Source organism: Erithacus rubecula (assembly GCF_903797595.1).
Source record: "Erithacus rubecula genome assembly, chromosome: 3".
NCBI lineage: Eukaryota > Metazoa > Chordata > Aves > Passeriformes > Muscicapidae > Erithacus > Erithacus rubecula.
Window position 1 is genome coordinate 42730004 of NC_136689.1, and position 277940 is coordinate 43007943.

Consider the following 277940-nt stretch of genomic DNA (forward strand, 5'->3'; position numbering starts at 1 on the left):
TTTTGCAACAGAGCTTTATTTTATTGTATTTTCTAGATATTAGTTATATGATTAATAATATGTCAATAGTATGTCCTGGTGTTACAGACACACAGTATGACATAATGTACCTTTATTCTATTTAGATTTATTTATATTTGTTTAGAAATCAATAAGGTCAGCTTTCATTATTTCTTAGGAACAAAACATTAATGAAATAAAGATGCCTCCTTTTTGCATTAGTTTGGTTGATAAGTTATTAACACATATGAAAAAACCCAACAATCATTTGACATGAAACCAATAAAAGAATAAAGCATTTCTGCATTTTAAAACATTAGTACATATTCTAAAATTGAAAACATCTTGTATTTTTTCTTGAGTTATTTTCTGCTGCAGAAATTGTGATCTTGCAAAAAAGATTTCAGTTAATTTAAAATGCTCAGGAAAATGTTCAGGAAAGTTGCTGTTTCTGACTGGCAGGTGCGAGGGTGGGTGGGAGGAAAAACCCACAGGGGTGGGCTTGAGAACTGAAGAGACAATAACCATGACATTGGCTGAAATGGAGAAAATTACAATGGTGAAAACCAATAGGAGATGCCTGTGTGGGGGGACAGGGAGAACCCATAGACAGATTTAATTCTTGTTCCCATGCTGAGCCCTGCTGGTTCTCCTTCAGGTAACCCTAGAGGGTCATGGGCAGACAGAGCCCTGCTGGGCTGAAGGGCAGTAGAGATAAACAACCACCAGGGTGTTCACAGACCTTGGGGTGCTGCAAGATGCAGGGGTGCTGAACTTCCCTTGAAAGCTCAGAGGAAGATATCTGGTGCATTTCCAATTTCCTTCTATCAGCTATAGCCAGGCTGTAATGACTTGTGTCCTTCCTGACAATTTTTCTGAGACTGTGAGTAGCAAACACCAAGCCCTGAGCTGCACAGGGGCTACACAGTCAAACCTGAACTTTCTACCAAGCTAACACACAGCCCCTTGTAGTTCACCTGAGGAACATAACAAGAAAATGTGGTAAACCAATAAGAGTGGTAAGATAGGAGCACAGAAGTTAAAGGTCAGCTGCACTTGAAAGTGCTAAACTCTAGCAGAAAGAGGTGCAGAGAGGCTGCAAGGTGGCAGGACGAGCAGTGCAAGGGCTCAGTGTGCAAAGCAAGATCATGGAAAGGATGTTTGCTACATACAGAAAACCCAGTGAAGACATGGCCAGGGCAAAAGAGGATTGTCTCACCTTAAAAGAGTACAGCCATAGGACAGCAATATTTACCCCCTTGGGCTCATGTGAGTTTGCTGCTGGGACACTGGGACTGTGGAACAGGCTTGTTATGGGAGGAGAGAGTCAGCTGGTGTAAAATGGTCCTTGGTTAAATGTCTGAAGGGGATGCATGGCCCAGGGGCTCTCATAGTCAGGGGTAGGACAGTAGACAGCAGACAATCCCTCCCAGAGCCTCAGAATGTTCCCAAGGTGCTGGGTGGGAGCTGAGGAGCAAGAAGGTCTCAAATTTATTTGTTAAGAACCTATCCAAATCCAGGGATTTCCTATGAGAAAGAAATACAGCAAAACAGATACTACTGGCCATGGGTATCTCTAGTGCTCTAGCCTAGGGCTATTTTGCGTCCATGCACCCTGTGAGCCACAGGGGGGAAGAGCCAAATGGCATCACCACTTTATGAAAAGGTTGGGGCAGGCAGTCCCCATTCAAGTTTAAAAACATAGCAAAAATATTGCTGTATGAGGAACTTTCGCTTTGTTTTGGCAGGGGCTGTCAGGGTCAACCTGCAGCAGCGACCACAGCCCCTGACAGATGGCAGAGCTGGGGAGACTCTAATATCTGTTCACCACACTACTCATGCTTCCCTTTTAGCTGCCACCACAGCCATTCCTTTATTTGCACTCCAAGTTGCAGTCTCTGCTATTTTATCTTCTGTCAGACAAGTTGCTGCAGTGTGGAAAGAACTCCCATGCAACCCTTCATATAGCTGAAGACATTGCCAGCCCAAAAGTGATCAGCACATCAGAGCAATGCAGACTTCCACTCCTCCCAACTACTTGGAGCCCCAAGGTCAGGGAAGTGAGCCCTGGGTTTCCTTATCCCATGCCATCCCTGCAGTTCCTCAGCCTGGGGGTGGTGGTCAGCTGAGCTGCTGCAAAGTCCTTATGCCTGCTCTTGTAGGAGCTTCTTCCTACAGATGGTCTTGATGAATTGAGTTTGAACACAGAAAGAAAACTGTAGTTGCCACAGAAGACACCAGCAGTAAGAGCTTGCTTTGGCCTCAGGGGTGCTGGCCACAAGCCCTGGTATTGCTCTTCTTGTTCTCTGCAGTGGGTGGGAGGCACCTTTCTGACACCACACCACAGGCTCTGCTGTTGGGGTAGCAGCCATTAGGAAAATATGACAAAAAAAGCAGAGTGAGAGAGCCTACCTGGTAGGGTATTTTACAAGAAAAGGCTAAATATTTCCTGGATCTGCTTGCTGACATACCACACATCTAGAAAGAGGAGGACACATTTACCTCAATGTGATGTTCAGCTTCCACTTATCTCAGAGCTGTGGCAACCAGCCAAGCCAGGTGATGTTATCCAAGAACATAACTTTCCTCTGCCTTTGCTCAACAGCAAAATAAAAGAAGTTTCTTAGTCAAAAGGAGGCCTTTCCCTTTCAGATCTGCCTTCACTTTACATCTCAGAGGGCTTACTGTGTCATATTGGAAGAGGGAAGAAATTACTTAGTTCAGCAGAGGAAAACAAACAGGGTTAACTGCAATAGAGGTTATGGGATGTTCAGAGACGCTGGGCTGTTCAGCTAAAATGCCTTGCAAAATACCAGCAGTCATCACTGTTGGTGAGAAAAACAATGGGGACAGCTCAGTTTTTCAGGAGAAGGTAGAAGTGGGAGGTTGGGGTGAGCACGTGCTGTGCAGCGTGGGAGCAGCTTGGCAAGTAGTGTTTTGATGACTGTCCCACCTCAGGTTCCTCCTCCTGGCTATCTCTCTGTCCCAATGAACCTCTCCTAAGTGTCTCTGCTGCCTGTGTGGACCAGCAACTGCCCTTCCCCAGCTGCAGCACCCTCAGTGAATCCCTTGAACTCATCTTCCTCAGGGCAGCAGGGACAGGCAAGGGGGACACTGAGTCCTGGATGTCCAGGGCTGGCAATCATCTGTGAGGTACAAGAGGAAATGCCACACAGAGCTATCTTCTGAGGAATCCTTGCCTGCTTTAGTTCTTTTCACAATGTTTGGGTCTATCAGCATCAGCTATCAACACACCATCTTAGCAGGACTGCGTTATCTTAACAAAAATTCATTTCATCAGACCACTGCCAGTGTAGAGGTAAACATCTGTACAGGAGAATGGTTCACTTCCTTATCTTGATGAGAATAACATATTTGTATGCCCACATACAAAGGGAGGAGGGTGAGACTTTGTGACCAGGTAAGATTCTGAGTGATAGGGTTTTTGAAATCAAAAAAGTATATTTTTGTTGACTAAACTATATCTGAAAGTACCAAGTTGTTTGGGGGAAGAATTTTCCCCCTCCAAATCAAGCGGAAGAGAAAGAACAATCGCAATTTTATTCTGAGAAGTTCCAGACAGAACACTGCCATTTATAATTTTCAAATGTGTCATTTTCAAATACAGCATTTTGTTTCATAAATAACCTCTTCTTCTAACCCTTCTTCCTCAAAATTAATCAGACCTTAAAGCTTAAAAAACTTCCCGGTAGAGCTAAGATGCATCTGTCCTGCTGATAGCAGGCAGAAATTTTTATTTTTCTTTTCAGCTTGATCAGCAAAAAAATTGACACTCTCCACTAAAATGTGGAGTTGTATTACCATAGCAAAGTGCTTGTGTATGCAGACACGTACAAATGTGCACTGGAAAAACCTATTGGGCATTGTTCTGGCTCTCCCTCCTGCAGCAGATGCTCAGTGCAATAAAAAGCAGTGAACCAGAGAATCCTGCTAAAGCTGTTGCTGAGTTTGTGTAGGAGAAGCAGCTGGAGGTGTTTGGTGAGGCCTGGACCAGCTCACTGTGCTCCAGGCTATGCTTTGCACTGCCAGCAGCCCAGCCACAGGGATCATAGCTCTGACAGCTGCAGCCTTGCACAATCGTTTGGTTTCACCCAAGCAGAAATCAGTGCGTTGCAAAACTCCCAGCACAGTAACTCATTCATGGCAGTGTCAGCAGTCAGTGGAATTTTCTCACCCAAGCGTTATGACAGGGTAACTGTGGGACACAAAGGAGTAAAATACATCTCCTGCATATGAAGTCTTTGAGAACAAAACCCTTCTCCATCTGTCCCTTACTTGGTGCTTTTTTTTCTCACCCTGGAGCACATAGGTTTTTAAGCCTTTGCTGTCCCAAATCTTTGGTTCACCAGTGCACAGGCACCTCTTGGATTTGCATCTGACAGTGCTTTGGCTGGAGGTGGAGAGCAGAGAATGTTGCAAGCAAGAGTCAATTAGAACAGAGAAATCACAGAAGGCAGGGCTGCATGGGAGACTGGGCAATCACGGAGTCTGTCCCCCATCCTGATGGCAGGGGTAGTGCCCCACTGTTACTATTGCCATGCAGTTCCACCTGCTCCTACAGCCCCTGCTTTCCCAGCTTCTCCTTATGAACCATCCTAGTGCTTCTCCAGATCCACTCCTAGTAAATTTGTTCTTCATCCAGAACCTGCCTGGTATCATTTGAGATAGTTATTTACCTTAGCCATGGAGGAACAATTACTTCTAGCTATTTTAAAATATGATAAGACAATATTTTCCTTCAACCTTAACAGCTCACAATTCATATTTTTTCCTCTGAAGTCATGCTTTCTAAAACGTTAATTGCAGTTGCTGTTCTTCTTTGGCGACTGTCCAATTTTTCTTAGTTTTTTTTTTTTTGCATTGCAGTGCCCCGAACAGGCAAAGCAGACTGGAAGAAGACCTGGGGCAGCTGTTTTCTTCTGCAGTCACGTAGCACTGGTGATTTACAGTTCTTTTGTGCTGGATTTCAGTGCCCACATGCTTTTTCCAAAAATTCTGCTTTCCCCAGAAGTGCTGCTTTCCCTAGAAATTCTGCCTTCCCCAGAAGTGCTGCCTTCCCCAGAAGTGCTGCCTTCCCCATGCTGTGTTTGTGGCCTCAGCTGACCCTGCCCCAGGGGAGAAGTGGAGATGTGTCCTTAATGCACTGCAGCTCATTGCTGGCAGGCTTCTTCATCTGTCAAGGTCAAATTAAGCAGTCATCCTGTCCCCCAGCACATCTGTACCCCTTCCCAACATGATGGTAGGTGTAAAAGTAGCAAAATCATGCACCAGAGCTTCATCCAGGGCAGCAAAGTGCAGCAAATGAAGATTTGTGCAAGGGCAGGGAGGAGTCCTGGATGCAGGATCCTTCTGGGCAGCTCTCCTGTCCAGTGACAACCACCCAGGAGTTTGAGCACTTGTGCACCCACATAAAGTCTGTTTGAGGTACCCAGAAAGCTTGCTAGCTCTGAGGTATGGGATATCACTGCTTTGCCAGGCATGAGCCTGTAACTGAGGCTGATTTGACATATGTGCCTCTTGCCAAATCTGTATCAGTCCCTACTCTTTTTATTTTCCTGCAGCCTGCTTATTCCTTCTAGTGCTTTCCAGCAACTGTAATTGCACTGACTGGCACATAATTCCTTCTCTGGCATAGACTGATGACTCCCTACCAGATTATCAAGGGTCCCTGTGCTGGCTGGCTGCCCAGAGCTCACCAACACACCTTGGCACTGGCCACACTGGCTTAGAGCAATGGTGGCCACCACCACCATTGCTGGGTGGCCCTGCACCAGTAGCACCCAGTTGCAGCTGCCCCATCCTGTCCAGCCCAGCCCCAGGGCACAGCCCTGATCCCAGCACTGAGCCAGGCAGTGCCTGTCAGAGACCACCGAAAAGCACAAGCAGCTGCACCATTTCTGCCTCTCAGCTGGCCTCAGACCATGTCAGCCCAGTGGCTGTGAGGAACCAGGAGGCCTCAGAGTGGGAAACTCCCCATGTGGGTTCCAGGACCCATGTCTGTCTCCATTTATGCTGCAGGAGCATAAATCTGCATAAAACTCCTAATGACTATCCAATTTTTTAAAGGAAAATGGTAAAAGACATGAAATCATGCTCTTAAAACAGGGAAGTCTGTGTAGTTTAGAATAGATTTGATGACTTGGGGATGCTGGATTCAAACCTGCACCCTGCTACTGGCAGGCTGCTTTCAGTACAAAAGCATCATGCAGTGTAATCTGGGCATTTCCCATCTTGACCACAGTGGCTACAATCTCAGAGCAGGCATCTGTGTGGCACTGTCCTGTCTCCCTCAGGCCACTGCTCTTGCCAGGGGCACAAAAAGAGGCTTTGTTGGGGTAGCACACACCTACACTGCTGCAGCATGAGCAGAGGTGTGAGGAGAGCTTGGCAACACCACTGGTAAATCTTTATCTGAGTCTCTGGTAAACAGGAAGGTGGTGAATAGCTTTACTATTTTTCTTAGTTTTTTTAGGTTCTTTTGGTCTGATTTTCATAGCTATTCTTTTTTGCTTACTTCATCTCAGGAAACACATTTTTCTACCACCTCTTGCAGGAAATGTGCAAGATACCAAGTGCTGAAACCTCAAGGTTTGCTCAGTCCTCTCTCCGAGAGGTGATGAGTCAAAGGGCCTGGCAGTGAGGACATCAGAGTGTCTTTGGCAAAATCTGTAAGTGTAAGGGTCAAGCTCACAACCATAAACATAAGGCTAAAATAATTTGACAATGCAGAATGAAGACATGTACACACTTTTGTGTGTGTTCGACCTCTGTGGGCTTTTCACCAATATAAGAGGGAGAATTTCAAATCTTTCTGGTCAAGACATCCAGGGACAAAGGTCTCTAGTGAGGTGCGGCACCAGGCTCTTGGGAACTGATTTTCCACACCAGAGACCCAGCCTGCTGTCCACTGCAGGCACATCCACCATCCACACTGCTGCAAACAAGCAAAACAAGCACAGCTGCTGTGCTGGATTCATGAGCCAGAGCGTGTTGGGGGCGAGGGGAGACCCTTGCACCCAGTGTCCAGATTCTCCATGTGCAAGCAGGGCAGACTGTGCATCAAGTATCCCTGACTTGTCTTGAGCTGAAGGCAGCAGTGCAGGTACAAAACCTGCAGGGATCAATGCTCACCGTGTTTAAACTCTCTCCTGATCTTGCATGGTGCTGCTTGAGAAAAAACAAGCAAATAATCAAGCCCCTGCTGCTCACAGGGAGGCATGCCAAGGTTTGCCAGCAGCAGCCTGGGGCTGCAAATGTGCCTTGGGCTGACCATGCACTGACAGAAAGGAGTTTGCTTTTTGCATTCACCTTCTTGCCCTCTCCTCACCACAGCAGTGAGGAAGATCCCTTAAGCTAGGCAGGGTAAAACACATGCCCACCAACCTACATTGTCCTCCTCTCCTGTGGGCTGGGGATAGACATGCCCAGCTCAATGAAGATAAGAGATGAGGCCTAAAATGTTCAAAAAATAACAAATCCAGCAAGAAGCTGCGTTGAATAAGAGAAAGGCGAGTCACTTTCCTGTATGCAGATATGTGGGTCAGGTTTCCTTCTTGATATCAAACTGTAGCTTTATTTTTTTCTGGTGTGGGTTTCAAATGAGTGGGCTAAAGCAGATTAACTTTTCCACTGCATAGTTAAAATCTCTATTTCCTTTTACAGCGCATAAATTTTCTTTTGCTGACTCTTTTCTGATAAGCTCAAATTATTCCAAGGACCAATAATTCAAGATTTCCTACCTTGTAAACTGGTAGGCAGGAGAGTAAAATGCCAAAAGCTTCATTAACCTTTTGAGGGTCTTTCTGAGCAGGAGCTAACTCAAGACCAGTCCTAATTCATAGACAAGAAAAATGGTAATGTGCCCATATTTCTTGGACAAAAGAATATCTGAGAAATCCCAAAGGCAAGAGTTGAGTCACAGTGCTTTAGGCACTCTTTGAAAAAAAAGAAAGCTCTTGAATTAATCTCAAATAATGTAAAAAAAAACCAAGACAAAAAACAGTTTGGATATTTATGTTTCCTTAGTCCAAAATGCTGTCTGCTTGCTTTACCTTTATTCTATCAAATATGTGCAACATGAGCAATTCCAAACTTGGAAAACTCTTCCCAGTGTCAGCTTTCTTTAAAGAAGAGTCCAGCATGCACATGGGGGCAATCAGCACTGGGAAATCTTTGCACCTCACTTTGTCAATGATATATAAGCTGAGATTAAGTAAGCTTGTCTTTTTGACTATTTAGGACTTTCATCAGTAAAACTGGTCTGAAGATGGAATAAACCAACCCTCGTTGTTCCTGCTATGGCTCATTTCACCTTGGAAAATCAAAAGCAAATTTAAAACAGGAGTTCTTCTCTGCAGCATAATAAAACAGATCCGCAGTCCAATGCAACAAAGTGAAATCACATTATTTAAAAAAAAAAAAAAAAAAAAAAAAAAAGCACAACATTTTGGGGTTTTCTTTGCTCTTTGAAATGTGAATAAGTTTGTGATAAGACATCAAACAGCAGCTGACCACATAAACCAAGGGAGGTTAACACTTAATGTACTTCCCTGTAAGGCATGCTCTTCAAGAGTAGGAGTGTTGTCCCATCATGTTTTCATTAATGCTCTTTCTGTTTAGGTTAGTATAAAGCACACCTCTGCACAAAAGAAGGAAGTGACTGCAGAGGAAAATTATATAATTGTCTCCAGACTCTCTAGAAACCTGTGACAAAATAGCATCGTTAAATCACTGAGGATGTTAAAAATTCAGCCCTGGGAATATCTGCAAGTCTGACATCCAGTGTTGCCTTTGATACAGAGTTGGTTTTTAGTTAATCTTATGTCTAGAATCCTAAGCTATGGTCTGTCATAAAGTGCTGGTGGCTAACAAGATCACACAAATGGCCTTCAGGTGTTACATAAGCCTTTCAGAAGCAGCAGTCAGCATCCTCCATCCTGCTGATCCCAAGGATGCTTGGTGGTCCTCCAAGAAACTCTTCAGGAAAAAAATTCACACAAACAATACAAAAATAATGGAGGAACATGGAAAGGATTCTGAGAGGTTGGTCTAACAAAATAGCCATAACTCCAGTTAGCACACCTGCAGCTTCAGTGTGGCTGTGCTGTCCTGAAGCATTCCAAGAGGCACAGTGGGGAGGTCTGCCTGCCCTGGCTGAAAATGGATCTTAATCAAAAAGCAAGGGCATCCAATATTCCAGGAAACAAAAGGTTTTCAGCAGCATCAACAAAGTGACTGGCTCACTGTGCAGTGCAGGGCTGAGCCACTGGCTGTGGGGAAGAGGCAGCTGGGCAGGCAGCTGCCTCCTTCTGCTGCCCTGACATCCACTCCAGCTCCTTGGTGGCCACTGAGAGCACACTGCACTGCAAAGAGAGGCTTACCTGTGGTGTGAGAACAGAGGGCAGGGAATTGCTGCATGCAGAGGGAATATCCTGCTGTCATAAAAAGCAGCCAACTCTGCTGGCAGTGAAGGACACACAGGTCTTACACTTCATTTGAAATGTTTTCAGAGAAGTACTCAGGAGACAAAGGATCAACCCATGACCAAAGTGTGAACACACAGCACCTGAGCTGAAAACATCCCCAGCATGCTTGTGTTTCACATCTTCTGCATAAGAGACTGGATTACCAAAGGTGAGAAGGCACTGCAGATCTGACAGATGCACCAGGTTATCCAAAGCCAATAGGTGCAAAAAATACAGCAAAAATACAGGAATCTGCCAGGGAAGAAGGAGTGACCAGCTTGCAACATAGCCTCTTCCAAGGCAGTGCAAAGGCAGCTGCAGTAGCAGCATTTAGGCTTCCAAGAGACCAAAAAACCACAGAGGAACATCAGAAAGAAAACAGGCTGTTCTAAAGATAAAATACCACCACTGGTCAGCCCCCTTGTAGGAAAATGTCAGGGTTTGGGAAAGTTTTCCTCAGTGCTTGGTAGGTAAAGCAAATTGCCATGCCTTTGAGCATTACCTACCTTTCAGTTGGCTTTGCTTCAGCCTCCTCCTCGGCCGACAGTTTAGCAGGAGCCGTGCAGGAGCCCGCAGGGAGCAGCTATCAGAGCTGGGGTGTGCTCAGCACTGGCTGGCTCCTGAGGCTGTAGGGATGCCCAGATGGAGCTGGAAGCTGGCATGGGGACAGCACTGGCCGCCTTTTGGCATTGAGGTGGTGCCCCCCCTAAGCAAACCCTCAGATACAGTCCAGTTTTCTGGAAAGAGTGTTTCTGTATGTTTCAATATATGCGGGCTGTTGTCTCCCTGACTGCTGCAGCTGTTACCCAGCTTTTCTGTCTCTAATTGTGAATGTGGTCCTAGAGTGCTACAGATTTCACGGTAGATGATTAAAACGGGCAAAATGCTCCATGTTGGAGCAATGCTGGAGTGGGGAGCTCAGGGTGAGCTCCACAGTTCAGACAAATACATGTTAAGGGTTTCTGCACTTGCACAGCCTCTTTCCCTGCGTCCCATCTACTCTGAGGAGTCCTTTCATCTCTGCTGGACCCCACCACAGCATATCAGGGGCAGCCTCAAGCAGAGGATATAGCAAGGGCTATAAAGGCACTCAAGGAAGAGCCAAAGGAGGGATACAGACAGCTGCATGGCAGCTGTTCTGGGGCATGGCAAAATGCAGCCCAGTGGTGCCTCTGCTGCCCACAGCCCTCCAGCAGGGGCGTCTCCACAACATGGGGTGACAGTCAGTGCAGCCATTCCTGTGCCAGCCCCTCTCTCCTGCATGCAGCTGCTTGTCTGCCTTTGCTAGCAGGGATTCAGCCTGTGGTGTGCTGAGGGTAGATTCAGGGAGGACACGGGCAGCCAGGGACAGGGCAGAATGGTCAGTGCAGGACTGAGAAGGAAACAGACAGCATGAAATGAGGATGAACATCTCATCAAACTTGAGCCAATTTTTGTTTATTTTGTGCCCTCAGATGTTCCATTTCCTCTTCCTCTTCTGCTGCACCACACTAACCCAAGGAATCAAGCTCTGTTGCCTGCATTGCCAGCTGAGTGCGGAGCTGTCCTTCTGCAACTAGCTAACTCTTAACTTTACCTGCTGCAAACAGAGAGTGGGATCTGGGCCCCCAGCACTTAGCTGGTTCCCCTTTGTGCAGAGCCAATCTGGCTGAGTGCCCAGCTTCCACTTTTGGCATGGCAGCTGTGCAGCTGTTTGGCTCTGCAGACCTGGGGCAGGACTCCCACACGCCTCTGCTCAGCTACCAGCTCTTGTCAGTTCCTCCTCAGAAAACAGGGCAAAGCCATCACAACACATATGCTTTCTCCCACTGTCCTGAAGCTCCATGTGGGCAAAATTCGATGAAGATCAGACCTGCTCATCAGAGGACAGGGAGCCTGAGCCAGGTAATGGTAACCAAGGGTGCAGACAATCCTTGTAAGCAGCCAGACTCCCCCATCCATCTTAGCCCAAGTTCTCTGTCTTCCCACCTTGTACCCCACTCTCAACTGCTCATTCTGCAGTGTTATTTTTTGATTATCCTTAAGACATGCTATTAAAAAAAAGAAAAGAAAAAAAAAAGAAACTGATTGTCAACATGAGGCTGTTTGTGTTGTGGCTCACAATGCAACAAGGAGCAGAGGTTGCAAAACAACTTGTGGGAAAAAGAGGGTCAGAGCTAAAATTGCAAGGGGAGCACTGGGAAGAGGAAAATGCACAAAGGTCCAGACTGTCCCTGCCTAGATTTTCCTGCCTGGTTTTAATTTTTCAAGAGTAAAATTAAGAATAAATATTTTTAATCATTATGATGGCTCCAATTCCACAGCAGAATGACAATTCACTCTTGCATATTTCTCGCCCCTTTTCATTTTCATTTTTTCCTAATGCAGATCAGCTGGACAGTGACCCACAGGGCCAAATTTAGTCTCACAAGTGCAGTTCCACTGAACACAGCAGGGCTAGTGCACAAAGCACTGGCTGTGGTGTTTTGTACTAACTTTGGTAAAAGTGCAGGAAGTAAACAAAAATGTACCAGTCCCTGCTCCAGGAATACATGGTGATGCTTTGACAAAGTTTTTGGAAAAGGTGAGTATGGTGTTTTGTCTTCAAGACAGTTTAAACACAGGTTTTAGAGAAACCTGCATACAAAAGGTTACACTGAAGCTGACATAAATGTGGCTTATGTGGCTTGCTTTGATGGGAAGAAGGCACAAAGCTGGTACAGAAATACATAAATAGATGTAACTAGATTTAACTGAGATTACATTTGCATGGTTGGTAGTGCTTTAGCTAGATCAGCTCATGATCATCAGTTTTGTGCATGGCCAAACAAAGCTTCATAACTTCTTCTCCCAGCAGCTCAAATGCCTCCCTCCAGGTGCTCAGTCATTGCTGGCAGAGGTAGGAGCTAGTTCTAAGCTAATTTTCCTTTCCTTGCTTAAGCTGTGCCACCTGACTTTTGCACAGCTTCATCAGAGGTGTGAGCATATATTTCATCCCACCAGAGGATGGAAAACCTGCCCTAGGGTTGATCAGGATCAGTCTCTCACATATAATGCTCCATCCATTCTCCTCTGATGGAATGTGAAAGCCTCCAAGAGCTGGAGCAGCTAAAACCTCACCTGGAGACTTTGAAGTGCTGCAGAAGCTGTTTTGGTGGTGGTTTCTTCAGGAAACATTATTTTTTGTCTTATCTTTGGCTGGGTCTTTGTAGCAGGAGATATAAAACTGATGCCATTTTAAGGAGTTTTTCAAGCTTGCTCACTCTCTGCCTCACCTATACTGAGATTGAGAAGTCTGGTTTTACTAGGAGAGGTCCCTGACTCCTTAAGGTCAATGTTTTTCTCAGCTCTGAAGTGAAAATAAACTGAGAACCTTAACAAGCATGTTTTCTTCAGAGTGTTCCTTTGTCATTTGAGGTAGAGAGATATTAAATAAATCAACTTACACCCAGGAAAACAGCTTCCTCAATTAGTCATATTTCATTTGCCAGGTATCAGATCTCCACATTAAGCTGTACAGCACTTCAGGAAAACCAGAACGGCCAAATCTGTCATGTGCAGTGACACAGGCATGCTTATTTTTTTCTCATATTTAAACTTCAGAATTTCCTTTATATTTGATAAGGATATAAAAGCCAGGGTGCAAATTTTGTCACTTTTCCTTTTCCATCATCAAAAAAAAAAAGAAAAAAAAAAAAGATAGACATAGCTCTTTCAGCATAAAAGAACAGAGTTATACCCTGTTGCTCAGGCACCTCCAGGGACAGACTTATAAAATCCTAGATGAAGGGTTGAAACAAAAATACCTACATTTCAAATAGTGTTTTGTCTGCATTACAAATTCAGATCTGCCACTAGAGGCAACTAGAAGTTCACTTAAAATATTTAATCAATTTTTCTGATTTCTCTTCCAGTTTAATTTATTTGACTGTAGCATGGCCATTTACTTAATCTCTGAAGTAGAATTTGCTTGTTGTCTTGAAAGTACCAGTGAGAGAGAGAGAGAGAGACTGTCCTTACATGGTAGAAAAAGCCTTAATGACTGCAGTTCTGATGTAGTCCTTTTGCCTTTTTCTGCTGTTTTCTGCATGCTTCTATCACCTCCCTTCTGGAGTTGTTTAAGACCATTTTAGGGAATAATTTAAGAATAGGTTTAATAATTTTTAAAAATGTCTTAAGAATAATCTCGGTTTTTATTATAAGAAAAATTTAAGAGTATTTTAAGAATTTTAGTGTTAATCAGTAATGTGGATACACCCAGGTTGAAGCCAAGATAGGACAAGTATCAGGGTATCTTTGAGAAAGTGAATGCTGAAACCTATTTACCACATTATCACATTATGGGATTTTTATCAGACAAAGTGTGAAAGTGACTGTTGGTGGGGGAGTTGTGATGAAAAAACATGCCATATTCTTATTTAAAATTCAAGCAAAACCACAGCATTTTTGCCCACCAGACTTGGGTGTGTGGTGCTCTCATGCCAGTCTCCTCTTTGGAAACACTGTGAAGCTTCTAGAAACAATTTGTCATTCTTCTTGCCCAGGAGCAAGCTGGGGACCAGGACAGTGAGGCTCAAGGATGCATGGCCTGGATGCTGGAGCAAGGGCACCTTGCACCTCCCATGGGGCCAGGGTGGTCTTCACTTGCACTCCTGAGTCATTGCCAGCAGCCCTGGGAAGTGGGGAGCACTGGGGAAACAGCTTCAGCTGGAAAATAAAAAAATTATAAATAGGAAAAAAAAAGGCAACTATTGTGAAAAGTTGACGTCCAAGACTTCAGCTTCTAAATGCAAGGCTTGCCCTTCTTCATGTTCTGCTCTTGTGGTTTTTCTTGAAAATGTAGCTTGCACTTTGAGAAACAAGTAAACCACTGGGTAATTAGAATGCTCTTCTGCCTCCCCCCATTAAATATTTGGTTTCAAATAGATGGGCGTTTTTCTTACTTCTTCACTAAGAACAAACCTCAAATATTTTCATTTCTTGTGTATCTGAAAATACACTATTGCTGCTGAGGTTTTAGTCTGGCTTCACAAACCAAACTATAAATTACCCATGCATGCAGTGCTCAGAGCCACTCATGTGCTTTCCAGAAGACACTTGGCCACCTGGGGAAAACCACAGGTCCCAGAAACACCCCAGCCAGGAGGTTTGAGGGCAGCAGGGAGAGAGAAGGAGAGGCAGCAGTAAGACAGCCAGCTCCAGGCTGCTGTGATGGAGTTCCAGACTGAATGGGAGATGAAGTCCTGCAGAGGCTCATCAAGAGTGACTGAAGGAAATAGGAGAGTGGAGAGGGAGACAAAAGAAAGATCTTATCCTAGCAGCATTGATGGACAGCACACCATGAGCACCCCAGTGCCCTGCAAACAGCACAAGGGGCCTGGAGTCAGCTGCAGCCACACACAAGAACTCATTAAATCTGGCTTCCCAGCAGCTCTGCTTATCAGCAGCTGATGTAGGTGTGGGTGTATCTGCCTGCTGAAGAGCAGATGTTTATCTAATCCCTCCTCTGGTGGAGACCTGTGTCTGTCAGATTCCTCACCAGGGAAGGCAGGGGTTACCCTGTTCAAACATGCCACCTATGGCTAACCATGGCACATGCACACAGCCCACACCCTGCTTCCCTCTGCAGTCACTGCAGGAACAATGCGCCTGGAACTCATGCCAAATATGCTGATCCTAATGCAAAAACCAGACAAATCTCTTCAGCTTTACTTATGGATCTAAAAACCCTGGTAGTATGTGTAATTATACAGTCTAACTTAACCTGGATAGAGAAGAGCAGTGGTCCTGCTGCTGAAGGACATGAACAGGGTGGGCTGCTGCCAAGCAGGATGGCTACCAAAGCTAACATCCCAATCATCATTCTGGATCTTGGGATGCGTCCCACAATGTGTTCTAGGGAACTGTGTTATACCTGAATTCACAGAATCATAGTATGGTTTGAGGTGGAAAGAGCATCTAGTTCCAACCCCTCTGCTAGGAACAGGGACACCTCCCACTAGACCAACAAAGCCTTATCCAGCCTGGTCTTGAACACTGCAAGGGATGGGGCATCCATAGCTTCTCTGGACAACCTGTTTCAGTGCCTCAACATCCCCATAGTGAAGAATTTCTTCCTAATATCTAAGTCAGCCAGACCTGCAGCAACAGCTTGTATCTTTTGCTGGAACAAGAGATACTGGTGGGAAAAGCAACAATGGGGTGGATGAAGCTAAGATATCAAATATCTCAATCATAGAAGAAAACCTGAAAGGAAAGGACTCGCTGAAGCTCTTCTACCAGCAGACAACCTCTCCAAGCATCTTGGTTTCTCTTCTGTGTCATGTCTGGTCTTTAAAAACCTCTTTCTGCAAACCTCACTTTGCTCACATCAACCACAGAGTGCTACTGACAATTTTATGCACCATGGGTGGAAGCATCTTGCATAGGACTCAGCAGAAGTTGGCCTTTTTGGTGCTGTGGGAAATTCCAAAGTAAGGGAGAATTGCATTTTGTTTCAGGAAAAGAAGAGGTAGTTTGTGACAAAAAGGAACAAAACACAGACATTACTCTGAAATAATGCAGGTTTCAATTTTGGTTGAAATAGGAATGCACATTTAGATTTGGGGTCTACACTTCAGTGATCTCTGGCTTTTAGAGATGAACAGGAAGTTTGGTGGTGCAGGGTCCCAACCCCAGTTAGGGCAGAGTTGCACAAGAACTAACATGAAGCTCAGAAGCAGCTCACAAAGTTTGCTTGCTGCATTCACACAGCCATGACTACACAGGGCTTTGGCTACACCTTCCTAGACACACAGGCTGCTGCAGAGCCCCAGGACCAAGTGCTTTGCATTGCCCACATCCTTTGTGCTTGGCTGCCTCTTGCCCAGTGAAGAAGCAGCCTCAGCAGGCACACCAGGTGATTTTCCAAATGCATGCTTGACTTCACTGCACAGCCCTGCAAATGCCTGCTGAAAGATCAGGGCTGAAGACACAGCAAAATTCAAGAGATTTGTCCCTGAGCCCTAAAGTCTTTGCAGGGGAACTTGACAGCCTTGTGCTCCCCAGGGCTGAGACACCATAAGGCTGCTTCTTTGGACTGGGAGAGGATAGGTGGGATCACACCCTAGTTTTGAAGAAGGAAATGTAGTTGTTAATTCTCTGTCCTGAGCAGATTATTTATGTCATCCATGATTAACTAGCCTGAATTTCCTAATTGTCCGCAAATGTATTTGAAGCCTGTTTTAAAACTAAGGAATAATTTGTAAAGGGAAAGGATCCAATGAGACCTTTTTCTAGATTATTTCATCTTTATTCAACTGGAGACTCGTGCTAACAGCTCCTAATTGCATTACTGCCTTCAGCTTCTTGCCTTTTAGTTTTCTGCCCTTTAATTTGTGGAAAGAAGCTGGCCACAACTTCCAGCTTACAAACTTGATTTTCCTTGAAAGACACAACAGTGGTTGTTTAATGTGGATTGAGCAGAATATCAGTAAAGAAGAAGAATATGCCTCTACCAGGTGAATTGAACAGGACAGGTGGCCTGAGTGACTGGAGCTATCTTGGCATAAGCATAGTGCAGTCTAGAGCTGAGGAACAGTTTTGGGAAGAGTATGCCAGCCCTTGTTACATAAAGTATTGTTTGCCCTCACTGCATTTACCACAAGGTCTTGCCAAAGGACAGATGGCTGGAGATGTTATGAAATGGCTCAGGAGCTGGAATATTAAGATTTTGTCTCGGTTCACCAACGCTTGACACACAAAGCCCCTGATGTAACCTCCTGCTGGGGGATGTGGGCTACAGCTGACTTTCTGCTGAAGAGCCCCTTATCTGGGTGGACTTGCTGCTGCTGGCCACCTGCTTGCTCATTCTCTGGTGCTGAAATATGTGTGTACAAGCAACATGGCGTGGCAGATGGGAATGTGCAGATGTCTTCTGTGAAGTGGTAAAGCACTTTGAGATGCCTGTTGTAACAACAGAGAATCTTCAATATAAACAAATCAGCAAAATGCTAGAGAAAAAGATGTGGGAGTGTGAGACCAAGCCAGGTCTAGCAGGATCTTAAGAATTTTTGGGCTCAGACTGTTTCAGCCAGTGGTATTTCAGCCCAAACCTTTGGAAGGAACAGCTGTGCTCACAGAGGTAGCCAAATGAAAGGATTTCTCTGAAAAGCCTGTTGAGAGGAAAGCATGCTTTGACTCTGTCTGCCAAGAGATGGATTTTATCTGGTGGCACAGACCAAATGCAGTCCAGGGCTGTCTGAACTGCAGTCTCTGCAGGATCAGCTCAAGAAGTCCTTGCTGCTGCAGCTGTTCTGGGGGAGGATACTTGAAGAGATGCACCATGCCTGGGCTGTGCCTCTCTGAGCAGGCACACCAGGAGGAAGTGCTGGGGTTTGGGGAAGTAGTGACTAAAACAGGACAGGAATATTCTCAGTTGTGGTCGATTTTTTCTGGTGCAAGCTAATAATTTCCTCATTGCTAACGTAAACAGTGCTCTCAATGTACTATGTCTTGGGGTTGTTTTATCAAAATGATTTATTTTGCTTTGACTCATCATACAAAGTGTTGGGAAACTGGCTGTGTTCTGGAAATATCCTTGCACAAGGAAATTCCTCCAACTCTGTCTTCTCTAGAAAACATTATTTTAATTATGAAAAGCTTTGTTTTCCCCAGTCAGTTCTATTTTCCCCAAGTCTGACTGAGCCACCCCCTCACTGAGCTACTTCCTGACCACCATTTGAGATGCCATCAGGTTATCAACCCAATAAAGCCTCAGGCCATTCCCCCCTGCAATTTTTTGTTTTTTCGGATTTTTTTTTAAAGCTGTTATGACCACCCTGTGTCCTCCACCTCCTTTCTCTGACTACAAATTTAACCCAAAGAACAGCCCCAGCCTTTTGGCTCTCTCCAGAAGTAGATGGCCACCAGGGCAAAGAGAACATATACATACTATATATATGCAATCTGTATATAATCTTCCCCAAAACTCACAGGAAATGAGTGGTCAGTGGTGAGCAGAGTGGTTTCTTTTGTCATCTTTTATGATTTCATCTGGTTTTCTAGCATCACCCTCTTCATAGGCTGCAGTGCATAGTGGCAAGTTTGGGAGCCAAGTAATTCAGATGGGTGGCAGCAGAGGGGGCAGCAGAACAGCAAGGAGGTGTGCTCAAATTCTTGTACCTCCATGGCAGCAGCAGCGCTTCAGATCTGCAGTGTCAAGAGATCTGTGCCAGAGATTGCCTCATCCAAACCTCTGTCAGAACACAGAGCAGCTGCCACTGAGAAAAAGCAGGGACAACAGAGCAGCCAGCAGATTTGTCCTGGTGACAGGGAAATGCCACACTGTGACTTGCCTCATGTTGAGGCACGTTGTCCCTCTGGGCACAGGAGGCCGCTCACAAATCAGGTTTTAGTCTCCATGAGAGCTGCAGCATGTCTGGTCAAGAGAGCAGGTAGAAATTCCCACCAGCAGAGGAGGGACCATCATACAGCCAGTGGGGAGGGGGGTACAGAGGTGCTTCAGACATTAAACTGGCTGCAGCCCTTTGTTCTTCAGCCTTGCTTTTGCATGCACATGAAAAAGTTGCCTCAGCTGAGCTCCACACTGGGGGGAGCGTGCCAGGGCTCCCAGCCTGACCAGGGCAGTCCACTGGGAGTGCTGGGGACACAGAGGGTGCTACCCAGCTGGGTCTGGGTGCCAAGGAGCCATCCAGGATCAGGATAGGGAGTAGCTGATGCCAGTGGGTACAAGAGGGGTGAATAAGGCAAACTCAAGCACTCTGGTGTTCTGCAAAGCATAATGGATGTGATAAAGGGAAAGGAAAACAAAATTGGTTAGAAAGTGAAGACTGACAAGACAGCAGTGACACATACAGTTCTGTGATGGTTGATGAAAAACTCAATGTGAGCCAATAGTCTGATATGAGTGAGCCCATTTAATAGTCAATAAAACCAGATTGGAAGTGAAGTGGCTGGTGAGATCTCTCAAGGACAGCCCCACCTTCCAGTATATCATCAGGAGGATATGTGTACATCTGCACACTGATGAGATGGGGAGGGGTCAACATTTTGCTGGCAGCAGAAACCTGCAGATATGTTCTGCTTTAGCAAGAGAAATAAGAAGTGGTTTTGCTTGGTTTCGATTGCCAAGAAACTCAGCCACTAAGAAACAAAGTGATGCTTTTTTTCATGGCCAAGTAATGGAGCATTTATGTTCTCTATGGAGCAGATGGGAAAGTGCTATGCCACATCACTGTGTCTGGCAAAGAGAAGTGGGCTGGTATCTGGGGTCAGTAATGCTGCTATTAAATAAATCAGAATTATGTGTCAGACATAGAGATTGATGCAAGCTCTTTGTTTGCAAGAAATGCATTTAAACTCTTATTTGTCTACACTGTAGAAACAAATTGACTATTTCTCTACTCAAAAAATCCCAGAAAGCTCCTGTTTTCAGTGTCATCATAGCTAATTATTAAAAAAGGCTATTTCTTATCATCCTGCAGAATTGCTTACTCATCCCATCCCTGCATGGACTACCAGGAAAACCATGGTCAAACTCTGCCTGCCTGCAAGCAGGGAGTGATGCTCTCCTTTGCTCCATCCCACCAAATTAAGGGGCTGGATTTCTCTTTGCCCTTGCCCTACGGGAGAATAGAGAAACCCAGAGCTGCAATCCTGCTGGCACAGAGCCTGCTTCAGGAAACCACAGGCAGGATACCAACCACCTCCACTTCCACACAAACCACTTTGGCCAAGGTTGCTCCTGCCTGCACTCTGTTGGACAGCTGCTGCCCAGCTGCTGCTCAGCTGCCAGCACCACATCCTGTCTGACCAGCCTTAGCACAATAAAACTGCAAATTTGCTAATGGTAGACTGAATTCCCTCACCCAGATTGTCAATAAAGATATTGTACAGGACTGGGTCCAACACAGACCCTTGGGAGACACCACTGGATGTGACTGGATGTGGCACCATTCACTGTGACTCTCAGGGCCTGGCCATCCAGCCAGTTCTTAACCCAGCAAACAAAGAGTGCTCCTGTCCAAGCCATGGGCTGCCAGCTTACTATGGAAATTTGAACTCAAATGTGTGTTTCAGGATGGGTTCCAGACTCTTCATTTGGGATGTTTCTGCTTCCCTTTCACCTGTGCCACCAGGTGAAATCCATCTCCTGGTAGACAGAGTCGGTGCATGCTTTCCTCTCAATAGGCTTTTCAGAGAAAAAATCCTTTCCTTTGGCTACCCCTGTGAGCACAGCTGCTCCTTTCAAAGGTTTGGGCTGAAATACTGCTGGCTGAAACATCCAGACTGTGGTTATCACAGGGCCAATGGCCAGGACTGAGAGGCAGAGCTCAGGTGAACATGAAGCCACCAAGGTTCTGGGGTGACTGTGAGAGTTGTACCTGCCTTGTGGAACTCATAGGGCACAGGTGGAAGCCTTGGTCTCAGAAAATGATCCCAACCCAACAGAAGGTTTTACTTTAAAACTAGGGTAAGAGATTCCTTGATGAGCTGGGCTTCTTGAGATTTTGCAAAACTGAATTGGGCAAGGGAATTTCTACTGACTTTTCACTTTACCTTGACTTTTTGCTTTATCCATGTTCTAGAAGAGTTTGTTACCACATGCCAGTTTCCTCTAAGATAATCAAAAAGCCAGCAAAGACCACACTGTCCAGAGTACACTTGTGCTTTGGACCAAGTCTACCTGCCAGTCATGACTTCCAGGACTTTCCTGTCCATCTCCTACATGTGACTCTGAGGCTGTAGTCCAAGACAGATACCAGTCATAGTTAGGGAAGGAGAAATGTTATTTATTGTGTTTTAATTTCCTTAAATTAAACGATTGCTCCATAAACCTGTTTGAAAAACTAAAGCCTCTTGCTGCCAGAAAAGGTCACATTTGAGATTTTTTCTTCCTATCTCAATCTGGAACAAGAGATTGACTAAGGAAGCGGCTACCAGATAAATTTAGTTTAGGGGAACAGAAATTTATTTTATATGTCAACATTTGTTGCCTGTATAAACCAGCCTGCAAAAACATCTATTTTTTTTTTCTTGAGAAACATGGAGAACAAACTGTGAAGCCCAGAGGCTTTTTGAATAAAGTGAATAAAAAAATGCCAACAATACATGCCTTATGGTAGGGGCTTCTCTCTACTGTACTTCCCTTGTCTTTTCCAATTAAGATGAGATTAGCCTCAGCTTGTGTGTGTAAATGGCAGGAACTTTCTTAAAGGGGGCTGTCTCAGCTGTCTCTGCCTGGGGAAGATCCTGGTAGAGCACAGAGTGGGGGCTGATGTGGCTCCTGCCAGTGCCTCTCTCCCCCTCCACTGACTGCAAAGCATGCAGACAGCTCCTCCCAGCTCCTCTTTCAAATGCTCACTTTGAAAATGAAATAACTGATGAACAATATGTGCCTTCAGCTGACAGAAGTCTAAGTGAATTTTCAGAGAAAAATAAAATTGAATTTGGTATCATTAGCAGTATCATTTCCCCATTTCTGTATTAGAACCCTTTTTTAATATGATGCTCCAAGACAAAGCACAGACCTGATAGAAAATGAAGGCTTCTGGAGAAGCAGTTTTTCTGGGCAAGAGTGAAATGAATGTTGAATTCCTTGCTGAGTGCTCTTCAGAAGGGCAGGAATGACTTTAAACTGTATGATGTGTTTTTCCTCTGTTCCTATTTGTTCTGACAACTGAAATTAAGGTAACTTCCATCTTTAAACCAGTTTCTGCTCTCACTTGTTCCATTATATGTACATTGAAAACAGTTGCATGATTTGAATTTCTTGTGTCACACTGACACATTTTTCACGTATTGATCCAATCACATCATTTTTATGTCCTTTGCATATATCTTAATTGAAAATCCATAGACAGCTTTTCTTGCTTGTAGAGTTGAAGGAGGAAGATAAAATACAGTAGAACAAAAATACAAGTTTTTATTTAAGGAGTTTTGAGGTAAAAAGGAAAATATCTAAGGGCCTTAGGTTCCTGAAAGATTCTCATTACCATCACTGACCTGATGGAGGGCTTCTCAGCTGGTAGAAACATAATATCAGAGCATAGAGTCCTGAGCAATCATCCACAAGGTCTGATGCTTTGTAGGCTGGAGCCTCCACCTGTAATTCCATGGAGCCTGCACCAAGTAAGATGGCATATGATGAACTTGTTTTGTGAAATGTGGCATTATCCAAGAGCTACCTTTGCAGCATTAAAAATCAACCAGGAACAAGCAACCTCACAGAAGCATTTTCCTGTGTTTCTGGAAATGCTGGAGAGAGGACACCTCTCATTCCTCTGTCTCCTCCCAAAGTGCAAGACAACCTTTTGAGTCAGGTGGGTAAGATACCAAGGCATATGAAAATTTGGAGATGGAAATAGCAAGAGTTACTAACAGGGCTTGCAATCACAGCTATCTGCCAGCAGGAATCAAGTGGCTGCACACTCAGCATCAGTGTCCTTGGGGAAGATGAGAAAAACAGAGACTGTTTGGATTGCAGAAACTATTTACCATCTCCTATAATCTGAATTGAGAAGAAAATAGATGTGTTGATACATTTTTTTATTTTGGCACTTAACCGCTATCTGAAATAATCTCAAAATACCTTGACAAAATGTCGCTTTCTGCCCTGCAAGTATTGCTCAACTCCTGACAGCAATCAGGATGGTGAGCAGACCTCCCCAGCAGATACCTGCTCTCTAACCACTGCCTGCCCTGCAGCAGGGCTACAAAGAGCAGAACAGCATGATGTGATGAGGGGCAGGACATGTGCAGGTCAGAATACTTTCCAGGCAGAGGCAGTGAGAAGGACTGAGGCCTTTGTGAGAAAGTTCCTGTGTCAGAGGACATCAGGAATTGTGGCAGAGATCAGGAGCAGCCCAGGAGCAGCCCTGCTGGCTGTGTGGCTCCTGGCTTCGGGGCAGACCTGCCCTGGGGCTTGCTGTCACTGAGTGATCAGCATGAAAGGAGACACTAAGTGGTGAAGACACTGGCTAGTGCTGTCCTCTTATCCCTGGAGAACCCTGATTATTCCCAAAGAGGCTTGTCTGCTCCCTTAGAACAGCTGCTGAGGAGCAACATACCCCAGCCTGAGCTGAAACAGGACACAGTGATGGTCAGGACCGCAGTCAAAACTATTCATTGCTTAAGTGTTTTCTGTACTGCCATGTAAAGCTAGAGAGGATGACTGCCTTTTCAAGGACTTACCCTGCATGCTTGAAAACTGCAGCATTGTACAAACTGGGGCCCACAAGCATCTTTCCAGTTAGAGCTGTGACTCTGGTGGTAAGTGACTAGCTGTCACAGGACTGAATCCTACACATCCCTTGCCTTCCAAACTTGCTGATCACGACCCACTGGATAGGTGGTCCCTGTCGTATGCTGCTTGTGTCTTGTTCTGGCTGACCTGAACCACCTACCCCATGGATGGCATTGAATTCTGGCAGCCTGACGTGCTTTTCTGGTGTAGACATAGCTCTTCTGTCCTCCAAAGGCAGCATGTCTTTGGCTATAGCAGACAGATTCTGCCTTCACTAATTAAAAATGAAAATGTCACTAGCACAATTTTGGCCTGAGATTTTCTTTTTGCAACTGTAGTTCGAAGGAACTCAGTGGCAGGTCTTTCACTGACTTCAGTCAAAACAGGATCCAAACATGGTGTTGCAGATAAGCTTTCTTCTAGGATAAAGTGAATTTAGACTTTAAAACACTGTCAGCGGCATTACTGATTTTTTGTATCTGATTTTTTTCATTTCATTGATTCATTCATTCATCGTTCATTCAAGATTAATTTCATAAAGAAAACCAGCTACTGTGACCTCATGGTATGTCATCTTCTCAGTCCTACTAATTTTTGATCCCGTTGGCCAGTTTCAACTCACAATCCACCTAGGATTAAATTCCTGCCTGCATGTAAACAGACAGTCCCAAGCAGAAAAGGACTGTGACATGATCTCTGCTCCTGTTGCAGAGATCAGGCCACAGAGGCACAAAGAGCACCCAGCATGATGATGCTTCTGCCACAGCTTCAAGATGTTTAGATATAAACAAACCTCAAGACAAAAATCTGAAAGAAACATGGCTTTTCCTGCTCTTAGTGCTCACATTGTTGCTACTGGTACTGCTCAGCTTTTTTAGGATTATGCACTGCTGAACTTCGGTGATGAAGAATCATCTATACAGTGAAGTGCTTAGGAGTTGGATACCACTCCAGAAAACTGAAAAAACAGTAGCATATTTCAGAGTCTTGGCACCTAAGATATTTACAATGCACATTCATGTGATACAAACTTAGTAATTTACAGCTCTCACTAAACATTTTGGTTCAGAAACATCCGAGTTTCTGACTTCTTAAATATTTAAGATTTGAGTGCTTTGCAGTAAGTCTTGGTATCTACCTGTTTGTGTTCTAGTCATAAGAAGAAATGAGTCCTTTGTGTCCCCAAGCCAGGAAAATTACTAGTTTCACTGCTGCTTTTTCTGTCTTAAAACAGAAGCCTCCACAGTGGTTATTGAGCTGATTTTCACAAAAGATTTCATTTGATTTGTTGCTGTCCTTTGAAGTAGCTGCTGCAGAACTGCACAAGATCTGCACAGACAAATGGATGAAGAATATTATTTAGATGATAATTACTCTTATGAACACCCTAATGAAACCAACGTCTGTGAAATGGGTGACTATTTCACATTTAACATCTATCTCACTGCTGTCCTCTACATTCTGGTATTTTTTCTCAGTCTGCTAGGAAACACTTTGGTGTTGTGGATCCTAATGAAATATGAAAACCTTACATCTTTAACAAACATCTTCATCATGAATCTCTGTATCTCTGATTTAGTCTTCTCCTGCATGCTGCCTTTTTGGGTAGTGGACCAGTCCTTTGGATGGATTTTTGGTGAGTTCCTTTGCAAAGCATCAAATGCTGTTTTCTCCATTGGCTACTACAGTGGTGTTTTCTTTTTGACTCTCATGACTATCCTGAGGTACTTGTTTGTAGTCAACCCCCTTTCAACTCTGAGATCCCAGACACAGTGCTGTGGTGTTCTGGTGTCCTTGGCTGTTTGGACTATTAGCATATTAATTGTGGTTCCTGAGGTGATTCACACCACAGTGCAAGAAGACTCAGAAGAGCACAGGTTCTGTGATTATGCTGATGGGAATTGGAAAAACATGGACATTTATGTGAGAAATGTACTCTTCCTGCTTTCCTTTGGAGTCATCGTGTTCTGTTACTTCAAGATACTCATAATCCTGCTTAGAGCAAGATCTCGCAGAAAGCACAGAACTGTGAGACTCATCCTCATTATTGTGGTGGCTTTTTTCCTGTGCTGGGCACCCTACAACATCCTCAGCTTTCTGACTACTCTTCCATCACCCACCTGTCAGTACGCAAAAGACTCTGACCTTGCCTTTCACATCAGCCGGAAAATTGCTTTCTCCCACTGCTGCCTCAACCCTGTGCTTTATGTATTTGTTGGAGTCAAGTTCAAGAAGCATTTGGCACAGTTATACAGTCTGTGTTTGCACTGCAGCAATGGTCAAGCCTCCAGCCCCAGGACCTGCTATGAAGGCAAATTCCAGCATGAAGGGACATCCATCTACTGAAGCAAGACCTAACTATTAGGACTAATCCTGAATGAACTTTCAGATTTTGCATGCCATGGATAGACTCTAATTCTTACAGGCACTTCCCTGAGAAAGACACACAAATTTACTCTTTGCAAGCATGCTGTGCATGGAAAATAACAAAATGTATTTGCAGTGGGATGAAGAGATAAGAACGCCAAGAAATTACTTCACTGGCCTGAAAATCTGAAGTTCACAAGTTTTTGCACAGTGAGATGGATTTTCTCTCATTCATACTCTCTTTTGAAAAGCAAAAAATTAATTTTTTTTTTGGGCATTAAAACATCATGTTTTAACATAAAAATTGTTGCCTATCTCTTTCTTACCTGACTTAAAATACTTAGATTGCATATAGCAGTGGGCACATAGGTATTTTGTAAATTTTAATGCTTTTCAGCATTTATCAGTTTACTCATTGGTCTTTTATTGTAGGGGGTGATGTCTCTGGATTAACTGTCATGACAATAGCTACAAAAACTCAGAGTTTCTGAAGTTCTGTGGGCAAATGTTCTTTCATCTTTTGGCAGATAAATATATATAAAACTAGCTTTGTGTAAAAGTAGTCTTTTGGGTCTAAAATGGAAACTTTGGGAAACTCCTAGCAGGAACACAAGCTGTTGAACAGACAGTTCACTAGTATATCAGTTTTCCTTCTGTTACTGCTCTTTGCCACAGGATTCTTCCAGTCTTTGAATACCATTTCAGATGACTGCAGCACATCAACAGCTCATCTCCTGTGCTGAGTGGGAGCATATTTGCCTCTAATTGCTCTTTCCTTCCTTTTTCTCCCTTTGCCACGGTGCTGAGAACAATTAAACTTACACTTTACGGTGCGAGAACAAATGGCTTTTTAAATAACAGCATAAAAACGGTTTGTTTTATTTGCAAAAGTAATGTGTTTTGTTTTGGTTTGGTTTGGTTTTTTTTTTTTTTTTTTTTTAATATAAAACTGATATCTTTCTTCATTCTAGCTCAATAGGTATATTTTTCCCCAGACAGTGTAACATACAGTGCATATTCCAGTGTGGCTGAATGACAAAGTCCCTGGAAAACAGAATATTTAATTTTCCAGCATTTATGTAGAGAGCCAAGGTAGCTTTGCAGTGGCATCAAGCAATGTTTCTAAGCAACAATTTGGCTTTTTGTGCATCTGTCTTAAAATGTCTATGCTGTTTCCACACTATTTTATTTGATCTCTAAAGATTATGTGGAGCAGACAACTGTTTCTTCACAGCTGCTGTGTAGTTTACAAAAAGCAGAAACTCAGATAGGCACACAGTACAATATCCTATTTCTGATTATGCCCAGAAGCAAGTATACCTAAGGAAAAGTGTAATGGGGTGAGCATATATGACATAGATCCATACAATCTTCCTAGGGCTTGCCTATAGTTTCTAGTTTGAGCTTTGGTTTAGTTGCCAGAACAAAGTGTTCCTATCACGTCTCTTATCATCAGATGCACCTTTGGACAGATCAGTCCTGGGTATCTTATTTACAACAGTCACTGCCTAAAATGTAAAAAATTTAAAAGGGGACTCATTAATTCTGCAGGGTTCCAATTCACTTTGTACAGAAAATCCATGGAAAGATAGAAGTTATTATTTTTTCTGGCTGTGGTAGAGACCAGCCTTTGGCTACTACTTCCTGACAAGAAACATTTGAAATGAATCTGACTTCAAAAGACTTTGGCCTGGGGACTGAATACTGTCAATTATTGAAGAGATAACTTCTTGAAGGACAAATTAGACCAATATCTTCTATTCTTCTATTCTGGTAACCCAGGACCCCTTCATAGGTGCCAGCAAATCTCCACAAGAGGAAAAATATGAAAAAATGTGACCATGAGTACCAAGGTCTCATGCACCTACAAAATTTCAACAAGAAGTCATTCAAGTCATTGTCTTAGAGCCACCTGACCATGAAATCTTTATTGTTCATATATTTGACATCTGTCTAAAGTGAAGTGGAGAGTTGTCCTGCTCTGCACAGTTTTTAGCATATTACTTAAATCTGTTTGTAACTTCAGCATATTTTGTTTCATCGTATCTGAATATGTAAAAAGAATTCTTGATATTACCTAGCTGTACTGCTGCCATAACCAAAGTAACTCAGAACATAGATATGCTGCCTCCTGATACAATGAAGTAGAACTAATAAACATTCATAAATTCAATGGAATTCTACCCTGTGACTATTGTTCTCAGCCTCTGATAACCACTTACTAAGACATTTTCAATTGAAGAAGTAATTGTGAATTCTCATAGGTTAATTTAGCATGGAAGAGACTTCTGGAGGTGATTCACTGCTCCGTGCTGCTCACAGAAGTTTTATCTTCCTGGTCAGGCAAGGTCACTCAGGGCTTTATCTGGTCAAACTGATAATCTGTAAGAACTCCTCCAAGTACTTGCTGCAATGCTTAATAACTCTTATGGTAGATGTTTATGCTTCTACACAAACAAAATTTCTTTTGCTGTAACCTGGTGATGCTGCTTTTTCCTTGCCTTCTCTGTGTCTTCACATTAGAGAATGGAAAAGAGGCATCAGATCTCCCATAAACCTTGTTTTTCCTGGAGCTAAGCATATCCCAGCCAAGTTAGTGTCCTCATGTCATGTGCTCCCTCTCTATCTCTGTGATCCTTCAGTCAGTCAATGCATCTTTCTTACCTTGGTGGCCCCAAAACTAGATATGCTACAGTAGATGTGACCCCAAGAATGTCAGGCAGAGTGGAATAAAGGTTTCCTCAGCCTGATGGCAGCACAGGCCCATAAACAGGCAGTCCTCACTGCTGCAAGGGCATGTGCCTGAGCTGTGCTCAACTTTTTGTCCACTCGAAATCCAAGATCTTTTCTGGCAGAGCTGACATCTAACCACACATTTAAGGAAACACCCTGCTTCCACTAAAATCAATGATAATTTTGCTTCTGAATCAGACTTATAAATGTGGGCAATTTTGGCAAAGCACAGCCTGTACTTCTTAACTGCCAGAAGTGTTTTCACTGAGAGTCAGGATACCTTCATATTCTCAATGTTTTGAAATACTGAGTTTATTGAAATCATAAAAAAAAATTCTATTTGATCTTCTCCATGTGGTTATTCTGCAGCTGAAAATGCCCTTGCTCATCCAGAAAAGCAAAATACTGAGAAGGACACAGAAAAGTCTGAGGAGTGGAATACTCTCTCCATATTCAGGAATTGCTCAGGTAACAAAACCAAAACACTTGTTTCATTCCTCCAAACAATGCTGCTTTCTTCCAACAAAGAGAAGCAGAGAGAGTATGCTCTTTATCCCTGTGCTACCCATGTAGATGTATATAAAATACTCTTTTTCATTTAAACTGCACAATCCAGAGCCTATGTCTTGGCTCTCCCACATCATTGCTGGCACAGCTGAACCACCACCAAACCAGACAGAATTCTTGGCACCTACTTTGTCCACACAGGAGTGAAATGCAGCCAGTTCAGATTAGTGATAGTTACTAAACCTGATGTGCTCTGGTGGAAGCCAGTCTCAGAAGCTGACCTGGTACTTAGCAGAATATTCTTCCAAGCTCTTCAGCCACTTTGTCTAAAATGCCATATTTGCTTCTAGATGTTTTCCAGAGCTTTGCTTGTTCTTTTTATGTTGCCTAGTCCCAGCTTTATACCTACTGACAATTATTTGTCCACCTATTCAAAACAGAATGCAAACAAATGCAAAAAGTGCTTCCAAAGCTTTCTCCCCACAATCACAGAAGGTTTCTGATGATGAACAGCAGCCTGTTGTTCAGCCTAGCTACAATGGCATGTTAATCCACTGAGGGTGACCAGGGAAACTGGGAGTTAGCTACCTCATAAAATACCTCAAGTGCTAGTGGAAGCAAAGCCCTTCCAGTCATTATATAACATCAATTGACTCTTGCAAAAAATTTAAAGAAAACATGTAGCACATACAAAAATAACATCAGACAGATGGGAGGAAAGCATTCTATGGACACATACTCAGAGACCACCATAAAATACTCATCTAATATCCACAGGAGATCACTAAGCAGCAATTTAGTTCTTTCAGTTGATTGAGTTAGCTACCTCTATTACACAGTGAAAAGGCTTTTCCCAGAAAAGGCTTTCGTTTTGGTGGGATGACTGACATTGCCTTACCTGGCTGGTAAAATTGAAAATAATTCCTATCTAGCCCATCATGGTTCATGAAGAAGTTAATCAATAAATTTTATCAGAGTAAACACACAGGAAAGCAATATGCATGGAGCAGATAATGTGGGGTTTTTTGTTTTTTTTTTCTAGTGCAGCTTCCAACAAGGAAAGATCTAACATCTTCTACTGCTAAGAAATGAGGAAATATGGAAAGTTCTAAGGAAGTATTGGAGTTGGAAAAAGCCTGCCCTTCTCTGAAGAAATTGGTGTGTACATAAACAGGCAATAATTCAATAATTAACATAAATACATATTTCTGAATGTAGCTTGTTACTACATAATTAAAAAGAAGAATAATCCATTCTAATTAATTATTTTTGAGTGAAAAGTAGAATTCCACACAGACTTTTTGAAAATTTGCAAAATAAAATCCATTGCAGTGAAATTATATGGGATTTGATTTACCATTATTTTTGTCTGATGACCCTGAGATTACTTTTGGAAGACACCCAGTTGCCTAGAGATCAATGGAAAACAAACCCTCATTTTCAGCAGATGCTCCTGGCACTGCTGCATGATTCAGCAAAGCGTGCCAAGAAAAGTAAGCCTGAAGGTTGCTTGCAAACATTGTAAGACATCCCACTGCATTTCACAAGTCATGTGCCTGATACATGCATAGCCCTATAACCTGCATTTCTGAGGGCACTAAAATGCTTTCAAGCTATTAAAAAAACATACATTAGAAGAAGATTAATCACCAAAATTTAAGGTCACTTAGTCATTCTTATATGTGAAGGATGATGGAGACATGTCAGTGACAATGTACTACACATATTCTCTCAAGACTCTTGAAAATTTGATGCTTTGATCTTCAGCTTAAGATGATGTTTATGACGCTAACAAAGTCACAAGCATTGTGGTGAGAACTGATGACAAACTGCTTGCTCAAAGTTTAATTTAAAATCATTTATTTACCAAAGCAAGGTGGAAAAAAAAAAAGCAAAGGAAGTTTTTCAAGTTTGCACTTCAAGTGCAAAACAAGCGTAGCCTATTTCAGGCATTGAGAAATTTTCAGACATTTATATGCATTATGGGAGGGACAAAAACTTGAAAAGAGGAAACAGCCTATTTGTAAAAGGGGCCTGGTGTTGGGAGTGTTAGCAACCCTGTGCCCCCCACACCCTGTCTCAGGAAGCAGCTCTTATTTCAGTTTCACACCTGCTTTCTCCCAGTCTCTTACTTTATGCAGGCATACTAATCTCTCCCTATGTCTTTCACGGAGTCACAGAATCAATTAGGTTGGAAAAGACCTCTGAGACCGAGTCCAACCCATGACCAAACAAACACCACCATGCCAAGCAGACCAAAGCACCGAGTGCCATGTCCAGTCTTTCCTTAAACACCTCCAGGGACATGGACTCCACCACCTCCTTGGGAAGCCCATTCCAATGTCTAATCACCCTTTCTGGGAAGAAATCCCTCCTGATGTACAACCTAAACCTCCCCTGGCACAGCTTGAGACTATGTCCTCTCATCCCTTCCGTTTAGGGATGAGGATTTTCCTTTCATCAACTGGCAGGAGCAGAGATGGGAAATCTGCTGCATACTGGATTTATCATGCACAACTTTCACATTTGCCTCAGTTGTCTGTGCAAAGAGCTCGATGAACTGCTGTGCAAATGAGAAAGGAAAAAACAAGTAAAACTCCCATATAGAATAGTCCTAAACGCAACAGCCAGTACAATATTAAAAAGTATTATAACAAACAACAAAAATTTATTAAGGTTTTTGTTTTGTTTTTCAGTGATGCCCAGCTATAGGCCAAGGAGCAATGGCCAGGGAAGTTCTACCTCAGCGTGAGGAAAAGCTTCACACTGAGGCAGGCAGAGCGCTGAACAGGCTGCCCAGGGAGGCCATGGAGTGTCCCCCTCTGGAGCCATTCCAAACCCTCCCGGACGCGTTCCCGTGTCACCTGCTCGAGGTGACCCTGCCTTAGCAGGAAGGTGGATCAGGCGTCTCCAGAGCCCGGCCCAACCCTAATGATCCCGTGGCTCTGCAAAAAGCGACCTTGCGTGAAGCACCAGAAACACCAGCCTGGCCGAAAGGAAACCACCCCAACATTACAGCCGTAGCCGAAAGTGGCCATTTCTCGCCCAGAGCCGCTCTGAGCCCCTCGGCTTTCCCCGCGGCGCTGCGGCCCCGCAGCTCCGGCCCCACCGGCCGGCAGCCGCGCACCGCCCCGGGCGTGGGGCGGCCCCGCCGCGGCCTCACGGGAGTTGTAGTCGGGCGGGGAGCGCCGCGGCCTCACCCCGGGCCGCCTCTGCGCGACATGGCGGCGGCGGCCGCGCAGGTACGAGCGACCCCTCCCGCACAGCCCCGAGGGAGCGCGGCGGGGCCGGGGGCGGGGAGGCGGCGGCGGGCGGAGGGAGCTGACGGGGAGAGGGGGAAGTGACTTCGGCGGGTCCCACTTGTTGCCTCGCCGAGCTCGGCTTCAAGGGGAGGAGCCCCGGCGGGGAGAGAGCTGCCGGACGCCTTAGGGGGTGCCCGGGTTGGGTCAGCGCGGGCATGGCAGGGGCGCATCAGCCAGGGGTGGGCTGCGTGCTGGCTGTCATCGCCTGGGAGCTCCCCCGAACGGGGGGATCCCCGTCCCTCAGGGGACTGGGTCTAGACTCAGTCCCCTGAAGTGTCTCATGTCCCCCGGTGAGCGCTGACTTTAGGCCGACATCAGCACTGCCCTCTGTTTGCGGCCCTCCTGCAGCTGCAGGGGGAGCGGAGTCACCCTGCTGGAAACCAAACACCCGCCCGTGTCCGTGCCCTCACCCCGCTGTAAAATGCTGACAGGCAAATATTTGCCGCGGCCCTAATCCCGCTTTGCCCTTGTGTCGGCAAATCTCCGGCGGATGGATTGGGAGAGAGTTTTGCTGGCACACGGGGCGGCTGGGGCTGTCTCCAGAGCAGATGCCGGGTTCGCAGCCGGCCCCCCTCCTCCGGCTTATGTTGATCCTGGTAATCCAGAGTGAGCAAGGAGAAGGAAAAAACCCAGGGTTTTAGTGAAATGGTTGTCTGCCGCCTTTGGCCCCTGGATTCCACGCGGGCAGAGGCGCTGCGGCGGTGAGTGGGGCTGTGGAGGGGTTTGTGCCGTTCTGGAAGCGGGCGAGTCCCCTGCTGCTGCCGCTGCCCGGGCACAGGGCCCTGCTTTCTGCCCGGGTCACCGCATCCAGCCTGGTGCTGGCTTGTGCGAGGTTGGTTTGGCACACAGACTTGGTCATCTGCAGACTTCACTCTCCTGGTTCTGCCTGTCATTCGAAACCAAGCTTCAAGTTTTAAATTTCAGGTTGAAACACGAGAAATGCCTTTGTCTCTTTAATGCTGAAGAGTCAAAGGGAATTTTATCCGGCTCTGACTTCATATGCTCATGAGGGCAAGCTAGGATGAAACTTCCAGTGTAAAACATGTTCTCTGTCTTGTCAGTAACATGGCAATGTGTTCTTTCTTACTGCCATGCAGTAGTTTATTTTTTGCAGATTTTATGGTGTGGAAGGCAGTTTGGAGTCTTCCGATGATCCTCGTGGGAGTGCTTGAATTTAAAAAATATTCTAGATGTTCCAAATAGTGTTTCCCAACATTCATATTTAGGAGACTGCACTGCTGTTAAAAAGCTGTATCTTAAGATACTGTGGTGCAAAACAACTGTTAGTCAATTTTGATTTGCTTGTTGTAGTATGCATATGTATATCAGTAGTAGATATATTTGACAGAATTTGTTATAAACCTGGTTTCACTGCTACTTCTCAAGAACCTGTTAGTTATGGAGCCTGATTTTCATATATAAAGGAGTCTCTTACATACACCATTTGATAACAGTGAGAGAGTGTATTATGTTTGCAGTCCCTCTGCCCACTGCTAGAGGGTTACATAAAAGGAACAGGAATTTGTCCTAACATCCTGGAGGCTAGGTTCCTTTAAGACTTGTTTGGTAGGTGATCAAGACCTAAAAAAACAACTAGGGAGAGAAAAATAGTCAACATGTAGTCTGTAATATTGCAGAAGTTATGCAGTAGACCCAAGGAAAAGTAATGCTGAAAGTTTTTTTAAGCCAGATTGTTATTTGTTTTCTTTAGTTGATCACATTTAATAATTAACAATTGTTTATTTGTCAGGTAAACACCAAACTCTTCTACTATTCTTTACATGTTTTTGAGATTATTAAACTTAAGGGAACTGTAAGAGCCCTAAGTGTTTTTATTATTACACATTGTCATTTTAATATATTTATTTATTTGTACTACTGTGTGTTTATTCATTTGGTTGTGCTGATGCAAGGACACTTTAGCAGCTTGTATCTAGTCTAGTCCATATTTTGGTGTTGTAATTCCATTTTGTCCTTGGAGAGATGGCTGTTTGTGTCCAAAAATTCTCATAATAGTAATAATTAAAAATCCTTTGCCCAAATGTATTCTGAAGAACATTTTACAGTTTGTAACACTGGTAGAAAGAGTAGAACTTCTTATGCAAACTGCCTGAATCTCAGTGCAAGCACAGGATCTTGACTTGTATGCCCTTCTTTTGGTTTAATACTTCTGCCCATGTTGGTATTCTGTGTTGGTTGGTGGTATAGTGATCTCAGCAGATATTTACAAACAGTTAACCCCTGAATGAGTCCTGCTGGGAAGAAGGATGAAGACAGGAAAGGTCTTGCTGCTGCTACAAGCCAGTGGATGTTTTGAAAGTGAACTGGTTGGATCAGGATATCCCAAATAACTGGGCTCATGCCAAGCCTGCATCATCAGTGAGCCTGTCTCCTCCCAGCCACCCAGCATGACAGTCTCTACAGGCCTCTCCTCCAAGTGCTTCTAAATCTTTGGGATTTGTAACTCTGAAATTTCACCTTCCCCCCTGAAATGGTGACCTTCACTGGAAAACTCAGAAGAAAAAAGGGAGAGAGGAAATACTCCATGCTTCCTGCAACAGAGGGAGGAAAACAAGAATTCTTTCTGTTGACTTTGGGCAGCATGACTCACTCAGTGGCCTGTCAGTTTGGGTTGTCTCAGCGTGGTTTTTGCTTGCCTTGCCCTCTATTTGGTCTACGTGTGTGTGGTCAAAACCTATAATTTTCAGTGTTGCACGTTGGTATTTCACTGGGAACTGCATATAGGCTGGGAATTATTCTGGGGAGCTGCTGGCTGGAGGGAGAACACACGAGGTGCTACAAGTGGGCAAGACTCAACATCCATCTGCCTGACTTCCCAAAACCATTAGCTGGAGGAAACCTTTTCAATTACTTCTGAAACCTCAGCTTGGAGGGACAGTGTGCAACGGTAGATACAGAGGTAAAAAATGTGCTGCTAAGGAAAGGTTCCATTTAAAGCCAGGATGTAATGGATCTTGTTTTTAACTGTCCCAAAGTCTCAGATGAGATACTTAAGTCAGGCCAAGCTTGCTGGGGAGGTTAACAAGGCTTAGAGACCAATTTTGGAGACCTGAAAAATACAAGATTTTGTGAAGTCCCCGAGCTTCTACGATGAGTGAGTTGACAGTCATGAATTGCCAAATGCTCCCCTGGTGTTTCTATTTCTGTAAGTGTTTATGTGGTGCTCCTCAGAGTAGCACCTGAGTGTCATGTGCCTGGCTTGAAGAATGTGTAAGGCATTTAAGTAGTTGTATGAGCTGTAGAGAGAAAGAGCAGATTTTTGTGGCAGGGAGGGACACAGGGAGAATTGTTCAGGAGAATGAGAGCGTGAAGAAGGAAAAAACCTTTTCACTTTTGAATGAATTCAGTCTTTTCAGCTCACCATACAGGCATTGAGACAGCAGGGGTGCCTTCTCCCAGGTGGAGTGAAATAGGATGAGAGCACAGTGGAGAACCAAGTCTCTGGGAGTTATGGTTGGGTTGATTGATAGATGTTAGTAAACAAGGTATAGCATTCCTGACATGTCCTAAGGGAAAAGGGCAGACAAGTTTATTAAAAGCGATACTTGTAAAATTCCTGTTATCAGAAGAGAGCTCTTCTCTTTGTAAACTGACTGCTTCCTCAAACAGGGAAGTTCTGTCATCATGAGATAGGGCTGAGACAAGGTTGTCTTTGTGAGATATGTACTAGCTCATCCCTGTGGTGTTGTTTGCAGAAAGTGGTCATTTAAGTTAATGTTGTTCAACAGTTATTGATGTGGAGGAATATCAGGCACAAAATACTATTCTCCAAGTCAGGAATCTGTGTCCCTGGTCTGATGCATCTGTCCTGTTTTGCAAAGTACTGTGCAAGGTTTTAAAAGGTCTCAAGCCAGGTGCTAGAGTAGAGATCCAGTTTGATAGGTGCAGCATTAAAAAATTTTGTTAGGGTGCCAGTTTTATCCACTCAAGATTAAAAATTAACTCTGTCTCATGGAGTTCTTATTGTGCCACTGTATACTCTTGTCTGTTGCCTAGTTTTGATCTTTTTCTAAGAGGTTGCAAATATAAGGAATAGGGGTGGAATGTAGGTCAGTTGTCCATAGAATAAGGAAGATTGCACAAAAGGACTTCTAAAACTTTACAGACTATTTTGTGTGCTTTCTGTCCAGTTAGGGGTACAAGCAGTATTTTATGAATGTAATTAGTTTGTGTTCTTATGCTGTAAAATGCAAATATTCTGAGAGCACAAGAGCCTTCCCACAAGAGGCTTTACTGTAAGGAGTCCTTAACTATAAAAACACTCATTCTCTGCCAAGTATTTGTAAAATGTGAATGCTTTTATGCATTTCATCTAGTTACCCTCTTCCACTATGTTATGATACTGTGCGAATTTGTTTTTCTGGACATGTGTTTTCTGCAAGATGCCTTTTATTGCTAATTGTTTGTGTTCCCAAACCATGTTTTTATCACTGAAATGTGAATGTTTGTTGGTGTAGAAAATGAAGGGGAATGTTTAATTTTAAAAGAAAATTTCACTTCTCAGAAACCCTAGGTGTCTTTCATGCTGTGTCTGAAATCCTCCTATCCTCCTGTGCTTTTAATCTTCCTATTTAATATAGTCCAGTATGTGTTTTTATCAGTCATATATCTTTTTATGCAGTGTTAAAGCACAGAGGGTTGAGTTGCCCTGTAAAAAGCACATGTGTGCATGACAGAAGAATCATACTGTCTTTTTTATACCTCAGACCTGTACTTCTGGCTTTATGGATATGCAGCTCTATGTGCCTGCACAGTACAAAATGAGAAAAGCTGCAGCACAACTGTAAATTTCACTGTGGCTCTATGATTGCTGGAACAACAAAGTATGGAGTAGTTTTTTCAGTCAATTACTGGAATGAAATTACTTAAGTACTTTCTTTTCCCAATTCTTCCTTCATCTTTGCCCTGAGGTTTGCATTCAGTGTCTTTTGTCAGTGTCTTGTAGCCAGCTGGATGACCAGTATGTTGTTTGGGTATTTTTTACCACAGTGTACCTTGCAGTTATCAGTCAGTATCTGCTTTATAGAACATTCATCTTCACCCTACACAAAGGAATAATGCAGTTGAAGTTGTGACTCAAATGTAGAATTTGTCTCAGTGTACTCTCTTGCCTGTTTTGTTTCATACAGAATGTTAGAAAAGCAGCTGGGTTGTGGGCACGAAATAATGAAAGGTCTTGTGATACCATTTGGGGCCATGTGATGAAGTGCCCTTGTTTGGAATGACTAGACTAGAGTAATCATATTAACAAGAAATATTTCACTAAGCAGTAGAAATTAGTGGATCTTGGTTTTCAATGAATATTTTTTGTGACTCTGATTTACTGTTTACCTGAATTACACCGAGTCTGCAGTGTGAGCTCTGCCCTTACTGCACGCTGAAAACACACTTGGGTGAGGAGTGGATTCTCTGGTATCAGGCTGTAATGGAGGTCTCACTGTAGCATTTTAACAGTGTAGAGACACTCTGCTCATGGACATCCTCCCTGCTTCCTGTTTTCATCACACATGGAGAAGTGTAATATTTTGAAGATGCCTACCTTCTGTCAAGGTTGGCTAAAATTTAACAGATAACAGAAAAACAAGCTAGCTGCTAGAGATGCAGACATGATGTAGAAAATGAAGATACATTTTGTAGAATCAGATTTAATGTAGGTCATTGTAGCTACTTCACTAACCAGTTTAATTACAGTCATTATATTTTGTTGCCTGTTTTATATGTGTCTCACTCCCCTTCAGGTAAATCTTTATTTTTCCTGTATGTGGGCTATTTCCTTTCTGCTTCTTTCTTTAATCTCCAGGATATCCTTCCTCTGTAAAGAAGATTGCCACCCCCACACTGGCACTTATGCCAGCAGGGAAGGCAGGAACCACCTTCAGAGATGAGCAGTCAGGGCCCAGGAGAGCCAGGAGGGACTGGTGGCATGTCCTGTCTTACCTCCTCTGTGCCAGGTCCTCACTGTAGTGCACTGGTGTCATTGCACCTCAGCACTTCTGAGCAAGTTAATGCCATCAGCCTTAGTCCAGTGCTGTTGTGTAACAGGTAACAATGCATCATCTAAAAAGCTCTCAACCCACAGCAGGTCACTCGTGCCTGAGGAATGTATCATGCTGTTTTCAAAAAGCATAGGTGTGCATAGTAGGAGAGGAAATGCTGGAGGAACAGGGACTTCTGGAGGAAGTAAAGAATTCTGGGTAAAATGTTCTGTGATCAGGAAGACCTAGATTAGGTGTTTAAAGAAGCTCTTCCTATTTTGAAATCTTGGGAAACATTTTAAGATACATTATCAGTTTTCTTTGCCATAGTAAGTGAGAGCTCTGCACCTTTCTGTGGGAGGAACTGTGTTTTATTCTAAGAGGTGTCAGAGGTGTTCCCTGGAAGGACCATGAGCAGGAGAAGAACCTTTCTCCCCATTTTGTAGGGAAGAAGGCAAGTAGAAGTTGTTGCATCACATTTGCCCTATGCCATAGCCCAGGACAAAAGACCCCCTTCACCTCTGGGAGGAGAAGGGGGTAAATTCATGTCTCATCTATGGGAGCTGATGCAAGGAAGGGGGAAGCTCTGGAGACCTTGCCTCAGGTATTAAGAGGGAGTAGGCAGAGGAGTGTGCTGTGCAGCTTCATGCCTCCAGCTGAGTTATGGTTTTTTTTCAGAGTTCTCACATTCTACCTAGGAGATCCAAACAGGAATAAAGATGCATATCTTGGGCTGCTTTGGCACAGCAAGATCAACACAGTGGGACACAGAGCCTTCTCTTGCACTGTGCCACTGAGCTGTTCTGCACCCAGCAGTCATTTATTTGTGGCTTCTGGGCATACACAGATTTAAACAGTGCTAATAGGGCCAGGGAAACTCTAAAATGCCTTAGTCCTCTTCCAGTGTATGTCTGCTTGTGCACCCTGCTGGGAATTAGCACTTGACAAGGTCCCTTGCTGTGCCTGGCTGCCACAGGATGCCCAGTGTCCCACTCCCTGCTGGATTTTGCAAAATAAAGGCTCCATTCCCAACCTCCTACTCTCCTAGGTTCTCTGTAGATGCCTGCAGTTGGCCTGGTCGCTGTTTTCCTGGAATGCCTCTTGCAAAGCCTTTGCATCTCTGCAGCCTTGAATGAGAGCTTACTCTGGCCTTTGGGAAGCACAGGCAGGATCCCCCTGTTGGTCCTTGCTCTTTTTGTGAGGAAAAGCAGTTGATTTGGCGGCACTTTTTGGCTCCCATTGCTCTCATGGCACAATCTTCTCCTTTAAGCTCCTTTCTGTAACAGTTGCCAAACTGATCTGATAGGGCTGATATTACTGTTTGTGCTTAGAAAAGGAAACATTGTCCCACTTTCTTTTAGCAGTACTCAAACTCGGCAAGTCGCCAAGAAGTGTAGTACTTTGTGTGGTCTCTGGGTAGTTCAAATAGGAATCTTAGGTATGTTACATTGTTGATTTCAAGTAATAAATTGTGTTGGCACCGCAGTTGGCCTGTGCTGTTCTGGTCTTCTGCCCCTGAATCAACCGGTTGTGGTGGGGATTTTGCAGGCCAAGGGCTTTCCCCAGTCAGCACATGGTCCACTTGACACTTGTGTCATAAGGTAACAACTAATATCAAAAGGTGGAGATGGCAACTAGCATGTAACAAAGCACAGGTATGATGAGAAGCACAGGAGTAAGCCTACTTTCACCCTTCTCTTTGTATTAATGTGCTTCTGTCTCTATGGCTTTGTTAATGTTTGCTTTGTTTCAAACAGAAAAGAATACAGGATCACATCAGGGTCACTTCCTAGCAATACCTTAATGCATAGGGTAGGAAGGATGATCTGTTTGATTAATTCAGGCACCTACTTCAGCCGTGCCAATTTAGCCCTTTTGGAAGTGAATGAGTTGAAAGAGAAAGGAGATATAATAATGTGACTAATCACATTAGATTCAAAAGTTTGTAGGACTTTAATTACAGCTTAATTTCACTGTTGTTCAGCTTGAATTATAACAAAAGCACTGATGTGTAACAGCAATTTTTGTAAAGATTCAGTACTTTGAGTGTTGTCTTTGCTTGAAACTTTGGCTGTATGTCTGCAGATGGAATTCTGAGCAACCTTTGAACAAGATGCTTAGCAAGTCCCCTGTATAGTTTCTGTATGGCTTTTTCCTTTGAATGATCATTCCCAGATCAGCCTTGGAAAAATTGTGTCCCCAGGTATGGCTGTTCTAATAAAGTGTTTCAGGATTTTATTTAATTTTACCTTAAGAAAGATTTTCTTTGCGTGCCAAGTATAACACATCCTAAGCAAAGAAGATGGTGCAAAGTATGTTGATCCAGCGAGGGATGCTGTAACAGAGCTTAAAATAAAGTGGTGTCATCTTACATGTGTAAGGAACAGTGGGTTCTGAGAAGGGGTTGAGTGGTGTTCCTTGTGCTAAAATCATGCTCCAGTACTAAAGATTTTGATGGCTCTTGCACATTAAAGAGATGCTTTGGTGTCAGAGTCAAGCATGCATCGTTTTTGACTCCTTGGCCCATGCCTATTTTGTGTCTTGAAAGTCTTTCTGAAATGGAAAAGTTGTCTTATCTTTTTGCTCTACAGCCTGTAGGGAAGAACTGGCAGAGGGTTTGGGGAGGGGGGGAAGATCACGTGTCATTGGAACCTCCCTCAGGGTCACAAGATAGATTGAGTGAAATGCCAGCCAGAGCTGAGCTGTATTACCAACTGTGTTGTAACTCCAGCTGAAAAAAATTGCTCTCTGAGGTTTACTTAGTAGTTTTGAAAGATATAACTGAAGAAACAACTGAAATGGAAAGCGATAACTAGGAGAAAACATTAAGGAGATTCCTGGAAAAGGGTTGGCCTTGGAATTCATTACTCAACAGGATCTAAAATGCCTAAGCACCTATCTTCTACTTATTTGAGCTGATAAAGACTTTCATTTTATTTTTGACTTTTACAATTGCAGGTGTCACAGAGAAAAATAATCAGCATCAACCCAATGGTCACCAAGGATATGAACTCTGCTGTTTTTATCTAGATGGATGAAAAGGTTAACAGCCCAGAAGGGGAGTTCCTTTTGTTTCCAAGATGGCAGCAACTAGTGGTGAAAGCCAGCTGCAGCGGATTATCAGAGACTTGCAAGGTACAGTGAGTGCCATGCTGACAGATGTGTTCTAGAGGCTTGACTGCATCCTCCAGGATTTAGATAACAGGGAGTAGGAGTTGGGTTTTCAGTTGTGTAACTCTCTCCTGCAGCATTGTAGAAACATAATTCAAGGTGTGCAGTGTGACTGGGTTTTTTTTTTTGTGAGACAAGTGCTGTACCTTCTGCAGGACCCTGAATTCTTAAATCCTATAAATTTAAACATACAAGAGAAGAAATAAGTTTTACAATTTAAAGAGAAGTATGTGTGAGGTGTGCATTGTGAGCTTGTACTTCATTAGCATGCTTTGAGCTGTGCTGCCACAAGATTTCATGTGAAGTAAGGAGAAAGGGCCTAAAACTCAGCCTTCATTAATGGGAAGCTAGTGTGGAGTTGATGCTAATGTGGGAAGGGAAAAAACCAGGAGGCCAAACCTACCTGGAAAAGGAGACCCAGAAGAAAGGTGCTGGAGAATTACACCTGCTGTTCTTGCTGCAGTGGAACCTGTTTTCCACTAGAAACAGCCAACCTCATTTTCAACAGTTCTGTTGCAGGCAGAATTGTATCAAATTCATAACAGTTTTTCTGCTCTCCTTCTGTCCTAATCAGTCTCTACCAATATTCTGATAATTTTCTTTTAAATTTTTATTAAATTAAAGTGTATGCACTAAAAATTAAAATCTAGATCTTCCTGAAACTGAAAAAAGTATATCTGTGTGATAACTAACAGGAAGAAATTTTAATTTGCAAATGGTTATTGAGTGGGACTGGGAGCTAAAGTTCACTCAGTCGCCTGAAGTAAGTTTAAGACCTAGGGGAAAGCAAGCTCAAAATCAGTAACTTGTGATGCTGAGAAGTACATTCTTTTGGGGCTAGAGTGTCCAGGGGGGCAATAGAGTGTATTTTGACTTGAGATTTTCTCACCCACGATGAGTGTATGTTTCAGGGAAGAGGAGCTTATTTTTTCTGTAAATTATTTTTTCATTGTGTTTGTAACCAGCACAAGCTGAACCTTCCTGAATAAAGCATGGAGAAGATAAATGTGCTGACTGAATGACTGTTCTCGTGTTACTGATCCCCTTTAGCAGATTACATGCTTTGTCCTTTCTAATCAGAATTCTGTTTGTCCTGTGGCAATACCTTAATGTGCACATGAGCAAAAAGTTATTTCTCTTCCGTCTGCTGAGGTAGCAATTTTCTGTTAGCAGGTTTTGGCAAGTGTCAGAAGTACTAGCTGTGTTTTTAAGGAGAAATAATCCATACAACAGATTGGCACAGTTTGAACTCCTGTTTTCTTATAGGTGGTCTCAAATTGCAGTCTTACCAGTCATATTTTTTACAAGACATTTCAACTAAAAGCAAATGAGTCCATATGCAGAATGCCCATGAAGAAAGCATTCATTTAGTTTGTGGATTCAGTGCTATATGTTCTTTGCATTAGTTAACTATTTTGGTGTTTGTTTTAAAGATGCAGTGACTGAATTAAGTAAAGAATTTAAAGAAGGAGGTGAACCAATCACAGATGACAGTGTCAACTTGCAAAAATTCTCCTACAAGCTTGAGTACCTTTTACAGGTAAAAAGTGATTTGTGTAATTTGTAATCCACCAACAAAGCTTGGCTTATTTTTTCTTGCTGGCTCTTCAGTATGTGGGGTTTAACTCAAATAATTGTAAATATCCAGTTGAGTCTCTCTATTTTATTTTTGGATATGTGCTGCCTATTATGCTTACTTCAAGTGAAAATAAATATAGTCAAAATGTGGTGCTGGAAGTTTAACTGAGGAATGTAAGGCATTTCTTTATTGATCTGAAAGATCTGAGCTTGTTTTTGAAGATATATCTTGCTAAATTATCCTGAAAAACTGTGGGAATGATATCTTGACATTTTAATGCAAAATAAATACTGCATGTGAGTAATTAATAGAATTTTCAGCAATTTCCCTTTGGAAAGTGTTTTTTATTGTATGGAAGACCTAAGGTAAAAGGCTGATTTTTAATCTGAATTGCTTCTTTTTTGTCCACCCTTAAGGTTTAAGTAAAAGAGGACACTGCTGGGCAAACTGAAATTCAGTTTGCATAATGTGGTGTCCACATATACCATAAACATGTCACTGATTGCAACAAATGCTAATTTGAAACAAATGCTAATCTAGCCTTAATCTAGGCAAGGGAATTTTAATGGGGTTGCAGAGCAGAAAGTGAAAAGTCCTTTGGGATTTGAATGGTCCATGGTGCAGTCCATACCCTTGCTCACTGCTGCTCTGAACACGATTTAGCTAAAGCAGGTTTTTCTGGTATGTACACGTGTGCTACTGCCACACTTAATTGCAGGTTTCTCTGCAACTGGCTGTTAGTGCCGTGCTCTTGAACAGCTGCTGAACCTGCTGCCAGTCTTCGTCTCAGGAGTTTTGAATGGATGTCTGTATTTTAAAGAGACCCAGAACATTATTATCTCTTACTGTCAGTTAAGTAGCTTTTGTAACTGCTGGATTGCATCAGTGCAGTGCAGTGTCTCTTTCTTTTGTGACTGCATTGGCTAAAGCTAAGAGGAGTCATGGAAGCACATGCTACTGGGGGAGGGACAGGAATCCAAGTAGCTATATATAAGTATATATGTTTTTGTTTTTTTAATTTTGCTCATTGTATTTTGTTTGCCTGGTTTAAGTTTGACCAGAAAGAAAAAAGCACATTGCTGGGGAACAGAAAAGATTACTGGGATTATTTCTGCGACTGTCTGGCAAAAATCAAAGGAGCTAATGATGGAATCCGCTTTGTCAAGTCTATTACAGAAGTAAGTATATCAGTTAAGAGTATGTGGTGTATCAGAATATGTGGTTTATCTTTTGCCATGTTTTTTCAGAAAGCAATAGAAAATACAAACCAAAAGAAAATACACTGCTTTTAATATATAGCCAAAAACTTAGGGATTTTTTTTTCTAATTTTCACGTAAAGAATAAAAATGCAATATGACCTTTTTTACTAGGGCACTAAATTATGTGGGATTAGAAAGCCTGATTACTGTTTCAAAGACCACTTATACAAGTGAATGGACCAGTTTGTCTCTGATTGTGCCCTGCCTTTTAATAAACTTAGTGCCATTTTCTCTAAAAATAAATGAAAAATTAAGTTAAAGCTTGAGCATACTATCTTCTGCAAAACTTACAGCAAGATCTGGCTCTAAGTGTGAGATGAAAGGTTCACCATATTTAACTTCTCTTAAGATTCTTTTAGTTGGTACATAGAGTTGAGGAGTACTGACTGATAGCAGCAATTCAGTGTTCTGTCTGAACTTTTGTTCCTCTGTGTGACAGACTAAGGATGCTTGTCATTATTCCCTTGGGTAAGCAGTCAAGAATGGCACAAAAAGCCTTGTTCCTGTTAGATTTAGATTAGTGATAAAAGCTTAATCTTGTAAAAAAACATATTATGTCTTCAGCTCAATGCATGGGTGAAATAAAATCTGTGAGAAGCTTTCTGTTGATCCTGTCTGAGTCTTTAGAATCATTGAAGAAGATATTCCTAGTGGGTAGAAGAGGCAGTGGTGTGGTGGTGCTGGCCAGCATTGTCCTGATGCTCACTTCCATTATCTGTGAGCAGTGCTAACTTGCATTGGCAAGTTACTATTTACAGCAGATTTTCCTATTCTCTTGGAAGTTCTTCCACAGCAGCTCTACATAATGTTGTTTTGATCCATCCAAGAACCATGGTACTGTAGCAGAGGCAGGCTCTGGGTTCCCTACCTTTCTTTCTTCTCAGCCTTGACAGTGTTGAATTTTGCTGTTCCAAGGTGAACAATCCAAGGAAGGGCTCCGCTTTGTTTTACCAGTGGGAAGGAAAAGAGGGGAGAGGCACAGAAATTTGGGTTGAATTTCCCATTACAGGACAGCTGGAGAAGTAAGGACAGTAGCTGCTGCTGCTGGAAAAGTCCTTTGGCTATAGATGGTGGCCCCTAACATCTCAGTAGCAGGAGCCATTCAGATTTCTCTGCAAAGGTAGCTGTGCTGTAATCTTCAGCAGTCTGTTGGCTGTGTTATCACCTACATATTGCCACATGTAAAGACTGCTCTGCTTTTTCCTTCTTCAGTCCCCCTGTCTATTAAACTGTTAGCTGATCTGTTAGTATCAGAAATTATAGTTTGGAAGCAGGATATTTTCTACTTCAATTTATGTGCAGCTGTAGAAGTTAGCCTGTGGAAAGCTTCTTTAATCTTTATTAACTTGTGGTTTAGAAATATAAACTCCTAAAAAAAAAAAAAAAAGAATCAGTGGTCTGTTTCAGATACCTGAGCTGGCAGACTTGGGTCCAGAAATTAAATGACACATGGCACAAATATATGTTTGTTGTTCCCTTTCATTACAGGTAGAAATCAGCAGCAAATTTTTGAACCTGTCTGGATAGAACATTAAGGTTTCCAAATGTCCTTTGTTTGCTTACTGAACAATACTAGTTGACTTTTGAACATGGAAATGAACAAAAAGGAAAGAATAATAGCAGTTAACTTAAAGAATGCCTAAATACCAGCAGCATAAACACCTCTTCTGCTCTGCTTGCAGTGCTTCTAACATTAGGGTGCATGATATGCTAGAGAGGTGGAGCAAGGAAGCAAATAACACCCTGGAAGCAGTTATCTGTTAATTAAGCAGAAGGCCTTATTCCTGAAAGTAGTAGGTGAACTGTTCTGGTCATTCTCCTTTCCCTTTCAAAAGGTGATTACACTGAATACACCTTTTTCCAAATATTTGCAGCCATATACTGCCCCTTAGCTACAGTGTTTGCTTCAGCATGGAAACATTGTCAGTACCAGACACTGCCTTCCTGATTCCTAGCAGGGCTCCAGCAGGAGGTGGCATGGTTTGGTTTCCTAGTCAAATAATCTTTAGGTACTTGTAGCTGCATGTATGTAAATATTTTCCTCTGGTTCTCATCATATGCATTTTTTCTGGTCTCTCCATATTGCCTACAGAAAGTATCACAATTTAAATTGATTAACCAATGGGAGTACGGATAGGATTAATTCCGTGGCTTCCAGGGTTTGGGGTTTTTTTGACAGTTCTTAAAATACTCACTGAATATGCCTAGTTAGGAAAAAGCACTTGTAACCTTCTGTGCACAAAGTGGGGATAGCATCTTCCTGAAGAAATGTTCAGATATCTGCCGGGTGAATGAGGGTGAAAACCAGGTGGTAAATTAAATTCACTGTTTCTGGGATGCTTAAGGACCATGGTACTTTGTGCTTTGTATCCTGTAGAATTCAAGCCAAAAATCAGTAAAAAATGTTGCTTTCTATGCTTTCACATTTCATTCAAGTTCCATTTATAAGGAACATTTTTGTATATAGTGGGTTACTGAGCTAAATGAAGAACCTATGTTCCTTCAGAGCAGAAGCCCAGTAACAGCAAAACAGGGAAGCTGAGGGTATTGCTCTCACTTCACCACAGTGGCATACTGATTGGTGGGAAAGAAAGCTTGTGTAGCTTTTGAGCCTTCTTTCACACTCACCTTTCAAGCAAAATTTACAGTAATCTACTAGCTAGTGCCTCAGCCTCTCTCATATTTGTTTTGACTTCTATTATAAATCATAAATGTCTTTGCTTTGTTAGTTGGATGAGCAGTTAGGTGAGAAATTCTTTCATCACACTCCTTTTCCATAATCTAAATTGATCACTGACTTTGATGGAAAGAAAAAATTAAATACAACTATTCAGTGTTGCATTATTTTGCAGGACAGAAAATGGTTCAGATGTACAAATAAAGTATCAATTTTTCAAGTCAATAGCTATAAAAAATTCAGTACTAAGTTTTGTGATCTCCTCTTATGTTGATTTAGCAGCTGTCTTCATAAAAAGATCCATTAATTTTGGTTATGCAGCTGTTCTTGGTCTGAAGAAAGAGTCAGATTTTAATCAACTTGACGGCTAAGTATTAAGAAAGGCTTTTTGCATTGTCTGGGGTTACTGTGTCCATGGGGATGTATATTTGTGTATGTGTACATCTTTGTTCTATGACTAAATCTGTCCTGAAGCTCTTCCAGCTGTGGCCATACACATCTTCAATAACTTTGGTTGTCACTTCTGACTTTGCTGGGCACATTGAGATTTGCCTTATATTTGAATTGTCCTTAGCATAGTCTGTGCTTAGATACTCAATACATTAGAGATTCCTTGGCCCTGTGGTGACTTTTATATTATTATAAAATGCACAACAGCTGGCTATAGAAATAAATTCATCATTCTGTATAGATTCCACCCAATGACAGACTTAGGAAAAAGTGTTTCTCAGTGGGAATTCTTACTGGCTTCCTTTACAACTTTTTCCTTTACAGTGGCTTATTGTGAGTAGTTTTGGCCATGTCTCCACATGATCACAAATGATATTTAACTTTATTTTCTTGGGATTTCTCCCTTCCAGCTACGAACCTCTCTTGGAAAAGGAAGAGCATTTCTTCGTTATTCCCTCGTTCACCAAAGACTAGCAGACACCTTGCAGCAATGTTTTATGAACACCAAAGTGACCAGGTGAATAGCAAAGTGCATTTTTAACTAATGGGTGTTTGCTCAGTGTGATCAAGCAACATCACCTGGTAGCTATTGAAAGGAATTGAAATGCTTCCAAATGTTTGGCTTAGAGAACTGGTAATAGGATATGAAGGATCATAGACCTTTTGCCTGGGTCACTGGTTCATACCTATCTTGGGCTTGTAAAGATTGAAAGTTATTACAGCTTAATGTATGCGGAGTGGGTTGTGCTGATGCCTCTGTATGTCAGTTTCAAAGGTGATGTACTTATAAGTATTTGGTTTGATGGGCTGTTCATCTTGAGAGAGGATTAATTTGGATGTGTTGCACAAAGTCCCAGAAAGCATTTGCATGTATCTGTGGATGGTCACACAAAGGAGCAACTTGATCTTCGCCAAAAAATTCCAAATATATTTTGTATTTGGTTGTAGGGACATTACTAGGGCTTTAAGGAAAAGCCAGCGATTTTCACAATGTATTTAACTGTGGATGCTGCTTTCTGTTCCTCATTTTTGATGTATTAAATGTGTGCTTTAGGTATTTACTATACTTATCTAGTGTATAGCAAGTATTTTGTATTGTCAGATTTGCCCAAGCACTAAAGGAAAAACTATTTTGTGCAGGGAATCCTTTAAAGATATTTACGTGGAATTAATTAAATTTGTTTAATTTAATTTACAGCGAATATTGTTTGGTGGTCCTGGTTGTTTTCATTTGTGTTTAGAATACTGTATCATAGTTTTTCTGAGGTGGAGTGAATAATGATGTAGGGTTGATTGGGGATTTTTTGTAAGAGAAACTGCTGCTTCCCTTTTGCTTATGAATGAGTATTACTTCTCTTTTTTTTTTTTGTTTTTTTTTTGTTTTTTGTTTTTTGTTTTCAAGTGACTGGTACTATGCAAGAAGTCCATTTCTGAATTCCAAAATGAGTTCTGACATTGTGGGTCAACTCTATGAGCTCACTGATGTTCAGTTTGACTTGGCATCAAGAGGCTATGATTTAGATGCTGCTTGGCCAGCATTTGCCAGGTAAGATAGAGCCACATTGTGATTCTGTATTAACAAGTACAAAATACATCTGTTTGCTAAAGAATCTGTAAAAGCTTCTGCTTTTGAGGGTAGGAATACTTGTGTTTGAGCAGGTATACACTTTTTTCCATTTGTTTAATCCATGAACAAATTGTTCTGTTTCTCATTCAGTATACTGAGCATCAGCAATCAGAGATGATGCTCCGTAATATGGCACTTCCAGTAGCTGCAGTTTAGGCCCAAATCCCAAGCTATTTTCCTCTATACACACACAAGAAAAAATCTTCTTAACTTCCTCTGTTTCAAGAGCTGAGACATGTAGTGATTGCACAGCCAAGCAGTGTGCTTCACTTGCAGCTATGGTGATCCCACCTGCAAGTGGGGGATAACAAAAACTACCAGGTTTGGTCCAGATCCATTTGTATCAATGGGGGTTCTTAGGGCCCTTTGCTGCCACCATCTGATTGAGCAGCCACCACACAGCAATACAATTCCTTAGAGCAAGGCTGCCTTGGTTCTTGTGGATGAGGGAAGTGACAGCTACCAGCCCCATCACCTTTTATAGATGCCTTGGATATCCCTATCTTATTTTTCAACTTCAGTGGTTGCTGGCTGAGACAGCTGGTGCAGTTATGTCCTTTTTTATGTGGTAGTTACCACTAGATAAATCTTACATATGCCAGTAGAAAGACACATGTGTGCTTAGACATATGTGCTTAGACTTACTTTAGATTTTGTTTCTCTGTGTGATCAACAGGAGGACTCTGTCCTCACTCGGATCTTCAGCGTATTTATGGAAGCCCCCAAGTCGCAGTTCCAGCATGAGCAGTTTAGTGAGCAATTATTTGCAGGTAAGCAAATTGCAAATAAACGTTTATATGTCATGATAGGTCTTTGCTTGGCATAGTTCCAGAGGACTTAATGGTTTTATGATGGTTATGAGTCTTATAATCTAAACTGCAAAAAGCTTTTTTAATTAAAAGTAAAGGGAATTGTCTGTCAGCTGCTTCAACTTAACATGCAAATTTTATAGAAGAAAAAAAATACGTTTTGAAGACTACCTACAGATAGCTTTGTTTTTATTTATCTTTTGGGAAAACAAGCCCCATTTTCTACAAGTTGATATCTTGTAGTGTTATGAAGGTAACACACAATGTCACTGTACATTAAGAACCTGAACTTGCTCTCATTTGAGCACACCATTTAAATGAATGCTGCTTGAACTTTCTGATTTTCCCCTTCTGTTCATTTAGGCACAAGAGTTTCCTTCCAGCCCTGATGTAAATAACTCACTAAATGTTGAACACCTTGAGGGCTACGAAGAGATGCGTTTAGAACTTGACCAGGCTGAGCTGAGGCAGAGAGAACTTCAAGATCGTATTCACCAGCTAGAAATTGAAAACCAGGAGCTCCAGGCAGCAGTCAGCCTTCAAAAAGAACAAGTACAGGTAGAAAAGGAGAAGAACAATAACTACAGTGAGGAGAACTCCCGGCTGACAAAGATGATCACAGAGTTACAGAAGCAGTGTGAGGTCTCACACTCCACTCAGAACACTGTCCATGACCTGCAGAAGTGCCTACAGTCACTGGAACTGAGTGCAGTGGAACAGCAGAAGGAACACTCAACAAAGGTGGAGCAGCTGTTGACCAGCAAGGAAGATTGTGCCTCAAAATTGCAAGTTTCGAATCAGGAGCTGGAAACCTCTAGGGCTTTGATTGCTGTGAAGGATCTTTGCATTGATGAACTCAAAGCCAAGCTGAGTTCCACAGAACAGAAGAACCTCAACCTCCTTGCAAAAGTTGATGCTGCCTTGGATGAAAAGGGACAGCAAGCTACAGCCCAATATGACTTTGCCCTACAAATACGGGCACTGTTAGAGAAGCTTCAGGAGATGGAAAAGGAAAAGGCAGATATGCAAAGACTCAATGACGAACATGCATCTCAGCTGAAAGCAGCAAGGGAGGAGCTACTGCTAAAAGAGCAGGCACAGAAGGAATTGGAATCCAGATACAGTAGTCTCACTGCTAACTCCAAAGAAGAGAGTGAAAAACTCATTGGGAGCCTGGAGACCATGGCAAAGGAAAAGGATGCGCTTCAGATGGCCCTGACTTTGAAAGGAAAGGAGATGGCTGAGCTGGAGACCCAGGTAATGGGGTCGCTGGCTCAGGTGGGTTCACTGGAAAAAAGTCTTGAGGAAGCCAGGAAGGAAAAAGAAAAACTTGAGGAGGAGTATGGTAGGAGGGAAGGAGCACTGAAGCAGGAATCCCAGTCACAAGCAGAGCAACTTGAACTACAGGAGTGTCGCTTAACAAAGGTGAGTCAGACTGTGTGTAGCCTTCAGGAGCAAAACCAGAAACTCATGTCTGAGAAGGAGCATCTTGGGCAGAAAGTCAAGGAGCTGGAGCAGCAAATGGAGCAGCAAAACTCTGCAGTGAGTGAATTGGATGAGGAGAGCAGGAAACTGAAAGCAGAGAAGGAGAATTTGCAGCAATCTAAGAAGAAGATGGAAGAGAAGCTGAAAAACCTGGAAGCTTCTAAAGCTTCCCTAGAAGCTGAGGTAGCCAGGTTGAGAGCCTCTGAGAAACAACTTCAGAGTGAGATAGATGATGCCCTGGTGTCAGTTGATGAAAAAGAGAAGAAGCTCCGGGGTGAGAACAAACAGCTGGATGAAGACTTGCAGAATGCCAGGAGGCAAAACCAAATTCTAGAGGAGAGGCTGGAGGCTCTGCACTCAGAATATGAAGAACTAAAGCAAAGAGAAGAGACCTCCAAGGAGTCTTATGCCTCACTTGAAGCACAGCTGAAGACTGCCAAACAGCATAGTTTACAGATAGAAAAAAGCTTGGACACCTTGAAGGAAAGCAAAGAGTGTATCCAGTCACAGCTCACAGAGAAGGAAGTAGAACTGCAGGGCATGGAGAGCCAATGTCAGCAGCTAAGAGCAGAAGCTGAAAGATACAGGAAGAAGGCAGAAACTCTTGAGATAGAAAAGCTCAGTGTTGAAAAGACATGCCTTCATCAGACAAAACTTATAGAATCTCTCACATCAGAAAAGGAATCAGTGGAGAAACAGCAACTACAGCAAGCATCTTCCCTGGAGAAGGAGGCAAAAGAACTGGCCTTCAGACTGACCATGAGTGAAGAGCAGCTGGAGATCAACCGAGGTGACGTGTCCAGGCTGCAGGCAGAAGTCCTCGATCTGCGAGTCAAGCTTCAGCAGGCCACTGATGAGAGAGAGAGGATGAGAGGTGAGCTCGCAGTTGCTGAGACTGTCTTGAGTGAGCAGAAGATGCTTGTCCAGCAGCTGAAAGAGCAGAGTGAGTCTCTCAACAGAAATCATGTGCAAGAACTGGTGCAATGTAAAGAAAGGGAAGAAAAGCTGGAAAAAGAGCAGGAGAGAACAGCCCATCAAAAAGCTGAGCTGGAAAATAATTTGATGAACCTAAAGGAAGAGCTGTCTAAGGTTAAGCGGTATTTGGAAAATGCTAGAGTGGAAAATGAAGAAAATAAAGATCTCCTCCACAGGACCAACACTGATATGGCTGAACTTGGAATTCAGATTTGTTCCTTGACCTCTGAAAAGGTGGATGCAGAAGAGCAGTTGGCCCAGGCCACAGAAAGGTTCAAAGAACTGGAAGAACAGGCAGCAGAGCAACAGGAGAAGCTGAATCTTGACATCTCTAATCTCAGAGAAGAGAACAAGAGCCTGCAAGAGAAATTAGAGGAGGCTCAAATGTGTGCTGCAGCTGTCCCAAGTCTGCAATTGCAGCTGGAGACACTAAAGAAACAGGCACAGAGTTTCCAAGAGACCAGCCAAGAAGAGCTGTCTGCAATAAAATTTCAAATGAGCACAGAGATTCTAAATTATCAGACAAAATTCAAGGTAAATTAATGTAATTATTGTAGCTGAGGGAGCTGCTTTACCATCTGCTGCAGCAGTTACTGCATGAAATCCTAAGGTTTGTGTGGGCCAGGCTCTGAGACTAACATGCAACTAGCCTTAGCCTGGGAATCTGAAAATGTCTCTGTGCTCATAACCTAGGCCTATCTGAGGTAAAATAACTTCAGAGTTTTATGGACATGTATAGTGGAGAGGCCAGGTGATAGAGGAAAGCAAGTCAGTACTCATGAAGGTGATGATTTCTTAAATTGGCACTGAAGGTGGAATCTGCTGTCCCTCTGGTCACAGCTGTGGTTCTTCCTTTTTTTTGTAGGAGCATTCCGAGACTTGTTCCTCACACCTATAACATTGCTTCTCCTAAGCAGTGATTCTTATGAAGGGCAACTTAGACTGAGACCAGTTGCTTTTGCATTTAATTCCCTCAAGTATTTTTGCTTTCAGCTGTTCAAGGTAGCAGCTGGGAAGATCAAAGTTTTGCTTCCAAAAAAGCATGAGTCAGCCCTGCATATATGAAACAGCACACCTAAAGGCTGAAGATTTAATTGTGTTTGCTTTGCCATTCTGATAAAATGTCTTAAGATTGGTGATTGATCAGAGGGTTATGCCATGGGTTTGACCTTCTTTTTCTTGGGAATTGCAACAGCCTATGCAAAGAGACAGTAAAACACAGTTAATGTGCCACCATGAAGTGATTTTGCTTGATTCCAAGAGATGAGTGTCTTTTTAGCTGTCTTTCATGAGCCAGTGGCACTGCACTTATCCCACGAATGGCAGTACAAGCACTCATAACGCACAGCTGCGAATTTTGTAGTGAAGAGGTGGCTGCTAGAGGATTATTAACTACTGGCTCAATCTCTCTGCCAGGCTGTCAGTGAGGAGTGTGGGAAAGTAAGAGAGCAACTTGAGGAGCAGAAGCGACAACAGCATGCAGCGGAGGAAGAGATAACAGAATTACAAGTAGGTGCTTGATCTGAATTAAAACCAGAGGTGTTTGTGTCAACAGGTATTAGTGTTACAACTGGGAAGGCAAGCAGCATTTCTGATGTCTGGCTATGAGTCTGAGAATGCCCTTGTATAAAATCAGGTGCTGCAGACAAAATACTGGGCAGCTGACAGCCACTGAAGCAGAGATTCTGAAAAGCACAGTGTCACTTAGGATTTGTCCTGCCTTGAAAGCTGGGCAGGGTTGTGTAAGACCTGGCTGTGTGTTCTCTTCTTAAATGGAGATGCAGTTTTAAGATGTGTCTTTCTTAGGTCCTGCATTCCCATACAGCCACATGTGTAGTGCCATCCTTTTGCAGGCTACAAAAGGTACTGAATTAGAGAATTAATGTGGCTGAGAAAGAAGCCAGCCATAAAAATCCAGAATTTTTTCAATAACTTTATCAAACAGTTAAGTTAGTAGGGTCATACTGAGTTTTAAGGAACCTGGAAAGAAGATAGTTAAGACTACTGGATGTGGTCTTGCCTGCTAGGCGAAAAATGTACCTTTAGATGCAATTAAGTATGTTCCCTGAGGACTCCAAGTTTGGCAGACTTCTCTGGAGAGTCTAGCTGTGAAAGAAGTTGGGTTGTTTTTGATTGTCCTTCATATTCCATATGGGCTTTAATAAACAACATTTTCCTCCTATTTAATTTTTTCTCTTTTGAAGCTTTTAGGTGGTGACAAAGCTTTCAGGGTGTATTCTTTTGCTATTATTTATGAGAGATTTTTCTTGATAAGGAGGCAAAAACTCAACTGACATGGACTAACAAGAATTAAGGCTTAACAGGCTTAACACTGTTTTACTTTAGCATGTATGCCTCATTCAATGTGACAGAAGTAATCAGTCACTAGTACACAACCAATTACTGCCTGCTTATACAATAATATCTTAATTGGTCGTTTGGCTGTGATTATTTTAAAACTTTGTTTGCTGTCTTGGTAATTGTGCTGTTCATGGTAAAGTCTTGTTTTTATATATAAGGAAATACAGTAATTCATTTTACTAGGCTGCAAACACAAGTTTGTGTAGAAAGTTGGATGAAGCAAGAGAACAGCTGTCAGAATCAGAATCTGCTCGGCTGCAGAAGGAAGAGGAAGTGACTTCTCTTAGAGAACTGTTGGAAAGGTGAGTTTGGGTTCTTTACAGAGGCTGTTAATCTGTAGGCCAAGCAAGGGGACAATAATCAAAACATACTGAAAATCGCCATGGCTGATGAAATGCCACATGTCACAGGGTTTATATAGAACAAATAGCCCATGGGCAGTGGCAGGGAATATCAGATTGACGCTTCAGATGAGAAACATGGAAATTATCCAGCACATGTGAAGGCATGATTTGGTTTTTACTGTATTGCTAATTTAGCTGATAAAAATTTTATGAAAGACATTTTTATAATCTCTTTTTATCTTATAGGTTAAGCACAAAATTAAAACAATATTGGGGGTTTTTTGCAAGGAGTGGAAAATTTGTACTTTTGGGCAGTGTTAGTTTTGTCTTCTCTTTGTGAAGTTTCAGGGAATCAGTAAGAATGATCTGAATGGGACCACATCCTGTGTCAGGTTTTTTTTTTTTGTCAGGTTTCTTATCAGCTTTAATAATCTAAATCAGGATGTGTTTTTGAGGTCTGGAGCGTGGGCTGCCTGCATGGTGTGGATAAGCTGGCAGTCAGAAATAGATCTTCATGAGGCATGGGCTCACACAGTCTAATAGGTTAACCAAAGCCTATGTATTTTTATATCTTTGTGCTGATATCATCTGTATTATTCCTAATTTGTAGCCATCATAAGCTTTACTATGAACAGGGCATCCAAGAAATTGCTGGTTGTTGGCTGTGGCCACTTGATAATGGATCTATGTGCATTTTAAGTAGTGCAGAAAACTGAGGAGATTCTGTCTACCTCTAAAAAATATGTACACTGAGAAGAATTTCACTGAAACTACCTGTTTATCAGGGTGGAGGAGCCCTTCCTTCCACAGGGAAGAATTGAATTTACATAAGATAGAAATTATTCATAATTGCCTTTGTATTTGATCAGGATCCAAAAAGAGGCTGATGAAGCAAAAGAGAAGATCCTGGATTACACTGAGAAGCTCAGCAAGGTGGCAGCAGACAAAGACAGCAGTGACCAGAAGTTATTTGCTGAGCTGGATGACCTGACAAGAACAAAGCAGTTCCTTGAAGAACGTTTGATTGAACTTATCAGGTTGGCATCAAAATAAACAGCAAGCAGAAATTGAAATCCTTGAATAGGATGTTCAGGGATACTTCTTAAGTCATTCAGGCTAATATTCCCAAATTGAAGATACAAGTAAAATCAGTAGAAATTTAGCACCCACAATATAGTAGAAATTTCCATCCACAATATAGTAAAAAAATGTAATATTCAATAATATCTCTTTAATTTGATGTCTGTTTTGAAAAGTATGTAGTTCTCTGCATATGTTCTTCTCCCTGTCTTTGCAGAAGCTTCAGTAGGTTTTCTGATCTATCTTTACATCTGAAAGCTCCTCAGAATTTCAGGAGCAAAAGAATTTTTACTATGAAGCTTTCACCAGCATCCCAGTTGAGGTTGGTTAACAACAAACCAACACTGAAAAAACTTGTGTGTTTTTCTTTCTTCTGACTGTGTCACTGCAGAGATAAGGATGCTTTGTGGCAAAAATCCGATGCTCTGGAGTTCCAGCAGAAGCTCAGTGCAGAGCAGAGGTGGCAGGGGGACACAGAAGTTAATCACTGTCTGGACTGCCAGAGAGAGTTCTCATGGATGGTGCGCCGACACCACTGCAGGTCAGTTGTTGGGCTGTATTGTACTGCTCAAAAGTAAAACTCAGTATGCTCATCTACATGGAGGAAATACTGCTTAATGTTCACAGTTCAATGATCAAAATTGTTGATATGTGACATTGTAGAGGCTAAAAGAACACGAGCTTACAAGGGGATAAGACACTATTGGAAAGATCCCTTGACACGTATTAAGATAAAGATTTGGATGCAACTCTGACTTAGAGTCTGTTAGTTTCACATTTCTGGAAACAAAAATAATCACACCCTGTAGAAGTGTGTTTCTTTGAAGGACTGTGCACTGCTCTGTTCTTGCTCTAAACAATATTAACTAGGATAGCTTTGCTACTGTGATGGAAGTATCCTAGAACAAGTTTCAACATGCTGTGCAATTATAAATTTGTTTATTTATACTAGGTATGTTCAGAGATAATTACTATTGTAAAGTAATCTTTTTTTAAATGGACATTAAATTATTTCCCCTACAGTTAGTGTAAGTTATCCAATCTAGATTTACTAAAAAGTATTTAAATGGGTACATTTCAGGGTCCTAGTGACATGTTTGGTTTGGCTCTTTACTGTTCCTTGTCCTCATGACCTGATTTGTCATGTAAGGAAAGAAGGAAGCACTGGAACTGTTTTCATGTAATGTGAATATAAACAACATTCTATGGGGATTAGTGAATGGTGAAGTCATTTTGGGTAACAACTTCCAAGTTACTCATTTCTGCTAAGGTGTCTGAAAGCTGCTTGTCTTCACCCAGTAATGATTTAAATTATTAAGAAGAAGAAAACCATTAAAATTTCCTGAGTAGCAGTCATCCCTGATGGATCCTTTTCTTCATGAAAATCTCAACATGCTCATTAGAAAGTACTTGACGAGTTCAATACTGTGAAACTTCAGAGGGGAGAGGGCAGGAGGGATGAATGTACACATATGTGTCCAATATTGGATTTTTTTCCTTTCTGAAGGAAAGAGGGGTCATTATGAAGCAGAGACATACAGATGTGTTTTTAAAGTCCTTATAATCAAATCAAGTTTTGTTCTACCTGTCTATAAGATCTTAAGTTCATTTTCTTCTTATATAGTTAATATAAATATTATTTATTTGCATTGTATATGTGTGGACATTTGATGGGTTTATTTTTTTTTTTTTTTGTATTTTTAGTTTTTTCTGGTTTACCTGTTTATTAAGGTAGCAAAGTGTGAATGTGAATTTCTGTCCTGTGCTTCTCAAGAAGACTTGCTTCTCTTCAGAAAGGAGCACAGACTGATATGATATAGTCTTGCAAAAACAAGACCATTATAGACAGCCCCAAACTCAATCATGGGGATATGTTCTGGACATATGTGATACTTTTCTAACACCTTCGGTTTTGAATCATTTCTAGAATGTGTGGCCGCATTTTCTGCTACTACTGCTGCAACAACTACATGGTGACCAAGCTTGGTGGAAAAAAGGAGCGTTGCTGCAGAGCTTGCTTTAATAAGCCTCGAGTCATTGTGGACAGTACAGATGACTCTGGATCCAGTGCCAACCAGGAAGGGTCACCAGCTTCATTGGAATCACCTGTGTCACCATCTGAGAGGGCTTTTGGTTAGTTTATGGTTTGCATGCTATGGAGAAATAAGTATGGTTCTGTGGCGCTCTCCAAGAAATCCCATGGTCACCTCCCGCTCCAATGACCTGAAGGAGGTCATGGAGTGTTTTCATGGTGGGATGGATCCTGTCTGTGGATTTGATTGGTATTGAGATAAATGTTTGTGTATGTTAAATGAATGTCAGTCAGACCAAGATTTTCCATTGGTTCTAATAGCTATTTAATGCTTCTGTAAATGAAGAGGAATTGCTCAGGCTTCCCCCTTCAGGGTTTTGCTTGTTTGTTTTCCAAACAACAGTGTTTATGTTTTTTCTCTTTTTTTTTTTTTTTGCACAGTTGCAAGTGAAGCCTCTAAACCACCAGATGATGCAGCTTTTGATATAATCACTGATGAGGAGCTGTGCCAAGTACAGGAATCAGACTCTCTCCACAATGAAAGTCAGATGGAAAGAGACTCTCTGGATCAAAGCGTGACAGATCTGTGAGTAAACGGCTTCTCAAAGAGGGGCCTGTTTGGGATTTGCTTTAGATTTTTTTTTCTTTCCCCCCCCCCCCTTTTAGTGAGAGTGGTCAACATCTCTGTAAAGTGAAGACTTCTGTTCCCAGGCCACATGTTCATTAGAACAACACAAGATAATTTTGGCCTATTTGCACAGTCAGCATTCAATTTAGTAAATCTAAACCACTCCATGCTCTCTCTCCACCTGCTTCACCACGCCACAGGGGAGTAGTCCAGCTCTGTGCTGTTATCAGGCCAGCTGTCATCACTAAAGTCAGTATTCAGGCTCTCTGTGTCTTACTACCGTGATGGTTGAGATGACAGCTTACAGAAAAGAACAATTGGTAGCTACATCTGACACAAATTTGTTTCTTTCTTTCTTAGAAAAATGGGAGCAAGTGCAGATTTCAGTAATTTTTTTAACATCTACTTCTACATTTATTACCAGTGAAAAAGGAATTAAGGCTGTCTGAATATCCAAATACTTGGTTTGCAAATTAAATTGTAGTATTCAAGTTTAATGTGTATCCATTTTTAGGCAAAGTATTGCTTTACCATTGTTTGGATATTTTCAGGTGTTTTACAAAAATTCTGTTCTTTCAAATTACATTGTCTTTTGAGAAGAAAAAACAAAAAAGAGCAATTTCACCTAAATTATATACTTTGCTTCCAAGCGGAAAAATAGGATAAATCTAGATACTGAACTGAAAATAGCCACGGAGTAAATAGTCTGCTGCTGTGAAAGCAGAACTCGACTCCTTTGCACTCAGCAGACCCATTTCCGGTATAAACCACAATGACTTGCAGCTTGGTTTGAAGACAGACAGTACAGACTTGTTTATTTGGTAAAAATATTTTCAAAATTCTACATAATTTTTTCATGGTAAATATGTTAAATGTATTCTGCCTACTTTGTATACAGTTAACACTGACAGTATATTCCTGCTTATCATGTGCTGGGCAGACAGGAATGAACTGAACTTCACAGTGCCCTGTGAATTTAGTATTGCCTTTGTTTTGCAAAAGGACAATTTCTGTTGGGGATTTTTTGTTTGTTTGTTTTATGAAGAAAAAAGTGAAGTGTACTACTTCTTTTAATTCATGCTATCTGCAGCAAGTATATCACAGGTGAGTTAGCTCTGGAGAAAACAACCAGGAGAAGAGAAGTAAGTGTGGGTCACCATTTGTTTTAATTGGAGATTGGTCTAAGCTCATCTTGTCTGACAAAGTATTCAGGCAGGAAGGAAGGATTGCCACTAACAAAGGGATACTATTCTTGAAGAGCACCCATGGAACAACTTACTTGCACCATATAAACTTTTAAAGGTTGCGCAGCTTCCCTTGTTGTCAGATTATAATCAGGATACCCAGGAAACAGTGCTTTATCCTCTGTTACTTTGTTAGCAGTTTCATGAGCCAGTGGGACAGTCCTGCTGTGGTTGTACTTTGAACTTGAGACATTCTTTGCAGAGAACACAAATGACACCTGCCCTTTTCCATGACACCTGTAACGTTTGGAAGGTCTCACTAGCTAAGCATTGGAGAGGAGAATGGCCTTCTTGCATTGCAGATGACTTGAGCATCTTGTGTTGATTGTGGGTTTGTGTTATGGGAGAGATCTAGAAAATGAAATATGAGTCAGATGATGGTGTGTTGCCTGTGGTGCATGTTAAAGAAGGCACAGTGCTGATTGTGACAAGGTTTTCTGACTTGTTTCTGTGATGAGGAGTACACATGTACCCACAGCTTGAGTGTCACTTAGCACAGGAACAGAAAGTGCAGCATGAGATACTTTGGTTGTTTTTGAATAAATGTACCAGAGCCACAATACTGAATATGAGCAAAGGTTCTGCTGCCCCTCTGTCCTGTCTTCAACAGCAGCCCATGAGAGATGTACTGAAAATTTTCCACTATGTTTTCTCCCACAGTTCGAGGACCTGCAGTTCAGTGACTTTCTGAGCTACTAGTTTGACTGCTGCAAATTTCTTGGCTGTACTGGGTTGACAACCTTGAACTTCATGTAGAATTACCATCTTTATTCTTTTTCTTTCTAAAGTGTCCAACTAAATGAGGCCTGATTTCTAGGTGGAAACCTGACACAGTCTCTACTGGCATTCCAATAATGTCTTTGCATGAAATTGAATATTTTGAGTAGAATTTGCCTAGATATAGTGTCTGGGGAGCACACAAAGGATCCAAGATTGTGGTTGTTAGATGCAAGTCTTACTAAGGCATACAATTAAGTCAGTTTTCAGGCTAAACTTCTTTATTGAGATCTGCTGAAAATAATCCAAGCTATTTGGGTTTTGCCAGAGATTTGAACCAGCTGATGGAGCTCTAAAGATGAAGGAGTTGAGCAGCCAGGAGAGGAAAGAGAAGGGACGCTTGCTGTCTGTGATTAACATGGTCTCATGACATAGTTTCTTATGATCTTACTTTGGCTGACAGCAGAGATTTTCACACTGACCACAATACTAGGTGTGAGTCCTTGCTGGACTGAAAATGCAAGTTGGTCCTCAAAGCAGTGAATTATCTTAAAGGACATTCCTGTTCCTATTTATCCCCCTTTTGGTGCCTACTATACTTTTATTCTATTTTTCACTTGGTCTCTTCACTTAACCCTGCCACTGTTGTTCTTTCCTTGAAGTGATGTGAAACAATTACAACAAAATTATTTCATAACAGCAAATTTTAAAATGCTGCCTTTAACAATACAGATCAGTTGAGAATCAATTTAAACTCACCTTGGTCATCAACTGCAGAGGTGTGGGGCAGGATAACAGATATGATTCTACTGCCATAACTCTGACTGACCTTGAAGTAGCTCTTTCCTAAAGGTTAGGATTAAGCAGCAGTTACTTCATCCTATGTGTGTTTGGACCAAACCAATCAAAATCTTAAATGTGAGAAGCTGAGATTAATTGTGTAATTGCAATACATCCTGCTACTTCAAGGCTCATGGGTTTTCTTTTGAAGTGCTGTATTTTTAAACTTATTTCTAAAGCATTCACGTTTGCATATTGTGTTCTAAAGCAAAGGGATAAAACAAGTGCACTGTGTTCACTGTGTTTTCATTTTTATGTGTGGTAACCATAACATGCCTGCAATAAATGTTGCAGCAGCAAAATCAAGATCATAGACAGCAGAAGAGTGAAAAAACCCCAAAGTTGCCACTAGTCTGATACAGGAGCGAAGTGTTTATTCACACCTTGGTAGTGGTAGAAAGAACATCTGAGCTTGTCTGCACAGTGGTTGCCTTGCTTTGGATTCTTTTCTTTTTCTTGATGACTCTTAACATTCTTTGCTGTCCTAAGTGGCTGGGCAGGGTGTGGTGTAGCTGAAAGGGGGAAGTGAATGTGATCTAAAGCATTCCCTGCCCAGTGCAGAACCAGCCAGGAAGGAGAGGGGACAGGAACACCTCTTGCCATCCCATGCTGGCCAAGCCTGCATGGCAATTATGTGTTGAGATGGCATCTTTGCACATGTAGTCACACCAGATTCCTTTGTAGCTTTGTTTCCAAGGATATTTCACTGTGGGAGAAACAAGAGATTGTGTAGTAAGGACAGGATTGCCTAAGCAGCTGTTTCCTAAGGAGAAAAGTGGTGGGATGGGCACACTGCTGCCAAAAAAGGTCAGGTTCCTCTGAGCTGCAGTGCCCTGATAGGAAGGCCCGGGTATTAATAGGGAGTAAAGGAGCACCCAGGGAGTGTTGTTTTTGCAATAATGGTTTGAAGCAGTTAAAACTGGCATTTAAAAGCTGTATTGCAAAGGACTTTGACCCTTTGGGCCAGACCCAACCCTGCCTTTATTGCAAGCAGCACACAGCTGCATAAAGTCCTCCCTTTGCTCTTCTGCAACAGCCCTTCTTTCTTTTCCCTGTTCCAGTCTCTCTCTTTTCTACTACTTTCTGCAAGAGATTTGCACACTTTTCTGCCCTCTGCACATCTTTTTGCCTCCAGCTGGGGAGGGAGAACTGGTGGAACAAGGTTGGAAAACAACTAAGGAACCCACAGTTTTATGAACAAGGGAACCAAGGTACCAGGGAAAACAGTCTGGAAAGATGTTATGATGCAAAGAATGTGTGGGGAATCAGAGTTTGCATCTACAGAAACACTGCTCTGTGTTGGAGCCCATGTGTGTGATATGATATCTCTGGTGTTTACAAGGGGCCTGGTAATCCAGCAGCATGAGCTCTGTTATCAGGTATAAGATGCAAAGATGTGTATAGGACATGAACCTGATATTAGATGAATGGCAGATGAAAATGCTGTTTTATTATAGAAATTTTAGATGAATGCTAAAGATTTTATGTAGACCTTGTCCTAGATGGAAAAAAAACCCCAAAACATAAAAAAAAAAAAAAACACCCAACCACATATAAAACCCAGCATGAAGATTTGAAATATATATACTTTTTAATCCAAGAATTCTCATTAAATGAATGGGCTGAACTAAAATATGTAATATATTTGAAACAAATCAGAAAAGCTTTCATTAACAAACACCATTCATAGAAAGCTAGCAGGCCAGAGGTTTGGGAGTCAGGAAATTCAAATTACCTTTATGTCATGAGAAGTGGAGTTTTATTTCATTGTTTTTTATACTTTTTGAAGATCTGCACTGTTAACTCAGTTACCAGCTTGAACTTAAAAAGTATGAAGCAATGAAGTATCATGATGAAAATAAGTTGGTTCTAAGCTGGTCACAGTGTTTTCACTATTGGTATTGTATTTCCTCTTTCACTCAGGCTCCCTACATCAATATTTAAAAAAAAAAAAAGAAAAAAAAAAAAGAAGAAAAAAAGAAGCTGAAAAATAGTTGCCAGATTGTCTAGTTTTATAGTAGGTACATGCTTGTGGCATTTCACTATAAAAAGCAGTAAAAGGTTTAGTGTCTTCTTCAGTGGTTTGCCACTGTTGAACTGTAACTTGTCATTTGGCACATGTTGATTTTTTAAATAATTTTGGTTAGTTCTTCCTGATTTTCTTTCCCGTGAAGAAATAAAGGGTTAAGACAGCCACAAAAATAAGCAAGAGCTTTTGTTATGGTAATTGCATATTGAAAGCTGCTGTTCAGTTTAAAGCTCCACTCCATGATCTTTATGAATCTGAAGAAACTATAGAATATTTGGGTAAGAATACACAGGACAACTGTGGGAAATATTTTTATAGATCTATTCTTTTGAAGACTTTTAGCACACAGTACGGTTTTAATAATTAGGGAGTAGCAGATGATCAGGGCTAGCATGGGAATAAAATAAGCAAGAGTCACTTGGATCACTTCAAGAACCAGTTCTGTGTGATAGTTTGGGTATTCTTCCTGACATATTGCCTTATCAAAATTAACACCTCCTGAAAAACTAAGTATGGTGCAGCAAATGCTCATGAGATCACCCAGATCAAGACAGTGATGAATTTGCTTTGTGTCATTCATTTGGTTTGACACATGGGCTTTGGTGGCAAAAGTACCAGCAATAAGCTGGTCAAAGGTGATAGACCTTATAGTTAAAACATTGAAGTGTATATAAACCCCATATAATGTGACATGCCACAGTGCCTGAAGTCCACTCCTGAGCAGCAGAGTATGCCCAGAGTGGCATCCAAACAAAAACCCAGTCAGCTATAGCTACATTCAGCAGAAGTACTGTCAGTTTCTGCCAGAATCTTTAGTTTCATGTAGAAGCCTAGTATGACAAAGACCAGTGCATTTCTAGCTAGGCCAAGGATGAAAACAACAAAATACATATGTGGCAAGAAGACTCTTATTAATAGGAAAATTCTCATTTTTGTTTCCATAGGGATCAGTGATGGAGACCTTATAATAAAAGCTAGCAGCACCTGTAGTTGCCGTGTTGCCTTCTTTATAAAGGCAGCCTGGAAGGAGACATATTGAGATTTTTTTACTCAGCAAATAATTAAATCCTAATGCATCCAGGAGACAGACAAAATCCTAAGTGCAAACAGATAAGAGTTGTAGTAAAGCATCCATGACAGACAAAAGCAAATCTGTTTATTTGCTGAAGAGGATTTTCTTGACAGTCAAGACCCAAACACAACAGCTGGTGGATTTGAATACATCATCTGTTACCAGATTTATACTGATAGAGACTCAAAAGCATACTCAATTACAAAGAGGCTTCTGAAAACAATATAAAGATTAAGCTTTCTGGTACATCAGGGATTCAGTGCTTGGATTGAGGGTTTCTGGGGAAACCCATGGGAGAAATAGAATTTGTTTTGCCAAATTTACCATTTAGTCTCAGATTGCAGGCTCTGAGTATCAGAGTTGTTTGGCTTGGCAAAAAAGGCAGAGTTTGAGTCTCAATGAGTACTGCAGAACTTGTGGTTCAGTTAAGCCTCATCTTATTCTTTAGATGTCAGTCACATCATCAGATGGCAGCACTTCTTCCTTTCCCCATTTCAAGTGACTTACTGAAACACAGAGGATTTTTGTTAATGCACTACATTTGTATTGCTCTCAGAGGGAGGAGTGACCAATTCTCTGTCAGCCCCTTCCATCACACTCCCTCTCAAGTGTTGATGGGGTTTCGCAGTGTCAGCTCTCCAAGTTAAGGAGAAGCTTAACTCCTTAAGCCTCTCCTTAACTCAACAGCCTTGCAATCAGGGCTGTTGCCAGCACATAAAAGTAACAGCCCTAAGACTAGTGATCTTTGCGAGCTGTTTTCCTGGTAAATTAAATCTTTTGTGAAATAGGTTTATTGGCTTTTTAAAGATTTAGCCCAAAAGCTAAATGCCCTCTCTCTTGAGCTACAAAATCATGTTTCTGTGAGATTAATCCTACTACAAGATATTACTCAGCATAAGATTAGGAGAAATCACCTGATTGGCTGAAGGGCCTCACCTAGTGAGTTCTAATGTACAGCAGTTCAAGTGTCCCTTGAGTCTGCAGGAGAGGGAAACACTATTGAGAGAAATGAGTCCATGCAGGCAGATCTCTGCAGCAACCTGTGCTACCTTAGCTGGAGTGCTTCTGGGACTCTGACTTGTACTGCAGTGAGCTTGCATCTCTGACTACTTGAGTTTGATACCTGCAAATGGGTATAAAGAAAAACAGCACCAAATTTGACTTATTTCTGCAGCATCATTTATTGAAAGAACACTACAGACACAAGTCTGTGTAATGCTCTTTAAAAACTGAGTTCTCACTTGTGCTTCATTGCATGTGATAGCAATTTCTCTGCCTCTAAGAAACAAATTGGGAGCAAGGTGCTAAATATTCGCAAACTATTCTTGTCAAACAGGGGAGCAATAGGTTGTGATAACCACCTGCTTTTATCAGTTATTTTCAGATGCAGAATAAGGTATGAGGATGATACAGCAGTGACTAAGCTGTGTGGTAACATATGGGTTGTGTGAATTTATCCCCTATAGGGAGTAGGCTGAGAGATTAGCTGGTTCTCCCGGATGGGTCAGTCTGAAGAATATTTGAAGAATAAAGCTGTGAAGGACCTTGGGTGCAGAAACCACCCTGGCTGCAGGGAACCTGCAGGCTCAGGGATGGAGCAGCCTCTGTGGAGGTGCAGGCTGGGCAGAGAGGGCTAGGCAGCAGCTCTGCTGAAAGGACCAGGGGCTTCTGGTGGCTACTGGTGTAAACTCAGGCCAGAAACTGCTTCTGCTATATCTCTTCTATAATTCTTCCTCAGTTTCCCTTTATAGCCTCTGAAGAACTGTGTGAAAAGAAAGTTCAAAGGTATCTTAACTAGTGTTACCCACAGAGGTGGCAGTAGCCCTAGTGACCTACAGGCTGCAGTATTTGGGCTATGCTGGCAGCAGTTTGTCAGTGTTTTTAGTGTTGATTTCCAGTCATCTGTTTGGTGCCTCCTGATGGAAAGGGGATTTGAAAGCACTCTGGTAATCCCTAACTGCTTGTTCTGAACATTTTTCAAATGTGATGTTTGAAAGCCGTCTTCATCTCAAAGCCTTTGCCAAACCTCATCCCTATCACAAAAAAACAAAACAAAACAAACAAACAAACAAACAAAAAAAAAAAAAACCAAAACCAACCAAAAAAAACCCCAAAAAAAACCACCAAAAAAAGTTGCACATTGCTTTCTCTGTGTTGTCTCTTGTCTGGAAGATTGAGTGTGACCAGTTTTAAGGCTGGGGAGTCCTTTTGTATTTGTTTGTTGGTTGTTTTTCTTTGTTTCATACAGGATGTAGCATAGCTAAGTTATGCATACTTTTTTGAGAAATAGCTGAGATTTCCCTTATAGCAGTAAGCTGCTCGTCCATAGCACCTAGTAATGAATCTTCAAGTACATTCATCTTTTTTTTGTGTAGTTTTGCAGTTGTCTGTGAGATATTTTTCCCATCTCCATCCCTTTCCCACCCATACACCTTCATGCGAAAAACCATCTTGCACCCTGTTAAAAACTTAGTGAGCTCTGTATTCCCCTTGCTCCATCCCAAATCATGCCTCTTTTTTTGCCCATGTCAAGGGCTGTCTGTGGTATCCTTCCTTCCGATCCTTTACTGTCCTCTTTCTACTTTTTCTGCCCTTTGTTGTTTAAAGAGGAAGGCTAATAACTAAGTTAGGGTGCCTGGGGTGGGTCTGACCTGCTAGGTAACAGCAGGCCCAGGGAATCATTGGTGCACTTCAGCATAATGCCTTTGATTGTTTCTTTGCATTTTCAGATGTGTTTGCTGGGCTAAGCAGCTGTTAGGGGCTCTGTACAGCCTCCAGTCTCCGTTTCAGGTTTCTGCCTTTCACACAATTCGGTAAGACTCGCACCTGGATGACAGAAGTTCTCTCCAGAAATCACTGCACTGCTGACAGGCAGATGGCTTCTGGGATTTCACTGCTCAGCCACATAAAGACACCTCAAACACATAGCTACAGCTGTTTGAGCTCAGGTGTTTATGAAACAGAAAATTGCCAAGTCCAGATTTGAACCAGCTTTTTTCAGGTTTTAATTCTAGCAGTGACTTCTAACTTTTAACTCCCCAAGCCATTTATGATGTTGGCCACAGTATTTTTAGTATTATTTGTAAGAAATGCTTTCCATGTATGCATACCAGACCAGAGCATCCACCTTAGGGATGGGGACTAACAGCAGGTGCCTGAGGAAGTGCATAAGAACAAGACAAACATGAAGCAATAATTCTTCAAAATGCTCTATTAGCTTCCAACTATCTGTGTCTTGAGGCTTTGCTGAATCAGAGCTGTTCTCTTCTTGCTGTAGTGTCTTTTCCATGTTTCAGTTCTTTCTGCTTTTAGCCCCACTTCATTTTACTTTTAAAAAGAAAAAGAAGGGAAACAATACAGATTGTTTAAATAGATATACCAGAGGGTGCATATTCATAACCTGGCAAGCTGCAGGAACATCCTTAGTGCTGACACAGAGGGTGAATCAGTCATGCAAGAATAAATTCTCCTGTAAGGAGTAAAATGCTCCAGTTAAATCATGGTACTGTTCTTATATTATAGCCTACCAGACCTTAGTTTAAACTGTTAGACTCAATGAGATGTCATAAAGAGAAGGAGGATTTTCTTTGTGATTATAAGACACTTTGGTTTAATGCACAAATTAGGAGACTTAGCATTCCCATAGCCTTCGATATGTAGTGAATGTATTGGATAGAACAGCTAAGTGACAAGCTAACCACCTAAACATGTACTTGGTTGCAGCAGCAGGAATAAAGAAAATTGTGTGGTAGATGAGAACACGGAGCATATATTGGTCCTGGGATTTAATTTACATTTCAGGTTTCCAAATGAAAGGTGAAATTAATGGATTAAATTAACAACTCTAGTGGCATTGTGTATTAAATCATGGAGTTTGACATTTCTGGAAGGCCTGTAATTGTGTAGTTCTCTTGCTCTGCATGAATTCAAGACTGTGAAATTAAAGCTGTGTAGCTAACCTGGTGGGATGGGAGACTTACTGGATTGCAGCATGAAGCCGGTTGCTGTTCTCACTGTGCAAGCAAAATATATGTGTAGGCTTACAAGCTATAGTTTAGTTTTCTGTTTTTTTGGTTTTTGCTTGGGTTTTTTTTTTTTCCAGAATCAGTTTCCTTATCTGGTTGTATAAAGATAGTTAACAATGAAATTATTTCTATCAAAAAGTATTTGTACAGATGTTGTACTAACTTTATGGACCAACACATAGTAAGTATTTCATTCCTACATTCCTTGTGTCTGGTTACAGCTCAGGTTTTGGCACTTAATTACAACTTTGAGTCTCCCATGCACATCCCAGCTGTCTCTTTAGGGTATTAACAGTAGTGGTGTGACTCTGAAGAAGTCAAAAGTTATTCAACAGGCTGCAAGAATAAAAGAACAGAATATTGAGATAACAGTTCAGTAAATGAATAGACAGTGGGTGGAGTCTAACTTGCAGTCATAACAGTACATTCATCCTGTTTCCAAACAATTATGTCACTGCACTAAACTGACATGTAATTGCATGTTTGAAACAGTATATTCAGATGCTGCTCGTGACCACCTGAAGGAGATATTTTCTTCTGCTCAGCAGTGCTGCTTGTAGAGCAATATTCCATTGGATTAAAAGAAAATGCTAAACTGGGCATTGGTTTTGAAAATTGGTCTACAGCAAGTGTTGCAAGTATGCTCTCTTGGGGCATTACTGCACTTGGTGGTTCAGAAGCATATATGGTATTACATTTTAGCTTCCATTGGTTTTTGGAAGGAACCAACCAGTTGGTTCCTTTTTTTATGAGAACGACAGCTTAATTGTCTCAAACAAAACAAGAATCAGTCAGAGAAGATGTAACTTACTTGGAAACTATCAGTGTTTGTTTCCTGACTCTCAAACTCATCCTTCTCTCTGTGTCCAGCCCTGTAATTCATACCTGGTGTTAACCCAGAGCATATACCTTTTTTGAGGTAAGGAGTGGATAGCAGATCGTAACACTTCTATTTTAGGAAGACATCAGCATGCAGATCATATTTGATCACATACTACTCAGAGAGTTATGATTTTCCTTTTTTCCTTTGTTCTAGAAACAGCACATGTAATTCTTCAACCTTCGATGAATCTGAAGACTGGCAAGTTGCTCAAGATGCTGAGATATGCTTGTTGAAGTCAGGAGAAATTATGTAAGCAGAACAATTTCATTGCTATAGGTGAAAGCATAAAGGCTGAGCACAGATACCAGCAATGTGAGCACAAGCCTTGCAGGGTCCTGGAAGAGCTGCCCACTTGTGTCACAGTAGAATTTGGTCTGAGGAGGATGAGAGGGTGTAATTCAACCATGCAGAGCAGCAGCAATGAGCCAGGTCCTCTCTCTTCAGTCCTAGAAAACTTCAGTGCTGCTGGGGAATAGAAAAGATGTAGGTCCACATAACATGAGAAAACATTTTCTGTTTTTATTGCAGGATTTCCTGTCAGCATGCTGGGGGTTTAGAGAGAAGGCTGTGCAGTTCTAACAGTCTCTAAAAGAAACTGCAAGGATAAGTCAGGGATTGCAGCTCTAATTGGACATTTGCCAAAGAGAGGGAATTCATGGCCCTTTGGAGCTTGTATTTGTTATTTATTGGTAGCTTCCCAGAATCTGTTTTGCCTGCTCTGGTTGATACATGCCATAGCATAAAATGTTCATCAAAGCCTCATCTCAAGTTCTGTGTGTACTGTGTGTGCACAATTCTCTACATGTGTGCTCTGAAATTCTAGTTACATGCAGTAGTGATATAGCATGTCACTTGCACAGCCAAGAAGGGAATCCAGTGTGTGGAAATGCACGACTTAGACAAATTCACCTTTGCTCACTGTCCCTTTAAACCTAACTTTGAAATTTTGCCTTAGTCATGGGAAGGGAAAGGTTTTAAACTTTTGACTGCAAGGAGATAAATCTGTCCATGTTTCAACTTTATTGCCACTGTTCAGAGATCAAGGTAATCAAAGCAGTAACTAGAATCATAGCTAGGCTGTAAGGCCAAACCAAGAATGATATTTAGTTTATTAAAATCAAAGGTCACATGAAACATGACAGGACTGTGGTTTACTCTGATCTCATTGATTTGCAAACAGTTTGTTTGGCCTGAAGAGTGACAGCTGAGATTACTTTTAGTTAGGGTAATGTAGGTGAGATCCCAGAGATCTTAGAAATTACAGGTTTCCTCTGAAGAAAGTAACCAGTGTTCTCCTGCTTCAGGGCCTCACTGTTCACATTCTGAAATAGATACCAGAATGAAGTCAACTCATCTAAAGCTATAGGACTCTGCATAATCTAGATCCTAAGAATTTCCTTTTTAACTCTGAATATTTTGAGTTAGGTTTTTTTTTGCAGCATGGTTGGGTAAAACAGACGAAGATGTAGCATTAAGCACTTTAGAACAGAGCTACTGTGCACATTCCATCCACCTGTCCCCACTTTACTCCTGATACCTCCTGTTTCCTGTGCAAATTTTGATATTCACCTAGGAAGGTGAATAAACCAGGTAACTTACTTTTTGCTCAAAAAGAACAGTAGAGGGCAGCACTCCTTTCTTATTTGTAGTAATTTGAAAAAAGCTTGATTTCAGAACGGGTTTTCTTTAATTGAAATGAAATAAATAAATGAACAAAATCCACTCCTGCCAGAGCAGTGAAGGTTCTTAATATCAGCCAACTTTTTTGTAGTTTTTACCTTCATCTGAGTCTGAATTTTCATGCAATTTTGTGACCTGTGCCAAATATTCTGTGGAGTCTACCTGAAACAGATGCAAAGTAAAAATCAATGATTAGTGACTTTGTCTGAGTAAGTGGATTGGATCTCTTCAAGTACTTGTATATTTCTCCCTCACAGGATGAAATTACCCCTTTCAGTAGAAGAGATCATGAATTTTGGAGAAAGCAACAGAGAGCTGTTTATCAAATCCAGCACCTACAGTATCATTCCCATCACTGTTTCAGAGATGGGGCTAACAATTAGCTGGATCTTCTCATCAGACCCCAAAAGCATATCCTTCAGCGTTGTCTACCAGGAGTCCGAAGACACGCCGCTGGATCAGTGCAAAGTAAGGCTTTTGTCTCCCTACTACTTTAGAGGTTGCAGTGCTCTACACTCATCCAGCCTACAGGAACTGACAAGGAGGTCTTGCTAGGAGGTCTTTCACCAGAATGCCAGTTGCTATTGCATTCATGATTTGTTTCTCCAGTTAAGCTGCAGTTCTGCTAAAGGCAAAGCTATGTCTTTAATGTTGCCTTCAAAAGTTGAGTTGAAAAGCCCTGTAGCTTCCATTGGTGGCATCTGAAATTCACCCAGTATTATTAAGCAAAATTTTTTTTTTCTCTTTTTCACTTAGTTTGTAAAATCTTTAAGGCTGTTTTTTCTAGGCTCTTGAGCAGAAGCCACAGGAAAACAGATAAATTTTTTGGTTTACCTACATTTCTTACAGTGAAGGATATACTTAAGTGCCTTGATGATGTGCAAAATCTCTTTGCCAGTGCCCAACGTACCTGGTTTTACATGTGCTGTCCATATTTCATGATGATCACAGATCTAAATGAATCTGTTTTACTCAACTAATTGCAAAGTTTTGCTGAAGACAAGGCAGCTGTTGGTTTAATCCATCGTGGTAGAGTGAACTCCATGGCTGTGATTTACTGGGGGAGTAAGACATTTATATAGCTTGTGTTAATTCACTGCACAGTTATTAACTCTATGTAAAACATCTCTTTTTCTTAATCTGAAAGCTGAATGAAGTGTGAATGCTGCTTTTGTCTTGATGTATTTCTTTGGTAAAACTTAAGTGTTTTATAAGGTCATCCTTAATCTATGTCAGCTGCTCTTCTGACAGCTGTGCTAGGGTTTCACAGCAACACACACATAAAATCACAGATACACACACTTGAGCTGTAAGCTCAGACAAGCAATTAAGATTTGTTAAGAAAGCTTATTTTATAACACAGGAAATATAAAAACATATATTAAAAGATATACTTAGCTAAATTCTGCTCTTGGATACATGGATTTAATGTACCACTTGATAAAGTTTCTTAGATTAACATTTAAAAGTTCAGAATTTGATTCTATCTCTAAAGCAGAGATGAATAGTGATAGGTTAGTGCTGTAAAGATATAATCAAAGAAAAACAGATGTCTCACTATGAGTTTTTAGTTTGGGTGAGTTTTTAATGCTAATTAGTTAAAGTAATTCGTTTTGCAGGCATAGATGCACTTTGGGAGTTTCAAGGTGGCTGAAATCAAGATTTTCTGAAAGAAAATGCCAATTTATAGGGCAAATAGCAAATTTAATTTTGATTTGTTTTGAATTCCAGGTTCTTATCCCTATGACTCGCTGCAACTCTCATAAGGAAACTATCAGAGGACAGGTGAAAGTCAGAAACGCTGGAATCTACACCCTGATATTTGACAACACATTCTCTAGGTAGGTCCTAGCCAGGCATAAAAGGTGAAATAAGCTTGGTTTTACAGACTGGAACTGATCAGATGTACCATTATTCTGACATTCAGAAGTAAGTATAAGAATTTTTTCCTTGTTTACCAAGAGGTCTTCAAGACTGAGTTTTGGTTCTTGTTCTTGTTTGGGCTTTTTTTCCTACCCCCACAGTAGAATTCCAGTCTTTTTTCTGAACCTCTGGGAGGGTTAACAGAAGTAACCAAGTCGTTTGAGACTCATTCCAAGACAGTCAGGATTGTCATCTTTTTAACAACAAACCTGATGGCCCTTGCACAGGCATACTTCTTTCTGACAACAGTGAATTTTTTGCTCAAGAGTAAACTGGAAGACTGAACACACTTTTAAGGCTTCCTCTCTTGTTGGCTTCAGCTAATGTGATCTTTTTGCTCTCTTTCTTTCCTTGACAGGTTTATCTCAAAAAGAGTGTTTTATCATTTGGCTGTTGAGCGACCTGTCATCTATGATGGAAGTGATTTTCCATAGCCTTTACTATACTGTGTATTTTTAATTAAATTTTTAAGATATGCTATTATTTATGTACATGTGTAAGCATTCTGACTACCACTGTGTTTGAAGACTTTGAAACTATGCAATAGTTCTAATGCACTTAAGAGGAGATGTGTACACTAAAAATGGAAGCCTTTTCAGGAACACTAATGGTTCTGTACTGTGTACAGATTGCTGAAAAGCCATGTTGTTTGGTTTAACAGGTCAGTGATAACCAATTTTTTTTCAGTGGGGAGAAAAATAAGTGTGGGGGTGTCTAAATGCAAACTGAAATTCTCTGCTGAAAATTGAGCTTTTTTTTTTTCTACAAATATCCTTCAAAAGGAAATTTAAATAAAAATGCCTATTTTTGACCTCTTCACTGAGGTATAAACATAATCATCTCTGTTCTGCTGTACTGCTTTTACAGTCAGAGAAGCAATTATGCAATACTTCAGTCTTCACAGGCAATTCTACAATTTTTTATCTTTTCCAAGTTTTATAAGCAACAAACCACAGGAGTTTTATACATTTTGGGCTAACAATTGGTAAGTTTTAACTGGCTTTTTCCAGTGCTTTGGCATGGAATACCAGTTACAAAATAACAAATAGGAAGCAGCAATTCCTTTACTTTGGCTCTCCATGCTCTGTATGTTAGCCCATGGAGCACAGTTCCTACGGTGAGCACAAGTGGCAGAACTTGGAACATGCCCTGTGGAATAAAGTACTGCTCACTGGGTGATATTGGGAAGAGGAGCATTCCTTTTTCCTGCCTTAGCACCTCAGTCATCAGCATTCACAGGAAAGCACAGTTTCTAAGATCACCAGCCTCTCTCTCTCTAGACCATGTAGAAGGTAGCAATAATGTTTGAACTGGTCTCAAAATGTCCCTCCAAATTGGAATGCATATCCAGGCCTGATGAGCTCTCCACCCGGTGGCTTTAGTGTATTCTGTCTCTTTCCTAAGCCTTGCAGTTGCCCAATCCAGCTGCTAACTTTCCATCTCAGATTTGGGGGGCTCTTAACACTGCCTTTTAAAGGAAGACTGGGTTCTCAGTTTTACAACATTTCTATGCAAGCCATCTGCTTTCTGTACAGAATTTCACCTTTTGGCAAAACACCCGAAAGTGGATTTTTCTGTCTTCCAATCGAAGGGCAAAACATTTGGCAGGAGGAAGAATAAAAGCTCTTTCTCCCAACCAGCCCTAATTACAATTTAAGTGTGTCTGATTTCTCATGTTACTGTTCTCCCAAGGAAACCTCAGACCTGGAGGGTTTTAGTGCAGTAGGTTGTTAGAAGACCAGCACAATCTATGAGGAGCCCTGTAGGGACTTGGTGGAAGCTGTAGCTGGCCTACAGGAGTCATGGTGGGAGACAGAAAATAAAGCATGAGGGGAAGGAAGAAAAAAGGGCAAGCATAAACTGAAGCAAATGGTTTGTTGTGAGGAAAAGGACAAACTTGTAAATGTAAAAGCAAGGAGAGGGAATTGAGGAATGAGCTCAGCTAGGGAAGGTGGTCAGGAGAGGCCAGCTGGTTTTTATGTTTTGCTGGTCCAGTCCAATACCCATAAGCAATCTCCCACCCCAAAAGATAGGTTGTTTTAAAGGTGGAGATCACAAATCAAGTGTTGGACATTTACATAGGAGCAGCTGAGGCAGAGGGAAATTTATGATCACAGAAAAGAAAATAATTGCAGTTAAAGCTAAAGGTTTCTCATCATTCTCATCATCATCAATTGCTCCAGTTGTTAACAATATATAATACAGTGGTCTTGAAAAAGATTGTGAAAGAAGGACTACTTTTCATGGAGCACCTAAGATTTAGGTCTCTGGCTCATCAATAGCATTCCCTTGCCTTCAGTGGCCTTTTGCCCCATGGTGGTGGTGCGCTCCCAACCCTCTGCCAGGCAGTGGTCAGTGGAAGGTGCAAGCTCCTGAAAGCTGCAGTGCAGTTAAACCCTGACCTGGTTGTGTGCATGAAAATGAGATGGAAGAGAGACTGATGTGGGCAATAAAAAGCAATAAATGGCACAGATCCATTCATGAATTACAGCATATTACAGTCTTGAAGCTATATTTTATATTTAATTAGAAGAGATTATTTATTGCTTAAAAATGGAGTGCTATGTACCATATGCTATGCAATTTCACTGAGCTGTTACTGAAGTCTGCTGCCGTTTTCTCTTAAGCTTTTAGGTGTGTTTTTTAAAAACATTTTGCTGTTGTTTACTTAGAATACTAATTTTACTGGGATATCTTTCTTAAAATGCCAAATGTAAAGTAAAGGAACACTGTCAAGTATCTTCAGCCAAAATATGACATTTCTGTTAAAAAATATTTGAAGTCTCTCTACTAAAAATAATTTCACAGCCTTGCCTCTTGGTTTCCTCTCCACATCCACATCTTGATATTTTTTTATCCTGTGACAAATATTTATAAGCTCCTGCTCATGTAGCTCTTAAAATAATTGTCTCCACGTAGTAAGCCAGATGTTTCCCTGGAGGTCTCATGTAGACAGTCCTGAGACTGGATGAAGCCTATATTTGAGAGAAGAGGAGTAAATCCACTGGATTGTTCTCATTTAGTGTTTGAGTCTTTATGGCACCTTTTCCTCAGGCTTTCCTGCCCTTTGAGAGTAATTTTATGGGGTTTTTTTTTTTTGTTTTTTTTTTTCTCTCTCTCTGAAAGAGGACTAAGAATGGGAGTCAGAATCTCTAGTTTAAAAATGAAAATAAAATATTTGCTTCTGACCAAAGACAGTACTTAAGGACAAAAAGTTTCAAATGATGAAATACCAGGTTGGTAAGGTTGCAAGTGGACAAGAGTGCAACAGTTCAGAGAAGCTTCCCAGGAGCAGTAATCCCATCATAACAGCTGGAAGAGGTTGTGCAGAGACAGTAAGAAACCTGACAGTAGAGACCTTTTGTTTAAATGTCCCAGACACTTCATTAGTGGAATTATGGAAACGCAATAAAGGACTTTGAACCAGGGCAGGCTTGTGCAAGAGATTATTTCATTGTGCAAGAGATTATTTCATTCAAGCACCTCATTCTTCCATTCATAAAATGCTTGTTCATGCTTGCTATGCCAGCAATGCTGAAAAATGTGTTTATTTATAGGTGCTCAGGTGATCTCTTGAATTTGGTTTTTTATTATCTGCAGGAATGCAATAAAGAGAAAAATATTTTAAATTGATCATGAAATTAATTGAAGGAAATGTCACATTCATAGGACAGAGTGCTCAGCATAAACAATTAGATATTTTTCTGGGTGCTGGAAAGGGTAAAGAGCTATGGAGGGTAAGATTTTTTGTTACTAAGGTGTTTATGCAAAGGAAAGAATGTTGTTTCTTCAAGAAAATGACAGTGTTCCTTTACTCAGCATTACTCAATGTTTCTTTATGAAAAATGAAAAAGGTATTACACAAGAGTGCACCATGTTACAGAATAGCAAAGCTACAAAAGCCTGACTTCTTTCCTAAAACTGAAATTGCACTATAGTTTTAATTATGCTCAATCACTGAGGTTGTAACTTGTTCAGAAGCATCTTTTGGTTTTATCTGCCAAAGAACTGCAATCCCTGTTCACATCAAACTTACTGCTTCAGATATGGAAAAAAATCATGTATACCAGTGTTTGTACAGTTACAGAAATGTAAACGGTTGTGTTGGAATGTTTTTCTTGATGCTTTTTTTCCCCCTTTTTTAACCTCAGGAATTTAAGAATAAAATTCTTTGTCATTGCGAATGCTTGTCCCTTTTTTGCCGTGTGTGGAAGATAAATTTCATGATTGTATAATCTACTTGGGGTTTTTATAAAATTTATATTGTGCCATCCCCTGCTTTCAAAGCTACAATTACCAATAGAAGCTTCAGAGCACATCCAGAGGCATCTTGAGTCCTGGCTCCTCTAGGAGCAAAGCCTAATCTGGAGTATGAGGGAGCTGCAAAGAGTGAGTTCTACACATAGCCAGTACATGTGTAAGTGACCTTACCTTGCTGTACCTCAGCTCTGCAGGGAAATGCTGCAGCCATTGAAAGTCTTTATGTCCATCTCCAGTAATGCATTTTTATCTGTACTGGGTAATACACCCTCCCTTGGTGCTATGGGAAAGGCTCTCCCAACCCTACTTCTGCCTTATATTTCTTGGTCTGTGCCCCAAGAACACCAAGGCACCACAAGGCATTGGCATACACAGGATAACATTTTTCTGTGGAAGAAAACATGGTCATTTCTTCTGACCATGTGAAGCTGCCACAAGATTGTGGTATCCTCTGCATTAGTCCTTGAAGTGTCACAGGGATGCTTTGAAGTCCAAATATAGTAATAATTCCTGTACTTTCACACCCTTCCTTGCTCTCTGGAAGAGGTGCTTCTATAAAGACATTGCTGTTTCAGGCAGAGCAGGCATTGGGTAGGCAGATTTGCCTGCACAGAGTGAAAGTTTGTTATGGGCTCTCCCAGCTTCCTCCCCTTATACCATAAGCAGGCTGGTGCCTGGTTCATCACAGTGATAACACAGCACTTGGGGCAGGGACAAGTCCAGCTACCTCTGCAAAGAAGAGCAACAGCATAAGAGAATACAGCCCAAAACCGGGAACATCTAGGAAAAAATGCACTCAAAGAAAAGAGAGAGGACCCAAGCTATGGGAGATCTCAGGCCTCTGTGAGAACTTCCAGCAACTGCTTGGTGCCCATCCTGCTAGAGCTGTGTGTAAAGCATGAGCAGAGTCCCATGGGACAGCTCATGGGACAGGGAATACCTTTTGACTCTGAGGAAACCTCTCATCCTGGAAGAAAGCATTGGGTGAAGGCTGGGAACACCCTAGCCAGGCACAAGAGAGATTGTGGTGGGATAAATCCAAGTATAATATCAGGGCAGAGGGACAGAGGAGCACAAGAATGGTTTGACCACAAGAAACTGTGCTGCTGGCAGTCGGAGGCCCCCAGCAAATGTAAGAGGTAGTAATGGCAGAAAATACCTCCATGACTGAGTCCCTGCTGTGTGCTGACCAACAAGAAGGGTTGGTGATGATGCTGCAGCCAGAGGGATGCAGGGAGGCAGCTTCTCCTGAAGTTTGTGTGGTGAGAGCAGCTTGGGGAGCCACCAGCAGCTGCTGGACTGCACGCAGCCATGGTGGAACAAACCTCTAGAGGGAAAACTGCCCCCAGGGAGGTTGGTCCCCATCTTCCCCTGGCAAAGTGATGGGAGGAGCCTGACTCAAAGAAGGATGTGCATGACCCAGGGACAACCCCGTCACCCCAAACCACTGCAAGTTCATTGCTGTTTCACCGCCCTCAGCAGTTTCCCCTGCTGATCGAGCATTAATATTCCCCACTGCATTTTGGGGGCTGAAGAAGCTTTATTTTCTGTGAGATGACCTCAAAATTCAAGTTCCTAGGGCTGGTGAGATGTAGTGCAGGGAGGAGGAGCTTGCAGTAGCTAAGGTTTACACACTTACTTGTTTGCATCAAGGGCTCTTTGGGGGCCAGGAGAACCCTCTGTGTAAGAGCACCATCACCCCCAGCCTCAGGAAGGGGTAGTGGGGCTGAGCTACTATGGGGAAGCATCTGCCCCCAATGTACTTCCTCCTCCCCTGCCCTCAGAAACCTGCCCTGCCTCCTCAGGCTGCACCCCAGCCCTCGCCTCAGGAGCCTAAACCTGCTCTGGTGCCTGCAGGGGTCTCAGCTGCAGCTTCCACACCACAAGGGTTAAATATTTGAAATAAACCCTCTAAGCAAAGTTTTCCTTTGGCCTCTTTTGAGAGGGGCAAATGCTGTGATTGTAGATAGGTTATGTGAACTGGGAAGGATGCGTGAGCAAGAAACAACCAGTTCATCCCCTTGCTGTATGTGGCAGTGCCTTTATTTAATTTTGGCTTCTGTTTGCTAAGCACAAATCACAAAAACCCCCCCATACCCTTCTTATACATATAGTAAAAATATGTACATCTTTGACCATTTTTCTTCCTGAGGAAAAGGTAAAAAAAAAACCCAACAAACTAATAAATGTATATGAAATTTGAACTCCATTTGCCCAGGTGTACCCTATTAGCTAGAAAAGCAACATCAACTTTGCAGAAAACTTGTTTACCAACATACTTTAATGATAAATGCACAATGAAAACCATTTTCCCTGGAAGAGCCAAGTACCAGAAGGCAAACCAGGTTAAATGATATTATTTAAAACAAAGCCTCCTGAGCCACTACATCCTGCAATTGAAGAGTGGGAGGTGCAGGCTGTGGTCAGGCAGGACAGGTGAGGCCATGTCCCTGTGAGAGGATGAGCAAGAGGGAACAGATAAATGACACCCTGTGGGCTCAGGTTTTGGGGTGCACTACAGCACCCCACTTCTGGGAATGGTAGTCTCCACAAACTGATGTCTCATTCCAAATTTCATTTGGTTTGACACTTAATTACTTGCTGTCTTTCTGGCCTTGGGTTGAATGTATTTTCCAAAGATATTGGTGCATAACTGGCAGTCAGCTGAACCATGGGTTTGGTTTTTGTGTTCTGGTTTATGACAGCTTTGCTACCATACAGCAAATATCCCTGGGACAACAACTCAGTGTTTCTGAAGCTCTTAATTTTTATTGTGAGGGATGATTTGTTTCCAGTATCAAAACAGGAGCCATCATACCTGACATCACACTGCTAAAACACAGGAGGAAAGATTACATTCTGCAATGCTCCTTTTATTAACAACTAGCTTTTCTTTGCAAGAAAAACTACCTATGCAGCCAGAAAGAGTTGCATTTGCCCAGGCACAGAGAGCAGCATTTGCTCACTGCAACAAACCACTGCCAGAGCTAAAAGCCATTCTCCTTTACATGGGGTGGGATCTGGTGTAGGACCCGGCAGGGCTCCCAAGTCCTTCAAAGAGGAACCTGGTATGACAGCAAATGAAGACTGAACCCCCTCCTGCTGCTTCCTATGGACAGAATGCTTCATGTGCCTCTGTTGCTGCCATAGCTGGGTTTATCATCTGCGGTGAGACTTGTTATTTCAAGCTGTGGTCTGAACTGCAAATGGGCCAGCTGTCACAAAGATATTTTTTGACATCTATCACTTCTGCTTATAGCAAGTATGGCTCCATTTTTCTTCCATCTGCCAAAGGTTTCCTGTTCTCTCAGCCAGCAACCCTCAGCTGGGTCCTGCATGTCAAGGACAGACTCCCAACCTTTTCTGCCCCTCTGGCATAGTCTTTGGGGTACAGATGGTTTCCAAAGAGCTCAGTGCTTCTCTGGAGAGGAGAAGGTGAGGACTAACTCAGAGGATGACTTTGCAAGGAGGGGACATAGCAGAGGAGGTCCAGTGAGTGCTGAGGATCAGGGAGTTCCTGACCCGCCGCCTCCCCAGCATGGCAAAGGACCAGTTTGAGCTGTTCTCCTGGCTGTCACAGGCAGAGGAGGGCTCCTGGCCCCTGCTCCAGCAGCAGCCACAGCCTTGCATCATCCTGCCCAGCGCCATCCTGAACCGCTCGCCAGCAAAGACATAGAGGAAGGGGTTGAGGCAGCTGTGGAGGAAGGCAATGCTCTGGGTGACCTGCAGCCCTATGTCCAGCTGGTTGGCAGCCCAACAACTGTGCACCACCCTGGTGTAGGTGTTGATAGCTTTGACCAGCAAAACAATATTGTATGGAAACTGAGAGAGGAGGAAAGCGGTGATGATCATGGTGATGATCTTCAGCGATTTCTGCTTTTGGGATGTTTTGGCTTTTAGGAGGGTGTTGATGATAAGGGCATAACAAATCACCATGACAAAGAGAGGGAGGAAGAATCCTATGATGACTTTCAAGGCCAGGACCGTAACTCTGAAGATCACACTGACGTTTGGTGGGTATGTAATTTTGCAAACTGTCACATCACCCACCTGTGTGCTCTGGCTGTAAATGATTTCTGGGATGCACAGGCTCACAGATGTCAGCCAGGCAGCCAGGCACTTGAGCCTGCTGCGCAGGAGCCACCTCTGCTTACAAGTTTTAGCTTTCATCGCTTGGACTATAGTGATGTACCTGTCAAAGCTGATACAGGTTAGAAGCAAGCTGCAGCCATAGAAGTTGATTTTATACATGCTGTTGACAACTTTGCACAAGAAGTCCTTAAAGATCCATCCATGGGAAGCAGCCTTGGCCCAGAAGGGGAAGGTGAAAAGGAGCAGGAGGTCGGCGATGGCCAGGTGCAGCAGGTACCGATCCATCGTGCTCCTCCTGAAGTGGTATTTGCAATAGACAAGCACCACCAAGGTGTTCCCCACTGTGCCCACAGTGAAGATGAGCCAGAAAAGCACTGGCAGGAAGGCTTGAGCAAACTGCCTGACCTGCCTCATGTCGCACATGAAGTCTGTGCTGTTCACTGGGTTTTCACACAAGGACAGCACCATGCAGTCATTGCTGTAGTAATCTAGGCTATTCTTGCCAGGATGTGTGACCTGCAATAGGACATGTAGTAAATTTGTGTTGAGAGGCTCAGTAAAGCATACATTTGCCCCTCTCCACCAGATGTAATTGAACATGCCCAATGTATTCTGTTTAAATGAGAAACTGCAAAGGCTGCCTGTGAAACAGGTCATTTCTGATTGCTTGAAGAGTACAGCACAGCAGAGATTTATAAAAATGACCCATTGAGTGAGAAACTTATGAAAGAGCAGTTCACCACATCCAGCCAACTTCAGTTACTAAAATGACGTGGTGAAAGCATTATGTATGCCAGATAAATAAAAACATGGTTTGCTTGGCTTCAAATACATAACAAAAGGCAAAATGCCCAACTAGGAAAGAAGCTGAGAAGTCTTTGTGTTACTCTTACGTTGGGATGGTACCAGTAGCTTGAAAGAGGCAGAAAACTGATGGAGACAAAGAGGAGAGGAAGAAAACGGAGATGAATAGTGACATAGCTGTATACTCACTACACTTGCAGCTGCCATCTTCAGCCAGATCCTCAGTTCTGAAGGAAACTCCGTAGCCTGGAGAGGAAAGATGGGGGAAAACAACTGCTTTGAAACAACTCTAAAGCAGGACTGTGACTCTCTTCCTTGTACTTCTACCTTTAATAAAAACCTCAACTCTCAGAAAAAACTCTGGCCGGAAGATGAATAAACCACACAGAAGTTGATGTTGCTGATGTGAATATTAAAAATCACGGTTGGCCTACATAGGTCTTCATTTTTTCTATGGCACTGTGCTGATTAAATCATTTTATGTACTACAGTCACTGCAATCTCATTTTTAACAAGCTGTAGACTCCCCACTCTGCACGAATAAAAAGTAATCTAAAAGCACTCTATCTTGCAAAAGATTAATGAGAGAAATTGAAATGTTCCTCTCAAATTATCTAGCAACTAAGCAGGAAAAGTACCTGGCTTTAATAGTACTCTGCAGTCTTAAATATTTGCATCCTCTGCAGCAAGTGATTAATCTCTGCCTACAACTTCTCTCTTATGTGTGAGTTTAGGCACAGTGCTCATTGCTGTTGTTCTGCAGAGCTGATCACTAAGCCCCAGTAAACAAGAAAATATTGGGCTTTTACTGCTGCAGATTGCCTTTGTAGTCGGTCCACCATCACAAAAGGTAGCTGAGCCTGGTGGGCTTGATGTAAAACAAATGCATCTAAATATTCCACATGTTCTGCACCAGCTTGTCCAGAATAATGCCTGGGGATGAAGCCTGGTGACAACACAAGGTGGGTCAGTGCTATTGGAGACCTTCAACTTGCACAGACCTTCCTTCCAGACCCCTTCAAGAGCAGCTCATGTAACCGAGAGGTCGCCTTGCAGAGACCACAGCAGAAGTGGATGGAGCCAAACCTCCTCTATGGGGAAATGGCCTGTATTCATGCTCTGACTTCCCTCTGACTGCTCACTGTGGGCTGACTAAAAGCACCTGTGGCTGGCAGCAGGCAGTCAGTGAGCTCCTGACTTCTCCCCAGAACTCACTTGCAATGTGTCATTGCAGCATCTGGTGAAGAGTGCAGAGCTGTGTATCCCCAGTGAGCTTTTATATGTTATTTTCTTTTAGCTGTCAGACCTACCTTAAATTGCAAACAAAAAGATCATTGTAACTGGGCCAATATGGTGGGGGGGGGAAAAGTGATCTGCAATTTAGTTTATTTTCCATGGAGGCTGCTCATGGGAAAGAGAGACATGAATAGTGGAGGAGTGAGGGGACTCATCAGCACAGCTGCTGTAGAGGAACCAGCCTGGATGTGGCACACAGGAGCCACACTCTGCATGTCATGTTTGCTCTTTACACCACAATTAACCTTTTTGTAAAGCTGAGGTGAGTGTGTTCTCCTGGGGCCTCAGCCCCAGCCTGTCACAGACTGTTTACTCTGTTTCATGTTCTCAAGTTTCAGGTGGCTCAAACACAGGTGGCAATATTCCCTTTCTTTTATTTTCTTTTTTTTTTTTTTTCCTGGTAAGCTCTTTTGATACCAAAAGAACAATGTCTCATACCATCAATTTTCTGCTCATGTGCATCATTTAGTATAGGGCAAATCAGAGGTTTCTCCTAGCCTGTGTCCTGCTGCAAAACACTCACTGGGGAGAACAAATACCCTTGAACAAGAACTGTGTGCCTTTGGGCAGCTTCCAGTGTCTTTTTGGGAGGCTGGGATAGGAATGAGGAGCTGGTCTAGTCCTGCCCACTCCAGGTTGACCCACAGTCACAACTTCCCATGGCTGCCAGCAGGCAGGAGCTAAGATCACAGGGTCTATCTCATGCCCCACAACACCTGGTGCTTTGCAAACAACAGCAAAATGGAGCAAAACAAACATATGACAGCTTCAAGAGGAAAGGCCAAGCTATTGCTGCAGAAAGTGGGGAGACCCACGGCAGGATGGCAGACAGTCCCACAAAGTCCCTACTGATGGCACATCTTCATGTGACAGCCATCCAGAAGAGTGTGGCAGGCAAGAGTTTGAAAAGGAAGGCAGTGAGAAGTGGTTAATAAAAGTATAAACTTACAAATCTTATGTCTCCTTTCTGGTAAACTGGCATGCAAATAATGCTGATTTAAGTTCCCCTCTCTGCAGGAAGTCTGAGCACCTTGGGGTTTGGCTTTAATGATGGTGTTCAGCTGTGACCATTGCTTGTTGGACTCACACTTCAAGGAAATTTCCAAATGGCAGCTCAGGCTTAGTTCCAGTCATGAAGAAAACTGATTCTAGCTAGGTTTAGGGTTGGGCTCTGCTGTTACTTGGAACCATGCTCATGTCTGCTGCAAAGCATCTCTTTCCAAGGGGAAGGAGCCCAGGATGCTCCACACTCAACTGCAAAATCTCCCTGAAGGTGTCTGTGTATCTCTAATAACTGGTTGTCATCTTCATAAAACTCTTCATGAAACAGGCATAGGTCTGTATGAGGATACCACTGTACAGGACTTGGCCTCTTCCACCTCCTGGGACATCCTGTAGAAAAATAGAAGAGAGGGAGTAGATCTCAGCCAAACTCCAGGGTACCTGCTAAGGAAAGCATGTCTGGAAGCACAGGCATAGTCTCTGGGATTAGGGATGAGTTACTCTGAGCTTGCAAATGGCTGCCTGACAGAGGATCCATGGGAATTATCCTTAATTCAAGCTAGTTTGGCCCTTGGTATAATGCAAGCTGATTCATCACTGGGAGAGCTACATTAACTGCAGTAGGGTAAAGGCATGCCCATGAGCAAAGCCTCTGATGCAAAGAATATTCACATCCTTTGATCTCTCCTTCATGAATCTGAGCCCTCATGTTCAGGATTTAAGTGACTTTAATCAGATTTAGTTTAATTCTCCCTGGAAGCAAAATACTAAGTGTAATTTAACCCACCACTTTACAGAGCCAGTCCCACTGTACCAAAAGCCCCTAGGGTAGATAAACCACCAGACAAGAACATGGGCAGCTGCTCATACTGTTCATTATTTTCCTGCCACATGATATTTGTTAAGTGAGTGCTGCTGACAACAGCAGCTTTTTTGCCACCAAGAATGGGAACTGAAGCAGACCAGTGTGAATGTTAGTCCTCTCACCAAATTTCTGCCAAACTGGTTCCTGATTTGTATCCTCACTCAATGCCATCCACAGTTAAACCTTTTCAAGCAAAACCAGAGACAAGGCAGTCAGCTCTTGCAACACCAGCATGCATTGAGAGATAACTTGTGATTTCCCTTCAGCTCATATTGATGCAAAACTAAGCGTCTCTGTTTTCCTTACAAATATATAGCTTTCATGTTCATCAAGAGAACTTGCAAGTGAAACACTGTTTTTTGTTTTGTTTAAAGTGAGAAAATTAAAACCACCAGCATTTCTTCTATGTCTTCTTTTTAACTTCAGGGTGCTTAAGCACAATTTGGGGATGATTTTTAAAACTCTCCATTTATTGCAGGTACTATATTGCAGGCAGAGAAGAACTTAGCTTGATCAGATGCTGGAAAGATTTTGCAGAAACAGAACAAAACTTAGGGTTACAACGTCTGCTGAGCCTGACCAAGAAATTTCCCTTTTTCACATGAAAGCACAAAGTGTTTGCAATAAATCTATCTTTTAACCTATTTTCCTTTCTTTGGGTCAAAGGGGGACTTAAGCTGCTTCATTCTGGGCAGGCTGTTTGAGAGGTTTAATAACTGCTCAGATGGTCTGTGGAAAGGAGAGGCTGTGCTTTCAATTCACTGTCCTTTATGAGGAGGATATTTGCAGTGAGTGAGATCAGTGCCTCTGATTACAATTCCAGACAGGCTACTTGCCTATGCAGATTACACACAGGGGTCCCTGGGGATCTCCATAACAAACAAACAAAAGGGTCTTCTTGTTCCAGCATGGGAACACAGCCATTAAAGTTTTCCTTCTCTTCAGAAAGGTGGAGAGTTAAAGTAAAAAAAAACAGCTTGAAAACTTGCTGAATGGCCCTGGCAATTAGAAAATCCATCACAAAAATGTATCAGACTAGGCCTGCACAGGTATACTCCTAACAACAGCTGAAATAACAGTTTTGGCTGTAAGGATGGGTTGCAAATGCAGATCTTGAAGGAAAAAAAAAATTACATTACCCTAAGTGTAGCAATACTTTTCCTCCACAAAAAAAAGGCCAGGTTTAAAGTCTGGGTACTGAAGTTACCCTGTTTTCCAGCTTCTACCACAAAAAATATATATACATATTTCTGTGAACCCAATTCCTTTTTTGCTAGAGAGGAATGTTTTAGCAATTCCTGTGCAGAGCCGTGTCACCAGCAGCTCCTTTTACAGAGCACTTGGCAAGTGGGGACAGACAAGCCAGACCCCAAAGGCTGGTGTTAAACTTTCTCATTCCTGTCAGGTCTTCATATTCATGTGCTGTGTATCCTTAATTAAATTGGGAGCTGCCTATGCCTGCTTGCCTAGTTTGGAGTACCCATTTTTGATTAAACATTCTTTTGGCTGCATCTTTTCTCAAGGGATATAAAAACTTTACAGATCTCAGGTCCAACTCCTATTTTAGGAGAACCACAGGCTTTGTTATGCTGTAGGCTGATTCATACTGTGACTTTTAACTCCTGAATTAACTCCCTGCAGAAGCATGCAGGGCAAAGGGATAAAATGAGACTTGCCAGGGATGAGCAAAGGAATGGCACACCAAAGACTGAGAGTTTGTGCACCAGTGAAATCCTTAGTTGGCTACAGGAGGCACTGGGTACAAAGAACTGCATTTGTAGTGCTTCTACACATAGCATGAGGAACAAGCATGAGGAGCTTAGAAGTCTTGGCTCAGCCCCAGAGATGCACAATCACTGGCATAAGAGAGCCTCCAGCTAAGGATTAAAGGACAAACAAATAAACTGGGCATGACTGTGGGAGTCTATTATAGGCCACCCAACCAGGATGACAGCACAAACAAATTAGTCTTTAAGCAACTAAGAAGTACCTGTAAATCAATGTAGCTGATAAAACAGGTCCATAAGATTCCTGAAATACCACTTGGTACAGGTACTAGGAGAACTGACTGGGAAAGCTGCCCCCCTATTTGTTGCTTGTTAATAGAGGGGGACTTGTGGGCAAAGTGATGATTTATAACTTTCTTGAGTGATGATTTGTGGCACTCTTTGCCAGAGCAACCATGAAACAATCAAGTTTCTGCTGACAGGAAGAAAAGTGCCAGCAAAACGTCAGCTCTGGATATGAAGTGAGCAAAATTCAGGGCGCTCTGGGAACTAGTTAGTGATGTCCCTTGGGAAAATGCCTCTTTCTGCCTTTCAGCCGAGCCAAGGCAGCAAAGGCGGCTGTTCTCTCGTTTCCCTGGGGAGCTGGGGCAAGTCCTTGGCCTTGGACCGGCTGCAGTGCGTGTGGTGCTGCAGATGATGGTCTGACCACTGAAGGTAAAGGCCAGCATCAGATTTCTGTCCTGGCACCTTCTGTGTGGGAGCAATCTTTGGAGATGTGCTCAGCATTGGAGGTTGTCTCTTGATTTCAGTGCCGGGGTCCCGAAAGAGGATAACAGTGCTTTAACATGGGATGCAGAGTACCCAGGCCCAGCGCTTCTTGTCAGGATCATGGGCTGCAGGTAGGTAAAGGTCAGCAAGACCTTTCCGTCTTGGATATTTCTGTGTGGGAGAAATCCTCGCACGTATTCAGTATCGGAGGTTGCATCCAAGAGCCCCCCGTGAGGTAATGGCACTGCACGGCAGCGCTGTAACTCGGGAAGCAGCGCAGGCAGCCGCAGGGCCCAGGCACACACCGGGGGCGGCCCGGGGAAGGCGAGGAAGAGGGGACGGGCTCGGAGGGGTGGAGCGCCGCTCCGCCGTGCCGCTGGGGAGCAGGAGGAGGAGGAGGAGGAGGAGGGATGCCCGTCCTGCGCCGGCCGTTTCCCGGCGGAGCCGTCAGCTGACGCCGCCGTTTCCTGGCTGCCGCCCGCCATGCTGCGGCTGCTGCTCCCGCTGGCCGCCCTGGCCGCGCTCCTGCGGGCGGCGGTGAGTGCTCGCCCCGCCTCCGCCACGGACTCCCGGGGGCAGCGGGGGGCGGCTCTGAGGGGCGCGGGGGGGCCGGCGCGGCCGAGGGGGGCCGGCAGGGGCCTCCTCCCGCCGCTGGAGGAAGGCGCTTCGCCTCGGTCTTTTTTTAAACCATGAGCCATTTAGAGCTGATGGGCGGCGCGCAGGGCGCCGGTGCCGGGCTTGTAGAGATCCCGGAGCCGGGGCAGGGAGGGCTCCGTGCCCTTGTCGCGGGCAGGGCGGCGCGCTGGGGCTGGGGAAGGGCTGGCGGTGCCGCCCTGCGGGGCGATGGCCGCTGTGGCCGCCCGGCCGGAGCGCGGTGCCGGCGCTCCCTGCGCCCAGAACCGTGGAGGCCTCGCTGGGCCGCGGGGGAACCGGTACCGGCACTGCCGGTAGATCCCGTGGGAAAACCTGCTCATCCTGTGGCGTGTGAGAGGAGGGAAAGGGGTTTTTCCTGTTCTCCATAGATTCTGTTGCAGCCGCCTTGTCGCGGGGGACGCAATACCACAGCCTAAGGACGAATCCTCAGGCTCCGCAGTTCTCGTGGTTTATGCCTCGAGTTTGAGGCAGTGTCACTGTCACCTGGGTGGATGTTGTAGTTGGATGGGGCTCAGGTGGTTAAAGATGTATGAAACGCAGAACAGCACCATGTGAGTGAGACCTGGGAGGGAAGATTGGGACACACAGTTAGTGTGGTCTCTGAGGGGTGAGGCTGTGGCTGAGCCTTCCAAAATTGTGAAGGTGGCCGGCAAAAGGAATGGAGAACAAAAGCTCTTCAAACTTGGTAGCATTAGCACTTTTGAGGAATTTCAAATTCAAACAGATAAAATACTGTAAAAATACATGGTTTCAAGTATTTGCTGCCATGGGAGGTTGTAGAACCAAACAGTACTTAACAGGTACAAAAAAAAGGATTTGCCAAATTTAAATACATCGGGCTCATAAACAACAGCCAGAAATGACTGTGCAAGGATTTGCCTTCTAACATCCCTAATGTAGCAGCCTTGTCAGCTGAAGGAGTATGAGGAAGCAGACCACAGACTGTGGCCAGGGTCTTGTCATTTCTTCAAACAGCATTTCTATTGCTGTTGTCCAGACAGAGTATTGCATGGTGCCTAGAGGACCTGTGGACTTGAATTAGTAGGACATTTCTTATCTTATGCTCTTATCTTCCTAGCTGTGTGTGTTTTCTGTAGATTCAAATGTGTAAAATAGCACTATTTCTTAAGAGTAGTTTAATAACAGCTGAGAGGGCTTGAGGAGCTGAGGCTGGCAGGCACGATTTCCCTTATCAGCCCACAGTTCCCTGACACAAGCAATGAGGTTGTGAGCTCCCTTTTAAAAACTTAGTCTAGTCCTCAAGGGTCCTGTCATCACAGATGTGCTAATGTTCTTTTAAATTAGCTTGAGAGGGCATATGCAGCAGATAAGCAACTTGGCAAACTGGGCATCACAGGCTTCTGGGCTCAGGCTCACTGCTGAGCCCTACAATGCTGCTTTTGTGCCCTAGTTCTGAGATATTTTTGGCTGTAATGATTGCTTGCTTTCTCTATCTAAGTGTAGATTGAGAGACAGGAAGTGTTTTGAAAATAAGTATGCTATTATGGGACTATTATGTCAGACATGGTCTCTATTTTATGTTATGAAAGACTATGCAAACTTTTTTCATCTATGATTAAAATAAAACAATAGGTTTCTTCTAAATAGAAATGTGCAACCTGATCATTAATAGAAACACTGTGACTGAGCAAAATATAGAGCAAACGAGGGAATTCTACTGCCATTGCAACATAACTGATGCTTGCTTGTTTGTTTTCAGTTTGTGAGCAGACATGCATTGGATTCTGTGCTCCCCTCTAAAGGAGCAGGGTGTGGTATTTTAAACCTCTTTCAACTTGGTTGCATCCTGTTAGACCAGGATATACTAGAATGGGTGTTGAGTCTTGAAAAACTCTACATGTAGTGGAAGTGAGCTGGAAGTGAGTAGCAAAACACAGTGTGAGTTTCACTGATCCTACTGATTTTCAGGGCTTTGGAGAAATCTGATTCACAACGACAGGCAAGGATATCTGCTGATCATCTGCAGTTTCTGGGATCACAGTTGCATCTGTTCCAGTGGGGATTTCACTGCTGCTGTAGCATGTGTTAGTAGAAACCTCTTGCATTTGGTAAGAATGATGTAGGGTGATGTCTGCTTTTCAGATGGAGCCAACTGCTTGGCAAGAAGAACAGAAATTATGTATAATGTCAGAAGCAGCTTAGTCCCAGATCATGTATGGGATTTACAAATACTGTAATGGTTGTGCCAGGATACATTGCATCCCTTTTGAGATGTATTGCCATCTACCACTAGGAAGTCTTGATGAGAAAAAAGCATTTAAAAGAAAAAGGTGTGTGGGGGAGAAATGATTGAGGGTGGCAGACAGGGAGCTTGGAAGGGGACTTCCAGCATTCAGTCTTTGCTGTCTGATTTACTCCACTTCAGGACATCTACTTTGTGCCTTTATGACAGTGATTCTGCATGACCCAGCATCTTGTGTATGTAGAGTAACAGTCCTTTATTGCAGTCTGGGAAAAAGGGAATGTGTGTAATATTTTAAAGCGGCTCATACTGGTTCCTGGTTGCAGGCTTTGTTGACCCAAGGCATCCCTTCATAACCACATTATTGACTACTGGAGACTTCTGCAGAACAGAAGGGAACAGTCAGGAAGCAAAGATGATCTCCTTCAAGCAACTGCCTATTGAAGCAAAGGCTGCAGTGGCTGCAGGAGTGGTTTTCTTCTCCATGATGCTATCACGGAGTTACCTGGCGGAAAAACTCGATTTCAGGACGCGGCGCTGGCTTCTAAGGCTGCAAATGGCACTGTTTGCTAATACACTCATGTTGATGGGGTCTCTTCATGTTTGGAGAAGTACAGTCACCACGTTCACCAGGTCCTCAGCTGCCAGCTCCTTCTGTTTCATGCTGTGGAAAATAGCTGTGTTCACGTTTCTCGCTTTGGCTCATTCAAGCTTCTTTACCTTGCTATTTCTTGTTGCAGAAGAGCCCTATTTCTTTTCTTTAGCTGCCTACACTTGCTTGGGGGCTTACATTATTCTCATCTTTTTCCTCTTCACTCTAGGCTCTGTAGAGCAGGCTTACAAGTTCTTGGCTGGGAGAGGCGCTAAGGCAGGCACTGGCAACAAGAACAGAACAGCACTGAAACCAGTTCTGGCAGTCTTGCTGACTGTTGTGCTGACTGTTGTTGGGCTGTTAAATGCTTCCCAGCCTCCTACTGTGAATTCAGTGGAGATTCCAGTTCACAAGCTGCCCTCAGCAATGAATAACCTGAAAGTGGTGTTGCTTTCAGATATCCATCTGGGGCCTACAGTTGGGAAGACCAAGCTTGCCATGATAGTGAGAATGGTTAAGGCTTTAAAACCAGATATCACCGTGATTGTTGGCGACCTATCTGATGCTGAAGCAAAGATCATACGACCTGCTGTTGAGCCTCTTGGAGAACTTGATTCCCCTTTGGGGACTTACTTTGTCACAGGAAACCATGAGTACTACACCTCAGATGTTAGCAACTGGTTTGAACTGTTAAAATCGTTTAACATTCGGCCATTGCATAATGAGAATGTGAAGATTGTTTCACCAAAGAGCACTTCTGACTGGTTCTGCCTGGCTGGCGTGGATGATATTGAAGCAGATGTGTTGCACTATTCAGGACATGGCATGGATTTGAAAAAAGCTCTCAAAGGTTGTAGCAGTGAACATGCAATAGTGCTCTTAGCTCATCAGCCAATTGCTGCAAAGTGGGCCCTTCAGGAGAGACCAGACATAAATTTAATTCTCTCTGGCCATACTCACGGAGGGCAGATTTTCCCTCTAAATGCTGGAGCTTATCTTCTGAATCCATTCTTTGTTGGATTGTACCAAGTTGGGCAGAATACCTTTGTCTATGTCAGCCCAGGGACCATGTACTATGGAATACCTATGAGGCTGGGCAGCAGAGCTGAAATAACAGAGATTATTCTGCGTTCTCCTTGAGAGTTTTCCATTTGATAGACTTCTAACTGTTTTTTTTTTTTTTTTTTGGCCAGTGTATCGACTCTTCTACTATGAAAGCAAATCCTTTTTCAGGGAAGCCAGAGAAGATGTGTTGAGCTTCAGCAGGTTATCTTATGTTTGAGGAGAAAACACTTAACTGTATCTTGGGCCTATGAAACAAAATTTGGAAATGTTAAATTACTGAAGAAATTAGATCTTTGAGAAGTTGAGGTTCTGCATTTAAAGATAACACTAATGCCATGGCTATAATGTGTGTCCTGTGCATGTTTAGTAATACCTGTGTCCTGCAGATGCTTCATGTTCCACTGTTTGGTATCCATCAGGCAGCTGCCTTATCAAATCTCAGGCAGGTGAAGTTCTGAGCTTGTGCAGTGAAGTCACTTATGCATGTTTTGCAGAAAGGCCTGCAGGAGTGTGCACTGAGTATGTTAACTCTAGGAGGCTTGTACTAGAGTTGTTCTTGGAAAGAATAGTTTAATAGTTTAGTTGGTTTTTTTTAATTGATGCTGGATATCTTTATCCTGCCAGCTATCTGCAGCATGCACCATGGCTTCCAGTCTGTGCTTCTTACTAGTACTGTAATTAGCCAGGCATCAGTTCTGAAATTCAGTTTTGTCCAGTTAAAAAGTTGGTGAGACTGACACCAAAAGGTGACAGTAGCTGTCTTTCTCTCAGGCATTTTCCCCAGATTAGCTGGGCATCCAGTGATTGCTTATTGAAAATAGCTCTAATAAAAGCAAATGACAAAAATTCTAAAATTAACTTCTGTTGCTGTCTGAGCATATAGTACCTCCTTATATAAAGCGCTCATTCCAAAGCTGAAATACTCAGTGTCTTTTGTCTTCATTCTGTATTTTTTTCTTTCTGCCTCATTTCTCCTCCATAATTTTTCTTTTGCAAAAGTAAGTAGATGCTATTTGAAAACAATGCAAATAAGTTAATGCTTGAAATTTGTTAAAGGCTTTAATATTTAAATAAATTATGTCCTCTTTTAATGAGACTAAACTCTACAGCAGGTGACTTTCCCTAAGAGCATTTGCATGTCAGTGTCCTGGTTGTCTGATGAGCACATGGCAAAGTAGATGCTACAGGACAATGAGGGATGGAGGATTTCTTCCCATCTTTCATAGAAGGGTTAAAGTTAACATAAAATTATCATGAATTAACATAATTATGATAAATTGGAGGTGTTGGAGAATAATTGATAAAAACATTTGTGTTTTTACATGTTTGTATTCACTTAAGAAAGCCAGGTTGTAAAATAATGTGTGACTTTTGTCCACGCTGATGAAACACTACTTCAGTTCATCTTCTCTCTCCTCTCCCACCTCATTGTTGCTGCATGAAATATCACAGACAATTGGAGCCTGGGAATGCTGCCTCTGTAGTCTGCAGCTGTATCTGCAGGGCTTCCCATGCTCTGCCCTTCTGGCCACCAGTGCCCGTGTTCCTCTCAGGCAGACCCACAGCATGGGCCAAAAGAAAGCGGTTCTTATCCAGGAGACTGAGGATGGAAGACCAGAGCTGTGGTGTTCAGTCTTTTCCTGCCTTCCTGTGTGATCCTGAACCAACCATAAACACATGGTTTTTTGTTCAGCTTCTGTTCTCATATTGAAAGAGATAGATGGGGATGTGTTTGAAAAGTACCATAGCCATTGTAATGTTGAGGGGTTTTGTAAGTTAAATTTTGAGGTTTGACTTCGTCCACTGCAGACATCTCTCAGCCAGAGTTTCTAATTCCTATGCTGGTTTTGTATCCTGCTTCTCTGTACAAACATCTTACATTTTTACTCAGGAATGATGACAAATACTGTAAATGTGTCACAAAGGTTAGTGGAATTGTTGGAGAAGTCAGTCCTCTTTCAGTCTGAAAACTGACTACCTTACCAGCCATGCTCTCTGCTTGCCAAATTACTTAATTTCTGTATCCCACCACTTGTAATTTTGTAAACTTTTTTTTTTTTTTAATGATTTTGTGATAATATCTGCTTAAGTACCCTAAATGTATTCAACACGACGCTGTCCATGTGGGATCCTTCTGAGGCTTTTTGCAGTCTGACAGTATCAGATGGTCTTATGAGGATGGAGTTTTGATAGCCTGTAACCCTCTGGTTACTTGTCAACACGCCTTCAGTTAAGAGCTGTGTTCTGGGTTTAGTGGTGCAGAGTATTGTTGCTTGGCCAGTAGTCCAGGAGGATTTTTACACTTGTTGCACTGAATGTTCTTACCATGTTAAGAAGGTTAATTGTTAAGCCAGTTTACTCAATAAGAGGCATTTGTGGGACTGATTTTAGATCGTGTCAGTTTCTCAGTGAGTTGCTAGTTTTGTTTTTTCCTGCTCTTTCTATTTATTTTTTCATTACTTTGTATGTGCCTCTCTTGGAAGATGATTATGTATCCTTTCAAAAGCAGATATGCATCCTTTTAGGAGTGGTCATATTGGCATTTCATAAATGTATTGAGTTCTCCTGATGTAATTTAGTCATGCCCATTTTTTTTGTGTCTCTCCCTCTGAAAGGTTGTTTGCTTGGTGATTACTTATTATTTAAAATGTTTTCTTTGTGTGCCAAAAGGCTTCAAAGCCTTTTCTTATTTTGCTTTTTAATTATGAATGGAAAGTATCCTAGATCAACTTTCTGTTTGATGAAAGGAATGAACCATTTCTATAATCTCTTGAATCAGCAATCTCTGTCCTTGAAGGTTCTTTTTATACTTTTTCAAGATTTCAGTTTTATTTGAACATGCACAATACAGACCTGTGTTCAGTATTTCAGATGAAGAAAAATTGCTGTGCTGCTTATTTTGTAATTTTAAAATTTTTTTTGTAATTTTTTTTTTTTGTGTGTGTATGTAATATATTAATCTGGAGAACTGAACTAAATGAATATGTATTTCATTCTATAAAAGGCCCATTCATTGGGGGCTGAGGACGAGTTAATGTCAGAATTAATAGCAGAATATAATAGTATCATCACTTTGTGAAAATTATACTTATTATATAATTAATATGGAATGGATTGGAAAATATGTAAATTGTGGTATAACAAATGCTTTAAATGTTGGGATTTAATAAAACTTTATTCTTATAATCAAGCATGAGGCCTCTAATGACCTTTTATTTTGTACCAGTATGCATTGTAGCAGTTTGTGCTGAATAGTTTTAACACACTCGTTTTATCTACCAATAAGAAGCTACCAGCAATGAAACTGACTAGTTTTTGGAAACTCTTACACCTCCATTGTTAAATGAGACATGGTGGAAAGTGGGAAAGGCAAGGCCACTGTTTGCATTTGCCTAAAGCCTATTAGGAGAAGAAGGTGCAGACAGCAGGGGTGAGGATGTGATTCAGAGAAAAAACCCACTGAGAGGGCAGAGAGAGGTTACTAAGAGAATTTTTTGGAAAGAACAGAATAAAATGAGTGATTTGTGGTTGTCAATTTTGATATTTAAGGTTTGCGGTTGAGAAAGAGGTGTTCTGTGATTGGTCTAAGAGAGGCTAAAAATCTTCAGAGATGGAGGATTTGTACCCACATTTGTTTGCTTTCTAAATAAGAAAAAAAACCTGTTTTGTAGATTTGGAGAATGAGATTTTTGCTACTGATACGCAATTCTGTGTGTTGAAGATGGGAAAAAAGCCTTATGTCAAGAGACATACACATTATAAAATGTTGAAATTAATTTGCATTAAGATTGCAAAAACAAACTCTTACTTGATTTAAGCAAGGACAAATTCTTTAATTCTTCACTTTTCCATGTGAGTATGCTCTGAGGATGTAAGGTGCAACATGATACCATTGCCTGTAAGAGTCTGAATTTTCAGCTGGGCATTGATACGATTTAGTATGAAGGAACTGGCACTCCAAACAGTGCTGTTAGTGTGTGTTGCTTACCAAATCAACAGACCCACTACCTCACCTTCTAGGGAGACAAACTGGGAACAAATTCCCTCCATATTCACAGTGGTGACTATACAGTATTGGCAGAGCCAGACATAAATTCATGAGGACAACTGTCTTGTTTTTGTTGCAAGCCATGGATTGTCCACTGACAATGAAGTAATGCTGAGGAATTGATCATGAAGGAAGTCTGTTTACAATGAATGATGAATGAGGTGAATTCAAAGTGTTTTGGTAGCTTCCTCCCTCTCCTCCCTCACATAGTAACACTGTGTCAGGAAGTGTGTGTGTTGGAAGGTGATTTACAGCTATGGCCACAGCTTTAAAAACCTGACTTCTAAATGGTAACTGGTTCAGTGATACCCACTTTAATAATTAATACTTTCTTTTAATTGTTTTAAGATAGCCATGGCTCTCTGCCAGAAGTGTCTGTCCCTGAGGTCATGTAAACATTTTTTTCAACATTCAGCATCTCAGCAGTTCTCTGCCATGAATGAAACAAGTGTCTTTTCCATGGGCCTCTTGATGTGGTTTGTCTGAATGAGGGGGCTAAAATTGTTCTTACAGAGGGACACCACAGCAATTTGTTTTGCCTCCCCTTATTTCCAGGGATAATGGCCTTTTAATGTGTGAGGTGCTTCTAGCCATAGTGATGCTTTTTTTTTTTTTTTTTTTGTTTCTTCTTTTCTGTGTTGTTGTATTTGGTTTCTGACTTCCATGACTTCCTAGTCATGATCATTTTGAGGCACTCGGCTCTGCATTAGTGCTGTGACTTGTCACAGTGCCCTAGAGTAAAAACGTTTGAAGAATGTGAAACATCTGCTTGGTGTCTCTAAGGGTGAATAGTTTCCTTCATGGGTACACACAGAACGATTCTATCCTAGTGCAGCATGCCCAGCCATCAAGATCCAGATTATAAGTGGAAGATCAGGAAAAAGTTACATGCATTTAAATTGGATGGGAAGTAAGCAGCTGTGCATACCTGTGCATCCTCTGCAGCAACAGCCTGGAGTTACTACAGCATCATAATTTCCTGTGGAGAATCCCAACCTTTGAGTAATCCCAACATTTGTTCCAGAGCAGTTTGCTTGTATTTCCAAATTCTGTGTGGTCCTGATTTTGGAGAGGTCTGACATGCCCATACCTTTGTTAAGTCAAGATTTATTTATCTTAATAAAGTTAAGCAATCTTAAGAATGGGTCCATGTTTATGGAAACAGAGCATTAAGAGCCTCTGCTGTGCAGCACTTGGCAGCCCCTTGATTTTCCTTTTCTTTGCCAGCTCCTTGCTGTATCCTCTCATATCTGTTGTTACACGTCTGCCACACAATTTCACTTGTTCACTGTTGGCAGAATGCTTTGAATTGTTACCTATACCTAGGACATTTACCACAATGTTTTCTAAGTTTTCTATAAAATAATGCCTTTGTTGTAGGTGAAACATGCTGTTGCCTTCCTCCTTGGAGATTGTAGTGTTGAAATTATTGTAAAGTGTTATCTCAGTTGTTTATATCTGTTTAATGATAATCTAGGGGTAGGCATATTGGTTTAGCAATTTCGTCCTCCATTTTTCAGGAGGGAGTGTATTTTCTTTTAACTGTATCTGCTAGTTTTCTTGTTCTTTTATCCTGTGACACACTGCACTGGCTCACTTTTGCTGATTTGTTGTGCTAAGACTCAGGTGGGCTATAGATAGCTAGAGGAAGGTTATTCACCATCTCTTACTTTAGGACAGTTGTATCTTCCATTGCAGATACTGTATAGCCTGTTGTCTGTGTTTTTCAAGGCAGAAAACAATTACTCTGTGTCTTTTTTCTTTGTTTTTGTGTACAGGATGTGTCTGGGAGGAGTTTTGGGATTGATTACGATTCCAACTGCTTTGTTAAGGATGGGAAACCTTTCCGTTACATCTCCGGTAGCATTCACTACTCACGGGTGCCCTCCTATTACTGGAAAGATCGCCTGTTGAAGATGAGGATGGCAGGGCTTGATGCCATTCAAACGTGAGTAGCTGTTGACTTTCCAAGTGATTCGTGGTCCTGGGAGCTGTGTGAGAAGTCATTAAGAGGAATGCTGCCATTGTTATTTGTTTATTGTTTTTCCAGTAGTAGGTGAGGAAGCTCTGGAGAAGTGAAAGGTGGTACAAAATGACCTTTAGCCAAATAAATGGGGGCAGCTGGGCAGGTTGTAACCAGCAGTCTGTTTTCCTGATAATAGGCAACACCTCTTGCTTCACAACCCAGGGTGCAAACGTGACTGAAATAAATTGTTGGACTGTGAACTTTGGCAACTGCAGAGCAATTGTACAAAGCTGCTCTATCTCTGCCAGGAACACTGTACTCTCTGGTCAAAAGGCAGACTAGGTGAGAGGAGACAATAACCTGTTAATACAGCCTGGATTGGTACCACCCAGAAGCCTTGAAAATGTTGGTGAAGACTGCAGTAACATTTAAAAGCTATTTCAAGCTATTTCACCAGGAGCATTTAAATTTAGATAAATGGATGGGGAGCTAGGCATATTTTTAAAAAAAATGTTTAAACAGCTTTCAGTTTTGTATGTGTGTGTACAAAACCCTTAGTCCATTTTTCTTGTCTTTTCTACCTGGTTGCATACTTAATTCAACAGATGAGGCACAGATTAAAAAAAAAAAAAAAATCAGCTTATCCTTGACAAGGAAAGTGGCAGAGATGTGTAAGGCACAGTCTTTTAAGGAACTGAAATTCTAATTTCCAAATAGGTTTGTTTTCTTTTCTTAGGTTATTGCAAGGCTTAGAGCTTCTCTTTGAAACCAGCTGCTTTTGTGCTGTAAAAAGTGCAAGTTCTGACAGTGCAGAGCCTCTAGGCTCAGTGGGAGTGTTGTAGCACCTCTCCTTTCTCACCCTTGAAATCTGTATTGTTGTTAGACCTGAAAATTGCATGGTTACTTTGTAAACTTGGGGATGAGATGGAGGTAATCTGTGAAGAACAGACAGCAGGGAATGGAAAATAAGTTGAATTTTTCCAAATGTAGGGTTCTCTATTTTTTGCATATTTTGACACTCTTTCCTGTGTTGGGATGATGCAGTCACTCTCTGGTGAGTGGTTTTTGTGTCTTTTTTTGTTGTTTTCTATTAAAGAATCAAGTTCTGTCTTTCTCACGTTAATAAGAGCAATGGGATTAAGTAACGCACTTGCTCAGGACCGAGTTTTTGCTGGATTTGCCCAAGTAATTACTTTTTGGTGAAATAAAAGTAATTTAAAATGGACCTGAATATTATACTTTTTGGTGTCTGGCTTGAAGGTCAGCCTGTGTCCAATCAGTGGCTCTGTGACTCCTATGATCCATAGTGTCTCATACTTCCCTTATGTCTCTGATTTATTTTCCTCCTGCTCCCAACACCCATGTGTTTTCAGTGCCCTTTGTTAATTTCCAGTTTTTTCACACAGTCCCTTTTTTTTTTTTCTTTTTTATTGCTTTTTAATTTCTCTGCTGTATCACTGGAATTTTGAGATAGAAACATTTTTTTTTCCATTTCCCTCATCACCATTGTTCAATGGCAGAATTACTGCAGGGCCAGTTTGGGTTTTTTCTTGTTGTTTTCTCCCTCTTCATTTGTGATCTCCCACTAACAAGGTGGGTTTTTTCTTCTTTGTTTTCTGCTTTTTTCCCTTGTTGAGATCTCTTACTTTGCCTTACTGTTTTGCATTAGTGTCTTTCTGCTGTGCAGGAAGGAGTGAAGATTTGTTTTGCTGATGCCAACTGATCTCTGTTGGTCTTGGGAGAGCTGAGCTGTGTCTGTTTTGGCACAAAAGGTACTGTGCAGCTGACAAGTGGTTATGGCACCTGTGGTTTTAGGTGTTGCTGCTGGATCACATCATAGCAGCTTCATTAGTCTCCTTTTGTTTTTTCTAAGAGGAGATTGAGATTCCTTGATTTCTCTCCCATTATTGCTCACCTCTGAATGTTTACTGTTATGGTGAATAATAAATCTAAAACTGTAGAAGCAGAAAGTGCTCCTGTGCCTTGCATTTTCTACAAGAATTAAATCCATGCATCTTTCCATTTGACACTAATCACTCTCTCTCCGATGCTAAAAAAGCACCTCACTGACCAAAACCCCCTTTTGTTTTTCTTTGAAGTTTGCCAATAATCAAGTCTTACTGCTCTTGGTTATTTGAGATGAAAGTTATAAATATTCATATTATCCCAAAGAAATGATCTGTGATTTTGTGTGATTTTGGTAAAAAAAAATGGAAATTGGTCTATACAACTGGATTTTTGTTTTCTTCTTCTGCATATTCTTTCCTGGGTCAGTAATACTACTAGCAAGGGTCAGAGATACAAATTGTGTGAAGTCATTCTGGAATGGATGGGCAGCAGCACTGCCAGACTTTCTGGCAGAATGTGGTAGTTGGACTCCTGAATTTGAGGCCTCCTCTGTAGACTGTGATCTTGCTGCTTGGGATTTTTTTTCATATGATGCAATGGTCCTGCTATAATTTGAAATATGGGAGCCTCCCTTGTTCTTATCAAGTGATTCCCAGTGAGGTTTACCACTTCAAGGGAGACAGGATCCTTGTATTATGGGATTGTGCTTGTAAATACCTTATGGAAAAAGCCAACCACACTTGTTCTCCTTCTGTTCTCTGCAACCTTTTTTCCAAAAGGCTCTCTTATGCCTTGATGCATATTCAGCTCATGAGTGAGACAAGCAGCTCCTCCTGGACCCTGGAATAGGTGAAGTCAGTGCATGCATATGACTGTCTGTGCCTGGTAGTATCTTAAGCAATAAGAGAATATGAGTAAGCTTGGTCTTATATTAAAGCTAAAGAGATCAAGGCCTACCCCTTTCAAAGAGCAGTTTGAAATTTGATGTTGTGGTTGGTGCGACATCCCAGAAGGTGGTGGAGGAGGCTGCTGAGGAGCTCATTCCCCACCTCAGCAGAGCTGTCTGGTCACACAGGTCCTCGTTTTCAGTTTCTGAACTGTCTGCCAGCTGGAATGGATGCCAGCCGACAAAGGCATCTGGAAAGCACGGAAAATTTGGGGTTTCTTTTGCACAGAGCGGATAAACACTTAGCCACTAGGTGGGGCTGAAGTTATAGACAGGATTTACTGATCAGTGGAGAGCCTTCCTGGAAGAATACACAGTACCTTTACAGGCTCATAGAAAATTAAACAATGTTGAGCATTTTCTTTGTTTTACTCTGTTGAGTAATGAGCAGAAAGGTGCAAATCTGTACAAAGTCCTTCTATGAAGGAGCTGCTGTTTAGAACGTGGAATATTTAAAACACAAATTACTGTTTCTAAAGACTCACATATGAGTAATTTTACTAGCATGCTCATTTATGAAAGTAGTACAATTTATTTAATTTTTCACTATTAAAAATTCCCATCCTGCTATTACAGAGAGAATTACCTTGTACATTAAGGAAGTTGGAAGTGTGATTTTTTGCCTGTTGATAATCTCTAAAATAGGTGAGATAAGTTGTGACTTCTAAAGAAAGGAAGGTTATAGCATGAAACTTAGAAATTGTGTGTAAATGGAAAGTAAACCCAAATATAGAAGAAATACCACATTTTGAATTTGAAAAAGGATGAGAGTTTGCTTTATAAATTCATTATTCTGTAGCTAAAACAGTGCAGGATTAACAACTGACTGTAAATTCTGACAATGGTATGTAACAATTATACTCATTAAAAGTAACAATTTTAAAGTAAAATTATTTCATTTGAGACCATCACTAGCTGTAGAAAGTATATCGGGAGATTAAAGTGTATTAGTAACAATTTTTAGACCAGTGTTTAAAATAAATTTTTATCATGATTCATTATATAAAACAGAAGTTTCAAGTAAGTTTTTTCCTTTTTCTTTTTCTCCACTAGAATCTGCTTTTTTTCCAGTGTTATGGTCAAGCATATGATATAAATGAAAACTGTTTCTGGAAAAATTTTTTTTATCTTCTTCCATCTTGAGCATAAGGGAGCTGGAGAAATGCTTTCATTCTCACCTCAGACAGTATTGAGTGTTTTTAAACCATTAAACTCTTATATGAGTATATTGCTTTGACTCTATCATGGCACACAAAATTTAAGCTTTTGCTGTTCCAACAGAGGGTTAAAATTTTGCCATTTGAGACGCTGTAATATTCACAAAGGTTGAAATATTATAAGTTTTGTATTTGATGTTCAGGTGCACATCTGTCTGTGTATGGCCATTTTAATAGTGTACTCATGAGAGGTTTTCTGTTTTCTTCCTTATTGAAGGCATTGTTTTAGGGACATGCTTTCCCTCTTGGATAGTTTTTACAAAATTAAATGTGGAACATAACAACAAACCCAGGCAGTAAGAGAAGTGTTGCCTGAGAGGATCTTTGCTTGACTAGACAGAGTTTTGTGAATTTTAGAAATTTTGGAAGAATGAGCTTATGCATTCCCTTGAATCCTTGCTTAGGTTGTACTCATCCCTAATTTTAGTCTGTCTGTGCTAGACTGGCAAACAAAACACACAGTTGTCAAGCAGGGGTCATCAGCTACAACACTATTTATGGTACTTGGTAGATTACTGTTTCTTTGTTGTCTTGCAACCAGGTGTATTTTTTTTTATTTCCATGAGACATTTTGTTCTGAAGTTATGGTGTCCTAAGTCCTGGAGGTAGGAGAGAGATGTTCTTTCAAATGGTGATCTGCTTGTTTGACACCTTTATTATTCAGTTGAAATTGAGCTTTACTTTTTCCAAGCTCTTGGGCACCTTAACATCTCTCAACTTAATTGTTCTTCCAGTGGTGGTTTTCCAGAACTTGCATTGTTCCTGGTCAATGAAAACTTTCAGGACCTAGACACAGTATCATTTGAGGCTTAGGTGTTTGTCAAGTTCTTTTCAATAGCAGTAGCATCGACCTGTCAGCCTGGTTGGTGTCCCTGTGCAAGCTGGGTAATCCATTCATGAAGGGTCATGTGTTGTTTTGGGCAATCTCATTTCTGGCCTCCTCCTTCACAAGTGGTTTACCACATTCATCTCTTCATCAGCCTCCCCCCACTATGCAGCTGCTGGCTGCCTGGCCAGCTTCAAAACTGTTTATTTTATTTTGGAACAGATGTCATAGTTTTAAAACGGGACTACCAGAACCTCTTCTTGCTTTAATGGGGACTCCTGGAGACATAACCTAAATTTCAGTATTCATTTCAATGCATTCTGCCATACGAAATACCTGACAGAAGAAAGGCCATAGAGTTACTCCTGTCTTTTACTGATCTCTGGGGTATGTAGTGCAAATAGTTGTTTCTCAGAATTCTGGTTTAGTCTCAGTTTCCTAATGGAAGGTGAGTTTCTGTCTTAATAGGTATGTCCCATGGAACTACCACGAATCCCAGATGGGCACCTATGACTTTACTGGTGGCAAAGATCTTGAGAGTTTCCTGCAGCTTGCAAATGACACTGGATTGCTTGTTATCCTGAGAGCTGGACCTTACATCTGTGCAGAATGGGACATGGTATGCAACCTTTTGTAACAGCTCACTTCTAGGGTAAATCTAATGCAAGTATTTCTTAAAGTAGACAGACTTACTTGGTGTATCCTTGGACAAGAGTCTTGGTTTAGTGTGTTAAAATCCATGCGTCCTCAATGACTTCTTATAATACAAACTTATTCTATATTTGGTTTTTGTTAGAAAATGCTACTTTCTTGTAGAAAATCAGTTTTCCTATCTCAGTATATGTCTTGATAAAAGGCTAAATCCTTCATAGGTTTTCTAAAAATGTTACTGAAGTGTTTCCCTTTCTTTTCCCAGGGAGGTCTTCCTGCATGGCTGTTGGAAAAGAAATCTATTGTTCTCAGGTCTTCTGATTCAGGTAGAGGCATCAGAAAAGGCCATTAAAAATGCATTGTAGCAGCAAGGCAACTTTCTGTTTGGGGCCATTACTAGATAATTCATATTTCAGCTCAAGTTTTCTTGTGAGTAAAATCTTCAATACTTTTTGTTAGAAGTGTGCATTCAGAAAGTGTGTAGAACAATCAGAGTATGGGAGAAAGTTTCTGAGGTATTGTCAAGTTGGTGCCAAGAGAGGAATCATTGTCACCATTGAGAAAAAGACAGGTAGCTTCAGCTTTGAGGTTTTGACTTTGCAACAGCCACTCATAATGGGGATCCTTCTTGGCTAGTCAGTGTGCACTCCAGAATGAGTTACAGCATTCTCATCTGCTCCTGGTAATGGACCACACATGGAAGAATAAGATGAGGCAGGAGATTAATGTATTTATTTGAGTGTGATAGGGGATGAATGTATAGCTATCATATCCAACTTTGAGTTCTGCGGATTGTGGTTAAATTATTTGCTTTAAAAAATAGTACATAGATCAACAGTTGATTTTGTCCTCCTGTTGATATGTAATGAAGTCCCTTTGATAATTTTTCAAGTTGATCAGTATTTAAGTGTTTTATTTTTTAGTAAACTGTTCTGGAAGCATTTATGCAAAAGTAGAAGAGTACATTTATTTAAGTACAAGAGCAATTTGTTCATTAAATGCTGCTCATAATTTACATAATTAGAACTACGTAAAGATAACCCATATGTAATTTAAGCAGAAGTAGAAAAAGGCAGAAAAGTTGTGAAACATTTATACTTTGTGTATCACAGATTACCTGGAAGCGGTAGAGAGATGGATGGGTGTCCTTTTGCCAAAGATGAGGCCGTATCTCTATCAAAATGGAGGTCCAATCATCATGGTACAGGTAACTTCCTGAAAATCAGATGAACCCAGGCAGCATGGATGCTTATACTCCTGTTGCAGATACTCCATGGGTCTTGGGTGGTGGTGTCACAGGTATTTCTTAAGTTTCAGGTAACTGCAAGATTCTGATGAAATACCTTATCTTAAAGAAATGAATCCAGTGTTTCTAGAACTCAGAGAGTCTGCTCTGTCAAAGTTGTTTCCCACAGCTGTATAAAGCAATAGGAGGAACTTGTGTAGCTTTTTAGATGTGTGGTTCGTGGCAATTCTCACATTAAGCCAAAATATATTATAGTTACCTGAAACAATCTGACAGGAAAAAGGGAATAAGAATACCCTTAGACAGAAGCAAAAGTAGTATGGAGTAAGCCTAATCTAGCACCTAACTGAAGTTATAAATGTTTCAGGACACAATTTTATATATTCGTGGTGGGTCACTTCTGTCCTAAACTCCTTCTAGATATGTGGGAGTGATTATCTTATATTTGTAGTATTTGATCAGAACAAGACTTTATTTCAATTTCTTTAAACTCCCTGACTGGCACAGGATGAGATAAGAAACCCTTCTTGTAATACACCCAAGATAATTTTGTTGAACAGTATGTTTGTCTGTTGAGCAGAAACACTGGGCAAAATTATTCTTTGTCAGAAATAAGATGCTTGTAACAGGATTTTCAGAAATAACCTTCAGATTGGAACCTATTGGATCTGGAGCAGAAAAGTTCATTTACTTGGACAAGGGGCAAGATGTGTACCTCTCAGAAGCAGCAGAGTTTTCCTCCCTTAAGCCATTTTGAGTTTTGCAGGGCTTTGTGAGCCTTTTGTGGATGTCTCTGTTCTGAGTGTCCAGTTTTGTTGTAGTTTTGATCCTTTCAAAACCTGTTCTATGGTTTTAATGGTCTGCTCAGGTGGTGGGTTATAGATTTTAAATTTTAATTATGATCACTGTAGCTAAGTAGATACTTTGAGGGGGGTGGGATATTGCAGGAAAATGGCTTAGCTCTGTGCAGTGATGGTTCCACTGTAAAATACAGGTGACAGGAATGAGTCTTGTCTTCTCCTCACATCTGGAGTTAAAATGAAATTTTCAACATTGCTGTCAAAGGAAGAAGAGGGTTGGACTTGTGCTTTCTGTTTTGTTATCAGATGTGGACTGAACTGGCAATGGCTTTACTGACTTGCTTTTACTCTGCAGGTAGAGAATGAGTATGGGAGCTACTATGCTTGTGACTACAACTACCTGCGCTTCCTTCTGAAGCTTTTTCGCCTGCATCTTGGAGATGAGGTGGTGCTCTTCACAACTGATGGTGCAAGCCAGTTTCACTTGAAATGTGGGGCTCTCCAGGGTCTTTATGCAACAGTGGACTTCGCTCCAGGTTGGAGACTGCTGTTTGTTTCCAAGAATTCTGAGTTCTTTGTTTTTGGTGGGAAAAACTGACTTGACTGCTTGCCAAACCTGCTTGCTTTGTTTAAATGGGGTAACAGGCATTTATGTATGTTTGATGTACTCTTAAGCATACAAGAATCAGCCATAAGCACCCAGCTAGAAAATCATAATCACTTCTTTGCTTCTTGAAATCATGGATAACCAATTTACGCTGCTCATAGCACATATCTCCTAAAATTAGCAATAATAGTTGGCATTGATTCCTTGTATTTTTTTAATATTCTTTTTTGGTATTGGAGTTTTTTAATGTCCTCTGTGTGTTGTGGGATCCAGCCATCCCAATACTTTTTTTTTAAGGCAGATGTTATCAGAAAAAAAAGTACTGTTGAAGATCATTATTAGAAATGTGCACACTGTTACAATTTGCTGTGATATAGGCCTGAAGAATGGCTAAGCATCAGTAGTGTGATCAGAGATCTTTTTTTGATAGGAGAATTAAGGTTTTAGATGTTTGTATACTGCATGTATTTGACAAAATAGACTTAAGGCACAAGATACAAACTCCAAGACAGACATTTTTGTATTTTTTATTGTTCGGGCTCTTCTTTACATTAATCTCTGCAGCCAAACGTGTGCTTAGCAGGGATCTGTTTTCTTGTAAGTTGAATGAAATTGTGAAAGTCTTTATGTGTATCCTTTATGGTATGGTGAGCCACTCACCAGAGTGGTTATTTCCAGCCACTGTGGCTTGAGCCACTAGGAGTGATCAAAAGTGAAGCACCTCTTTAGAGATTGCCTGGTTTGTGTTCTTCCCCGTAGCCTTGGTAACGCAACCTCAAACTTAGACTTTCCAATGATCAATAGCAGTTCTGACACTTCTGAGACTTCTTTGTGCCAGGATGTCATTTCTGAGAAAAGCTGGGTTTGCAAAAGATGTATCTCAAAAGCAAAGATATAAACACAAGCATCCATACGTGCATGTATATATTTAAAATAAGTATTGCAAATTAAACATCAGAATCAAAAGTACTGATTCCTGTGTTTGCTGGAGTAGCTCTCTTGTCATGATTTTTGCTAGGCTGGAAGGGGAGGTAAGACATCAATTTCAGTAAAGTGATGGACTCAGAAAGTCATGGATATAGCAAATCAGTTTTATTTCTTTCTGTTTGTAGGTGGCAATGTCACAGCAGCATTCTTAGCTCAAAGGAGCAGTGAACCTAAGGGCCCTTTGGTATGTCTTTTCACTTAAACTTTTTGTATCATTTCTAATTCTTGAAGTTGTTAGTCAGAGAGGGGTTGACAGCTGTGCATTGAACAATTTTAGGCATCTGTTGATGAAGACATAATTTCCAAGTCAGAAAAAGTGAATAGAGAAGCTTCTTTGTGTGTTTGTTAAATCCAAATTAACTGCTGCTCTGCAAAAGCTATTTTAGTCTCAAAAACTATTGATTTTATTTCAGTAGTTTTCCTTGCTAAGACAAATGTCTATAAAGCAGCGGAAACACTAAGGATGGTTAAAGATGAGTTAGTGAGATACATGTGTAGGTGGAAGTTAAAAGAAAAATTAAAAGGGCAGATTGAAAGTTGCTTTCCTGTTTTCAGCTACCCTAGAGGTTTTACACAAGCTATAGTGGGATGTGAGAGCACTGGAGGCCATTTTGACAAAGGGAGAAGGCCCATTGAGGGTACAGAGATTATCTCTGTACTAAAGAGTTGTTCAGAAAGCAGTTTGAAATATTTTTCATTACATCCAGTTTGTGTATGCTATTCTGCAATGAATATGTTGGTTCCATCATTTATTTGAATGCCAATCTGAAACACATCCTTGTTGACAGGTTCCCAGAAAATCTATACTCTGATGCTTAAGCAATTGTTTTCAAAGTGTCCCTGTAAAATTATTAAAACAATTCCTTTGACCCATAGTCTGCTGAAAAGGACTGATTTATTATGTACTGTGCAGTATCTGTAGTAGTTTAAAAATTACTCAAATTAGTCAAGGTGCCTTTTTTCCTTCCCTCTTACAGTTAGGAACCTTAATTCACATTGCATTCTGTTCTTGTTCTCTCTTCATGTTTTCCCTTCCTCTTTTGCCCTTCCTCATTTCAGGTTAATTCTGAGTTTTATACTGGATGGTTGGATCATTGGGGGCACCGTCATTCTGTTGTGCCTGCACAAACTGTAGCTAAAACACTTAATGAAATCCTGGCATGTGGTGCTAACGTTAACCTGTAAGTGTGTATTCAGTAGAGCTTAATCTTGGGGGGCTTTCTTTTCCCAGTTCAGCAAAACCTGATTTTATTTCTTTTTAGGTACATGTTTATGGGTGGGACTAACTTTGCCTATTGGAATGGTAAGATATTATTTAAATTATACTCGTGGTGGAGGGGAGGTGTTTATAAATTAGATAGTAATATATTTTGGGAAAGAATAAGCTGTGCCTACTTGCACATGGCAAAAGACATGACTGCACTAGCTGTTCTTTGTTTCTTGCCTGTGTGTTGTACTAAACCCACGTGGTTTTTGTCTTTGTCTGCCAAGGCTACTTCTGCTTCACTCAGTTTTGTGAAACAGTTTAAGTACAGATAAATGTATTTCTCTTTAGAATATTTCACAGAGTGGTGTAAGCTCACAAGGATATTGTCCTCCATCACAAACAGTTTTTTATGCCAAATCCCAAGCATCACGGCCTACACTGAATCTAAAAATGTAACAGAATCTGGCCATAATTGGAAAGAATTCTGAAAGTTGATAGCTTTGGACAAAAAACATCTCTTCCATTGTTTGTGTTGCTTTTGCTTTTTTCCTCTTCCCCTAGGTGCTAATATGCCTTATATGCCTCAGCCAACTAGTTATGACTATGATGCTCCCCTGAGCGAGGCGGGAGATCTGACAGAAAAGTATTTTGCCTTGAGAGAAGTCATTGGTATGGTGAGTATCCTCAGGACATTTTTAGAATGGTTCTTTGAAGCATCCCTTGTGTACTCCAAACTCTCTTGTATTAGTGTAAATTACTCCTCAATTTACAATTTTTGCAGCTAGGGGAAGTGGAATGGAGCAAGACAATTACGCCAACCTAATTGCTTCTCATTATAAACAGCAAAAGATGTTGCACCTCTCTATTCTTTCTGTCCCAATGGCTTCCTCCTTCCTTTTAGAGGAGAGGATACTGGTGTAGGTCTGATGCTGGCATGGTTCAGCTCTCCTTTGCTGTATTTGATTTCTCTCAAGGTCAGTAAGGTGAATCAGCTCACTCCGATGAGATCCAGTGCTGCCACAAGGGGAGCGGAGGGCAGTGGGAAGGGTTTGGCTGGGAGTAGAGGTGGAGGACAAGTGTGTAGAGCCTTTTCCTTGCAGCAGCAGTCAGCCATTCAGTCAGCTTAGGCTCTTGGCTTGATGTCAGACCAATGTGTGCTGCAGCTTAGTGCTTTGGCTGTCTATCCTAAGCCTCAATTTTGAGGTTTTGGGCCCCTGTGAGAGAGATCAGGCTTACTCAAAAGAACACATCTTGGTTTTGTGTTTTTGCAAACTACAGCTTGTGGGTGGAACTAGCTTTGCCTTGCTGTAAAAATGCACAGTATCTCCACAAACTGGAGATTGCAGTAAAACATGGACCCTGTGTCAGGGTTTTGAATAGCCTTGCATTGGAGGCTGTTCACATGAGGCTTAAAAACACGTTCCATGTGAATCCCAAGGCTCAGGCATGTAGTAGCTATCCTGTTGCATACTAGCAACATTCCTATTCAGTAGAAGACATTTTTATTCTGAGAGTAGATCTCCCAAAAGTGTACAACACTTTCTCTAGGGTTAAGAATGCCTTTATCTCTGTAAGTGTGGAAGACCTCCTGTGGATTTTTTTCTTCAATTTCACCATTATCCCTAAACCTGATGGGATAAATTTATGGAATAATTTTGATGGTCTTTCTAATGGGAGTTTCCTGTCGTGATACAACTTTTCTCACCAGAGAAATCCACAAACTGCCTAATTTTGAGTTGTTTTCTTCAAGGTGCAAGATCCCTCTCTGAGATTAAGTTATATTGTAGTACAGTGAGAGAGCCTTGATAAGATGTGTAATGTTCTCTATAACCTCAGCTGTGTTGGGTCATTTTTTGAGTGTGGTGGTTTGTTTCTTACTTTGCATGTCCATAGATTTTCAGTGAAGTTTTCCTATCACTGCTGGGCATTCTAAACCTGTAACAATTGATCTACTCAGTTGCAGTTTGAGGTGAAGCTGATGAAAGAAAATAAAGTTGCCTGTAACAAACAACTGTGTTCAACATGTTAGGTGTGCTGCAAGGATAACATCAAAGTCTTCCTTTACAGTTTCCACTAGTTAAAAAATGTAATGAAGAATTTCAGTCTACAGTTTCTTTCAATTGCTCACAGCATTCTCTTAATTTTTACTATTTGGGCTGAAATTTCCTGCTTTTGACTCCTCCTCTTAGATGAATGCAATTTTGTTTACTTTAAACCTGGATATCTTGATTGTTTTCCAATACAAAGAAGAAGAAATTAACTTTTTACTGGAAATGAAAAATCAGGCTTTCATCCATCCATAACTGAGACTTGACAGGATAGCATTGGGAATTATACTGCTGTGGTCTGTTAAAAACAAAATACAAATCTCCCAACTAAACCAAAAACCCTTCCAGCCCCTAATCAAATTGATTTTAAAAATAACCTGGCAAGGTAAGCACTCCAAAGTCACCAAATGTGTAGATGGAGACACTCTTCACAGGGGTGGTCTTTTGTTTATTCAAATGTAGGCTTGAATTGCTTGTTCACATGGATATCTCATCTGCTGGAACTTTTTCTCTAGTATGCAGACAGGCTATGTCTAGTTAACAAAAGAACAGATGGGAAGAGGGCTATTAAGTAGTGGCAGGAGAGGGAGAAGGGGATAATGGCAAGGAGAAAAGAAGGCACAGAAAGGATAAGGCCAGGGTACTGGGCAGAAAGCCACTGTCTGGTCTGCCATGCCTCAAAGGTGTCCAGGAAGGTAGTGAGTGGAGGCCCTTCTCTCTACTGAGGTGATTCTTTTTAAAAGTATAAGACAAGAGGAAACCAGAAATAGATGAGTGGTCAGAGCATTTCTTTGTCATGTTTCCCTGTGACTGATTGGACAGTTGTCTAGAACAGGAACAGAGGGAAACTAATGATGGGACCTCAGGGGTTAATGGAGCTGTGGTTTCCAGGCCTGTTTCTCAAAAGACCCCAGCATAGGTAGTAATGGAAGAGCAGATGGTAGTGGTGGAATATCATAACACTGCAAGGAAAGGCACAAGAGGCTAATATTTCCCATGAGGAAATGTAGCTGATGAAGGGTCAGGTGAAAATACTGTCCTACAAATTTGGAAAGGTTCACTCAAGCTCCCATGAACTGGGAATAGGATTGCAGAAAAGCTGTGGATGACAGTAACTCAGGCTGTAGCCACAGGAGGAGCTCCAAGGAGCTCCATATGTGATCAAGTCAGATTTTTTCTTTTTAAAGAAAAGATCTCCATCTTAAGAGTAGATGCATCTGTAACCTTTAGGGAGGTTATTTACTTTAAGCCAAAGTTATATAATTTTTTACGTTGTAAAGTGTAAAGTGAGAATTCAGTTGAAGTGTGTTTGTATTTAACTTGTGTTTGTGTGTTTTCTCCTTCTCTTTCTAGTATAAGCAGTTGCCAGAAGGTCTCATCCCTCCAACAACACCCAAATTTGCATATGGGAAGGTTTCCTTGCAGAAGGTAAATTAACATCTGTAATACACTGTGCATCTTTTCATAATGCTATCTGTTTGCTTTTTATAAAAAATGTTTATGAGGGTTTCACAACAAGCTCCAGATATCCTACAAAATAAAGAGGAAAACCTAGAAAGCAAACTTTGAGGAAGGAGGGAGCAGAGCTTGGGGTTTAGGAATCATGCCCATATTAGAAAATGATCAAATGCATCTTACCTGGCTGTGAAAAGATAGTGTTTGCAATATGCCTGAAGCTTTGCTAAACTGAAATTAATATATTACTAATGCAACTGATTCATAGTTGTTAAAGACAATTTATGTATCAGTAATGTAGATGGGGAATGTTGCCATGAGACTTACAACAGAGTGTTTTGGTTGCTGGTGATGCCTCTAAAGTGGAAGGAAAAGTAGGATATATGTATTTTTAATACTTCTAGGCATTTAAATTTTAAATGTGGAAAAATTTTTATAAATCTGAAAGTCTCATTTATAAAGTTTCTGACAAGATCTGTAGCTGGTGAGAGAAATTAAATCACTTTCCTGCTGAGGGAAAAGTACACAGAACTAAGCACTCAGAACCTAGCCTTGCTTTGTCCTGTCTGACAATAGTGGCATAGCTGTTCAGCTCACAAGTATCTGTGATTTGACCATAGCACCATCATTTTATGACCAAGGACAATTTTTTGTGAGATATGTTTGAGAATTAGGTTCTGCAGTGAATGAAGTGGATGATTTAATGGGCAACAGAAGAGACAGCAGGTATGAACTGGGCTATATTCTTCCTGCTGGGCACAGACAAGTTTTGAGATGGAGGATTACTACAGTTGATATGCTGGATACAGTAACTCCTAATGCTTTGATTTTATACTTTGCAATTTCAATTTGGCAGTTATTTTTCCAGTTAGTGATGTATCTCATCTCTGCAACTGAAGCATTGCAAAATTTAGTAGTGATAAGGCTTTGCAGGCATTTTCAAGTCATTCTGCTCAAGAGGTGGGCAGAAGTATTTTTTGCATAAAAGTGGTTCACCTGTGAAGTTCAAAGAGATCTGTATCGCTTTCAACAACCTTCTTGGCATATGAAATTTCACTGAACTGGCAGTTCAGTGTGACTAATTATAGGCTCTTATCACTACACCCACCACCATGGCTGCTGTCTTTGGTTGCATTTGCAGCCCAGTTATGAGATAGTGACTCTCATCTTCTCATGGGTCTTGGCTCTCTGATAAGACTGTCCAGTTTCACTAGAATGAAGAATTTCCTCTTTCATGCCTTCAAGAAATGAACTCTCACAAAAGAGTCAGTTGACCAAACTTGCTCAAGTACTGCATCTTTGACCTGACCTGCACCTTCTACACTTCAGGATTTTTTGAGAAGTGTTTCACTCTCCAGGCATCAGTTTTAAGAATGCAGATGGCATGACTAAGATGCCAGATGTAAGGTTCTGTCATGCCTGTACATATACAGCCATCTGCACTGGGAGCCTCTAGAACTGTTTTCTATGAAGAAGGTGGCCTTTTGCTCTGTGACCCACTGCTTAACTTCAGCAGCAGTTTACTCTGCTGGGTTACCCTCCAACACAAGATGAGTCTCCAACCACAGCGGGTTTGTACTGGGCCAGCCCAATGCCACCTTCTCAACTCCATTCTAACCCCAGCTGGAACCAGTTGTGTGGAGAAGCTTTAATATATCTTAGTGAATATCAGAGAGGGAATATTCTAAATAATAGCACTTAGCTTTGGTAACAGTAAACTTCCTAGCTATGTCATTTGCCATGACACAGGTACTGGGTGGATCTTCACTTTGCAGATGTCCCACAGTCAGTCTGCCATGGAGAGCATTGAATCTACTCCAGTGAACCAACTCCCTTGACACTTTTGCAGAAAGGATGAGAGAAAGGAGACTGGAGTATTTTCAGGGATCATGTAATGTACTTTACAGAGGTACATGTAACCAGAGCAGGCTGTTCTCAGTCTTCTTTTCCCTCAACATATTCTGTGGCAGTTCAGTACTTAATACCAACTCCCCTGATGAGGCAATTGTTCATTTTGAACTATTGATTTATTTTTAAAAATCCTCCTGGGTAGGAAAAAGATGCTGGAAACACTGACATTGCTATGTAAGAGCAAAGGTAGGAAAGCAGGTGATAAGGAAAAAATCTTGTTGCATAGATGCAGAAGAGAAGTGTTGAAGATGGGGAATGTGGGCAAGCAAAGACAGAACTGCAGTAGATGGGCTCCAGAACTGTGAAAGGTTTTAAGGATTTAAGGATTTAAGAACTTGGGAAGCATTCTTTCCAGAGGGAAATAAATGCATCTTAGTTCCTGCAATGTGTCCATGTGACTGTGCAAGCTTGTGAGCAGGTGGTAGTTTCTGGTCACCACTTGGAGAAGTGCTTGGTCACAAGGAAGTGTTTGCCCTAGCACAGCAGCCTGCAGACTTATAAGTTCTGGAGAAGTACTCAGTTCTTAGGATGTGGAGAGTTCAAGAAAAAGCAGGTAGCAGGCAGTGCTGGTGTGTGTTTGGGCTAGAAAGTGGTTAAGCAAACAGGATGCTGCCTGTAGTTGATATTTCTGTTGGAGCTATTTCCTTTCTTTTTTTTTTCATGCTTGACCTTACACTTGGGTTTTGAAGACTGCTTTGGGGGAATTAAAAAATTATAGCCTTTTTTTAGCAGTCATCTGTTGTTTTACAGGTTGGTTTTAAAAATTCCTGACAATATTTGTAATTTTTAAGTTTACTGTTAAATTTCTCTTGTGGTACTGATTGTCCATTAAATAGCAGTCAAGAGGAATTTCCAGCAAGACCAGATCTTGTCTTGACTTTTTTTTTTCGTATGTACCACCAGAGACTGAAAAGCTGAACAAAAATAAACTACTGAAGTTTCAAAGAAACAAGCTTCTACGAATCCCAAAGTGAACCATACATGGTTGACCCATATTCAGAATAGAAGCCCCTTTGGTAGCAGGGACTTAAAAACAGAAGTCTTAACAGGCACATGTACAAGCTGCTAATACCCAGGTCAGCAAGGCACAAAGCAGCATTCATTGCCACTTAGTAGCTCATTCAAGTGAGACCATGTCTTAATGCTGTTTGTATTCATTTCTGGTTTTGCTGTCCACCTAGGGCTAAGAGTATCAATGCCCATAGGATTGCAGTGTTTGTGCATCTCTTGCTTCACAGCTTTTGTTGAAGACTTGGTAGCTAAACCTCTCCTGTGGCCCCCTGGCTCCCTTGGGGGAACTCAGATAAGGAGTGGACCACATATTCAGTCTGGAACGTTTGTGAAATTCTACTGTATAAAAGACGATTGCTATTTTAGGTACAACTTTTAAACTGAAAACATAAGAGCAAATTACTTTCATCGAAGTTTTGCAAGCCGTGTTTGTCCAGCAGTCTTGTTGCCCAAGTGAACATATTTAACTGTGGGCTTGTGGCATCTTTTTACTTGGTTGTTCCTAGCTAGAGTTAAGCTCATTTCAGAAGTCTGTTTAGATCTGTGTCAACTTATTGTTGTGGTTTAATCCTGGTAGGCAGCTGAGCACCATGCACCCACTCACTCTCTCCCCCACTAGGGTGGGGGAGAGAATCAGAAAGGTAGAGGTGTGAAAACTTGTGGGTTGAGATAAGGACAGTTCAGTAGGTAAAGCAAAAACTGCACGCAAAAATAATGCAAAACAAGGAGCTCATTCACTGCTGTCTTTGCACAGGGAGGCACTCAGCCTTCCCCAGCTCCATCATAGAATCATTAATGTTGGAATAAACCTCTAAGGTTACTGAATCCAAGCATTTACCCAGCCACTACTGTTCTTCACCAAACCATGTTCTGGAGTGCCACACACCTTTTGAACAATGTGTGTGTGTTGGTTACTTGGCAAGATAAACACCGTCACACCAAACATCTCCCCTTTCTGCTTTTTCCTCCAGCTTTTCTTGCTGAGCATGGCACCAATGGTGCAGGATATCCCTTTGGTCAGTGGGGGTCAGCTGTCCTGGCTGTATTCCCTCCCAGTGTCTTGTGCATCCCTAGCCTACTCTCTGGTGAGAGAAGCAGAAAAGTTCTTGACTCTGTGTAAGCCCTGCTCAGCAACGACCAAAATATCCCTGTGTTATCAGCAGTCTTAGCCAGAATCCCAAACACAGCCTCATTCTAACTACTGTGAAGAAAATTAACTGTATCCCAGCCAAAACTGCAGACTTAATTATGTGTAGATAGACAGTTCATGCTGGCTTCTGTTGTATCACAGCAAAATGCTGTATTCACATTTTAATATTTCAGTACCACTTTGATGTAAGTTCTGCAAAAATTCAATATTCCTGTTATTGAAGTACCTTTGGAAGTTGTACTGCTGAGTACTCTTACAGTATAGTTTTACATTATTTTAAACACCTGTTTCTTTCTTTTTTTTTTATTAAGCATTTGAATATAAATCTGGTATATGAGAGATATTTGAATGTATAATGTGTAGTTACCACTGAACAGTGATGATAATTCTGGGGAAACAGACTAACATGAAAAATCACATGTATTTGATTTTTTGAGCTTGTAAGACACATTGTGTGCATTTTGACTAACCTAAAACTGATAGTGGTGTTTGAGAGAGAATTGTAGATGGGTAGAATATTCCATAATGCAATAAAAGGCAATTTAGTTGTACACATCTAAGTCCTTATTCAGCACGTTATTTATGTGTGTGACTAACCTAAACCTTGCTTCCAGTTTCATTAAAACCAGTCCAGCTACTTACATATGGCAACTTAATTAAAGCCTTAGAGTTTCTAAAATAATGTAAGACTAGATAGGATAAATTCCTATTGGATGGTTCTTGATGGAATTAAAGTTAGCTCAGAATGATTCCAGAATAACCCAGCAGGAATCAATGGCATTTTCCCTAGCTTAATTCTAAATATAATTGGGCAAAATTTAGATAATATATTGCTTTGTATTAATCATCCAGAGCAGTTGTGTTTGTTTATACAACTTTTGTGAGAAACTCCTGGTGTAGTTCTTAGTTAAATAATGAAGGACCACTTTCATTTTTATGAATGCATAGCAAAATTAGGCCATCTGTTTTTTTTAAAACACTGCTCTACATGTGGCATGTTTCTTTCAGAGTTCAACAGTTGTCTCTGCTATATTGTATTTTAGATGTGTCTGCAAGGATGGTGTAAAGATTTGTTTAATTTTCATGGAGCTAGCTGACTTGATTGCTGGATGTGTAAGCTGTTACATTTGGACTGAAACTTACTGACCTTCATATATCTGCAGGCAAGCACTGTGTTGGAGGTTCTTGATGGACTGTCACCTTCTGGACCAGTGAGAAGCGCTTATCCGTTGACCTTTGTTGACCTAAAGCAGGTGAAGATTCCTTCAGTAGGCACTTTGCAGTAATTTACTGGAGTTACTTGAACAACCCTTTGTGGTATTACTCTTTTTATGTCATGTCTTACACTTTATCTGGTACACAAGTAATAGTATTATAAAGGTATCAAGGATTTTTGCATTGGAGGCCTTTTCATATTCTACAATGCTCCTGTTCTGCACACCTGAGGGTTTTTTTCTGTGGATTTAATATCTATGCTGTCTAGGCTTTCACCTTGATTTCTTTCCTCTCAGAAGTATTAATTTTCAGGTCTTAAGAGACTTTTTTTTGTTTATCCTCTTCATAGCCCTCTGCTGGATCTGCTCCAGTACTTCTGTGTCCTATTTTCCTGAGGAGCCCAGATCTGGACACAGCACTCCAGATGTGGTCTCACCAGGGCTGAGGAGAGGGGCAGGATCAACTCCTTTGATCTGCTGTCCATGCTTTTCCTAATGCCCCCAGGATACCCTTGGCCTCCTTGGCTGCCAGGGCACTGCTGGCCCATGGACAGCTTGTTGTCCACCAGGGCCCCAAGTCCTTCTCCACAGAACTGCTTTCCAGCAGGTCAGCCCCCAGCCTGTGCTGGTGCATGGGGTTATTATTCCCCAGCTGCAGGACCCTATGCACTTGCCTTTTTTTCAGGTTCATTAGTTACCTGTTCACCCAACTCTCTAGCCTGTTAAGGTCTCTGGAATGATTATGACCTATTTTTTTTCCATTCCTGATGGGGAACTTAGTGAAAATTATTCCAAAATGTTCCTGATGTAAACCATGTAGTATTTAATGGATAGTTAGTTAATGTTAACTTGATGAATATATCATTTATGGGCACTGGGTGAGAAGTGAACTTTAAGGTTTTTTTATCTAAAGTTCTAAAGGGATTTTCACCAGTTTACCTAAAGGTCACCCATCACCTAAAGGTCAGAGTAAACTGTAATCTGAAATGATGTGTGTGATAGTCACTGTCTGAAGTGAATGAAAGGTAGCATTTCAGTGCAGGCATGTAGGCAGAAATGTGGGATATTTTTAATTCATTACCTGAATTGAAACTACAGAATTACTTAGTTCATTAATCTGTTGGGGTTTTTTCTTTTCTTTTCTTTTCCTAGTATTTTGGGTATGTACTGTATAGAACTGCACTTCCAAAGAACTGTGTGGAGCCAACGCCACTGTCTTCACCTTTAAATGGAGTCCATGATCGTGCCTATGTCTCTGTCAATGGGGTAAAAACATTGCTGGTATTAATTTTTGCCATCAGTGGCCTTCAAGGATGCAGACTGGGTTTTTTTTCCTCCTTTCTCCAGATCACCAAAGCAACCCTGATCTTATTTAATCACATGAGGAAAATAAGGAAGTATATACTTGATTCATACCAGATGTTCAGATTAGTATTTCAGAAAACATAATTCTCTATTGTCTTGCCATTTTTTACATATTTGAATGTTGATACATATTCATGACTGAGCTGAGTAAAAGACCTAGAGAATGGATTTACTTGCAGGTTTATGGAATGTGTTACTGGTGTATATATATGTATATACTTGGTGGCTTTCTGCAGTATTTGCAAAGATCTCTTTATTAGTATTCTCTTTTTTCTTCCTTTGAAGGTGGAAGAAGGAGGAAGCCTGAGCCTATGTCTTACCTTACGAAACTGGCTCCTAACCACAGTTTAAAAAAAAAGTTCATTGTACAGAATGTGAATTTTGTTTTTCTTTCCATAAGCAGGGTTTTGGCCTTGCTTAATGAGAATTAATATAAATTCATGTATTTTACAGTCAATTTTAGATAATATGTCCAGATCAAGCTCATCTTTCCTTGTGTTGCAGAATAGGAATTAATAAAACTGAGTATTGGTGCACACATAATTGGAAGATGAAGCCAATGATTAAATCACTGATATTGCCAAAATCTTTTCAGTCACTGGACTAAATTTGGGAGCTTGGTTTTTGTGAACCAAGTGCATCAAAACCCACTATCACATCCAGTTGATGTACTGAAATGTGAATGTCAATGCAGATGCCCTTTGTGTGTGCATGTGCTTACAGGCAAGAGGCAGAGAGGAAAGGAGTTTTCTTTACTCTTTTTTTTTTTTTCCTATGTAACTTTTAATTTCTTCATGCAAGTTGAAAAAAGCAAATAAGAATGCATTTATGGTTTTCAGTGGTTGATTTTTTCTTGTTGCAATTAATATAGGTACCTCAGGGTATCCTTGAAAGAGACAAATCACTTCAGATAAATATAACTGGGCAGGCTGGAGCAAATCTGGACATCTTGGTAGAGAATATGGGCCGAATCAACTTTGGTAGATACAATAATGACTTTAAGGTGAGTAAAGTCTATTAAGTTATTGTATTGTGATGGCTTTTCATCTTTTCCACAGGTTAAAAAGAAAATATTGAATTAGGAAGAGCAAAAAGGTCAGGATTAGACAGCTGTAACTTCACCTGAAATATAATTAGTCAGTAGTTTCCATCTGAGTTTTTCCAGTCACTAAAATCAATGTGAAATTAAAAGCTGCTAGACATCTTTTAAACTTTATTTGTTTGTTCACTTGCATTGTCAGCCAAAGTGTCACCCATCAATTTTCTGGTTCAGTTGAGTTTGTAGATAACAATATTAAAATTGTTTCTATAAATTCCAAAACTGGGTTGGAAATTGGTCCAGAACTTTGAGGCTTGCGAATCCTGGAATTGCTTTTGGAGGCTTGGGGGATGCATGTATGTATGTGTATATAAATGCATCTTTGTATCTTTCTTCTTGTCCCATTGTCCCATTTCATTTGTCAGCAGTGTACCCTTGCAGTACTCTGAGTGTGGCTGGGAAAGGCTGTTCATGACTGGCACTGCAAAAGTGCCAGTTCACCCAGACTGACCAAGTGTTTGAGATAATTATCCCAGAGTTTCACTGTGCTTCTGGATGTGTGCTGCACTTTGGAGCTGTCACCGCCGTGCACTAGTGGCTGGGTTGGGTTGACCTTGACTGGCAGCCATGTGCCTGCAAAGCCATGTGCCCATTCTATCACTCCTCCTCCACCAACAGGAAAGGGGGAGAAAGTACAATGGAGTGTTTGTGGTTCAAGATAAGGACAAGGGTATTACTCAGAATTACGGTCATGCTCACAAAACTCAGCTTAGGGCACTCCATTTATTCTTAAATATGTCATCAAAGAGATGCTCCCAGAATCACTGATGGGCTCAGCAGTGTGTCTGTTTGAGTCAGCTGGAACTGACTTTTTCTAACATGGAGCAGCTTTTGGGATCTTCTCACAAAAGCTTCCACTGCAGCTAACAAATGCTTGCCATGTGAACCCCATACTATGGAGGTAGCATTAATGTAGCACTAGGAAGGGTGGGGCAAAAAGTAAACTTTTCTGGTTTTAGACTTATATGAGATCCCCAGTGCTGTGTGGTAGTGGATGAAAGACCACGAGTGCTGTAGAGGTCAGTATTGTATTATGTTTGTGCTATGTACAGGTCACAGCATGCCTTTTTTAATTTTTGATATTATTAGGATGCAACTGTGTTCATACTGTCTCTTCAAAGTACTTTGCCTTTATCTGAGTGACAGGAGAAGGAACCTGGTACCCCAGTGTTTTGCCTTCATGTTGAGACAGCAGAAACATTGCTTCTATTTATTTATTAACAGGCCAGATGATAAGGAAACCTATATGCTTAGATCTAAATTGAGGTAAGAGAATAGAGGTTTAGAGGTTTGACTAAAGAGGTGCTCAGTTGCTGTGATTGAGCTGAAATTCACCCTTATACCTTTTAACAATTTAAGAGTGAAAGCAGTTTTAAGAGACATGTCCATGGTGAAAATAATCCTCTAAAAGTAGGATCTTTCTGTGTAGAAAAGGCAACTTTCCTTGGCTGTCTTTGGACTATGTGTGTTGCTGCTTTCTACAGAGTCCATCCTCATACTCTCCTTCATGTTGGTTTTGAAAACTGGATGTAATTATACTTTAGGTTGTAAAAATTCATGTGCTTTTGAAAATCCAGTTAGGGGAGGAGGTTCCTGCCTGGTGAAGCCTTGCATTTTTTAGCAATGAGTTTTGTTTGGCTGGAGTTTTATCACTTTTTAGAGCTTGAAATGGAGCTAGGCATCTAGCTTTAGGGTAGGAATCTTGAAAGGATTTTGGTTTTAAAACATCCTGTTGATCTAAGTTATGTTGTTAAAGGACACAAGGGAAGGAAGAGTGTGGTTTCTGATTTTTTATGTGCCTTCTCATATGCACACTGAGTTTTTCTTGGAAAATTTATATCCACATCTTGGTACACTGAGTCATTAACCCAAGGCATTAACTTGCACAATCGCAGAGAAGTGGTATTTACTCCCTACAAATCTTTTGCAGATAACGATCATTGAATGTGTTTTCTTATGCAGACCTAAGTAAGAATATTTAGTAGACACTTAATATAATTTGAAAAATCACCCTGTTCAAAGTGCCTACAGATGAGCTTAGGGAGGCAGGTTAGAAGATTCAGCCTGAAGTTATGTTGCATTACTTTAATTGGTTGCTAGACAGAGTGGAGTCTAGATTGTATAGAAAAGTTTGTTCACTTAACTTTTGACACTTGTAGATACTTTATTTTGACATAATCAAAATAAGCACCTGTTCTGTAAAGTGAGTATTAGGTAAAGGAAGAGAAAACCACTTAGTGCTCATACAGATGGTGAGTGTTTTGGAGACAGTGCAATGCTTATGAGATATTACAGCAGACACAGAACATAATATCAGCTCTCCAAAGCCATAGAAACTGTGGTTTTGCTTGTTCCTGTTTGACGTGTGAGGTTTGTAGCATAACTTGTGTTGCATGGAAAACCAGCTTCTATGCAGTGTCTATTGAAGCAGTTAAAACCAGCTCCTTGAATTGCACTGAAACCCCACTTTAGGAACTATTACTCCAACAAAATTAGGGTGTGTGCAGGGGTAACTTGATGTTCTTTTCTTTCTTGTTAAATTATGACCTTACCTTGCTTGGTGTGCAAGTGTGCAAGTACCCTGGTGTGCTGTGAACTACTGCATACATGGTCCCATAGAAATGAGATGGGATTCCATGGGCCTGAAGCTGACTGTAAGCTGAAAGTATTTCACTGAATTGGGCATGTGGATTGATTTTATGATACTGTATCTTATCTGGAGAATATTTGTGGGAAGTAAGTACCACTTTCTCTGCTATTGCTCAAGTTAATGTCTTGGGTTAGTGACTCAGTGTTAACAAATGACAGTATCTCAGGCTTAATGATATTTAATGTTGCTTCTCCTTTTTATTTAGTCTCACATTTTAGAATCATGTTCATGTTACAGCAAATCAGAAATTTTCCCAGTTACAGGAAAAGAATTTGAAAAAAACCCTTGTGTATCAATGAAAGCCTAAAACTTTCAAGAGGAATAGATCTTTCATAGAGAATAAATGAAGCCCTTTATTTTTAAGCAAAGCTTATAACTTGTTTTTTCATACACAGATTGGCAGCCAGCTGTTAGTTTGATTCAGTTTTTATTTGTGACTAGTTTATAGTTGCAGCCAAATAACTTCAATAACGTGAGCTAATTATATATTTGTGTTATTTTTTTCTTCTTCCTCCTAGGGTCTAGTTTCAAATTTAACTCTTGCTGAAGATGTACTTGTTGGATGGGAAATTTATCCTCTAGACATTGATGGAGCAGTGAACTCTGACACTTTTTTTCTCCTTGATCACCCAAAGAGATCTACTGTGGAAGTACTGAATTACGAAGTACCTACATTTTACACTGGTACTCTTTCAATTCCTGGCGGGATTCCAGACTTGCCACAAGATACCTATGTCAATTTTCCTGGTTGGACCAAGGTACAAGTTTTTGCTGTAAAAACCTCAAAGTCTACTTAGAAAGCTACTGAAGCTTCTATGGACAATTCAAGTCCACCTCTCTTGGATGTGGAGAGATTGGTCATAGTGGTGGGTGTCTCAAATTTATTTAAATTACTAAGGAAGAGATTATTTGCTTTAAGTAAATCTGGAGATAAAACATTATGAAAAGCTGCTGTGAGAAGCTTGTTGGCAGATCTCTGCCAATGGGAATTTCTCACAGTGCTGGAGTGTAGCTAGAGCAGGAAGGAGTGTTGTTTTCACAGTGCTGTGTTTGAAACTACCAGCATGCAGGATGCATGAGGAGCATCTCAGCTGCCTGGTGGGAGACACAGGGAGCAGAGTGCTTGCACTGAATTGCTGCTTCTGTTGGAGGCATAGATGTTTAAGTCCAGGCTTTAGAGAAGTGCCTGTGGCAGTGTTAAGTAACAAAATTGTTCTTTTCTGAAACAATTAATTTACTGCTATTAAAATAAAGTGGGAGAAGGAGCTGCTGTTGATCTGTCTCCACTGCCAGTATTGTAGAGGTTAAAGCACTTCACAGTATGCAGAAGGCTGTGATTCATTGCATGCTCTTGATGTTGCTGACACTGAGCTTGGATGAGGAAGTCTGACTTAGTCCCTGTACATGTGCATGTCACACAATCACTGAATAAAATTCAAAAAATAGCTTTTTTTTCATGGCAACTGGAATCTTAGGTCTTTTTAGTAAATTCTTTGGCTCTATCAATCATAAATGTTCTTCAGGAACTGAGGTGGTTATACCTGCCAGTTGGCAAACTCATACTTAAAATGGCAAGGCAGTCCAGGACTTCTTAGGAACTGGTGAAAATTTTTTCCTCTGATCTATGACAACCTCTATTTTACATAGATTGCATACCCTGTAAGGCAGTCCTAGGGAGAAATTCCAGATGAGCTTAAGTTTGGCTGTTGAATTTATCCTTCAAGCTTTATATGGATTGGATGAGAGTTTTAAGTAAGACACATGGAAACTGAGACTTTCAGAAAACTTTACAAATGGGCAAATGCCTTTAAGGTGGAGGGCCTAAAGAGTATAAATTCCACTCAGGTCTCACTGTATGTGGCCCTTAGTTCCTTGCATGGCACTGTGTAAATTGCCTAAGTGTGGAGTGGGACTCTTAGCAGGGGTTAAAACTCACCTATCTGAATAGTTGAAAAACCACAGAAGCAGCACGTACCAAGAAAACTTAAAGTCCTAATGAATTGTTCTGCCTTTGCAAAGGCAAGGAGTATAGCATAAGGGACAGCCTAGAAGGAAAAGTGCAGTGTTAACAGTCATGACCTATGATGTAGCTTGCTTGCTTTCAGTACTTTTTAAACCCTTCAGTAGTAATAAAACTGACTCCACCCTCACATGAGGAACCATGATACCCTTAAGTGTACATGCCACTGAGTAAATATTTAGATTTATTGGCCCTTTTTTTTCTTCAAAAGAAAAGAGGATTTGGAGTCAGGACTGTTCTTGTTTTCTGTGGAATCATGGACTGTAATTACTGTCCTGCTAAAGGAAATCTTACTAGTGAAGATGAAGTTCCTCCCTCTTTTATTTTGTCTAGGGCATATTTATTAATAGATACAATGTCATATTTTGCTTGATTAGCGCATACATTCCTGAGTGTGGAGTCTTTAGAAACTGCAGTGTTAATAAAGAGAGTTTGGAGTTGAGAAATTTAAGTTCTTAGCTTTACTGGAAAAAGGAGTTACAACCAGTGACTGATTCAGATCAGAAACAGAGACCTGTCTGATCATATCTCCTACATCAGAACTGCACAAGCAGTTGATGCCCACAGTAAACACCTACTTCCCACAGGTTGCTGTCATTCTCTCTGAGAGAGGAAGGCTACTGTCTAGTGGGTTCACTCATCCATCTTGTGTGTGGGGAGTTTGCAATCATGTCATGTTTTCTTCTAACCCTACTACAGAAAGTAGTGAGCTTGAATAAAGATAAACGATTTTAAAAAAAAGCATTTGTGGTGAATGTTTATTAACACTTTGGCAGAACAGTACAACATAGAATCTGGTACCGCGGAAGTGGATACAGAGGTGAAATAATTCAACTGCATTTGTACATTACTAACTCCTTAAAAAGTTTCTCTTGTGAATTTCATAGAATTTGTTTTCATAAATACCTGAAAAAGGAAACACTAAAAAAATACCACTAAAGCATCTTGAACAGCAATACCTGTTATATTACACTTGTGCTTCTGTAAATCATGTTAAAATATTCTGATTTCAGCTATCCACTTTCAATTGATTCAGACAATTTTATTTTGTTTATCCATGCAATAAGTCTGATTTTCTTCTGTGTTTTGATTTCTAAAGACCAAAGCAAGAGGGAAAAACACAGATGCAGTTATCTGTTCCCATCCCTTTTTTCTGTCACTGAACTCTCATTCGATACATAGTGAAAGGACACTTTAGAGGAGTAAAAGCAAATTATTTTTGCAAATCAGCAGTACATCCTCCCTCCGTCTTGCTTAAAAAACAAGACTCAGCTTAACTCAGTAGGAGTCAGTTTACAGTTTTACTAAACATTCTGCAGCCTGCCAACTGATAGACTTTTGGAAAAATCTGCTTTCATGTTACTTCAGTGTGTCTGTAGATAAATTAGTGTTTTGACTTTTTTTCCTGTTTTCCTTGCCCAATTATTTTTAATCTTTTGAATTTAAGGTATTTATGATGATAGGACAGTATTTTGAGCTAGGAGTTCTGACCACCTCAACTAGAAAAATAAATTTTAAGAATTTGTATGCCACAATTTCATTGTACTTAAACTAATACTAGGAAACCCAAGGCTTTTAATGGTTGTGTGTAACCACAACAGTACTTTCTTGCAGTGTGATTTCACAAGTACTTTTGTCAACTAAGCTATTACAAGTAAAAGAGACACCTGAATTTCATGTGTCTAGACAAGCTGTATCTTGCCTTCAAAATCACAGAGCAAGGACTACCAAGGTAGTGTAGTCTTATGCTTGTACAGAGAACTGTAACAACATTAGGATCTGCTTTTTTCTTCTGTGACTTCATTCTCCCTTTAGTAATTAGCTTCAAGCAAATACAGTTTTCAGATTTGTTTTGCTCTTAAACTTGGGGCAAAAATCAGTGCAAGGAGCCTTCAGCTATTTTTCCTAATTATTGTCATATTTGGAATTACTGCAGTATTTTACCACTTTATTTTTAAATATTAGTGGTGGCTTTAACTGCTCAGGGAATTCAAGTTCTTTTGACTGTCATTAGCATTTTCTTGTGTTCAAACTGCAAGGTGAGGTCAGTTAGTATATCAATGTTCTGCTTAAGTCTATTTTATCATTTCATCTCTGACAGATTATTAAAATGTTATTATTTTTTCTTTCTCTCATAACAGGGGCAAATTTGGATCAATGGCTTTAATCTTGGTCGCTACTGGCCAGCCCGTGGTCCTCAGCTGACCCTTTATGTTCCCAGGAATGTGCTTGTTGCATCGGCGCCAAACAACATAACGGTGTTGGAGCTGGAGCGTTCTCCCTGCAGCACCCAGGCGTGCGAAATAGAATTTGTAGATGAACCTAATATCAATGCAACCCTACTGCATGAAACTGAGAAACCTCCACTCTTTGTTAGAGAACTGTGGATGAAGCATCTATAATGATTTGAGTATTTCTTTATCTTCCCCCTCCACCCTTTGCTTCCCTTTCTCTCAAACCACGCTGATGAATCTTCAAAAAAAGGGAAGGTGTTTAGGTGAGGCAACTTCTTAAATTCTTCAAAGACTTTTTTTTTTTTAAATCTCACAGTTATATATTGAATTTCTTTTTAAAAATAAAAACTGGAGCTTTGAAATTTGCCTTGGACTGTGAAATTGAACTCAACTGGAAGGTAATGTTTCCGTCAGCCTAGTAAAAATGTAGTCCTTGTACTCCATTTACACTATAGTAACCTTTCTATGCTTTTATTTTTACAATTGTAACTGGAGAGGAGTCTACAAAAGGGGCGTGCAGCCCCCCACTACCTTGCTGGTTTCACTTAAGTGGACTGGTAAGTCAGAGCTGCCAATAGACAAGACACTTTCAGCTTCCTTAATCACCTTATTAGAGTATCAACATCATTTAAGTTTCATTTGGCTTATTGCCAGCACTGAGTGGACCTAATTTTTTTTAATGCGAATGACACTTTGGGGAGATTTCAGTTGATTTCTTACAGGTTCAGTGAGAAAAACTGTGGAAGAGGGTGCTCAAATGCCAGCTGGTCCCAACAGCAGTAACAGGGAGTCTGCATCTGTCCCTTCTTAGGAAGCCAATTTACTGCTTCCCTATTGCTATCTCTGAAGACTTAAAGTAAATTGATAAGTACAAAGACATGGGCTGCTCTGGCTAACTTGCCTGCTAAATGTGGTTTTTAAATGATGATCTTTTTGTTTTGTTTTGGTTTGGTTTTTGTTTTGTTTTGTTTGTTTGGGTTGGGTTTTTTATTTTGTTTATTTCCTTTGTTTTATTTCACTTTTTTCCGTAGTGGTAATGGAGCACCTGCTTTTCATAGGGCAGCACCTTGAAAGTGGAATGCTTTAAGTTAAAGAATTTTATTTCTCTTAAGTCATTAATTCACATCACCTGTTTTGTTCCAGTAAACTGACCGTCTTTGTAAGTGCCTGATATTGCAAAGATGCACAAACTCCATCAGTACATCTAACTTTCTGCAGACAGAATATTCTCTTTGATTCTTGTGATTTTGGTGTCATCATACAAATTCCATGGTGATATTTAAACAACAGATGATAATCAAATCAAGTATTTTCATAATCTGTGATTTCTTCCTTTGATTTTTGTCTGACATTATTAAAATGGTTCTTTAAAGATTAAATTCTTCCTCTGTCTGTTTGAGAAGGAAAAAAGCAATGAGAGAATTATGAGCAGTATTAAGGGAGAAATGAGACTGTAAATGGATGAGGAGTTACTCTTGTTGATGTCTTGTTTATTTTCTCTGTTAAGAAGATCTGTAGAAAGAAAAATGAAGTACCTGTAATGGGCTGAGCACACATTGGAGGTGCCACTCTTTTCTGAGATGGCCAGTGCAAAATCCTGGCTATTTCTTCAGGTGAAGACCAATACTGTCACTGGAGAAGAGAGTGTAAAAGGGTACCACCTACTTCATGTCTGCTCCACATGTTTCACATGTTTGATGGGCTTTCAAAAGAGACAAATGTGGCTCATCCAAGACAGAGAGGTACTGCTCTTACGTTCTGACTTCAAATGTCAATTCCAGGGACTGTGGGCTTTGTGTTCAGTATGCAGATATACTTGATTCTTGGAATGGTCTCTGACCTCAGATTTTTTTCTTTCTTGGCACTATCCCTATGGAGATCCTGGAATGTGCTCTGCATACAGTTAATTATCACGTATTAATTACCTCAGAGCTAGGCCTTGAAAGTAAGAGATTAAATAGAATTAGTTTTTAACTGATTATGGGTTTTGTGGCTTGGAGTGTGCAGAATGACAGTCCTATTCATGTATAATGTAAGCTCAGTACTGTAGCAGCTGGGAGTATTTTTATTTGTATGGCAGTTAGTGCTGTGAGGGCAGTGAAAATCCTAGTTGTCACTCTAACTTCAGTTTGCATCATACTTGTGTAAATGTAGCAGGATCTGTGAGACTTCACTTTTCACCATACCTCTGTAATATTACCAGCAGAAAGGCTTTGCATCAAGAATTATAAACATGCATCTGATTAGTTCTAAGAATAACAATAGCAATGTGGAAAGAATGGGTTTAAAGTTTTTCAAGTAGGGCTCTAGATAGCTTCATAAGCACACCTGCCTATTTACTGCTTTCAGTGGAGTGGTCTCCTGTTTACAGAAAAGAGCTGAAAGTTGTGGCCCTGATTCCTAATCCTCTTCTACCTACATGGAAACACTGCTGGAGATGTTATTTGAATATGCAGAAGAAGCTCCCTGTGACAAAGGACCTTCAGAGTACAGCTCTGGCAGGAGGAGCCTGCTGCCAGTTGCTGCTGCTTTACCCAAGGATGTGTCTGCAGGTGCTGCAGCTGAGTGTTCTGCCCTGCCTGTGCCCACACTGGGGCACTGTGCCCACACCACATGCCTGGGACTTAGGTTTCCTAGCCTTGGCATGAAGTTCTGCTGGGACTGAGTGCGATACAAAACAGGACAGTGTGGCATTTGCTCCTTTGCAGCTTCAGGCAGGTCAATTATTTTAATCTGTCCTCAAATGTAGTTCAGCATTGTTCGAGGTAGAACTGCATTTACAATTAAACGTTCTGACTGAGGGCAAATAAGTAAGAGAAGAGGGGCCATAGAGAGTTACCTGGCTCACCCTGACACAGTGGGCAAGGCAGTGGCAAGTGTAGTTACAATTTTTTTTTAAGGCAAGGTGTGAAAGCATTGTCAGACCCCTGGCCAGTATCTGTGGTGTAGTTGTAAGAACTATTCCAAGTGCTAGAGTTCAGAGGGATGGTCTCTGGTGGAGCCAGCCACCTCCTAAAAGCTTGGCATGAAGGAATATTCCTAGTGCTAAAACTGTGGGTCTCCAAATCTTTCCTTGGAAATTTGCATTGCTTGCACAGGAGCTGGGTAATGAGCACAATGTTCTCTGATTTTGGCAAATGGCGTAAGTATGGTATTTGGTGAGAATTAGTTCATAAAAAACAAGTTTAACACTGATCCCCTCTGGAAGGTAGACAGATGCTGTAGGGGGTTGTCCTTTGAAACTTACCCATAGAGTAGCTGTAGTGGCTCAGCTTAGCACAGATTTATTTTTTTTCTGCTCTGCAGTTGAGTTTGTAGACTTAGTCTGTAATTGTGCCTGTGCATGAATGAAAGCCTTTAAATGTGATTATTTGGGGTTAATGAGCAAATAGGAGCACAAGAACTGGCAATGTGCTATATAGTCAAATTCTATTTCTTCACTTATGTATGAGACTCTTTAATAATATAACTATCTTACTAAGTGTTAATCAACATTTTCTGGTTCCTGAATGACAGGATTGACACTTGACCTTCTTTGTGCCTTATTTGATTCACTGGTGCAGACAGCTCTCCAGTCTCCTGCTATCCAGTCTCCTTGAAAGCTCCACAGTGCCTGTTGTTATCTTTTGCAGTTTTTTGGATGAAATACAGTTTTTTGTTTTCATAGTTTGAGTACTTGCATGAGTGACTAGAAATAATCCTTCTGCCTGGAGAGCAAGCACTATCCACTTGAACAGCTCCCTAATGAAACTGAGAATTGAATTTGAAACTCCAACTGCAGGTACCTTTGTTAGGTAGAGTGGATATGTTGAAAACCAGTGCAAATTCAGTAGGAAATTGCAGCCAGTATCTATGGTCTGAAAGGCTTTTCCTGTTTAAGTTTCCTTATTCACTGTAAGTATATGCACTATTTTTGTTAAACTTGGTGCTTCTGTAGGGCTCATGTTTCTATACTAAGATTAACTGAGCATTTTCAGTGTTTGTGAATGTGGGGCAGAGCACAGATATGGGCCAGTGTGGGCAAATGCCTAGCAACTCATCCCTCTGATGCTGTAGCTAAGAAATTCTTACTTATTTCCTGTTTCATTCTTCCTGAACCCTTGCTGATTCTTCCTCTCACAGTAAGGAAGGGAAACTAAAAAAATTTCCTTCAATATGTCTGTGTTTGTCTAAAATGATCTCCAATATGCCTGTCTCCTTTCTTTCAAATTGCATTCAGAGTTTCCTTTACTCAAGTTCCTCTTGGTCAGGTTTACAGAGTGAACACTCTATGGATCTCTAGTCTAAATTTAGCCAGATGTCTGCTCTGGCTGTGGACTTGTCCCAGTAGCACTGTCCAGAACACCTGCCCTGGGAGAAGGTGAACTGCTGTTGTGTGTTGTGTCTTGTGGCTGTGGGGTCTGGTTTTGTTCCTGTGCTATGGGTGGAGGTGTTGTCCAAAGCTCAGGATGAACTATTGAGGAGGAGGAAAAGAAGCTGATAGCTTGCTCCTAACCTTCCTTATGCCTTGCCTGTTGCTGAGTTTAGACCGTTTTGCTGTTTTCTGAAAGTGTTGGATGCTCTTTTCACAGCAAACAGAAATGAAATAAGATAGAAACTGTGCAGAAGAAAAATTTGCATTCTTTTCTTGTCTCCTCCATGTTAAATTCTATTTCTGGATATTGAAACATTCTGCTGTACCATCAAGGCTTCCTGGAAGACTTTAAACTCTGAGAGATGGGTCTGGATCCTGCATACACTTTACATATTTTCTTTTAAGCTGTTTTCCTTTTTTGCCCTCAGTTTTAGGATGTGGTCTGTACTAATAATGAATAGGTAGATCCTGTATGCTGAAGAACCTAAGAACCTGATACTGAGCTCACGAAGTGTTAGCATGATTTCCTGCAAAGTGTTGTCACTTGTCTTCTGCTACCCTGCATCCTCATTTATGTTGCTTTGCTGGTCCTTTGATCCGGAGCAATATCTACTTCAAAAACTGAAGTCCAGACAGTGTGAGTCTTTTGGCTGCAGCCAAACAAAGACACTTTCAGACACAACTTTATTTAAAGCACCAAGTCCATCTGTCTTGTGTTGAAATAGAAGAAAGTTTAGCAGAAACAACTAACAGCAACAAGCTGCTCTTTTTTAACTTTTTGTAGTCTAACCTCTCAGGTCTGTTTGCTTTGATTCAAAGGCTTCAGAGGTGCTGAAAAAAATAAAAAGGTAGATCCTGTGATGATTAGCCAAATTTTGTACTCTTCTAATGTGTTTTATTGTGATAAGAGGGACCACATACATACTCTTACCACCCCAAAACTAAGCTTTTTCACCCATCCTAGGAAATAAGGAGAACTTGGACAGATGCCAGTAATTTAGATGCAAGAGCAGAATCTACCTATGTTGAAATCAGCCAGGAGGCTTTTTGTTGTGGTTTTTGGTTTTTTAAAAAAGATTCTGAAAAACTCAGTCTGTGCAAAGGCACTGAAAAGAGATCACAGTAGGAGCATATTTGACTTGTTTCTCCTGTTCCTGTAGGTGCATAGTTCTGTAACTGGGTATGTTTAAGCACTATGGAGCTACAAGCAAAAAAGAGTGTTACAGAATATGATCTAGGTGTGAAGCCTAGTGAAGACAGGGGAAAGCATAATAGTACATTGGGTAAAGAGTGGGTTCTTTTTTGGTTTTGTTTTTGTGTTGGCTTTGCTTTCCTTGTTTTTTAGTTTATTGCAACTTTTTTGGTTCTTTTTAAACTAAGCAGATTGGCATTGGAGAGGGGAAGGAAAATAATTTCCTTTCTGCTACCTCCAGCTACAGGCTGTGGCCTTGCATCTCACTAAACTGGCAAAGGTGAATGATACTGAGCTCTGTAGTTTTCAGATTTTAGTTTCCCGATTTCTTAGGTGCAAGTGGAGAATTTTTACATAAAAGAAAAGAGGCAAACTGTAGTAAAGGTTGGATGTGCAAAGCAGGGAAAATTCATCCAAATCCTAATAAAAATCTGCCTAACTGCAAGATGGGGAATGCCCATGAGTACCAGCTCTGCTGGTACTTTCTCCCCACCTACTCACCACTGTCTTGTCTTTCATTTTATCCGAGCAAGGTAGAAATTGGTTCTGTCAGTCATTGAGAGGCATCACCTATTTTCAGTTCAGAAAAACAGTAGGTTAGATGATGCCTGGTTTGCTTTCACTGTGGTTGCTGGTGAGCAAGCACCTTCTTTGAACACATAGTGATGCTGTTGTACTTGTCCTGCAAGGTGGGTAAAAGAACATTCAGAAATTCCCAAAGTTTCTCTGAGTTTGTTCAGGATTTGGCACTGCTCACAAGAACTCTTTTGTCCCAGAGACTGAGTGCTTCAAAAATACACTGAGGTCAACTCATGTTTTTTGTTGCGTTTGCTCTCTTTTTCTCATTTAATAGAACTTTGTGTTTTCATGTAAGAATAAAGGCACTCAGTTTGACTAAGGTCCATCTAGCCCAGTATCTTCTTTTGAACTAGAACATATCTGATCATCTCCTTTTGAGTTTCAACACCTGGAAGTTTAAAGTGAAGTCTTATTTTCATACAAAATTGAGCTGAAATTTCAGTGTTTTTAAGCTCTTTTCAATACAACAGAGTTGGTTTTGACTGCTGATTCATCTGCTTGCTTGCCATGACTCAGTTTGCAAAAATAACACCCCAAAACTCCGAAGTTCACACTCTGCAAGGCAAACTGGAGTACAGCAATTGGAAATAATTTAAAAGTATAAAGTCTGTTCAACAGCCTTGGTTGGTGCTTCATAGTATATTCTGATTTGTGAGATCCCTTTGTCAGGCCTTAGACCTTTTGATGCAAAATTGTGATGCTGGTTTGGCTTTGAAAGAATGTTTCTGTCCTTTCTTGTGAAGTTCTTTGTTTTTTTCCTGTTACCTGTTTTAGTGTGTTCATGCAAATTGGTGAAACCCCCTGCCGATTTGACAAATGTCAAAACTTCAAGTAAATTGGGCAAGTTAAAAAGAGAGGAGTTTAGTCTTCAAACCTTAATGATTCAGGACAACCTGAATTGAATATTGACTGAGAAATATTAGGAAGAAATTGCTCAAAACTGAAGGCTTATGTTTAAAATAATGCTTTATGAAGTTGCTTTCATCTTCTGTAGAAGGAGATGAAACTTTCTGGGCTGTGAGCAAATGAGAGTACATGGTTCTTGATGTCTTAAGACAAAGAAAGAAATCTAGTGATTAATACACTGATCTTTGTTTCTGTAGTACTGTCTAGTTGTAGTACTTTTCATCTGCAAAAATGTCTGGTTTTACAAGGGAGGTCCGAGTTTTGATTTCTATGAGGCAAATGCAAAACTCAAATTGACTGACATCCCTTGCAAAGCTAAAGGTTGAACCTCAACAGATTTCGTTTGTTTTTAGGGAGAAGTATAGGACAAGGGTACTACAGTCTTTTTTGGGTATACTAGCTCATACTCAGAGGTACTTATGAGCATGGCTAGGTTCCTTCTGCCTGGTTAAAGTCTGTACCACCATGATGAGGAAGCCAGTGCAGACAGTGGAGGGCATTTAGTAAGGCAGAGTTAATAAAACATGTATTTTTTTTTTCCAAAACATGGCTGTTATCTGCACAAATGCAACTGGTACCAATTACATTCTGCCCCTGTATATCACAGGGGAGTCTGTCTGTGTGGGACACTCTGCATTTGCAGTCACAAAGAACAAACACACTTTCATTCAAATCTCAAGTCTGGCTGCTGAGTACGTCTGCCTACCAGGTTCTGAGCCAATGCTGTTGTTGGATTGTACTCAAACCTCGCACCATTCTCTGACCAGACAGCTGTGGCTTTTGCTGTGAAGAATCTCACTGATTTTTTTTTTTAAATTTTTTTTTACTGTGTTTCATTTTGCTTTTGCCAAAGCAGTAACTTTGTAGAGTCTTGTGGCCTCAGGTCTAGAAAACATGGCAGACTTTTGAGGTGTCCCTAAACACCTCAAAACATTGACACTAGCTACCTATTTGCTCAGTGTATCAGCTCTCCCACAGCTCTCTCTATACATTAGTTGACAATTCTAGAGCTTTCTTTTACATTTCTCCAGGAGCCTGGAAGTCTCTATATGCCCACTCAATTATGCTGGTATGACAATTCAAGAATTTGGCATTTGCTTTCTGGAAAATTCAGGTCACATTCAATTGTATCATATTATGACTGAGGTCTTCATTGTGAATTACCTTTGAGAAAAGGTGGGCACTTTTTCTTCCCCCATTTTCTACACTATTAGTAGTTGTTTTGCCTCTGTGCAAACCCATTCCTGAACTTAAAAAAAACAACAACAACATGCAAATTAAAATTTGGCAGAACCTTGTGCATCTGGTACTAACCTTGCTTTCTCAGTCTCTGACACAAATTGTTAATAGCTATTTAAGTTAGTTAAGAATTGACCTTTCATAAATGCTAATATGATGTTTGATTGTTTAGATTCTTTTCACATAGCCTCATGTTGATAGTTTATAAAATGCCATTGTCTTTTGCACTATAGGCAGTAGATAAAAACATTTTTAAATAGCCCTTGATTTCTAACAGTAAATTAAGTCAGATGGAGATGTTGACATAAGAGGCAGAATGTGATGAAGTCTGTCTCTGGTTGTGTTAAGAGAGAGGTGTTAGATAAAACTGCAGAGAATTAAGAGCTCTTGAAGGAGAATGTGTGATGTATATCTCTGCTGGCAGTTTAGGAGCATCCTGGTAACAGAGGAGCATTATGATGGAATTGTACTTCCCTTCAGAGTATGTGTGCAGAGCTGGTGCTGAGACAGTGACAAGAAGGTGCAGTCCAGGAAGGAGAATTGCAATTCTGGCTCTCAGATTGAGAGGAGCAGATTGACTGGGAGCAGGCTACTGATCACAATGCTGCTTCTGCATGATTAAAAGGGGTAAAGCTGTCCTCTGGAGTAAATGTGTAACTCAGCTTTTTGTTTAGGGAGTGACTATGGCCTGAGCATGAATCAACTTCTTGTTATCTTTTCATTTATATGTAATCTAATTAGCTGATTTCCCCCTTTATCTACCTTTCTATGGCTGCTTAGTATAACCGAAGAGAGGATGCAGGGTGGCCTTCTGAGGAACCTTGATGTAAAAATGTGGCTTTAAGAATGAGTCAGCTTTGCTCAAATATCACTCAAATATCTATCCATTTTCTTTCATGGTTCAATAGGTTTGTACATACATTCTTCACTGCTGGAAACTCTTGTTCAGCTAAAATAACACCTTTGTCAAGTGACATTTTGAAAATCCCTACTTTATTTTTGTCTGTATTAATACTATAATCTTGTCCTATCTCATCAGCAGATTTCAAAACCCTCTCTCAAAAGAGGAGTGGCATTGTCCACTGCAGGTTGATGCATGGGGGAGAGGGATTTGTTCAGGTGACAGAGGAGGAAGACACCCATGTTCAATGAGCTCCGGCCCCAGGACTGAATTCCTGAACCCATCAGTTTAACACGAGTTCCCCTTTGCACCCAACACAGCACAGCTTTCAGCTCAGTTGCTCATCCAGCACATGCATTGAGCAGCTGTGAATATTTCTGGGAGAATTGGAAGAGGCTATTTTGCACAAGGAACAAGACAACATTCACCTGGGAGGAGTTCTGGCTTCACCAGCCACCCTCCACGCCAAGGGAACGTGCACAGGCCATGGGACACAAACCAAGTGATGACATGGGGCATATTTGAGTTCTGTGTGGGAGAGAGCTCTACACTGGCTCTGTTTGTGGCATTGCTGCATGATGGCTGGGTGCACCCTGCTAATTCCAATGTGACCAGAGTCAGCATCCTCCCTCACCACAGAATTTGCCCAGACCTGGACCAGACTGCAAGCCATTCCCTCATACCACTCTTTGCCCTGGATACCTGGTGCATAATAAGTAATCTGAATTGTTGTTATCCAGCAAAAAGACACACCAGACAATATCACAGAATCAGAAATATCTTCTAATACATTTTTTTTTAACTCTTAATTTGTCTGCCACCACATTACTAATTTTTTGCCTCTTTTAAAATAATTTTTGTGTCAAAATCTAAACACTGCTGTGTGTTTCCTTCCTGTTACAAATCTCTGATTAATTAATATCCTGTGGGCAGCTACTCTGTTTGCATTTTGCTGTTATCAAATGCAAGGATTTTATGTGTGGTTACTAAGTTATGACAGACCCTTTCTATGCAATCTCTGTTTTTACTTTCTTTTGTTTTGCCTGATATATCTCCAGTGAATGAAAACTGAGTCTTAGGAACTTTTGGAAGAAAGGACATTCATTTTAAAATATATACTTTTAACCAAGATGCTTCTGACTTATTCACACATGCTGGAAAATAAGGTTTTTAAAACACTTTTATTCAAAAATATTCAAAATATTTTCTATGTTAATTAAAATACAGAATTGCTATCCTGAGTTACAGTGATAAAATAATTTGAAATTTCTGTATATACACCTACATATAGGCATATATGTCAGCCTGAGGAAAAATGCACCTACAATGAAAAGTAATGTCTTTACTTTGTGCCTTTGTGCATACAGAGAATATATTTTGTCCTTTTTTTTTAATAACCGGGAGTATATCATCCCCCTGAAGTGAAACATTTAAAAGTAGCAGGTACTGCTGATAGCTACCTAAGAGTGATGAGTGAACAAGTCCTACACACATCAACTGCAGAATAAAAAAGTATGGTTATAATCATCCTTCTTGAATACATGGATATGTTTTCCAAGTGCATGTGCTGATGACAAGGTGCTGTCTCAGGTCTGCCCCCCCATGCAGGCCAATGTTGATGCTGGAGTAAAAGAAGCCATGCAGTGCAGTGCTTTGCACAGAGCTGAGCAGTGATTTGTAACCACAGCAGAGAAACTTTGCATGTCCATCTCCTGTGTTCTGCATTTGGGACATCTTCTGCCATAATATCAGAAAATCTAGAGGCACAAATAAAGCTGAAGTAAGTAATTATCCATCACTTGCTTATTGTTAATTGTGTCTGCATTTGCTTAGCTTTTCAAAGTTCCTGCTTTTTGAAGTTCCTGCTGTTGCCAGTTTGCTTGCTGCTGAGTTCAGTGGCAGGTCTGAAATGAGTTACAGACCATCTTGGTCCCCTGTAGACTGTGTGTGGAATGAACTAGTAGATTCAGTGTGGTAAGTGATGTGAACTCCACACCACTTGCAGAAATACCCAGGTAATTGCCAGTTCTTGAAGAGCATCTTCAGGTACTTCTTAAACTTCTCCCCCATGAAGAAGTAGATGACTGGATTGAGGCAACAGTGAAAAAGACCAAGGATTTCCGTCACCTGGAAAGCATAGTCCAGATTCCTGCTCACTTGACAGTCTTTAATGACTCCCATAAATTCCAGCAGTTGTAAGAAAATAACAATGTTGTAGGGGGTCCAAAAAAAGAAAAACACAACCATGACAGCAAAAATCATCTTCACAGCCTTATTCTTTTTATCATTTCTACAATGAGTTAATGTTTTAATGATCATGGAGTAGCAAAATGTCATTATTATAAAAGGGATTAGGAGCCCTAAAATGTTGACTTCCAAAGTGGAAAAAAGCTTCCATGTTGTGAAATTGCCTGGAAATATCGGCTTGCAGGTAGTATAATTATGTTCATTAAAAGACTCTCTAAATACAAGCTCAGGAACTGAGGCTAAAAGAGCTACTAGCCATACAACAAGGCTAGTAATCAAGCCATGGAAGGCGGTCCTTGCTTTCAAGGAAAACACTGCACGGACAATTGCCAGGTATCTGTCTATGCTCATTAGCATAATAAAAAATATCCCACTGTAAAACCCAACCAGGTAGATCCACGAAATGATTTTACACCAAGGAGTTCCAAAAACCCATTCGTCTACTGAGAAATAAGACCAGAAGGGCAAGGATAAAACGAAGAGCAAATCTGAAATGGCGAGGTTTAGCAGGTACACATCAGTCATGCTCTTCAGCCTCTTGTATTTTAAGAGGACCACGATGACCAGAATGTTTCCAGTGAGCCCGACCAGGAACACCAGGGAATACAGAACAGGTAGGAAAGAGGCAGCAAACCTCCTGACGCCTTCTTTACTGCACAGTTTTGGAGCATCGTAATAAGAATCGTAATAGTCATAAAAGGTTGAGAATTCAACTTCAAGGGACTCTGTACTTGAAGAAATCATGTTTTTTCCCCCAGTTCTGAGAAGGGAAGAATAAAAAAATGTCAGTGACTTTCAGACCATGTGGTTACTCCACAAACCCGAGTCACGAGTGACTGATTTGCAGCTTGGTACAGGTTCTCAGACATTATAGGATGGATGCATGTGCACACTTGATCAAGCTACTGTCCTCAGCATGCATGTGCTTAGTCCATGCAGCACTGTGCAACTTGCATGTCAAGCACAAAGGGAAGTACAAATGGATGACAGGAAAGCATGAGAATGAAAGATGTGGGCCACAGGTGTCAAATCAGAGAGGGTTAAGTTCCATGTAGAGCAAAGTAAAAAGCAAACTCATTGTTCATAGCAGTTCAGAATTTCGCTCACCCATCCTTTCCATCATGCATATGTCACCCACCATAAAAAGACAGTGATAAACATGCGTCAGACTTTTCTTACGAAATTACATTTTCTGAAAGCTGTCATGAGCTTTCAACAAATGCTTATTTTCAGAAGTGCTTATTTTCAGTGGCTAAATGAATAACAGGAATTTGCCATCTTCATACGTAAGTTCTTTTCTTATAGGCAGAGTTTTAAGTGGTACAAGTTGGACACAGGGCAAATATTTTGCTGACTTATGAATCTGTGTGTTATTCACATCACAGTGTCATTCTTTTAGCCTAACATACCAGAAATTCAAGTCTGAGTTCTGTTCTTACTTGTGTGAGTTATTCACATCACAAGTGGCATTATTTTAGTCTAACATATCAGAATTCTAAGCCTGAGCTATGTTCTTCCCTTTTGTCTTTATTTTATGAATAGAAAGCAGAAGAGAAGTTAGCTTTACTTATCTGCCCTGTGTGAGGCTGCTACATACCAGCAAACATTGACTATCATTAATCTGAGACCTACTGTGTGTAGTCCCAAGCACAACACCTTTTCAGCCTACAGTTCTGTTCCACTCTACACAGAGAGGAATTTAATCTGATTTACAAGTCACAAAGTTCCAAGAACCGTTTGACACCAAGGTATAGAAATGACAGCTTTGCAGCAACAGACACAGACACCCAGACGTACTTGAATCTAGTCTAGGTTTAGCATAATATATTTGAATACTTAACATATGCTCACAGAATACACCCACTTCTGATGATGCAGGAATTCCTAAAACTGCCTAAAATAATTACCTGAGCAGCAATAAAAGGTAAATGAAAAAGCATTACATTCACACATATCATGACTGTACATGATGCACTAATGTTTGAGCAATTGCATTTTATGAATTTTACCTTTTCCTTTCTTCTCAGAGGATACGAAGAAGATTCTTTGCTCTAAGGGTGCAGAATCACTTGCTTCACTTCAGGTAGCTCTCCCAGGGAGGTGCTACCCACACAGCAATATCCACAGTTGTAAAGAGCAGATGTCACTAGGTAGCTGTGTCTCTTAGCGGAAGCTTCAACTTCCTTAGATTGTATCACAAGTACTTCTCAGTGTACATCAGAAATAGTCCCTTTAAGTCAGAAATAGAATTAAAAGCTTCTTATAATGTTTAAAAAAATCACAGTTTCCACTGGAAGAGTGATTACTAAGTTAAAGCAGTTTCATCTCATCCAGCAATCATTAAAACTGATGTCACTATGCATAGATGTCACTCAGCTCTCATCCAACTGAAACCTTTCTTAATCTCAGGGGAAAAATAATCAAAGAATCACCTGTGGTGAGGAGAAATGAGGCAGGCACTTTGTGTGTGTGTGTGTGGGAAGTGTGCTTCTAGTCCTTCTCTGAGAGATAGCTCATTTTTCAAGTTGCATTATGTAATTGTAGAAAAAAAAAAAAGCCGTATCGATTTAGTGTAGGGAAGGCTTCTTTTAATCACTGTTGTTTGATCTTCCTAACTCCTATTTACCTTATTAGAAAAATATATGAAGGCATGTTAATCCACACTACCTTTTTGCTTGATGTTTTCTGTTGCAGGTTTTATATACCTCCAAATCTACCTCCTACCACTGCCCAACACAAAATATAACAAAATATTGAATAAGAAGTAGGATGTGCACATGCATGTGTAGTCTAAGGACAGAGCATGCAAAGTGCTGTTTACTGTGGCTCTCTGTCACAGCAGGAAGCTCAGCAACTTCTGTGAATTTCTCTTGAGAGTGAGATTGGCCTTATTTGTCTTTTAGGAGATCGTAAGAAGGGAGAAGACAGCACAGAGGACATATGGTAGTCAAGCAGGGTGGTTGTGAGTCCTGCCAACAGAACAGCTGTGCTGGCAGCTGGCAGGTGCTGGTCCCCTGTTTTCCAGAAAAGACCAGCCAAGCAGAAGTACAAACCATTTCTCAACAGGGGAGCCTGCTTTCTTGGGATCAGCAGAAACTGAAAAGACACAATGAGAAGCAGAAACAATCTACAGAAGGTGGTAGTGAGAGTAGGAAGAATCAGACATCTCTGTCCACAAGAGATAATATGTTTTCTTGTTCACTCTCTGGTGTTATTCTAGACACAGGTAGAGCTTTTGTTCAGTTATGCTATTTGCTGCTACCTCATGTGCCTCTATTATAGTGCCCAATAAGTTATGTTTGGCTGAAAAGCTTGATGTGGAGACAGCATGAGATGAAGGATTTATTGGTTTCAGGTTTTGCCAGAATAAAGCAATTGTATGGGCAGGACCTTGTCAGTCATCTTTCACAAGCTGTGTCTGAGATTTTTAAATTGTTCTCTGGGAGATGTTCCTCTAGTACAGGTTGTTGCTCTGCAGATCATGTACATTTTCTCTTCAGTTTACAACCAATCTTAAAGGATGTGAACATCAGATAAGCAGATTGTCATACCCATTTCATCAGTCTGCTCACAGAAACCAGAAGCTGTTCCTCTTGTTGTTCTTTTGTCTCTGTAAGGGCCTCATTAATCTCTGCTTTGACGTGTTACTGCACTAGGGCCACAAGTTCAGCTCTTTAGCCACAATAGCTCTGACAGAAAAATCTTTCTTTGAGCACATGCTTTTCAGGAAAAAAACACCTCTTGCTCTTTACAATGGTCTCTTAGGCATTGATGTTTCTTAGTTCTGGCTGTAATTTTTTTCTCCTCAATATATCACCATTCATCTGCACACTTACCTTATTCCACTCATTATTTTCAGCTCTATCAAACTAGGTATCTTCTTTGAGTTTCATCAGTGATGATTTTTCTTGATTTCCAGTTGAAGAGGTGAATAGATCTGAATCTAGATATTAAATCCCTTTGACCCTCTAAGAACTCTGTTTGGTTAAGGAATGTTTTCCCATCAGCAGCAACATTTTGTGAGATGTGTTGACCATCATCAGCAGTCTTTCAAGACCTGTCCTTAGCACACAGGCCACAATTCAGATATGCTTCTGATCTTTCAGGCATACTGTCTGCAGGGAAAATGTCTGCAGCTATGTGAATTCCAGTTTGGAATGATCCATATGGCACTAGTCTGAAGAAAGCACCTACCTGGCACAGTGCCTTTTTCCCAGTCTGTCTTTGGAAGGCTTTCAAATAGTAAACTCACCTGCCATAATACCAACTCACTTCATGGTAAATCACCAGATGGGAAGGGCTGTCTTTATAAGGAGACTGAGCAAGAGTGTTTCTGCAGAAAGAGGAATGACCAGCCACAAAAGAGAAAAATGGTTACAGCTTCAGATGCTGAAAACTTATGATGTGTGAACTCTGAAAAATGAAGATTAAAAAATATATCTACCAGTTCATAAAAATCAAGAGGACATGAATGAATCCTGAAATACCTTCTGTTGGCTTACCAAAGGACAGAGTCCCTGCAAAGAAAACTGGAGAGAAACCGGGGGGGCGTAAAGTGCAAATGGGACAATGGAGAAAAGAGAGGAAAGGTGTTGTGAGTGCAGGTCCTGCCATTGCTTGGAGAGAAAGAAGAGTGGAAGGAATGAGTATAGCTGTCTCCAGTAGGAGAGCTCTGAGGTCCCCTTGTAACACATGACAGCCTGTCTTTTCCAGCTGCTTCTTGGAGAATCTGGCAGAGACTAAGAAAAGGAGAATGGCTGGAGATGGCAAGATTACAGGGAAAGATGAAAGCTTTCTCAGTGATGTTGCTGTAAGACTAAAGGTTTTGCAGCAGAAGATCATTTTACCTCTTTACTAAATGCTATCAGCATATGTGGCACTGACCAAATAAATCATGAGTGCACAGGGATGGACCAAACCTGATTGGCCTGCCTGGAAGGAGATTAACCTTTTATATGAGATGGTGTATGTGTGATTAAATGCAACAAGAAGGAGCTTAGTAAAAACAAAATGTGGAACAACAGTCCATTAAAAAATTTGCTTCTCACCAAAGATTATTTTAGCCACTCCTATCTTTTATGGGAAGTCTTACCATTAATTTGTCATTTTACAGGCAGCATAGGAGTCTTGCCCAAGGAAGGAGTGGAGAGAGACATTTACCTAATTCACCGAGTAGGCTGTGAGATACTTACCACTGATAAAGCAGTGCACCATCCATTCTGTCTGATATCACTGCTGGCCAGGGACAGATGATTCAGTCAAGCCTCCCTTTGGAAGAGACTGGCCCTCAAGAGAAGCAGATGACAGTAAATAAAAAGGGACAACTATTGCAAGAATTAGTATTTTGATTGATTGTGTGGATCGGTGCAGAATCCAGGCTGCCAAAGTCACAGGTGGACAAACATTTACATTTCTCATCAAACCATCCTCTCCATCAGGTGGCCAACTCCTTTGTGCGTGGTCTGGCCTGTGGGGTTAGTCTTTTGCAGTTCAGGTGAATTTGGATTACACTTTGCACATCTACTCCTATCCTGCCTTATTACAAAGTATTTGTGCTACCAGTTCATTGTACTGTTCCTTTCTTTGTAATTTTTAATGTATTCCAAATTTCCTGCAGCAAAACTGAGAGCAATCTGAGAGAGAACTTAAAAAAGGAAGTGAATAATTTCCTAGTTTTAGAGACAACCATTGCTGTTTCTCTGGTGATTCACTCACCGTTTACTTCAATCTTTTTGAATGCATGAATTCCCTTTGGCTAAGATAGCTATTTGTTTGTGCTGACAAGGAAATTATTTAAGCCAAAAACATCTTTTTCCTTGTCAAATTCAATTCAACTCATGTTTTTTCTTTCAGTGGACCAGCCCTGTGCATTCTACTGTTTGTATCCACTGGTGATTCTGTGAATAGTGTCAGTCATTCTTTTCCTCAGCCTCATTTGCTTTCTTTCTACAGGCTGTGCTTGCAAAGCTGCTAAAGAGAGAAATCCTCATAAAAAAAAAAAAAGAACTGAAACTTCTCACCCCAAACATGACAGAAATAGTAATTTTGTATGCTTAAAATAAAAATCACTGGTGTAAAAAACATGAGTTTTATTCTTCTTAAATGTGAAATGGGACAGCAGGGAGCTTTCTTTGTCATATTCAGTGATCTGGTAAATGTTACCAAGCTGTTTTTACAGGTGAGTAAGAAATTTAGACTGTTTCCACTCTGAGGAGCAGTTGATATCTGAGATTTAATTATTTGTTTTTCTAAATGTCCCAGCCATCACTTAGTCTGGTCTTTCTGAAGAAAAAAAAAAAAAAAAAAAGAGGCAGTGGTGAATAGCAGAAGTGTTCTTCATGCAGAAGTGTTGCTCATACAGAGGAAGGATGACAATGTGGCATAAAGGCTTTGTGTTCTGTGTGCTCTGTGTTGGTGCCCCCAAGTCTCAAACACTTCAGTTGCTGATAGCCTTTAAAAGCTTATTAAATGACTGGCATCTTAAACATCTACATCTTCAAAGTCTCTTCTGACCTGTTCCTCCCACAACAGATGTAATATAAAGGAGGTTACTTAAACAAAACTAAAGTATTTTCAGAGGATCAAGAGTGAGAAAGGACTAATACTTGATCTTGGTGATTACTAATCTTTCAATGTTTGCTAAGGCCCAGGCACCTCATTATCCCATGGAAAACTGTTTCACTGCAAGGCCCATTCAAGACAATGGGTATAGCCAACTTACATGATACTCAGTTCACTTTCAGTAGCAGGGGAAAAACACTCAGGACACCAAAAGGAAACTGTGATAGGCACAACAAAAGGTTTTTATTGGAGCACCTCTGTCATCTTTGTGATTCACAGGGATTCTGATGTGCTTTGTGAATTGTTGGTGAAACTGCCTGTAGTTAATTTTACATCCACAGACTTTCATTTGTTCACAAGCAAATAAATAAAACCTTAGAGAATTTGATGTTTCTTCCATCAACACAATGTAGTGATTAATTTCCTCTTGCTTTTCATAAACATAATTTTTACACTCTGTACTTACTCATCAGTGACTCCACTGGCTTGCCTGGGGTGCCCTGCTTTAACTATGAATGACTTTCAGGTCCAATGGAGATTAATAATGCCACCTTCTGGAAATGCAAAGAAAGAACTGGCAGTAAAGACAAGCAGAAGGAATGACAGAGAGAGCTAAGGGCAGAGGGTCTTGTGTGAGCAAGGGTGATTACAGGGATAGTGAGAGGCTGTGGTGATTCTGGAAATTCCTGGCTCCAGGTGCTGCTAGCCTTTGCAAAAAGATGTAGTCACTGTCTACAGCTGCACCTTCTGAATCTGACTTGAACTGTAAACCCTGGCCTAGACATTCTGCGTTGTTTTTATTGTTAACTTGAATTTTGTTCATCCTTTCACTGTAGCCTCCTGAAACCTGAACTACTAGGAGGATCTGGAAAGCAAGGCTCAGCAATGGGACCAAGAAAAAGGAACTGAACAAGTTACCAAGTGAGGGTGAGCCTTAATGATTCAAATGAGGGATCCCTTGGGAAAAAGAAACCAACAAAAAATCAAAACAAAACAAACAAAACCCCAAAGAAACACAAACAAAAAACAACCAACCAAAGGAAAAAAAAAGCTGATCACAGTATGAGGATAGCTATTTTCTAAGACAAGAGTCCAGGGGGGAGGGCGACTCCTGAGAGGGAGCAGACACTCACTGCAAAAGGGGCTCTGAAGCCACTTAGGGGTTAAGACATGGTAAATTTTGTCAGCTTTAATATTGCCATTCCCAAAACAGGCAAACCCAGCTTTGAATCTCCTCAGGCACAACCCTTCCAGGGCAAAGAAATGGGGTGAAGGTCCTTCATCTGTACCAGAAGGCCTGGTGTCCCTATGAGGTGCTGAAGAAAGCTTACCCAGCTCCCCATCCCTGGCTGGTTACAGGCCATCAGCACTACTGGCTCTCATTGTCAAGAAAATGAATCCACAAACACCAGAGGTTTATGTCCAAAAAGGAAACAGAGGAGTCCTTTTTGCTTTATTTGAATAAAAGGAGAGGCCATGGGGCATTCCCCTAGGATCTCTCAAATTTTTGGAGGACGCAGCCTCCTTTTTATCCTATTTTCCCAGCTGCATTTCCCTCTCTCTTTCCCCATTGGCTGAGGTACTTGAGAGGCACAGACTTCCCAGCACGCCTAATACCTGAGATTCCCCTCTAATGGATAACCCTTCCTTTAATTTTTAATTCTTATAGTATTCATAGTTTTTCCCCATTGTTTCTTTCATCTTTCAATATCCATTTCACTTATCAGCAAATCTACAGTTTATTTGTAAAGGCAAATATCTTTTTCCATTCATCTATCAGTAGAATCCATCCCGTTGTTTCTTTTATCTCTCAATGCTATCTTTCCTACCAGCAGACCCAGCAGAATGTCGGACAAATCCGACATTCCTCTCACCATTTTCCAGTGGGAAATGCTCCCATTGCCTTTTGCTCAAGCTATGACCAAACTGGGCTCTGTGTTGCTCAGCAAATGCCTGGGGCAAAGTGGGTGGCAAAGGTTCAACAAGCTGCTCCAGGTGCGTTTCAGATTTACCATTTCCTTCTGGCTCGCTCCTTCCCAGTTGGAGACTGGAAAAATAATCAGAGCAGCATCTGGGTGTTTCCAGCAGCTCTTACCTGTGAGGAGCTGTCCTGCTCCGGGGCACGGGGGAATCCTTGGGGAACAGTAGCTCGTGTCTGACACCAGGGGGAAGTGTCTTGTCGCAGGAGCGTGGGGCCGTCACTGCTCTGCTTGCTCTGCCCTGCCCGTGTCCTCTGAGCCCTACCAGCATGGGCCACTGCTGTCTCTGCTGACATTCTATGCCTGCCGGTGGCTTTCATTGCAATGTAATTTATGGGCTAAATGTGAACTCCTCGTGGGAGAAATGCAGCTTTCAGCTGCCTGCACTGTCCAGGCATATTGGGTTTGCATGTTGTGGGGCTGTTGTGCTGCAGCTGGATATGGAGCAGTGACAAATGCATGCAATTTATCAGAGAATTAAAATCTGAGTGGGGTGGGAAACACACTGTTCCAGGACAGCTACAGCTGGAAAGTGGATTATATCCCCTGTGTAGTGAAACAGCAGTGCCAGAGTCCTTCCTTGTACTCTCTATCCCATTTACTAAACTCTGCCTTCAGTGATGCAAAGTTCCTGTGCTCCTTCCTGCTGAAATATCATGATTAGAAATGTGGTAAATGCAAATTGTTCTTCAAAAGCAAACCATTTTACTCATGTCCAATGGGAGTTATTTCACAGTATTTCTTTAGGGAGAGGAATGAAAAATGCAATGTATTAACATTTTTGTGTTCCATATTTGTGTAACAAGCAAAATCAGGCAGGAACAGTTGGTGATTTTTTTTTTCCCATATTGAAAACAACATGTTAACACTGGCCTTGTAAAACACAGATCTTGAGGTTTGGGTGTGTATGATGAAACCTAAGCTGTAACAGTGGCTACCAAGTAAATTAGGAAGTTCTGCTTACAAGGGGCAGCAGAATTATTGCTAACTTCAACAGAAACTATTGTCAGAAATAGTGTCAGAAACCAATTTTTAATAGTTGGGAATTGTTGTCAATTTTTGCTTTGATTACTGAACTTGAATTTCAAAATAATAACTCTGGATGACACAGATTTTCATTAGAATTTTGGGTGTCCTACAGAGTAAAGAAACTCTGTAGGAGTTGGAAAGGCCGAACTGGAACAGAGACCAGACAGAGCAAAAGGAATAAAATAGGTTTTTATTGAAAGGATACCCTTTCTCTGGCTGGGAAGGGATGGTTTTGTCTAACTATCCTGTGAAAATAATTTACTAACACCTGAAATGAAGTTTCAGAGTTACTCACTAAGCAGTAGAGAATCTGAAAAATATAAACCTAAAACCCAAGGCATCAGAAGTGCAAATAGTAAAACTTTGAGCAGGCCTGGGTATGTTCTTAATGCTGAAAATATTTCATTCAGTGGGTATTTTAGAAGTGGTGTGTTAATGGTCTTTGGCAAATATGCATCATGCTTGGGCTATAACTACAGAGGAAAGACATGACCAGATGGGATCTGAAAAAGCAACAGTGGGTAGAGATAGTGCAACTTCAGATTTTCTTTGAAAAATTCTCACTTGTTTTTTAGTGGTAGCAGGACTTGGGATTTGTATGAATCAGACTTGTTCCCTCACTGTTCTGCTAAGACAAGGGCCTTGTGTCACTCTCAAGATCTCAGTGAGGGACCTCACAAAGGTTATAGAGACGAAATGGAAATTACAGAAATTAACTCATAACCCATTAATTCATTAATAGTTCCTCTGTGAAGAATGTCATTAAAACTTCAGATACCCTGGGCAAGGACTTCAAATCCACTCCCACCAAATGTTGAATCCAAAGGAAATACGCGGGTAGTGAGAGGCTCCTGATTTTCAGTGTTGATAATGACAGCTTTCAGTGCTGAGCAATTTTCTAGCAATTTCCAATGTGATGCTTTGAAGGGCTGCACTTCTAAGCTTTTTGTACAAGTGTTTTGTTAAGAAATCCAAGAATCCAGAGTGGTTAAAAAAAAAAAAAAAAGGAAGAAGAAATGTAAATCTATTGTTTTGGAATGAGATGCATTCACAGTAGCACCTAAAAAAATACTGATGTCCTTTTATCTCATTGCAAGCAGTTCAGCTAAATACGTGTCTTGTTTGTTCTATTTTCAAGTAGAACATGAAATGCAGTCATAAACCTGCCAAGGAAATTTGGATTCAGGTTTTACTAGTTCCTCAAACTTTAACCCAGCTGGGAAAAGATTTATGGTAAGTGTCAGTGTGATTCTCAAACAGGAAAAAAAAAAAAAAAAGTTAATAATGAAAAGTAAGGATGCAAAGATAGCTAATCACCCCACAAAACCCCAAAGCGCAACACCCACCCCCCAAATCCAGAGATTTCCTCCCCTCCTTTTCGCACAACTAGAAACTGTCCAATGGATAGATACAAGAGTGTGTGCATTTCCAAGTGTAAATTGTGACTTGCTAAGTAGGCAAGAGTTTGTCCTTAATTTATGGCAGATGAAATAGTTTTATGCCATACTGAATAGAGTGGTTTACTTTCTCATGGGCAATGGGTAGGAACAGGATGTTGCTGGTCCTCAGGGATGTGTTGATCTAAGGATAAATGTATCAGTAGTACTGTACATAGAAAACCTTTGCAGGTTGTAAACTAACCAGGCAGTTAGAAACACCAGTTTCCTGCTGCAGAGGTTTTGAAAGAGAAGTTGCATCTTTAAATAAAGGCTACAATTAACTGAAAGTCCAGTTCTTAAAGAGACATCAATGTGCTTTTTGTCAGGCTTGAATGGTTCAGTGCAGCAAAGGGCAGCAATCCCTGTCTCAGCTTGCAGCTGAGCCCAGGCCCTGTAAAGTTTGCTACCTGCTGCTCTCAGAGCACAGGTATGATCCATGGAGGCCAAAGTTTTTCAAGGAACAATTACAAGAGTACTCTTCCTGCTTATCCAAACAAAATTTAAATGGTGATTTTGGTTTTCACTTGAGTTTCCAAAGGTTTACCACTGCTCCTATGAGGAGAAACCTGCATAAACTAGCAGTTTGTTGTGGAGCCAAATGCCTAGAAACCCCCTGAAATTTTTTATCTCATACAAATGCTCACCTATTGAACAATAAAACCATGAAAATAAATTACATACAAAGTAACTTGCAAATACATGGCATAAAACTCGACAATGTTATGCTGACAATCCTTGGAAGTATTCCATGGCACAGTGTGGCAGAGAAGACAGGAGTGCAGGTTTTCAGGAGGGGCCCTTGTCTTGGAAGTGAAGGTTTTTTGCAGCTTGCAGAGAACCCAGGGCTGCCGAGGCAGTCTGACTCACAGTAGCAAGTCTGCCCTGCCAGAGGGAGATGCACCTGGAAGGAGAGGATGCATTGTGCTGGTCATGGGTAGGATTGCAGGGCAACCACTGGGTCAAAGCAGCAAAAACCTCTCCTTTCCTGGAGAGCTGGCATCAATCACCTTTTGTTCTGTAGACAGCACATGGATACTTTTTACTCTTCCCACTCAGTAACTCAGCATTGTCTGGAAGATCAAAGGGAAGTTAAATAAACCAAGCAGGATTGCATTGCTCAGTTTAGCAACCCACCACCTTCAGGCTGACTTCATGCAGATAACTTCTTGTTTAGTCTCAGAGCCTTCCTCTTTCTTTCTGCACATCTTGGCATTTCTTTAAAAAACCTTGTAAAAATACCATTTCTTAAAATACCACTTTTTTGGCGGTAGGGGCAAACAAAGTTGCCACATGTCACTTGATTAGGCAGAGTGAATTTTGAAAAATAATTTAACTTCAAGTGACACTCATGCTACACTTAATCTTAGACAGCAAGTCTATAGTCTAGAAGTCCACTTATAGCTAAAAATTACAAAATTGAGCCTAAAGAATACATGTCCACCAAATACAAAGGGTTTTATGAAAACGTGGTTTGGTTGGGATTTTTTTTTTTATTGTTGATTGTGATGAATGTTTAGTGGCAAAAAAAAAAAAAAGAATATTTGTGCAATTATTGCCATTGAAAAATTGCTCAATGGACACACTCTCCTCCACATTTTCTAGGAAATAAGCTGGTACTAAGGTCCATAAAGAAAGGCCCCACTCCTTCCCCTGACAATCTGAAACAACTTTTTTGTGTTAGTTCAAAAGTGGGAGTGTTTCTTCAGATTTGGCATATTACCAGTTCCATCAGTGTACAGAAAGAGGGTACCACTGCCATGGACTTGTTTTGTAAGATTGGTCCTTGATTTTTCCTTGCAAGGTGATCTCAGCTTCATTATTGACAACAGTCCTTTTTCCACTCACCTAACTCAAGCCCACAGGGCCAACAAATTCTCCTTTGCTTTTGCAGCAGATGGTAACAGGGATGCCCAGGTAAAGGACTCAGTTGTCTGATGGACATTTTGTGTCTCCAGGGCATTGTTCCTGCATCAGTAAAAAGGATATTTGGAGGCTGTGGAGTGCACATGGGAAATGTGTGCTCTGGGATGCATTAAGTCTGTGTACAACTGCAGTTTACCCTGGGCAAATCAGCTGTGCTGGGAGAGGCTCCAAAGCTTGAAGAAGGTTGTGGCAAGCAGCATGGGCAAGTGGTTATTTTGTCCCCAAAGCCATTGTTTGTGACAGTGTAGACAGGGTTGGTGTTTACAACATGTGGCAAGCAGGGCATGGGTGAGAGGAAGGGATTTACCGTGCCCAGCTTGATGGGGCTGTATTTGGACCAAGCACAGGGATACCCAAATCCTTACTTGTAGTTCCCATTGTCCCAGAGGGTGCTGATATCCACTGACCAGAGCCCTTGGGGATCTGCTGAGGGAGGGCTCTGAGTTCTGGCATTTGGCTGAGGTCAAGCCTGTGGAAATAGGAGATACACCCACTGGCATATCTCTAATCCTAAAGGATGGATTAGAGATGCTTGCTCTGATTATTGCATGCCATAAACATAGAGTGAACAGGTGACACTGAACATGTATTCAGAAATAGCTCCTTTTTTTTAAACAGTGGAATTTTATTGCATATGAAAACACAGTTAAAATATTTGTTGCAATCAATAATCACAAGATCTCTTCCTTATGGATATATAGCATCAAAAATATATCCCTTTACTAGAAAAGATATTCTCCTCTTCTAAAAGTCAGTCACCATTTATTAAAGAGATTACTCTTTCCTTAAAAAATGAGTTTAGGTCTATGTACATTGGTATTACATACACAAACACTGACACATGCACAAATTCCATCAGTGGAACTGCTCAAAAGGTTCCCTACCCTTAAATTCTTCTCCACCTTTTTTTCTAGACACAGAGAGCTTCTTTTGTTTCTACTTTCCCCGTTCCTTGCTCTTCCATTCCATGTCCGACACTGACATATTGTACTGCTTTTGTTTTTAAAATGTTTACAGTTTTAGAATATTTAATGCTTAACTAGAGGCATGTCAGTAATTCAGTACAGCCATTAAGGCTCTTCGTACAGGTAAATACAACCCCTCAGTGGTTGCTATCCCTGCAGGAGACAGGTATTGCTACATTTCTCCTTCCCAGAGCCTTCTAGACCAAGACAGAGGCATCCTGGTCGCTGGTGTTCAGGGTTATGTTGCTGTTCACCACACTTTCTGCATAACTAACTGAATGAGGGACCTGGTAGTGACTGCAGGGCCCACAGAAACATGGGAATGGACAGTACTTCAAGCAGACATGATAAAGGTATTTCCTGAATTTTTCCCCAGCAAAGGCATAGATAAAAGGATTGAGACAACAGTGACTGAATGCAATGGTTTCAGTCAGGTGCATTGCATAGTCCAATGACTTAATTTGGTCACAATCTGTGAATAAATCATAGTGATTTAAAGTATCAAGAAAAATCAGTACATTATAGGGGGACCAAAACAGAAAAAACACCAGCACCACAACCAAGATCAGTTTTATGGCTCGTGTTTTCTTCTGATTTTTGCAGGACAGCAGGGTTTTGATGATCCCACAGTAGCAATAGAATATGATACAGACTGGGACAAAAAATCCAATGGTGTTCAGCTCCACATTGCAGAACACTGGCCAGATGTTCTCCAGCTTCTCTGGGAAGACATAAATGCAGTCATTTTCTACGAGCTGGGAGAACACAAAATGTGGCACTGACACTAGAACTGCTACTGCCCACACTCCGCAGGCCACCAGAAAGCCGTGCCTCACTGTTCTGGATTTCAGAGAATACGTTGCCCGGACAATGGCCAAGTACCTGTCAATGCTGATAACAGTGATGAAGAACATGCCCCCGAAGAAACCAATGTAATACAGTGAGGAAACAGCTGTACATGCAATAGTCCCGAGGGTCCATCCACGGACCGTGTTGGATGCCCAGAATGGGAGGGAGATCACAAAGAGAAGGTCAGAGACAGCCAAGTTCAGGAGATAGATGTCAGTGATGCTCTTTTTGTTGCCTTTCACAATGGCAAAAACCACCATTAGATTCCCTGTGAGGCCAAGAGCAAACACCACAATGTAAAATATTGGCAGAAATATCTTCCCAAACTCTAGGATGTCGGTTTTGTTGCAGGCGAAAGCATGTTCATCGTAAACATACTCAGCTGTGGTTTCTGCATATGCTTCTGTCATGCTGAATTTGCTGCCTAGAGGAAAAATGGAAAGAGTATAGAAAATAGTATTAGAGTGATGTTATATGTGCTGTGGTAAATACTGAGTTGCTGCACCAAGCATGCTTTGGGATTTTGTTGCTATTTATTTTAGTGAGGGTTGTATTCCTGCGGGGCTGACAGTACTTACGTTATGACAAAAGCCCAGACTCTGCTGTTACATGTACTTCACTGAAAATTAACCCTTTAAGATAAGAAAAATAAAATGGTGAGAATTTCAAGGGCTGTGACATAAGCCCCTACGTACTGCAGTGCCACAGGGGCAGCTGCAAGCTGAGACCTGGCGGAGCTGTGCATGCGGCGCACGGCAGCACCACGAGCAGTGCAGGCGCTCTGCCAGCCTGTGGGCAGTGCCTGGCAGGAAGCGGCAGTTCACAAGTAGATGTTTAGCAGATTCAGCGCCTGTCAACACCCCAAGAACCCCATCTCCCCCTCTCTCTAACCCTGGGCTGCAAGGGTGGCAAGACACCCAGTTTAGCCGGGTCGGAGCTGATGCTTGCTGATAAGGGAGGAGCAAGTTGCATCGGGACACTGCTGGCAGCAAGTGTATCTTTGATGAGGCTTTTCTAAAAATTGTCCTCTGATCAAAAGAAGAGAAAATATATTGACCCTTTTCCTTAGGCAACAAAGTGTCTTGTGACTGCTCCTGCTCTGGCTGTGAGGCTGGAGGCAGGAGTTCACCTTGGCTGAATCCAAACAGAGTACGGGGTGCAGGTGTGTGACCTCTGGGCTCACTGGTCTGTACATCCAAAATCCCAGAGCATCTGTCAATTCATGTGCTCTTCTTTGGGATGTGGTGTTCAAGTCTCTGTTTGTAAGGAATAGGAGTGCAGATGTTGCTGTATTCCATCTGCTCCCTTGCTGGGTAAAGAGCTTGAAAGTATCCATCACTGGGTCTCGCAGTATGAGGTGAAAGAAAGTGAGTGTGATACATTGTGCAGAAGCCCAGGGAGATCACAACATGGCCAAACCAACCTGTTAAGGCTGAGACTGAAAGAAAAGGTCACTGATAACAAAACTACAACTATTAACTACCCCTTGGCCATGGTGTCAGCATCTTCTTACAGGAATCCCCTGCTGCCAGAAGGGACTCAGTTCCGTGGCCATAGGCTGTGTCTAATAGAGATGTTTACATCTCCTATTAGTGGGAGAGATACAGTCAGTACAGACAACAAAGAGCAGTGCATTCTCATCCAAGGCAGCTCAGGACATATCTGCTTTAAGGACAAGACAGTCTGCTTTCCAGACTGCTGACCACACTGATGAAACTTCTTTTTCCTTATTTTCCCAAATATAAGGCAAGCATGGATACACTGTTCAGTGGCAGGCACTGATGGATGGTGTAGAGCTACTCTGACTCCTGACACTTACAGCTAATTTATTGGAATCCCAGCCTACAGGTCCACATTTCATCAACAGCAGCAGTTTTTATATCTTCTGTTTCAAATAGGCCACACAAAATTAAACATGAAATAATGATGTCCTCATATTTGAGACAGTTTTCTATGACATGGTGGTAACTACAACAATCTTGCCCATGAGTATCTAATGTGATGATACCAACATTTTCTCCTAATGCCTCATTACCAGAGCATTTTTTTGTGGTGTAGGCTGTGAAGTTTTAGCCTATTATTTTTGTAGCAATATCTTAAAGAGGGTGGTTTTTTTGTGCTAGCTGCAAACATATTTTTTAAATCTGAATTCAAACACTAATGATTAGTGACTGCAGATTCTAGAAAACATCTTTGTGGTTTACACAGGAAAAGTGGGCTAGAAAAGGCTGTCTCAGCACTGGTAGCTCTGGGGCATGGGCACAGTGTGGGGAAAGCTGTTTGCAGCAGGCAGGCACATCCACGGGCAGAGCAGCTCTTGCAGTATCTGTCCACTTGAACAGGGAGCTGAGTCTGCATTCAGAGTCTGTTCAGCCCTGCCTGTCAGCCCAGTTCAATTCTCCATCCTCTGGAGAGTAGGCATCTGGCACCAGCAGAATTAAAGGAATACAAACAGGAAAAGCTTAGGTGCTGGGGCAGAAGCTGACAGCAGGTACAAGCAAGACACTTATTTTCTACTGGTGAGATAAATGGAGTCGCCATCTCTTTATCTCCCTGTTGAGTGATACAGATATGAGCCAGAGACATTTTACATAATCTCAATAATTCATCATTTTCTGTTCTCCCATCCTCATTTCTTTCTTCCCTTATGAGACGAAATGTATGCAGAGAAAGCATCAGGGCACACCAAGCCTCCTGTGATGAATATGTGTCAGTCTGTCAGTCCTGCCAGCTCCTTTGCCACTGAGCTGTTACTGCATCCATCAGTGCAGCTGCAGAGCCTCTGCCTTTCTCTGTGGCTCATGTGCTCCACAGCTGGATCTTCACTGATGCTGCGGTACCTGAGGGCTGCAGAAGTGACTGACTGGGGCAGGAGCACCTGGCCTACAAGATGACACTGGGTTTGGTCAGCCTCAACAGGAGATGTCTCAAGAAGGATTTAGGGAGAAAGTGTAAGGGTGAAGCAGACAACTTTTCTCAGGGGAATATATAGCAGTAGCCATGAGAAATCACTACTTAATGTATTGTAAAAAAATTTATGCCATGATTGTGTTCAAACAACAGGACAGGGCTCCAGGGAGGTTGTGGGATCTAGTCCCTGCAGGTACTTGAAGTTCACCTGGCCTTGCTCTATGCATGGGTTTGACAAGAGACCTCCAGAAGTCCTGTCCTATCCTTGTGACTCTGTGGCAATGTCAGACAGTTGTCATGCTGTTTCTGCAAAGTGTCCCAGCTTCTTCTCTGCCATGTCAGCTCCTGTTCCAGACATGCCATTCCTGGTGTGACAACCAGAAGTCTCATCAAACAAAGAAGAAAAAATTAATTTAAGCTTTCTGGTATCCACTTTACACCTTTGCTAATTGTGCCATGACCTTGAGAGGGCTGTTTGGTGGTGCTTGCCTTGACTGTGTGATTTGTAAAATCCCTGCTCTGGAGAGAGGGAACTCACATCTCTCTAAGAACCTCTAGCTATTCTGGTTTTTAACATGCTTGCTCCCTTGATTCATATCTAGAAAGACAGCTTGTCTGTCTGGAGAATTTCCATATATATGTCCGAAGAAGTCACTGCGCTCTGTTGGACACAGGATATCACACATAAAAGGAAATGCAGCTCCCAGCAGGGGTTAGCCCTCAGGTCTGGCAGACTTCTGCACAGAATTCCAAACTGGCATTGCCTGGAGAGAAACCTTCTTCACTGGAGTGCATTTACACACATGTGCAGGAGAAACTCCTGGCCTTAGTGAAGTAAACAGAAACATCACTTGTGGTGGGATATTTCCTGAAATACCTTTTCAGTCAAGTAATCTTCTCTAGTTCACTGATGAGAATCATTCATTTCTACAGTAAAAAATGTTTTCCTTTGCCCTTGGATGGGTATTTGTGGGGTCTGTGGCACCAACAACAGGAAGGGTAAGATTCTGTATTGCATGTCCAGAGGCAAGCAAGGACTGCACTTACCAAGACAACATTGGTGTCTGAATCTGCTGGCGGACTGTAGCTTGTTCACTCTCTAACTGCTGGGTTTCATATATCAGCAGTCACTCATATCCTTCCCCCACCACTCATCCTGCACAGGCAGTGCCACCAGTACTGTTTGAATATTTAGGTGCTCTGATACGACCTTGCTCAGTGTAAATTGATGACACTCAGTGGGTAGGCTGCAAATTTCAAAGTGCTCCCAAAACCCAAACCATGCCAGATAGGGATAATACATTGAAATTATATTGCACCTTTAAGAGAGAAACTTAGATCTGACCATCCTGTATATTTTCCTGTCAGATATTCTCTGTCTCCCTCTCAAAGTCCACTGCAGCACATGCTACAGGTTTCTCACCATCAGCTTCAACCCAATTTTCTCTTTAATGCTTACAATAAATGTTCTCCTAAGGGACAGAGTGAACTGAAGAGTGTAGAGGACACAGCAGGACTGCAAGGCTTTGAGGTTTCTCCACCAGATATTTTCCCTTGCTGACTACAAGATTCACTTCTGCTTCTCATGGAACTGCTCAACCACTTTTCTCTCTCTCCGGATTTCCCCATCGATTTTACACCCTACTCCTCACAAACACTTCTGCTCTTATTCATGTTTATAACTATCTCAAAGACCATAGTCTGCAAGACCAAGACCCCTGTTTCTCAACCCAGCTATTCCCAACCACCATGTGCACCCCTTGTAATACACAGGGAAGTGAAATTGTGAGAGGTCTGCAAGCTCCTCTAAGGAACAGAAGTTGCATTTCAATCTTCAAACAACATTGGCACCAGGCTGGGTGACACCAGAGCAAATCCTGTTTATATATCTGATCTTTCCAGGTGTCATCCCTGGCACTTCAGCCAAGTGCCATATTACATGTTTACTGCCAAAAAGAGGGAGATCTACAAGCAGTTTGCCTCCCTGTGATGCCACTTCTACCACCAAATTAAAAGAAGTGAAAGAAATGGCCAAATCCAGACCTCAGAGGGTCACTCTTCAGATTTGCACAGTATGTTATGAAAGTATTTCAACCTCAGAAAGATTTTCTCACCTTACTCAGCATTTCTGATGCTTACACGCTTTTCTCATGCTGGCAAAACATGTTTTCAGTGCACACTGAATGTTCTGATGAATCAGCTGGCCCTGGGAAGCTGCAGGCTTTGTGAGAACCCCTGTGAAACCCTACAGGTGTATGCATATCCCCTATTCACCCTTAGCTCTGAGTTGCCATCACCCTACCCAAGTAAAAATGCTCTTGCTTCTCTGCATGTGCAACTACACCCACCTGCTTCTTACCAGCTGGTGATTCCCATCAAGAACATAGGGATGACCTCAGGGACCTCCTAATGAAATTTTGTAGCTCTTGTGGCATTTCTAACACACAAAAGAAAGAGATTAAAGGAAATAACCAGAACTGGGTGAGATAGGAGTCTGGGTAAAAATTAACCAGCCCAGCCAAGCAGCTACCACAGAATCATTAGACTGCCACAGACACCTCTATCCACAGTTTAGATGGTACACCACCCAAAAATTAGGCTTACAGTTAATACATTAACCAGAGATGGGGCCCAGCTGCTAGTGCTACACCCTGCTAGTTCCTGTAATTCACTCAGCTTATTTTTCAGAGCAGGGTGGCTTCATTCATAGGAAATGGCCTCTGGAGCTACTTGGGATGATGTTAGATAGCCAGGGTCAAAAGCAAGCACATCCCACCAAATGCAGTTACTTTCAATTTTAAATTTCATTTTCATTCAGTCCTGAGGTGGGGAGATGCTCTCCCTATTCCACCTCTGCATGCAGACCCTTGAAAGTGGGAAGCAAGGTGAAAGGGCTGATCTAACCTAACCTTTAACTCGGGCAAAACAAATTTAAACTGTTAAGGGGCAGAGTGCAGCTAAGGCAAATCTGTGTGGCTTTATAGAAAAGGAGTTTTAGTTTGGGCATCTGATGGGATTGCAAAGTTGAAAAAGAAGGCTGTGTGGGTGAGTTGGAGCTCTGACTTGCACTGCATGTTTATTTAGTTAACACACATCTCCAGCCCAAAGCGAGACCAACAAAGCATTCCAATGGGATTTGGACTGGTTAGACAACAGATCTCTAAAGTCTGACATTCATGGAGGAAGCCTTGCTGAACTGGGAATATTGCTTGTAAAATGTCTGTGGAAATGACAAGTTGAAAGCCAAAACCATTTTGTGTTTTCATCATTGCTCCGAAAGTACATTGGCAATGAGAGCTGGCAGGGGCACACGATAGAAGGATTACAGGACTGGAGAGTGGTTCAGACACCACCAATCTGAGCAATCTAAGACTTTCTGGATGATTCACATTGGCCCTAATGGAGCCAAATGTAACCCAAGTGACATGCTTGAGAGTTAAACAACACAGGTCACATCTCAGCATGGGGGTCACGCCTCAGTGGGGGCATATCTGAAAGGAAACTTGACTGTAAGAAAAGCTGATGCAACCCTCAGGTGTTAAAAGTTTCCATACGGGAAAGAACAAAAGGGGGATGACTTTCCATTGCAGAGCTTGCTACAGGGGCTGCAGGCATAGTCTGGTAACACCTGATTTCACTTTTGCTTGTGTTAATAACTTTGCTAATTATTTGAGTGGGATTAGCTATTAGTGATGCAGGGAAATTCAAACCAGAAAAATACAAGACTGGAATAAGATGAACATTTTGAGCAGTGAGAGGTTAATGACTGGAACAGACTTTGGGTAGGAAAAGGACACTTTTGCACATCTGAGAGAAGGTATCCATCTGGGAAATGGATTTAGGCCAGACACAGTGGAGAAGCTCAGCAGGAGGGTGCCAGGTTAAACCCTACAGCCCTTGATAGGCAGGGAGGCAGACCAGGCTGGGGCACAATTCTCTGAACAACCATGACTCTTCTGGTAATAAAGGACTGAAAAAGCTGAACTGTCCTCTGCCTAGCATCAGCTAGCTCAAATCCTGGGATGTGACCCCTGGAAGGAGGCAGGGTGCTGTGAAACCATGGAGCAGCTGCTGGTATTGGGTGTGCAGTGAAGCTGTCATGATGGCTGTGGAAAAATGCAGCATAGTTTGGGGATGTTGTTATCAAATAGCCACTCTGTAGAAACCTGTGTGTTTTCCCACCCAACCAGTTCTTTTTTCATTCCTCCCCAGCTTCTGAGTGAGTGTAGAGTTGTGCCACATGCTCGCTGCCCCTCCAGTGCTTCTTCAATGACTTTAAGGTGAGGAAATTCCTTTCTGTAGTGTTTCTTCTTTCTTCTGTCATTTATTCTCAGATCAACTGGACTAGTTTTGTAGCCCCATCAGAATCCTGCAAACCTAATAATTGCTTTTCAATTTGGGTGATTTAATTTATAGAGGCTTCCCCCAGTAACTTTAGGATATGTTTTTTAAAAGCAAGCAGTTTTCTGGGATGCTTTGTTATCGAATTTTCCAATTCAAGGTGAAGTTGAAAGGTGCAGAAACATGATGCTGAGGCTTTCAAAGAATTAGGCCACTTAAAGTGTCATAAGTAAATGAGTCAGAAATAGAAGCCGATAAAACCACTGCTGATAAGAATATGACTGAATATTTCAGAGGCCTTGGATGCCTTTACAACGGTATTTAGGTCAAAGATATTTTAAAAAATGCCACTTCCCTGGTCGAATTCTACAGTTTTTGCACCAATATTACAAACAAAATTAGAAGCAGATGGCACTAGCTGAAGATGAGAAATATGTAAATCTACAAACTTAAACCAATGGCTTTTGGTGAATAAATACAGAAAAGTTCAGATTTTGATCATGGCAGGCAGGAGTCCAAAATCCCTAGGGTCTCTCTCACCTTTGCCTAGGGAATTATAGTTTTGGAAAGTGCTTTCTCAGTGATGCTCCATGCACACCTGGAGGTAACAGCAAGTAACCAGAGCACAAGATTTATATTATCCCATCACATCAAAAGCAGGTGTATTCATGATTTATAAAGAAAGCACAAAATCATGGACTTTCTGCTGGATGTCTCTGCCACTGTCAAGGGTTTTATCACCTGTCTTTCACAGCAGAGGTGCAGGATGTTTGTGCTACCACCACAGCAAAGTAGCACAGGGGACTGAACCCAGATGTCCTGGGCACATCTTGCCACCAGCAACGTTCCCCCATTTGCTGGTTTTGTTGCCCCACCAAGAGGACTTGCTCTGAGCCAGTTGGAAGGGACAGCTGCACCACAGCAGTGTGTGGTTTGCAGGGGCCAAGGAAAGCCCTGCCTAAACCCTGGCAGCTCAGCCCCGTGGTTGGTGGTGTATTTATAGATAAAGGTTTCAGTGGTTTCAACCCCTTCCCTCAGCACTGGGGAGGACAAAGCCCCTCTGAGGCTGACAGGCTGGACCTGCAGGAGCCTTGGTGCCTGCCCAGCAGGGAATAGGTTCAGGTGTCAAGCCATGACCAAGTGTCTTGAGCACATTAAGCTGTTTCAGAAACTGCTTCATGCATTTAGGAAAGATGACCCAACACTATGACTCAGAATCCTGAGTCTCTCCTGCATGTTAAAACTGAGGTTCAAAAATCACTGAAATGGTTCTGAAATTTGCATCTATGTCTCTCAGGGTGGTTTTGATCCTATGACCAGAAGCAAGAGACCTCTGCAGAGTTTTTGCACCCTGAGATGGTTTCCTGGCAGTGCCCTGCTCCCAGGGATTAGCCAGGGAATTGAAAATTAGGTAAATTATGAGTATTGCTGGAGAGCAGTATTTATTTTGGTCATCACAGAGGCTGGGGAGCACTTTAACTCAGCTGGTGGGGAAGCAGTGGCAGAGCTGAGGGAGCAGGTGACCTCCCAAGAGCTGTCCCCCCAGGGAACTGGGTGTTTGGGTTTGTCCTCTGACAGTGGTGCCTGGATGGTGACTGCCAGCATCAGGTTTTTCTTGGAAAATTTATTTCACAGGTATTTAATCTAGCCTGTTAGTTCCCCTAATTGTCCTTTCTGCTTGCACAGTTGCTCAGGCACTCTGTATCTATATTTTTTAAATGTATAGCTGACCATTTGCTAGTGTTTTCTCTTACCTTCACTTCCTCAGTATTTTTTCCCAGGCCTTCTCTTCTGAAAGTTCATTCAAATTTCTTTTGTATTTTCTGTTGAAGGGACAATAAAAAACAGATAATTATTTGTAGCTATAGGCACTGTTTCTACTTGTTTATGGTTAATTTTTTTTTCTGTCACCTCACTGCACTTATTGTGGCATCTATTTGCTTCCTGCCCCCACATCTTTTTTGTGATTAATTATTTCACATTGCCTCAGCAGCCCAGAGAAATCAGAGAAGTCTCCCTAGCAGTGGGAGATTCTTTAAATCATCTTCTCCATAGTTTCAGAGAGCAGAGCACATTAGACCTTCTCGCTTGCGTATGGATAAGATTTAAGTTCTGGACTCGGCAGCTCCTTCCTGGGAATATCAAGTTTTCTATGGGATCTACTCTCGATTTATTATGTGTTGACTTTTGTCAGTGTTCAGCTTTTTCTTTTCCCTTTTGGTCTTTTTCTGCACTACCCGAACCCTTTTGTTTCATTGCAGTTGCCATCTTTCATCCTGCCCCCAGTTCCCTGCCTCTGGCTGCACTGCCTGTACACAGGGCTTGCCCCAACAGATCAGATTTTGGGAACCACTGTTGTGGATCTGTGTACATATCACATAGGTAATTAGTGGGTTGCCACTGCTGTAACACCCAAATGTCTCACCCAAACCAGCAGACATCCTTATATAACATCTTTTCTGTGGAAAGCTGAGTCACATAAAAATCAAGTATGTTATGCATAAAGATAACGGTTTTCAAATGTCTTTAATTTCCATTGCTGTCTTGCTGTATGACTTCTATTGACTCTACCAGATTTTCTGCTTTGGACTGTCCTTCAGTGCCAGTGATGTTTTGGACATTGGTTCTCTGACCAAAACTACAAGCAAGCAATGCTGCTGAGTTGTGGAATCTCTGCAGACATCAAACAAAAAACTTCTAATGAAGTAGAAGGGCTGAAGTAGAATCTTCTTGGCCTCTCCTTCTAGGTTAATGTTACACATTAGTTATATATCAGCATTTATTAACCTTGAAGATTTCTATCCAGGGTGAATGTTCCTCTTACCACAAGATGCCACAAATATTTAGAGACAGAGTAAAATTTATCTGCCCTGGTTCACTTTGTTAACAGAAGTGCTTCCCTTTTTACTTTCGCAATTTGTAAACAGTACCCACATCATCTTTACCCCAATTAAATATCATTTAGGTACCAAACACTAAGCAGTGAAGAATTTCCTTAAATTCATGAGACACATTTTGTCTCATCTTGCTCTGTCAAATTATAGGGCAAATATAATTGTCTCTTACCTTACTTCATAGCTGCATTGGAAACCAGTGTTTTCTTCAAGCTGAGCCTGTTTGGACCTAAATGTATGTTTCCTCTTCTCTAATGCCCATGCCTGCATGAACGTGTTGGCTTCCTGGGCTGAGCTTCTGGGCTGAGCTGAGAAAGTATTGATGTGCTGTGCTTGGGTCCTGCTGGCTTCTTGTGAAATTGTGAAATAGGATGCAGCCCTTCAGAGGGGCAGAAGCACTTGCAGTGGACAGGATTTGCAAAGAGACAGAAACACCTTAAGTGCCATGACAGCATGTCAAAACTGTCACCCCCTTAGTTTCCCCTGTTCCATGCAGCACACAGGATTACAGGTATGGGATGGTAAAAGGTGGGGCACAGGGTAGCACTGGGGAGCTCCACAGCTCTAGACAACTCACTGATGGTCAGTTAAAAAAATGCAGATCTGGAGCTGGCAAAACTGGGTTTAGTGGTAACAGAGAGAACAAAATTAGTATCTAATATGCATAAGGGTCACTGCCTATAGTACGTTGTGTATAGATCAGTGAAGAGAGAAGAAGGTATAGAAGCATGTTGGAAAACATAAAAAATGACCCAAAACAGATACTAGAAAAAGACAGAAGGAAAATCAGAGTGAACATTGCACTCATCCAGGGAAGGACTGGAAATGCTGACAGCTCTCTCTGACACCTCTCTTCACCACAACCACCAGCCTTAGGACCCAAAGGAGCCAGGAGAGGTGAGCATAACACCAGGAAAATGAATAGAAACAATGTGTGTGCAAAAAATTGAAACTGCAATCATGTTCTTGTTTTTCTGCAACCAGCAGATCTAAACTGATAAAAAATTGGAGCCTTGAGAATGCCATTACACTCACAACAAATGCTTGGCTCTACCTATATATACCTTGTGCCTCCTCTTTGCCTGTAAAAACGATTTTTATCATAATGTCTCTCTACGGCCCAGAACCAGGGAGTCTGAGGGTTTAAAATATTGGGATGTTCATTAATCAAAGACCCTTCTTGGTCCCTGGCCCAAGCATCCTGCTCAGGGCTGCACTATGAGTGCAGCACAGCTGGGATGCTGCCACTGGGGCACAAGAAGCAGTTCCTCTGGGGTGGAACCAGGCAGGAGCTGTGCACTGGGTGTGTTGTGAGAAACAGACACTGTGTCCAGCTGGCTGATGTACAATAGCAAGGCCCTCCAGGACACAAGGAATGTGGTCCTGGAAACATCCCCAGGTACTGTCCCTGTCTCAAATGTCAAGGGAGATAAAAATGCCTTCTCCCCAAAGGCAGACTAGTGCTGTCTTCAGGCAGGTTGACCTAGGTGGGATTTTGGGGGTGGAGAGTATCTTCCAGGTAGCTTGTGAGTTGGTTAGCAAGTTGTCAGGCAAACATCTTCATTTGAATTCAGCTCTCACATTTCTGTCAATTACATTTTGTATTTTTTACTGTGTTATGCTTTATTTAGCAAATGTCCCATCAGCTACACAGCAATGTAATTAAGGTCAAACCATGGGCTTCCAACATCAGCCAAATTACACAACTGATGTCAACCAGGTGGGCCAGGACAAAAACCTGTGGAAATAATTAGGGAAATACTCCTGGATAGGTGTTAATGAGGGACAGCAAAGATACACTGCTGGAAATAAAGTTTAAAGGGTAGGAAATTATAAAAGGCCAGAGTAATGGATTTTCAAAACTCACTTTTTCTCTGACAAGTGGCAGTAGACCCATCCTCCACATTCTTTACAAACAGAGGTAAAGCACTTTGCACTGTTTTCAGGACAACATCAAAAGACTGGTTTCTCCCCACAATCTGAAAGAAGGATCTATGGTTGCCAAAATTATGAACTTGCAGAAAGATAGTTTCTGCTGGGTGGTACAAAGGAAATGTTCTCATTGTGTGAGAACCATGAGATTCAGAGTGAAGGCTTCCTCAATGCCAGTGATAGTCTGATAGTATTAGAGCAGCACTGCCCTGTGTGTAGATTGCTGTTATTTAAATTTGTCTTCCATGTCCTCAGAGAATGATGAAGGGCTGTGTTCCTCCATCCACCACCTCCATGAGCCTTGTAAGGAAGGCACAGACAGACCAGTAAGAGCTTCCCCATACCTAACAGCAGGAGAGGCTTCTCCAGGCATTGCTTACCTCCAGGTAGAAAGAAACTTCTAGCAGGGTTTTCCTGAAGGTTGTCATCAACCTCTGCCTCCTGTGCTGCCCAGAATTTAACTGGAGCCAAGCAAAGGACAGGCTATTATCCTCAAAAAGAAACGAGGTTTGCCAAATTTTACCCACACAGGTTTTATCTGGAGACTTCAATTAAAGAGAAACCAAGTCAAGTTGACTCACAGAGATGCCCAGCAGGTGTCTCCAGGAGATAAAAAAGGCTTTCTGCTGTATTCTGCTGTGAGTGATAAACCTAGATAAGAGTGCTACTCATTAACATCATAGTGCACTTGTAGTGCAACACAGACAGATGTGAAACCAACACGACCTGAAAGACAACTGGCACATCAACCATATCTCTGCTCTCCATCTTCAGCCTCTGTTCACACTCTGCTATTGAGGACAGCTCAGGAATAAAAAATTCTGAGGAAGCTGCTGAAAAGGCTTTCATCCTGGCCCATGCACAATGGAGGAAAACATATTTTGTTTCTCCAAGCTAAAACAAAAAAAGACATTGCATCCCTTGTAACCAGAGAGATTTTTCCTGGGAAGGGCTAGGAACAGTGTGCTGCTTTCCCAACTGTGAGGCACACAATGATTTTACAGGAAGAAATCAAGAGTAAAGGGTGTATGTGCAGGGACACTGTGGGTAAAGAAGGGCAAACACCGTGTTCTTTTTATTCTGTCTCCCTCTGAGTGACCTTCCAGATTTGAAAACTCTCTCAATATCTGGGAGTCCAGAGATACTTCAACACCAGTGGCATCTCCCCCTGCTCTGTGGCCAGGCTGCCAGGTCAGCTCAGGGAGGCAGGGTTTTGCAGAGCATCACTGGCAAGTTCAAGCTTTGTGGACTAAAGCACTTGGTAAAGAAATGTCTAGCCTGAAGGATGAAAATGCTGTTCTCCCCAGCACACTCTGCTTTTGCTGCCACGAAGGAAAGCCTGATGGTGGTGATTTTCTACAAAACAAGGCTCTCTTGGTTCCCAAGAGTTTCACTGGAGTCCCCTCTTCAGGGCCAATGGAACAGTAGTGGCCTGGGGGTACCTCCCAGGATGGAGTCCCCCAGGAGCTCTGCCATGCAGAGCTGCCCTGCACTGCTCAGCAGCATGACACACATCATAGCCATGACTACACTGGCCCCTGCTGGACATTTTTTCCTCTTAATTTCTCCAAACTCTCATATTTTCTGCCAGCTGGGTAGAGGTGCTTCTGGAGGTGCATCCCTGCCACATTGGTATCCTGCTCCTCCCATGCTGTCTGGCACTTTTGGTGCAGATTTGAGTACCACCTGCTCACACACAGACACACACAAAACTCACAGAAATAATTTCTATGCCTCACTTTTGAGAGAAAATCCAGCAGAGAGAGCTTCATCTGTTCTTGCCACTGTTCTGCAGAGATGTAAGAAGACAACTGAGCTCTGATATCTTTCCTGCCACCAGTGGGAGATGCATTTATCCTGCATTAAAAAGGTGAGGATGCAGAAATTATCCAGACTGAGGAAGAGAGAAGTTGTGTCTAGGGCTGAAAATGTTTCATCCTGGGGGCTGCTGAAGGGAAGAGCCACAGAAAGCTGAAGGCTTGCATAGTTTCTGCAAGCAGAAGGAGAATGGCTTGAACAGATATAAAAATTAAGAGAAACATTTATTTTCATATTAGAAATGTCAGAGAAGGGATAAGGGCATTGAAACTGTTTAGTGCTTAGGCTCACTCATGCCTTGGTGATCCCATTGTGCTCCTGAGCTCCAGCTGTCACAGAGATAAGGTGCTGTCCTGCCCTGGATAGGTGGCAGAGGTTCAGCCAGGTGTCCTGCAGAGGTGTCCTCCTCCCCTGGGAGGTGATGTGCCTGTGAGCTGCTCAGACCTGCCTGTTTCAGGGTGTGCCTGAGTTACACCAATCACTCACATCGTGAGGCTGCCCTGCTTGTGAGATCAGCTCCAACAAAAACAGCAAGACCCAAGAAAGATGGGAAGAGGCCTTTGACTGGGCAATCACATCCCTCCCCAACCAGGCTCATCCAGGTAGGAGGAATGGCTGCAGAGCCACACTCCAGCAAGCTGCTGTTCAAAATGCTGAATAAAGAAATGCCTTTTGTCCCTCCTCCCCCCCGCCCCCTTGTGCTGCTTGTGGGAGTTGGAGCTGCTGGGTACATTTGCACCAGCACCACCCTTCTCTCTGCAGAGCTGCAGCTGAGCACAGGTCAGGGCAGTGCAGTGCTGGGGACACCGAGATGTGCAGGGATGGTGGTGCAAGGTGTGCACGGGCACAGACACAGATGCAGACATCAGGAGAGAGGAGAGTGGAAATGCCTCCTGCCTTGCACTGAGCATGGACAAAAGACCCAAGGAAAACACCCAACATTGCTCTTTGCTCTCAGCCCAGCTGGATACCTGAGCATCAGGGAACAAGACCCATTTCCTCTACTCCTTGTTGTATAGGAAAGGCAGCTGGTTTGCAAACATTTCTTGCTGCACACACAGATCTCTTTACCTTGCTGAGTGCTGCAGTCAAGGTTGGTGCTGACTCAAACACCAAGGGCAATCAATACTTTTGCAATGTCCTGGCAGTCTGTGTCTGGTCCGGGCTGTGTCCTTTCTTCTGTCCATCCTCACGTTCTGCACACACATTCACACCTTCTCTGAACTCAGGCATGTGGAGGATGACAGAGACTGCACATCCTCCAAGGGTGCCAGGTGAAGAAACGGATTAATGTCTTGGCAATGCAGACCTGCATGCACGTCACACATGCATTAATGTTAGTAGGAAATATGCCTGAATATCGGAGCATGGTGAGGAATAAACATTTGCTGGGGTGACACAGCAGACACTGCTGTTTGCTTGGTGGCACTTTTCTCTTGCATAGAGCTCATCCAACGTGGTAAATCTGACCCAGCTGCTGGCATCAGCATTACACTGGCTGCACTGACTGCTGGAAAGCACAGCAGACCTGCAGGCACACCTGGCATCCCGGAGAGCTACGTGGGGTCAGAATAGAGCACACGTCAGCAGAGGCTGTAGGAACCCAAATCAGTGCTATTTTGAGGTGGGGATTTCTGTGACCTGTCTCTGTACATTTTGGCATTTTAGCCAAGTCAGCAGAAACACAGATTTACCTGGAGCAGGAGCTCACTGCTCAGAGGTCATGCGTCAGAACTGACGCACTACAGTAGCAGTTTTGCTTTGCCCAGTATTACATGCTTCCTTTAAGAGACATTAACCTTTAAGTTATATTAACAAAATTTGAATATCAGCCCACACATAAGAGATAAACCCAACATATTCTGACTTAAGTTATAATTGCCTTTCAATTTACCAAACTATTTTTACATCTGGACAGAGCACCTAAAGTCATTGGGTTTTTTTCTGTCATGAGGCACCTTTCTGAATCCTCTTCTGGTGCAGTCATTAATTTCCATGCTGCTTCATAATTGGTATACATATGTATGTATATATAATAAATGTTTTCAAGAGGCTGAAAATATAACAGGTTTCTCCTGGATATGATACAATTGGCTTGGGGAGTCAGGCTTGAGGAGTTTCATGCATGCTAATGTAGGCCCATCTCTGTGCAGGAGTGTCCTTTAGCTAAGAGAAGAGTGGGACACAAATACCCTTCATTAACCTTTCTTTTCCCCCTCCTTAAAGTTTTGCCTGACCAACAGGTGTAGCTGGATGTTACCAGAGCAGAAAGAGGCAGAGCTGTGCTCCTGGCTGGCAGGGCTCCTCCAGAAGGCACCAAGTCAGCCCCATCCCCAGGCTCCAGGCACTGGCCTGAACAAGTGACCTGAAGGCCAGAGATTCTGCCAAGGATTTAATAAGTTTGTCTCCATACTGCCCTGGGAAGGAGGCTTCAGCACAGTGCCAGAAAAAGGCAGATATGGACTAACTTCTTACTCCAGGATACTGTTTTGGGACAAGAGACTATGATTTCCTGTGCTGAAGTGGCAGTCCTGCAGCTCAGAACTGAGATGAGGAACAATCTGCTTGGTCCCACTTCACACTGTTTTCTGAGAGATCTACCAACATCATAACTGGCATGTCCTCATGCCACTTTTTGCTGCTGTAGTTGAACAGCATGGTCCTCAAACATACCTGTACAACAGCTGCACATGTTTGCACAGTGTGGCAAGTGATGAGCACCCCTGATGCCACTGCAGTGTTCCAGCCTGTCAAGGCCTTTCCATCCAGACATTCAGAGAACATCATGAGTGACATCAGACAAAGTCTCCATCTTTCTAAGAGACCCTCTGTAAAGGGACCCTCTGGTGCAAGTAACACCAGTAAATCAAAAGAAAACGAGTATGTATTTTAGGCTTAAGTTTGAATGTGGGTAGAAGTTACTCTGGTCTCTGCTGTAAGATGATGTGCTGAAGCCAGAACACGATTACATCTGACTGTTTCATGTGCCAATATCATCCTAAATCTTCTTTAACTGCATCATCTCAGCAAAAGGAAAAAGCAAGACCAGGATACAAAGGTAAGCAGCAGATATAAGCAGCAGCAATAAAACAGCTGTGGTGGGACACCTGTGGTGGGTACCTTTTATACAAGTAGGTGAACAGGCACTGGGGCTTTACAGGATGTTTTAGCCTCAGCTTCTTGTGCTCCTTTTCTTGGGAAAACTCTAAAATTTGGCATTTTGCTCAAGCTGTCAGCTTGCACAGATACAGGTCTTCTGCTCCCAATGCCCTCACAGGCACTGGTAGGGGAGCAGATTGCTCCAGGCTTGTCCCTTCAGAAAGCAGAGGCGCTCTGTGACCTACAGGGATGCTTCTGGCTGCCCAGAGCAACACAGGCAGCTCTTGCAAGCCAAGCACTCTCCGGATGTGGGTCTCACCTTCTCCCTTTGCACAGGAAGGCAGCAATACCAGCTTAAAGCAGTTGGGCAGTGAGAAGAAGTTGAGATCAGGTCCAACTCAGAGCTCCTGTTGTTGCTGATAAAACAGAAGCCAGCTGCTTCTGGCAGAAAAACCTTTAAGCTGCAGAAAGCATCTCCTGCCTCTGTGCTAGAAGGGCTTGTGAGTGGTGTTGAGGCAACAGCAGGGCAGGACAGAATAAAATTCAGATGCTGACACAAATAATGATGAAACATGTTCCTCAGGTGTAAAGATCGTGCAATTATACTGCACACAGTATCTTTATTATAAAACTTAAAATACATTGATATCTTGTAGGGACAAATAGAAGAGAACAAAAAGCTTCAGAAAACCATTGCATCTATCTAACAATATTTGTACATATAAAGGTATATGTATGTATACATACAGGTATATGTGTATTTGTGTATATATACTCACATAGGCAAGTATAGATATGCATGTATGTGTACATGCCTCTCCATATATAGATACATATAGATACATCTGCACAAATGGGTAGCCATTCACATATATAAAATCAGTCATTCCAAGCTGGAACAGTAACTGGAATGTCATCCCTAGCAGCCTGCTCAAGAGCAATGGTCACACTGGCACACCAGCTCTCAGTTCAAAAAGTTCAAAAATGTTCAGAAAGTCCCCTGAGGGGAACATGTGACAGTTCACACCCACTACTTTTTCCACTCTTCAGCCCTTTTCCTGGTAACAATTTCTTCATCCATTCCTACAGCACTCATTCATTCCCACAGGGGTTGTATCTTGACACCTACAGCATCATTTGTAAGTGACAGCTTCAAACCCTTCCAGCCAAGAAGCTGCAGACCCTGGTAGCAGATGGGGAGTCAGGATCATACCTAAATATTAATTCACATTGATTTTACCAAAACACATGGACAGTATTTATTTCTTGGTTGCTTATCCAATTACTCACTCACCAAGCTCTTCTGGAGCTGGAAGCATTGTTCAGATCTGTCAACTGGGAGCCAGGCCCTGGCATGACACCTTAATCTTGGGCACCATTTCCCTCCAAAGAGCTGCTCTCCCTCCAACTCCTGCTGAGAGTTCCATCCCTGCTCACAAAGCCAACACACTCTGCTGAGATGGGGGAAGGAGTGGCCAAGTGTCCAGGGTTTGGAAACATAAACAGTTCTTTTTAGTACTGATTGTGAAGGGGAGAGGATATGTTTCCAAGGTACCTCTCTGTGCTGCTCTGACAGTGTGGGAATCTGCTGGTAATTTCACAAAGCAAGCAAGGTGGGATGTGCCTAGGGAAATGAAGGATGATTAAAAAAGGAAACAACAAAAAAACCAAACCTCTAAAACTGTGAGAACACCAAAAGTAACCACAATAAAAGCAAAAACAAACAGCTGCTTCCATTTCTCGTGTCCTAAAAGCTTGCTCAAACAGCCCATGGCTCTGGATGCCCAGTTGAAGATTTCTCAGTTTTAGGTCACCTGTCCAGGATGATAGTTTTGGACTTGTAGTTTTACAAGACAGTGCCAACAGAAGACAACTGTGAGGACTTTGTGTTCAGAGAGGAGTGCTTGTCCAGGCTGCGCCCACTGAAAGCCCTGTAGCCTTTGCAGGTGAACAGAAAACATGCGGATTTTTTGAAAGCGTCACGGAGATGCTTCTTGAACTTCTCACCCACAAAAGCATAAATGACAGGGTTGAGGCAGCAGTGGACAAAGGAGAGTGCCTCAGTGAGCTCCTTGGCTAGGTCTAGACTTTGGTGTGTCTGGCAGTCATCAATGATGGACATGTTCCTCAGAGAGTCCAAAAACAGCACAATGTTGACAGGAGTCCAGCAGAGAAAGAATACAATGACAACAATAAAAACCAGTTTTATTGCTTTGTACTTGTTCTTGGTATGGCACTTCTCCAGGTTTTTCAAGATGCTGTGATAGCAGAAAATTAGGACAATAACAGGGATTAGCCACCCCAAGATGTTGACTTCAAAATTACTGAAAATCTTCCAGCCATTGTTGCCATCAGGATAGTGAGAGAGGCACTTAATCTGGTTATTGTCATTCACTTCCTGGAAAAAAAGTAAGTCTGGTATTGATGCTGAAATGGCAACTGCCCAAACAACCAGACTGGTGATAAACCCAACAGCAGCTGTCCGAATCCCTTGAACATGGAGAGAGTGGACTATGGCCAAGTACCTGTCGATGCTCATGATGGTTATGAAGAAGACATTGCTGTAGAAACCAATGAAGTAAACTGAGCTGATGATTTTACACAGTGCGTTTCCAAAAGTCCACTGGCTCACAATGGAGTACTGAACCAAGAAGGGCAGGGAGAATACCAAGAGGAGGTCAGAGACGGTCAGATTCAGCAGATACACGTCAGTCATGGTCTTGATTTTCATGAAGACTGTCAGAATCCAAACAACCAAAGCATTTCCCACAAGGCCTGCCACAAACAGTATGGAGTACAGCACTGGAAATAAGGTAGATGCAAATGCTGGGATACTTTCAGGATGGCAGATGATGTGTAGTTCTGTGTAGTCGAAGGCATATTCATAGGCTGCAGAGGAGTTAGGTGTTGCTGATGTGTAACTCACCTATTCAAGGACAATGAAATTCATATGAGCCAAATCCTACATTAGTTGATATACCAGGCAAGAGTCAGCTCACACCATGCTGCATGAGGACAAAAGAGGTGTGCCCCAGCTGTGGTATAAGATGTAAATGAAGAAGGAACACAAGTGACTGACCATCCCCTGCAGGACCTAGGATGAGATCCTTGCATCACAGGGGAAGAGGAGATGAAGGAAAATGCAGCTATGGTGGTAGAGGTTACCAGCATCCTCTTGCTGGCTCCATGTGGGGCCATGGCCCATGACTGAGTCCAGGTGGGGCACTGAGGCCAGAGACAGGGAGCATCCTCAAACCAGCAATGACATGGTCATGGCCAGGAGACTGAGAGCCCCTGGTATGGGTTTTGGGGTTGTATTTTATGTATCCTTCTGAAAGGAGAAAGGGAGCAGGGTCCAGGGAGAAACTGACATATTAACACTCATCTCCTAAAAGCTTTGTTTCCAGTTAGTCGAGTGCCAGAAATGGAATACACCAGGAGCAGTGACATGCCCCCTTCCTGCTCACCAGCCCCTTGCAGCTCACCTACCCCCCAGCAGCAGCCACCACATCCCTAGGCAGTGTGACAGAAAACAATTAAAGAAGATGGATAGCAGCATCCCTGTCAGGATGTCCTCCATAGGACACTCCTAACACTACCTGTGCCCTCAAGGACAGTCTTCTTCCACAAGCACAATGTCATCAGCTAAAGATATTTTCACCCTGTGTTTTTTTTCTTTCCAGAGAACAACAATCACACCAATTTCTTCTAAATCCCCATCGTCTCCACCCTCATAGGGTAACATAGCAGATGCCCCTATGTTACATAGGTTACATAGATACTGTGCCCCCATAGGAAAAATTGGACCCTTAAGGTGTGCTACTGATTTTGGCTTGCAGGAGAGCAACCCAGCAGGGAGTGACTCACCAATATGTCATCAGAGCCACCGCTGCCCAGTGGATATGTCAAATTCTGTTCCATAATCCAACACTGCGTCTGAAAAAGTGCAAAAATCCTGTCTTTTTATCACATATTTTTAAGAAGCTGGCATACCTTTGCATATATAGGCTGGCAATATTTACCTCAGCTTATGCTGCAATGCCAAGTCACAGGTAAGATCCTTACTGTGGCAGTGTGCAGTCCTAAAATAGCTTTTCCTCTGTGTGGCCTGTACATTAAAGAGGCATGAAACCCCAAGCCAGTGGGTTCAGCCTCTGTACTTTACACAGAACGGAAATGTCAGCTTTATCTTCTGTGTGATCACAGCATTTTCGTTTTGAGCCCTTATATTCTTCAGGGGAAGAGATCTGCAGTTTCCTGTACGTCTTTAAAATGTTCCTGTCTCCCACCTCTCCCACCTGCATGCCCTGTCCCACCTGCTGTCCCTGCTCTGCAGTTCCAGTGTCTAGGAGAGATGACACACTGCTGCCTCTCCTCTGCTCCAAGGACTTTGGGTGCAGATGGCTGAAGGGGATGGTCCAATGCTGCCAATAGCCAGGTGGCAAAGGGGCCCATGTTTGCTTTAGCATTTCATTTCTCCTTGGAAGGCACCTTCCCCCTGCATCCACCCAAGCACAGAGAGGAATTCCTAAGGGAAATGATCATAGAATCATAGCCATTTAGGTTGGAAAAGGCATTTAAGATTATTAAGTCATTCAGTCCACAGACGTGCTGCTAGAGATCCCCATGTGGAATAATCTGTTGTCTTTCTCAAATCTTTTGGATGTCCACCTTCACTCACCATTGCTCTACAGGCAGAGGGATAAATTTCTGGGAATCAAGAAAATCTGCAACTATTGCATGCGTGGCAGTGGATGGCTTTCCTTGGCTGTGCTGGGCAGCGTGACATTTGGGCAAAGTTTTGCTTGTGAGTCAAGCCATGACAGATGAGCTCTGCTGGGCCTTAACCCTTAAAATACCTGAAACTAGGAAGTAAAACCAGAAACAAACCCTTCTGTTACAGGCAGTGTTAGTGGAAGTTGTTGTAATGAATCTGCTGAGACTCCATTTTCTTTATGCAGAAAGAACCCATTCTTTATCCACACAACTAATTTTATATAGTTTTTACAGACCCCGTGTGCAACTTTAATTGGTTAATAGGTTTCTTGCCAATTACTCTATTGTTTAGTAAAAGGTATTTTACTTGTCCATCAAATCTCTCTATTCTTGAATTTTTAACATATTTTTCAATGATTCTCATGGGACAAATCCATTGTTGTCTCAGGTGCAGTCATTTTTCACTCAGAAGTAGTTTGTTGTGTTAATGAACTCTCATCCCCAAGACTGTTTTCACATAGGAACTTGCAAACCACTTAGCTGCCCTTAGATGGAGTGACAACCAGCTATTAATTCAGCAGAGCAAGGCCTGATTTTATGAGGCCTTTCTTTTATAATTCTACTAGGCTACAACATCAGTTGCAGGCAGTGTTGAAGCTTGATCTCCACTACCCTTATACAGGTTTAAAATGGCATTCACCACTCTGTTGCTGCTAAAGTATACAACCAGGAATAATTCAGAAAAAGATGTGTCCATCAAATGGGGATTTGGCAGTTCTGAGTCTCTCCTCTTTCATCTCCTAAGTGGAGCTGACAGGCTGTCAGAGCACAGGGACAGCGACACGAAGGGACGCGGCTCCCCCTGCTGGGCATCCCTGCAGAACAGAGGCACATCCCAGCAGAGATGCGTGCGATTCCACCTCCTCACTCATCACTTCTTCCTTATTTTAAGGAAGAAAACGCTTCCACAGCAAGATAAGAACCTGGAGACTGCTGTTGCCTCCAGGGTTTCACGATGGATGAGCTCTTTCTTAGGATGCATGCCATTTGGCCAATTGTTGCAGCCAATTTGCTTCGAAAAACTACAAAAACATCAACTGTTGCTCCACCCAAAGATATGGAGGGAAGGGATATAGCCACACCATCCCCAGCTACATACAGAAACATTCAAATACATCACTTGAGTTTGTCGGCATTACTAGAGGCAAGCTTACCTCTCTAAACTATCCAGTTACCCAGCCACATCCAGAACAGCCAGAAAGATGCCAAAAGAAATAGCCAAAGGGCTTTTACAAAATGACATGACTATCCCAGACAGCTTCCTTATATAATCAATTGTATAACGGGTGATGATGCAGTAGGTTTACATGGAAAGGTTTTGGAAGCAAGAGCTGCCTTATGTGAGAAGGTGCCAGAATCTGCCCCCATGGTGTTAGTAACCAGTTCCAGCAGAGTCCAAGACAGCCCTGCCACTGGCTGAAGCTGAGCCCGTTGGTGATACTGGTAGTGCCTCTGATCCAGAAACACTGTGCAACAGCAGCTGTGAGAGAGTGAGAATATGTGAGGGAAATGCCCTGCAGATCCATAGTTGGTGAAGATGGAGAGGAAGGAGGAGCTCCAGGCAGTGGAGCAGAGATTCCCATGCAGCCTGTGATGATGCATGTTGTCCCTGTGCTGGTGCACAGTGGAGCAAGATGTGAGGTAGGGAAAGAAGCACCAGGAAGGAAGGGGATGAATTGATTTTCTTTGCCATGAGTCAGCAGGCAAAGTTAGTTAATGAAATAAAAGGCACTCACTCACCCAGGGAGGGAACTGCTTAATAAGAGAGGAGCTTGCCAAAGGAAAGTCCATAAAGAAGTGCTTTTGCTAGCCTGTCTTTCTTCCAGGGTTGTCACGAGGTAAAGTGAGCACAGGAGAAATGGTTTGTGCATAATGGCTACTGCTGCACACACGGTTTCCCTCCTAGGAACACCTAGACCATGACATTCTGGACGTGCCATTCCTTACTTAGTCAAGGCACAGCAAGCAGGCAATTCTTAGAAAAGCAGCTTGCCAAAACTTGCTCCTCCCAGCTCTTCCAGTTTTGTTGTTGATAAGCAGTGTCTGGCTCTGCAGGCAAAGTGAAGCCACAGTCTCAGGGCTGGCACAGGTCTAATACTGAAACACTTGATTTCAGTGCCTCACCTCTTCAATGCTCTGGAAAGCCAGCCTTCCTCTGCTCTGGGCCCAGGATGTGGATGAGCAAGTGGAGACACTAGCGACAGCGGTAAGGACACATCAGTGTGCACCTCAGGTTCTGAACAACATGGTATCTGCAGGAAGCTGGTTTTGTGGGGAAGTGGGAGGTGTGAATTGAGGGAAGACACAAAAGCTGTAAGTTACGAACTGACCCTTCCCACTGCCCATGTCTGACCAAGCGCGCTGGGCTCAGTTGCTGGATACAGCACACAGGGCCAGAACAGAGTACAGTTGCTGGAACTAAATACAATTCTGGTGCAATGGAACTGTTGGAGAAAGTCCAGATGAGGACACAAAGTTGATCAGAGGACTGAAGCACCTATGAAGATAGCCTGAGAGCACTGGGGCTGCTCAGCTTGGAGAAGAAAAGGTTGACATCCCATAGCAGCCTTCCAGTATCTGAAGGGGGCCTACAGGGAAGCCAGAGAGGCACTCTTCATCAGGAACTACAGTGACAGGACAGGGAGTAGTGGGCATAAATTGAAAGAGAGGAAATTTAGGTTAGATATGAGGAAGATTTTTTTTTTTTCCTGTGAGGGCGGCGAGACACCGGAACAGGTTGTGCAGAGAAGCTGTCGATGCCCCACCCCTGGCAGCGTTGAAAGCACACTGGATGGAGCCTTGAGCAATGTGGTCTAGCGGGAGGTAGTAGCGGAGAGGCTGGACCTAGATGAACTTCCCAGACCCATTTCAACCTCTTTACGTGCTACCATTCTCTGCAGAGCATCCGAAAGCCGTGCCCAACGCGCGGCCCGGGGTCAGAGGCGGCTGGAGGGCAGCCGGCTGGAGGCGGGTGGCCGCAGCTCGCCCTCCCACACCCTGCCCGGCCGCCGCGCCCGAGCGAGGCCCCGGCGGGGTAAGGGTTACGGGAGCCGCACGGCGGCCGGGGCGGTGCCGCGGAGAGGGGCCGGCTCGGGGCTGGGCCTCGCCGCCGCCCGCCGCGCTCCGGAGCTGCGGGCGGCGCTGGGATGCCGGGCCGGGACGCGGAGGTACGGCCGGGCCGGGCCGGGCCGGGCCCTCCTCTCCTCGGTGGCCCTGCCGAGGCGAGCCCGCGGGCGGCGCCGCGGTAGGAGGCGAGGGCTGCTCGCTGCGCCCCTTACCCTGCTGCGTCGTGTTCCGCGGCCTCGGGGCAGCGGGAGGACGGGGGCCGGCTCCAGCCCCGTGACGGTGGGTCCGGGCCGGCTTGGGGGAACAGCTGTTGCTGGCTTGGAGCGTGCCCCACGCTGCTTCTAATCGGTGGTCGTGATTCTGCTGCGCCGAAGGGCGCAGAAACTCGTTCTCCATTAGCAAGCACCGTTATGTGTTTATAAAAACAAAAAAACCCTCTCGAAACACCAAATAATCTTCACCGTGCCGCGGGCTTTGTGCCGGCAGCGCCGTTATTTGCCGGGCAGTGCCGCGGCCGGCGCTGCGGGCAGGAAGGGCGGCTCAGCCGAGCAGGCCGTGCGGCGCTCGGGGCCGGGCCCGGCTCGGGGGCTCGGTGTGCGCGGGGAACGGAGGGGTGCAGGTGCTGCCGGCACAGGTGAGCGGCACTGCGGCAAGTAGTGGGTGGGAAGGGGACGCCTATTTCCTTTGCCGTGGCAAAAGGTAGCCAAATGGCTGCTAGCATAGTTGATGTTCAGAAAACTCTTTCCCCCCCTCACCGAATTTCAAAGAGGTTCTGGAACATTCGTCCAGATAAACCACAAGTAAAAATTTATCAGCCTCAAAAAAGGTCTGGAAAAGTTCCTTGTGCCCTAAGCACAAGGGGTCAGTTCAAATTTTCTTCCTATAACATGAGATGTATCAGCTGCAATATTTCCTTTTGTGCTGTTCTTAAATGCTCACTTAAAGTTCTATTCCTCCTCCTCCAGATGCATCCAGTTCTAAAGGCCTTTGTGTGCGGCTCCATCAGTGGCACTTGTTCCACGCTCCTCTTCCAACCCCTTGACCTGCTGAAAACCCGCCTGCAGACTCTGCAGCCTGCTGTGAATAGGTGAGAGGGAATGGGATGTGTCTTCAAGGGGGGCCTGGAGCTGCTCTGCTGTAGACTTGTTTGCTGGCTGGGGCTTGGAGTTCAGAGTTGTAATTTGAGAAATCAGTCTTTCTAAAAGAGGAGGTATGTTTTTGTATTACGGAGAAGGATTGTTATTTTGCTCCAGAATAACTTGTAATAACTATGCTCTGGAATAATTTGTAACCTCAACATTTGTTCTCATCTGAGAAACTGGTGTTTGTTGGAGTGGCTACCATGCAGTTTCATGGGGTATCCTCTGCCTGAAAAAAAATCCTGTATGGTTGTCAGATAAGTTTTCATGCGTGCAGCTTGGTAAAGTCAACCTACAATTTGCTGCTGCTAGCAGAGGGAATGAGCAACTAAAAATGGTGGTGGGTGTTACAAGTTGTGAGATACAGAAGGTGATGGAGAAGCCCTGGAAAGAGTAAGACCAAGAAAAGCAGACTGAAATGAGGAAGCGCACCTTGGAGATGCTGAGTTAGTGCACAGAGATATGAGTGAAAGGAGTGGCTGTTAAATGTATCTGCCAAGGAGCAGAAGCAGGTAATTTCTTCAGTTCCTGTCTTGTCTTTCTTTCAGGTGTGGTCATGCTGGGATGGTAACGCTGCTCTTTCGGGTTGTTCGTACTGAGAGTATTCTGGGGCTCTGGAAAGGTGTCTCTGCAGTAAGTGGGTGGTTTAACTCTGACTTGTAAAAATAAGTAGATAAATAAACTTACTGTTTATTGCTAATTATGCCTGCCCAAATTTAAATAGCCAACTCTTCTACAATTATAAGTGAAATCATGTGATTTAGATTACATTCTATTTTAAGGAGTTAATGTTGTGAATTTCACTGATTTGGTTATGGCAGTCCTGAACAACTGAATACTTGAATACTTTTGCAAATGTGATGTGGCAGCTGCAGGAACTTCATTTTGGTTTGGAATATCTTGTTCCTAAAAAACTGCCATTGAAGAATGCATTAAATCCTGTCATCATTTGAATCACTTGTCTGTCAGTGCCATAAATTATTTCTACCTTATTTTCCTTCCTTGCCATATTAGCTTTAGTGGTATTTTTGTCTTCTTCCTTTCAAGTTTAGCAGTCTCAGAAAAGCTCTGTAGTATATTTTGTCTTATGTAAGCTTTTTCTTTTCGTCATCTGCTTCTGTTTCTCCTGAAGTCCTTTGCAAGATGTATTCCTGGGGTTGGGATTTACTTCAGCACTTTGTACACGATGAAGCAGAAGTTTCTTGTGGACCGTGCACCCACAGCCCTGGAGTCTGTCTTTCTGGGTGCCACCGCTCGTGCAGTTTCTGGGGTTTGCATGTTGCCAGTGACTGTAGTGAAGACTCGATATGAGGTATGACTTTCCAGTTAGTCCCCGGTTAATGGTGTCACAAACCTTCCTTGTGAAGCAAAATAAATCCTTCTGCCTGGAGAAGGTAGCTGCCAGTTGGCTACAGCCAGGAATGCAGTCCTGATTTCACCTCAGTTCACACATTGTGCAGAAAATTATATTTAGGCAAGAATTCAACATAAGATTTATAAGTTTCAGTTGTATACAATGCTTGTGCAGCATCTTTCATATGTTAGCTTCCTGAAGGATTCTTTTAAAGGCTGAGGTAGCTGAAACCCAGTTTTTGCCTTGGGTTGTCCTCTGTGTTGCCATTTGTTTGGATATGATATCCTCAGGGTGTGTGTAGAGCTCCTCAACCTGTGCCTGGCATGTGTATGACTGACCTTTTTCTGCTGTTGCAGAGTGGAAGATTTGGCTATGGGAGTGTGTATGGAGCCCTGAAGAATATCTATCAGACCGAAGGGGCTCGTGGCATGTTCAGTGGGCTCACAGCGACGCTGCTGCGGGACGCGCCCTTCTCCGGCATCTACCTGATGTTCTACACACAGACCAAGAACCTGACACCTCAGGGTGAGGCTGAATGTTGGAGGCTGGAGTGGAAAACGTTCCTCTTCTCACATCTTGCTCTGCACCTGACAGCCTGCATGCTCTGCTTGTTGTCCTCCACCTCAGAAGTTAAATTAGTCTCCTGTAGGGCTTTGGGTCACACACATTTGCCTGTGGAGAACTGTAGACCTATAGCTGAGGTCAGTGCAGAAATGGAGACTGGCCCTAAACTGATTGATTGTCTTCATGAAGACTGATGCATAAGTGAGTTAATGAATAGTTGAAAGACAGGGTGTCTTAAGGCACTGCTTGCTACTTCTGCTTGTCCTGCACACTGCTCAGTTTCTGCTAAACTGGGGCTTCTTTGGTGTTGGAACTCACTGGGGCAACGTTTGTACAGTGTTTTCTTTACTGAATTTCTCTCAAATTTAGTTCCCCAGAAAGTGAGGCTTTTCTATAGTGCTAACTTTTGACTAGTAGCCACTTTTCCCCTTGAAAGGTTTCTCTAGCTGCATGGATCTTAACATCTCAGACTCTGATGTTGATTTAATCATTCAGTAGCTTTCATTTTGCCATGCAGCGTGTGTGTTCCTGGCCTGAATGGGGTCTGAGTGTGTTCCTTTTGCTCTGTTGCAGACCAGCTGGATCCAGTGCTCATGCCCGTGCTGAATTTTGGCTGTGGGATCTTTGCAGGAATCTTGGCCTCTCTGGCAACGCAGCCTGCTGATGTCATCAAAACACACATGCAGCTGTCACCCCAAAGGTACCACAGGACTAGCCAGGCCATTGCCTTTATCTATAAGGTGAGGTGAATCCCTTCTGGTATGTGCAATCACATCCTCAATTCTGATGCCCTTGCTCAAAGCATGGCTATGTTGTTGCCTTCTAAAGAAGGTGAACAAGTGTCAGTGCTTCATCTGCTCTTGTAGTTGGACAATTTGGTGCCAGCATTTTCAAGATGGTGAAGGGGTCATGCTGTGGTAGACCAGGACTATAGAGTGCAGTGGGAAATGCTGGTTTTAGATACAAACGACTACAAAATAATTATTTCCTCTTTAGACATCAGAAGATAAATAAATGCTCTGGTCTTTATCCCAGGAATAGGATGGAGAAGTAGTCAAAACCCACCTTTCCCTTCCTGCTGTCAGAAGGGCAGATCTTGGCAGATTTGCTCTGTTTCCATATTGAACTCTATTCCTAAGCAGTAATCTGTTATTTGTGTATGCATTTTTATGTACCTTTTTTTCTCTAATCATAAGGGTTTTTTACTTCAGTACTTAGAAATCCCAGGTTTTTACAGAATAGCTGAGAGACTTCTGTAAATATGAAGCTCTAAAACAAAGACTAGTGATTTTCCTGTAGTGTCTGGAAATTATTACATCCTTGCCTTCTCTTTGTTGGATTTAAGTGTGGTTTTCCCTATCTGTTGTCTCCATCTTGGTCTTCCTTTTTCCACTCACTGCTCTTCCTGCTTTCCTGGGTAGCCTTGCAGAAGTGCAATGCTACAGGTTCTTTGTAAGCACTATTTAAGCCCAGGTCTTTATGGTTCTGAGCTGAAATATGTCCTGTGCTCTTCTGTGTCATAAATGATGAGAAATTAAAGCCCCCAGGCAGATTGGGATGAATTGCTGTTGATCTCCTGTTGCAGGACTTTGGGCTGGTTGGCTTTTTCCGTGGTGGTGTGCCCCGAGCCCTCAGGCGCACTCTGATGGCAGCCATGGCATGGACTGTGTATGAACAGATGATGGAAAAAATGGGCTTGAAGTCCTGACTGAGCTGCACGAGAAAGGACCAGCATCACTCCTTCTCCTGTTTGCTGTGATCAGGTGGCACTGAGAAGTTCCCAGTTCCACAGAGGAATAAGCCTTCCTCAGCCAGGAGGAAGAAAGCCCTTCTGACACAGGGGATTAGGCTTTTTGGTGAGTAGAGGAAAGGAAGGATTGGATCTTCGCGTTGTTTGATCAATGCATTCCAGAAGGACTGCACCTGCAGACTGCCATGGGAAATGGCCGTGTTTTCAGTGCCTGGTAACTATGCTGAGAAGCCTCTTTTAAAAATAACTCTGCACTCATCACCTTTATGCAATGAGACAGTATCCGAGCAAAAGCTCTGAAGTTGGAAGAAAACGGTGGCAAAACCTGCCAGGCTGTTACTTCCTGGCATAACCAGAAAGACCACAGTGACCATCATCTGATATAGATCCTCCTTATGTGCTTTATTCTCACAGGGGAACACTAGGCCCTGACAGGAAACTGGATCTGTCTCATAATGCTTATATTGCAGGAGTGGGTGGAAGAGAAATGAAGTAGAGAGATAAATCTACATAGTCTCTGCCATCACTTTTGTACTGTGGGTGATCCCAGAGAAAATAACTGGAACCACCTTGCTGTGTTACGTGTTATTATGTGGTTGAGCATCTTAACACTCTTGAAATATCCTTCTGCCTCTACAGCAGAGTTTGCACAGGAATTAAGAAGCATAAGGCACTTTAGAATTGATTGCTACCAAAGTTCTATTTGTTCTATGAAAAAAAAATGCTGCTGGTCTAACTATAGCAGAAATACTCAAATGGGTTTTGTTAGGGATTTTTTTATGCAGTTGTCATGGAGACTTACTTGCTTCCTATTCCTTGTTTGTTAATCCCTGATCAACACCCTCAATGTGAAGTGGTCATTAGATACAGCTTTTAGGGCTCATAATGGAAACAGGCACTTCAGGTTTCCCTTAGAACATCGCTGATTGCATGTGGAGTATGTTTTGGTTTGGAAAGAAAAGATTTCTGTAAGCTTTCTCCAGAGTTTGAGCCTTATGGGTTCTTGGCAGGGACCTTTAATTCCCTTAGGGTTCCACACAGACCCTACACATTTTCCTGGCTGATCCTTTTCTCTTATCAGGTAGTCCATGTTTGAGTATGCCTGAGTTTGAATACACTTTCCATCCTCTGTGCCTTCTTACTCTTTCCTGCTGTGTTACTCAGACCTCACAGTGTGCACCAGGTACAGTCTGTCCCCTCTTCACTTGTGCCTCTGTGATGGGTTGGGTCCCTTGCAGCTCTGTTAGCATAGCCATGAAGCTGGCTTGGAAGTGTGCATCCTGTTCTGTAGTGTGTCTTGCAGAAAACTTAGCTTTGGCTTTTATTTTCTTAAATATCTAGGGATATTGCAATTCACTTTAGAACCAGAGTACCTGTCTCTAAATATGAAGATATGATACTGTAGCTGTATGAACAGTCACTGCTACTTACCTGGTTTTCATAAATTTTAGAGTATATTTTGGACAATCACTGCTTCCCCAGGCAACTTGCTGAGTGCAGGAGCAGAGAGGATGTGGGTTGTTAAAGGTATTCTTTACTGGATTTCAACTCCAAGAAGGCTTGATGACTAAAGTAAAAGTTAAGTGAAGTGTAAGAGGACAGGCTGGAGGCTTGGAAAAGTTTTCTGTGGGGGTAGACTGGTGCTCTGCAGAGCAGGAGTCTCCAAGAATGGTGGTAGAGGGTTCTGTGTCACATATCTGCATGTTAGCAATAGAGCACATGTGGCATATTGGTATGTGGCACATTATTTGATAAATCCTAAATGTGAACACCTGTTCCTTTCTTTTGCTCTTCCTGCTGCCCTTAGTGACCAGTACTTGTGAGAGTGCATGAAACCATGGTAACTGCACATCCTGTTGTTTGCTATCCTGAGCACTACTGACACAGAAAACTGGAGAACAAAGTCTAGGATTGCTGACCTGGCGGAACAAGGTGGCAAATAGATGAGTTAACCTCATTTGTCCTTTATTCCCCTATGTATGGGATCAAACCAACATTGTGCTGGGAGCCTGAATTTATTTGGAGCTTTATAATCTGGCATGTGAGTTGGATCTGTTGATTATTCTGGGCTGTGGTAGAAGGGCAGTGTGTAGGGTCATCTGCAAGGTGCTTCACACATATTTTGTTTCTGATTTAACATTGGCAAAGCAAGGTGCAGACAGAAACTTAAGCTCATTTTTAAGAGGCAGGCAAGCAAAGAATGCAACGTAGTCTGGAATTAAATAAGGTCCTCATCAGAAACCTGAATTTTAGAAACACTTTGGTGGCTTTTATGTCTCTGTACTCCTGCCTGGTCAAGTAACAAAGGAAGAAGTAAATAATTTATTCCATGTGCTAATGTTGTAAGGTCTACTGTAAGGTTGTTTATTGTTTGTTTGTTATAAATCTAAAATCAGGCCTAAAGCAGTGTTAGCTTCTTCTTTGGGAAAGTTTTTCCATTCTGCTTTGATGCTTTGTTATTGGAGCAGAATGAAAAACTTCATGGGTTTTGGCTTGTCAATTCATCTGGGGTCCTCTGAGTTTAAGAAATGGAGAATCTAAACTGCACCATGTTTCATCTACCATTGGTGCTGCAAATCCTAAAGCTTATCTACCTGCGAGTTGGGGAGAATGAATTCTGTGGTGCAAGCTTGTTGTTTGTTTCTCTTTGTTATTTCTTTTGTTGGGTGTCATATATGGGGGAAGGGAAATCCTGAAGTTCTGCTTCACTCTGTTCTGAAAGCTTTTTTACATGGTCAGGCATAAGACTATTTCTCAGCTCTGATCCTTACTGTCCTTCTCCCTTTTCCTCTCTTCAAAAACATTCTGTTTCTGATTTATTGAAGTTACTCCTTGATAGCTGTAGCAAGTCAAGACAATCAAGTGTGTGGATTTGAAGTTTGGATGTATTCCCCTTGGGGTTTAATGCTTCTACTTAAAAACAAATTGTCATTGTACAGCCTAAAGGTAAAGTAAATCCAATAAAAGATCTGGACAGAGGTGCTTAATCACCTACCTTCATCATGCCAACAATTCAACACTTAACAGTCTTGTCAGATAATCATTTCCAGAGCCATCTTAGCTTGTATTCCAGAGACACTGGTGTGCTCCCTCTGTGCACTTCAGGATTGCAGTTGGATCCCTCTTGGACTGACCTCAGTTGCTGGCAATGCACTGTTAGTGATCGTGCACTGTCTCTGTTTGCCCCTGCAGCTGTGGCTAAGGACACAGCTGGCTGGCATGTTGGGGCAGGAAGTGTTTAAGTGAGTTGTAAGGATACAAGAGAAACAGTCTGATTATTCATGCTTTAGAAACTTTATGTTTCCACTCTTCCTGTGTGATGATCTGTTTGGAGTTTTTTCTCATTGTCTTAAACAGAACTGGAGCTTGGGAACATGGCATGGCTTTGAGTATTGTGAGTGTTTCTTTGTCTATATAAAATATTTATGTGATAAGATGTATTATATGTTTCTATTAAAAACTGGTTGCTAAAATGTGGATGTAGTCTCTTCAGTGTTTCTTTAAAAAACCCCCAACAAACAAGCCCCAAACCAATTAAATGCACAAGGGATTGGATGGAATAGAGGCTTTAGAAGGCAAAAAGAGTTTCCCAGGAGGACAGGACTGTTGCATGTGTTCAGAGCCCATAAAAGGCAAGGAATATTCTCTTCTTCTGTAGTGTATAATATGCACATGTTGTGCTAATACAATCTAAATCAACTTGGCTTAAATGGAAAACACACAGCAGTGGGGAATGTTGTGTTTTGCACAGCTTCCTTTGCCTGCCTGCTGTGTGTAAAGACACATGACTGTTGAATTCCTGTACTAGCTAGTGAAATATCTGCCTTGAGACAGTGGGGTTTTAAGCTCTCTGGGGAGAAACACTTTTTAGTCTCCTGCTGATCACATTTTTGCTACTCAGGCTGTTGGATCTCAGCAGGGTATCAGAAATTGTGCCTGGGACAGTTGTCTCCTGCAATGCATAATGCAAGGGGATGCTGGATTGCTGGGATCTCCTCTTGCTCTTGCACTATGGGATTCAATAACAGGCAGGTTGTGCTAAGCAAAACATTGTTGATACTGAGATGTGCATCTTCCAGATGTGAAGATCTCAAGCCTCTTCTCTTTTCTTGCTTAGATGATACATTTTCACATGGGGCAATTTTCATGGAGGGTTATCTGTGTGTAACAGACCTGCCAGGCAGTGCTGAGGTGCAGCCTTGTGCCAGCTGAAGCTGAATTGCTTGTGCAGGTTCCTGATAGCAAGTTAGGCCTGGGCTTGTGCCTGCTCCTGTACACAGGGCTCCCCAGAGCTCTCCTGCTGCCCTGAAGAACCCTCTCCTGTGTAGTGGTGTTGCTATCCATGCTGCTGATGGCTGCCCCAGCTGTGAGCAGAGATAGCAGACAAGCTCCCTAACCCTTCTGGGTGGTAGGAAGTGGGCAAGATTGAAGGCTTAAAGGCATTGTGGCAATGTAACAGAACATTGAGTTACAGATCTCACTCATTAAAAATGGGCACACAATTTTCTTGCTTTTTAAATTTTTAATGAGTTTTGTGCCACACATAAACACTGACACCAGAATTGAGCAGAAAAGATTCCTCCTCCCACTCAGACACACACACACATATATATATATATGTGTGTGTGTGTGTGTACTTTTGCAAACTCCATATAGGTTTTTTTGAATATGCTTATCCCTTCTGGCTTTGGTGCTTATTTCAAAATAGCAAGCTGATTTTCCACATTACAGTTTCTTAATTTGTGATTTTATCACTGTAAAATGCTTTGGGAGTTTTTATCATGATGCATTAAGGAGTTTTAGTAAAAATGACAAGATCCCAGTAAGAGGTTAAAATGAGACCTCTGCAAGTTTTGTAACACAGGCAATTCTAACTTTGTAGAACTAGAAATAAGGGAAGAAATTTGCTCAAGTATGTTTCCTGAAAACATGTGAAAAATAACAAAAAAACCTTTGAAACACAAGCCAAAATGGAATTTACAGGAAAGCACAGTAATATTAGTGCAGTTTCACTGAAAGTGGGTTGATCTTCATAGTTCTTTGCCTTCTCCAGGGGTGCCACACCATCTCTTGGGTGACACCCACTGTCATGTTTGGTGGGGAAGATACTGCCTGAAAGCTTTTTGCCTGAGCCTCTTCCCCTGACTCACAACCCAGCCCTCCCCTGCAGGAGCTGTTCTGGCAGCACACAACGCCTCCTCTGCAGCCCTGTGAGGAGCCCTCCCTCCCAGCCCTGGGCTCCTGGCACAGCCCCCTGCTCAGGGGGTGCTGTTCTCTGGGGCTTTGTGACCAACCCAAGCACCCCTTTGAGGTCCTCAGTGCAGCGCCCAAAAGCTGGTGGTAGCTCTGTGATGCTTCTGAGTCTCCTTGGCACTTCAGGAGGACTGGTGGCTCAAATCCCCTTTTCCTTGGGGTTGCTTGCTGCAGAGAAAGGCTATTCCCAGGGGCTGCCAGCAGCTCCGTATGTAATTGTGTAACAGAGTTCGTTGTGAACTTTAGACCAGGGAAACCTTGTCTAAAACATGTGATAAGATAGATATACTTTCACCTGAGGGACATGTCCAGTAGTAACAGATTTATTTTAAACTGTTTCAGCACACAGATAAAAATTGAAGACGAACTTTTATCTTACTTAAGGAAATAATTAGAAATACTTTACTGAGAAGCTTTATCATGAATTTTCCAAGCCTTCTTATGGACTGTGGGCCTCATGGTCTACCAGAAAGGGCCCAAAGTGTAACAACAAGAAATAAATTAAGTATTGGAGATGCCAGAGGATTATATGATGCTTATCAGTGGTGTTCTTTTGAAAACATCATATTTACTTCAATATTCATTACTTAATTTCCAATCATTATGTTCAAATACACTTTTAATACTGTTGGGTTTCAGTTGTGTGCAGAAAAGCCCTCCAGACTAAATCCACTGCACACACCATGGTGACATCACCACCATGTCTCCTCTTCCCTCCCAAGCTAATATGCACACTGCTCCTGTCTCCTTAGGCTGTGCACAGCTCCATCAGATCAGCTCTCACTGCCCACAGTGCACTTATCAAAGTGCCACAGATGTCTGTAATCTCTCAGGCAATAATTGCTCACTCTCCTGCTGAGAGTTCACTGATCTGTTGCTGAGTTTCACGGTACCTACTTTGTCACCACCATGTGGCAAATGTTTGAATTACTCTCTTACAGAATATTCTAAAACTGAGCTGGTAGTCCTGCTGATTAACACCATCTGACAAGCAAGAAGCCATTTTCCAGGAGACAAAGAACATACAAGAAATTATGTTGTAACATGTTATTTAAGCAAATCACACCCAGAGTAACCCAGGGCTCAGACATTGAAGAGGGGCTGTCAGGAGAGTCCAGGTCCAGTCACACTGAAGTGATTATATGAGGTTAAAATAGTAGAAAACTAGAGGAGCACTGTTGTCAGAAAGATGTGAAGATGAATTTTCACTTGCAGAAGGCATTGGAAAGTTTGCATAGTTCAGAAATCTGTCCAGAAATGTATCGAGATTTTGATGATAGCAAGCACAGTAAAGTATTGCTACTTTTTTCCCAAGAAATTCCTTTCTCAGACCTGTGTCTGAGAATAGGAGGAGGAAGATGAAACAGACAATGAAGATTCTTAAATCTCAGAAGTTTTTGTGGTTTCTTAAAAGCAAATAACAACAAACCCCAGAACAAACACCACACACAAAGAAGAGGTAAGTACCACAAGAATGCCTACTGCAAAACAAGGATGTGTAGGTTCAGTGCCAATTTCACCTGTTTTTACTGTCATTTCTGCAAGGACAGGGACAGCCGTGGCTGCCCAAGCCCTCCTGCATGGTGCCAGAACAGTGCCCCTGTAGGGAGGGGGAATGTGGGTGAAGGGAAGATGCTACAGATCCTCAGAAGCTTCCCCCACAGCAGGCAGTTTGGAGGCTAGATATAATAAATCAAATAATTATCAGCCCCCTGAGAACATATATTTCAGCAGGAAAATGGAATTGTAAAATAATTAAAATAAACCTTTGTTTTCTTTTCACTTCAGGACCTCAAGAACAGCCTTGATGTTGGTTGGAGCACAAGCCACAGGATGCTCTGAAGCAGTCCCAGAGTGAGAGCCACGGAATCAGTTGGGCTGGGAAAGGTCTCTGAGATCATGGAATCGAAGCCATGACCGAACATCACCATGCCAAGCAGACCATGGCACTGAGTGCCACGTCTCTTCTTTCCTTAAACACCTCCAGGGACGGGGGCTCCACCGCCTCCCTGGGCGGCCCGTTCCAATGCATAATCACCCCTTCTGGGAAGAATTCCTCCTGATGCCCAGCCTAAACCTCCCCTGGTGTAAGCTGCGGCGGTTCCCTCTTGTCCTGTCGCTGGTTCCCGGGCAGAAGATGCCGGCTCACACCTGGCTCCACACGCTCTTTCAGAGCGGCAAGGTCCGTGCTGAGCCTCCTCTCCGGGCACCCCCAGCTCCCTCCGCCGCTCCTCATAGGACTCACACTGCAGACCCTTCACCAGCTTTTGTCCTCTTCTCTGGATTCATCATCCCACAAATCCTACAAACTTCACCCAGAACCGGTGCCGGGAAGGGCCCGAGGAGCGAGCGCGGCCGGGATCGTGTCTGGCCTGGGTATCCCGGGAAGGCACCGCCGGAGCGCGGCCCCGCCCCCGCCGCGGAGCCCCGCCCCCGAGGCGCCCATTGGCTGGCGAGGCTATATATGGCCGTCAGGCGGGGGCGGGCTCTCTTTCGGCTCTGCGCCGCCCGGGCCTCCACACGGCGTTGTCAGCGTGAGTTGGGGCTGGGGGGCGTGGGGGCGGCGGGGGCCGCGTTCCCCGCCCTGCGGTGACACCGGGGGGCATTGTGCATCCCGGCGTAGTGCCGGCGGCCGGGCCGGGCCTGGCCGGGCCGCAGAGAAGGCCGAGGCCTGCCGAGTGTAGCGCGGGAGGCGGCCCAAGATGGCGGCTGGACCTCGTGGCGCGTCCCCGCCGGGCTGAGCCCCGTCCCTGTGCCCGCAGGTTCCCTGTCGTTGCTTCCAGAGGGAAACCCCACAATGTCCGGAGGCCTTGATGTCCTGCAGATGAAGGAGGAGGATGTCCTCAAATTCCTCGCTGCCGGGACCCATCTGGGAGGTACCAACCTCGACTTCCAGATGGAGCAGTACATCTACAAGAGGAAGAGCGATGGTAAACAGGCGGGATGGGTGGCCCGGGTTGGGCAGCTCGGGTCTTGTCGGCACGACTGGGAGAAGCAGGAAAGTGCTAGTGCTTGATCTCCTTAGCGTGGTTTCTCCATGACCTTTGCATACCAAACAGTGTTCCCTCAAAGAAAAGAATTAAATACTGATTTTGGAGCAATTCTTACCTGTATTGATTTTGGAATTTAGTAAATCAATCATAGACGATTTGGGTAATTTTGCTAGTTCTTGACTATATTAACGAAATGGTTTTAGTATCACAATATTGATTTTTCCTGTTTGTATTGGTCTTCAATCTGAGCTTCCCTTTGTAAAAAAATTAAAACTCATACCAGCCTTGGGTTTTTGATGATAAATGCTGGAAGCATTATCATCAATGTGACATTAAAATCATAAGGGGAGAATTTTCTTTAAAATACTTTGCACTAGCTAGAATGAGACCATAATGTTGTCATTTCATAAAGGACATTGAGGTGCTAGAGCACGTAAAGAGAAAGGCAGCAAAGCTTTTGAAAGGTCTAGCAAATGTCATGAGAAATGACTAAAGGAGCTGTGTTTGTTTAGTCTTGAGAGGAAGATGCTAAGGAGGGATCTCACTGCTTTCTGACTGCCTGAAAGGCCACCCTCTTCTGCTTGCCAGTAGTCAGGGGAGTCTAGCCAAATGACCTAAAGATAAGACAAAGGAGATTCAGATTAGATAATAAAAAAAAAATGTCACTGTTTGGATGGTCAGACAGTGGAATAGGTTGCACAGTCACCTTTAAGGGAGACCTGGATATGCTTAGTGTTATGGCTTAGTGGTTACAGTGGCAGTGCTGGGTGAACAGTTGGATGGGATGATCTTGAAATAATGGTTCCATGAATTTTGGAGTAAGCACAGCCGTGTGGCAGGTGTAATGGCAGAGGAGTGCTATCCTGTTTTAGGATCTTGATTTGCTGGTTGCTCTAAAGCCTTTTGTTGCCAACAGGTATTTACATCATCAATCTGAAGAGGACCTGGGAAAAGCTGCTCCTGGCAGCTCGTGCCATTGTTGCCATTGAGAACCCAGCTGATGTGAGCGTCATTTCTTCCAGGAACACTGGACAGGTATGGACATCAGGAAGCCTGCAGCAAAAGCATTCTGTTTAATTAGTCACTGGAGTTTGTGAGGTTAGTTTGTTCAGGTAACTGCAGGTGAGGCCACAAATGTTTAGGGAGATTCAGGGGTGGATTTCTGAAGGAAAAGCCTGGAGTCCCATGGGCTTGATGTGCACACTGTTAAAGCTTGATGCTGAGGTCAGTTTCTGGCCAGTGAGCTCTCAAGTGTCGGAAGTGTGCGACAGCAAAGGATGGCAGGGTGTTCGCTAACGCCAGGAGAGGGCTCCCTCTATGATTGGAGTTTGATAGTAGGCCCTGCCACATGTCTGAGAAGATGGGAGCTGTTGCAATTGAATAAGAACTGCCAACTGCAGATTCAATGGACACAGCTTCAATTTGTTTGTACTTACTGAGTTTTTGTGTAGTTGAAGTTCCTGGATAATGAGAATAGTGTAGAAAAAATGGAAGAAAATGTGCTTTGCTTCTTTTGTAAACTTTTTGTTTAATTCCCCCTTCAGTGATTTGATTATGAAAGTTTGGAGTAGAGCTTGCCAATAACTTGAGGGGAAAAGAAGGCTTTTTTACATATCCTGACATTACTTTGCTGGTGGATATGGTCTTTTAAACTGGTGTAGTTCTTTTTGGTAACATTTTTATTTTGTCTCCTTCTGAGGTGGTGAGCCCTGATTTCACAGGAATGGAAGCAAATGGTTCAGTCAATTTTCATGCACGTTCACTGGCAGTGCCTGGGTGACCTGGCTGAGATGCACTTTGCTGGCTTGGTTTACATGCACTTTTCCTGCTTCACCTTTGCTGTGTCCCTTTTGCAGCGTGCAGTTCTGAAGTTTGCTGCTGCCACTGGGGCTACTCCTATTGCTGGGCGTTTCACCCCTGGCACCTTCACCAACCAGATCCAAGCAGCTTTCCGTGAGCCTCGGCTGCTGGTGGTCACGGACCCCCGGGCTGATCACCAGCCGCTGACAGAGGCGTCCTACGTCAACATCCCCACCATTGCCCTGTGCAACACCGACTCCCCGCTGCGCTACGTGGATATCGCCATTCCCTGCAATAACAAGGTAACACTTCCCGGCTTCCTCCAGGGCATGCATGGGCTTCCAAGGTGGATGCTTTCTGCAAGGGAGGGTTGGCTTGTAGCTCATGGGAGATGAGCTGATTAATGGGTGGGGAGGAGAAAATAACTGCACACAGTTGGAGCTTGGAGCTGAGGCTGGTTTCTGGCCAAGGAACTCTCAAGTGTAGGACGTGTGCTATAGTAACCTGGCAGGATTTTTCGCTGACGCCATGAGGGTCTTTGTGGCCCAATGAGTGGAGTTTGATAGTCATTCTTGCCACAGATCAGGAATATGAATGAAAGATAAAGTGAACTGATGGAGAAACTGCTCTGAAACATTACCTTACCAGAAATCACCTGAAAGGTAAAGTCTAGGAAGATGAGAAGCTTTCTTTGATTTCTATCTAGGTGTCAGTCACCAAAACTAGTGTAAGTCACCTATGAGGATGTGTGTCAACTATGTTTATTTTGACAAGTTTTCAATTCTTTTGTTCTTAAATACGTGGTGAGCATCATCCCTGTCTTTTGGATGAATTTCACGTGGGGGTGGTGAGCAACATGAAACTCTGTAACAGGAGAGTTATTTCAGGCCATGTTGTAATGGCATCATGATTTCTGCAGAGATCTGAAAATGTCACTGGGAACTGGAAAAGTTGCCCTTTTTTCAAGTTCAGGTACATAAGTCTGGCATTGGCAAGCAGTGTCTTTCACCAGGCTTAAGCCTTGGATGGGGTAGAAATAAGTCTTCTGCTCTTTCTGCCAAGGTTTAGCAACTCTTGCCTGCTTTGTTCTGTTCCAGGGAGCCCACTCAGTGGGCCTGATGTGGTGGATGCTGGCTCGGGAGGTCCTGCGCATGCGCGGCACCATCTCCCGTGAGCACCCGTGGGAAGTCATGCCCGACTTGTACTTCTACAGGGATCCCGAGGAGGTAGGAGCCTCATGAGGGGAGTGAGTCTCTGGGATGTTCTGCTTGTGCTCCTATGCCATGGTCCTGTGTGTCTGCCGTGGAGGACAGGTTTTGCCAATATAAAATGGCACTTCATACTCTACTGTGGTGGCTGGTTAATTGTATTGCCAGTTGGTGCCTGTTGTCTGATACATGATAGTGAGGGTTGTGTTCTGGGATGTGTTCCTGGGAGACTCAGGCTGTGCTCTTCCATTGCAGATTGAAAAGGAGGAGCAGGCGGCTGCTGAGAAAGCAGTCACAAAGGAGGAGTTCCAGACTGAATGGACAGCCCCGGCACCTGAATTCACTGCTCCTCCTCAGCCTGAGGTTGCTGACTGGTCTGAGGGAGTGCAGGTCCCATCTGTGCCCATCCAGCAGTTCCCCACAGGTCAGTTTGGGGAGAGGTGTCTGTGGGAAGGGGTGTGAGGTGTCATTGTGGTGGAAGGAGCTGGGGAGCACTAAGTGTTGTTTTTGTGTTTGTGATTGCAGAAGACTGGAGTGCCCAGCCTGCCACTGAAGACTGGTCAGCAGCTCCCACGGCCCAGGCTACTGAGTGGGTTGGCACTGCCACAGAGTGGTCTTAACTTCAGCCCTGCTGTACTGTGAGAGAAATAAAGGCTGATTTAGTACACACTGTGCTGGTACTTCATTTGTGAAATTGTTGGCTGGTGACACATGGGTAGCATGGGGCACAGTCTTTTGGCAAGAGCAGCATGTCTGTTACACCCTGTTATATGGAGCTGGGGGTTGTGTGCCCTCTCCCTGCCTCCAGCAGCTCACTGGGCTGCCGTGTTTCTCAGTGTCTGGGATTGGTCTCACATTCCTGCCTTCCCTGGCTCTGCCCAGTTCATGTGCTCACCATTGAGGAGGTGGTGACTAGAGTGGAGCAGTTTGCTTTTTGGTTTTTCTTTTTTTATAGAATCCTGTCTGGATCCACCCAAATGGGCTGGTTTTGTTTTTCTGCCCAGGGTTTCACAAGATTGCAGGGTGAGGAATGTTGTGGTGACCAGGTGTGGGAGGTTGCCTGAGCGTAACACATGGTGAACAACACTTGAGTGGGAGCTGCTCTTCTGATGGAATCCCAGCTTTAGCATCAGTATTGCCAGTTCCTCAAGAATGCTGGTATAAGCTTCAGAAAAAAAAACATCATATTAATTTATCTGCTTTAGTTCTTGAGAATTATGTTGCTGTGATTATTAGCAATAAAGGGAGACTCCACCGAGGCAAATGGGGTTTTGTTGGAGGGGAAGATTGTTTGAATTGGATCCTTTTTTCCATATTGGTGTGGTCGCAGATGCTCCTTCTTGTGTCTTCAACACTGCCAATCAACCTGTAAAGAATGTTTTCTCTTGGCACATGTGCTCATTTCATTTTACTGTAATAGTGCATATTAGCAGTAGAAAAACCTAGAGCAAGTTATGCATATTACTGCACAGTATCTGTCCAAAGGAGACTGATCTTCCTCTTGTCTTTACCTATTACATGCCCCCAGACCTGAGATTGCCCTGAAAGATTTGTTGGCCTGGACTTTGTTTTCACTCTGCCACATAAAAAATTTCCAAACTCAGAGCACAGTTTACCCTCCCTACATTGGATTTTTGCTTTTTCACCGTTGTCTCTTTTCTTTATCCATTGTGTAACTTCTTTAATGTGGATGTGTTCCTGTTAATGAATATGTAGAAATCATCAGACAGTTCCTGTGTGGGTGATGGTGTGTTTTAAATCGATTGGTTCTGAGTAATTGCTGCTGAAATATTCCTGTGTTACTGGAATGTGGTTGTTTTCATTTAAGTGCTTCCTAAAGTATCACTTTGACTTTGATGGTTGTCATTCTTAGAACTGAGGACTGGCAGTGAAAGGTGGGAGAGGAGGAGCAAATCCTTGAGACACTGGCTTGTTCATTATTGCTTTTTTTTTTTTTTTTTTTTTTGACAAGTGCAGTTTTGGTGATGAAAAGAGCATCAAAGAACTTCTAACTGTTCTGGATTGGTCTGATTTAATCCAAAATTACTTAGTCAGATGTGTCTGTAGTGGCAGTTTGCACTGAGGGTTGTGGTAGTGTTTCCTTTCTCTGTGACCTTCTCTTTGCATTTGATTTAGGTTGATGGAACTGGGTTGAATGGGGCTAGGTGAGCTGCTTAGCAGAGCCTTCTTCCAGAGCTGGTCTCAACAGGAGCTGGCTGGGGTTGCTGGGATGGTAGAACCCCTCTGGACAAATAGCTGTTGCAGTCCCTGCCAATATGCTACTGTGTGCTCCATCCATGTCCCACACACACAGGGTTTCCACTTCCCTCCCTAATTTATATGCCACCATTCACAGATGTTCCTTTTCCTCTCCTGTCACTTTGCCCAAATAATCACAGTATTTTTATTATCTACATACTGTCAGATTACACTGAAGTTTTTCTTCTGCAGGAAGCAAAGGGTTTTATGCACAGCTGAAGAAATTCATCTCTGCTTAAATCCAGGCTGCCAAAATGTTCCACTCTTTGCATCTGTAGACTGTTCTGCTTTGTGAGACTGAAAATGCTTATAGGATGTTAGATGCTGACTCTTAGGAGTATGGTATACTCATATTGTGAGCCTATTAAGATCAGTGCACTGTGTAAGTAAGCAAAGAAAACAGGTGTGTGTGTTGAATTCACCTCACTGTTCCTCTTAGGAGGCTTCCTCTCCACCCAGAACTGTGACCATGCAGTTGGAGTGGATCTTTTAACATAATTTTTTTTTTCTTGGATTACCAGCATCTTGATGCAGATGGACTCTACATGAAGTAAAGCTTGTAATAAATCTGCATTTGTCATGAAAGCAGCACCCCCCAGGCTGTGTATCTTGTGTCTTCTTAGGACAGATGAATCATGGCATCTTAGATATGTGTCCTGGCAGAGGGAGAAAAAAGAAAAGCATTCCAGATTCACATCATTATTGCTGTAGGACCAAGGTGTTGCTGGAGCTTGTCCCCACTGCCCTGCAGCTTCCAAAGAGGCATCAGGCAGCATTTCAGGCAGGTTTTTTCCTCTAGCCAGTGCTTGGCACTACAAGCTTCCAGCCCCTGTGGCCTAAAGCTTGTGAAAACCACAAAGCCTCAGAGTTGGTGGAAACCTGATCTGCATCGACTGTATGACAGGCAGGGGTAGAACAGTGCTACAGTTGTGTGTAGCACTGAGAATGAAGAATGTGATTGATCATCAGCCCTGCAAAGACAGACTGTGATAAACACCTTGGGCATGGGTACAATCTTGCTATGTCACAACACTGATATTCTCAATTTCTTGCTTTATGAGGCACTGATTTCTGATCCTGGTTTTATTTGTCTTTTTTAAATACTTGTGATTTTAAGAATACTACTGCCATTTTTCTGCTGTCTTTGAAAGCATGTAATTTTTATTTATAACTTGTTCATTTGTACACTCAGTAGTCACTCACGAACAAAACTACATAATGAAGATACTTTTTTGATATTTCTGTAGCTAAAAGAACACATCTTTTCTGGGCTGCTGCTTAAATCTTTGGTTCATTAAGTGTTAATAAAAGACTTGAGTTGACCTGATATGTCTTCTCATGTGACAGAGTCCTAAATATTTCTGTCAGCATTTGTTTCACTTGCTACAAAATTACTTTTATTAGTTCTGTTCAAGCATGAATAAAATAAATTTTAAAGGGATGCAGGATGCATACTTTGACATTATGGCTCTCTAACCTGGCTTTGAAGGCCAGAGAAACCTGCTTTGGTAGAAAAATCTTTATCTTCTTGCTAAATGCCCTTGCACCACATGCAGAAGGGTTCCTGGGGTTGAGTCACACAGCTCACTTCATTTTGGTACTCCGTGCAGAGGGAAAGCTGCTGTGACCCAGGCTCTCACCTGGGCTGCTGAATCTGCTAGCATTGCCCAAGGAACTGGTTCCAGTGTTTGCCACCTTAGCTCCTGAGAGCCCAGGGGATGCTCAGGGTGTAGGAGATGGTCTGAATGTTTGCCTTTCGGGTCTGGCCGAGGTCAGGACGACCCTAGAGCCTTTTCCACTGAGACAGCGGCATGGTGACAGAAGGGGCTTTCCGGGCGGACGCTGCAGCATCGCTCCCGCCTGGCAGGTGGCAGGAGGATGGTGCGGGGGCTTGCCCGAAGAGGAATGCAGGTGTGGGATGGATGGCTTCCCAGTGCCCAGTAGATGGGGCTGCGGTTCCTGGTTTCTCCACGTTTCGGCCGCTGGCAGCGCGGCAGGAGGGCTGGACAGAGCGGACACCGGGGAGGGAAGGTACAAAGCTGCCCCTCCCCTGGCTGTTCGACATCCCCACTACAGAGTAGTGCCGGCTCAGCGGGACCGTAAGATAACTAAAACCCCCCAAACGACCCAAACCCTACTATTTTTCTATAAGTGAGTGTTTAACTTGCCTCCATGCTAAGCTGCAAACCTTGATTTTGATTTTAATTTCCCTAAGGGAGCAAGTGTGGGATGTCGCTGGTTGTGAATGCTCCTAGTTGAAGAAACTCCATGTTGGAAACTTTCTAACTCATCTTTTCACTTTGGCTTATTGCTTCCAGCATGTTCTAGAATGGCTCATCTTCTCCCTAGTACTCCCAAAGCTCCCAGGTACACAATTCACTGCACCTGCTGGCTTTGTTTATATATGAAAACATTAAGCAGCACATGCAGAGAGGGAATCAGGTGTGTGAACCTTTTTCCCTCACTTATTATTCTGCTGTTAGAGGCTCTAATTTGAGAGGAAAGATTTTTTTTAAAAAGGCAGCATCACTTCCCTCTCTGCAGCATCTTTTCTGAAGGGTCCTTTAAGCCTCATTTCTGCTTGCAGCTGGGTAAGGTTTTATGTGCCCCAGGTGCCATGGGCTGAAGTGTCTCCTACCATTTTCCCATAAGGACTAGTGTGTGATAGGAGGGAATGTGCTGCTGGCTTTTCTTCTTGGATTTGTGAGGCAAACCCACTTTGTCTGTGTGCTGTAAGCAGGCAGTGGTTCTTCATCAGCTCTTTCAAGAGGGCTGAGAAGTCCAGCAACTAGTTTTTCTGATTTCAAAGGTTCAGCCCTTTGTAAAGTTTTGAGATAAATTTTAAGTCACAATTATTTTCCCTAAGCCTGCCTTGGATTTCTCCTTTACTCCTATGCTGCCCATGTTAATTTTAAATTTTATTTTTGTTCTGTGGAAGCTACATGTTTGTGTTTATTGTTTCAAGATGAGAACTGGGATTTCTCAAGCCATACCTTGAATATAGAAGAAGGAACTTCATAAAAGCATCAAATCTGAGACTTGTGATTAAAAATATGCCAAGTGATCAACTCTGCATGGTCCCTTGGGTGGTATTAGTGCTCTGTGAAGACATTCTTTTTGGCCTGTACTGTCTCTACTCCCCTGGGATCTCAGGGATGGAGCTTGCTCTGTTCAGGTGAGTGTCAAGCTTCTGCATTTCTTTAAATTTTATTTTAAATCTTCTATCATTACAAGAATAGTGAATTGACCTTCCCTACTAGTATCCATTTTGTAGGCACTGCTCTTCTGCTGTTCAGATAATTGCAAAATATGGAGGTGAGCAATGAGTGCCTCCCACGGGGCTGTGTAAGCCAGAGGGGAGCAGGGAGGGCATCAGGCACAGAGCAGGTGCCTCCTCACTCTCCTGGGCTGGGGTGAGCTCAGCAGATGTGGGAGCTGTTCAGGCAACGTGTTTCTGGTACTATAAGGGACCCCTGTAACACACATGGGCTTGGCAGATCTTCCTGGTTAGATGAGATTTAAGGGATGTTCTCTAGGATGCATCTGGATGTTGTGGAGCCCCCAAAACTGCCCAGAGGCTCCCTTCTCACCTGGAGGGCCAGGTGGAGCATTAGTCTCACAAATAGTTTAAACAGATGCTACTTCCATAGGCTCTGCCTTGCCTTCTATATTCTTTCCTCTGAATTTGAGGTCTGGTGGTGGCAGGAAAGAGGAAACCCTTTATTTTAGGTGGAGATTTGTTTTTCCTCCTGTACTTTGGGTTGGAGGAGTGCTGTGAGCAATGTATGTCTGGTTCATCCCCAACAATGGGTTGGTTTTGGTTTTTGGATGAATAACCAGTTCAAATACAGTACCTGGCTCCAGTGGCACCGTGATAGTGTTGCATGCCCAGGTGATGACTGTTCCAGCAGGACTAGTTCAGCTCCTCAGAGCCAGCTGAAGGTCTTTAAAAGCTGTGTACCCTCCATGTTACTGGCATAGGTGCTGAGGAGGACATAAAGTGCTGGAAGGGCATGTGCATGACACTGGGCTTTCCCTGGAGATGGGTTACAGCAGATTTCCACCACTTCTGTACAAGGGAGCTGCTTTTGTCCACGGGTCAGTGCTCAGGGCAGTGCTGAGGCAGATGTTTCCCCACTGTTGGCTCTCTGCTGCTGTGGCAGAGCCCCATCCTATGTGGGCATGATGACAGAGGTGTGGAAAGTTGAGCAGAAGCTGTGGAGAGTTTCAGCTTCCACAGGCAGAGCTGCAGCTGCCTGTGAAGGAAACCTTGCCAGTGGCTCATTTGTTATATTTGCAAATGCAGTATCAAAATGCTTCTGCAGCCTTTTCCTCCAAAAACTGCAGGGCTTCTTGGGGAGCAGCAGCTGTGTTTGCCAGGGCCCTGCAGCCCTGGCCTTGGAGCTGTTTCCATCTGCAGCAGCTGCAGATGGAGCTGGGGTCCTGCAAGCTGCAGTGGTGGCAGTGAAGCTCTGCTGGTGTTCAGCAGTGTTTGTGCTGCTCTGTCCAAGCTGCTGCAGCAAAGTGCTCTGGCTAATGAAGAAGGCATGGTTTTTATTATGGTGGGGTTTTTCCTCTCTTCCTGGCCCTGAGCCCTCTAGATACCTTATTAAAATAAATCTGATAATAGCCTTCATATTTTGAAGATCCTACGTATCTGCCAAGGCATTGAATTATTTACTGATGCTGCTGCTGTTCAAAAAAACCCAGAAGTCCCATATATGTGAAATGCTTCTTAATAGAAAAAGGTTTGGATTTGCTGGCTTCTGTAGGAAAAGCCTTGACTCGCCCAAACAACTTTGCTTTGAGGGAGGGAGGGAGAATGGAGGAGGACACAGCTGCTTGGGATGTTTCTGCAGCTGCTCTTTTCTGGAAAAATGAGTTAGGAACACCATTAAAATAATGTTCCACCTCCTACTAATCTGATCTGTACACTTGATCGCTGTGATGGTTTGTCTATCCTCAAGCACTCCAGGTAACAGTGCTGTGCTGCTATGGCTGTTTTCATTTTATTTTCAACTGAGCTGAAGTTATTTTTTCTCCCTCCCACATTGCCAGAAGAGAGATGCCACTGGAAGCTTTTGCAAGCATTGCTCAGTTCATAATGGAGAAGCTCTCCTGCTTTTATATCCTGCAGCTGTTTCCTTGCAAAGCTTTTTCACTGCCCTGTGTACCAGTGGTGGGGGCAGTGTGGCCTTACCCCCATGCTGGCCCTGAGGCATGTGCAGGGCTACTGAATTTCTTGCTTCCTGATTTCCCAGCTCTCTGAGCTGGGTTAAAGAATGCTAAATCCCATTGCCTTGGGCATGAGCCTCCAGGGGGCTCAGCAGAGATCAGCACTGGGGATTCTTGTGTCCCACTGCTTCTTTCCTGCCTGGAGGTAGAAAAGACTCTGTGATTGCCCCTCTCCTTCTCTTGGCTTCTCTGTGATCATTTCTTCAAGTGATTTTTGTCCATTGGGTCTCTCCATGGAGGTTTGATGCTGGTGCACATAAAGACTTTGCCTGCTGGTAAATGGCATCTGTCTATCCATCCATCCCTGGGTGCTTGTCAGCTCTCCTCCCTCCACCTGCATGCTTGGAGCACCAGCTGCAGAGAAATCTCTCTGCCTCACTGCTTTCTAGTTTCACTGTCAATCATGGAGGAGTGGTGCAGAAAATATTACCAATTCTGGAACATTTTAAAAATCCACACATCTTGATCTCAGTGCCTGTGTGGATGCAGGCATGCACAGACTGTCTCCTGATACCTGGGATATTGGTGTCCTCTGCTGAGGCCATGGAGAACGTGGGCGTTCTCTGAGCAGCACCATGTGGTAGCAATCTAAGATTTAGAGACCATGCTCACAACTGGTTTGGGTGTTTATAGATGTCTGGATGGAAGGGGACCCCAGGGAGTTGAGCCCTGTGATTGGAGCAAGGCCAAGCCTCCCTGCATTAGTTCAACAGTGCACAGCATTGTGTTGGTATAGTCCATTTGAAACACAAGGCTCAGGTCTGATTCAGCACTGATTACTACATTGTGTGAGAAATGGCCAGGACCTAGAAATCCTGGGGTTTCAGAGTCACTTTTTTCCCTAGGGGAAAACTGAATCTGAGCATTTGGGAGTGATAAAGCCTTGGCTGCAGATAAAGCTGGGTGCCTCCTGCCAAAGGACAAGCTGCTGCCTCAGGGCTCAGGCAAATGGCAAGAAAACCATGACAGAGAGCAAAAATTCCCCGTGGTTGTCAGACTGGAGAGCTGCTAACATTGCCTGCAACATGGATCAAAATGGGGGAATTACTAAGTTAAAATCTTTTGGCAAGCACTCTTTTTTTTTTTTTTTTTTTTTTTTTTTTTTTTTTTTTAACCAGGACATTTCTACTTTGAAGGGATGTGGTTTAGAGAGGTGGTGGGGTGAGGCTCAGAGGTCCCTGTCTGACCTGCAAAAGCACTGATGGGTGGTTGCAGAGGGGGTGGGAAGGTGGGAGACCTGCTGCACCCACAGCCTGCTGGGGTCAAGGCAAGAGCACACAGGACATTTTATTAACTCTTAGTGCATCTTCACCAGCATAGAAGCTGCTCTGGTGCTCCTGACCCTGGCACTCACTGAGCTTCTGCCAGTGCCAGTCTGTGAATTTCCTCCTTTGAGTGGTACAGCTGTTCCTAGGTATAGCCACTGGGCTTTTCTGTATTTGAAAGCAAAACTCAACCACCTGATTTTTGAAGAAATTTTGAAGTCTCTTTTTATCTGTCTCTTGCTTGTATTTCCTGGGAATTATTTTTTTAGGTTCTGGTCTCTTTCATAAGCCAAAGGTATCAGAAAAGAGATGGATTTCTACAAATGAGCACAACACAGTATTGAAGCTCTTAATTCCTATGAGGAAGCAGATACTTTAGTGTTTAGTGTTTCTCTTAAAGCAGAATCTTTTTAGAATTTGCCTCATGTCTAACCAGACTCCTTTGCTCAGTTCCTTGAAGGTGAACATTCCCAGACTGGCACTGGCAGAGCTCCTGCCCATCCAGACAGGATCTCGTGGGGTTCCTCAAGCTTGTGGGGCAGGATAAACTGATAAAATCCCAGTCTCCATCATCAGGAATTTTCTCTGGGAAGTGATTTTTGGTTGTCTTTTTTTTTTGCCTGGAGTTGTCACAGGAAGTTTTTTAGGGTAGGTCTGAGAAACTGGTGCTGGTGCCAGCGCAGCTTGTGGCCCTTGTCTCTACAATGGCACTTGTAGTGTCTGGAGCCTTTTTGTAGGTGAGAGGTTTCTTTACCTTAGATGTGCAGCTGAAAACCCTTCTCAGCACCCTGAAACAAACTACAAATCCATTCCCAGAGCTCTGGTTTTTAGCTGGTATGAGGAAACCCTCTCCCCTGTCCATGAGCAGAGAAAGAGTCCAAAGAAGAAGAGAGGTGGATGACACACAAGATCTCTGCAGCTCACATTTTCAAGCAAGGTGACAATTCTATTTCTGTGGAGGTTCAGAATGTGTGATAAATGGCTCTGTCATAGTGCAGGGTTAGCTATAGGAGAAGAGGATGAAAGCTCAATATGATCTTGACTGCTTGTTTGGAATACATGAGGTTATCAGGACAAAGAATACTGTCAGTAGTGGTGGCATCCAGTGCTTGTTTCCCTTTCTCTCCTTGGAAAGCTTCATGTAAGCTACCTGAAAATACAAGTTCAGGTACTTCAAGGTTCTCTTTTGAAAAGAACTTACCATCCTTCTGCAGCAAAAAGCTGAGTTTTCTGCTTTGGAGAAGCCAAAGTGCCTTGGTATCAAATACAAAATCTGTGCATTCTTTGTATTCTTTTCTGGGTTTATGAGCAAACCTGTTTAATGGTGTCTACTCTTTTCTGTTCATTGAGAGTACAGAAAGCAACTTGTCTTGTGTACAGCTGAGCACATTATGATAGAAATGTCTGAATCCTGTTTTCAACCTTAAAAGAGAAGAGTGCACATTGCTATCCCCTTCACAGCTCATGTATAGCCACATGTTTTGTAAAATTGCCCTTTTTTTTTTTTTTTTTTTTTAAATTTTGCTGAATTCCTGCTCATTAGTAACACAGTGCAGATGCTCTGCTGGGCCATACAAACTATAAACTGATGCCCATGAGAGCTGCCTGTTTAAAAACAAACCTTTGATGAGAAGAATAATAAAATAATCAAGCTTAGATATTTCCTTGGTTTTTTTTACCAAAACCTCTTGGCTGCAGCATTTGAGCTAATGGCAGCACAAGATGTGAAAAGTTTGCAATGCAGAGGGCTCTTCCAGTCATCTGTGGGTGCAAACTGAGAGCTGTGAGAGATGCTACTAGGAGCCTCCCAGTACTCACCATTGAGCTTTTCTCTCTCTTTTTTTTTCCTTTGCCCTTGAAGTTAGGCTGAGCCCAGGAAGAAGATTGAGATTGATACAGTCTCTCAACAAATGTTAGGGGTTTGGAAATCAATGCTCAGACAAAGGCTTTTTGCTGTTTCTAACAATAGAAAAACAGGAATGAAACCAAAGACTACTGAATATTCCAGTGAGTTTGTGGAGTTTAACCTTCAGTTACATGTGACAAATAACAAAGTTATTGAGTTTCTTGTCCTGAACACAGCATTTCACAGGATTTATGGAATGTAGTAGAAAAAAATTCAGAGTGAGACCTTTTTAAAATCCAGATACCCCAGTTTTAGCAAAACTGTTACTATCTATGGTTGAGATTTGGTTTTATTGAAGAATTTTTATTTTTTATAGACATTTTAATGAAGAACAACACCCATTTGGACACCAGGTCTAAGCTGGCCAGGGTGGGTTTATATCAAAAACAGGAAGAAACTGTAGATATGAGAGCAGCTCAACCCAGAGCAGATCTGTCACAGAGTCCTGGAAGTCCTGTAGATCTGAATGATACTGTTTTTAAGTTGCAGCAGGAATTTCTAACTGGTTGTAATCAGAAGCTAGGCCAAAGCACTGTTAGTCTCTCAGCTGTGCTGGGTGGTGTTGCTAGACTGGGAATCATACCCAGAGACTGAAATAATGGTGCAAGCTGCTGTCAACAGACTGAAAAGAGGAGTGGAATGGGAACCTAGAGAAAGTGGTGGTGAGATTGAAACAAAAATATGAGTTTGGAGGAGGTAGATTGTAAGAAAGCTATGACAAGGGACAAAATGCAGCTGATAGAATCCCCTCTGGTAGGAATTCTCTACTCCTAGTAGCAGCTGCCTTGTGGCTGAGCAGGGACACTCAATATTTTATAAGAATACTAAATTCTTCAGGCAGAGGAACAACAGAAAAAACCCACAACAAAACTCTGTTTAAGTGACAGGTAAAATCACACCACTTTTATTAATTAATGAAGCCTTTGAAAGTGCTGGCAAGTACTTGTTCCACAGAGCAAGTTCACTGCTGATAGTGGCTACAGGGCTGTCCTGTGTGAAGCAGTTCAGCAGTGTCTGATTTTTGTTCTGACTGCTTCCTGTTTCCCTTGGTCTCAAAATCTGTGCAGCCTTTGGGGGTTACAACTCAAAGTACTTCCAGGTGTCTAAACAAATCTGTGTTAGAGATTTGTTGGATAGGTACAGAGCACCACGAGTGGATGTGCAGCATGCAGTAATCATTTCCTAGCAGGACTACAGTTCATGCAGCCCCTCTATTTTAGTGTCAGGCAGGAGAAGCTGTGCTGAGGCTATTGAGCAGCCCGTGGGTAGCAAGGCTGTCCTCTCCCTCGTCCAGGGACTGGTCCCAGGGGGTGCCCCCATGGCCTGGGCTGGCCAGGGTGGGGTGCACGAGCTCCCAGGGTCCGTGGCTGTGTCGCAAACACTTGTGATGGTGGGGTGAAGGCTCCTCTCCCCCTGGCCATGGGGCTGCCAGCCAGGAATTCTCCTCTGCCTGGTTTCCCAGCAGGTCTGGTTCCATTCTGAGACTCCATCTTCTTGTCTAGAGCAAAGATTATGAATGTTATTTTCTCAGGAGCAAACAGTGACTTTTGTCCTCTCCCCAGTGGCTGCTGTTTCTTTTCTGTGCAATAACCAGAGTGTCTGGGGATTTGTGTTAAAGCATCTGAGTGAAGAAACCAGGAATAAGAATGTTCCCCTCCTCTCCCCCACTCAACAGCCAGTACAAGTTTCTGCTGCCCAACCTCTCTTTTCAGGCTCTTACTGATGCATTTAAAGAACAGAATAATCCTGCCTGCCATGCTGGTACCTAGGCATGGGGTGGCTGTGGGTAATTCCTGATTTTAGTCTTTATTTTCAGGGCACTCAAAACACTGCCAGCACTATTTCCACTTAAATGAATGCCTTGAGTCTGCTTTGGAGAGGATCTGTATTGGGTTACTCTGAACCCTCCAGTTTATCTCAGCCCATTGAATTCAAGGGGGTTATGGTGGCACTAGTTTGCTCTTCTTACCTGTACCAGGATAAAATCAAAATCTCTCAAGTGATTTTCACAAATGTGAGCTGGAGGCTCTAGCAGTCAGGAAGTGGCTGGTTGAGGTTGAGCCTGGAGGATCCAGGATTTTCTTTGAAAATAACTCGATCCTGGTGCTAATGCCTCCTCCTAGTTCTCTCTGCCCAGCCATGGACCCCCACTGCAGAGTTTAGAGCATTCATTTATTTACCCTAAGACTTAACCCAATCCTCCTAGAATCCTGAAGTCTCTGCCTCATTCATGACGAATTTTCCAATGAAAAGCTCAACTCAGGAAAAAAAAAGTCAGACTCAACCCATCAGACCTGAAACAACACTGAGTTTAAACATTTTTTTCCAGAATAAATTGCTGGTTTCATGACCAGCATGGTTAATAGCTGGGTTATGAATCATAATTTTGGATTACAATTCCCACCATGACAAGCCTGTGTGAGATATAATCCAGTCTAAAAATGTGCCCCTCCTGTGTGTCCTTTGGCAGGTGGACTTCTGTGAGAAGGACAAAATCTGTTCTAATTAGACTCATCCAATCCCCTGCTAAGATGCATCCCTCCAGTTTCTCAATCCTATCAGTCATTTGGATGGCAAAATGAGCCTTTTCTGAAGGGAGATTGTTTAATTTTTACCTTCTGCTTGTTTGGGGGGACTTTCAGTCTTTGTACTTGGTGTAAGTAAATCCTCCAGATCTTGCAGCATAGGATTGGTACTGGTTTTGTTGTTTCTCTTGTTTTTCTCCTCTTCACGTTGCTGCATCAATAAAAACAATTTGGTTTCATTAAAAACTGCAGATGTAATCTGGGAAATGGTCTGGTGTCATGTTTGCCTGGCTAAGTGTTGGTATGAATGAAATTCTTTGCTAAGTTCAAAGTGCTGAATCCTGGTCCAATGATCAAGTATTTCCAGGAAGGGGAAAACCAGCTGTACTTCTGATGTGCAAAATAGCAAGCTATTATGGGATGTGACCTCTCTGTGCAGCTACACATTAAATGCCATCAGAGGGTACTGAACAGGCATAAAATATATCATCTTCTTATGTCATCAGTGTGTTCAGAAGTGAAGAATGATTTAAAAGCATATGCTAGGCAGCAAAATTGAAGTATTTCAAAGGTGGCTTTGACAGACCAGTACCCACCATTTGCATTTTCTTCTTCAGCTCTGCATTGGCGCGCTGATACGCTTTAGACACAGCATTCAGGTAATAGATGGTGAGGCTAAAAGAGAAAACATGTTGCTGCAGTGACAGGATCAGGGGAAAGAGGAAGTTTCCCAAGGAGGGAACATGCAATGTTTTGCCAACCTTCTAATTAATAATTTTCCCACCAGCTGTCTCTGAACTTAATTTTGAAGCTGAAGGTTTAGGAAAAATTTGGGCTGCCTGTGGCATGGTTAGCTGAGACAGGCTGAGCCCATCCAGAGATCAGTTCTGCTTGAACAGAAGCAAAATGACCAACCTGCCCTCGTGCCCCCACCTTGGCTGGCCATGGGCTCTCTCTGCTTCCTTTGTACCAACCTTGGGGAATCCAGGCACCAGCCTTGGAACTGCCACCAGGTAACACAGGGACCTCAGGAAAAACTGGGAAATTGGTGGTAGAATAGGGCCTTGATGCCTCTCCTTGAGCAGTGCTCAAGGAACAGTCCTCCTTCCCCCTTTTCCAGGACCAGCTGCATCCTGCATCCCTGGATGGGGCCCTTGTGAGTGAGCAGAGACAGGAACTGAGGGCAAGCAGAAGCCAGGCTGGAGAAGAACCAAGGACTTCAGTTTTCTCTTTTGATCCTGTCTTCTCCAAAAAGGGCATGGCAAAGCCAGGGGAATACTGAGCCAAGCTGGAGGGAGCTGAAAGCTAAGGGGGGTTGGGAGAGGGCATGCTGGCTGCCAGCCTCTGGCACACAGGGAGCCTGTGCTTTAAAACATGCCCAAGCCTCTGGGTCTGTCTCACCACCTCTGACACTCAACAGCCAGTAATATTTGGGTAGGAAAAAAATATCTCCTCTGACTTTTGTGGAGTGCCTTTATTTTTCTAAATTATAACCAGTTACTCCTTGCCATTCCCAGAAAAAGCACCAGCTGTTCAATTCACTGCTATAGTTGTTTGCAATTTTTTTTTTAATAAAGTAGAAAATTCTCTTACAAAAGGAAAAAAAATTGTTTTTTCTTTTTGCTCTTCTGCAAAGGTGTGATAGTTTTATTTTTTCTATGTTATCAAGCTCATTGTCTAGAAAATACTACTTTGTAATCAGGGCTGTGAATAAGAATGGTGTTGATAACACACTGATGTTTTTGTTTCACTAATTCTTGTTTATCCTAAGTAGAGCAAGGATCTTTGTTTTTGTCTCAAGCTCTTCCTGTAAGGAGCTAAACAAAAGAACCTGGGAGGTGGGACAGGTGACCTGAACTGACCAAAGGGATATTTTGACCATACAATGTCGTGCCTGGTGTATAGAGAGGGTAGTTACCTTTAACAGGGCCAATCTGGCTTTGGGAAGGGGTGTCTGAAATGGGTCTGTACATGGTGAGCAGCTGTAGTGTGTGTCACTAATTTTTTCCTTTTTATTATTATTACAATTTACTGTTATTACTATATTTTACTTTGATTTTAATTATTAAGCTGTTTTTATCTCAATCTCCATGTTTTTCTTTGATTTTCCCCCTCATTCCATCAGGACTGGGGAGAGAGAGAAGAGGTTGAGCAAGTAGCTGGGTAGTGCCTAATTTCCATGTGGGTTTAAACCATGACACCCTGGCACCCCTCTTCTCTGATGTATTGCTTCCCCAGTTCTGAGGAGAGTGTGGGTCACTGTCCTTTTCTAGCCTGCATAGGAATTTTAATTTTCACCCCTTCTTGATACAGTGAAATGCTTCTGTCTTCTGTCAGGAAGCTCTGCAGACTTGAAACTACTCTCAGCCTGGGTGGGATTAGGTCATGTGCCAATGGGCACAACATCTTTCATCCTTTGTCTGTATTTCCTATTTCCCTTGTCCCTGAGCAGTTAAAAGCAGGACAGTGAGCTTGACACCCATGTCACCCACTGGACCCCATCATTGTTTGAAACCAGGAGCTAAGAACCATAATAAATAGAAGATGCATTTTGGATTGCACCTGGATAAAAAAGAAGGGATTGTCATGGCTAGAGAAAATTACTTAATTTAGTCCATAGAAGTGGAAAACACATTTTTTGAGAGGCTGCAATCAAAATCAAGAGACTGTCCATTTGCAATCCACCTGTTGCTCTTTGTAGAGGCTATTTTTAGTTAGGCTGGATTGCAGGTTGCCTTGCCTGCTGCTTTGAGAGCTTGTGGCTCTCTGCTCATCAGGACTAAATGCAGCTTTTGAATTTCCCTGGTTTCAAACTCTTGCAAAACTGGATGGGGCTCATCATAAGGACCAGCTTCAGCTTAACCCTGTCTGCCTGTCAGCACCACAGCAGAAGTAGAAAATTTTCAGAGACAAGGCATGAAACTGGCACTTGACTGAAAAGGAGAAAAGGGCCAAAGCCTTAAGAAACAATCTTGTTTGGTTGCGTGATTTTGTCTGGATTATCACAGGCAAGGTGAGTATGTGGATAGCAAGCAGTGCCTCTGCAGGACACCCAGTGCTCTCAGGGCATGTGAGCTACTGCCAAGGGGCTGTAGGTCTGGCTGGTCCAGGCACCATGGGGGAATCCACTTCCTTAGGGCTGTGATTCTCTTGGGAGCTGAGCAGCTGGAAATCACAAGTATCAACATATACAGGCCATACAGGCAGTGTATCTGGGTGGAAAGTGAGGATGTTTTAGGAAACATGGACATCAGTAACTCTCAGCTCTCAGAGGGGAATCAGGGCAGAGACAGAACCGTGTCTCTGGACACAGGAGAGATGGACTGATGGCAAGTCTGTGGTGTAGGCATAGCCAATACTGGAAAGGGTGTGATAAAAGATGTCTCTTCAACAAATACACTGAGTTTGTGCTGTTACTTTTCCCAACTGTCAGTGAAGGGAAAGGGCAGGAGCTTGCCATTGGAAAAAACCAATTATTTTCAAAGGTATTACTCTCTCCCATCGGCTTTTTTGAGGATTGCATCTAAGCCCCAGATGAGCTGCAGCCCTTTTGTAAAGGTGGCACACTTGGGGTGTTCTGCAGTCTTTATTTTGTGTTTGCAATAGTATCTGCCAGTGCTACTGTGAAGCCCACAGGAACAGAGTTTATAATTCAGTAATATGCTTGTCCATACTGGGGATGTGGTGTGAGACTTCTTGTCTCCTGCACTGACCTGATCTGATTCGTACAGGTGTAGGATCTGCCTGCACAAGCTACAGTACCCGATCATCCTTTTTAGGTTAAAATGAGCAAGTACTTTGGGGCAGGTAGAGAGATGACATGTCATCTTCAGTTTAATTAGGATTTTTCTCAAGTTGTTTGTATGAGTTGTATGAGTAACTTTGTATGGGACTTGTATTTGATATAATTTTAATGGCATTACCTTCAGTGTAGCTATGCAGAATGAAGCATCCCAGTGCCCAAGGGCAGATGTGTGGGATCAACCCAGAGGCTCATCTCCAACGTGTGTGGATGCCCCAGAAAGAGTCAGAACAGGAAGCTCTGCATGCAACAGGCTCCCCAGCTCTCTCCCCACCTCCCATTGATTAATCTGAAATGCTCAGAACTGCCTACAGAATTTGGCCACAGGCCTCCCACTCATTTTGATAGCTTTGGAAAACCTCAAGAACAGTGCCAAAGATATCTTTTTTTTTAAAAAAGGACAGCTGATCCTAGCACTGCTGGAGGTGCTGGGGATTTAAAAAAGATTTCAAAGCTGAAATGCTCAAACGACACTAAAACAAATAGCAGATGTATTATTTGGAAAATGCAAAAGTAAAACCCCCCAAACCCAAACAAAGCTCACAACTCTTCATGATTTTGGAACATGTAATGTTTGAATGCCCTGTCTTGGCTGTGCTCTAAATGCCACCAGCTGTGACAGAAATTGCTTCTCCAAAAGGCATCAGGCTGAGACTGTCCATTTATTTCCTGCTGGATACAGAAAATTTTTCATATGGAAGCTGTGACAGTTTTGATATCTACAAGGTCTGTGTCAGCAATGTATTTCATCCATAAAGTTGTGTTTAATTGGGTCAGGTAATTAAATTTTTGGAAATTGGGTTAGGCAAAGGTAAGGGGGTGGGGGTAGGGAGCATGTGGCTGCTCTGATCCATGCTGTTATCTCAGCAGAAGCTGTTATTAGACCTGACCAATATCCCAGAATTTTTTTCCAACCTTCTCCCCCAAGCCAGGCATGTAATATTGCAAAGAAAACTTACACCATGAGCAGAATTGCAGGTATGATCAGTCCTGGATTTGCCACATAGCTGAAGATCTTTGCAACAAACAGTGGAAAATCAAGCTCGATGGTCTCTTGAATGACATCATACATCCTTTTCTTCCCACTGGAAAGACAAATGCCAGTTAAGGAGTGTAGATACCTTCTGGAGGAACAAATGCCTGTAGTCTCATAGTGCTAAACAGCTTGTTTCACCTCTTAATGGGACATCAGCTTGCTGTTGGCCACCAAGAAGTTTGAAATGCCTTTATTTTAAATTACTATTGGTTTGTTCACTCCCCTCCTCTCTCCCCTCATTGTTTATCTAAATAATCTTTGCTAGGCTAACTTGCTCCTGGAGTCAATACATTTAATTCCACACTTGACTCCTTTATGAGTCGTGCCTATTTACCCCTCTGAAATAGATAAAACCCTACAGACCACATATTTCTGATGAATATCTTGTTAAGTATGGCCTTTTCATGGTAGAGATGACTTTCCATATGCAAATTCCAGCTTTCTGAAATAATGAGCCAACTTGAAGAGCTGCTAAGTAATGACAAAAATAGCAAGCTGTGATTATTGCTTAATAGGAGACTCAGTGAAAGAGTAATTTCAAACGGGATTGATAAAGCAGATGAGAGTATTCTGTATGGAAGAGTGAGTCTGTAAAGAGCTGGATTATGTAATTGACCTTCCTGTCTCCCCAGCATCTCTGGGTCTGGGAATTCAAATGCAGGAGTGCTATTCCTCCAATTTAGGCTTGGTGCCTCCCAGGAGCTTGTGGGATTCCCATCAGGTGGGTGTTGGACTCTGACACAATGATGAGAGTCAATAAAGAAAACTTGGATAAACAGTACCCCAACCTCATCAAGTGCCAGGAGCTCAGGAGAGCCAAGCTTCCAGTTGAGCTGCCAAGGGTCTGAATCAGGCTGAGCAGCTTTTGAAGGGTTGATTGGGAATTGAAATAGCTCTTTCACATTGCAGATTAGTCATCTCCAAATGATAGTGTGCGTGCAACAAGTCACTTGTCAGATCTTCTGACATTACTCCTTGACACCTGTCCTTGCTATAGAACTGAGGGTATTTTGGTCTCTTGCCTTTCCCCTGAGCCTTTTAGCTTTCTGATGTCATTCTCCCTCAGCAAGCAGATAACCTAAAACAGTGCATCTACAAGAACAATTTGTTCCAGGCTGGCTCCTTGCTGAGTCAGATTCAGCAGGCCCAGGAACTGGCATTATTCAATCAAATTAAACTTTATTGGCACGTTAATCCAGTCCACTAAATGCTTTGTGCAGTGCTGATTCTGTCTTAATTAAAAAAGTGCCCCACAACATTTAAATAAGACCCAAACACTAAAAATTTTACATGCTCACCTCTATCAATTTCCTGCTATTTGCCAACTAAAATCAGCATGTGAAACGCATCCTTTGGACTCATTTTGTTTCATCGATGTTCCAAAAAGCCTTTGGGATCCTCCAGCTGGGTTTTTTGTTGTTTTGTGTTTGTTTGTTTGTTGTTTTTACTAGGGGCTGCACCTTGCTGTCCCACCCTGCTGTTCTCTGGTGCTTTCATCAGTGTGTGTTGGGAAAACACTGGGAATCATGTAGCAGAGGAGAGCAGCAGACAGGAGCAGGTTCAGTGCTCACAGCCTCCTGTTTACACCCCATAGCTGTACATGACCCTTTGCCTCACATTGCTAAGGATTTAAACACTTCACTATCTCTGCTGGAGTCCAGTCCTTCTAACTTCATGAAAATTTTGTTCTCATGTACCAGAGAACAAGAATATCCTTTTTGGTGTTTAGGTAGTACCTGAAAGGTCCACAGTCAAAGGAGGGAGGCAGGGACATGATGGTGTAAGCCACAGGCAGGAGGCTGAGGAAGAGGATCAGCAGCACCAATCCCATGTAAAAATTGTTAGACTTGGATGCTTTGAAGACTCTGGCATGGGGGACATTGCTACTCATTACAGCCCAGCACTGAAAATACATGGAGGTTAATAAGCGCAGCACGTTGATACCCACGAGCCCTGGGGCATAAAAGGATCCCATCCTGGAAAGGAAAAGAGAAGGACAGGCACTGTTTGTTGGCAGACTGGAAGGTTTGCTTCTCTCAAGAACAGAAAAGGAGGTGTTCGTGTGCTGACAGGTTTGTTCACAAACAGAGGCTGAGCGGGCTGAGAGGTGCTACCCTCTTCTCCCACAGTAGCAGCCACCTGCACCCACAGGTTATGGTAGGGTCCCCCTCACTGAGGACCAGCAAAGCCTCAGACTTCTCAGGAGTTGCAAAGAAAATGTTCCAGTTTGTGACAAAAATTTCTTCGAGATGGCTTGGAAAATGTTATGTGAGTATAACCAGCAGAGAGAGTCCCACTTTTATAGTTAAGCACAGAAAGCCAATCATTCAGTAAAAACAGAAACCAAAGCCTGTCTAGTTGGCTTGGAAGCTTTCTAACTCCACTCCACTTTAGGTTTTCTAAATAGCATGAAAAACAAAGAAAAAGGAAATATCTTACCAAATCATTCCCTGGTTGAAAACCAAACCCAAAACGTTGCCACTAATGTCAAACTCTGCATAGGATGGCTGTATGGGGAAAGAAAGAAAAGTGTGCTGTTGCTAGAGGTACCAGCTATTGTTTTCTGCTGGGTGCAGGATGCTTATTTAAAGCTGGCAAGCAGGGATTCCTGGAAAGGCTCCTGCTTCATGCACACTGCTTGGATGACCTGCAGCAGGGTGGGGAAAGCAGAACTGGAGCTACTGCCTTTGGGCTGCTGCTTCTCTCTTGGCTTCCTGAAAATTGGAAAGATATATCGAGGTGCTTAGAGCTGCTCTGTGTTTCCCTCTCCCTGCTAATATGACACCAGCTGTGAGCATGGCACGGGACTACATTTAAACTCCAGCTGGTGCCTGGCTATAGACTTACAGTTCCACCCTGGTAAAATATTGAATCCTGAAGCAGTGATAATTATGAGCTGGAAGGCAAATGCTATACTGGATTATGTCTGTGTCCCTGGGTCCAAGCTGCTGAAGAACAGAAACACAGGGCAAAGGGAGACAAGTACTAGGGAATATATGACCTGATGGGTATTAGATGACATTTTTACTATGTGCTAGCTGATATGCTGCTTCATATAAATCAGTATTTTAGCTATCTGATGTGGGTGTTAATGGTGGCAGGTCCAGAAACAGGCTGATCTGATGTACTGGCAGTATTTGTTGATTTGTAGATTATTATTTTGTTAGATTTGCCTATGCTGAAGTTATTTCATCTATGTATATCTACTTCTGTGTCCACAAAACTCAAGTGATTTTTGGCAGATGAAACTTTGTGTAAAGACTTGCATTTAATGTTTTCTTGAAAAAAAGGTTGTTTTTTTTTTAAAAAATAGCTGCAATGCAGAAAATAGACTTCTAAGAAATGGTAAGTGATGCTCTTATATCTTTGGAATATTCTATGTGGTATGTCTGTTTTTCATGCCATTTGCATTTACCTAATACTCTCAGCAATTCATAAAGTTGAAGTTTATGATGTTTGTGCTTTATGATGAAAACTCAAGGGGAGCCTAGTCAGCCTTGCTTAGCTGACTGCTCACAGCTTTGGGAAGGGATGGGTCTAAACACTGTTTTCTCTGTTCTTTTGATTCTGGTCCATTTCTACTTTAAATCTTTAGCTAGAGGTTAATATTGGCTTCTTTTTCACATGAACATAAAGACAACTATCAGTGTCTGCTGTCCTCTGCCTTGAGTATTCCTATGTGAGAAGGCTGGGTTAACCAAGAATCTTATTCATTATCTGCATTAGAAAAACACATATACAATTGTGTTGGTGTCCCTGGCACCATGCTCTTCCTTCTCCTTTTTGCTGTTTTCCAGACTGTTCCTGGGAACCCTCCCAACAACTAGGCAGTGAGTGCTGATCTGCTCATAATCTTGCAAAGGTGTTTCCATCTCTGTCGGAATCCATCGGGTTTTGTTTTCTCTCATGTGAATCAATGGACTTCCCTCCATCCCTCCATTATTTTATTTTGTGTTTTGTGCAGCTCCAGTACTGACTGCTTTGGTAATGGAGCCTTTAGGAATACCAAAGAGCCCAGAGGTGTTGTGTGTTACACACACTTGAGAGGGGAAGGAAATGCTCCTTGTTCCACTGCAGCAGAAGAAATTCCAGCTTCCAGCAGCAATGGAAGATGCTGCTGTGAGAAGAGCAGGCTCCTGCCTGCAGGGTGGGCAATGAACAGGAAGGTCTGGGGCTCTGAAAAGGGGTATAGAAAGGCCCAAGGTTTTGGGGTGGTAACAACTGAATGAACACCAGATTATTTCTTTTTTAAGTCAGCTTCATGTTGTAAAGGTCTCAGACGGGTAGGAGAACTGCATTTTTCTGGAGTTCTTAGTGGGATGGAGCTGACTGACCCAGAAAAGTTATGCATAGGCTGTGTACACCAATTATATTATCAGGCAAGACCAGACAACCACTGGAATAATTCAAATTCATTTGTAGTGTGTGACCAAATGTCCCTAAATTAATTTTATCTTCTTGGCTGTAAGATACTGACTCGGTTATAAGATACTTACAAATCCAGCCTCTAGGTCCCAGCACCAACAGTAATTCACAAATCTGACAAAGCAAGCTCGGATGAAATCTCCCACCAGAATGGTTATGTAGGTCACCAGGATATCAGACACAGTGAGCCTTACGAACTCCTGCAATTTAAAAGAAGGAAAAAAACCCACATTAACTCCTATAATTTCAGTAGCACATTCAGGACTGTATTTTTTATTTAGCCATTTGTCTTTATATGACAGTAATCTTCAGAAAAGCATGCCTTCAGCAAACTCCCTGCCTGTTTTCAAACACTGTGCAGTGCCTAAGCTTTACCTCTGTGCTTGGGAGCTACAAGCTCTGTTATAGCTGTTAGACCTGATAGCTGCTGCTGGCATTATTGACTGCACTGCATGGTGTGGCTGCACAGAAAGTGGGAGCAGAATGCTAATGCTGCAGTGCTGCTGCTGTAAAATATACATATGCCCTCAGTTGTTTTGGTTGGCTGTAGCTCCGGTATGGCTCAGCTATGTAACTTTTACAAGGACTCCTAAGAAAATTGTTCAGCTGTAAATGAGCTGTATGTACATGTAGAGAAAGGAGATAGGAAGACAAGAAAGATAAAATTGCAGGCAGAAGGAAGACTCATGAGGTGGAAATAACTGGTGGCCCAAGGATTCAAAAGGAAAGACACAAGAAATGTTTTTAAAGTATGAGGGGGGAAAATGAAGATCTGCTGAATGACAGCTCAGCTGCACTGAGGGTCAGCTCCTTCTGAGGGGTGACAGTGGCTAGTCTTTTCCCACATGACTGAGAACCACTTGGCTTTTGAAGATGCCTTGAGTGTGTACAGGAATGCATAGCCTTGTAGTTTATGGAAAGCCCTATCTCTGTCAGCCAGTAAACAACTTCTTTTACTTTATAAATTGTGCATAGTCTGGCTGCAGATCTTTTTGGTGCAAGGTAAATGTTGCAGGGTAGATTTGAGTGGTGGAACTCTGAGGACCTGGAGGCCACCCTGCCTGCCTTTCAAGGGGGGTACTTTTGCCTAATTCTGCTTTCATCCCATGGCCTCATGCTGCATTATGGATTGGGACATGTCAGGAGTTCCCTCGAGGCATGTCCTCTGGTTGGGTTTTATACATGCACCAAAGCCTCTCTGGAACAAGTGCAACAATAAATGGAGAGGAGAGGTTTGCTTCAAAGGCACAGTCATGATCTGAACAAGAACGTGGTGCCTGTGTGGCTGCAGACTGCCTGGCCTTTTGTGCTCCTCACAGCCAGTGCCTCAGAGCTGTGCATGCCCTGGCTGCTCCCAGCTGAGGATTTCACCACCATGGCTTGAGAACCATGGCCAAGGGCTTGTAGTGCTTTGTTGATGCTGCAGGAGAGTGATGGAAAGAGCTGCTGCTTGTGAAGAAAATTTCAAGCCTGGAAATGTGAGATATCAAGAGAAAAACAAAAATGAACCATCCCAAACCACCCCAGAGACTTGCTAAATAATGAATTTCTTACGATGCCAACAGTTGTCTCCCAGCAGGGTCCCCTGGGTACGTCTGCAGGATCAAGGGGAGGTGGGGTGACAGTGCTGTCATTCCCTGCAGACGAGTTGTGGTGACCAAGCAGTGTCCAGTGTGTGATGTTTTTTACCACATCCTCTTCTGCCAGCTGCAAGAAAGAGACCCACCCCCCCCCCAACAAAACCATCAGAAAATAGAAAACAGAGAGGTGTTTGAAGAAATCCAAGGCATTCAATTCCTCCCTTCTCCTTACCAGCTACCACCCCTTGTATAAATATCTGTCCACAACAGAGTTACAGTGCTGGCAATAGCACAGAAACCCCTCTTTTGCCAGGAGCAGGGAAGCAGCAGCTGAGGATGTGTCAAGGCTCCATGAGTTTTTGGGGAACAAGCAACGTGCTCCCTGCTCATGGAGGTGTCAGGCCTCCTTCAAGACTCCTGTATGCAGACATAACCTTCACTCAGTCCTCCTTTGCATCGTTCATAATTTTTCAGGGCAGAACAAATTGCCTCAATTCCTCTAATTTTTCTCAGTTTAAAACAGAGTAATTTTTTCTGTGGATAAGTTATCCTTTCCTGCAGTTATCTGCCCACAACACGCTACCAGGATAATGTTAAAAAGGGGAAGCAGGGGAAGAGGATTATAAACTGTACCCTCAGGGTCTGCAGTAATAGAAATTGCACACAGTGTCAGATGGAGAAAAAAATAGAATTACCCTAACATGCTGTGATTATAGCAACACAATAACTACACTCTGTTCAGGGCTGTAAAGAGAAGCCAGAGACTCTGTTTGGTGAGTCTCCCTGGGGCACTGCTCAGGAGGATTGGGGACAGAGCAAGCACCTGCTGCAGAAGGGGTGATTGTCCCTGCTGGCTCTGGGGACAGGCTGTGCTCATCCTCAACTCTGGGAAGTGCTATTTGACCGTGGCTTTTTGCCTCAGCTCTTACTTTTTCGTTGACATCATCCATCAAGGCCAGCAGGAAGGTGTAGAGGTTGCCCAGGAAGAGAGCAAAGATCCGCCCCAGCTGCCACTTCAGCCCAATGCGGGGATGGTAATTCTCTAGTGCAGCGATGGTTTCAAACAGCGGGGGGCAAAACATGCCCAGCAAGGACATCACAATTTCAACCTGCCACCCGAGGAAAACGAGATAACTAATAGTAACAATAGTGACTATCTTACTGTGAGCAGAGTGGGAGCTGCCCACCACTGGCTGGGTATTTCTGAAGGATTTATAAAGGGGAGGGAGTCAAAGCAAACTCAGCTCCTGGCTTTGCTTGGTGTGCAGGCAGCACAGCGTCAGACCCCAGGGCAGGTTGCATGACTTGCTCTTGCAGGGGCACTTTTGCTCTTATCTTAAAGGGATGAGCTCCAAAGAATTTGCTCCCTGTCAGTCCAGACTCATGAATATTTAGGTTCCTCAAGTACCTTGCAGTACTGCTTGCATCAGCTCCAAGGTTCTTATTTTAGTTTCAGAGGAAGCGCAAGACTTGGCTTGTGTGCATAAAGATAATTAGTCAATGCTAATGTTTATTTTCCACATTCAGCACCTTTGCTTTTGCAGAAGGCATCTACAGACTTGAATGGAAGCACATCAAGATCTCTGTTTTGCAGCTCAAGAAAATATGTCCCAGTGGTGTCTTTGTTCCTCTTTATCATGTCAGATACTAGGTTGTAGTGTGGTCAATGAGGTCACTGGCCAGTCAAGGTTAGCACAGGCATAACTTACAGGCTTTAAATTTTTTCATCACCCTAAAGCCCCATGGCCTGTATCTGTACAGGTGCAGGCAGTCTCTGACTCCTCTCTGTGCTTTTCTTTCCAGGAGAAGTAACACTACCCAGCACTGTATTTATCCAGAGCTCACACTGCCATCATGGAAAGGTGACATCAGACATTAAACTTTTTTTTAAATAAGATTTCTTTTTTTTTGGGAAAAATCTGTAGTGATGAATCAAAGCATTTTGTAAGCAAGTGCTATCTTTCTAAAGTTTTCTGAAGGAATTTTGAAAATGCATAGTTTTGAATTTAATTTGGCTTTGATATATAAATACATGATAATGCAGTAAGCATTGAAATTAAACCTTTCCATAGGTTGAAATATTTTTTTGCTATATATGAAGAATTTAAAAATTTGAATTTCTCATTCCAAAATCAGAGACAGAAAAACTTTGATAATTGAATTTTTTTTGCAGATTCTAAAATTTTATTCCTGTTAATCAAGGTGGATGACAAAGATTTGATTTTAGAATTATATCTGATTATGGACATTTCTAATACCCAGAGAGCTTTCTAGTACAAGAGAGTTTGTAAGTGTTGTAATGCAACCTGATTCTTAACATGGTGATCAGTGTTGAAAGGGCTGAAAAGCCATTGACTTTTCTAGTGATTTATTATAAGAGCATTTTCCCTTCTCTGCAGGAGGTGTTAATTTGCCCTAGGAACTTTCAGTGAGACCAATGTGCATTGCAGCTACAAGAAGTGCAAAGGTACTGAAGGGGAATCCTGAGCCCTGGTAGGGAATCCCCCTACCTTGGATGCTGTCCTTAACCTGTGGCAATTAATATTCTGATGTCCAAAGCAAATTATCCCAGCAGAAGACTTGAAGCAAAATTTCCTTACCTCATTTCTTTCATACCACCCAACATTTTGCATTTTAGAAAATGTCTGGGAGCGTTTCACCACAAAATAAATGAGGTAGCCACTCCCACACAAGCAGCATATGATGAGAACATTGGCCAAAACCCTCAGGAACCTCCTCAGGTGGATATTCTCATCCTTGTTGCTTTCTTGCTCATCTACAATAGACTCCTGAAAAAAAACAGGGATGCTCAAGAAATTAGAATGGATATCTTGCACCACAAAGCATAAGGTGACATCACAAGGTTGTGAAATGCAATCTTCTGCTATTGTGGCTCTATCCACCTTGGTAGTTTTGGTTAAATTCAAACTAAGCTTCATAGAGGCATCCTGGTTTGACTGAAAGATATAAAATGGCAAAGAGCCTGACATATCCCAGGGGAACCACACTCTAAATTAATACAAATTCTTTTAAAATTCAGTAGAAGGGAGTTAGGGGAATCTGGATCTGCCATGGATCAGCACCATGCCCTGTTCATATGGAGAGAAGCTGAGCAGGTATCTGGATTTCCCTTACATCTCTGCCATTGGTAGGTGCTGGGAGTGTCTCCAGGAGCAGGTTTAGGTTTACCTTGAAGCTGGTGGTGATGGATGCAAACTTGTTGTCTGCTGTCTCTGGGTTGCCAATGAGGTAGTCCCAGCTGGTGAACATTTTCCAGCTGAAAATGAAGTTGTCATCATCCCCATCTCCTGTGCTTTCATTGGCATTGCGTGCCATCCTGTGTAAGGACGTGTGCAGTGATAAGGTCAGACTGTTCACAGAGCCACCACCTACTCTTCAGCTTTGCAGAGCTCAGGTAAGATGGAGTGGGGCAGCCATTATTGGGGTTTGGGAATGACTAAAATGTGCCATTGGACTTTAGTTCTAAGGAGGACTGAACTATCAACTGTCAGGCTATGCAGTTCTATTAAAAATAGTGATACAGAGAAAAAACAGCATAGGTGCTTAAGGAGGTTAAGGAATGCCATGTCCTGCTGGTGCCTAAGAAAGTCTATATACAGTGCTTCTGGATCCTAGGCTCCAGTATATGCTTATGGCTACCTTTAGTTAGTTAAATTTAGTCAAAACCCCTGTGTCCTGTCCAGTACACCCACTGCAGCACAAAGTTTTAGTGGGACTTCACTTGCTGCACAATGCTGGAGCCAAAGAGCTTGCAGCAAGTCATGCAGGGAGAGAAAAAGGATTATTCTTGTTAATCAGCATAGGAGAAGATATGGCTTCTGCTCTTTCCTCTCTATTATTTGATCCCTGAAATCCTTCTGTAAGTCCCCCTAGAGTTCCTAGCACTAGTCCCTCAAGGAAGGCAAGACAACAGATGCTGCAATTTCATGGCAAATGTACAGCAAATCCCCATGTCCCACTCCGGCCAAAGGCTCAAGAAGCTCTTTCTGCTGCATGACAATATGGCCTGTTTCAGCAAGCTATACAAATCCATGGCTTATCCTTTCTTCCAAAAAAAGGAGGACCTTTTCACGGTGTGTCCTTCAGGCAGAGATAAAGGGGCTTATATTTTTATTTTTAACTTTGCAGAGACCATTACAGCACTGACAAGTGCAGTGGCTGCATCCTCAGTGCCCTGAGGATGTGGTGGGACCCTCACTGGTGTTTGGGGTCTGTGCACAAGAGACACAGAAATTGTGGCAGGCACACACCCCCCTTTCCCCACATTCCCCCAGCCATGCAGACAAGGCTGGAACCCAGCTGTGAGACACATCTGGGTGGATTTTGCAGAGGGAGCAGTGTCAGCTGCACTTACGATCTTATAACAACCATCAGGCTGTATCCAAACACGCTGATCCCAACCATGAAATATGCCATTGGCAGCCTGTATTTCAACCAGCCAATTGTCCTCTGGTTGTTGTAGTAGCCATAAAAGAGTGCTGAGTATTTGATGTAGCCCTGGAGGTAAAGCAAAAGCAATCCTGTGTAAGCTGTGCAGCTTTTCTTCTGCAGGAAAGGGGTTTCAATAGAAAACTGAAGATTTAAAACAAGGAAAATCAATTTGGAAAAGTTTTTAGGGTCTCGTTTTGCTTGCTGCCCTGGCACCTTTGAAAGCCATATTCTTAAGAGTTTATCTTCCTAAGAGAGATAAGATGAGGGAGAACATGTTAGAGGATAGTGGCTTAAAACTAAAATGTGGTTTTGATTCATCACTCTTTCATCCCCCCAGAAAAATACATTCTTATTGCTCCTTGTGGCTGTAGCCCACCTGCTTCTCTAAGCCAATAATCAAACACTCAGATCTTGTAGAAAAGCTGTAGCAAAGGGCCTTCCTACCATGATATGAAACTTTTCCTTTCAGGTAGGAGGCAGCTGATGCTCAGTGCCTTGCAGATTTAGTTCCTTTTACTGGTTGCCACCTGCAGAGCAAATATAACTAAGGAGTGAAATCAAAGCATTACTTTCCTGTGGAAAGCAGAGCTCAGACACAATATCAACCATGTTGTCTGAAGCAGATCTATTTTTTGCTGTGCAATCTGTTAGACATTCAATGAACATGCAGATCACCTAATCTGCATTAGCAATCTCTCCCTGTTTTTCTGTCATACCTCATCCAAGTTGATGTGTATCACTGCACGTTGTACTTCTCTATTTTTTGCCCCTTGTCCTTCAGCTCCTAAGTGCACCTAGTCTGGCCATGATAGTTGACAATCTCCCCTCTGATCAAGCCTTTGGAAAGATAACTTGAAGCTCATATCAGAGCCTGTGCAACAGATCTTGTCTAGAGACATTGAAAGGTTTACATGTAAAGGGGTTTCTGGAGGCTGTCTAGCCAAGCCCCCCACTCAAAGCAGAGCCACTTGCAAAAGGAATTGTTGTGGCTTGAGGCTGTGTCCAGCTGAGCTGTAAAAATCTCCAAGGATGGAGCTCTCACGACCTTTCTGGGCCTTTCTTCTTCTTTGATCACCTTCACTTGATCAATTAAACTAATCTCCCCCAAAACTCTAGGTTTTGTATTCCTAATGTAACAAAAAGCTTTGGTCGTCCCAGGTGCCACAGAAGCTGGATTTTTGCCACAGGTCCAGGACACTGAGTGTGTTTCTACCAGTGCAAGCCTGTGGCTGGCACACCTCTGCATGGCTGCTTGGGGCTTGTAGCCTGTGTAGACACACAGTGTCTGCTGGGGAGGGGTGGTAGAAGAGCCTTGTAAAATGTAATGTCCCTGGAAGGCACTAGTGAAATTTGTTTCTTAGGTTGTAATTCCAAATCTTTGTCTTCTTGATTCATCAGATGCCAGGGACTGAAAAATTAGCTTCTCCACTCACATCATCCAGTATGTTCTTTAAACTCCATTTGTGAGACATGGTGTCTGGTGTCCAAGTGAGATTTATTCCCTTCTCTACAAATCCGTGATGTGACCTCCTTCCTGCCAAAGCATACATTTCCCCAGCTCCTCTCTCCTGGAAGGTTTTTTTTCAGGTTAATGGTGTTGGCTCTTCACTTATGCCCACTCTGATATATATTTCCCCCCTGCACCTCTCCTGTGGAGCATGCTGGCATAAGCCTCTATTCATTTTCAAAGGGCAAACCTCTGCACAGGGCTTCATTTGACATCTCCTGGCTGCAGAGGATGTTGCTGTTCAATGCTGCTCTGTAGCTGGAGATGCTCCTTGAGCTTGAATGGTCTCTCCCTGATGTCAGGAAGGGAATGGCTGATGGATGGGGATCTGTACAGCAGAGGGGTTCAGACAACCAGCACCTCAGTGACAGCAGGGGAATGTAGATGTGTGTACAAACCAGAGGCAGGAGACTGGCAAGCCATGGGAGTAACCCTTCCCTGGAAGAACACAGCCTCATCCAGAAACAAGTTTCCTTACTGTTAAGTCTATTATTTGTGGCCTTCCAGAGAAAATCAGCAGCTGCATTTAATCAACACTCCTTCAGATTTTTTTGTTTGTTTGTTTTGGAGTTTTATTTTGCTTTTTAAAATTTATTCTGGCTTAATGAGTTTAAATGCTACCTCTTGTATTTTTGCAGTGCACTGCTCAAGTAAGCTTTTCATTCCTTACACTGATATTAAACATTTCACTAATTCACCTCTGAATTCTGAATTCTGGCAGTGGGGAAAAGTGCTGGCAGAGGAAGGGTTGAGAGGAACCTCAGCAGACTATGGGGGGTAAATGAAGGCCTGGCCCTGGCAAGTTCCCAGACACCAGTATTTGAAGCCTTATTAATAAAATTAGTTTAAATAATCTGATTTACAAAAAAATAGCTTTTTTTTTTTTTGGTTGGTTGTTTTTTATTTGGTTGGTTTTTTTTTTTTTTTAATTTATTTTTTTTTTTTTTTCCTTTTAGCTCAGGAAATTTGCTAAAAAGTTCTTACAGAAGGACTGGAGCTTGTGGTCCCGTGCTTGTAGCATGTGGGGCAGTGCTGGAGCCTTAAAAATTTATTTCCAGAAGTAACTACTTTGAAAGTCAGATCCCAAGGCACTGGTTACATCCTAAAGTCTTCACTCCCTGCACATATACCTTTTTTGGGGTTGTCATCTAAAAACACCTAATCCACTTGGCTTAAGTCTTCAAAGTAACTTGGATGGGAGGTGAATTAGTATTGCAGGCAAGCACCCAGACATGGCTGGAAACTTGGGATTTTCCTTTGGGTGCAAGTTCTAAACTTTGGTTCCCACTTCAGGCTCATGTATTTCAGAGGAGCAGGGAGGGCAGGGACATGGGGAGCAATCCCCTTCCCAATCACTTTCAGTGGTCTGGCAAGGTGCTCTCTGCTTGTGAAGGGGGTCTGCAGCTTGAAATCTCTGGCTGCCTGCTCTGGAGCAGCTCCAAAAGTCTTTCCCCTGGGTGCTTGCTGCCTTTCCAGCTGGAAGAAAAATGCCTTTTGTGTCTGCATACACGTGATGTACTCCAGGCAGCACGTTTCTATGTGGAAGTGGCTCAAATCCATATGCAGGTGTCTGCATGTGGACGTGCTGTTTTGGCAAGAAATCTCAGCATGCACAAAGGTTTTGTGGCAACAAAAGGCTTTCTAGACTTCTGGAAGAAATAGGTGCTCTGCTGGTTTGTCTTGGAACAAATTCATCCTTCCAGCACCATTGACTTCTGAGGGGTTTTAGGAGGTATTCAATTGATCTTTTATGATTGACACTCGTGTGCTTACCTCAAAATCCCAAAGAACTGAAAAATCCATAGCTGTTGCTTGTTCCGCCCGGGGTACAGTTTTCCTTGGCAAACTCCCATATGGCATTCCCATCAGGACCTGGAGAACATTAATAACAGTGATGCATATATACTATAAAACACCAAAGAGTTTTTAAAAGGTATTTTTTCTTAATGAGTCTGTTTTGGTTTGCTTTTGGTTGGTTTTCCTTTTCTGTTTCTTTTGATATATACTTTATTTCTTAATGCTGGAGCACTAGTTTTAAAAAGCCACTTAGCATTAATTTAATTTATAGGTATTTAGTATTAATTTAATATAATAATATTTAGTACTAAGTATATTTATTAATGTACAGTATTAAATTTATTATTAATATTTAGTATTAATTTCATGCAAATAACAGAGGACTTCCGTTTCCCTGGCCACATCCATTGCATGGGAAATAATTTTTGGAGAAACTGTATTCTTCAATGAACAGCTGCTGTTGAAATGTCCTTAGTTTAGCAAGGAGTTCTTTGCTTGAACTTCATGGGCCTAATGCAGTAAAGGGATTATCTTCATCTATTTATGCAGAGCTCCTCCTCTGAGAGAAGTCAAGAGCACAGGGTCAAGATTGCAAATATAATTTGTATTTTTCAGTCCTGAATTGAAAGACGCTCTCAAGGTGAGGTAAAGGCAATTAGGTTTGGGAAAAAGTATGTATGACAAGAAGATGCAAAGAACAGTTTTCATGGCATAGCCTGTCCTGATGGCACCATGCGAAGCAGGTCTTGCAGTGGAGCAGCAGTAGAGGTCCAGACAGAGAATGCCAAGGGCTATGGAGAATTACTGTATTTACAAGCTGACTGGTGCCTATGCCAAAATATCTCATTAGCATTCATAGCCTAGAAAGGTCCTAGCATATAATCTATCACTTATTTTTTAGGGCTATCTAATTACACTCAAAATAATTTATGGTTAAATGTTTATAGCCCAGCTACTCTTCGTATGGTACAGCTCAGTAGGCAGTGAGTAACAGTGTTTCAGAAAGGAAAGCTCCTGCCATATGCCTGGTTCCTAACCATACACATTTGTATTGTTCAGTGCTAATGGTTATGTCTCCTCGTCCTGGGAGGAAACTGAGCTTTCCCTTTCCATAGTGTGAGCAAGCACATTAAGGAGAACAAAAGCACAGTCCTCAGGAGACATTCTGCAGTGCATTTTTGCTCCATAAAATTCTGCGTTGAACAGATGCCACTGTCTGTGGATTGCACAGCCTTTAAATACTGCACTGAGTAATTTAGCCAGAGCTGTAATGGCTACATTAAAAAATTCTTCAATAAACGATCATATAAAGTTGGCTATGAGATCCTTTTCATTCTCCAAGAAGAGTGAGAAATGGAAAAACTAAAAATAAAACAATTGCTTGTGAATCATATGAATTGGAAGTATGAAAAAGGGTTATTTCCCAAGCAAGTGTTAGTTGGCAAAATGCTGGGAAATTGTCCTTTCCCTGAGGGGCTGTGCCATGGCTGCTGCCCCATGGCCATGCCCCTCAGAGGGCCAAAATGAGGGTATTTAATTATTTTCAGAGCACAATCCATTTCTTGTGGCTCTTGAAGACAGGATCTTGTGCCTAGGATTTGAATGTCATGTTCTTCACTTTAGTCAAAATGTAAAACCAGCCTTGAATTAGACAGATTGTTTCAGCTGTTTCAGCTATTTCAGCTGCTGGATGGGCAGGATCTTTGATAGCATTTTATGTCTCCTGATATCAATCTGACTTCTGCTCCTGTGTGTCAGTAAGTCTTTGTAAATAATTGTCCTCAGGCATTTCATTTTTCTAAAGCAATGCCTGTTATAAGGCATTTGTCCTGTCAATGTCATGTTTGTGTCAAGCAAAGGGCAAGATATTACTGAAAGGAGAATCAAGCACTTACCTCTGGAATTATAACCAGTCCAAATATTAACCCAAAAAGGACAAGATTTACTCCATACATCCACCGCAGAAATATGAAGTAGGAAGCAACAGAGGAGCCAAAGTGACCTTAGAGCAGAAGACATCTCATGGTCAGGATTTCAGGAGGGTTAAACTGTCCTCAGGATCCCTCAGTTGTCCCCAGCACGTTTCCCATGAGCCTCCCAACAGCTTCCACCACAGCTGGAGCTGCCAGGGCTGTGTGCTCCTTGTTTGGCACTAATGCCCAGGATGAGTGGAGACTGTGGACCAGGAAGCTGGAACATTGTTTGTGTGAAGACAAGGCTATCTTAGAAAATGTCCCACTGCCACCACACAGCAACTTCAACTTACTCTCCACTTCCTTTATCTTCATCTCCCAGGGTATGCACTGAGTTTTAAAATTTTCAAAGTCTCTCTTAAATTTCACCCATTTCTGAAACAAGACAACATTGCAATGAGAAGAGAGGTGTGAAGAGGGGTCTCCTCTGAGGCAGGGCTTTCTAACATCAGTTTGGGGCCATGGTTAGGTGTGGATGTAAAGTCCAAAGCAGGAACTCAGGTCTGGATCTTATCTTTTGGACTATTTCAGAAACTCCCTTCAACCAAAAATCCTCCCCCCCTCCCAAGTGTTCACATTTGTGATTTGAGTTTTAAGAGTTTTAACCTTTCCAGGCTTTTGGAAAGCTGCAGTTATGCTATGGATTGATCAGATTTTACAGGGGTAGGAAATTCAGACCTGGCTCTGTACCGAAAGAATTGGTTCAGAACAAACTCTATTTAAAACAAAATTCAGTTTGACAAAACACTGAGCTTGAATCTTTCCTCACCAGGCCAGCAGCTAAACTCTCATTGATTCCATAATCTCAAGTCTGGCTCTGTTTTGCACTTCTCAATATAATCTCCATGACAACATGCAACTTCCTACCAACTTCAGTCCAAAGCACAGCCATCGTTCTCTCTGTTATCTCATCACTGGAGAAGATGAAATTTTACAGGACTAGGGGTAGTGCAAGAGTTTGGCAGAGCCTCTTTCCCTTTTAGGAATATCTTTTCTCACCTATCAAGATTTTGGAGATTTCAGCCAGAAAGCCATGGTTTTCTGTTTTTCCCTGATCCTGTAAACCCTCCCTTGCTTCAGGAAAGATCACAATGAGATTCAGGTTGGGATAAATTTCCCTCTGTTTCTTCTGAATAGTCATAGATTTGAAGCTCGCTTTTTTTCTTTTTTTTTTTAATGGGCAGGAAATTTTATTCTGACTTCATTGTGCCTCTTTCACCACGGAGAGGTCAATAAACCTAAAAATGTGCTGAATACATAACTGAGTATCCAAGCCTTCCCCTGACATCACTGTGGCACTTACCTTCGCCATCATCATCTTATATGCATACAACTTTTTGCCTTTGCCTTTTCCCAGAGCTCCTTCAAACTTCTCTACAAAATCTTGTGCCTCCCTAATTGCAAAATAAACAAGGTTATTAAAACATCAAAGGGGTTTTTAGCTTCTCACCCTTGCCTGCACCAGTGGGATGAGCAACCATGCTCGTAGGAAGGTGGGGACTTGGTGTCTCTCCCCATCTGCTCTCTGCTGGTCAGCTGCTGTGTCCTGTAGAGGTCAGACACACACCCAGGACTAGTTATCAGGTCCCTAAAGCACTAACATTCATGTAGAGATGTTTTATATTAGCTTTAAATATTGTTAGTGCCCCAAATCTTGCTCCACACTTCTCCCTGGGTGCAAACTAAAAGCCTGCCCATTTCTCTCTCTGCAGTGCTCTCTCAGCCTGCATGCATGTTATAATTTATTTCGCTTGATGCATTGGTCAAGAAGAAAATAACGTTGCCTAGTGAAATAAACTCCAAGAAGATGCAGAGTTTCCTTTTATGAACACCTCCCAGGATAAATATCAGAGATGTGCAAACAGCCCAAGGGGGTAATCTCAGTGACAGAGGAATGAGTATGCTAGTCAGGAGTAAAATAAAGCTGCAAAATGAAATTAGTTTTACACTAGGATATCTAAGGGAAATACAGAGAAAATAGTCTAGGTAGATGCTGTTATGATGAGTATGCTGAGCTCTTGAATAAAATTATATTGTATGTTGGTGTTGCCAAAGGGAAGAGATTAAATTTCAGGACCTGGGAGGTTTTTTTTTGCCTTCCTAAGCCTGTGGGAAAGATGGACCTGCCCTTGGTATAAACAGTTGGCTAGGTCAGCCTGTAACATTGGGAAAATCACCTGTGACTTCATTAGCAAACCTAAAGTGAGATTTCTAAGTCATTGAAATCTGGACATAGAAATCTGGACATATCATTTCATTCTCTTTGTGTTTTACATCCCTCTTTGGTGATAATAACTTCTTCTCTCAGGGTTGAGTTTATCCAACCAAAAATATCTAATGAATGTACAGCATGCTGATAGCCTTTCTGGGAACCCCTGCACAAGCAATGAAATAGTTTTTTTTAGGTTCATTAGTAGGTAGTGATGATTGCTGTAGCTGAGAAATAAGATGAAAGTATGAAGGTACATTGTCAAACATGATCCTAAGTAGAATTGTAGTCAGGATCCCACAAAACAGGGAAAAACTGCATCAGAAATAACTCTGCTTTGCTCCTTTTTTATTTTCTTAGGGAAACTTGGAGTCTTAGGGCCGTAAGAACTTATTAGCTATGAGCTCAAGCTCATGGACCAGCTGTGAGGTGGAAAAGCTACTTTAACACAGTTGCCCTGTTACAGACCTTTACCCAGATTTTCAGAATATTTGGCAGAGCTCACAATTCCTGATTTTATTGTAAGATGGAATGGGTCTTGGCCTTCAGGGCATAAAAGAGAGAAGCAGAGACAAATGGTGACTGTCAGCTTTCACAGCACAGTCCCTGCAGCTCTGAGTAACCTCACAGCAAACACGGGGCATCACCACTCCCCTAGGGCTGTGTCGTGTTTTAACATAGATGGGATTTCAGTTGAAAAGGAAATGTATATGTGCTTTGCAATGCTATTTTGAAATCTCTTCTGGTAGAAAGGGTTTTCAGAGGTTCCTTGAGCAGCAGAGCTGTGAGTTGAATCACTGCCCTGACAGGGCATAATAGTTTGTTATGAGCCATTCCCTGTCAACCTGTGGGTTTTGATTATTTCCTTGGTCCCCCACTGCCCAGCACTAAGGGGTCTCTGCTGCTGCCTGACTTGTTCCCACCCTCACCAGAGGCTGTGTGGCAGACTTGTCTTTGCTCCACAAACCTCTGACAGCAACAGAGCATTTTTTTCCAAGAAGCCCCATCTCAGGACTGTGCACTAACACAGGACTGTGCTGCTCTGATTTCTGTCTAACAAAAGACATGAATAAGCAAGCCAGGGTATGGAGTTTGCTTTAACAAGTAGACTGACTGCAGTGAGTCATTTGGTTTTAGATACGAGGGTAGAATGTCCTGGACATGGGTATCAGTTGAACAGATTTGCACTTTGTCTGTTCTTTGGTTACAGAGGCTGAAAATCAGATTGCATATTTTAACTCTGATCATTTGAACCCAGACTAGCTGGCCAGGTTCTGCTGGTCACTTTTTCTGATATTATGGCACTACAGCAGCAGCACATATGTAATTTCAGGGAATGACAAAGTGCATCTGACAACAGACAGCAGAGACCCCAGGAGTGGGGGTTCCCATTTTGATGGGTACCTGAGCACTGAGAGCTTCTTCACCATCCTCCAGGGCTTGTTCCTCATGGTGGAAATCAGTTTTTTCTTTTGCTCCACCTGCTCCTTCAGCATGGCAAGCTCTTCCTCTGACAGTGACTCCTCATCAGATGAGTTGGAGGAAGAAGAAATACTGGAAGACACACAAAATCAAGGACACAGAAAAACTCATAGGGTTAGAGGGAAGGTCTTGCTTGAGGGAGGCAGACTGCTGCCCTGGGGATTCCACTCTGATGTGGGCACAGTGTCCCAGCATCCCCTGGCTCAGTGCAATTCCCCTGCCCATCACACTCAGAGCAGGGCTGTTTCCAGCCAGGATAATGAGGAGGCATTTGTGACCCACTGCAATTCACTCATTGTCAATCTTTGGGCCATATTTCAGCTATAGAATATTGCCTACAGCTACCAGACTGGCTCCAGAAAAATGGTTTTCATGCCTTTGTAACAAAATGGGAGACATGGGGAGAAATCAAAGGTTGGGACTAGCAAGAAGAGGAAGAGACTTCAAAACACAAGGGATCCATTTTAACTAGAATGTTTCCATAGATGAACCAAAAAAAAAGTTTCCACACCCAAATTTCTCAAGGTACATTCTTCTGGGGTGCTTTTCTACCCCTGGCTGTAGGTACTAAGACTCCACTACATGCAAAGATCTGATCCTGCCTGAGAAATGATGACGACTTGGAAACAGTTTGATTTGTGGAATTTTGCACTGTTTTCCATTGTGCCTCTTTTAAGAAAGCAGGAATTTGTTTACAGTCTTTGGTTTTCCCATTCTGATCCATATGCCACTGGCATGTCAATATTGATGCCAGTCTGAACAAGGCACCTTAGTCAAGAATTTTTTAATTACCTGTTTTTCCTATCTTTCTTCTGTTTATTCTCCCCCTCCTTCCCTCTCTTGGTTGTTTTCTTTTCTTTGTTTTCTGACTCCTTTTGATCTTTGTTAGGAGCCGTTTTGCCTCTGCCTTTCTTCTGGCTTCTTTCCTCTCTTGCCTTTTTTCCATCTCCATTTCTCCTTTGGTAATTTTTTCTCCTAGAAGCTCTGTTTTGTTGGCTGCCATTGTCTTCCTCTGTGCTCTCATCTTCTTCTTTGTCTTCTTTTTCTTCTTTGTCTTTCTCTTGATTTTTGCTTTGAAGTCTGCTTGGTCTGCCAGTTTCCCTGAGGGGTTGTTTGTTAATTTTCTTGTCTTTTACTTCATCTTCTGCAAGTGATAAGAAACAATTACATTGGAAAATCCATGTAGGCAGAATAAAGATTCATCAGAAGAGCATGGGGAGCTGGGACACCTGATGCAAGCCCTGAAAAATTCAAGGAGCAGGTGCCTGTTGATCTTTTTGGGCTTTGTGTTATGCCCAATCCAAGAACCAGGTGAAATTCTTTGGTTGTGCACCTCCCTTTTAAGACTGAGCAAATTAGCACATCAGTGTCTTATATCTGACCATAAAAAACTGGAAGTTAGTTACAAATGCAAAAGCCCATCTATTAGACAGAGCATGCAGATATCTCCCTGACCTGTAAACACTCCAGAACAAAGGAAACAGAAATTGCAGCCTGTTACACAATGTGTAGTTTGCTTGTTGATGCAATGTCCTTGAAAGATGTTTACTTTTCAAGGCTGGGAATGGAGTTCTTCTAATTATAGAGAGACAAGGCACAGCACAGGCAGTATTCAGTTTTCTTTCTCTGAGGTTTTTTTTATATTGGATGGTTTGCATTCAGAGAAGAAAAAGGCCAGATAGTCTCTGAGGCACATTTCATTCTTACTGTCATTGCAAACTAAAACTCTCCTCTTTCCACAAGACAGAAATGCTTAAAGGATTGAAATGGTCCATGATTTAATTGCAGAATTTTATGTAAAGGGGGAAAAAATTTCAAAAGCCCCCAAGTCTCTCTGTTTCTTTCACTACCAGGTCTATTAAAATTAATAGTAAGTTTTCCAGAATATTCTGGTTTCTTATTTTCTAAAATTTTTTGGCCGATGAAAGTAAAGGGTTGGAGATACTGTAATGGAAGAAGGAAATTGTGATGGAATGGCATCTAGAGTGTAAAATGAGGAGCCTAAAAGGTGAGAAAAATAGAAGTTAAAAAGAATTTTAGTATTGGTATTTTTGGTTTGGTGAATAGCTAGAAATTAAGGACAAGCAAATAGTTTCTGGTTTTAGTAGTAAAAAATTAGTAGGCAGTGGTTGTTGCATTTGACACTGGAAATGAGAAGGAGCTTCCAAATAATTTCTCAGGAGCAATTATGCAGGTTTCAGTTACTATGTAATGGTCCATCTAAACTGAATTTTGATCAATTATCTAGATCAAAGGACCACCTGCTCTCTTTGGGAAAATGCTCATTTTGGACAGCCAATGATCCAGGGTTTTTTAAAATTGCTACCTACCAAGTGTTAGGTTAAATATGAAGCATTAATTTGTTACCTTTATCTCAGTGCCTCTTTTGCCTATGTGGAAAAGGTGGATATGATTTTTTAAAAAAAAATTAAGTCCCAGTAGTGTGCTGTTTATTTTTTCATATTCTGTGAGCAATACATGCACAGTTGTGAACTGTTTTTGCAGTAATAGCTGCATTTGTATTACCTAACCAGTGCTGTTATGATCTCACCTTTTAGCTCTCTCACTTTAGATATACTATACATGCAGAGTTAAAGGTAGTTTTAGTCCTGCCACAGGCTTTTCCTGATTTTCTTCACAGCCATAAGTCTCCCTTCAATCTGCTTTCAGCGTTATCTTCTTGTGGCCATGATTAATGAAGATCCCAGTGTATCATGGTCTAAGCAAGCATTACAAGGATGGCAAGCAGGACTTCAGTATAGTGCAAATCAGCCTCAGCCCTGCCCAGGGTGGTGCTTTCCTGCAGTGCCTGATTTACTAGGGGCTGACTCCCCAGGGGTGTGGGCTCTGACAGCCTCTGACTCCAGGAACATGGATAAAAGAGGACAGACTGCCTAAGAATGGCAGTTTACATATCACTGTTACAAGTCAAACCTCAAGGGGAAAATCTGCTTGCTTGCAAGTAGCTAATGAAAGAGTTTGTGCTGTAGAGCAAGTCATAATTCAGAGAGAAAAAGGAAAGGTATCACCTGTTGTATTTCAAACAAGACCACATTTGTTCATCTCTACATTACCTTCACTCTCTGTGTCAGTTTCCACTTCTCCATCAAACTCTATTCCAGCTGCAAAACAAAGAACAAAGAGTAATTGCATTTGTTGCTGCAATGTGATGCTTTACACAGCTGACCCTTAAATTCCAGCTGAGCTTGGCAGAATATTCCTTATTGATTATACATTATATTCTTTCCCTACTGCGATGCTCTTGATATTTACTTTAGTCTGGCGGACTGACAAAAGTCCCCTACCCAAGCAAACTGAAATTGAAATCTTTGAGAGATGCAAAATGGTGTGCTCAGGAAGCCCCAGGAGGCTTAGTCAAATATTTGGCAGCATACAAACTGAAATGGTCTCACAGTGATACCAACCATCTTCCAGGATGACCTGTAGAGTGCTTTTCTTTTTCTTCCCCATGACAGCCTCCTGTCTATTGCCCAGACACTGTAGCTGCTGCGCTGCACCCCAGTCATACACAGGTTACTCTCTCTTCCAGTGCCCATGTGCTCATCTCCTTGGCATTGCAGACAGGTGGGCACATCCAGCTGCCAGTGACCTCTTGCTCATGAGCCATGAGGACAGGGAGGGGTGGGAGAGGCAGGGAAAACCTGGGCTCTGTCTCAGCCTACCCAAACATTTTCCTGTCTTCTCCCTTGTCCCCGTGAAAAAAGCACCTGTTGGCATTACATTGCATTTCATTATTTAAACATGAAGGAAAGCCCTTTGGTGGGTGCTTGGTGGTGTCGTATGAAACACAGACACAAGTCACGTCTGGTTCTGACATAAGCATGTGGCTGGAGGCTTTCAAAGGATCAATTTTCTTAATGCCATATTCTTTACTGACCTGTGACAATCTGTGTAACCCCGTTAGTCATTCTCCTGCATCTTATTAAATCTCTCAGCCAGTGCCCCTTGGGACACAGATGTGGGTCACCTTTTGTCCTCCATGCGTGTACCTTGGAGGGGACTCATGAGCTAATAGATGCAGCAAGGAGTCAGGAGTCAGGATACCAGGATCTCTCTTTCCTTTGCTCCTCTATTCTGTGTGACCTCTGCATACTCATTGCACTTGCTGGTAAAATAGGATAGATTTTCCTTCTAGGTGCTCTGAGGCTTAATTAATTAATGCGAGACCCTCATTTGGAAGGTCCTTTAGAACCACAAAGTATTGTATTGCATTCTGCAGCTTGGAGTTTTTCAGTGGGCCAAGAATAGTTTTGTCTGAGTGATGTCCAGAGCAAAACCTGCACTGTCTGCCTCAGCTGTAGCTTCTGCAGAGAGCACCCAAGGGTGCATTCTTGGTGTGGGATTTCTCTTGGCTTCCCAAAAGGAGAGCTTACCCTCACACCATCTGTGAAACATACTGCAGACCCTTGGCTTGCACAGGTGTCCCTCAGGGACGTGGCATAATGACTTTTTCCCAAAGATTAACAGGGAAGGCGTTAGTTCCTTCCTTCCTTCCCTTTAGGACATCAGCTTGAGGCTGTTGCCACCATTGACATCTGCTGATGACTCCTGCTTTGGATCAGGTGTAGTGACTGAGGAGTGCCAGCCTGAACCTCTCTCCACTGCTTTTTCTCATTGAATGTGGGTCCAGGGGCACCTTTCAAGTATTTTAAGTCAAATTCCATGGATTGTTTGATCTATGTTTGACTTTAGCTCAGCTTTCCTGAGCTTAATACATAATGTATGGTATATGCCCATACATTATTAACAGCTCTGACCCTACAAGTTCATTGCACAGGGCATTTTCACTGTGTGTTCCCCACACCAGTGGGCTTGACTGGGTCTGAAGACAGTGATAGTGTCTTTTGAAGGTCTTCCTAGTGAATAAGTTTCACCTGTAACTCAATATGTTGATGTGGTTTATTTCCAGTGTGATTGCTAGGTCATTGAATTAATACTGCTTCAGGAAAAAAAGGAGAAATTCCCAGCTGTTGGAGGCTGCTGGAACAGATCTCCTGCAAGATACTTCAGTTGCCTCAGTCCCAAGCATCTCTTTCCCAAACAGAAGATCTAGGGATCTTCTGGTTAAATGAAACTAAGTTTCTGAAGAATCGTGTGGCAGAGGGAAAAGGGCTGTGGATGCTCATCACACCCCACCAGTGATAGCACTGCTTCTGCCTCATGGAATCACAGAATGGTTTGGGCAAGACTGGCCTTTAAAGGCCATCTGTTCTAACTCCACTGTTGTGAGCAGGGACATCTTCATGTACACCAGGTTGCTCCTAGCCCTGTCAAACACACCTTGAATGTTTCCAGGGATGAGACATCCACCACCACTGTGTCACTGTTTTACCTCCCTCATGGTCAAAAACCCTTTTTGTACCTAAACTAAATTGACCTTCTTTTAGTTTCAAACCATAACCCCTTGTCCTTTCATGAACCTCACTCCTTCTTTCCCACAACACATGCTCAGATACTTTTAGCATGCTCAAGGGCTTTTTATGTGAGCATCTCATTGGCAGAGTTGAGTGTCCTGGTTTCTACTCCACTACAGATTCACCTATGATCTGCACTGGAGCTGGTACAGCCACAGGCTCCAAAGCTGCTTGTGCCACTTGATATGTTCATAGGCACCAAGTATATGATTTTAAAAAGTGACTGCAAGCTCATTTTACTACCAAAATGCGTGGCCAGGTAATACCTCTGTCTCCTGCCCAGAGATGAAACATCTGCTCTTTGATTTTACAGTCTGTTCACAGCAGTTGGGCAAGGTGTGATGTTTCCACAGCAGTCACAGAGGCTCTGGGCACCCCTTGCCACCAGGGGGGACAAGACTGCCCTGCACTGCCCTCATAGTGGGGGTGAGATGAGGGGTGCCAGCCTATGGGACAGAGCAGGAATGGCAGCTGTTTTACATCATTGCCACGAAGCAACAGGTCAGTATGGATGAGCGTATTTGCACTAATCTCTGCTTGGCTGTTGCTTTGCTCTCCTGTACCTACACTGCCAAAGGTAGTGGGACTGGTCATGATAAGACTGTGCTGTTACAGGCTGGGTGGCAGCTTTTCACTCTTGTGCAGGTAGGAACCTTTATCTTTCACACTTCTGACTCTGTTGGACTTCTTCCCATGGAGAGGAGGGAATTGCATAATGCCTGGCAATTATTTCCTAATGAAGAGTGTTATTAAAGTGTCTGCCCAAGAATTTACCCCTAAGGAGAAATCCCTACTTTACCTTTCCAACTTAGCCTGCAACAGACCCTTTGCATATGACAAGCTGCTCCCTTTGCCTTAGAGTCTCAGGAGAAATAAATAACCTACTCCATCTGCTGCTGTCTGACTCTTCTGGAAGTGATGGTCCCCCTGAGGCTGACATGCAACCACACAAGCATGCCGAGAAACACTGGAATCTTGATTCTTCGTGGTGCATGTCCTTGGGGGAACATGTGGCGGACTTGCAGGGCCACTGCCACTTTTGGAGTGGACCAGGCAGTGCTAGAGGCTGTGATGCAGAGGAAGGCTGGGCAGCAGAGCCTGGGGATGAGAGGAGTGGGAACCTGTGCAACAAAGCGGTGTCACGTAAGACGAGACCCAGAAAAAGTGAAAAAATGCTTATGTTGTCTTACCAGCCTTGTCTGCCTTGTATTTGGTAAGTGAAGAGAAATCTGTCATTTCCCCCCAGAATTAGGCTGGTGGAGATCTTGCCATACCTCTGGGCTGGCTTTGCCTGTGTGATAGTCTGCTTGTAGTTTGTGGACACTGAAAAGCATTGTTAAAAAAAATAAGGAAAGAAGATATTGTAACATGGAATTATTAATGGAGGAAAAAACCTTATGGTGGGATATTCTACAAAAGGCTATGTGTGAAGTAAGAAAAGCACACTTAACATTCTTTTGGCACTCATCTTTGATGGTAGAAGGTGCTCCATTAAAGAAAAAACAGACACAAAAAATTTCCAATCAGACTTCAACACGGCAGGTCTGGAGAGCAGCAGGACACCTCTTGGGCTGCCAGAGAGGTGGCACAGGAGGGCTTTCCATGTCTATGTGTCCACCAAACAGATGACAGGGCCCACCCCAGCTTGCACAGCACACAGGGGAGTTCGTCAGCAGTGCTTCAGTGCCAAGAACACCACCATCCTCAGCTCAGGAGCCTGATTTTCCTAAGAGGATCAAGTGTCTTGCAGGGCTTAGGATTTCTTAGGATTATAGATTGGGGGGAGGAGATTAATGGATGAGTGTTTTACCTCCTGAGTTATTCCACACAAGGTGTGAATAAGTAATGCACAGCCATGAATCCAGCTACTACTTACGTAAATATCACGGGTATGCAATTTATGGAGTTGTAGCACAAATAGTTTTTACTGTGTTATTTAGTATGTTTCTCCTCATACTGGTGATGACTAACACTATATAATTTGACAATTTTGAGTTTTAGCATACAAGGACATTGGGTGTCTCACACACATCCAAGTGTTAAATAAAAAACAGTTGTGTTATGGAGAAAGGGTAACTGAATCCTGGAAGCACATACAACATACTTGTAAATGCTTAATGAGCTAGTGTTTCTCCCTTTCTTGCTTTCTGATTAACATAGGGCTTTAGCTAATTAATCCACGGATTACATTTATTCAATATTCATCTCATCTATAAGTAATCTTTACTTGAGAGGGTTTTCAGACAATAATAATAATAATAATAATAATAATAATAATAATAATAATAATAATAAAAAATACCTGACCTGTATGTGGATATTTTGATGTGGACTAAAACTTGTGAATTGCTGGAGTCAACTTTAACAATGCATCTGAGAGAGACATTTAAAAGTGAGAGATCAGTTCCAAACACTTACTTGGTTCTGTTAAACTGTTAAAGAAAACAAAATTCTTTATAAAAACCCAAACCAACCATAATCATGTTTCCAGGGTCTATCAGGCATGCTTCATAAAACTGGATTCAGCTCCCACCTGACCTTTACCACGTCTGAGTTTAACGTTGCAGAAACGAATTTCTTATGAATCCATGAAAATCCACCAGGGGCTACATGCTAACCTTTGAAAATAACCCTCTGGCTCCCATAGAGCACAGCAGGTCAGGACTGTGGCTGAAGGCATTAAATGATGCCAAATACATTCCCTATGCCTTTTGTCCAGGGTGGGCCATTGTTACTTGTAAAGATGATGAAGCCCCAGTGGAAGAAGTTGTGCAAGACTAATCTTGTGGTGTTGGGGATGCTCAAGTTAGTGCCTTGTTATCTTGTGCCTGGCCCATGAAAATGAGCTTCATCTCTGTAATCCCAACCCAGGGTGGGGAGCAAAAGGTCCTCAGAGACATAACTATTGCTTTTTTATTACTTTGCTGTTGTTATTTCATAATCTCAAGACACAGCTGGGAATTTGCTGTGAAGGAACACAACAGGTTCTGCTACCCATTAGCCTCTTTTAGCTGAAGAACTGCCACAGAACTACTAATTCACATCTTGTCAGAAAGAATTAAACCAAACCAGCAGGTCCTGGAGGTGTGCCAGCTCAGAGAGATATCAGATGTCAGATCAGTCATGGGACAGAGTCTTTCTGTCTTTCATAGCCTTCCACTGATTCTCATCATGTAGGAATTTTTATTTTATTTTTTCAAACATGCTCATATCACCCAGCTGTATAAGATTAGAGCCCCCCATTTGCAGCAGCCTTGTGGGAAACATTGCAGTTATCAAGACCCCAGATTAATGCAGAACACAAGCAATACCTGCCAGCTCACTTCCATCTTCACCTACTCCATGTCTCAGGCTGAGCACATGCTTGGAGCCATCCTGGACCAAGGTGAGCTTGTCAGTGTTCTCCAAACACAACACAAAGGTGTCTAGTCAAATGGTGTGTGTGGCCACTGTATCATCCCTCCTCATTGCTGACATTTTTGGGGACAGGTTTTGAGGAGAACAGGCTCTTGCTCATTCAAAAAATGGTCTGTGTCATGGTCCTTTGAACCTGGCACTGCATGAGTAACTGAGTGGTACTGGAAAAGCTGTTCTGATTTCTAAGCAGATATAGGCACTCCTACCCATCTCTCACATTCCTTTTAGGAAATGGAGGCAACACAACATTTTTTCCAATGCATTACTCCATTTATGCAGAGTAAATGAAATCCAAAAATGAAGATCTTGTGAAGTTTCCAAGGACAAGAAGAGAAAACTATTTAAACAACAAATTTCTGGACTAATCTAAAGTATGAAATGAGTCAATACTCTCATGCAGGACTTAAGTAGAGAATGATTTTGTCATATAGGATTTGTATGAAAACATTTGTGGTTTAGAGAACATATGCAAAACCTGAAGAGAGAATGTTTTTTGCACAGATTCTAAGGTAGGAGGTGTCTTTTTTTAACATTTTTGCTGGGCTCCTTTTCTGTCTTATGTTCCTGCTCTTCTGGACAAAAATTTCAGCATGGTCCCCTCAGCTTTGTAGGAGGTCCCTGAAAGGGTATAAATGAAGGTCATAGTGTGAGAAGATCAGGAAAAGAACACGCTTTACAGGAGCTGACTGCTGTCCAGCCCCTCCAGACACAGAGGGGTTGCTGCTGCTGAATTTCCCCTTCTTTTGTTCTGGGTCTGAGAGGATTTCTGTGGGAGAAAAATATATATATATTTTTTTTTTTTTTAGAAAAAACACTTTTATTTAGAAATCAGACAGAAAGCTGCCTGACATTCTGGTCATGGCAGGAGGATCTCACATGCTTTAACCTCTTCCTAAAAGCTCCTAAAGACGCTCTGTTTTTATTTTTTTAACTTTTTTTTTATTATGTTTTCCCGATAAATTTTAAAATATAATAAATTGCAGCATTATGGTGGAGGATAGAAGTCACATAACATGAAAGCTAGCTGAGACAGGCAGAGGACTGCAATGATTTGGCATTCTAAGGGATTCTTTCAGTACATTTATATCATGCCACATTAACCTGCCTCCTCCTTTTCCTCGGTGTCACCGTGATGAACAGTTGTGATGGACAGACACTGCCCACAAGAGCTGTATCCCTCTTCTGCCCCTGTGAAAGCAGGATTACTGGCCTGTAACATGCTCCTGGTGTATTCCCAGCCAGTCCTGGAGTGATGTGCAACCAAAATGAGTTCCAGCCCATGGAGGGATCTGGCACAGGCAGGGAGAGGCCAGCTGAGGTCTCAGGGGAAGGGAGCACGTTCAGGGGGATGACTCCATGTGGAGGTTCTTGACCTCCAGTGCTCTGGGCACCTACTCCACAGCTCTTGGCTCCTACTTCATTGGGTAATCTTCTAGATAAGCAAAGCAGCTGGTAGTTAAAAAGGTTATTTATTAAAAAGCACATCAGTCTCAAAAGGCAATGGCAAATAGCAATGGCAAAGCAATAGCAAGTGCAGGGGCAATAAGCCAATGGCTAAAAGCAAGTGGCTAAAAGCCACAATGCCTAAAAGCAGCAACTCTCCCCAGTACATACGCTTATATAGGATTTTTCCAACAAGCTAAGACACAAACACAGACCACTCCTTAACCTATCAGAATTCTAGTTTCTTAGCACACCAGGTTACATACAGACTACACATATGGTCTATCTTGTTCTGTCTGAAAAATGTAAGCAATATTCTATAGCTCTATTATGTCTAAGTCCTGTCTATCACTGTGGGCCTGGAGCCTCTTGCTGAATATATCAGTATGTTTCAAACTTCACTAGAACTCTCTCTGCTACTCTGGCATTTGAAGCCTTTCACTTGCTAAAAAGCATTAGAACCCAACCTAAAATTACGAACTTACTTCTACTTAAATGTCTACTTTATGTGTGAGTGGCTTAATATACTTCAATCCATCCACAGGCTTTAATTCAATCCCTGCACTCTGATTCTCTTTGAAGAATTCAGAGACCCCTGACTCACTGACTGCACCAGCTCCGTCCTGTGCAGGATGGCTGGAGAGCAGGAGGAGCAGGAGCGGGCGGCTCCACGGCCGGGGATGCAGGGCTGAGGATGCTCCCGGCCGAGGTGACGAGCCCGGCTGGGTGCAGTGGGACCTCCCTCTGCTGGCAGCCCCTCTGCACAGCAAACTCTCCGTCTCAGCTGCTCGGCCACCTCTTCTGCCAGGGGCAGCGCACTTGATAAACCAAAGGGGCTCGCCCTCTGTGAAAATGCTATTTCTGTTTTTTTCCTAGCACGCTACCGAGCCAACAGCCAAAGGATTTCCTACATCAGCTTCATCTGTATTAAAATCTGAAATGGCTGTCTTCTGCTCTCCTAGACAGAATTGGAGCTACAGCCCCAAAAGCAGAAAAAAAGGTCAGGAAAGCAAGAGGGATTTGAGGGCTTAAACTTTAATTTATCCCAATTTTATGTAATATTAATTTCATATTGTGTAAGTCCTTAATAGAAGACTTTTTATATTCTATCTATTCTATATTTTTTTTTCTTTTAAGTACTGTTATAAATATCCTGCTATTTAAGGATCTGATTACTTTCTTTTTTTCTGTTTTTATATATATGTGTTTCCTGTACTTAACAGGACAGAGATGGGGTTGGAATTTCCACTTTGTTAAAAAAAGCAGATCAGAAAAGTCTCTTAGGACTATTAACCTGAAGTTTTCAAAATATTTATCACAAATACCTTTAGGAAGAGCTCCAAACTACTGGGGGAGGGGCTGGAAGAAAATAAACTTGTTAATTCCCAGCAGGGTGGTTTAATGAGGCATCCATCACAGCTGAGCTCAGCAAGTCAGCCAGTCTCCACAGAAGGGCTGAGCCTGGGATCCGAGGTCAGTAATTCAGCACAATAATAGGAAACTATTTAGATATGAGGATAAGGCTGTGCAAGCAGCTAAGTCATTCACCTGACTGCAGCCCTGCCATGTAAATACTTCATGTTAGATATGGTTTTAGGAGCCTGGTCAAACTGAGTCTCTGATGACACACAAGGTCAGGAATGATACCCTTTTGATTTCTGGTGAAATTCTGGTGATGCTGGAGAGATCTATTTGTAGAAAATTTTCTTGTTGTAGAAAAATTCTAGGCTGTGTCTCTAAATTATTCCAATTTGCTTTTCTGGTGTCTCATTTTTAAATGTATTACTGATACAATTAAGTATCAAATCTTAAGGCCAGAATGTCTTCAGAAACATCTTGATTCTCATTCATTAAAAAATGCTCCTTAAATTCAGTGGAAACATTTGTTGTTTGGTCTCATAAACAAATTACATTTCTAATAAGTAGCAAAGATAGAAAAACACCAACAAATTACATGATTTTTAAATGTTAATTATTTTCATACTTATTATTAAAAATGATTGCATATTATTAAATAGTGACTTAGAAAAATATAATGATAAAGGTCTGTCCTTTGCTAGCCTGGAAGGTGTGGCAGATATAACTGGCTTATGAGAAGCTATTGTTTTTATCTGGGGTTTATTTAAAGTCACTGTGCATCTATCTGCTGGTGTATTTATTCTCTTTAGAGGGTGTGTGAGGAAGCTCCCTTTGTTTAGAGAAGTAAGAAGAGGGTAACTTGTTACTATTATTAATATTATATATGTGTGCCTATGTATTTGTGATCATGTGGTTTTGTGTGTGTTTATGTGCTGAAACTTCATGGCTATCATTAATAGAGTGTATATAATAATTAATATACTGTATAACGTAAAACATATCTGTATGCCTCTCCTACTGGCCATGGCTTCATGTTCATATTCTTTTGACCTTATAAATACATAAATTGCCTTCACCTTCTGGAGGATTCAGGTTTGAGTTGGGTAAATCAAGTGTTAAAACTAAAATTGAGCTGGTGTGCAAAGGCTTCCAGTTCTACAATGAAACTGGATTTTTTGCAAAGCTTTAAAATAAATACTGAATGCAGGTGTGTGCAAGCAACCTTTTCCATCATTTTGGTCTGTGTCACCATTTGGGGCAATTAATGATCTTCTGAAAGCTGAAGCAGGCTGGCTTTAGGCTGGGAAAACAGTTTCTGGCATACTCCTGAGAAAAGTTGTGTTGTTCACTGGGCCTGAATGCTACTGCTGAGCCACTGCTGCTAAAATTGGTTCATGTGGTATTGTAACAAGGGGAAATTTACCCTGATGCTTTAAATTTTATTAAGTCACATGGACTCTGGGTTTTTTTGGGTGTTTTTCTGATCAGAAACTTTTATTATAGAATTTGTTAAGTCACCCTTGAGTGAGATTGAAATCAGGTGAACTACATTGCCATGAAGACTCAAATAAGAGGGTTTGAAAGATAGGTTATTTAAACAAGACAAAACCCTGTTGATTAAATTATTAATCTTGTGTGTATGGAGTGCAGAATGGATTTGGGTTTTTGGTTTTGCTTTAACTGCATTGGCCTGCTCCTGAGGCAATTTGTTAGCAAGTGCTCATCCACAGGGTCTCTACACAGTCATGCTTTTCCCTTAACAACCTGCCTTCTGGTTTGTGGTTGCTTGCTATGGCCGCAGGACTCTTGTCAAAATCATTATTAACTTGTTCTATCCTTTGAAGAGGGATGCAGTTTGATCTCTATCAAGACCAAATGGACAAAGTCCTAAGAAACCTAATTGGAACTTCTCTTGGACCCTGCTTTGAGCAAGAGGTTGAACTTAAGACATCCTGAGGTGTCCTTTCAGCCTGAATGATCTTACTTTAAAATATCATGCACTTGTGAGCTAATGGGAACTGTTCTGTCAGGCATGAAGGAGGGGCTGATAATCTAGATGATATAATCTAAACCTTTACTTTGGGCTAGAGTTCTTAAACCCTCCTTTTCTTTGCAAAAAGGATGCCAGGGATCTGTCTGCATGACAGAGATAAATGCTGATTTCACCTGTTGTTTCCAGCCTGAAACCTATTTCTGTTTCCCCAGAGCACCAGACTGTTTGTTTTCTTTGGCTTTATAGGAATTTGAAGAATTTTCTCTAAACCTCATGCCTGTATGAATATGAATATGAAAGAGATCTGAAAGGCCTTCATTTTGACCCACAAAACTCAGAATCCTTCTGGGGTTTGCCTGAGACTCAAATTTTTATCCTGTTAAGTTATGCTAAAATGATTTTCAGTGTGTGGCATTTTAAGTTACCAGAATAATACTGCTCATATATTTTGTATTTCTATTGAAAAATATCAGCAAAATTTGCCCCAGGAGAAATCTAGCTTTATTCCTGTTTTGCTATAGGGAAACTGAGCCTGCAGGGTGTTAAACTAGGAGTCCCAGAACATCAATGAAGGTCTTCATCTTTGGTTTTCTAATTCCCAGATTTGTCCTTTTCCCACATCTACTTGCAGGTTTTGCATTTCACCTTTGCTTTCATGAACATGTCTTCCTCCTGATACAGATTTCTAAGTAGGACTATATTTCTGTTTTTATTAAATTGCAATTCCTAAAACCATTTTTAAGACATTTCCCTGCTGAATAGGCTGGGATGAGAATGCAAACTTGGTAGAGCAAAAATTTAATTTGTAAATATTATTATCCAATATTATCAGTATCTGCCCATGGCCAGAGAGGTACTGGAGAAGCAAATGTGGAAGCATCCTCTTGGGGCCAAGAGCTCCACTGGCTCCCAGGAGCTTTTTGAGGGGCAGCATGTTCTGTGAGAGCAGTGCTGATCAAAAGGAGATGTTATGGTAGAGTGGACTGAAAATGCAAATACCTTGGGTGTGTTGTCACTCCTGACTGTATCCTGGGTGGGTTGAAGCACAGGGGCAGGTGAGTAACAGCTGATGGATCCCTCATTGTCCTTGGGTACATGAGGTGCTTGATTATTTCCACAGCTCTAACAGTGACCCAGGAGGGCAAGCTACTGACTTTTCAACCAAGACAGACCTGGATGAAACAAGAACTAATTCTGTTTTTGTGTTCATATATTCATTAATGGCAGTGTACCACTTCAGTAGGGTTTCACTTTTGACTCCTGCCTCTCCCATATGCTGCACATTGGTGCTGTATCAAGTGGGTTTGTTACATTGGGAGGTAGATGGAGGATTCTTGCTGCTTTCTCAGAGAAATAGTGTTGTGTTACTGCACTCACTGAAAACAACTTGGTAATTTACTGGGAATTAAATGTTGCTATTATAATAAAATATATAAATTATAAAAATTAGATTGCTCTGTCAAGAAACTCAGAGATTTAAGTGCCTATTTGAATATATATATATATATATGCAAATCTAATGGATTCAAGGCTATAAATGCAGAGGAGAGAGAATGATTACAGCAGTAGATTTGTGTAGTGATCCATCTATAAAAGTCAAAGAGTCAAGGCATTTTTAAAGGAAAATTAGGATATCATTAACAGATGAGTAAGTTTTCAGACAAGATAAAATGAAGATAAACTGTGATATTTGCTAGATAAAAGGAAGATATTTGTTTTCAAATCTTCAGACCTTTCCAAAGTTGCTTGAATAGATTTGCACCTTAAAAAACATCTTGGTCTGTCTGTCAGAAGCGCCCTCCTGGCTCCCTACAGATAAAATCCAACCTTTTCTTCACATAGCAAACTTCCTTGCTGTGTTTATCACCAGCAGCAGCTGTCAGGATAGAATCAGGAGGCTCTTCTTCACTCCCTTGAGTTTCTTACAAGCTTGACTTGCTTGATCCTTTTTTTATATATATACTTCTCTGAGTTATGAGGCATACAAGCATTGTTTGTGTGTGGTTTTAGCAGAGTGATTTCACAAACAAAAATTGCAAGCATGAAAATTGGTAGCAGAGGTTGAAAGCACAATAGAGATCCCATGTGAAATCAGAACAAGCTCTTGTGGATGATCTGTAAAAGGAAATTTTGAAAAGTATCTGTTTCTGTATGTCAGTTTTTTGAGAGATGCAGGGCAGGATAAAGAGAAGATTGCTTTGAGGAAATAGGACACTTGACTTTAGGAATCTGTAATCCATCTCATTTTAATAGAAGGTAAATCGCATTTGTGTATATTCTTATATTGACTAACAAAAGCCAGAATTTTAATCTATGAAAGACTGAAGCAGAAAAAGGCCAGTATATGTTAGGTCACAGGAGATTAATTGAACCACCCCCTGGTAGTCAATGGCACTTTTTGATCACAAGCAATTCCATCAATAACCAATTACAGTTTACAGTCCCCATGCCACAAAAGCCCATGTATCATATAATTTACTGGAGTACAGGCAAGAATATGCTGGGATTCCTACTGGCTTCTCAGCACTACTTGGAGGAAATAAGGATATTATGAAGTATTGTTTTGTTAATTTGCTCTCAATTAAAATGTTGTGCTAGAATGAAAGCAGTCACAGGAAAGTACACCAGCACAAGGAGTGCTGCAGTGAGCTTCACAGTGAGCACAAAGCACTCAGAAATCCACAGTGAACACTAACAGGGACATACATGTACAGTAGTAGGGGTACAAGGATGTCCTGTGGGGCTCCTGAAACCTCTGGGCATTTTAAATTTTGTGTTTCATAGTGGTGGGACACATTGTCCTTTTATGAGAATTTATTTATTCCTGAGCTTCTTATCAAGAGTTCTGGTACATGTTCAACCAACGTGCTGTGACTTGAAATGCTTTGGAAATTCTTCTCAAGAATCACAGAGCTGCAAAACAGAAAGGTTATTCTTCTGAGTTCTTGCAGATTCCTTGCTCTGTGAATATATACATATATATGTGTCTGTATGTGTATATATATCTCTGTTTCATTCATGTGGAAATAAGGTTGTGATTCATATATAAGGATGAGGACCTCAACAGAAAGTATAAATCATCTTGTCGTACTGAAGAGCAGCAGATCATCACCATTCCCATTCAGTGTTAGAAACCTGGCTAGATCTGTAGTCAGACATTCATGCTGCCTCCTTTTGCCAGCTGTGCATCTCCCCAGACAAGTCTAGTTTAGAAATGCTGGCCAAAGCAGGGTTAGAGTAAATGTTGGTTTGAGTTCAGTTAGTGCTTTTAGGAGATGTCATTAATAAATCACTGTCACATGTTCAAGTCCATAGTTCAGCTAGGCCATTTCGCTAGCATTAGGGACAGCTATGGTCAAGCTTCCCAGATGGAATTTAAATATAGGGTATCAAAAAAACAATCAGCTTTGAACATGGTCTAGAAAAGTGGAGGTGTTAGTTCTCTTGTTAAGCACTGTAGAACTACTGCAGTTTTTGTACACTTACAAGTATCAATAAATTAACTTCCCAGAACCATATGAATCAGGGAAGTCCCTTCATTCCCCAGAAGAAAGGACAGCTGATGATGTGTTTGTTTACTGCCTTAACCCCATTGTGGTACAGGATGAGGTGCAGGCTGGCTGGGCCATGGCAGTGAGGATATGAGATTCTGCAAGCTGGCTGGGCAGAATTCACTCTGGGTCATTGCTGTCACCTCTGATGTGGCCTGTGTCTGACTTCTGTCTTCTTTCAAGACAGTTAGCAGAAATGCACACGGGCTTTTCTCTCTGGCTGCACTTTTTCTGGCTGATGTGTTGAATTTTAAACAAGCTATCTGGCTCTTCCTTCAGTTTACTGTGGAGGGAGTATTTGCTGCTTGACTATTGATGTGTTATTTTTAAAATGGAATAGAAATAATTACAGTATCCAGTATTTCAAAATACATGCTGTCTAGCATGGCCTGTGAGGCACTTCCTTATTCTCAATAGAGAAAAAGCAAACCTCTGATTGTAGTTCAGTGCCTTTAATGCAGGCACATCTCATTCTCAGGAGAAGCTTCTATGTGGAACTGGAGGGTTAGAGAAAAAAGAGAGGAAATTATTGGAAAGACTCCTGCTGCATCCTGGTTTTCTTCCTTTCACTCCCCCAATGTTTGAAAAATTACTGTAACTGTTTATGGCCCTCTGATGTCTAATTAGAGAGACTGGTCAAAATGAGAAGCAAGATTTCTGAATAACAAACCTAACCTAAGCTAAGAATTCTTTCAGTCACTAGCTGTTTTTCTGTACCATCTGTACCTTAGTCCATCACTGCATAATTATTCTCTTATTGTGTAAATACTCCTGGAGTGGCAACATCCCTTGTGTGTGGAGCAATACTGGCTGTGCCTGCAACTGGTCAGCTGGGTGGAAAATAAAAAAATCAACATCAGGTGGAAATGTGTGGAAACTGGGAATTAGGGAGAAAAAAGAGCTCTGAAAGCCTGGAAAAGCATTTGAGAAATGATGTGTTTGGCATTATGCAGCACTGGCAACATCAGTGCCCTCTGTGCAGCACTTGTTTGCAGTGGCTTGGCTTTCTTGGAGTTTTTCATGGTCCCATAAAAGATAAAAACTTCTTGTTACCTAACAAAACATGCTGTGTAGTTTAATTAGCTCCCTGGGAAGGGAAAATCCCCATGGACTTAAAATATAGGAAGACTGGTGGATTTAAAGAAGCTCTGCAAACACAAACCATGTTTTTGGCTGGTCTTCTGACTTCCACCTGCAGAGGATATTGCTATCTTCCTATGTTTTGCAATGTAGAGGAAGCACTGCTTTTACTTAATGTGGGTTTTTGTCCTTTTTTAATCATCATTCTTGACTGCAGTTAGCAAAAGCCTCCACCTTTCTGCCCACCACCTTCCATGTGTGCATCCCAGGAGGAGGCTGCTACCCTGCTGACTGGCACAGCACTCACAAAGCTGTGTGCTGATCTTCCTCCATGATCATCTCCCTTTCATGAGAGTCCCACTCAGTCCTTAAACATCTGGCAACAGATCATGGCTAACTGTGTTTTCAGCAGTTAAATCCAAAGTTGCCTGCCCAAGGGACTCAGAAAAAGGAGAGAGCATCTGTTGATTTGTCTTGGGCTTTATTCCTGCACCTTTGTGACAATCTGTTTCTCAGTTCTGAAGTGCAATATCAATTCCCACACATAGCTTAGAAACCAAAGACCCAGAGAGGTGTGTCCATCCCTATAATCCTCTCGCTTTTGCAGTTTGTGTCAGAAACTGCTTTTCAGTCTTGGAATTTCTGTGTTGCTTCTTGTAGTCTGACCTCTGCCTTAGGGAAAATATCAGAATATTTTCTGAACAATGGTTAAAAGTTCATTTCTTGGGGCATTCACTAGTACAGACATCTGGCTTCATTCTCACATTGCTTATATTTGAAACAGTTAATATCTATTAATCAGTTAGTATCTGGTTTCCAACTACAAAAAGAAGACTTATGTATGGACTGAAAAAATTCAACACTTCTATAGAAGAAACTTGCATAAAACTAGCATAGGATTACTTTTAGAAATAGTATCTGTGGGAGTGGTAGAAATTCTGATTTTGGGTAGTTCCCAGATCACTAAAAGGAACAGGTTTTCACAATTGTGATGCTGTAAATTAATATCTGTGAATGAGGAGGTGCTAAAAATTAAAAAATCCTATTGTAGCCCTCTTCAGGTGGTTTCCCACTGCAACTAGAGGACTTCCCATTCCTAAAGAATTTCTTCTGTCAGAGGTCCTAATCCTGACCATCAGCAAGACAGGCATGTTAAACGCTGGCAAATAATTATGAATCTTGAATCTGGATTTTCCTGTTATGTGGGTAATTTTCCTTATAAGTGAATGACTAAATTTTTGGCTGGATTCAAGTACCTCTTCCCTGAAAAGCTGAAGACTTCGCACAGCTAAGATCCAGCACATTTCACACCACCTTATTCCATCAATTATTATAGAAAAAAAAACTTTCTTTTTAGTCTTTACTTGAGTTGAATCTTGTTGTCATGAATATATTCTTTTCAATTTTACCTGATAGGTTGGGTTAATCTGTAAATGTATGTTTTTCTTTGTGAGTCCAGGAGGATTTTTACCAAATCAGGTGCAGATAATGTTCTGGATACAGTTTCTAGATTGAACTGCATTCATCGAAAGATTTAAGCTACAAGTTGCGAGTTCAAAGGTTATTATTTTCTGAGCTTTTTCCAATTAACAAAAAAAAAAACCCTTTCAAATGTGTTCAGAAGCAGTATCCTGTTATATATATCCCAAAGCATCCTGTTTTGCAGCCTCCTTCATTGGTATGTATAGAAATGTTGGCAGCTTATTTCTCTCTGGGTGTTCCTTCTCTCCTGCCCCAGACATACCTCGGCTGTTTTCCCAAGTGCATTATTTCCCACCTTCTCCACAACTTTGCTGGCCCCTTTGAGCTGGGTGCTTTGTGCTGGCAAGGGGCATGGGAGTCCTCTGCTCTACAAAGTGCAGTGCAGGGAAGGTTCTGTGGCAGTGGCAGCCTGAGCTGGGCTTTGAGGCAGGGAAACAACCTGGGGAAAGCACAGCAGAAGAGCACTTTGTGGGTGCACAGTTCCCTGGTCCTTGCAAGCTCCTGTGCATTTAGCCTTGGGCTTACCTTTGAACATCAACCCTGTGGTGCTTTTGCTAGTCATGACCTGGTTTAAGTGGGTGCCTCTAGGTGACCAAACTGCCCACCATATGAATTCTAACATCTCCACATAACACTGATGCTTGGGGCTGCTGTTCAACAATGGTTAAACTCAGAGCAGCTTTGGAGAAGATCAGAGCTTTCAAATTTTAACCCCCTGCCATGTTCACATCCTCTCTGATCTTTCTTTCTCTCTCATTCTCTGACAATACTGGAGATAATCATGTTCTTTCTGAACCTGTGCTACAGAAAATGCAGTCAATTTTCTGATCCCATGACATGCAAAAGAAGCACTCTGCTCTCACAGGAGGAAAGAGACAAACACTGCTGTCACATCCTCCATGTCACCTCACCAAGGCAAATTGTCCTCTAATCTAGGACTGAGTGGTAAATTGAAGCAGAGGGCCAGGAAGCAAGCTTGCAAATTAGTCTACTTAGAAGGTTGTGCTTTACATATTTGGGCATAATTGAACCATCATGACTAATTCACGGAATAATTCTATGTTGACAGAAAAAGAGTCATCCATTCCCCTAAGATTAAATATCAGGAAAGTCTACTTTTTTAATCCCCTTCTTTCTATCCTAATGGATGTGGTCATGAAACAGATGTATTTACTCCTTTTTATACATAAAGGAGTCTTTCTCAATTCTGCACTATAAAGGCATGAATAAGGCAATGTACATCAAGGATGCTTATTGTTGTTTATGTGTCTTTGTAAGAGATGTCAAGGTCATTTTTCCTATTGTACCCCAGGCTTATTCAGTAATGAAGTAAAAAAAAAAAACCCTCATACCACAGTTTTTTTCTGCTGTGAATAGTACAGCAATCTTATTTGCAGAGAGAAGCCTTCTGTTATTCCTACATTGGCTGCATCAAATTGATGGCAATTCTCTTGTAGATGGATATCTGTTTTGCACAGCTCCCTTTCCATTACAGCAGGCAACAGCTGGCTGTGCAGTGATGGGGCTCTGTATGGAATACCTTGATGCCCACAGTTATTCCCAGATAATTTCATTCAGGTTCCTCATTAGCCATTCTGCACAGGTGCAAAAATGAATACTGAAAAAGATTCGATAATTCCTATGAAAGCACCCTGCTGTAAACAAAGAAATAGTTCTTTCATCCATCTTAAATGCCTCTCTATAGGCTGATCCTTAAATGTGATATGGTGCCTTCAACACCATGAAAATCAGTGGAAAATTGGAAAGAGGAAAGGAAGCAAAATAGCAAGAACCTCAAGCTTCTATGCCTTGAGGGTAAACAAACAGTTTTGCTAGTAATCAGTGGAATTAGAAAAGCAGGGCATGATATAAGACATCAGTGACTTTCCTTCCTGTCTTATTTCTAATTATTTCTAATCTATCATGTTTTAGGACCATATGTTCAGCTATATTAACTGACTAAAATGCAAATTAGTAGTAGAAATACAGTTTTGTCTTTGCTGAATTATTGGGCTGATAAAGTACAAGTCCTACCCTCTATCACCCCTTGGTTTACTTCACGCTTGTTAATGCTCAGTTGTATCTGTGAAATAGATGTTCTCTTCTATAGAGTGGAATTTTACAGACCTGGACACTAGCACAGGAAAGCAAAAAAGATTCTTCACATCATCTTTTCTTGTGTCCAGCATCTCTTGTGGACTTTTATTTTTAAGTTATTTTTAGTGTCTCATAAGTCTTTTTTGCATCTCTAGAGGTTCTGCACTATAATATGTCTGATGTTCTTATATCTTTTCACTTCCAGCTATTCCAATTGATCTGTTTCCTTCAGCTGTTGCTTTTCATATTTATTTCTCTCCTTAGTCTAGCCACTGTTTTTGCAGCTCTTAACACCTTTGCTTCTTCCAAGACAAGGCTAGTCTGATCTCCCTCACTGTAATTCTCTCCATGATTTTCTCTATCATCTTCCAAACAGGTATCTTCACCTTCTTCCTCTGTGCCTGGTTTGAGGTCCCCCTGTCCAGGTTCCTGGCACCTCTTGCAGTGCCACTCCACAGTCTGTAGCTCAGATGAGTGGCTGGGCTTGTGCACACCATGCTTCTTTTTGACCTGCAAAGACATCAAGTCATCTTGCTGCAAATCCCTGAACTTCACCTGAAAGACCCTGCTCACAAGTGACTGGTTTCTGGGTCTGTAGGTGTATTTTCCTCCTATGTGTAATCAGAAGCAAAGCAAGCTGCCTTTTCATCCCAGCCACAGGCTTTCTCAGCCCTGTCACACCAATCCCCACTTCCTCTCTTTCAATGCCTAATTGTTAGAAAACAGATCTTGCATCTGGACTAGACTTTGCTTTTAACATTCCAGGTGAATCGCTGCTGCTGCTGCTTCTCACATTTCTTATTTGAGCCCAAATGCTTTCCCTGGTGGCTGCATGGGGCTGCCATCCAGATATGATGCTGCTCACAGGTGCAGGTGGGACCTTTTCCTGCCATTTCCCAGCATTTCCCACGTGATGAAAATAAAGCCCTGCTGTGGGCCAGGGGTTGTGGTGTGACCTGATTTCCCCAAGTGCTGCCCTGCCAACCACCCCAAGATGATCTGCTGTCTGCCCTCTTTCTGAGCAGTGTTTTTCTTTCTGTGATGTGGAGCCTGCTCATCAGCCTGTGCAGCCTGACTGCTATTAAAACTGCAGGTAGCTGTGCTGATTTGCACCTCCCAAGGAGCCAGCCCATCCTGCTGGTGCATTATTTTAAATGATTAAAGCATCAAAAGTGCTTGACTTTTTCTAATCAGAATTGTCATAATTTTCTGTGGTGATGTGATATCACTTTTAATTAATTAATTAATTAATTACTTGGTTTATTTTGTTGAATAAATACTGTGAAGGTAGATTTTCTTCCCAACAATGCCAGGTTCACTGTGACACAACTAATAAAAATTGGGGGTCACCTCTATCCTTGTGTAGTGTTGAAGCAAAAGGAGTAGGGTTTCACTAAGCACTCAGTCAGCAGCATAAGGGGTGCTCCCTGATACATCTCACCTGGAAATACTTTGGAGCAACATCATCCCCAGCACCACTGGGTGGTCACCCCCAGGCTGCCACCATTGCTTTCCCTGTGAAAACTGTGGAATGTGGGAAAAGCTTGCAGTGTGGTTTCAAGCAGCCAGGTACAGAGTGTATCATTGCTCATGCCAGGGTGAAATGAAAGGAAATCAGTCTCCAAGGGGCAGCTCTGTGAACATACATATTTCTTTAAATAAAGAGCTCATGTTATGAGAGCAAGAGATGCCATAGGTAGGGAGTGATGGGCTCGTTGCCATGGGAACTGCTCTTTCTACTTGAATAGCAAAATCAATAATTGCCTAAAATCTCCACTGTGTGTTTGGAGTTTGGTCCTCTTTTGTTATGTAGGTTTTATGAGAGGGGACATGATGAGTTTTGCAAGAAAACAAAATCTCTTTGGATGCTCTGTGCTGTTTCCGGCCCATCTTGGGCCCAGTGCAGTGACAAACGAATGCCATATCTCAATTTAAACAGATGGAGGTTTTATCCTGCTGTGCTCCAGATGTAATTCTGTAACCCTTGCCTTTATTTGAGAGGAGCAAAGCCTGTGCTGCTAGAAATGGCAACCAAAATACCAGCAAGGTTATCAGTCATGGTAAAGACTGTGTAGACAGACCATAACATAAGGACTGTCGGGGTAGCAGAATTTGACCCAGGTGGTCATGGTAATTACCTATAGCTCTGAAGTTCTGAATCCCTTTCTGTGGAGAAAGGGAATTCTGTTTGGGGATAGGTGAGCCAGGCTCTTCCCCAGCATAACTTCCCAGAGCTGTGGGTGTGGCTCCCTTATGTCCCAGAGACCACCTGGGAGCTGGCACTTCTCCATCACCATGGTGCCAAAATAAGGTATTGCTCCAAGTGCATCATGCAGGTTTCTTTTTTGCTCCCACCCATCCCAATTTGGTCAGTAGTGAAATAATTCCAGGTGTTACAGCGTCAGAGGCTCTTTACTGGGAATGATGCTAATGCCCCTCTGAGATGAACAGAGGTGACTCATGCTGCTCTGAACTGCTGGGTTTGCTTGTTTACAAACTCAAGCTGCTGGTGTGACAGCTCAGTAATATCCCAGGTTATGAGTTAGCTTTTTCTCATTGTGAATTTCCTTTCTGACTATTTTTCTTTTTTTGGGGGGCAGGGAGGAATGCCTTGGAGGGACCTGTTAAATTTCTGTATAAGTTCCTGTTAAATTTCTGCATAAGTTTTGTGTATTTGTGCTAGCAACATGAATAGATAGATGAATTGATTTATATGTAAATATTTGTGTTAGCATTTGGATGTATTCAGCAAAATGATTTAATGAGGACAGGATATAGTTTGTGAACATTCCCTCTCTCAGCTACTTTCAGTAGTGCTGATCTTTAACACCTGGGAACCCCAGGGATCTCTTTAATCTCTGCAGTTTACAAAACATATCAACAACCTGGGAACAAACACCAAAATACTCATAAAAAAAGTGATTTCTTTCTCTTCCCATCATAATCAACCTGTTTATACTGGTTGATTATTTTTATTTTGTCAGATTGCAGTATCACATGCAAAGGGGGCATTTACACTCTCAATATTTGGTTTTTTTAAGGGAGAATAGATTTTATTGTTTATAAGTTATTTTGTTCACAGGGAATTTGAGGAAGGCAGATGTCAAGGCAAGCCCTGGAGTCCCACTGGAACCAGCAGACATAATCTGATTATTGCACCAGTGCAGATGCAGGTGTTACAATAAGGAGACCACTGGAAATGGCAACATATTGGATCATCACACATTTTCCAATTGGTCATTTTTCCAAGACTTTGCTTGGGCATGCATAGACACCTGATACGAGCTGCTGCTCAGTGTCTTAGCCCCATAATGGTATCAATTTTACTCTACAAATTTACTGCAGGTTGGTCTGACTGTTTATGTGGCATCTACAATTGTAGGATGCTGGCAGTGAATCTATTGGGAGTTAGTTTCCAACTTGTGAAATTTGTTATGCTCAGTCAGCTTTGTACATTTGACACACTGTTTGTTTGTTGCCCTCAAAATATTAAGACCACAAAAATGGCCTTGGACTTTGCAGGTAATAGAGATATTGAGTATAGCATCACATATACTGGTCTCCCTTTATTTGACAGGGTAGGGGGGAATTCACTAGGTTTATGATATGGCAAAGCCTGCAGAGTGGAGTTTAACTTCAAGCTGGCTTTTTTAGTCATAACTTTAAGTAATTAATGTGATTCAGAGACAGGTGGGTCCTCATCTGCTGCACAATCTGCTGAAGGCTGATGGAATTCTGTGAGACAATCATGGCACGAGCCAACAATACCTGAGCTGGTGCAAATCTGTGTCAGGAGAAACTTTGGAAGCCTTGTAAAGTCAGCAATAACTTTAAATTGTCTGTCTTATTTTGGGTTGGCAAAACAAGTCCAGACATCTGTTTTTGCCAGATGAGTGACTAGAAGCAGAAACCCTTTTATGGCGAGTCATATTTTTGCGGTTTTTTAGCTTACTATGTTTATCAGTGGGATTATCTCATAAGGAATATGAATATTTCCATTGATCTGTCCTTCCAGTCTCAGTGAAGAGAAATGTTGTATTCTGCTTCCATTTTTCTTTCTGGTAGGAGCAGAACCTGGTGCCCCCTCCAACATCTGGTTTCATAGTCAGGAAGTCACATTCATTATTTACCTTTGTCTAGCAGGGCTGCCAGCTGAAATATCTCTTGTTGCTCTTTGTGATTTAGACTGTTTTTCAACAACTACTTAAATTTTCAGAGCAATACTGTTGAGGAGTTTCGAACATGTGGGAGAGTAATTGATTTTTTAGAAATATTTCTTTTCTTTTTTTTTTTTTTTTTTTTTTTTTGTGTGTGTGTTTTTGAGAATAAAATGGTAGCTTCCCAGCTAAGATGTAATTCAGTGCAATGGGCTTGCAAAATGAACAGGCATCTGTAATTAGGATGCACCAGCCATGAAAATTATGAGTCACAACAATTTTTGCTATCTTAGAAAAGACACCACCAGCAGACTGGAAGAAGATGGAGCCCATCTCACAGTTGACTGTGTACCAAGCTGTGGGCCACTGTGTACCAAGCTGTTTTCTCATACTTATCCCCCTCCAGAGTACAGGGATCCCTTGACACCATGTGCAGAGATGTCTCCCTGTGTGCCAAAACAAGAAGGGACAGGACAGAGAGATTTAAAAATTCCTCTCTCCCCTGATTTTGAAAGCAGATCTAGGAATATTCCTTTTCAGATGTATTATATATTTTTGTGTTGGTGTTTTTTGTTGTTTTTTTGTTTGGTTGTATGGGGTAGTTTTTTTTTCGTTTTATAGATGTGCTTGTTTCCAGCTTCCTCTGGGCCTCCCCAGGTCTTCTTGATGTGCTGACCTTGGCTCAGGCCACAGAAGAGTCTCACTGACATGTCTCCCCATCCAAACTTTTTGGAGAACATTTTTTTTGCTGTTACAGAGCTGTCAAGTTTGCCAGAAAAACAAACCCTCTGACACAGAAGGCATAAAGCTGACATGAAGCCAGCATTAGTCTGTATTTAAACCATACCCCCTCCTGGATAACTGGGAGTAATTGAGGCTTTGATGGATGAACTCTGTTACTCCAGTCACTCACTGATGAACCTTTGCACCTACTTGAAATTCATAGAAATTCCTGTTATTGAGCCTGTTTACTGTGTACATGATGAATATGGGCCTGGCTTGCTCTAATACAGTTTTGCAGTTTCCCCTCATACTTTATTTTACTGAAGATCTCCCCTCTCCTTTGTCTTGATGGTTGGCAAAGAGCCAGTTGCTGGAGCAGGCATCATTCCTGGGGGCTATCAGCTTTGATTTTCCTCTTACACACTGCATTCCTGCTGCCTGCACACTGGAAAGCTGTGTTATAAATCAAAAATCTGTGTCTAAATCAATATGATTTCTACCCCTACTACTGACAGGAGCTGCTACCAACTTGCCAGTACATTGCTGTGAATTAGAGAAATTGCCATCTAAATTCATTCAGAGAATGGAGCAAAGATAACAAGAGAACCAGGCAGGACAGTCAAGGAAATTGGGAGTATGTTGGCCTGGGAAGCCAGCAGTTCAAATAATCCCTTTTATTACAGAACAGCACCAACATACCTGGTAGAATAAAAGCATTGGATATATGTTTCAGATTTGCATACTGCAGCATTTATTGCTGTGGAAATGGAATTATGTGTTTTCAGAATGGTCTGCAGTAGTTTGCCCCAGTCTTACAGTGGCAAAAAGGGGTGCTGAGGGCTCATTACTTCATATCTGCATGGGATCTTAATGCAGAACTATGTCAATTTGTTTTTGTGGTGGGTTGACTCTGGCTGGATGCCAGGTGCACATCTGTCCAAGTTTGGGACAACATCCAATCTACTCTGCTGCTCCCTTCCTCAGCTGGACAGGGGAGAGAAAACAACCAAAGTCTTGTGGGTTGAGATAAGTGCAGTGGCATGTCCATCTTGCATTAACTCTATTGGATGTGCAGAAACTTTCAGCAGCTTCTCACAGAAGTAATTCAGAAACCAACCACTACCAAAGCCTGGCTACTTAAACCCAATACAATTACATATTTAGGACTATCTGAAATCTAAAATACCTTTCTGTTTTTAACAAAATCAAGGGTCAGGCAAAGCTGATAGTATCCTATCAAGAAGATCAACTGGTTTTCACTTACTGATATTTTTCTTACAGAAATAATATAGAGAATTTCAAGTGACTGTATACCATGTAGTAGCACAGTTTTAGGGTAGGATTCTAATTTCTCCTAACAGCATATTTGAGAAAAGGCCTTGAGGACAGGAGAAATAAATTATGTGGGAAGTCACAGCACAGCATCCTGTGATAATTCACAAATGTATTTTCTAACACACAGACTGTGCTTAGTGGCATTTTTCAGCTTAGTTGATGGACAAGGCAGTGACTCCAGTGAGGGCAGGATATTATCACCTTCTCTAAAGTTATAATCTTTCATGTCTTACCACCTTTATAGACTGCCTCAGTCCCTGCTTCCCAGGGGAGTGTGCAGTGGAGCATTTCCATGGATTTGCCCTATTTCTGCACTCTGCCTTGAGCACCTGTTATAGCAAAAACCTTTGGTCCCACACTGTACAACCATTCCTATGTCTTTCCTTTCATTTCCTGACCTAGAGATGTGGGGACAACCACTTGCAGACTGAGCATGTAAAACAGGTCTCTACAGCCAAAGGCTGAGCCTTTTCTGTTGCAAACTACCACATTGAATATTTTGCACTATCAATGAATCCAGATCCACTTTAGAGTAGTAGTGTTTCTCAGGCAATCTGGATTACATGTGGAAAGATCCAGGGGAAAACTCAGCAACTCAAAGGGGAAATCAGAGTGCAGATGACTACAGTGCTCTTCTCCAATGAACTGTGAGTGGTTACAGCCCCCACAGTTGCCGATGTATATAATATTTATAGATCATATAAATGCTGTAAATTTGAAAATATGGTAATCAAAATAATCTGACTTATTTTATTAATTTTGGATGCTGCTTTAACACCAGTGTGCTCTAGTCCCTAAATTACATTTATTCCCGGCCAATTTATGTTCCTGTGTTTTTCTACTAAGCTCTGTGCTTCTAATCCCTCTTTACAGAGGTCAGCTCTGTCCTGTTCATGGCTAGAATAGAACAAACCAAGCCTTAGATAGCAATTGTAAACAGCTCTGTCTTCTCTACTCTTCTTGGCATCCAACTGAGAAGCATCTGATTCACTATGGCACTTAAGTGCACAATCTAGTACTTTTTATAATTAAATTTCCATTGTTTCTCCCTCCAGGGCTCTCTAGTTATTCTTAGACAATTTACAAATTGTCATCTTTACTAACTGTGAGTTCTCACTTTGAAATCTTGGTAAGAAATGTGCTGATTGAACAATGTAAGCAATGAAAACACTAATGAATACGAATAGAAAAAAAATTGAAAAGATTGATCAGTAATGAATTCTGCCTATAATCTTCCTCCGGCCTGATGAAACCTTTCTTCAGCCCAGCTGGTTACAGTCACTTTAATCACTTGAAATTTCCAGTAATAATTCTCAGGTTTTTTCTTAATACTCCATAGTAGTTCAGCAAAGTTCCAATGAATGAATTTTACCACATTTTCCTTCATCTAGAAAATATTTTTTTCCATCAAAGAAAGAAAAAAATCTAGTCTGACATTACTGGAATTGCTAAATATATGCTAAATTTTATCCCCTTTTTTATCTTGAATGGCTCTTTTGCTCTCTGCTTTCTTCTGAACACTTGCTGGTGAGGCCAAACTGTTGTATCTCAAGGATGGTCTCCAAGTTCTGTTCATCTCTTTCATAAAAAAACCCCAAACTCTGTTTGCTCTTCTTCTATGTTCTGCTGAACAAATTCCAGTGATGGAGGTCACTGTGCTGCCTTTGCCTCTTTAACATGATTGTCTGGAAAAAGGCTGGATTTTGGATGGGATCTAGATACTCTTTAGCGTTTTCAGCCTCTAAATTCCATACTATCCCATCCTCGATTTTAGTGGGTCAAATGATGTCCTCCCTCTCTCTGGGAATGCTTTCCCACAGGCTTCTTCCCTGTCTTTTTGTGGAAACTTCAAAGAGCACTTCTTTTTCCCTTGGATATATGGAAATATGAAATGTTTAGCATTCCAAAGGCTCCAAGCTTTTCAGTCCAGCAGACTTGCATTTCCAGAAGATCTCTTTATTTTTCCACATCTGCCTTTGTAAGAGACTGCCATCTCTCTTTTTGATTCTTTAAAGAGAAATAGCTCAGGATTTCTCCATTCCAGACTATTTCCTTCAAGTGGCTCTTCCACAATCCCTTCATTAAGTGCCAAACCCAACTTTAAAAGAGAATCAGCTCTTGCTGACTCAGTGCCTACGTCTTCTGCTGTCTGTTAGCTTTCAAATTCAGACACCCACCTCCAAGGGGAATCATGCACAAGGCAGTGTCTTCACTGTTGTGCCCAGCCTAACAGCAGGGCTTGATCTTCACAGACATTCCAGTTCCTTGGCAGGAGGAATCTCTCCAACTACCTGGCAATTATGCCAGCCAAAGTTATCACAAGGCACTGCATGTAGCTGGTTCTTTTCCATGCCAGGTGTCAGAAAGTACAGCACAGAGCCAAACATCTCATGTTGAGGACAGGAAATGAGACCAATTCTGTGATGATATCAATCATGTCAATAGTGATGAGTAAACAAAAGTTCACAGCTTCTTGGCAAGGCTCCTGGAGCTCAGTAACAACAGTGGTTAAACTAACTCAAGGCTTCTGCAGTTGTGAAATATCATCATGCTAATTTTGGAGAGGCAATAGCATTAACTGAAGCCTAGATGACTTCTTGAATTTGTCAGATTAGGGCAATTTGCTGATGTGATTCTATTTTCATTCACTGTCGTTTTGTCTTGGAACATTTAACTTTATGTGTTTATTTAATCCGGTATTGCAATTGAATCTCTTATCTTGCATATACCTAGCCTAGATTCACAGTCCTTTAGAGAAAAGAGGCTGTTATTTTCACACCTGATCTGAAAATTCTGATATTCTGGCTGCATTTTCAAAGTGTTTCCATGATCAGGGGTAAAAAGGACTTTTACTGGGGAGAGGGATTGCCGAGAACTCAAGAAAACCCTCTGTGCTTCTTTCAGTGACATTAACATTTGTCAAATGCCTGTTCCTGTTGTCATGGGGACATGCCCACGTGTGAACTGCTAAAGTAAAATTAAACTGACCCCAAGTTCCTAAATTGACAGATAAACTGCTATTTTGACTCTGGCTATCCAGGGCTGTTGAGCACAGGTCACTTGGGATTTGGATGGAGTGTGCTGACCATGACTAGAGACTGGCTCCTTCTCATTCTCATTTTGGTTCAGGCAGAGCAATTTTGGCATTACTCTTGACAGCAATTTTGGTACCCATTGTGTTTGAAATACCTTATGATGCTGTCAGAGATGGATCTGCTTCAGGGAAAGCACTCTTATTGAAGAGCATTTCTCACTGACTTTCAGGAAACAGATTCCCTCTAGATCTCAGAGCTTTGGGCTGCTGGAGGAAGGGAGGGATAGCCCAGAGTATTTACTGAGGAGAGAGCTGGCCATGCAGCAAGAGTGAGAGCCAGTCCCTTGTCATCAGTGATGCTGTGTCAAAGTGAAAGGCAATGCACAAGGGAAAATATGAAACTGAAGGCTTGAAAGCTGTTTTTCCCTTCTTTTTATTCTCTCTGGAGTCTCCTGAAAATAAAGCAAATGCCCCTTGGCTTGAAAGGGTACATGACTGTAGGATGCTATAAAGCAAAAGCATTGTGTTCCTTTGAAATAAAATTTTGCACAAAGACAGCTTGCATTACATCCCTACTTGAATGCTTTTTAGAACAACTCCAGATCAGCAGCCTCTTATAATTGCCTTAAGTCTGCTATTCCACTACTGCAGGTCTAATCTTTGTTTTCAAAGTAGTGACAGTGGTTGCTCAAAGTTGCTTGCAGTCTTCGGACAAAAACTCAGTCATTATGGCACCTGTTGGTTCCTAAAATCTGTGGGTTTGGCTCAGGTATCCTCAGTTCCACCTCTGTAGATAGAGTTTGTCTGTTCAGTTGCAGAAAAGTCATCCACGTATCTGTGGGAGCCTGCATGTAACCAGGGTTACAGATTTGGGTCTAGTCCTTTCGTCTGCAGGACAGAGTTTTTGTGACATCAGTGTAACTGAATATCCAGAAGCATGAACAAAAATTTAACATTTGCTCTGGGGTTTGCTTTGACAGAAGCTGCAGTTTCAGAAACTTGTTAACTGAGGCTATTCTTCACAGACATGATATTAAAAACATCAATTTCAAGAACTTAGAATGATTTTTTTGATTCTTATTTTCAAAACCTGTGAAGAAATCTGATTTCTAGAAGGAAACACTAAAAGCTTTCTTAAAATCATTCATTTACATTTTAAGGTATTTCAGACTTTGGTACCTGAAAATTTGAGGTGTGCAAAGCCATTAATTAGTCCTGGTATTCTATTCTGTGTCCTATTTGCCTTTCTTCATAGGACAAAATTTGCTGCACTGAACTCATGTAGGAAAAAAAGAAAATGAGAGTATTTTATAATGAACACAAAATCTGGGCTGACTTCAACACTGTACAATTCAGATCAAAATTGATGCCTCTGGGTTGCAATTTCTCTTAGGAGTATTTTTATATCGTACAAAAGCTAAAGTTTCTACTGGAAAAGATGATCAAATAACCTTAAATCCTAGTTTCAGAGTATTTCAGGTCCATGTTTGATATTTGCCAGACATGCCCCACTGTAGCACCCACAATCATTTTGCTGCATAGCCCTGGAAAGTGAGAGCCTGGTGCCTGCACGTGTCCTTCCTGCCCCTGCCACTTCCTCAGCAAGGTGTGTGTCTGCTCCCTGCCAAGCTGTGTCCCAGCAAACCATAAATCCTTTGACTGAAATGCTATCTCCCCTTGCACTCCTGCCTGCTGTGTTACAAGTTCAGTAAAACGCTGGCAATTTAAGCAGATGTTATTCTACCTCCTGGAGAGCAGCTCCTGTCTGGAGTTCTGTGAGGCAGCAGTGATGGGAATCCAGCACTGTGAGAAAGTGGGCACAGCCTCCACTGAGGTGAAATTGTGTGAGCACTTGTGTAGGGCGGCAGCAGCTTCATCTCCTCCACTGCTCTGATGTTCCCCCAGTCTCCTTCTCCAGAAATGGGAGAATATGGCTGTGTTGGCTTGAGACCATCCACTCCTCTCTTCTGGCGAGCTCTTGCCAGCAGTATTCACTCTCAACTTACTGCAGTGCCCCCATTTTATATGTGACTATTGGAGAAGTAGAAACTGTTTCAAATCACTATTCCCCAGCAGCTTCCTTCCTATGTCTGTGCCCCTCCATGGCAACTCCTTGTCCACGCTCTCTTAGCAGGGATTGCTCATACAGAAAGATGCTTTCCCATGTCTTTCCGGCCTTTCTGTTCTCTAAAAGGCTCATGGCAAACTATTATCTGGTCTCAAATTTTATTGTTTTTTCTCTCCTTACAGTACAGTCACTAAGAGGCAGCAAAACGTTGGATGTTTGTCATGTCTGTCTTATGAAGTCATTTACCAAGGGAGGAAGTGTTTCAGTCTCTCCTTAACACAGGTGCAGACAATATTACCTTCCATTATCTGGATCAATAGGCTGAGGCAAATTGCATGAGGCTCATGAAGGCAATTGCCAGGTCCTGCTCTTGCGTAACAACAATTCAAGGCAGCACTATGAGCTGGGGGAAGAGTGGCTGGTGGAAAAGGACCAGCTGGTCAACAGCTGCTGAACATGAGCAGGGTGTGCCCAGGTGGCCAAGAAGGCAAATGGCATCCTGGCCTGTGTCAGGAATAGTGTGGCCAGCAGGATCAGGGCAGTGATTTTCCTCTTACACTCCTGAGGCCACAGCTCAGGCACTGTGTCCAGTTCTTGCCCCTCACAGTAAAAAAGACATTGAGGGGCAGGAGTGAGTCCAGAGAGGGCAACAGAGCTGATGAAGACTCTGGAGAATAAATCATATAAAGAGCAACTGAGGGGCTGGGGTTGCTTAGCCTGGAAAAAGGAGGCTCAGGAATGACCTTATCACTCTCTACATCCACCTGAAAGGAGACTGTAGCCAGATGGAGGTCAGCCTCTTCTCCCAGGCAACCAGAGGACATAGCCTCAAGCTGTGCTGGGGGAGGTTCAGGTTGGACATCAGGAGGAATTTCTTCACTGGAAGAGTGGCCAGGAATTGGAACAGACTGCCCAACGAGGTGGTGGAACACCATTACTGTTCCTGAATTTGCTCAAGAAACAATTGGATATAGCACTTAAACTGTGGTTCAGTTGAGAAGATGGTTCAACTTGGTGATTATGAAGGTTTTTTTCCAATCTTAATGGTTCTATGATCAAGGAAGCCTCTCACCAGCTTACAGTTGTGCTTTGCTGTAAAGGCCTATCACTCGCTTTGCACTTCTTGCTTTTCCTCAAACATTGCCAAATATTTCCTCCCAGTATTTTTCCTGGAGTGTTTTTCCATATTTGCAGATTTAATTTTGGTTTGTTTGTTTCTCCTGATATCATGCCTTTTGAGAGCATAGAAGCATTTTGGAAGTTGTTCAAGCATCACTTTTTGACTTATCTCCAAGCTAGTCTTGGAGAGCCAGTCTTTATCTGCTTTGCACTTTTTGATAGGGCTATTCATCATGAGGTAATCAGTTTTAAAATATCTTCCCTCTTGCTTTCCAGGTCCTCTTACTGTTATGAACAGAGTTCTCCAGTTCTTATTTTTGCCTGCAGATACAATGCTTTATTGAATCTCTGAGCCTTGAGTTTTCAGTTTTATTCCCACTTGTCAAATTTATGCTCTGAAATTCCAGTTACTGACACCACTTTACTTGGCAGAATCTAGCACTGCTTCTTGAAGACTTCTGTATCTGTGGGTTTTTTTAGCTATTTAAAACCTTTACTTAGGAATAGCTTAGAAAACATAACTGCATTCTTAATGACAGACTCTTCTAGTTGACGATGGATACATTTTTGATATGACACTGATGTTTTATGTATTTTATGTACTAGCCAAAAAGAACCTCTGCATATCAGGAATTAGGTAACCCATCCCTCCAATGACTAAGAGAGTCATGAGCAGGTGGCTCAGTTTACTTCAGCATGTGACAGGTACCATAAGGCAGTTGCAGGACATTATGGACAGAGCTTGTATCCTCTGAGTTTATCTACCTACAGTTTTGATATGTCTGTCTGAACTTGTCTTTGTTTCCATTTCTGGGCTTTGGTCATGGCAGTAAGAGAGGTTTCTGCAGAGGGCATGTCAGTGTTTTACAGACAAGCCACTAGTCCTTTTATGCAGCAGCAGAGTTCAAATACAGTTGCACTTTTTTGAGAAAAGTATTTATCAGTCTTCATGATAAACTTACAGAACACATTGGTCTTACCTTGACATTAGAGAACAAAATTGAGGTCACAGCAAAATACATTAAGGACAACAGAGAACCAACAGACTGAGTCACAGATTTCCTAGAAGCATGGACAGCTGAATGAGCCTGACCACAAATAACCAAGCAGATATTCTTGCTTTATATGTGAGAGGGTAGCTTTATTTTAGTAGGTATCATGGTTAAAACCTATTCATCAGCCAAGCCCCACACAGCCACTTGCTCATTCCTCTACCAGCAGGACTGGGGAAAGAATCAGGAGAGCAAAATCCAGAATATTCATGGGCTGAGATCAAGGCAGTTTAATAGAGAAGGCAAAAGCTATCCATGCAAGCAAAGTAAAACAAGGCATTAATTCACTGCTTCCCATGGACAGGCAGGTGTTCAGTCATCTTGGGGACAGCAGGGCCCCATCACACACAACTTGGGACAACTGTGACTTGGGCAGACAAACACCATCACTCCAAACATCCCCTCTTCTTCCTTCCCCCCCCACTTTATTATACACTGAGCATTATGCCGTGGTCTGGAGTGTCCCTTAGGTCAGTCTGGGTCACCAGTCCCAGCTGTGTCCCCTCCCACCTCCCATGCACCCCCAACTTCCTGGCCAGTGTGGCAGTATGGAAAGCAGAAAAGGCCTTGACTCTGTGCAAGCCCTGCTCAGCAACAACAAAAATATCTTTACATTATCAACACCATGCTCAGTGTAAACCCAAAACACAGCTTCATACCAGCCACTGTGAAGAAAATTAAATCTCCCTCAGGCAAAACCAGCACAGGAGCACAGATAATAAAAGAATAGCCCCACTACTGGGTGAAGCTTTCATATTTTTTTCATTGGTGCACATGCAGGTTCTCTTCTGCACATAACCCCAGCTCTCTACAGAGAGTTAAGTGAAGCTTCTGAGTTAATTGCATTTAATTTTTTATTCAGCATATAATTGGATAGAGTTTGTCTCCACTCCATGTGCATTATGTATATTACATTTATTGTTTCTTGACCCCTTATGAAGAGTGGTTAAGGTTTTTCATCATGTACACAGGTTGTTTTTCTTTTCCTCTTCTAAAGATTGTAACAAGTGGTTTTCTCCTCATGGGAGGGGTATTCCTTGAAAGTTTCTTGAAATTGTACATGAAGGTTAACAGAAGGAACTCGCCTCATTTTGGAAAGGAGCTCCTATTGCTACTCTGACTGGGGCAGAGAGGGAGCCACAGAGGCTCCCTCCCTTGAAATAATAAAGGTTATTGTTAACCTTGCCAATTTTTGTGGATCTCTTCAGGCAGATGGGATAACTCCTCACATGTTTACTCACTTTAGCCTAAGACAAGAGTAGCTAGACAGCGGGTTTGCCTGCTCACTGTGTGTCAGCCATGGCTGCCTGGGTAGGGGGGACAGTCCCAAGGGAGGCACCTCTCCTTTCTATCAGCAGTGATGCTTCCCTATGTAGGTGTCAGCTGTGGCACAGAGGAGCTGACACTGGTACCTGCTGTTGTTGAACTGGGATGCTCGATGTACTCTACTCATTCTCTGTGGTGTGGGGTGACTGGGGTTCCACAGACATTCCCATTCTCAGAGTGGGACATCTTTCCTCTACCACTCATGGTCCTCACATGTCTGTGAATACTGTCCCAAGCCAAGGTGAAGCTCAGAGGAGAGGTTTTTAAAAATGTATGTTATTATTTAAATACCAGAATAAGACTCATCTAGTGTGGCATTTTAAGACTATTTAAATACCAGATTGTCTTTATCTAGTCAGTATTAATGACTAGAATTTATTAATGATTTCACAACACATGGCAAGAAAGCATGCTTCAGCAGCATATTTTCTTTTCCACATGACAGAATAACAAGTCCCTTCAGGAGCATATCAATGGCTTCATCTTGGCTAATCAGTGCAAGCCTTCCATCTGTCCTGTTACAACTGCGTAAAGGAAACAAGCAAATGAAAATAGTTTATATACACTGATTATTCTTTTGTGCTTCAGGCCCAAAAAGATTACATATTATGTCACTAAAATAATGTTTTTTTGCAAAATCCAGAATTGAAATAGTGGATTTCATTGCTTGCTTGAAAGTACAACAAGCTCCAGGTTCTTCACCGCTTAGTTCCATAGACATGACGCATATGCTCCAGACATCCAGTAACAATCATGTTTATTGCAAGCAAGTCAAATGTTCACCAAAAACATGTAAATAGGAGCAGTAGCAGCAGATGTCCAAACAAAACCAGTACTGTGCTATCCAAGTTTCAGCTTGGCACCCATCTTAGACAGCCTCTTCAGAGGAAAAGGTTTTTCTGTCTACAAAAATTATGTTAAAACAGTGAAATAAATTTGTCCAGATGAGCTTTTGCCATCTTCAAAGATATTGCTCTAACTTTACACTAATTCTTCCAAAATTTGTTATCCTTAAATGTAGTTCTAGTACATTATCTCATCTTGCATGGTGTTTTACATGATATTCATCATATTCTAATTAATTTTGTTGCTCAGCTATTTCCACATGATCCTGTCAGAGTCCCACAGCATGTCTTACTGAAGTTGACTCCAGGTGGAGTCTTCCCCTTCAGGTTACCAAAGAACAGCAAGCAAAGAGAATTTAGAAAAAGCTTCAAGACAAGAGACGTAGTGGAAAAAATTACAACCTCCTTGGAGAAAGTGTTTGGCATGTAAGTAAAATATATGTCTGGACCATCTTGCAAAAATCTGATTTGAGCACCTGTTTTTGCACTAGATACCTCATAGTGACAGCACAGGGCAAGTATTCACTCATCTCTTCTGGTCTTCGAATTTCTGTGTGATGCAGTCATAGGATATGATTTATGAACACTTCTTCCAGGCAAGTGGGGTGACCCAAGACACTCTTCACAAAAACAGATTTAAAGCAAGGAGGTAGGGAGGACTGCCAGGAAAAGTGCAGAGGGATTTAGAAAAGAGAAAAATCCTTAAGGCGTATGTTTGAGAGCCAAGTTGAGAAAATCTTCAAATGAAATTTCACTAGTGTTTTAGATTGATTTATTAATAAAATCAAGGTTGACACTCAGCTGTTCTTAAAGTCATACAAATAGACTTGGCTGCAGGGCTTTCAGTACTCTCAGACTGATTTAACTTGAGAATAAGACTCTATTTCAAAGTCCCTGTACTGTATTGAGGGCTGTATAGTAGCTGTTTGTTTGCAGTGCGTTTCTCGGCATAGTGCATACAAGAGTGCATTCAGATGGCTCGCTGGTTTTTTCCCCCAGGTATTTCAATAAATAATGTTCACAGGTCCTCTTAAAGACACATCTGGATCTTGATATCCCTTTTCTAGCGTTACTCTCATGATATTCCTCTGAAACCCTTGGCAAAGCTTTCACAGTCAATTTTTTTGTTGTTTTTAAGTAGGAGTACAGTGAATGTGTGAGACTTCAAGACAACAAGCCTGATTCCATCTATGTTTTTATAGCATGGGTTTAACTCTCCTGACAGTAGCTATGTTCTTGATTTTGACACATGTCATTGAAGTAAGGTAAAAAGATGACATGTTTAAAATCAGATCCAAAATCTTAGTTCTTCTGTTGCATATCTTTACAGACTTTTCCATAATCATGTTCTTATACACCCTCATAAAGACTGACCATCTATTTGGTTGACTTTTATTCAGCTTTAAATTTTTTCCTCAGAAAAAATAGTGTGAAATGTAATTTTACTTTTTCAAACACAACTATATATCTACTTCAGGCAGTAACTATTTGACAAGAGACGGTCTGGGTGAGGGTTGGTGAAAACAGTCAAATTGTTGCTTTAGCTCACTGGTAGAGTCATCTAGAAAAGATGCAGAGAAGGAACACAGTCTTGCACCTGTTCAATGTACTGTTCTTGGTTCCAGAAGCATTGCTGCCTCTTGATGCTGCATTGCTGGCAAAGGCATGCCTTGTGGAAAAGGCAGACCCTGGATTTAGCAGGAAATAAGCCCTAGGTCCAACTCAGACCTGTCTGCAGCCCAGAGAGATAAGCTTTGTCTTCCCCACTGCATTTAATCTAATAATCTCTCCAGTACCAGAAAAAGGCCTTTCTGTAAATCCCTGTTTGCTGTGAAGAAATCGGCACTGATGGAGATTCACTGTTCCAGGGTAGAGCTCTATTCCCTTCTTTCCCCCACTGGTTTGCTTCTAAAATATAAGAAAAATATAGCTATATCTGGTGAAGAATACAGAAGGCAGCAATAAGCTCTCTCTTGCAGAGTAACTTAAGAAAGTTTCTCCTGCAATCATTTTCTATGCATGTACTGCATGTATTCATTCACCTCCTTCCTCTGCCTCTGGCTTTTTTTTTTTAATTTTTATTTTAATGATTGCAGCTCCTGGTTCTGTTGTCTCAGATTTTATTGTTTAAAGCTAGAACAGATGGTGTTATGTCTATTAAATACTAAACTGTGTCATGTAGGAATCATTATCTCAGCTGAATTGGCTCCTTGTAAGAGTGGTTTTATCCTTTAACATAGATTAAAGGACTGGCAAGAAATTCACTGCACTACTGTATGCAAGTGATGAGACTAAATGGATGACACTCCAGTCTTGGCCAAAACAACAATGTGGGTGGACAATCAGTAGTCTCTCCTAGAGGATCAGATTTACCACAGGTTTCTGCATTCTTGGGTGCAATGCAGAGTTTCAGCACTGAGAGGGAAGTTGACCTGGAGAACTTCCCCTGGGGCATGGGGTAAAAGCCCTGCCAGATACTGAGATGCTTCCTTGCTTGTTTTGCATGGACCAATTGCATGACAATTCTGCTGCAGGAACCATATTTTCTTCTATTTAACACAAATTCCCATGAGTGCCTCTGCATAGGTTTGCAGAGCTTTGAGATATTTGGGGCAAGAATTATTTTCTTCTTTTAAATTTGAAATATATAGTGGCTGGGTCAGTGTGCCCCAGTTTATTCTCTCTTGATCTCTCATCACTGCAACACTAATAATTAATGAAAGGGCTGGTTGTAAAATGCCTCAGGAACTGCAGTCCTCTGAGTGATTAAATTATGAAACAAGGATGCATTGGGTCTGGGTTTGAATCCCTGAAGTATAATTGCCTTGCAATTCACCACCTCTGATGCAATGGATCAAAATATTCTTTACAATAACATGAAGGCGTTTTCAAAGTACAGGACTGTAATTCAATAAATGTTGCTAGAAGGAATCTCATTTAAACAGCAAGATTCTACATCCTTTATTTCTTTCTTTTCCTCAACAATATCCAGTTTGCTCTTGAGATATTTGAAATTTCTTTTCTGTGTTTATCAAGTGACACCATACAGTGCAATGAGTACAGCTGGAGAGCTTCACATCAATGACACACTATGTGGAAACATGTTTTTCTGGAGTCTGTCTCTGAAGTTGTCAAGATGACATGTCAGACAACGGCTTTTCTTGTATCACGATCCAGTACCTCGCAATTCAAATAGCTCCAAAATACTTTTTCAAACATGGACTTCACTGTGGCCTCATTTTAACTTTCTTATTCTTGTGATCATCTGTGCTGAAGCACCAGTCAAGTTGTGCTACATGCTTTGTGGAGCATTTCTATTTGGGCTGAATCAGAGCTATTTTGCTGCATGACTGTTTCAGGAACTCTCCAGCACAATGGGGCAGTAGCTGTTCCATCTTCTTTCCCTCCACTACTGACTATTTCTCAAAAACACTTTTTGAAAGCTCTGTTGAATTTTTCTGAGTTTGAAAGTCTTTATACCAGGCCAAGTCAGCATGCTCTGTAGCCACCACAAATGAAATTACTTTTCATTAGATCACTGATTTGGCTGCCTCCCAAAATAATCCTGCACTCTGTCAAACATTTCTGTTATCCAAGCTCTTGTAAAACAATGAAAAGGGAATGAAAAAGCTCTTAAGGCCCAGCCTTACAAATCATGTGTGTGTGTATTTTATAGCAATTTATATTTCATAGAAAAGGAAGTGGCAGTAGTTAGCCTGCAAAGCTATCATAGCAATATGAGTTTTTCCTCTTGTCTGGTATGATTTGGGTTTGCTAATTTTAATACATTCCATTTCTTTTGGAGATAGGATTAGGAGCAAAGACAAGGCAGGCCTAAAAACTTAAAAGAGTATATAGAAGAAATCTATTAATAACACAGGAAAAAAAATTGAGAAATTACAGAGTAAGATTTCTGTATCATTCCCTCCTCCCCCTCCATACTTCCATATTTCTTAACAACAACATACAGAGAACACACAGTCAGTTTTCTACTTAAATAATCATTTCAGTTCACTCTAGAGAGGAAAGTTCCTTTTTTGGTTTAGGCCTAGGGGGTGTCTTCACTTTCACAATTTGCATCCAGCTGGGGAAAATTTGCAAATCGTGGAAATTCCTCCTATCTTCACAGTCTTTCCAGAGCTGTGTTATGGGTTATGCCACATAAGGGGTATTACTTTTAAGGGCAAGCTGTTCAAGGACAAAAAATTTTCTTCATCTCTTTTCCATCAAATGTCTCTGTCCATCTTTCCAGTCTCTAGAACAGAGAGCCCCATTCCCTCAGGGCGAAAGATCTTTTCCTCAAACACTTCAACCACCCTAAGTAGTTTTCCACAGTTTAAAGGAATTTCAGTGTAGTCCAGTCCCCTCATAGCCCACAAAAAAGGTTTTTCAGCCACTTATCAGTGGCATCTCTTCAATCTCTTCCCATCTAGAAATCTAGAAATTTCACTTCACTGACTTCAGTAGACTCTCTGCTTTATTCTTCTCATTCAGGGAAGCTCAAGAGATCTGCAGTCTTATCCGGGCATTAGAAGGGTTAAAATTCCACCCAGAAGGTGAAGGAGCTGGGCCAGGCCATGCTGGAAAACCTGCCAGGGCTTTTCAGGCTGCATGGGCTGTGTGGAGGAGGCTGGATGAAACTGCAAAGTCCGGCAAGCAAATGCGGGAGGGGGCTCAGCTAGAACAGAGCCCAGCTGCACTTCCCCATGCTGCGTAGGCGGCTGGGGCTTCTCCTCTCCTGGCTGCTTCTAAAATGGCAGCAAGGCCATGGCTGAGCTGTGAACACGCCGAGGAGGGACCAAAACCCCAGCAAAGGTCTCCCTTTCCCCTGACCACCAGCCGAAAACAGTGGGTGGATGTCTCAGTGGCTCCCCCACCCACGCCTGGCCAAGTGCGAGGGCGCTGGGCCGGGGCCAGTTGTTACCTGCTTCTTCAATGCAAGTAAAAAGAGACGGATTATCTTTACTGGTGTAACTTATGAAAGCAAAATAACTTTTAAATTGGTTACCTGGGCTATCAACCACCAAATCAGCTCTCTGATTGGCCCCCGCAGCCCACAGAGGAAACAGCCCTCCCATGTTTCTGTGCTCCTCCTCTCAGGCGACCCCAGCACACCTCTGTTCATTATTTTAGTTGCCCTAGTAGTTTGCAAATCAAAGGGAGAAGATCAACTTCCAGTCATGGACTTGAGTAATGGAGTTTGTGGCATGCCAGATCCAAGTACTTGGAAATCTAAGTATACCCAGGAGGATGTAACACTGGCAAGCACTTTGAGATTTCTATTTCTCAACTTTGTGTATGGTTTCACCAGTTCAGCTTCCCTATCCTAAATTCTGTCTGGGTGAAAAAAGTCTTAGTCTGAAAAGTGTGTGATTTGAGGAGCTTTGGATTGACTCTTAGTAAAATTCAGTTATGCTGTTTTGATCTTCAATTTTGATGCTGTGATGTAAATGTGGAGTGCTTGACTGTTGGCTTGACTTTCTCAAGGATTTGATGAACTCTAGCAAGTAATGTCAACCCCCTGTCTTTCTCACTCATTTATTGCACAGTAAATTATATTTCCCTCCAAAATTAAAGCTCTCATTTCATTTTCTCTTTTGTATTTCTCTCCATTGTCCCTCATATGGTTGGCAGACTGGCTCCCACATGGTCACTTCTGTTGGTTGCTCTAAAGAGAGCACACAGACCAGTAAAAAGCCAGTAAGTTTTTTCCAAGGGTGCATACAGAAGATAAAAACCTCATAGAAATTTATTGATACATCTCTTTGGGGATAGAAAAATGTAAGAAATGAGAAGCAAATTCTTTTTGTGACTATTCCACTCTTCTAGGTCTATCATCACCTATTTCACTATTGTGTTGGTAGTGTTTAGCAAAGGTTTCTCAAATCAGAAATATGAGCCAAACTCTTCTTGTTCTAAAGACTTCTACTAAGCAGGCAAACTTTAAAGTCAATTAGGTCCTGGCAGTACAGAGCTTGTTATCAATGCTTTTGAGGCACTGGCAAATGTCTGAGGAATAAATTGCATTATCTATTGATGAATGACATCTCCACAGACAGTTCAAACTACACAGACCATTGCATTCATTTTCTTAGCAACCAGAAGTCCTTCTCTGCAGTGAAATGAACTTTTTTTCCACTCTGAGCTTTACTTATTAGATTTTAGTTCAGTATTGAGGGCTAAAAACTCAGTGAGTCATTTCCTCAACAAAGAAATTCCTGAGATAATCACCATTCTTTGAGGTATATCTGTGTTCCTTGCCTTCCTGAAGGAATGAGATGATAGTGAAAGCTTCCAAAAATAAATACCTGCAGCCGCAGCAGGAGCAGTAGCTGTGTTCAAGCAAGATGCTCACAGAGGACCAGTACTGGGGTATCTGGAGGCTGACACCCAGTTTCAAAGCAGACAATCACTCTTTATCCCTTTTCTTCCCTCTGGTAATGGGCAGGCTGCCTGGCCCCATGTTCAAATGCAAGTGTTTAAATTGTCTTGGCTGTGTTTTGGTTATATTTAAAATCTCACTGTAAGAGACGAGGGGGATTGGCCCTATTAGTGCATACAATCACATCACTTTCCCCATTTTGACAGTTCCCCCTCACCGTGCCAATCTCCTCACTTGCTGCTTTAAACAGGAGAATGATTAGCTCAAGGCACCAGCTTTCAAATTTCAAATTTTCAAATTTTTAAAGTGTCTCATTGGAATAACCTGCTGTAAGATGTACCCTGAGTATAAAAGTGGCAGAATCCTGGATCACTAGTGGGAGGCAGAACACAACAAAACAGGATGTTGGACAGGATGCAGGTAAGATTAATTCCTGACAGACTTCTTTGCTCCCAATGTGGTCTGTAGCCTCCAAAGATGCTTTTGGTGTTTACATACAAGAAGTTAAAATAGAGCACTAACCTGAAGGCTTTCCTTTGGTCTGTGCTAAGCATCTTTTCTCCAAATCTCTTGGCCCAAATAACCAATTCACTTGCTCATATTTGAAAGGAGAGAAGCCACGAGATTTAAGGAATATGGTTTTGGTTTGGTTTATTTTAATTTTTCCTATGTAATACAGCATGTAGCAGTCCATGGAAATCTAGTTTTTTCCCTAAACACAGGAGAGAATGCTGAATGACTTTGTCACCAGGAGTTCTGTGTCCTTTCTGGCAGAGTGCACACACCTTGGTCACTAAGTGCCATTTCTGCAGAGTTAACTCAAATGGGAATAGTTGCTTCTGTGCTTGGCAATTAAGTAAGTACCGGTTATTTATTTCCCTCAGTATTTGGAAGTAGATTTTTTAAGTTAAAAATCTAGGTATTTGAAAACCCTAAACAGATCAACAATCTCATAAGTGGGATTCAGGAAACATCAATTAAAACACACTGGTGCCCAATTTCTTATCTGTCCTCTGGCAAGTAAAGATAGGAAATGCCTCAAGCAATTATACTCTAGTTAATTTATCTATTTGCAAAGGTATTTTTAAAATTTTTATTCTATTACAGCAAAGTACACTCTACAATTTTATTACCTGGTGAGACTTTGCAAGAAAAATTTGCAAACTCACAGTTGCTATTTTTGAGCACCTCAGTGCCAGTGTTTCTGAGTAAAAAATGAGTTCACAAACATGGGGATGTAACCTACATCAATACAGATAATTGTGTGTATGAACCATGCATGAAAACTCGCTTGTATCATCATCCATGAGAACTCAGTCAAAGTCTTTATAAAGCCAAGACTTGAGCCTCAGCTTTATGGGTTTTACTCTTTAAGAGCCTTGGGTCTGGAAATCCCTTTCACTGCATGCAACTAGTGAAAATACATGCAAAACTCCTAAACTGGTAACAAAGTTTCTGTGGAGGTTCCTGTTGATAATATGAGTCATTTACCTGTTGTAACACGGCCTATTGCACAGACTGGTTTGACATAAAATAGGCTTTAAAATTCAACTGATGGTGCTTGATCTCAAGTGCCTGTACTCAGTCATTAAAGTCTGGTCAACACAGTCATTAACCTCTGGAAAGATACAATGATGTAAAAGAGATTTTGGATTATTTCTTTGACAAACATTGTTATGGCTAGGAGTGTCTGAGGAAACTTTGGGAGTTGAAGGCTTCATCAAGGACACACCCTCATTTCCAGACAGCAATGATCAACAGCTCCTCTGTAAAGGAGGTGGCTTCCACAGGAAAAGGCACTTAAGAGGCCTAAAAACATTTGTACCCTTACTTTTTTTCCCTGAAATAAGGAGAAAAGGCATCTCCTGCTGTAGTTATACAAATTCTAGCCCTAACTTTAAAATAGTCCTTTATGCTAGCATCAATATTGATTCTTTTCAGGATGGCACTGAGGTCTCCATGTGAAAGGGAAACTGCTGACATTAAAAAAAAAGATTGAAGTTTAATAGATACTAGCAAAAATAAATAGAAGCCTGAATAAAAACCAGCTCTTCTCTCAGTGAGCCAGGTTTCATACTCATGGCTTATGCTGATTCCCTGGTTAGGCAAGGTCTCCAGGGACGGCTGAATGATTTGCCTTCGGTTTCTAAGGCAAAGGCCCCTCTGTTCTTCCACAGCCTCCTCTTTGCA

General features: G+C 42.3%; 12 protein-coding genes across 31 annotated transcripts in view; 6 read left to right on the forward strand and 6 right to left on the reverse strand.

Moving 5' to 3' along the window:
- Window positions 1–24984: 24984 nt before the first annotated feature.
- Window positions 24985–32039, forward strand: XCR1 (X-C motif chemokine receptor 1). Its single transcript, XM_079302840.1, has 2 exons — window positions 24985–26286; window positions 29179–32039. Exon 1 carries the CDS (start codon window positions 25051–25053, stop codon window positions 26053–26055), a length of 1005 nt encoding a protein of 334 aa, XP_079158966.1. The 5' UTR covers window positions 24985–25050; the 3' UTR covers window positions 26056–26286; window positions 29179–32039.
- A 386-nt stretch (window positions 32040–32425) lies between these two features.
- FYCO1 (FYVE and coiled-coil domain autophagy adaptor 1) lies at window positions 32426–75086 on the forward strand. Of its 10 annotated transcripts, none has more exons than XM_079299904.1 (19): window positions 32426–32558; window positions 41573–41749; window positions 43219–43325; window positions 44417–44542; window positions 48162–48268; window positions 49154–49297; window positions 50055–50148; window positions 50551–53181; window positions 54064–54156; window positions 55192–55310; window positions 56222–56389; window positions 56824–56973; window positions 58360–58565; window positions 58906–59050; window positions 67724–67807; window positions 70056–70151; window positions 71840–72050; window positions 73314–73423; window positions 73864–75086. In XM_079299904.1, the coding sequence occupies exons 2-19, from the start codon at window positions 41695–41697 to the stop codon at window positions 73937–73939; spliced, it is 4722 nt and encodes a 1573-aa protein (XP_079156030.1). In that variant the 5' UTR covers window positions 32426–32558; window positions 41573–41694; the 3' UTR covers window positions 73940–75086. The 10 variants fall into 10 exon arrangements, with proteins under 10 accessions (XP_079156030.1, XP_079156034.1, XP_079156029.1 ...); XM_079299906.1 differs by having other exon boundaries at window positions 32445–32551; window positions 41569–41749; XM_079299905.1 differs by lacking the exon at window positions 32426–32558 and adding an exon at window positions 32613–33319.
- CXCR6 (C-X-C motif chemokine receptor 6) lies at window positions 64023–67026 on the reverse strand (the record flags this gene model as incomplete). The annotated part of the gene is given in 6 exon segments (XM_079301891.1): window positions 64023–64414; window positions 64417–64450; window positions 64454–64499; window positions 64501–64583; window positions 64585–64713; window positions 64715–67026. Coding segments are annotated over 6 exon segments (834 nt in total). The 5' UTR covers window positions 64865–67026.
- Window positions 75087–79744: 4658 nt separating the features above from the next.
- CCR9 (C-C motif chemokine receptor 9) lies at window positions 79745–85407 on the reverse strand. Of its 3 annotated transcripts, none has more exons than XM_079299940.1 (3): window positions 85045–85407; window positions 82851–82907; window positions 79745–82373 (listed from the first exon to the last, which is right to left on the reverse strand). In XM_079299940.1, the coding sequence occupies exons 2-3, from the start codon at window positions 82866–82868 to the stop codon at window positions 81213–81215; spliced, it is 1179 nt and encodes a 392-aa protein (XP_079156066.1). In that variant the 5' UTR covers window positions 82869–82907; window positions 85045–85407; the 3' UTR covers window positions 79745–81212. The 3 variants fall into 3 exon arrangements, with proteins under 3 accessions (XP_079156066.1, XP_079156064.1, XP_079156065.1); XM_079299938.1 differs by having other exon boundaries at window positions 84907–85407; XM_079299939.1 differs by lacking the exon at window positions 85045–85407 and adding an exon at window positions 83300–83433.
- Window positions 85408–88727: 3320 nt separating this feature from the next.
- TMPPE (transmembrane protein with metallophosphoesterase domain) lies at window positions 88728–96024 on the forward strand. Of its 2 annotated transcripts, XM_079299937.1 has the most exons (3): window positions 88746–88856; window positions 90903–91016; window positions 91503–96024. In XM_079299937.1, exon 3 carries the CDS (start codon window positions 91592–91594, stop codon window positions 92906–92908), a length of 1317 nt encoding a protein of 438 aa, XP_079156063.1. In that variant the 5' UTR covers window positions 88746–88856; window positions 90903–91016; window positions 91503–91591; the 3' UTR covers window positions 92909–96024. The 2 variants fall into 2 exon arrangements, with proteins under 2 accessions (XP_079156062.1, XP_079156063.1); XM_079299936.1 differs by lacking the exon at window positions 90903–91016 and having other exon boundaries at window positions 88728–88856.
- Window positions 88735–127746, forward strand: GLB1 (galactosidase beta 1). Its single transcript, XM_079299935.1, has 16 exons — window positions 88735–88856; window positions 98660–98829; window positions 104153–104303; window positions 104601–104661; window positions 105448–105542; window positions 106737–106917; window positions 108101–108159; window positions 109035–109156; window positions 109238–109278; window positions 109744–109856; window positions 112584–112658; window positions 117921–118010; window positions 119124–119237; window positions 120208–120339; window positions 123604–123843; window positions 127247–127746. The coding sequence occupies exons 1-16, from the start codon at window positions 88803–88805 to the stop codon at window positions 127505–127507; spliced, it is 1959 nt and encodes a 652-aa protein (XP_079156061.1). The 5' UTR covers window positions 88735–88802; the 3' UTR covers window positions 127508–127746.
- Window positions 127747–137672: 9926 nt separating this feature from the next.
- Window positions 137673–139556, reverse strand: LOC306799024 (C-C chemokine receptor type 4-like). Its single transcript, XM_079299540.1, has one exon. It carries the CDS (start codon window positions 139499–139501, stop codon window positions 138425–138427), a length of 1077 nt encoding a protein of 358 aa, XP_079155666.1. The 5' UTR covers window positions 139502–139556; the 3' UTR covers window positions 137673–138424.
- A 12789-nt stretch (window positions 139557–152345) lies between these two features.
- Window positions 152346–164128, reverse strand: CX3CR1 (C-X3-C motif chemokine receptor 1). Of its 2 annotated transcripts, XM_079301861.1 has the most exons (3): window positions 163820–164128; window positions 162508–162576; window positions 152346–153926 (listed from the first exon to the last, which is right to left on the reverse strand). In XM_079301861.1, exon 3 carries the CDS (start codon window positions 153910–153912, stop codon window positions 152851–152853), a length of 1062 nt encoding a protein of 353 aa, XP_079157987.1. In that variant the 5' UTR covers window positions 153913–153926; window positions 162508–162576; window positions 163820–164128; the 3' UTR covers window positions 152346–152850. The 2 variants fall into 2 exon arrangements, with proteins under 2 accessions (XP_079157987.1, XP_079157988.1); XM_079301862.1 differs by lacking the exons at window positions 162508–162576; window positions 163820–164128 and adding an exon at window positions 154081–154318.
- A 6947-nt stretch (window positions 164129–171075) lies between these two features.
- Window positions 171076–177377, reverse strand: LOC306799425 (C-C chemokine receptor type 8-like). 4 transcript variants are annotated; one of them, XM_079300452.1, is made up of 4 exons: window positions 177013–177213; window positions 174519–174604; window positions 174364–174432; window positions 171076–173422 (listed from the first exon to the last, which is right to left on the reverse strand). In XM_079300452.1, the coding sequence occupies exons 3-4, from the start codon at window positions 174415–174417 to the stop codon at window positions 172343–172345; spliced, it is 1134 nt and encodes a 377-aa protein (XP_079156578.1). In that variant the 5' UTR covers window positions 174418–174432; window positions 174519–174604; window positions 177013–177213; the 3' UTR covers window positions 171076–172342. The 4 variants fall into 4 exon arrangements, with proteins under 4 accessions (XP_079156578.1, XP_079156577.1, XP_079156579.1 ...); XM_079300451.1 differs by having other exon boundaries at window positions 174519–175024; XM_079300453.1 differs by lacking the exons at window positions 174519–174604; window positions 177013–177213 and adding an exon at window positions 177220–177377.
- Window positions 177272–186620, forward strand: SLC25A38 (solute carrier family 25 member 38). Of its 4 annotated transcripts, XM_079300456.1 has the most exons (8): window positions 178360–178365; window positions 178398–178439; window positions 179304–179425; window positions 180026–180110; window positions 180610–180789; window positions 181188–181356; window positions 181969–182135; window positions 182981–186620. In XM_079300456.1, the coding sequence occupies exons 2-8, from the start codon at window positions 178419–178421 to the stop codon at window positions 183101–183103; spliced, it is 867 nt and encodes a 288-aa protein (XP_079156582.1). In that variant the 5' UTR covers window positions 178360–178365; window positions 178398–178418; the 3' UTR covers window positions 183104–186620. The 4 variants fall into 4 exon arrangements, with proteins under 4 accessions (XP_079156580.1, XP_079156582.1, XP_079156581.1 ...); XM_079300454.1 differs by lacking the exons at window positions 178360–178365; window positions 178398–178439 and adding an exon at window positions 177272–177478; XM_079300455.1 differs by having other exon boundaries at window positions 178360–178439.
- Window positions 186621–190786: 4166 nt separating this feature from the next.
- RPSA (ribosomal protein SA) lies at window positions 190787–195066 on the forward strand. The gene is made up of 7 exons (XM_079302824.1): window positions 190787–190932; window positions 191161–191328; window positions 192308–192426; window positions 193248–193493; window positions 194289–194417; window positions 194655–194823; window positions 194925–195066. Exons 1-7 carry the CDS (start codon window positions 190863–190865, stop codon window positions 195017–195019), a joined length of 996 nt encoding a protein of 331 aa, XP_079158950.1. The 5' UTR covers window positions 190787–190862; the 3' UTR covers window positions 195020–195066.
- An 11225-nt stretch (window positions 195067–206291) lies between these two features.
- LOC306798945 (transmembrane channel-like protein 2) overlaps window positions 206292–277940 on the reverse strand; it is a gene marked incomplete at its 5' end in the record, with an annotated part of 137372 nt that continues 65723 nt past the window's right edge. Inside the window, 19 exons of the mRNA XM_079299352.1 lie at window positions 206292–206562; window positions 207680–207800; window positions 208186–208264; window positions 212351–212476; window positions 214164–214403; window positions 214867–214934; window positions 216924–217052; window positions 218407–218559; window positions 219362–219541; window positions 221033–221221; window positions 221622–221769; window positions 222808–222950; window positions 226165–226263; window positions 228084–228190; window positions 228455–228536; window positions 229465–229555; window positions 231775–231924; window positions 232645–233008; window positions 234927–234974. Coding sequence (XP_079155478.1) covers window positions 206312–206562; window positions 207680–207800; window positions 208186–208264; window positions 212351–212476; window positions 214164–214403; window positions 214867–214934; window positions 216924–217052; window positions 218407–218559; window positions 219362–219541; window positions 221033–221221; window positions 221622–221769; window positions 222808–222950; window positions 226165–226263; window positions 228084–228190; window positions 228455–228536; window positions 229465–229555; window positions 231775–231924; window positions 232645–233008; window positions 234927–234974 — 2768 coding nt within the window. The 3' untranslated portion in view covers window positions 206292–206311. The remainder of the gene's footprint in view (window positions 206563–207679; window positions 207801–208185; window positions 208265–212350; window positions 212477–214163; window positions 214404–214866; window positions 214935–216923; window positions 217053–218406; window positions 218560–219361; window positions 219542–221032; window positions 221222–221621; window positions 221770–222807; window positions 222951–226164; window positions 226264–228083; window positions 228191–228454; window positions 228537–229464; window positions 229556–231774; window positions 231925–232644; window positions 233009–234926; window positions 234975–277940) is intronic.

Excerpts from the sequence above, each read along its gene's own strand:
- CX3CR1 (XM_079301861.1), bottom strand. The coding sequence starts at position 153,912 with ATGACAGAAGCATATGCAGAAACCACAGCTGAGTATGTTTACGATGAA.
- FYCO1 (XM_079299904.1), top strand. The coding sequence starts at position 41,695 with ATGGCAGCAACTAGTGGTGAAAGCCAGCTGCAGCGGATTATCAGAGAC. Across the intron at positions 49,298-50,054 it reads GCTTGGCCAGCATTTGCCAG|GAGGACTCTGTCCTCACTCG; the intron begins GTAAGATAGAGC and ends TGTGATCAACAG. Across the intron at positions 56,390-56,823 it reads CGTTTGATTGAACTTATCAG|AGATAAGGATGCTTTGTGGC; the intron begins GTTGGCATCAAA and ends GTGTCACTGCAG.
- GLB1 (XM_079299935.1), top strand. The coding sequence starts at position 88,803 with ATGCTGCGGCTGCTGCTCCCGCTGGCCGCCCTGGCCGCGCTCCTGCGG. Across the intron at positions 109,279-109,743 it reads TAACTTTGCCTATTGGAATG|GTGCTAATATGCCTTATATG; the intron begins GTAAGATATTAT and ends CTCTTCCCCTAG. Across the intron at positions 109,857-112,583 it reads TGAGAGAAGTCATTGGTATG|TATAAGCAGTTGCCAGAAGG; the intron begins GTGAGTATCCTC and ends TTCTCTTTCTAG.
- SLC25A38 (XM_079300454.1), top strand. The coding sequence starts at position 177,404 with ATGCTCTGGAAAGCCAGCCTTCCTCTGCTCTGGGCCCAGGATGTGGAT. Across the intron at positions 180,111-180,609 it reads TCTGGAAAGGTGTCTCTGCA|TCCTTTGCAAGATGTATTCC; the intron begins GTAAGTGGGTGG and ends TTTCTCCTGAAG. Across the intron at positions 182,136-182,980 it reads CCATTGCCTTTATCTATAAG|GACTTTGGGCTGGTTGGCTT; the intron begins GTGAGGTGAATC and ends CTCCTGTTGCAG.
- XCR1 (XM_079302840.1), top strand. The coding sequence starts at position 25,051 with ATGGATGAAGAATATTATTTAGATGATAATTACTCTTATGAACACCCT.
- LOC306799425 (XM_079300450.1), bottom strand. The coding sequence starts at position 177,063 with ATGGACTTTCCTTTGGCAAGCTCCTCTCTTATTAAGCAGTTCCCTCCC. Across the intron at positions 174,433-177,012 it reads TTAAGCAGTTCCCTCCCTGG|ACGCAGTGTTGGATTATGGA; the intron begins GTGAGTGAGTGC and ends GCACTTTTTCAG. Across the intron at positions 173,423-174,363 it reads GTGGCTCTGATGACATATTG|GTGAGTTACACATCAGCAAC; the intron begins GTGAGTCACTCC and ends GTCCTTGAATAG.
- CCR9 (XM_079299938.1), bottom strand. The coding sequence starts at position 84,939 with ATGCCAGTTTACCAGAAAGGAGACATAAGATTT. Across the intron at positions 82,908-84,906 it reads AGAAAGGAGACATAAGATTT|GCTACGGAGTTTCCTTCAGA; the intron begins GTAAGTTTATAC and ends TTTCCTCTCCAG. Across the intron at positions 82,374-82,850 it reads AGATGGCAGCTGCAAGTGTA|GTCACACATCCTGGCAAGAA; the intron begins GTGAGTATACAG and ends GTCCTATTGCAG.
- LOC306799024 (XM_079299540.1), bottom strand. The coding sequence starts at position 139,501 with ATGATTTCTTCAAGTACAGAGTCCCTTGAAGTTGAATTCTCAACCTTT.
- RPSA (XM_079302824.1), top strand. The coding sequence starts at position 190,863 with ATGGCCGTCAGGCGGGGGCGGGCTCTCTTTCGGCTCTGCGCCGCCCGG. Across the intron at positions 190,933-191,160 it reads CTCCACACGGCGTTGTCAGC|GTTCCCTGTCGTTGCTTCCA; the intron begins GTGAGTTGGGGC and ends CTGTGCCCGCAG. Across the intron at positions 194,418-194,654 it reads TCTACAGGGATCCCGAGGAG|ATTGAAAAGGAGGAGCAGGC; the intron begins GTAGGAGCCTCA and ends CTTCCATTGCAG.
- TMPPE (XM_079299936.1), top strand. The coding sequence starts at position 91,592 with ATGATCTCCTTCAAGCAACTGCCTATTGAAGCAAAGGCTGCAGTGGCT.